Source organism: Argopecten irradians, chromosome 3, assembly GCF_041381155.1.
Source record: "Argopecten irradians isolate NY chromosome 3, Ai_NY, whole genome shotgun sequence".
Lineage (NCBI taxonomy): Eukaryota > Metazoa > Mollusca > Bivalvia > Pectinida > Pectinidae > Argopecten > Argopecten irradians.
Window position 1 is genome coordinate 44,590,359 of NC_091136.1, and position 275,864 is coordinate 44,866,222.

Here is a 275,864-nt window from a genome sequence, read left to right on the forward strand (position 1 = left end):
GTGTCTCAAAGGAAGCCGTGTTAACTTTGATAAAGTATTGTGTCACGACTCACAAGTACGACTTCCGAGTACCAAAAGGGTTCAATATGGCTGACTTTTTTTTCAAACAGATTTTTCGACGACAACGTACATTTTGGTTCACTAATTAGTGCCTACTCTCCCCCTTTGATATAACTTTTAAGCGTGCTTTGGCGCTAATTACGGTGAATGTGGTATGTAAATTTAACAAAATACCACAGCCGAGATCACCAACGTTTCTACAATGACATCATCATATTTCTATATATTCAATGATGAACATAGGTTTTTGATAATACAGTAAATGCAATTAAAATATATTTTTTTAAATACTGTAATGAAAACAAAGTCATCTTTATATAGGTTTGTATATTTTTTTAATTATAAAATATAAAATGCACTGCATTTTACTTTCACATACAACTTAGGCATACTAACAATAAATAAACATACAAAACAGATTTTTGTATTCACTCTTTTGTATTGCCTTTCACACTACACATCATACACAAACTCCCATTACATATCCTTCCTTACCATACAAAAGTTTACCATGGTTAACATGGAAACTAACAAGGGTCAATTCTTAATTTTATCAGCTTCAGAAAATGCATAAATAGGAAGAAATACCCCAGTCATGCCTTTCCCATGCACATAAGAATTAACAATACTAATAACTAATGATAATTGCTCTATCTAATGGACGGTAATCTTAGTTTTCTCTACTCCTTCTCCTCCTCCCCCACATGTTGGTTTGGTATCCATGAGAATACCTCTATCACAGTTTGTTTTATCTCCTTTCAATGTTAAGTGTACTTATGTATCTGAGTTACTACTAATTCCTTTAAGTTTTATTTGAACAGTCTTCTTCACAGTCCGATGATAAAATATCTGTAGAATGCCTTGCGTATCTGTTCTATGAATCCTCGACTTCATGAATTAGTACCTTAAATTTAACTGCTTGGATGCTCCTTTGTTGGATGGACAAACCAAGTTCTAAATCAATCTGAAAAGCAAAAATATTAAATCAATGTTAACTTGGTGCCTCCTGAACATAAAGTCATGTATTTTTTAAAAATCAAACCAACATGACACAAAATTCTTGTACACTGGTATAAAATGTTATTAAACCAAATCTGATCATTTTAGAAAATAGTAATGTTGTAGTATTTCTGGTTGTTTTGAGTGGATCATTGAACCAAAAAAACCTGATCCCTGGACCCAGTTTTATCTAACTCCTTCAAGATGCTCCACCACCGACCGAGCATAAACGATACTCATCATTTGAACAATAACTTATGTTTAATCATTTATATACCAGCAAGTGTCTATTTAACACAAAAGTACATATAAAATAATCTATTTTGATTTTGGTGCATGTGCAATCAGTAATTCATTACATATAGAACATAGTGTCATGGATTTTTTTCATGATGCAATTAATTATTTTTAATATTTCATTTTTATCTTAAAGCAAAACAAGAAGCTCAAACCTTTCAATGGTGGAAATGATGTTAAGTATGTAACTAAAGAAAAATACTGATTCGTCTGTTCCTGTTTTTGATAGCGAAAAAATACTGTGTAGCATCTAATTTAAGAAAACTCATTAACATAAACTTCTACATTGGTGAGGAGCCTCGTCTAGTAGTTTACCTAGTAGCTATGGCTGCAAACAGTGTGGTCCTATAACATCAAAGGAAAGTTCTTTGGGTTCAAAGGGAGAGAACTCTATCTCTGACGACAACATCAGTTGTAGGATTCCACCTCGAGAGTCACGGAGATTCAAGAACTTTTCAATCTCAGCATGGCGAGCCTATGAAAATATGAAAATTGTAAAGATTTTTTTTTAACAAATACTATAAATCTTCCATTACAAGATTCTGTAACAACTTTCTCTTGCATCACAAAGGTATAATGATATAAGGTTGTGTATGATTTATATCTGCTTATATAAAGCCTTTTTTTCTCTCTCTCAATTTTTTCATTATATGTTCAAGTAAAATTACGTGGAATACTTGGGCTTTAAGTTTTACCATACCCCTTTCAACTCTGAGTTCAAGGTTTGACTGTACGTTTATAATAAAATAACAAAATGCTTCAAACACATAATGCCAGCTGTACAGTAATATAAGTAGCATCTTGAAGATGTCCTTAGGAAATGTCAATGTTAACATTATGTTTTTGTTTACACTGTTTTCTGATATTGATGAATCATATAACATACTGAATCAAAACTCCTACAATTTATAGGAAAATTTTTTTCCATACATTAGATATAAACCGACCTGTTCTGCCTGGTGGTTGCCAATCATATACGGTGGCAGTGTTGTGGAATGTAGAAGGGGATACACAGACTCCTTAACTACTTCCTCAAACAGTTTCTTCATGTATTCATGGTCCCGCTGTAAAGCAGCATATTGTATTTATAGCAGATTAAGATAGTAAATAGCTTTTGGCCTTATATAAACTACAATTTTTCAATATAAATATTTCATTTAAATCATATGATTTTGGTGTTGTGAAAACTGATGGTCCAAGAGAGCCATGTATACAAAATAAGTACATTTATTCTAATGATACTTTATATTAGTGTTTTATTTCAAAAGTAAACTTTAAGAATTAGAAAAACTTCATAAATAATTTGATGAATTGTTTATGTAACACACACACACACATGCACAGTTGCTGTTACTGACACAGTACTTTTGACTGCTACAATGTTCATATTTATCTAGCCCTTGGATCAATATTCATTAATTCAAAGAACTCTCCATTTTATATGGAATCGTTACAAAATCAAAGGTTTCCTTTCTCTAGTGAAGATTCAATTTGGGAACATTCTGAAGACATTAAAATGAGATTATGATCCTCTGTTCATACATGATAACGGCACTATTTTAAATAGCATCATTGAAAACCCACCAGTAACCCATCTACATTATATATTTGTGACATGATAAAGCAGTGACTACGTGTAGTGGGTTTCTGGCAAGGACTGAACAGTATATTGTGAACTCTGGATTCCTACACCACTGACAGATGTCCTTCTCAACACAGTAACATATAAGTATATTTTGTTAGGTTGCTATATTGATTCATGTGATTATGTTGTGTGCCATATCCTTTTTGGTATACATAGAGTAAAAATTACTGTAATTCCATATTGGTGATGATAGATAGATAACAAACTCTGTGAATCATTTTCAAAATTACAAATTCATTTTTGGACTCTTCATTTTTTCCTAAGAAATAATGACATCTTTATTTTAGCTTATCAGATGCGACGGTTACAATGAAAATGCTTGTTACGGACAAAATGGAATTATTAGTGTGCACAATAAATAGGGCCATTAACTGATACTACATGGTTTAAGTCTAAGCCAAATCTAGATAAAATAAAATCACTCAGTGTAAATCAACACAACTCTGACATTCTGTCGTGACTATAAAATCCCAAAGTAGTGATATTATGGAACCTATAAATCAATGATAATCAATGAATATTTTGGCAAAGTCATACACAGTTTAAAGTCACTTATTTTCACCCTACAATTACATGTATTATCAAAGTACATATAAGTACATAAAACCCTAAGTTTAAGTTTAGTTTCAAGCTGTTTCGTTATTTCCTGATTTTGTTTGTCCTGAAGATCTTTGAATGCTAAGAATGTTATATTTCAGTTTACTATATTTAATAGACAAAATTATTATTTAATCACTTATCTTTTTTAAAAACAAAGAACTTAGTGATTATTGTAAGTTAGTTATGTCACGAACAAACGAAATATGAGCTGAACAAAACATGAGCTTAAAAACAAAACAAAACATCATGCATGTCATAAATACAACACTTTTTGCCAGGATACTTACAACAAATGGTAGCCATGCACATGCATGTCAGGTAAGAAAAGAAATGAATAGGAAAACAAGGTCAGTTACAAATATAATTCTCAAATAAAGTCAAAATAATTCCCATTCGTGAAGGAAATTCTTTTACTTAAAATTCTTCTACAAGGAAACCTTTGTCTGAAGTTCAGAAAGATTTCTTAATGCTATATTTTCCCCTTAAAGATGCTCCACCGTCGACAAAGCATAAATGATATTCCTCAGTTGAATAATAATTGGTGTTTGCAGTGGCGTAGGAAGATGAAACGTAATGGGGGAAATGGTCCTTAATATTTTGGAACCACACCATCGGCACATTGTTGTGTAACATAAAAAAATGAATTAATTGTCTCGCTAAGATATAAACAAATTGATCTTTTAAGAGACATTTTTTAAATAGTACATAGAATCCCTTAATGGACATTTTTAGTCTAGTTCGTGTGTATTGAATTTTTACTATTTAAGGTTTGACATTATGTGCTTGAACGTTTTAGGAAATGCGGCGCGCAGCGAAAAAATTTCCAGAATGAAGTACGGAAAATGTGCAGGAGGACCCTTTTTTCTTTCAAATAAGCATTTTTAGAAAATTTCAGTCGGCGAAAATGGGGGGGGGGGGGGGGGGGGGGGGAAAATTTCAGTCGGCGAAAATGGGGGGGGGGGCAAAAAGACATGTTTGCCCCCCCTGTCCCTCCGCTTCCTACGCCCCTGGTTTGATCGTGTATATATATGTCTAATTAACCGAAAAAATAATATAAAATAATTTATTTCGCCTTTGGTACATGCACAATCAGTACTTCCTTCAATATAGGATATAGTGACACGGAATTTTTTCGGGATGCAATAAATTATTTTTCATATTTTTAACTTGAAGTAGAATTAGAAGCTCAAACTTTTCAATGGTGGTAATGTTGTAAAGTAAGTAACTTTTGTAACTGAAGAAAAATACTAAATCGTCTGCTCCTGTTTTTGATAGTGAAAAAATACCATTTGTCAGCGGTGGAGCATCTTTAACTTATATACTTTCAATAAAATGTATATACATGTACCAGCAATATGTTCCAATTTTGGCACCCAAGTATTCAAACTGACCCTTTTACTATATCATACTGTGTTAACCAATGGTAAATGAACTCTACCCTAGAATGCACAGCTACATCAGCCAAAATAACAATAAAAGTCATTGGTGGATATCGAAAACATTTAAGCCAATAGAAATGTTTGTTACAAGCGAGGTTATGTGATAAGTACAAGATGGTGCACATCTTACCTGAAGTAACTCTCACAGTAGATATTTTATGTCATTATATGTTCAGTAAGATTTGAATTCCCTTTTGTGCTTATGTCACTATTGTTTTTAATATCTAAGCATCAGATCTATATCATAAACCCAATATAAATGTAGTCTATTAAAACTGATATATAGAACATTTTTACTCTGGTAATGATGCTGACTTCACATACAATGTGAACGTTTTACTCTGGTAATGATGCTGAATTTACATTCAGTGTGATATAGACGTTTTTGTATGGATCCATCACATCTGATTTCAGGAATGAAGACAACATAAAACATGCAAACCTTTCATCAAAGACACTTTAGTAACACAATAACAGGGACATAATAATACACTGGCTACTAGGATTTTCTTGCACTGATCTAATGCTGAAATATATTTTTATATATTGTATTTACCAAATGCATGCTTATGTAATACTGTATATATACACAAACCAGGATCCCAAGCAAAGCTCTTAATTAGATATGCACTAACTTAGTCTACTCTGGATTTGTTTTACCAGTATTTTTACCTACATATATATATAAGTATGTATGGAATTATTATCCATCCTTTCCTAGCCAACCAACAATAATACCAACGTTATTTTCCTAGCCGGCCTGTTTAGCTGGGAACTCTCACTAGCCATATAAACTACTAAGCATTTCAACGGTAAGATAAACATTCAATATGTCTACTCTCAGTAGATTTCCTAAATTATGAAAAAATAACCAAAAAGCAAATGAAAATTTACTAACTTTAAGTTTGGGTTGAAGAGTAAATATGCTTTCATAATTTATCCTCAATCAAAACATGCCAAGTTACTTAAAGGATTTGTGCAGCCAAATTTTTTTTTTATAATACGTCAGGTTATTACTTTGAATGAATGAAAAATTAGGTGCCATCCAAGGAATGGCCTAGGTTTTAGCGCTATCGGTTGGTTTTGGTCGTGATTTCGGGTAGTGTCGATTATGGTTCAGAGATAATGAGCTAGGCGGTCACGTGGTCTTGTGATGTCACAGTAGTCCGCAGCTACACAAGGTAAGCCTAGTACTATACATCTATATACAGCACATATACGTATACGTTAGATCTACAATTTGAGTTTTTCGAGTAAATGGTTATTCTAGCTTTAAGGTGTCAATATTTTCAGTTTCAAAACATTCCATTTACACCATTTTAAACATTCAAACAAGCATATATCTAACTTTAGATTAGATAATCAGTCCAATTTGATAGCGATATCAATATGATGTTCGGATCAGTCTTGACTGAGATTTAAATAGCATATAATATAAATTTCTGTGTAATAAAAAAAATAGTATAATGTAACACAATCTTTTACGAGTAAAATCCCACACTTTAACATAAATATATCTAGAATCCGTGTTTTTATTTCAAACTTCTGCTATAACGATGCAAATACGACACAGTTTTTGAGTAAAAATAAAATGTGGACGGTTATCAGTTATGTGATATTAGAGTAACAGTGCCGAACTTATACCGAAAATAATATGTACAATATGTATATCTATATTACCGAAAATAATATGTACAATATGTATATCTATATTGTTGCCTTTGAAACTTTGTCCATTACGTTTACTAAAAAGCAGAAATACATCAATGATATTTCTGATATATGTTTCTAAATTACAGTTTAAGTGTAGATTTAAATTCATTATTTCAAAATTATACTAAATCATTAAAATAGTATATTCATAGTCGATCCTTTTGTATATCATACCGAGATTTAATAGTATGATATATGATCATTTATCGTATAATCCAAAAATTAACCACATATAGTGTTCAAATGAAAAAATGAAATTACTTATATACAGGCATTATAAATAGATATAATATCTTGTACCTTTTTAAAATTATACTTAGTGATATTTAAATAAGTATATTTAGTGTGATAATATTGTAACCCTTCTTGTATGACTATACATACCTTAGAAATTACGGAAAATTGCTATATGCCACAATTCCGTATTTACAGTACTAGACTGGAATAATTTTTAAGGTTAAACCTTTAGTTGAAATAGTTCTTAGAACCATTTTTATTTCTGAATAAGTCAACTTCCATTATTGTTTTACCTGTGTACGACATATGTATATATGTAATATATATTCCTAGGTATGATCACAAATATTTTATTTCCATTTGCTTTTACTGCTTCATTTTGTTTCAACAAGAGATCCCAGAGGGATCTTGGCGCCCACCAAAGATTGATCTATGTCTGACAAATGAAAGAGGGATCTTTTCTCTGCTTTTCAAACTTACAATTCTTTTTTCTGCTTTTCAAACTTTAAACTATCAAAATCCAAGATGGTGGTCGCAAAATGCAATAGGCAGAACTAGGGTCCTAGAGGAACATACATATGATATTTGAGAACAATCCCTTCAATACTTTCTGAGAAATAGCGGTAACAAACTTTAACTATCAAAATCCAAGATGGCCACCGGTCGGCCATCTTGTTGACCGATCAGTCCCAAAATGCAATATGCACAACTGGGGTCCTAGGGGAACCTACATATGAAATTTGAGAAAGATCCCTTCAGTGCTTTCTGAGAAATAGCGGTAACAAACTTTAACTATCAAAATCCAAGATGGCTACCTGGCGGCCATCTTGTTGACCGATCAGTCCCAAAATGCAATATGCACAACTGGGGTCCTAGGGGAACCTACATATGAAATTTGAGAAAGATCCCTTTAGTGCTTTTTGAGAAATAGCGGTAACAAACTTTAACTATCAAAATCCAAGATGGCTACCTGGCGGCCATCTTGTTGACTGATCAGTCCCAAAATGCAATATGCACTACTAGGGACCTAGGGGAACCTACATATGAAATTTGAGAACAATCCCTTCAATACTTTCTGAGAAATAGCCGTAACAAACTTTAACTATCAAAATCCAAGATGGCTGCTTGTCGGCCATCTTGTTGACCGATCAGTCCCAAAATGTAATATGCAGAACTAGGGTCCAAGAGGAACCTACATATGAAATTTGAGAACAATCCCTTCAATACTTTCTGAGAAATAGCGGTAACAAACTTTAACTATCAAAATCCAAGATGGCGGCTGGTCGGCCATCTTGTTGACCGATCAGTCCCAAAATGCAATATGCACAACTAGGGTCCTACGGGAACCTACATATGAAATTTGAGAAAGATCCCTTCTGTACTTTATGAGAAATAGCGGTAACAAACTTTAACTATCAAAATCCAAGATGGCTGGCTGGTCGGCCATCTTGTTGACCGATCAGTCCCAAAATACAATATGCACAACTAGGGTCCTAGGGGAACCTACATATGAAATTTGAGAAAGATCCCTTCAGTGCTTTCTGAGAAATAGCGGTAACAAACTTTAACTATCAAAATCCAAGATGGCTACCTGGCGGCCATCTTGTTGACCGATCAGTCCCAAAATGCAATATGCACTACTAGGGTCCTAGGGGAACCTACATATGAAATTTGAGAAAGATCCCTTCAGTACTTTCTGAGATTTAGCCGTAACAAACTTTAACTATCAAAATCCAAGATGGCGGCTGGTCGGCCATCTTGTTGACCGATCAGTCCCAAAATGCAATATGCACAACTAGGGTCCTAGGGGAACCTACATATGAAATTTGAGAAAGATCCCTTCAGTGCTTTCTGAGAAATAGCGGTAACAAACTTTAACTATCAAAATCCAAGATGGCTACCTGGCGGCCATCTTGTTGACCGATCAGTCCCAAAATGCAATATGCACTTCTAGGGTCCTAGGGGAACCTACATATGAAATTTGAGAAAGATCCCTTCAGTACTTTCTGAGAATTAGCCGTAACAAACTTTAACTATCAAAATCCAAGATGGCGGCTGGTCGGCCATCTTGTTGACCGATCAGTCCCAAAATGCAATATGCACAACTAGGGTTCTAGGGGAACCTACATATGAAATTTGAGAAAGATCCCTTCAGTACTTTATGAGAAATAGCGGTAACAAACTTTAACTATCAAAATCCAAGATGGCTGCCTGGCGGCCATCTTGTTGACCGATCAGTCCCAAAATACAATATGCACAACTAGGGTCCTAGGGGAACCTACATATGAAATTTGAGAAAGATCCCTTCAGTACTTTTAGAGAAATAGCGGTAACAAGAATTGTTAACGGACGGACGGACGGACGGAAGGACGGACGGACGGAAGGACGGACGGACGGACGACGGACCACGGACGAAAGGCGATTTGAATAGCCCACCATCTGATGATGGTGGGCTAAAAATGGATGTGACAATAAAAAACCTAGAGCATAGATGTACGGGGTTTCCATAATATTCAAATCACAATCCAATTAACGGATGTCCTAACCTGATTGTCAGTAAGACAATAGCAAATACCCAATATAGTCCACTGAATAGCATATTGCCCGCGGCCAGGTAATTACAAGTGAGTTCTATGAATGGCATTGTGTAAAGGTAAACAACATCCTGGTCAAGGTATTACATAACTATCAAACCAAAGGCATGGCTAATTATATATCTATATCGGTGTATCTACTCGTTTATAGATTAAAAATTGAAAGTGACCGCACTGTCTGAAAAATAGTTTGTTTTGCTTAATATCTCAATATTTTGATCTTTTATAATATCAAAAATAAATTCTTTCTACCACATGTTGAAACGTTTTACGGTATTGTAATAAATGTATCTCAATTTATTCGGTTAGCAACACACAACACAGTGTTTGTAATGATCAATCATCGGTGTGTAAGTACGTCAAGCATCATGTCCTTGATGCTTTAATCAAGGATTTCTTAACTTGTTACGTAAAATTTCATTTTACAGTCACAAACTTTGCAATTCACAATATATTAAAGATATATATACAGACTACAGGAAAATATTATCTAATTAAAGCTTATTCGTTACTGAACTCCTTGACACAAAATCCGTAACTTTTAATTTTGTGTGGATTTTCTTTCATAATTACTGGAAGATACCTGCTATAAGAGCATAAATTGGAGTATTTGAAACATCGAATTTCACTCTTTTAGTTATTTACATTCGAGCCAAAGTTATTGTATGATTAACTTCACTCAAAAGTAACCATAAAAAATCATTGATCGGCTTTTCCTGTGACCGTCGATGTAAGTGATAGCACATCAGTTATAGTACAGCTATAAGCCACAAACTATTATGACGTCACATGGTTTAGAGCTAGAAAATATGCATAATCGGGTGGTCAGAAAATTTGACCTCGATATCGGCAGCTTACAGGTTATTTCGGTCGGGCGCGGCACGGAGAGGTTTCTACACGTGCTAATAAAGCCATTTCCAGCATAAACTGAAATTATCATTTTTCACTGAACAAATCCTTTAAGATAAGTTTGTTGTATAATTCATTACTTCTCAGAATTCTTTCAAGATGCATGCCAACTGTCAAAAATGTTTTGGCCTATATATGACTCGTATCTTACATGTAAGAATACGGAATGGAAAACTACCATAAATGCCAAAATCTTCAACATTGAATGCAGGTTATATTAACAAATGCAGATTGATCTAAGTATATATGGCTAATGCAGACATAGAAGACAAGGATGCAATGTCAAAGTCGACATTTCACGGTAATTACCATAACTGACAAATACGATGGAAGGAAAATAGAACTCTGCAAGAAAATGTATCAGACACTTTCAATCAAAGTCAATACATGGGATGATGAATTATCTGATTATCTGTGACTTACATCTCTAGCATGCTCATAATTCATGTTTATAATACATTATATACTTGGGCATTGAATCTAGCATTCTCATAACTGATGTTCTAGATGGGCAAAAAATCCAAATAACTTCATAAAAAGAATTTTGAATAAATTGAAACTGAATAAGTATAAATATTACATTTGTATTGGTAAAATCTGAAACTTTCTTCGACTAAAATGAATTGAAACTTTCTAGAAATAATTAGACTAAAATGAATTCAAATAATTCTAGAAATAATTAAAAGATTCTTTGTGATGTAAACAAAGTTTCTAGTTTAAAGGCCCTCTACCTTTCCGGAGCAAAATATAAAGATTTCTTAAAAACATTAATTACCTCAGAAAATATATACCGATGGCCTAAGATGAGGTTACAACACCAAACATATGCAAGATTTCCTGCGTAATATATGATAACAATGGAGAGTCATTTCGCTGTTTTACCGTCTGCTGCAGTGATAGTCAACTACCGCGCGGTATTTAGGACGACAGGGGAAAACATAAGACGACCCGCGTTATGAAAATTAACATTTTATTTATTTTAATTAAATTGTTTAGGAGGTGATAATAAGTGTAGTATTAATGTTAAGTTAATAACTTTTGCCACTCTACAAAATTATTAATCACGTTTTACATTCCCATTTTAAAAATCAAAAAACTATTTTGGAAAGGTAGTGGGCCTTTAAACAGTGAATGTGACACATGTGTATAAGTGTGACTTACTGCTGTAAGCTAAGCTATATGTGGAATGGCTTTTGGGAACATATATACTAAAGCTCAAATTATACCAAATTCCCTATAATCAAGTCAATCAAGCTCCTTGACAATGGTTTCTAGCCTAGCAGGTTATTCCTCGACTAGAATCGATGAGCTAGCATCACTTCGATTCTTAAAATACTTATTTTATAAGGAATCAACAAGTCAAACTGAACTATAGGTTGGCTTGGATAGCTGGAATGGTCTTTGGCATATTGAACTAAGTGATTTCAATCATTTTTGATATACTCTTTATAAATACCCACCGAATCTGCTTTCTTTACTGTCTTGATTTTCTTTTGCCACAAGTCCTATAAAACATCACCAAAACAAAATACAGTGTTACGGTAATCACAGCCCAGAGGAGCTATAACATTGTGACATAATATTGTGTCTAATGATGATAAATACGTCATTAAACCATGGCCAGCAAGCACCAATGCTTTACCATTACAGTCACATAAACCATCAAATATACAACTACAAGTCAAACCAAGAAGGCTTCAATATTATTTTAAAAGACTAATCAATTTAGATTTGCTTTCATTAATGCATTTATTTCAGGCATAATATGATATACGTGTTACCGGTACTTACCCTGACAACTTTCATCATGTCGGACTGGTCAGCTATCTGGGGGAATGTGGTCAGTACTGGACTGTGGATCAACTCTGTAAAGCAACATTTATATATGGTTGGTTTTATCAGAAATAGCCAAACAGACAAAACAAATAGCCAAACAAACATGGGGCCCAATCCTCAATGAAACAATTTCTGGTATTAATAGCCTGTCTGGCTGTAAACCTACAACTTTGATATTTTTGTTTAACAAAGGAAATAACCAATACACCAGAGATGAATTATTAGTTAACAAACCAACATTTTAGGTTCATTGATTGACCTGTATAAAGTTAGTAAATTATCTTACTGCCCAAATATAAGACAGCACGAATATTTGTTAAGCATATTTTTATAACAATTTAACCAATTTTGTGTCAAAATGAAAAACAAAATGTTTAAAAAAAAAACAGAAGAAAAAAATCAACACCACAGCATTCCTGGTATATTTTTTATGATCATGTTCACAGTTTTTCAACAGAAATTGTACACTTTTAAGTACAATCAAAAGTTTCCAATAATTTTACAACAATGTTACATCAGCTAAACACTATAGTAATGGATAAGATATAGGTTGTATATTTTGAAATTCATTATATTATTAATAGTATAAACCTTTGGTTCATACATACATAATACTAACAATAAGTGATATCATATTACATATAACATGTGTTATACCATAAAAGGACATTGTGAATCTATACTTTTTATACAATGTACATGTGAATAGTTCAGGTTCTGTATATACATTTTATTCCCCTATCTGATTTGTTGTAATTTCAGTAACAACACTTTTGTCAGGTATTTTTGAGGTTGTGAGTGTTACATCAGTAATTACGTAATCAGACATGTTATAGTCGTTAAACCACATCAAACACAAATTACCTGTACTTGGCATAAATTCTAAAAACAAAAAGGCAATGATTCATTACAAAATGTATTTATAATTGTCCTCTGACAAACTCACATTTAATTTACCTGAAATTGCAAGGACTGTGATATAATATTCAATTATTAAACACCAAAAATGGTAATGATGGATTTCTTCAATCATGAGGGTGTTATTGTGTACCTGTAGAATCAGGATCAATCCGGTCCCGTATCAACTTGTCAGCGAGGATTTGTCTGTAGAATGAGTAGAATGGTAGAAGACACATACTCCCCACAAATACATCAGGTAATGTCCTGTGGAAAAAGTGGCAAAATGATATATTTATACAAACACTAAATACATCTGGTAATGTCCTGTAGAAAAAGTGGCAAAATGATATTTATACAAACACTAAATACATCTGGTAATGTCCTGTGGAAAAAGTGGCAAAATGATATTTATACAAACACTAAATACATCTGGTAATGTCCTGTGGAAAAAGTGGCAAAATGATATTTATACAAACACTAAATACATCTGGTAATGTCCTGTGGAAAAAGTGGCAAAATGATATTTATACAAACACTAAATACATCTGGTAATGTCCTGTGGAAAAAGTGGCAAAATGATATATTTTTACAAACACTAAATACATCTGGTAATGTCCTGTGGAAAAAGTGGCAAAATGATATTTATACAAACACTAAATACATCTGGTAATGTCCTGTGGAAAAAGTGGCAAAATGATATTTATACAAACACTAAATACATCTGGTAATGTCCTGTGGAAAAAGTGGCAAAATGATATTTATACAAACACTAAATACATCTGGTAATGTCCTGTGGAAAAAGTGGCAAAATGATATTTATACAAACACTAAATACATCTGGTAATGTCCTGTGGAAAAAGTGGCAAAATGATATTTATACAAACACTAAATACATCCGGTAATATCCTGTGGAAAAAGTGGCAAAATGATATTTATACAAACACAAAATGGATACTCATGCCTCCACATGAAATTGGAGCATGACCCGACTTGGAGTAATGTAACAGGATGGGTTGGAAATAACTAATACTTTACTGAACACTCCTCTATCTTTAACGAGTAACAAGAGATCCCAGAGGGATCTTGGCGCCCACCAAAGATTGATCTATGTCTGACAAATGAAAGAGGGATCTTTTCTCTGCTTTTCAAACTTACAATTCTTTTTTCTGCTTTTCAAACTTTAAACTATCAAAATCCAAGTTGGTGGTCGCAAAATGCAATAAGCAGAACTAGGGTCCTAGAGGAACCTACATATGATATTTGAGAACAATCCCTTCAATACTTTCTGAGAAATAGCGGTAACAAACTTTAACTATCAAAATCCAAGATGGCCACCGGTCGGCCATCTTGTTGACCGATCAGTCCCAAAATGCAATATGCACAACTGGGGTCCTAGGGGAACCTACATATGAAATTTGAGAAAGATCCCTTCAGTACTTTCTGAGAAATAGCGGTAACAAACTTTAACTATCAAAATCCAAGATGGCCACCGGTCGGCCATCTTGTTGACCGATCAGTCCCAAAATGCAATATGCACAACTGGGGTCCTAGGGGAACCTACATATGAAATTTGAGAAAAATCCCTTAAGTACTTTCTGAGAAATAGCGGTAACAAACTTTAACTATCAAAATCCAAGATGGCCACCGGTCGGCCATCTTGTTGACCGATCAGTCCCAAAATGCAATATGCACAACTGGGGTCCTAGGGGAACCTACATATGAAATTTGAGAAAGATCCCTTCAGTGCTTTCTGAGAAATAGCGGTAACAAACTTTAACTATCAAAATCCAAGATGGCTACCTGGCGGCCATCTTGTTGACTGATCAGTCCCAAAATGCAATATGCACTACAAGGGTCCTAGGGGAACCTACATATGAAATTTGAGAACAATCCCTTCAATACTTTCTAAGAAATAGCCGTAACAAACTTTAACTATCAAAATCCAAGATGGCTGCTTGTCGGCCATCTTGTTGACCGAACAGTCCCAAAATGTAATATGCAGAACTAGGGTCCTAGGGGAACCTACATATGAAATTTGAGAACAATCCCTTCAATACTTTCTGAGAAATAGCGGTAACAAACTTTTAACTATCAAAATCCAAGATGGCCACCGGTCGGCCATCTTGTTGACCGATCAGTCCCAAAATGCAATATGCACAACTGGGGTCCTAGGGGAACCTACATATGAAATTTGAGAAAGATCCCTTCAGTACTTTCTGAGAATTAGCGGTAACAAACTTTAACTATCAAAATCCAAGATGGCGGCTGGTCGGCCATCTTGTTGACCGATCAGTCCCAAACTGCAATATGCACAACTAGGGTCCTACGGGAACCTACATATGAAATTTGAGAAAGATCCCTTCAATACTTTATGAGAAATAGCGGTAACAAACTTTAACTATCAAAATCCAAGATGGCTGCCTGGCGGCCATCTTGTTGACCGATCAGTCCCAAAATACAATATGCACAACTAGGGTCCTAGGGGAACCTACATATGAAATTTGAGAAAGATCCCTTCAGTGCTTTCTGAGAAATAGCGGTAACAAACTTTAACTATCAAAATCCAAGATGGCTACCTGGCGGCCATCTTGTTGACCGATCAGTCCCAAAATGCAATATGCACTACTAGGGTCCTAGGGGAACCTACATATGAAATTTGAGAAAGATCCCTTCAGTACTTTCTGAGAATTAGCCGTAACAAACTTTAACTATCAAAATCCAAGATGGCGGCTGGTCGGCCATCTTGTTGACCGATCAGTCCCAAAATGCAATATGCACTACTAGGGTCCTAGGGGAACCTACATATGAAATTTGAGAAAGATCCCTTCAGTGCTTTCTGAGAAATAGCGGTAACAAACTTTAACTATCAAAATCCAAGATGGCTACCTGGCGGCCATCTTGTTGACCGATCAGTCCCAAAATGCAATATGCACTACTAGGGTCCTAGGGGAACCTACATATGAAATTTGAGAAAGATCCCTTCAGTACTTTCTGAGAATTAGCCGTAACAAACTTTAACTATCAAAATCCAAGATGGCGGCTGGTCGGCCATCTTGTTGACCGATCAGTCCCAAAATGCAATATGCACAACTAGGGTCCTAGGGGAACCTACATATGAAATTTGAGAAAGATCTCTTCAGTACTTTCTGAGAAATAGCGGTAACAAACTTTAACTATCAAAATCCAAGATGGCTGCCTGGCGGCCATCTTGTTGACTGATCAGTCCCAAAATACAATATGCACAACTAGGGTCCTAGGGGAACCTACATATGAAATTTGAGAAAGATCCCTTCAGTACTTTTAGAGAAATAGCGGTAACAAGAATTGTTAACGGACGGACGGACGGACGGACGGACGGAAGGACGGACGGACGGACGGACGGAAGGACGGACGGACGACGGACCACGGACGAAAGGCGATTTGAATAGCCCACCATCTGATGATGGTGGGCTAAAAACCATAAGTCTTTAACGAGTAAAAATGTTACGAATTTGTTGTATTTAGAAAGTTTAGAAGTAATTAAAAGTCTCGAATAATATAATAGATTGAATGTACATAAATGTTCTAATAAGCACTTTTTCCTTATGAAATTTCTATAAGAACATTCATGTACATTCAATCTATTATATTATTGGATACTTTTGATTACTTCTAAACTTTCTAAATACAACAAATTCCTAACATTTTTACCCGTGAAATCTTTTCAAAGAGAGATAAGTGTTTGCCTAAAAAGTTGGTATTTTCATTATACATTGTTTACCATCTATCATATCCTTACCGTTATGATAACTGGTCTAAAATGGAAAACCACATCACAAAACAGCTGGTAAGACTACTCACTGTAGTTGATCCTTCACTTCTTTCTTATTGGGAATGGCTAACTTCACATGTAGTCGTGGCTGCTTGTTTCCAGATAAAAGTGTCATGAAGGCATTGGAACTCGCTGGAAGTAAAAGGGTATCAATTAATAACAAAAAGGCTACCAGGGTATATTGGGGGCATTCAGTTTTGAAAAGGAAAATGCAAGCATAGCTATTTCAATTATAACTTCTGATTTTTAATTGACAAGATGATGATGATAATGATGATGATGATACGATGATAATGATGAGATGATAATGGTAAGATTATAACTCACTTCTCCTAGATATCTCCGGGTCCACAAACACTCCCTTCTCATATGGAGTACCACCATGGACTTCCATCTGATCAAATTGTCTGGAAATGAAATTACCAGTTGAAATTTTATCATCAGCATTAAAGTTAAGACTTTATAAATGCCCCAAATTGCTCTAATTTTACCTTAGCATTGATTCATTCGTTTGTCATGTACTCCTAAATTTGGTTACGATCTATGAAGAGCTCTATGACTAGTAGCAATTTAAAGGAAATGTTGATGGACGGACGACGGACGGTTGACGGACGCTGCGCCATGACATAAGCTCACCTACCCTTCAGGCCAGGTGAGCTAATAAAAGATCCACATTGGCACCACTTGACAGCAGGTACAGAATCAATGTTAGGAAGTTGTGTTCCATAAAACCTTTTACCACTGAACAATCCCAAACAATAACTCTCTTGCCTTTACCTTAAAGTTTTGTATGACATTGCCAATGACCTATAACAATACCTACCTGTTGCCTTTGACATTGCCGTTTTCCTCTAACAACTTGAGATGATGCCAGCCACAGCTAAACTCTCCGTATTCTTCTGTACTCTGTAGAAAATAAAACAAGATTCATGTTATTAATTAAGAAAACACTGTACAATCTCGTTAAAATCAAACTTTTCTGTATTCGTTGTTTTTGTTTGACTTCCTATCAACGACCAAAATCACTTAAGGACATGCAAGGTTAAAGAAGTGGAGGACAGCTAGACAGTATATAGAGAACAAGAGACCCAGAGGGCCTGTATCACTCACCTAGTTTGTAATGCCAAGTAATGTTCTAAATACAGGATCATTGGGTTTTTTCTCTGGCGAAATTAATAGATTTACCTCTAAATTCCCTAGTGGGCCCCACTCTTTCTGCTCCAGGGTGTCAGAGCCAAAATTTATACAAACTCTTTCCCCCTTCTCCAGAGGATATTTCTCGCCAAATTTGGTTATAATCCATGCAGAATTCTATTACTAATAGTGATTTAAAGAATTTACCTCTATTTTCCCTATTTGGCCCCTGCCCCTGGGAGGTCAGAGCCAAATTTTATACAAACTCTGTTTCCCTACGGCTACCCCCAAGGATATTGCTGGTCAAATTTCGTTACATTCCATGACTAGTAGCGATTTAAAGGAAATGTTGACGAATGGACAGACGAACGCTGCACCATGACATATGCCCCACATTTAAACTCAAAATTCAGAGGTGGAGAGCATTTGGTAATGTTGAAACATCCTAAGTATCCATGGTGCTACCAGGTGGCCACTTTCTGGTAATGTGATAAACATTTAGATTCATGTTTTCACAGCCCGATTACTGGATAACATTGGATCTAAAGCATGTAATATTTTGTAGATAGGTTTCCGTTGTTTTGATAAAATCTTCATAGCATATTTCATACACAGAACAAATTATGGTATATAAACAGTCATTTGATAAATACAGAGTGGCCTTTTCAGAAAGGTTTTTGCCATAAACAGATGATCTTTGTACAGGTAACTTGTAGTGTGGTCAAGTATGAACTTAGTTAAGTGGTCACAACCTTTGTAGGATTTTAAATAGGGTTGATAAAACATTTGCAAGCAGTCAAACACATTATTATTGTAAAGAAAAATAAAAAATAAAAAGAATAACTCACACATGTAACCAAAGAATAATACATAAATGTTCTAAAAATCTTTCTTCAGAATATCCCATTGATCGGTTCAATATATAATCTACTGTTATGTTAATAAAGTAATACTTAAGTATGTGTTTGAATGGAGAGGAATTCTTTGAAATTCAGAAAATTGAGAAAATTAAGAAAATAAATCAAAAAAGAGGAAAATTGTATTGTCTGCAATTCTGTATTTGCATATTACAGAATTAGCTGCCCTTGTGTATTAGGTGTTGATTACGATGTCAACAGTTTGCGAGCATAACATAAAATGAGGTCACAATGGATACGTCTCGCATGGGAGATAACTCTGTAATATGCAACACAATATATAAATCAACACAGATTGCTCACCAGGTAAAGTCCTCAGAAATCTTTTATAGAGGTAACAGCAACTAGTTTCTTTGACTAAATACTGTATTGATATCTAGTTCTAGATCGAGAGATCTATGAGATTTCAACTCCAACTTGAGGTCTGGTAAAGAAATCCACAAAATGGAATCAAAGTTTTCCAAAAAAGCCAAAATAAGTCACATCTATATAATAATAATGGCCTAGGCCTATAGATGATTGATTCCAATAAAAATGATAATGATTATTCATAGGAAACAAGATGGATTTAAAGATAACTTTTTAGTGAAAAGTGAACAAACCGTGTTAGCTAGTCACACAAATATATTGTTAGTACAAGTGAATGATAAACTTCTAGATGTAGACTACTCACATTTTCTTCATTTTCCTGTTTTAACTGAATTTTCAATTTTGATTTTATTGGAATTCACATGCAATAACTATTAAAAAGTGCAGCATTATTAAAGAAACTAAAAACACAATGTTCTTCTAGATGTGTACAATTCCTCTAAAACAATCAAATGTTATCCTACATACATGTGGTGATCCATACATGTGTTCCTTGCTTGGAATTGTACGGAGACTATTTTGTTGTTATGCATTTTAACTTTAAATAATATCTTATTTTCTAGTTTCATTAATTACAAAGGAGACAAACACAAAATTAAATTTCCTCGGACTTAACTTTTCAGGCATATTAGTCTTTTTTATAAATGATGATAATGATATATTTATTATGTTAGATATGTGCCATTTAGTTGAGTTATTATTTGTACAAAATTGGTGACAAGGTACAAATATTTTATTTTATAAACGATGAAATAACACAGAGACTAACTAGTGGAATACAAGTGATTTATAATCTACAGCTACTGTAGTCTTGTCCAAGGAAAAGATGTATTAATAGAGAGACTAAACATTGCAAGTACATTTCTTTCTGAACAGTAAATAATAAAAACAAAGGATGGATACATTAAAGTGTTTTTCATATTACATAGTTATAAAATCTTGAAAGTTTAAGATAAATTGCTAAAACAGAGGTCAGAGATCTTCCGACTTAATGAAACCAGCCTTTCATTATGCTGATGCGTACCAATTAATTTGGTACACATGTAGATTGAAGTATGATGGAAACCTGTAGAAGATTGGTGGGCAAACACAAATTTTATAGACAAGAGTCAAGGCAACAACAAAATATCCACATCATATTGGGCATACAAAATGAATACTTGAGGTTAATTACAAAATGTGATTTTTTTCAAAGACAAGAATCCAAGTGATTTTTTTTCCTTTTTACAGGTACACTACATGTACAGGTGAGTTAATTTGTTACTTTCGATATCAGAAGTTTATGGATGTAATAACATTCACAGAAATACACACTTATAACAGGTGTCGACCAAAGGTGTTGTTTGTGTTGGTGATAGCCTTGCATTACAGGGATAAAAAATAAGCAATGGGAAACAACTAAGACTCAATGATATTTTTGGGTTTAAATGTCATTTGAGAAGCTTATACAGAATTAATCTGGAGCAAAATTTTCAATAAATCATCTGACTTTTAGAAATTTTGAAAGAAAAAATAAAAAGGGTAATAACAAGAGGCTCAATGGGCCTGTCTTAGTCAAATGGTGTTGAAAGATTGCTGCATATTTGACCTCTGTGACCTTTAATAAATGTCAAAGCAATTAAAATGGAACAACTTATAGCCAATCATGGAACAGAGTTATCATCAGATATCAGGTTATTGAGGAGATGTTACATAGGTGGTTCCAATTTTATAGTGTCTTCAATATTAACTTCTATCTAAACACAACTGTAAAACAATGACGATATACTACATAGGCAATCAGATATTAAGATAAATAACAGCAGTGTGTAGTTTTGAGTTGATTTGGAGAAAGATATAAAATCTAAAAATAAGAATATATGAAGAAAACATATGTAAGTACTACCGTAGTACAATTCAGCATTGCAGTTTTCATACCGCATGGTAAATATCTGATAGCTTTGCTATAGTGTAACTATATACTGATGATGTATATATATACAATGTACCCTGTACATCATCAAGGAAGTACTTACTGTTCTCACATAGGACATACACAGCTCAAACAGGATTCCTGTTGACAAAACAAAATAATGCTTAACCACATTTCTTATATGTATTTGATCCTCACTTATATAGATTTACAGCATAAACTGTCATCCAGTAGGCCAAATAACTGTCCCTATAAATCATGCACATCTACACTGATTACTGCTCATAAGTTTCATTGAAATCCCTCCAGTATTTAGGAGGAGAAGTTGGTTTATTAATATGATAATAAGTTACTTCTACAGTTTGCACTTACTGTGGTATTTGACCTTAGACCTTTTAGCTTGAGGTCAAGATCAGAGTGGAACTATCAAAAGACAATTCTGCAGAAGAGCAAGTACTTTAATAGACAATGTGTCTCCCTTCAGTGGATACATGCACACACTGTATTTAAAAACATCGACCAAGGTTTCAGTAGTTTAACAGTCACTTGCCAAGTGTTCAGCCTCTAAACCACTATACAACTGCCATGATGTTTTAGTTTAGTTTTATTATCTTAACACCCTATTAACAGCCTGGGTCATGTAAGGACGTCCCAGGTTTGTTGGTGGAGGAAAACCGGAGTACCCGAAAAATACCCACCGACCAGCGGTCAGTACCTGGTAACTGCCTCACATGATATTCAAACCCGCATCCCAGAGGCCCTTGATGTAAATTTTATAAAGTATTTTAGTCTAAGAGATAGTTGTACTTACTTTTTTGTTTTTTAAATTGAAATGAGTAGAAAGCATGCTTACCTATATTTTCATGAGCACTATTTGTTCTGATGAAGAATTCTGCATGTTGAATTGGATCCATTTGATTATATTCCTGAAACAAATACACACTTATATAGTTCATTGTGAAGGCACATTGTTAGTCACAGAAATTAAAGTGATGAGTCATCTTGAAGCAGCTGAAGGCTTGTTCTATCTCTTATCTCCAATTTTTGAAATAACAGCATTTAAAATCAGGAATCATGGTCTTAGTTTGGTTGTTATTAGCAAATCTCAAAGAATTCTTATTTAATTATTGGAGTGTATAGGGATGATGACAGATCATGTAGTTGAAGAAGACAAACTCCTCGAATGAAGTCTATGAAAGTGTACGTATGTACATACCCTGCTATTGAAGTTCCATGTCCTTTGGTCCTTATCCACTGTGGCCACCTTTATTGTATGGATGTTACTGAGAATCTGAAAATGATAATGTTACACAAAATCAATAAAACAATTCTTACCCGGTATTAGTCCGAATGATTCTGACTATCTATCCGCTTTTTATATACTGACGTGGGCGGATGATAGTCAGAAGTCCGTGCTCTTTCAAAACGCCAAAAGTCAGCGACCCTCACCAGGGTCGCTAGTTTTTCAATGTTTTCTCTTTTCAGGTTTCATGTGATTTTTTTGACAATTGCATAGTTCGATAGAAAAATTATTTTTACACTACCTTCCATATCAATTATATGTGTAAACAACTGTTAACAAATGCATTTCCTCCAGTTTCTTCGGACTTCCGTCATTTTCAGCACGTTGTTTGTATATGGCTGCCAAAACCAATCTCGCGAGAATTTGAGTGACGTCAGAAAATGAAGGTAAAAAATCAACGGCTTCCCTTGACTTCCGGCGAGATTTTAATCACATGATAACTTCAACCAATATGGACGATCTAGCCAGGAAATTTAAGAAGTCTCAAAGAAATACCACGAGTTGCACGCTGAGAGATATAATTTACTTTTTTCAACATGTCAAGGTAGTGTAAAAATAATTTTTCTATCGAACTATGCAATTGTCGAAAAATCACATGAAACCTGAAAAGAGAAAACATTGAAAAACTAGCAACCCTGGTGAGGGTCGCTGACTTTTGGCGTTTTGAAAGAGCATGGACTTCTGACTATCATCCGCCCACGTCAGTATATAAAAAGGGGATAGATAGTCAGAATCATTCGGACTAACCCGGTATAAGCTATATTCTCTTACGCTTTGATAACATCTATAATATGTTCTGTCAATGTGCTAATATTAGAACAACTTTTAGTAAGATATGTTTTTATGATCACTTCAAACAAGATAAGATTTTTAATTTAGATTTAATTTAATCATTTTAAAGAATTTGGGAGTGATCCCTTAAGCAACAATGCAAAATACCAGTATTTATCAATTTCAGTGAAAAATATATATCATCACTTGCTACTATGTTACAAATATTCCTGAAGACACCAGGGGTAACTTTATAAATAATATACATGTACAAGTATAAAAATTGTAACAGTACACTTACATTTTGGCCATCAAACAAGCAAACACGGACATGTCGACCTTTGATTGACAGACCTAAAATAAAACAAGAGATCCTTATTACGATATAGTTCTTTAATTCATCCATCAGTAACGGTTATTTATGAGATTTTAGGTATAAACTATGAGGAGAAAATATATTTTTAACATATACTGGTATATGAGTATACTTTTAAAAGGCCCACTACCTTTCCGGAGCAAAATATAATGATTTCTTAAAAACATTGATAACATCATAAAATATATACCGATGGCCTAAGAAGAGGTTGCAACACCAAACATATGTAAGATTTACCGCGTAATATATGAAAACAGTGGAGAGTCATTTCACTGTTTTGCCCTCTGGTATAGTGATATTCAACTACCGCGACGTATTTAGGACGACGGCAGGAAACATAAGACGACCCGCCTTATGAAAATTAACATTTTATTAATTTTGATTAAATTTTTCAGAAGGTGATGATATATGTAGTATTAACGGTAAGTCAATAACTTTTGCGACTCTACAAAATTATCGATCTCGTTTTACATTCCCATTTTAAAAATAAAAAGCCGTTTCGGAAAGGTAGTGGGCCTTTAACATATACTGGTATATGAGTATACTTTTAACATATACTGGTATATGAGTATACTTTTAACATATACTGGTATATGACTCAGATTAGGTTGAACTCATCACGTATCCTCCACCTCTATCAAACAAAGTTTCTTCACACCATGTCAGATATACAAAGTCAATAAAGGCTCGGTTAATATAAAGGAACAAACTATGCAAATCCATGAGAAAGGTCTGTGTATGTTAGTAATCACAATAAATCTTCTGATGTAGAAATGGCTAGAAATGGCTGCAAGACAAAAATGTCTCCTTCTCCATCGCTAATAAGCAGGATGGGACAGAGGAAGTGATTGGACTTCAGCCCCCTTCATTTCATGACTGAGGCATAAAAAGTATTGATTGACACAAGTACACTATATTAATCAAGAAATATATAATGTGAAAATCAAATTTGGATTTCAGAAAGTAGGTTCACTATCACCATATGTATTACATATTTTGTTAGACAAATCAAGTGAGACCATTATTTTTAACAAGAGGCCTAGAGGGCCTGTATCGCTCACCTAGTTTGTAATGCCATGTAATGTCCTGAATATAAGTTCATTGTTTCTTTTCTAAAGGAATCTGAATATTTACCTCTAATTCCCCTATTGGGCCCCACTCTTTCTGCTCCATGGGGTCAAAGCCAAACTTTATAAGAATTCTGTTAACCTCAAGGATGTTTGTGGCCAAATTTGGTTACAATCAATGCAGAACTCTAGGATAAGTAGCAATTTATAGGATTTACTTCTATTTCCCCTATTGGGCCTCGCCCCTCCTGCCCCCAGGGGGTCAGAGCCAAAATTCATACAAGTTCTGTTCCCCTTTCCCCAAGGATGTTTCTGGCCAAATTTGGTTACAATCCATCCAGAACTCTAGGATAAGTAGCGATTTATAGGATTTACTTCTATTTCCCCTATTGGGCCTCGCCCCTCCTGCCCCCGGGGAGTCAGAGCTAAAATTTATACAAGTTCTGTTCCCCTTCCCCCAAGGATGTTTCTGGCCAAATTTGGTTACAATCCATCCAGAACTCTAGGACAAGTAGCGATTTATAGGATTTACCTCTATTATTCCTATTGGGCCCCTCCCCTCCTGCCCCACGGGGGTCAGGGTCACCATTTATGCAAAATCTGATCCCCTTCCCCTAAGGAAGTTTCTGGCCAAATTTGGTTGCAATCCATGCAGAACTCTAGGACAAGTAGCGTTTTATAGGATTTACCTCTATTATCCCTATTGGGCCCCGCCCCTCCTGCCCCAGGGGGGTCAGGGTCACCATTTATGCAAAATCTGATCCCCTTCCCCTAAGGAAGTTTCTGGCCTAAATTTGGTTGCAATCCATGCAGAACTCTAGGAAAAGTAGCGATTTATAGGATTTACCTCTATTACCCCTATTGGGCCCCGCCCCTCCTGCCCCAGGAGGGTCAGTGTCACCATTTATGCAAAATCTGATCCCCTTCCCCTAAGGAAGTTTCTGGCCAAATTTGGTTGCAATCCATGCAGAACTCTAGGACAAGTAGCGTTTTATAGGATTTACCTCTATTACCCCTATTGGGCCCCGCCCCTCCTGCCCCAGGGGGGTCAGGGTCACCATTTATGCAAAATCTGATCCCCTTCCCCTAAGGAAGTTTCTGGCCAAATTTGGTTGCAATCCATGTAGAACTTTATGACAAGTAGCGATTTAAAGGAAATGTTGACGGACGGACGGATGACAGACGCCGCGCCATGGCAATAGCTCACCGGCTCTTCGGGCCAGGTGAGCTAAAAACAAACATGATATGGGAATAAATTTAGTGCAGTACCAGAGTATTTATTTAACTAGCTATACATGATGAATACCACAAATAATTCGACATTTGCGCCACTCAAATATATCTCGGATAGTAAAATTAGAGCATAATACATCTGATTATTATGCCATTTCACCTTATGACTTTTTAGATCACTAAAACCTGTATAGTTTTCTTTGTTAAAATTGATGATGATTTTTTACCAAAGTTTTTAATACTCACTGACTTCACCTTCAATTATTATTAGTGCCCTTATAAAACTACATGCATATTCATTGTTTATAACAAAACAAGTTATTAGCAAAAAACAAATCATCTTAAACATTAAATAACACAAAAGACTGTTAGAATACACTGCAAACCTCTACTCACTGGGCTCAACTTTCTTCCCCTTCTCATCTGTATAAGTCACAGGTCAGTCATTATTGACACAATACATATGTGTAAATTTAATTTCAATGAATTTCAAGTGGTATAATCTATAGTATTGATCAATTTGAAAATACACAGCAGTGTTCTCGTTCAAAGTCGGTTGCCGGCAAAAACAGCCATCTGTTTCCTTGTTTACAACTGGCTATTTTTGTCAGAAATAAATATTGGCCACCACTGGGACCTGTGGACCCCAACCACCTATTTTTAATTTTCAACCATCTATCAAAAAACATAGTGAGAACCCCGCACAGTTAGTTCGCTTTAGTTAAAGGCCTGACCTTGTCCAGGTCACCTGACCTACCTGTTCCTGGTACTGGGATCTGTCTACATGCTACTACGGATACGAGCCTCTCTATCCGGGAGGGGCGGGGTCGGATCTGTAACAATAGTAACAATATACAATGTAACATACTAACAAACAATGTGCTAATTTAACTGCATGATAGGTATATCTGTTTTAACAGTTATAACAATATCTATAATACCAATATATTTGTACATCCATCTTCTCAATAAAGAGAACAAAAGTTTCCTTTTTTACCTTTCCGACTTTAGGATCAAAGAACAAATCTGCATATGCCAGGTTTGAAGGTGCTAATTTTGGTACCAGGTATCTCTTCATGGTGAATTTCTCATCTGAAGAAAAAAACAAATACATGTAAATCATGTCATTAGTCTATACGTAATATAATATACAAAACAAATGTGAACAAGGTTTGTTTTAAATCATGATTTATGAGTTATCTTTCATATCATATAAATTTTTACCGGTGTGATTCTGACTTACAATCTCCATGTAATACTATAACAGAGGCTGTCTCTCGTTTTAACACATATAGACTGTACTGACAGAGGTAGTCTCTTTGAAATTTGGTTGTCTTTTTCTATACATCAATTTCAATTTCATTTCTCATAATGCAGATACAGGTAATTATGGTATCTTTATACCAAGAATACTTAGCATGGGGTATCTGAATTAAATCTGGATGGTTCTACGGAACAGAAGACTTACCATCCTGGAACTTTGGTCCTAGTGTAGACGGTCTAAACCCCGAGGGAACTGCTCCAAGGGCATGTAGCACATCAGTAACACTTGTCTGAAATATTCAGAGTGAAAATGTCAGCTTCTTGTGATCCTCAAGTATCAATTTACTGTGTATATATACTACTTGGTTATTGAATATAATAAAAAATACATGTAATATTACACACATTCCACAATATAAAAGTCACAAAGGGTAAGTATTATTTATCGGAGATATATAGACATACAGGTATATAATGTTACTTTTATGTATGAACCAGGACAACCATGCATTTATATGTTGTAATAATTATTAGATTGTTACCTTTTTTTAACTGGTTTAAAAATTACAATTAGTAAGTTGCATCACATACTAGAATCCTCACACTTATAAACATTTACGGTAATAGTAACTATATCAAATATTAAATCTGATAAAAATTTTGGCAGAATTTTGTTTTAGTATCATTTGATCAAACAGATTTGTAAGTTAGTGGAAAGATAAAGGGAAAGAGCATACCATAACTGTTCTAACTACAGACTCTATAAAATGCTGCATGCACTATCAATAAATAGATTTAATTTGATTGGTATATGGCCTGTCAATAACTGTAAAATCAGCATTATCACAGACCGTAAATTATTTTATGCTTTAATCTAAAACTACTCCTTTACAATAATCATAATTTTATCTACCAACATATACCTGTAAATATAAATATTGACAGCAAATGGTTTCATACATGCAGTGGGAATGTATAATTAATTAAAGTGAATAGTTGGGCAAAGAAAACCAGTCTAAATGCGTTCATTGGCCTTCCAAAAGTTCTCACATATTAATACAACGGTCAAGTTCTGCTTACGTTTCCCAGTTCTGACCATTGAAATAAAGAAAAGTTGAAAGCATTGAAAGCGAGGCTGCGTGGAAATGTAACCACGGACATAGTCAGCCGGGAGGATGTTTTAGGATTCCTATACTTTAAATTAATGTCTATGTACGCAGACAGATTTCGACGAAAAAGTTTATTTTTCTATTCCATAAGAAATTATACTGGATACATTCACACCATTTGTACTGACTTTAGCCATCCTTGCCCGACTGTTCACTTTAAGTTTAAATACATAGCAGTTTTGTAATATGACAATCTTAAAGTGACAAGTCTGTTGTCGCTGCAATCTCATAAGCTACAGATGTACTGAAGTTTTTTTATTGTGATTAGGTTACACTCTGATGACATCCTAAGATTCATTCAATAATATACCATCCTCAGATTCTGAAAACCAATAATGAATTAATAAAGAACTGTTAATGATTGTGAGCATGATGCAATTATGATGATTTTGGTATGAAACCATATACTACATATACAGATGAAAGGAGGGATGATATTGTAATGCAAGGACTAGTGGAATTTTAAATGAATCCTGGAAAACTATAGCATAATCAAAAAGTTTGAAACTTTGTGCAGAAACATGAGACTAAAGTACAAATGCAGAAGTGAAACTGAGGTAATAGTAAGGATGTAAGTAGGTCAACAAAGGACTGTGTAAAATATACAAATCTATACACCTTCAAATGAATGAAGACCTATTACTATCAATCATTTTTACTAAGACAAAATTTAGCTCACTGAAGCAAATCAAAGAGAATGCAGAAAATACTGGTGGGGAGGTGATAATGAAGCATATGTTCAGACTGATGAAAATGAGAAATATCAGAGAACACTATGTAGATGGTCATGAATTGCTGAGGATGACATTACCAGAATTAATGGGCAAGACTTCAGTATGAAGATGTGCATTGTATGAAGATGTAGACCTTTCCAAGAATTATACTGGTGCATTACCAGTATATGTGTATGCAGCATTTGTCATTGATTCGACATGCATGTGTCAGAGATAGACAATGAATTGTTCAGTTTTGTATGGAATCTTGTTCACTTACAAAGATTTGATAGAGAAGAAAATAATTAAATCATAATGATGATGTTAAAGCCATGCTTAATTTCCTAAATGTTTCAGATAAACAAGATTGCATTAATGGTGTTTCATCATTAAGTCAGATTGTGAATGCTTCAAAACTGAATAGAAAACTTTGCAAAGAGACAGACTGGACTATAAATTGAGATGCCTTCTTTTCTGGACCTCTTACCTTGTTCATCAACTGAAAATTACAAACATATGGGGCCATGTAATAACTGAAGTCATTCTTGATGTCTGAATGTTTGTTACACATATATATAACTTGTAATACCGATCTTCCACTGTGAGGATGTCTTACAACAATAGAAAACACAAATCTATCTAAATATAATTAGCACTACCCATTACTCTCTCTATTGAACTGGATAAACCATACTGTTTCATTTAGAAAAGAAAACTATTATAAACATTAGAAATGAAATTATAAGAAATGATCACAAACTTTGAGTAGTTGAATTACCATGTCTATGAGAAGAGGAGACAAAATCACAAAACCAACTCCTGAAAGAGAGTCATGTCACCACATTTACGATGGTAGAATTATAAACCCTTTGTGCACCCCAACACCAGTATGTTATGTGATTCAGCTGTAGTTGTTAGAAATTGTCAATGAAATTAATTAATGAAAGATGAAATGAAAATGAAATAACTTAAACATATTCATCGCATAATTAAAACTTTATCTATTTGTCATTCAATTTGTCTAGTTAAGTTTCTAAATTTTTTAAATATGTTCAATATATTAGTAGACTTGTCACCTAAAATGTTTATCATTTTGCTGCAGCCATCAGATAGAAATCACCCATTGAACAACAAAGCAACTGGTATCATTTAAATCATCTTTTTTGAGTATATAGTACATAGTCTTTCTGATTTGAGATATGATTATAACATATCTCCATTTAATTCAAGATTTTGTGAAAATTTTATTAATCAAAATATGTCCTACAGTTAAAAAGAAATCTTACAAATTGTGGTGTTAATAAAAGTTGAAAAAAGAATATGACTTGAGTATTTGATGAATAATAACAGATAGATTTTGTGTTAATTAGTTTGGTATCCATAGTAACCCTAGAGAGCCATAGAAGATCAATATTTTTGGTTAATCTAGATGTTCTATTTACTTTGTGTAGTCTCATCCCTCTTTTTGCTATGCTCTGAAAATCGCAATCAAAAGAAAGAAAGAGAGAAATCAGTTCAAGCTTATTGTACAGACAGCCAGTATAAAAGTCCTTTGCAGGTTCCCTAAAACAAGCTGAAGTAGTCTTAACCTAAAGAGTACACAGTATATATATTCAGTATTAGATATATCATAGCAAGTTAGCAACAGCACTATACACCTTAATCTCAACCATGAACGTACTGCCAGTAATCACATGCAATTACACAGTATATCATATGGTTTAGCAAAACAGGCTTTACTACCCCTAGTAACTTCAAGTAAAATAGTTTAAAAACAAAATTTATTAAAACTTAACATTAAAAGGTGGATGTGCTTGTGGGGAAGGGGTAGGGGTGTTTGTTTTTAGTGTTGATATAAGAGACATTCAACATAGTACACTTTAAAAATACAGATACACGCGTACATCAAGAAAACAATTTAACATATCAGGTATTACATTAATAAGACTGTGTGATGGTGATAGTGTATACAGATGCCAATGTGTACTCATACCAATTGCAAGGTGAGGATACTGTTTCTCTTTACAGTTCATATTTTTAACAATAAAAGAAACTTACACATAGTATGTTAGGATTTTTTTTCACACAGATTAAATATATAAATAAAACAACAAACAAAGAATCCATTCACTGGCAATTAGTCAACACTGCAAAACAACAGAAATATCTTACTAAAATAACTGTATATGTAATTCATGTCTTCCACTATTGACTTTTAAATGGAATTTAGTTTCTAATCTTAAAACAAAACTGATCTATATCAAGACTACCCTAATGTATATATCGTTTTTAGAAAGCAAAGGGGTATTCTGTACTATTGGTTCTAGACTACATAATTAATGTCCAAAATGGAACTGACTAATGTAAGTAAGTTTGCTTAAATCACAGGTTTGGATAACTCCTTCTGGAAAGATCTAAGCTATAAAAAATCTGTAAAGGATTTGAAAAATTTTCAATGATATGAATTATAGGATGGTAAGGCAGGCTTAATTAACCCATATATATAATGTTAGCCTATCTATTGGTGTACCTACCATCTAAATATGTAATAAACCAAACGTATCGACTATAAGGGACGATGGGTGTACCACTGTAGGAGTACTGTACAATATACAGTGACAGGCATGTTCACAGACAAAACAGACATGTAGGACTTGGATTGAAAATCAAAATGGAGAAATCTTTTTACGTAGTAAAAACTTAAAAAAATAAAATTTTCAAGACCAACAGCAAAAATTATTGTCTGTATAGTTTTGTTTATCTCTTTTTTTAGACTGAAATATATGTAAACAGCAAAATTCCACTTGAAGTTGTGATTAAAATTGCAAATTACAGAGATTAATTACAAGTCACACATGAAAGTTTGTCAATATATACACATCAGCCAACAAGCCATACTTACAGAAGGCTAGAACAAACAGACACACAAGTAGGTCAGAAATCCGAATACAATATTATATCTACTATTAATCACATACAATCTCAAGATTGTTGTAAATCCCTTACATTTACTATAAGTTATGTACATTTACAGTTTATAAGAAATCAGAATATAAGCCATTTTCAGCTACAAATGTGATGTCTTGATTTGGACTGAAAGCATGTGGTGAGAAAAAAGAAAAACTTCAATCCTAATAAATCTTAAATTCTCTTGTTGAAGAAATTGTAAAAAAGCAAGTATAAAGTATTTCCTTCAAGTTTAACAGATTTTTTAAATCAAAATTATGAAGTACCAAATACCTGCGTATCTAAAAGAGCTATTTTACTTTGGAGCTAACAAGATTATTAATATTAGGGCCAACCATTCTATAAATTACAACAAACATGCTGAAAATAAATTCAGAAATAAATATCTAGAAGAGGATTACAGAAGCAAATGTATCCCAACTTTCCCCAGGTCAAAAATATTGTTTGACAATGGACATATACAAATGTACTACAAGTAATAATAAATAGTCATGGAGAAAGGTAACTGTTTAGCAATGTTAAGACATTATGTGTAATGCAGAAATTATTTATCTAGGTTTTTTAATAACATATGTAACATGACAATGGTTTTAATGTCTTGATAACAATAGAGTTAGAATTATAGGGGTAGGATGTTAGATTACTCCTAGACAAATTTTCTGGATATTTTAATTCACATCTTCAAAACTTGTTTGCTTTTATGAGAATTTTTTATGACCAATGTTATAAAATCAGATATACAAAGTGTTAAATATCAAATAAAATTCCTTTCTTATTGTTAAACAAATGAGTACCTAGCTAAATATATCTGAACTATTGAAAATAATAATAGTTACCAAACATCAGCTATTTATCTGAAGCTGTAGTTGACACAAGAAAGCCTATATTTAACTGATATAAGGTAAAACCATGCACTTCCTGAACGATGAAAGCAGTCGACGTGAACACTAAATACCCTGTGGGTATCCTCACTACCTACCTCCTGTACCGCCTTCTTGATGGGCGACCATAATTTCTTCCCACTGTGAAAAGCAACAAAATCAATAAAATCAGTTGTAAAAGCCAATTATAATTGTGTTACAATGTATCTTGCGCATTCTGCATCTCTAAAAGCATGAAGCAGCTAGCTAAATATAGGGTCCTGACAAACTGTGGTATACTTGTGTAAAAAGGTATAGAAAAGTCTATAAAAATATTTTTGCTACATTTTATGTTTGATTTACAGATTTGATGTAAAATTCTACCAATCAAACCCTAAAAATCACAGTTTGGAGTGCTATCCTGTGTGACAAAGGGAGATAATACTGATCACCATCAAAGGGAGATAATACTGATCACCACCAATGGGAGACAATACTGATCACAACCAAAGGGAGATAATACTGATATCACCACATAAGAAACATATTTAGGTTTGTATTACTAAGGGAAAACTATTCATTATTACAGAAATACAAGGTGAGATAATACTGATCACCACATATAACGTGTGATTCAGCGTGTTGATAATACTTATTACCCCAGAAAAATGTTTTTACATGGAGGGTTAAAAGAACTGATCCCTGTTTATGTCACAGATACAAAGTCAGTATGTATACCTTTTTGCTGTGCCGGGTTCTTCTTCATCTTCCTCATCCTCTTCTCCTTCTGTTAAATACATGTACAATAAATGTCTTGAATTTGTACCGAAGTTCTAAAAAGTCTGTTACATTTTCCTCTAGTTTATGTAAGGTTTAAAACAACTTTGTAAATACCAAGGTCACATTATTGTAGTTTATAATTATACTTGTACAGTGGACCCGCGATAATCCGGACGCCGATAGTCCGGAAAACTCACAATCCGGACGGAAATGTCAGGGAACGGATTTCTGTAACGTTATTTATACTCACTTGTCCGGAAATTCGTATTCCAAATCCGGAACTTCATTTTGGGAACTGAATGTAACTTTCGTTAATAAATTCCCGCAATAATTCGGACAATTTGTTGTCGCCACGTGCCGAGAAAATCCAAGGCCAGATACAGTCATGTGTAAAATACACACTGCCAACTAACACTAGTTAGTGTGTGTTGTCATAACAACGGCTGCCAGGTCATAGCCACGGGCGTTTACCTGAACACCATTCACACGGGTACATGCAGTCATGTAACGGTTCATTGGTTTTCTATAGGAGATCAAACTTCAGTGTTATAATTGAGATACAGCAATATATTTTTAGCCACTCTCTTTTAAACATGCAGTTTGAGTTTGAGTACGGGTACGTATGATGTAGATACCTTACTTGTTTCGCATGCAGAATATATCGCTATGAGTATCGGATACAATAAAGTGAGATAATACTTACAAAATTAATAATAATTTTAAATGTATGTGAATCTATTCGAATGCATCGTCTGTGATGTAATATATAAAGGCTTTCGCACATGCAATTACGTGTGTGACATTGTGCACAAAGTTAGACGTGAACGGGCGCGTGGTTGTTACGCACGTCTGTAAGTCAGAAAGCAAAGATTTGTGGAAATGGTAATTAAAAGCACACATTATATAAAATAACAATTATATGAGTTCATAAAATGTTCACAACTATTTGTTATCATAGTTTTTTTATGGCATTAACGTAGATGTTATTGATCCTTGGTTAGGAAATTTGCCGTACGACAGATCAAGAGTGGGATACGTAGTTATATGCATACATAGTACACAATTAACGATGGCTTTATATTTCGTATTTTGAAAAAGAAATACGTTTATTTATTATTCTTAACGTAATGGTATAAGAATACCTATAAAACATAACAAACAAAGTATTAATTATAATACACGTATGTTACATAAAAGCCTATCGTCGATTACAAGGTCAAGGGGAGTAACTCGTACGTGCCAATTTAATTGACTAAGAACACGAAATTCGGCAGTCCGGAAAACTCGCAATCCGGACGGTTTAGGCTGGGAACCAAGGTGTCCGGATTATCGAGGGTCCACTGTATACAATATTCACTAAGATTCCTTTCAGCATCTAATATAATGGCAAAATAAAACTACAACAGTACCTTAATATACTGTACTTACCATCATCCTTCTGGATGTCCTTGTACTTGTTGTGCATCTGTTAGATAAGAAATGTATAGGTATATGAGTACATATATCTATTTTAATTGTGTTCTTTAGTAGTCTGGGATGTTAGATATCCACTTTTTACCTGTCTATGATATTGTAAATGGTGTTTCTGTCATAATTGTAAATTTTCACAATTACTATAAGATGATATATTTCTATACATGTACTTATATTTCTTTCATTGTGTCTATATTTTAACATCAAGAACTTTTTTCTGGTTCAGATCACATATTTTCTGTCTTGGAATAAATTATAGACAGCTAGAGCACATTAAAGCTGTTCTTCAATTATTTACTTAGAAAATCTTATCAGTGTAGGCCTATCTACATTAGAACTGACCTTGAGATAAGTTGAGGGTACAACACCAGACTCTCCAGCAGCATTCTCAGCCTCCCACCAGCCATCGTCCCTGAAAAAAAACCCACCACAATACTTTCAGAATGAAAATCCTTATAACAAGAATGGCACTAAAACTGCAATAGTTTGCAAATTACAATTACAATCTACAATATTGATGAGATCACTTATCATCTACTAAAATTTAATCATAAAGAATGCATGTACCATATTGAAACATTTTTTATTCATTAGTGGTATATCTTGTCATTAGTTTACATAATATCTCACTCTAAAGAGTCAGTACATGTAAATTGTCATTATCACTTGTCCCTATCAGAACTACTATGTATACTATGTATGTACTAAGAACATACATTACAGTACCGGAAATCACAGAATTACAGAGCATCATTGTAGGTTCAACACAATCAATTGAGATAAGATATATCAGTATGTAAGCCAAACAAGAGATCCCAGAGGGATCTTGGCGCCCACCAAAGAATGATCTATGTCTGACAACAGAAAGAGGGATCTTTTCCCTGCTTTTCAAACTTTTACTACATACTATATATTAAACTTGAGAAAGATCCTTTCAGTACTTTCTGACATATATAGCAGAAACAAACTTCAATTATCAAAATCCAAGATGGCTACCTGTCGATCATCTTGCTGACCAATAAGTCCGAAAATGCACTAGACCCCTTCAGGAACCTGCACATGAAATTTGAGAAAAAAACCTTCATTACTTTCTGAGAAATAGCGGTAACAAACTTTAACTATCAACATCCAAGATGGCCGCCCTTCGGCCATCTTGTTGACCGATCTGTCCCAAAATGCAATATGCACAACTAGGGTCCTAGGGGAACCTACATATGAAATTTGAGAAAAATTCCTTCAGTACTTTCTGGGAAATAGCGTTAACAAACTTTAACTATCAAAATCCAAGATGGCCGCCGGTGGGCTATCTTGTTGACAGATTGGTCCCAAAATGCAATATGCACAACTAGGGCCCTAGGAGAACCTACATATGAAATTTGAGAAAGATCCCTTCACAACTTTCTGAGAAATAGCGGTAACAAACTTAAACTATCAAAATCCAAGATGGCCGCCAGTCGGCCATCTTGTTGACAGATTGGTCCCAAAATGCAATATGCACAACTAGGGCCCTAGGGGAACCTACATGTGAAATTTGAGAAAGATCCCTTCACAGCTTTCTGAGAAATAGCGGTAACAAACTTTAACTATCAAAATCCAAGATGGCCGCCAGTCGGCCATCTTGTTGACCGATTGGTCCCAAAATGCAATATGCACAACTAGGGCCCTAGGGGAACCTACATGTGAAATTTGAGAAAGATCCCTTCAGTACTTTCTGGGAAATAGCGGTAACAAACTTTAACTATCAAAATCCAAGATGGCCGCCAGTCGGCCATCTTGTTGGCCGAATGGTCCCAAAATGCAATATGCACAACTAAGGCCCTAGGGGAACCTACATGTGAAATTTGAGAAAGATCCCTTCACAGCTTTCTGAAAAATAGCGGTAACAAACTTTAACTATCAAAATCCAAGATGGCCGCCAGTCGGCCATCTTGTTGACCGATTGGTCCCAAATTGCAATATGCACAACTAGGGCCCTAGGGGAACCTACATGTGAAATTTGAGAGAAAGATCCCTTCACAACTTTCTGAAAAATAGCGGTAACAAACTTTAACTATCAAAATCCAAGATGGCCGCCAGTCGGCCATCTTGTGGACCGATTGGTCCCAAAATGCAATATGCACAACTAGGGCCCTAGGGAAACCTACATGTGAAATTTGAGAAAAATCCCTTCACAACTTTCTGAGAAATAGCGGTAACAAACTTAAACTATCAAAATCCAAGATGGCCGCCAGTCGGCCATCTTGTTGACAGATTGGTCCCAAAATGCAATATGCACAACTAGGGCCCTAGGGGAACCTACATGTGAAATTTGAGAAAGATCCCTTCACAACTTTCTGAGAAATAGCGGTAACAAACTTTAACTATCAAAATCAAAGATGGCCGCCAGTCGGCCATCTTGTTGACCGATTGGTCCCAAAATGCAATATGCACAACTAGGGCCCTAGGGGAACCTACATGTGAAATTTGAGAAAGATTCCTTCACAACTTTCTGAAAAATAGCGGTAACAAACTTTAACTATCAAAATCCAAGATGGCCGCCAGTCGGCCATCTTGTTGACCGATTGGTCCCAAAATGCAATATGCACAACTAGGGCCCTAGGGGAACCTACATGTGAAATTTGAGAAAGATCCCTTCACAACTTTCTGAGAAATAGCGGTAACAAACTTAAACTATCAAAATCCAAGATGGCGGCCAGTCGGCCATCTTGTTGACAGATTGGTCCCAAAATGCAATATGCATAACTAGGGCCCTAGGGGAACCTACATGTGAAATTTGAGAAAGATCCCTTTACAACTTTCTGAGAAATAGCGGTAACAAACTTTAACTATCAAAATCCAAGATGGCCGCCAGACGGCCATCTTGTTGACCGATTGGTCCCAAAATGCAATATGCACAACTAGGGCCCTAGGGGAACCTACATGTGAAATTTGAGAAAGATTCCTTCAGTACTTTGTGAGAAATAGCGGTAACAAGAATTGTTAACGGACGGACGGACGGACGGACGGACGGAAGGACGGACGGACGGAAGGACGGACGGACGGAAGGACGGACGGACGGACGACGGACCACGGACGAAAGGCGATTTGAATAGCCCACCATCTGATGATGGTGGGCTAAAAAAGAGCAGCAGACAGGCTCAAGTAAACAATTTCTTTGATATATGTCAAAGGTCAAAATGCAGGTCATAGTTTCCTTATATTCTTGATTGCATTAGAACAATTAGTCTGGGAGGCAAAGTCCCGATGAATGTGTTTTGTAGGATTATAAGGAAGTAAATCTAAGACAAAAATGAAGGTCACAATAACCTAGTGGTGGTACATGCCACAATGTCTAACCTTTGTTAATCCATACCTAATGTATAAAATTCAATAGACAAGAACTCCAGATAAACTCAGGAAGGAAGCATGAGTGAACATAATGAAAAGTAAACAATAATCTTTTCTCTTCCATTTGAGGAACTAAAAACAGGCTACTGAATGGAATGCATATGACATTAGCATTAAGAAAAATGAAGAGTAATGGTTCAAAAACAAGAATAATAAAGAATTTTGTCAATGTGAGTGATTCAACTTCTGTTCTAAACTAATCGGTGAGAACAAAATACATTTAATTGTAGTAAATTGTAGCACGTTGCAGCCTTACCAACCAGGTACACTTCAAGAAAATTGGGAGAAAAAAGCCAGGAATTAAAGCATCAAAATTATTTACTAGTTTACAATAAAATATATTTTTTTCTTCCTTGATTACCAGTTGTTTTAAGTCTGACTGACCAGCAATATTTCTTCCTGGGCGACACAGAATTTTCTCATGTTTAATATTATTGAAATGTTTTTTTCCTTTGTTTATAGAAACTCTGTTGTTACTTTCACACACCATTTATGTACGAACCTTGTATCGAGGATTGTTAAGATGTCGCCCTTCACAAAGCTTAGATCTCCCTCAGCATCTCCTTTAAAATCACTGATGGCTTCAAATTGTTGGCCCTAAAAATATAACATGTAATGTTAGTAAGAATATAAAAAAACGAACCTCTGACTATTAAAATAATTTAAAAGATTCATTTTTTCAGTGAATATATTCTTTCATAAATTTTTCTTTTTACACATAGTAAAACACTTACAGAAATTGTAACTCCTAAGTTTACATCCTCTACTTTTTCTTTATGCTCTGTTTCATCCTCTTCTTCATCAACCTCCTCTTCTTCAGCTTCTTCTTCATCTTCTTCCTCTTCCACCTCTTCCTCTTCTCCTTCTTCCTCCTCTTCTTCGTCTTCTTCTTCTTCCACCTCCTCTTCTTCATACTCTTCCTCATCGTCATCCTCTTCTTCATCTTCATCTGCTTCTGTTTTCATTGTGGGTGCATCAGTTCTGAAAATCAAATAAAAAACCATTCTTACTCTGTGATCAATAGCACTACATGCGGTATATGAGGCATGGGACATCATACCTTTTTTGGCCATCATAATTATATAGATGTCAGAGCTCTACAGGAAACCGTCATAGTGAGTGCATCTCTGTGTAAATAAATAACAAGAGATCCCAGAGGGATCTTGGCGCCCACCAAAGAATGATCTATGTCTGACAATGGAAAGAGGGATCTTTTCCCTGCTTTTCAAACTTTTTCAAACACACTACATATAAAATTTGAGACAGATCGCTATAGTACTTTCTAAGAAATAGTGGTAACAAACTTCAACAATGAAATCCAAGATGGCAGCCGTGCAGGCATCTTGTTGACCTATCAGTTACCAAATGCAATATGCACAACAAGGGCCCTACATATAAAATTTGAGAGAGATCCCTTCAGTTCTTTTTTAGAAATAAAAATAACAAACTATTACTATCAAAATAAAAGATGGCTGCCAGGCGATCATCTTCTTGACCGATCGGTCCCAAAATGCAATATGCACAACAAGCGTCCTAGGGGAACCTACATATGAAATTTGAGAAAGATCCCTTCAGTACTTTTTGAGAAATAGAGGTAACAAACTTTAACTACCAAAATCCAAGATGGTCGCCTGTCGGCCATCTTTTTGACCAATCGGTCCCAAAATGCAACATGCACAACCAGGGTCCTATGGGAACCTACATATGAAATTTGAGAAAGATCCCTTCAGTACTTTCTGAGAAATAGCGGTAACAGACTTTAACTATCAAAATCCAAGATGGCCACCTGTCGGCCATCTTGTTGACCGATCGGTCCCAAAATGCAATATGCACAACTAGGGTCCTAGGGGAACCTACATATGAAATTTGAGAAAGATCCCTTCAGTACTTTCAGAGAAATAGCGGTAACAACTTTAACTATCAAAATCCAAGATGGCCGCCTGTCTGCCATCTTGTTGACCGATCGGTCCCAAAATGCAATATGCACACCTAGGGTCCTATGGGAACCTATATATGAAATTTGAGAAAGATCCCTTCTGTACTTTCTGAGAAATAGCGGTAACAAACTTTAACTATCAATATCCAAGATGGCCGCCTGTCTGCCATTTTGTTGACCGATCGGTCCCAAAATGCAATATGCACACCTAGGGTCCTATGGGAACCTACATATGAAATTTGAGAAAGATCCCTTCAGTACTTTCTGAGAAAATAGCGGTAACAAGAATTGTTAACGGACGGAAGGACGGACGGACCACAGACCACACACGAAAGGCGATTTGAATAGCCGTGGGCTAAAAAAACTGCCTGATATAAACATTAAAATAGCAGCCTAGTGGTGAATGACAAGTAGTAGAATATCAGACAAATTAAGCACTTGGTTGCTGCTGCCCAGAGATTAGAGTCTACTACTAGAATGTTGAGCACATTAACTGTTAACTCATTCAGTCTTAAAGACTCATTTGAAATCTCCCAAAACTAAAGCTGGAACAGTTCATTGTAAAATTTCAGGGGGGAATGAGTTAAATGACTATGGCTTTCAAGCAACAAATGTGCTTGATTTATGCAATAAATATATCATGGAACAGCATGTTTTCTGGATTTTTCTTTTAACTAATACTATTTGCAACAAGAGATCCCAGAGGGATCTTGGCGCCCACCAAAGAATGATCTATGTCTGACAACAGAAAGAGGGATCTTTTTCCTGCTTTTCAAACTTTTACTACATACTATATATGAACCTTGAGAAAGATCCTTTCAGTACTTTCTGAGATATGTAGCAGTAACAAACTTCAATTATCAAAATTCAAGATGGCTACCTGTCGATCATCTTGCTGACTGATCTGTCCCAAAATGCAATATGCACAACTAGGGTCGTAGGGGAACCTACAATATGAAATTTGAGAAAGATTCCTTCAGTACTTTCTGGGAAAAAGTGTTAACAAACTTTAACTATCAAAATCCAAGATGGCCGCAGGTCGGCTATCTTGTTGACCGATCACTCCCAAAATGCAATATGCACAACTAGGGTTCAAGGGGAACATGCATATGAAATTTGAGAGAGATCCCTTCAGTACTTTCTGAGAAATAGCGGTAACAAACTTTAACTATCAAAATCCAAGATGGCCGTCAGTCGGTCGGCCATCTTGTTGACCGATTGGTCCCAAAATGCAATATGCACAACTAGGGCCCAAGGAGAACCAACATATGAAATTTGAGAAAGATCCCTTCAAAACTTTCTGAGAAATAGCGGTAACAAACTTTAACTATCAAAATCCAAGATGGCCGTCAGTCAGTCGGCCATCTTGTTGACTGATTGGTCCCAAAATGCAATATGCACAACTAGGGCCCTAGGGGAACCTATATATGAAATTTGAGAAAGATCCCTTCAGTACTTTCTGGGAAATAGCGGTAACAAACTTTAACTGTCAAAATCCAAGATGGCCGCCAGTCGGCCATCTTGTTGACCGATTGGTCTCAAAATGCAATATGCACAACTAGGGCCCTAGGAGAACCAACATATGAAATTTGAGAAAGATCCCTTCAAAACTTTCTGAGAAATAGCGGTAACAAACTTTAACTATCAAAATCCAAGATGGCCGCCAGTCGGCCATCTTGTTGACCGATTGGTCCCAAAATGCAATATGCACAACTAGGGCCCAAGGAGAACCAACATATGAAATTTGAGAAAGATCCCTTCAAAACTTTCTGAGAAATAGCGGTAACAAACTTTAACTATCAAAATCCAAGATGGCCGCCAGTCGGCCATCTTGTTGACCGATTGGTCCCAAAATGCAATATGCACAACTAGGGCCCTAGGGGAACCTAGATGTGAAATTTGAGAAAGATCCCTTAAGTGCTTGCTGAGAAATAGCGGTAACAAACTTTAACTATCAAAATCCAAGATGGCCGCCAGTCGGCCATCTTGTTGACCGATTGGTCCCAAAATGCAATATGCACAACTAGGGCCCTAGGGGAACCTACATGTGAAATTTGAGAAAGATCCCTTACAGTACTTTCTGAGAAATAGCGGTAACAAGAATTGTTAACGGACGGACGGACGGACGGACGGAAGGACGGACGGACGGAAGGACGGACGGACGGACGACGGACCACGGACGAAAGGCGATTTGAATAGCCCACCATCATCAGATGGTGGGCTAAAAATCTATTTTACCATTTACTACAATTATATGTTTTCCTTTAAACTGTATGTAAGACCTCTGTGTTTGTGCTAGGATAATATAATATGCTGTCTACTTCATTAATCAAACACTTCTATTACAGTTCTATAACCAAACATAATACTAAGTATTCTCACCTCATTGTAGTTCCATCCGTTTCATATTCAACTTCATCGTCATCTTCTTCATCATCCTCATCATCTTCCTCCTCTTCTTCTTCCTCCTCCTCCTTTTTCTTTTTTGACTTTGATGGGCCAGCTTTTGGTTCCTCCGTTTCTTTTAAAGTGAAAAATAAATTGCGGTGATATAAGTTCAGTAGAATATATACCAATGATGTAAAGCAATGAATGTTTTTGTAAATGTACACAGCTGCATAAATAGTCAGCCTGAAGGGCAGCCAGTAGGATTAAAATTTCATGAGGCAGTGAAACTTTACTCTAAAATCCTGAATGGTCAAGGTTAAATCACCTTTAAATAATGTTTTTCAGTATTTCAGTATGACTACATGGCAGATTTTCAATATACAATGAATACAAGAGGCCCAGAGGGCCTGTATCGCTCACCTGGTTTGTAATGCCAAGTAATGTTCTGAATACAGGTTCATTGTTTCTTTTCTGAAGGAATTTTAATATTAACCTCTAAATCCCCTATTGGGCCCCACCCCTCCTGCGCCCAGGGGGCCAGAGCCAAAATTTATACAAGTTCTGTTCCCCTTTCCCCAAGGATGTTTGTGGCCAAATTTGGTTACAATCCATGCAGAAACTCTATGACTAGTAGCGATTTAAAGGATTTACCTCTATTTCCCCTATTGGGCCCCGCCCCTCCTGCCCCCGGGGGACCAGAGCCAAAATTTATACAAGTTCTGTTTTCCCCAAGGATGGTTGTGGCCAAATTTGGTTACAATCCATGCAGAACTCTAGGACAAGTAGCGATTTATAGAATTTGCCTCTATTTCCCCTATTGGGCCCCCCTCCTCCTGCCCCCGGAGGGTCAGATCCAAAATTTATACAAGTTCTGTTCCCCCTCCCCCAAGGATGTTTGTGGCCAAATTTGGTTACATTCCATTCAGAACTCTATGACTAGTAGCAATTTAAAGGATTTACCTCTATTTCCCCTTTTGGGCCCCGCCCCTCCTGCCCCCGGGGGTCAGAGCCAAAATTTATACAAGTTCTGTTCCCCTTCCCCCAAGGATATTTGTGGCCAAATTTGGTTACATTCCATTCAAAACTCTATGACTAGTAGCGATTTAAAGGATTTACCTCTATTTACCCTATTGGGCCCCGCCCCTCCTGCCCCCGGGGAGTCAGAGCCAAAATTTATACAAGTTCTGTTCCCCCTCCCCCAAAGATGTTTGTGGCCAAATTTGGTTACAATCCATTCAGAACTCTATGACTAGTAGCGATTTAAAGGATTTACCTCTATTTCCCCTATTGGGCCCCGCCCCTCCTGCCCACGGGGGTCAGAGCCAAAATTTATACAAGTTCTGTTCCCCCTCCCCCAAGGATGTTTGTGGCCAAATTTGGTTACATTCCATGGAGAACTCTATGACTAGTAGCGATTTAAAGGATTTACCTCTATTTCCCCTATTGGGCCCCGCCCCTCCTGCCCCCCGGGGACCAGAGCCAAAAGTTATACAAGTTCTGTTCCCCTTCCCCCGAGGATGTTTGTGGCCAAATTTGGTTACATTCTATTCAGAACTCTACGACTAGTAGCGATTTAAAGGATTTACCTCTATTTCCCCTATTTGGCCCCGCCCCTCCTGCCCCCAGGGGGGTCAGAGCCAAAATTTATACAAGTTCTGTTCCCCTTCCCCCAAGGATGTTTGTGGCCAAATTTGGTTACATTCTATTCAAAACTCTATGACTAGTAGCGATTTAAAGGATTTACCTCTATTTCCCCTATTGGGCCCCGCCCCTCCTGCCCCCGGGGGGTCAGAGCCAAAATTTATACAAGTTCTGTTCCCCCTCCCCCAAGGATGTTTGTGACCAAATTTGGTTACAATCCATGTAGAACTCTATGACTAGTAGCGATTTAAAGGAAATGTTGACGGACAGACGGACGACGGACGGACGGACGGACGGACGGACGGACGACGGACGACGGACGACGGACGCCGCGCCATGACATAAGCTCACCGGCCCTTCGGGCCAGGTGAGCTAAAAACACAATAGTGTACATTAATGATACATATTTATTCATTCTGATGAGTATGTACTTATTGTCATATCACTTACATAGGAGAATGACACGGACACAACATGACAGGACAGACAGGTTACACTGACACAACATGACAGGACAGACAGGTTACACTGACACAACATGACAGGACAGACAGGTTACTGACACAACTACAGACAGGTTACACTGACACAACATGACAGGACAGACAGGTTACACTGACACAACATGACAGGACAGACAGGTTACACTGACACAACATGACAGGACAGACAGGTTACACTGACACAACATGACAGGACAGACAGGTTACACTGACACAACATGACAGGACAGACAGGTTACACTGACACAACATGACAGGACAGACAGGTTACACTGACACAACATGACAGGACAGACAGGTTACACTGACACAACACTGCTGTCAAGGGGAGATAACTATGACAGGTTCATATTTTTCTCCTAACCTGTTTGTTGTGTATCTAACATTTCTGTTGTCTCTAATTCCTCATCCTTGCTGTCATCCACTTCCTCCTCTTCCTCTTCTTCTTCCTCTCCTTTCAACTCCCTGTTAATTTGATAATTATAGAAGAACTTGTTTACATTAATAACTTCAAAAGATTCTCACAAGACAACTTGTTCAACAAATCTGGTTTCGAATACAATTGCACATTTCTTTAAGAGACGAAAGATTAAAATCAAAAGTTAAAGTGATATTTACTTAAAGGGTTGCAAAATACATATAAAATTTGAACCAATTAAGAATTAAAGAATTGATTTGTTAAATCTAAAATTTGCTAAGGATATGCAAAATATATATGCAGTATTCAGTAGTCTATAAAATCCTGTCATATATGAGATGTTAAAGAAAGATAGCTATACAATCATACTTTAAGTATGTTTCTCCTTTTTCATCCGGTAGAAGTTTGGACATGGCAGTTTCAAGCTGTCCCTGTAATGATAGATGTGTGTATTGTATAAATTAGTGATATATTCCATCATCATGATCAGGGATGTATCATAGTATCCAGGCTATCCTATCAAACACACATAGGCACTGCCTTTTTTTCAATCCTATTGTAATTTATTATTGAAATAAAATTTTGTTGAAATTATCCAGGCTGATATTCAATATTTTTTGACTCAGGTTTTGCATTTATAGATAGAAATAAGATATTTCATTTTCTAATGTTTATATGATAAGAAACAAAAGAGATACCAAAATATATCTTTTCAATTTATTTTTCATTCTTGTGAAGCTTGAGAAGGGAACGGAATATACAAGCACCAGCATGGAAATATTTCAGTATATTCTTACACTATGCTTCAATCATGGTGATGTTAACTGTTTACGTAGTATGTAAAATGACTACACAATTTTTTAGCTAGTGTCATTTTAAAAATGAGGTCTAAACTGTTAAATTCTTTTTTTTTTACATGTCTTTTCATTAGATATTATATATGGTTCAGACATGTCTGTATTCGCCATTTGCATTATCATTAAATAAAAGTTGAATTTGCCAATTCAATATTTCTAGCACCATAACAAATTATGCTGTAATCGGATTTATCACATAACTTGCCCATCCAGCCATGTCATAAATATCGTAAGATACATGTGTTATAGCGTCACAGGTAGTTTTGACGTCATAAACTATATATGACTTCGCATGATTGTGTCAGTAGACGCAAACGTTACATCTGAGTCGGATTTCTACTGTCTTATATGAAGACAAAATCTTCAGTTTTACTTATATTTATATCTTTAAATATAAGTTATGTGATAAATAGTAAAGGCGAGTGGCATATCAGATTATTTAACGACTTTGACAAATATCATATCAGTATTCACATAGTCACGAGTGTAAGATCCTCTATGAATACACCTAGAGGTAGAACCATAACTTAGTAAGTCTGGCTAGAAAGTCAGTTTAAGAGTGTGAGGTGAATTTACAATTACCTTCCAAGCTGTAATTCTGTTAACTTCATGTTTCTTCTTATTGTCAAACCCTTTAAACTTTGGTGGTTCATTTGCCTGTAAAGAGAGCATGTATAGATGGATAAACTATGCATACCCGTAGTTCACAGTTAAATTCATAATTTACTTCAAATTAATTTTGTCATTTATTATATTTTATACAGTAGACATATACAATTACAGTTTAAGCTCACTTCAAATTGTGCTAAAATAAATTGTTCTGATTGGTAGTACATAGGTACATGTAATATTGGATTTTTTTTCTGTTTAATATCAACAAGGTATTCACTAAAGCTGATATTCCAAGATTTATAGTTACCAATTTTAGAAATAGTATTCAGCTCGAAATGTTTTTCTGTGCAATATGTTTGTTTGAATGCAAAAACATTTCTATATACATAAACATGAGAAGAAAAATGTGTTGTTTATACATGTGATATGCAATGTTTAGAGTTACCATTGGGTCAACGAAGTAACATTTCAATACTGCTGGTGTTGAGCAGTAGTGTAATTATTAGTTTACCTCTTCAAGGGCTTCTGCTTCTGCTAATAGAGTTTCTACAGGCTCAATCAAATCGAAACATCTGGAAATTAAAATAGACAAATTTATTATCTCTCAAGACCATCAATGAAAGATAAAAAATATACATATTACATAAAAAAATGCTATCTGTAGTAGTGTAAAGACTACCGGGTTGTTACAAATGTAAGTTCAACATCTCAATTAAAGCCCGTACGGTACATTGCATATGTACAAATATACCAATAATTGATCCATTGTGAGGTTAATTATAATACGGTAACCGGGTATACTGTATATATAATTGTAAACTACTGATATTCTTTACACAAAATATGTTTACAATGTGATATAGCTTACCCTTTAAAAGCTTCTTTGAGTTTTACTTCATCATTCTTTGTTTTTGAATTGCTTGCCGTCTTATTACTGTCTTTAACTTGTTTATCGATCTGGAAAAAAAATGGAAAGAATGTATTATTACTATTGATTATTCAGAATGTATTTATATGTGTAGGGTAAACCTTCGGTGAGTTCGAATAAAATTAAATAAATAATGATGGACCAGTCCGAAATTTAAATCCAGGAAAAAATCCTGATTTTGAACTATACAAGTTGATATCAGTAAAAATCAGTACTGACATAGCTGCCATAAGCAATATAAATCTTTATAGGAGCATTTAATTTGTAAGTTTGTAATTAATAAGATATATATACTTAGCAGAAACAATGTATATGTGCACATGGTTAAGGCCCAAAAACAGCACTGTTTGGCCCTTAATTGACATATACATATGTATCCATCTACGTCTGTTTATTCTTATTTAAACCACATGTACAGGAAATTTAGTTAGGCTTGCTAGTTTTGTTGGTGGAGGAAAGTCGGAGAATGAAGCTGGATCCAGATCTAAAGTAGACAGAGAAAAACCACCAACCAGCAGTCAGCTAGTATCTGGCAACTGCCCCACATGGGATATGGGAACTAAGGTGGAGAGCTTGTTGTAAAATGTTGTGATACCTTAACCACTCGACCACCGCAGCCCCTACCTTTAATATACCATCACTGTATTCACAAATAAGTCCAAGGGAATGTGACTTGTTTATGTCATTTATATTGTAAAAGGAGCGGGTCGGTGTGGTTTGTAAATAGTGTTAGATACGGTCTCTGTCACTCAGCTGACGGAGCATGCTTCTTTGGCTCAGTCAGTAGAGCCGTAGATTTCCACGCTGGAGACCCGGGATCAATTCCTGGTCGGGGCACTCGACGTACAGGAATGTGTATTTTCCCTGTTCTTCTACATTGGCGCCCAACTAAATAACCCATGGTAGGTGGTAAAAGAGTCTCGGGTTGAGATTTAGGAAATCTCAAGAAAAACAGGGGGAGTAGTGTAAAAGGAGCGGGTCAGTGTGGTTTGTAAATAGTGTTAAATACGGTCTCTGTCACTCAGCTGACGGAGCATGCTTCTTTGGCTCAGTCGGTAGAGCCGTAGATTTCCACGCCGGAGACCCGGGTTCGATTCCTGGTCGGGGCACTCGACAGGAATGTGTATTTTCCCTGTTCTTCTACAATATCATCAAAATGATAAACTTTCGCCAAAACTATTGCATGATCCATCGCCACGCGCACTAATTATGGTGATTCAGAATCAGTATAATGTGAAAAAAACCTGACAATAACACTAACTTAAGTTGTTACTGACAGGATGCATGTTTGAACTTGCAAATGGTTTATCTTTGAATTTTCATGAAGAATATAAATATTACTTAGCAATAGACTTGTAAATATGCAATACATAAACTTCTCATATATTCACATACTGCATATACTTCATTATGCAGCTACATATTAGTCATGGATATATTTTCCACAACATCTGCATTCAAACATTCCCGGTTTCTTCGACAACGAAACTGCAGCTGAATTCGAAATGGACAGTCAAATTTAACTTGCTTGCTTTCATTTACCAAATAACATGTAAATAAAACTTACCTGTTTTTTAAGCTTATCTGCTTCTTTCTGCACTTTAACTAAGGGCGTTGGCTCCTTGGGTGCCATTTCTTTGAATTAGCTAGCGATAACTTTGCTGTTTATCCGCCATTTGCAAACAAATGTTTATTGCGTCAGGATAACCCACATAGCAGTTTCTTTGGTGTTGTATTTATATCTTTGAATATATATTTTGTCAAATAAATTATACAATCAAAGATAAACCAGAAATGAAATAAAAATAAATGCTGTCTAAATAAATATATGACTTTTTTTTTTATAAATTTAAATAATTATGTAGGCTATCATTTACTGTATATATTACCTCCCCTTGACCACACAGTTCACGTTCAGTTCCCTTTCGAATTTCTTAGATCTGAAATCCTAATTTCGATATGGGGAATTCTAGTTGCTTGCGGGTGCGAGGGTTACCGTCTTACTTTCTGAAGCGAAGCCGTCATTTCATGAGCTGTCGTATTTTTTAACGAAAATTTAAGACATATTTTCTAAATCTTCCGTCCTTAAAGCAAGTAATAAACGTTGTAAAATTTAATAAACTTTACAGTGGTGTTTCGTTTGACTTGATAAGGCAAGTATTTGTTGAGAAAAACGGTTTTTATTCCCGGTTCCACCAGATATTTTATTGAAATAATAAAAATATGTAACATTTGAACTCTTTTAATTCGATTCATTAACAGTTTCTCTTTGTCAAATAATCAAATGCTAAAATTAGGTTCAGACTATGAAACTTCACGTTTTTCTTAATTTAATTATATTTAATGACAGATTTCTGGTACAGGATAATATATCCTTTACACCAGACTCAAATTCTGAACATACTTTATGAGTACAGTTATTGATTGTAATATCACTTTGGGTTGTCAATTAGCCATGAAATCATGAAATAGATCGATATTTTTCCAATGTCTATCCAGTTCATTTTAAAACAATTTAAGTTCTTAGCAAAAACAACACACTCTGGTAAGTTGTTCCACACCGCTGCAGTACGTAGTGAAAAACTGTTTTTTCTCTTTACAGTGTTACATTGTTGAGGGTATACTTTTAAAGAATTTCCTCTATTTCCGGACCGCGACGAAAAATCTTTCCACATCTTCAAAAATCCCGTAGCTTCACGATCGTACATTCCGTTGGTTATTGTGTAAATTTTAATGAAAGGGTTTCAGTAATAATCCATTAAGAAAACAGCTTCAACTTTCCTTATGTAACTTTTATATCTTAAAAATTCCCTTTACGTGTCCTAACATTTCCCCTATTACTTCAAGCTTGGACAGTATATAAATACTAGTAATCATATTTTTGGGCCTAGCTACATTATACATAAAAAGAAACTATTAAGGGAAAGTTATCGATGATACAAAGGTAGCTTTATTGAGCGAATCTTTTTTCAACATTACAAATTTATCAAAAATCTTTATTTAATTATAATTAACTCACACCGATCTAGTTTCCTACCAGAGCACCTGTTAAATCGACAAGACATTGTTAAAAATCTAGTTAACTGAATGTTCGAATTAGCAAGTTCTCAAGTTTGGTTGTAGTTACTCTCTATATATGTACGTAAAAATCCATTGTCATGAAATGGTGTAAAACAGAACGATGTACCGATTTAGATTTTTGTATAGATATACATATTTATACAAGCATGACAGGTTTGAAATCCTCTGGAAAAGGACTGGGTTATCATTGAGTTTATTTATTTTTTTTGAAAATATCAAAGGAAACAAAATGTTTGTGTGAACGAGTATTTTTTAGACTAGGTATTATTGATGTCGTGGTTTCACAAAGCCCTGTCATAGGTCCTCTTTTATCATATAATATCAATGGTAGGCCTATCTCAGATGCATTTGATTCTGCCTCCTGACTATTCGTCCTCTCCTTTGTACATATAATACAATATAGAGACACTACTAAAAACAAAATATAATGTAATGGGATATTTTCATCAAACATCAAAGGAGCTGGGATTGGGAAGAGGGCAAGAGAGAGGAGAGGAGTCAGAACCAGTTACAAGTATGTATTCATTTTGTCATAAATTGGCTTCAATTCAATCTTTTTCATGTGGACTTTGACAATTTAAGTTTTTAATTTCAATTCATTTTATTCACTCCAGACACACGATCTGTGTGTAACAGGAGGTCAATCAAACAAATAGACATAGAGATGACAGAACAGTGATACATCAATAATGTTCTACAAGTTTAGCAATAATACATACATTACATATATCAAGGATTTATAAGTGACGTCACGGTCAGTGCACAAACACAAAAGCGCCTGCCTTGGACTTCCCCAAAACCCAGTGTGACTTATCCTTCTCATATACGTCCTTGCATATATACATACCATACATCCTTACATAAATATGTAATATATTTTCGTACATACATTCAGAGATTTAAATATCATTATACTATTTAAATCTCTGATACATTACATTACATACATTATAAACATTACATACATACATTATTCTACATAACTACTTAAATACATAACATTACATATATTATACATATTTACATACATACATTATTCTACATATTTACATACATACATTATTCTACATATTTACATACATACATTATTCTACATATTTACATACATACATTATTCTACATATTTACATACATACATTATTCTACATATTTACATACATACATTATTCTACATATTTACATAACATTACATATATTATACACATTACAAACATACATTATTCTACATAAAAACATTACATTACATACATTATACACATTACATACATTATTTCACATAAATACATTACATTACTTATATTATACACATTACATACAAACATTACATTTAGTATTAAAATACTTGCATACATTACATTACAATTCACACTTTCTATACATGAAGACATTACATGCATATGTCACATTACATTACCGAACGATACATAGGCCCATATACAATGCATACATACTGCACATATACTACAGCCACGCACACATACATGTATATAAGTATGAAATAAGTATAAACACGTACACATACGTACAAACACACATACATGTATATAAGTATGAAATAAGTATAAACACATACACATTCGTACAAACACACATACATGTATATAAGTATGAAATAAGTATATAAACACGTACACATACGTACAAACACACATACATGTATATAAGTATGAAATAAGTATAAACACGTACACATACGTACAAACACACATACATGTATATAAGTATGAAATAAGTATAAACACGTACACATACGTACAAACACACATACATGTATATAAGTATAAAATAAGTATAAAATACACATACGTACAAACACACATACATGTATATAAGTATGAAATAAGTATAAACACGCACACATACGTACAAGTACACATAACTGTATATTAGTATTAAATAAGCATAAACACGTAAATATACGTACAAACACACATACATGTATACATTTATATAAGTATGTGATATCAAGGACGTACACTTATAAATCCTTGGTGATATGCATATACCCGTACATATATCCATACCAAAACACATAAAAGTAAGAAATATATAGAAAGAAATAAGTATGTACATCATTAGGAGATTAATAGGGTTTCCAATTTAGATATGAATTTGACAAGTTTTTTAAGAAGTGCAACATTACATATTGAGAACATACCTTTCATTTTAGATTCGCTTGGGTAATTATAATAGTATTCCGGAATATATTTTATCGAATTTCCTTTACAAAATCATTTTCACATTTATATAAATAATGAAGCTCATCACCAATGTCTAGATTACATTAATTTCATATCCTATTTTCTCTACTCACACCCGCCCACCGACCTGTTTCAATTAGTAGCTTAATATTCGAAGTTCTAAATTAACATAAAGTTTTTCGTTCTTCTGGATAAAATTTTTTGAGATAAATTTCTAGTTCCACTTACTTTTAAAGATTGAATAAGTTTTACCGCGAGATGAAGTATCGATATCGTTATTCCAATGTTGAATAAATTGGTCAATTAATCTTTGTTTGATAGATGATTTCAATTTGTATGGAGTTGGATGGAAGAACCATACATGAATGTTTACGATCGATGTAATGTATAATTTCTGAAATGAACTGAATTGTTTTTTTTTAATTATCATTTTTAAATTCCTTCCTTGGTATTTAAATCTCTGAGCTGTGGTTATATATCTGCTAATCACTTGATGGTTATTTCAAAAGCACATTGAAATGTCCCATTCTTTTCAATCTATCGTGAAAAAAAAAAAAACATTTGAATTTAGAGTATTCTGTCAGGAAGATTAGTCTCAATATGAGCAATCAATGATGTAATTTGAGGCAAATGAGAAATAAGAAAATGCTCATTAAAGTTCAAGGATTTATAAGTTTTATATCTAATTTTACGTTATCTTAGTGTAATTAAGTTACAAAACTGAAATAGTTTGTGCTTATGTGTACTTTTTGATAAAGTGACTGGACTAACATGGTAAAACCTTATATTATAAACACGGTGGTGGTATGTATGTTTCTGATATTATCTTCTTGAATTATTTCTGAAGCAGAAGAAGCATCGAACGCACCCAAACATCGAAATTAATCAAGTATGACGTCATCCTCCCACTTTGTTGGGAGCACTGAGCATGCGTGAAATAATTGGAGGAAGTGGATATTTAGCATCAACGTGAAACCCAAACATGCATAGTGGGGTGCTATAACAGATCATACCGTGACTTTTAAAAATGTAAGTATGGAAATGATATGAAGAAATTTAGATAATTAGACAATATGAAGTATTTCGTAGTCCTAAATATATCTCACTGTTAATAATACTCCTGTATCATCGGTTGATAACACTGGTTATCGTTTGGCAGCTAACCTGTGACAAAATGACAAATCGGTGTGAAAATGATATAGATGTAAATTCACTTAAATAATAATTCGTGACACGATTTATATAAGAAATTGATATTTATTAGCTCGTGTTAGATAAGGTGTTAAATGATTGGAAATAGCACTGTTATATGGATCGACCTACTTACGGACCGGCGTCTAGTTACAGTGCATATTCACGACACTGCATGGCCTCAGGCCCTGTGACAGTAGATCGAGAGATCTCTTGACAGATGTCGTTACCTTCATAATCGTGCGTGATTGTTTTAAGTTACTAACTTGTCGACGTGGTCTTATGGAACCTACCATTAAGTATACCATAAAGTCAGTTGTGGTATGAAATGTTTATAATTTACTGATGTGACTGTCAATATTTATATGTCTGACACCTTACATGTCTCATGCAGCATTCCACCATTAGCTTTATACCAGTAACCCCTGGGCTTTATACCAGTAACCCCTGGGTTAGAGGCCAACCTGAGACAGTTGCCGCCAGGTGAATCAATGGTGTTATACCATAAAAAAATGGGGAAAACCACTAACTTTGCAACTTGATTTGGTTTATCTCTACTGACAGCACTATTTTACATACTGCTAGCTATATATATAAGTAGCACTGAGAGATAGGATGCAGTTACCTTTTCTGAATTATAATTTATTTACAGTAATATATATACATAACTTTCAGAGAAAAGTTTCATAAATATGCCCATGTAAAATTCTTGAAAGTTGAATAAAAAGGAATCATTTATAGAGGTAAATAACATGTTAGTCAGTGCCACTATATCATTTAGTGTTGCTTCGTGGTATTTGTTTCTTCTTCAGCTTCTTTCATCTGTTGAAGTGTCAGAACTCTTAGAATGGGTTGCAAGTGACACTTTTAACATGTCTGCATGATTTCAAATTTCAAACTAGGAGAGATAATCTAGTAAATTAGTGATTCATGTGAGAAATTCTTATCAACAACTTCAGTTGTGGTGGCCAGCAAGTCTGAAGTTTATGTTGCACTGGTAATTACTAATAAATATGTGTTTTTTTCCAAACGAATTTTAAGATGAGTTGATTTACTTTCATTTCTTCGAGTCAGTAATTTAAGCAATTCTTCAATTAAGAGTGTATTGACTTCAAATTTTTGTGGTGTATGAATTCGAAGTGTAGGTATAATACCATTTTGTGTGAAAATTGGAAAAGAAATAAGTAGCTAATCATGATCAGGAGTGGTAATAGTTGTCACGACCTATTTCTATAAGCAATCAGTCTCCTATTCTGGATTGTAAATTTGAAACCCATGTAGGGTTAATTTTGTTGTTAGATTATATGATTAAGACATAACTAATTAGTTCTGCAGAATTCATTCAGGATACGCCGTCTTTCCTGCATCTCTAAAGTTGTACATATGTAGGAGAGCTAGGCCATCTTTAAATGACTCTAGTTGTTTAAAAAGGTGTTAAGCCTGATCAATAAACCAACTGTTAAATAATTATTAATGTAAAAGTGTAAACAGTGTGGCCAAATATGTGTAGGATAGGAATTGCATGTACTAGTATTTCCAAGTATAATGACATTGTATACATATACAATTAAACTAGATGAAAAGAAAATAAAGTAGTTTAAAAAATGATGAAATATGGAAAAAGAAAAATTCAAGCAGCAGCTAGCCCAGTACTATGTAGCCATTGTTTGGAAAAATCAGTACTGAAGTGTGAATGGTAAATTGAAACGGATATATGAAGGAATTAGAATTTGATAATTGTGTGTATATATTTTCTGTTTTCCTATTACATGTATATCATAAGCAACAACATTTGAGTAGCAACACGATTCAGTGAAGAACTGGTAAATAACAGAATCACTGACAGACTTCTATCAGTATACATATATATATAGCATACCATCAACAGCATACATATTAATGGTATAAGCTAATGAGTGGTGATTGAAACACAGGATGGCTAGTACTTGGGAACTGTCAGTAGAATCACCCTATAGACTGTACACATCAGGTATTTCAAAGAGTTCTACTGTCTACTCCGTCCTGCCAAGCTTCCTATAATGAATCAACGCTGCTGTTCCTCCCCACTTGATCAAGTTTCCCCTGACTGGTTCAGTTACCCCCATCATTTTGATACCGACAGCCAGCATGGAAAGTCGTTGTATACATGGGGTGATCTGACCAGGATTGTATTTATAACTTTGTGTAGAAAATGACATTTCATAATTTGTGAAGTAATTTATATGCTCCGAGCTGGACTAACTTTTCCACTTACATGTTCTACCAATGCTCTACAGTGAGGGATGTATAGATTAAAAGCATTTCTCAGGAACATTCAGAATACTGATCATCAAAGTGCAATGGGTGAGTGGGAATTTTAGGAAATTCATTCATATATATACCAAAATTATGAATTACCACAGTCATTGATGCTTCAATGTTGGATGAGTTGACTATTATGAAATGGCATGTAAATAAATTCTTGTCCATCCTTGTAAAGACATGTAAACCCTATGTTTGTTGGCCGATACAGTTGATAATGTTAAACATATAATCGACTAATTTTGATGACAAGGCTAAAACAAACTGTCAAGAAGCTAAAAATAGAATCAATTTTGACAAAACAAGCAGAACATGAAAGATTATTTTGATCTCAGATTTGGACAGTCAATCATGGAACTTTTTATTCCAATTCTAACCCATATGGCCAGTAATTAATTAATATATAGTTTAAGGTTGACAGATGTTTTAGAAGTATTAGATTGTATATTCACCATATTGGGGGATAATATTGCAAAAATTGAGGTTTAAAATCATAATTGTGCAAAAACTTGTAAAATAATGTTTTCCTAACTTACAATTTAACAAAACCTGAGGAACATGCCATGCATTCTGTTCTAAACTGTGCAGCAAAACTACAAGTAACAGCAAACCAGGAAATTCGGTTGTTTGAAAGTTTGTTATGTATCAGTGTTTTAGACACTTTAATTGTGAAATTTTAGTCATTGATTATGAGGCAAATTGCTGTCAAATTTGCTGGTGTATCTGGTTTACAATCCCATACTGAAGTTGATCAGGAGTAATAGCTCTCTGCTGTATCAGAAAATGTCAGACGATTATGGTGGCACTTTTGTTGTTAGATTTCCCTGTGGCCAAATAAACTTCCTGACGAGTAAACAGAAATCTTGTACTTAAAAAAATGTTCTTAATGGCTTTAAAAAGCCAAAGGTCTTGTTCTTTAATCAATTTACCCTGTTGGGTATTGGATTGGATTTCTCTTTACTTGTAGTCTTGTGTTAAAACTGTTACTTTTTATGTGAGAAACATATATATAATTTCCCAACAATTTAAAGTTATCAGGTCATACTATGAAAACTAACTGCATGATATCAGCTTTAACCTTCTTAAGTAGTTCTTGTGTGAACTCATGATGAATATCCTATAAATCTAAATGAGAGAACATTTATTTTTGTGTGTTATTTGATGACAAAACTGAATCATTGATAAAAACAAGTCTGTTGGTGAATCCAGAGACAAAAACAATAGACATTACCTGTGTAATCAATACCCTACTGCAGGTTTTAAAATGTGCACTAACAGCTCAGATATCCATGATAGCAGCACACATAGAATGTAGATAGAATATTTTATTGCATTTGTATACATAGTGCCACATGAAACAACAGTCATCAGGAGGGTCATATATTGAGACAGCACTTACTGTCTCACTTGGTGTAGAATTTATTTTGTTTTAATTAAGTCCTACAGTCAGAATTGATTTTTAAGGAAGTACCAGGTTTATATTAGGAAGTTGAGGAAAGGTGGAGAAAAACCACCAACCTTCTTCAATCATGATCAGTACCTGGCAACTGCTGAATGTGAGTTCTTCAGTCAGCTATAGCAGTCCCTATCTACCAAGATTAATCTTTCTCAAAACACAACCACATCACAGACCAGTGTGTTTCTTAAGTTTGTGAGAAACATCCACTGTAGGACTGGATGGGATTGACTACTCTGTTGCACTTGTGTGTTTACATATATATGTGTAATATTAATACTGACAGAGCAAAACAAAAATGAGTCAAGTCACCTCAGATGTTTCATGATCAATGCAAATATTCCCAGTGCTTTCTTGCTTGGATTCAGGTACCACATATACATGTATATACAAGACTTGCTTAAAAGTACTAACACTTGTTTAGATCTGTATAATGTGATCCAATATTTTATATAGCTGTTCAACTAACTATCATTGTAAGTGTTGCAGCTGTTATACATATATTATATAGGACAACATGCATCAGCTGGGTCCAATAAATGTTCTAGAGATTGGTGCTACTCTATGATTGATACTCCAAAAGATCAACGACATTCCTTTTTATACACGGTTTTAATTATATTTGGAAGAGGGACTGATTGTCTTTGGAAGCAAGAGTCAAGACTTTATCAATCAAAGTTGACTTTGGTCATGTGAAAGATGGGGGTGATTGATTGATATTTGAGAAGGAGAGGTCCACAACTTGTTATCAATTAGGACAATATTTTATGGTGTTTGTACTGTCCCAACCAAGCCCTGGTCCACTAGACATGGAAGAACTTACTACAGTGATAAGGCACATAACCATAGGGTTCCTGTGTAATAGGATCCATGCTGACTTGTTCCAGCTTCATCAACTCAGACTAGCTGTCAAAAACCAGGACATGTGATAAGATTAGTATCTAGATAGCACAGCTAGGTATTGTGTACCACTGTACACCAGAGCCAGCATCAGTACCATAGGTACTAACTGTACAATAGGAGGAGGGACTAATAATTAGGTATATTTATCATTGGTGTCTTTACATGTGCAATTTACACTACATATATATACTAATTTACAGTAGTATCCAACCTCGGTACCACCAGTACTAGGCCAGATCTACATACAAACCAATACTGTTATCGCAGTCTCCTGGACTCTTTACCAAAGTGTGCTCTATATGGATTTATCTTTTTGTGGATGTATATTCATATAACATGTTTATCAAGTATCAGGATAAGAGTTCTTACATATGAATAGCCTGATTCGGTGGTGTTTGTGGAGTCAAACTGATAATCATGGACACACCATGGCCAGCACCAGATCCTGAAATTGAGGAAGTTGAAGGTGACTATATATATCCTACACGGGAAACTATATAAGTTTTTATATTTAGCTTTGTCAGCTGGGTTGCCTTTAGAGTTTATAGTGAAGAACATTCTTGAATGAGTTCAAAGGTGGCGGAATGCCTATACAACAGAATGCAAACTCATCATCTACATGCAAATTCATACAATGTATATGTCTATATTCATGCTAACTATATGCAAAAACAAATTCTACCAGTAGTTTATTGAGGTCTTGAGAAACTGCAGGATATAAGTTACATTGCAGAATTTCCAAAAACAATCAAACTGATTATTTTTTCCTACTTTATCAAATCAAAGAAAACAAGTGATTTATTGTCTTAGATATCAGACACTGTCCACATTATATTTGGGAATTATCCATCATGTTGATAGTGGGAATAAAAGTAGCTTTTTCTGTATGTCACAACAACAAAAGTAACAGTTTTTGTATGGCATGATTGGAATTTAGAATGCTTCTGCACAACTTCAAGGTATATAGAAACTTGTTTTTTATGTGTGCATGTTTCCAACAGATTGAGATTACCCCTGTGATTCTACAGGGGAAGTGATTGCCAAACTGTACTAGTGTAAGACAGGCACCATTAGTGGCGATCGAGGGAGGAGAGGTAAACGAGAGAATGAACGAGTGTGGCCAGGTGTTTTTTTAGAGTGATTGTTATACCTGTCGATTGTCAGGTAGCCAGAAGCATGGCGATACAGACCCACACAGGGAGTCTGTGCTGGTCTCATCAATCACTCACAGAGCAGCTGATCTTAAGGTGGTGAAAGGTCTGATGGAATTAATACTGGCATTCCTATATATATGTATAGATCTCTTGATCTCAGACATTTAAATCCAAACTGCACCCTTTTCAATGATCAAGTAGCTATAGAATCATATTTCATGAGGTGTACATTGTACATATCAACCTACTGGGGTATCTTTTAAGGTGTATTATGAAAATGAAGAATTTATACAATTTATGGTTAATGGAGTTTTAACAAGTTATATAATTTGGTATAATTGAAATGGTTGATAAGCATATAATATTGAGTAAGTCTTGCTTTGAGATTTTAGATTTCAAATTACCTGGTATCATATCTAATAGGGCTTTAATATGCCTTAAGTGGCTGTGAAATATATGTTGCTGATTTGAATTTATTATGATTTTTTCTGAAGGTTATTTTGGGCTAAACCGAAGAAGTAAACATGAGGAGCTAGTTTGTGTGAAAAGGCCTAGGCAGAACTAGGTTGATGTCCCGCTGTTCTTGTGCCATGCTGTTTGAATTAAATTAGCAGTGCTGTAGTTTGCTATGGTTGCAGAAAGTGTTATTTAGGTGATCCACAAAAAAGACATTATATTATGTGTTATAGATCTTGAGAAAGATTCATGCATATCACATAGTATGCGAAATGCAAGATTGTAAGCAACAATCAGCAGATTATTTTTGAAGTCTTGAAAATAAAGGTTTTAAACTACCTGAGTACTGTTCATGAAATATTGAAATGAAAGTTAATTTCAGTACCATATATATACATTTTCAGACTACCTAGACCAGGTGTAGTGTATTTAATTTGCAATGAACATAACTTGTTTTTAAAGTATATTTATGCAAAATCAGATTCATATTTGAAATATTGCCTGTTAATTTATTAGGTAATAATAATAATAATAATAATACTTTATTTACTGAGGGTGGCATATTTAGCATGGAGCTAATCTTCCATATGGCCCTCAATTATATAAACACAAACAAAAGTGACATAAATCATCAAAATATACATCACATGCATATGATAACAATCTATATAGAATACAATGGAAAAACACAAGTGAAATGAAACACATACATTACTGTTTCATATACAGTATACTGTATGGTATATATTCCTTAAACGAAATAATAGGAACTGTTTTGATATAGGTAACATATATTAAGCATAATGTAAATTAATAATTCATTTAGATTATCAAGTTTGATAGTAAATAATTTCTTAACTTTTGCTTAAAAGTTACAAGGGATGTGGAGTGTGTTATATCAAGTGAAAGATTATTCCAAGATACAGCTCCAGAGTAGCTGAATGACTTTCTCATTGTCTCTGATTGTAACTTAGGTAAAAGGAGTTTATTTTCTGTAGCTGATCTGAGTTTGTACAAGCAAGAATTTTGACAAGTTTCAATTAAAGTACATATATAATCCGGTGTCATATTATGCAGTGCTTTATAAACCAAAATTACAGTATGATATTTTAATTTGAGTTCAAAAGGGAGTACTTTAGCTTCTTTAAAAAGGGACAAATTGTCAGATAGTATTGGTTTATCTAGCATTATTCTAAGAGCTTTCTTTTGTAGTTTTGTAATATGATTTATTTGTTGTTTTGTCAAACCATTACCCCAGACTATAGCGGCATAATCTAAAATTGGTAAAATGTAGGAATTGTAGTAAATTTTCCTAGCTTCTCTTGGTAGATAGTTTTTCATTTTTCGTAGTAAAGCAATTGCTATTGAGAGCTTAGATGCTACCTTTTTTTTTTTTTTTTTAGTTAAGGTTTTGTTTAGTTTAGTTTTAGGTAAAGTTAAGGATGATGGAAAATGTGTTTTATTTGTAAGAAACTTCTTCTCATGATCAATAGTAATTGGAGTGATAAAAACAAATGGACCTGTATAGCATACATGGAATCAAAGTTAGTTCAAATGAAACACCTTGATCTAAAAGGTCAACTTTATTGTTTCATTGATTTCTACCATAACCAAGAGATCCAAGGTCATGATATACTTTAGCATGCTTTATCTAAGACAGAGTTAGTAAAAGGGTGGGATAGATAGAGAATACACAGTTAGTATATGTATCTTACAATACAAGGTTTATTTTGGTGCGAGACTTAGGAAAGCCGAGATGAGGAGGCTTTGCCGAGTCATCTCGGCTTTCAGTGTCGAGCACCAAAATAAAACTTGTATTGTAAGATACATAACCGTGTATTCTGTTTATCCTGCAACCATTATGGCATTCAAAACGAAAGCAAACTGACAGTTCCTTACTTTGTTTCGCTCGAAGCGAGACACTTCTTTGATGCGGAAGTAAAGATTCATTCACTTAACCGAATGAGAGTGTACTCCTTTTTACTGCCGTCGGAAATAAATAAGCGCGTTCACAAACAGTAACCGTAATTCTATTCAGTGTGATATTAATCTGATATATCACTGAAAGGAAATGAAAATACTCAAATAACAATAAATGCCCATTAAAGAATTACTTAACAATACATACCATTGTCATGTGCCAAGAAAAAACAACACCGCCATACGAGATTTTCGATATCGTAAAAATGATGTCATTTCGGTGAATGTGACGTCACATTTTAGCGGAATGATGTTTCATTTACCGGAAGGTTCAAGTTCTGGGTCAAGTTAGAAAAAGTTCCGTTAGATATGGAACAAATTCACGTGATCGTATTGACGGATAAAGCATATCTTATTGACGGATAAAGCACAAGTTTATCCGGCAGTAGTTATCGGTCAGTATGTGGGACAGTTGCAGGATAAACCAGTATATCTAGGGTGTTGTAATTGGGAGGAAGTCCAGTCATATGTTAAATGATAACAGATGTTTCCCTAGACTATGTTTGCTGACCTTCCCCAGAACTGGTCAGTACATACATCTGGCTAAACAACAAGAGGTTGGTGATGATGAGGATTAGATGATCTCACCTTAGGGTCTACATTAGGTGTGGTACTGGGTATGTTACACACACACATGAGATGGATGGTGTTACAAGTGTTCCAATGATATTCCAGACAGACCTGTTACTTTAAAATGAAATATTCCCAGAACTTTTGATTGCATTAGTTCTTACACAGGTTTCCTATACTTAGCACTTGTTCCAAGTAAAACACTCCTTAAAAATTCTATGTATAGCTATGTATGGGTCATCAGGCAATTAACAATGTCATCAACACTCTGAGTCTGAAATGGCTAGAAGCATTTTATCATGAGTGTTTTTTAATTTGAAATGTGCCTTTTATTAGTTTAAAGTTGATATGATATATATTGAAGTATGAAATGAAAACAGGGGGCTGTATAGTTATAACTTCTGGATACATTACCACAATCCATCCACCTCTGGGGTTCGCCAGTTTGAATCCCATGTTGGACAGTTACCAGGTACTGACCGCAGGTCAGTGGTTTTTCTCCATATATCGAAACCTGACATAAAAGAGTTAAACTAACTAATCAAACAAAATGAAAACTCAGAAATGTAAATGTATTGTTTATATATAGTTGGATTAAAGCAGTGTTACTAAATGCTTATAATTACATGACAGAGGATCACATACTGGGTTAAATACGGCAGTTGTGCTTTATATGAGGGACATTCCTGTATGTGTGTATTGTGTAGAGCTAGTTGTGTGGAAAAACCGGCTGTTGGATACATGCATAATCAAATTAAATATTCTGCCATGTTATGTCGTTCACATACAGTTCCACCAGATAGCATAACAACATGTTGTTTGATATGAAACATTAAATTTTGATGTGAATTGTTTATTTAATTCTTTTGATAGGTTGTTTGAAATGAAATATGAAACCATTTTGGTACAGCTAAATAAAGCCTAAACACAGTACTGGGACCTAGTAGAAGTTAAACTCACTCAACTTGTATAGACAGCTGGTGTTCTGCCTAATTTAGAAGCACTTACTGCATTTGATACACTGTAATTTGTTTGTAAGGACACATTCTATTATAGAAACCTTCACTCATAAAAGAAACTAGAATTTTCATGTGGATATTAATATATTCCGATCAATATGAAAACCAATACTAAATGAGTACATTTTGTACATGTTATAATGTCAAGAAAGATAATTTTCTCGTTCATTCAAAATTTAACAAGTGAGAGTGCAAGATTTGTTATTTAAAACTGAATATAGCAGGAAGTTGTGTGTTCTGATTCATTTTGAAAACCATCATCATTCATAACTGTTTTTTTTGTTTCAGATTCAGAGGAGAATTGTGAACATTCAATGATGGAGTTGGCTCATAGCCTCCTCCTCAACGAGGAGGCACTTAAGAAAATTCCTGAGAACAAGAGACCAGTGTTTGTGTTTGAATGGCTCCGATTCCTGGATAAAGTTCTCATTGCTGCACAGAAAGTAAGCTTTATCTCATTGTAAAACAGATTTCATGGTGGATTTTAAAGTGTCTAATGACTTTAATATGTTTTCTGAACATAAGAAAGTTACAAAGATAAAAATTGAAACTAAGATATGGTTACATGTACAGTGTGTTGATTTATAAAAAGTGAGGTTTAGATTTGGCCTGTCTCACAGTAGTTAGACTGTATTTGCATGTGTCTTAATTAGAAGTTACACAGGTTATTTAATTTGTTTTCTATATTAGTTTCTTTCAAAAAATGTATAGAAAGGTACCAATGTTATTTTTTATATTGGAAATTGCCTTGATATTCTGCCATTATATATCTATAAGTTTTTGGTTTGAGAGTTCAGAAACACCACAGTTTCTTAAGCATGACATTTTTAAATGATCATGCATTTAGATCAATAGCAGAGCAACTTTTTATTTCAACAACTTCATCAAAAATGATGAAGTTGTTCTGAAGAATGGAAAAAGAACTATGGAAATACATGTCTAAGCTGTCATTGCTCAACTGTATTTGATGGAATGATTCATGACTAGCTACAAAAGTCAATATCAAGATGAATTCAGCTGTCATACAGCTGATAGTGTCCCCTAGGATTCTCCTTTTGACAAATCTGTCTTGAGCTTTGTAAAGCTAGCTTTGACAAAACCCAGCAAACATCGACTGGAAAACTGATATAGTAGATCTAGAGTCATCTAAGACCCTGTTGGAGAATCATGGACTCCTCATCACAGATCCAGGAGAGGATCTGGCCAACATACCATCAGGTTAATACCCACTTGATAATTGATTTGTCTTGTCAACCTGTTAACAAAGTCCAGAATCGGCCTATTATAACCAGTGGGTTGAGGACAAGCTACACAAGTGGCTAATACAGGATGGTCAGTGATAGTTACTGTAGCCTGATCATCACTATACGTGCTTACTGTTAGCTTGAATGAGGATTAGCTCTGCTAGATTTCATGTACATGTACCAGATTTTCTGGATTACAAGTCACACCTGAGTATAAGCTGCAAATATAGGTTGCACTGGAGAACGAACTACGACTAGTACTGATTAATCTGTCCGTAATATGAAGATTCCTAACTTCTTGATCCATGGTCTGTAATGTACATACAGTGGAACTTGGTTAATACGAACTCGAAGGGACCGAGATAAAACTTCGAGTTATCCGAGTGTTCGAATTAAGCGAGTTCTCATGTCTGCTGACAATCTCTTTACTTGGTATATATAGACTAGTTCCATGTCGTAAAACAATGTGAACAAGAGAGATATTAAAATTGCCGATGGTAGCTGCAAAATTATAACAATAAAACCGAGATATATATTCTGAAATGCCGTTCTACGGCAGATTTATGAAAAAAGAAATGGCATTTTCGGCGATCTCGTTGTCCAAAAAAATCTCATTTCGAGTTATAAGAACATTTATATGTATGATTTTAGTCATTCGGACCCAATATTTACTTCGTTTTATCAGAGTTCTTCGAATTTGAATTATCCAAATTCTTTAAACAAAGATGAAAAGGGAATTTGGCCGGGACCGGCATAGTACTTCGTATTAAGCCGGGTTTTTGAATTATCCAAGTTTGTATCAACCAAGTTCCACTATATGCAGATATTGAACTTTCCGACCTATGATATCCAAATTTCTGAACCAACAAAATCTGATTAATTACTGATTGGTACCTTTATCTCATTTATAACCTTGCATTTGGCAACAATTTATTGATCCCTAGATATTTTAGTAAAAAAAAAAATTAAATGTTTACAAATATTTAAGAAAATCTGATGTGAAAAATTCATATATCACTTGCATAAAATTTGTGTACTGATTTAATTACATATATTCTGAAAGTGAATTAAAGCTAATGAATAGGAGGTATGTATAGTACATGTGCACTTGTTTAGTGTTTGCCTGCAGCTTGAATGGTAAGGATGGTACATTGGAGAGATTTAATTAAATAACAAGCCAAGTATAAATATGGAACAATTTATGGTATAGTGAATGTTCAATTTAGACTTCCTTCCGTTTACAACTATCACCTGTGTGTGGTTAATTTAGGAAGTATGCGAAGCTATATACATGCCTATGACGTCTATCGATCCAGGCTTAGCTTTAAAAAGCCCAAAAGATAATTTCTCTAATCGTTATTTATTGATCTCCATATGAAATATTCCTTTGGTTCTGTTTCACTCTTTTGTTTCATTAATAGGAAATGTAATTATGTGTAGTATTAAGCTGGGATGAGATATTATTCTATTTGTACCTGTAAAGATTTATTCTGAATATAATCACATATTTAGTACTGAACCGATACCTCTCTATTTACTCTCCCTCTAAATTGTCTGTGCCAAATAATCCAATAATATTCTATGTGTATACTGGGACTGACTATTTTGTCTCAGTATTAAGATATTCACTTTATATAGTTATATAATTAGAGTCTCTGAGAAAAAGGTCTGTCTGCTATTCTTGCTTCTTGCTCAACACTGAGATTGTGTGAGTTGGGTAATATGATGATTTGACCAGGTTCTTCTTGCCCAACACTGAGATTGTGTGAGTTGGGTAATATGATGATTTGACCAGGTTCTTCTTGCCCAACACTGAGATTGTGTGAGTTGGGTAATATGATGATTTGACCAGGTTCTTCTTGCTCAACACTGAGATTGTGTGAGTTGGGTAATATGATGATTTGACCAGGTTCTTCTTGCCCAACATTGAGATTGTGTGAGTTAGGTAATATGATGATTTGACCAGGTTAAGTATATATATAGAGCTGATCAAATACTGTATTGAGGTTACCTCAGGTATATAAATCTGTAGATGTACAGATGTATTGGACATTGATGTCTGAGAACATTCACTTAAAGATTCTGCAGATTTGTTTACAACAAGACAAACATACCGCTGCCTTCCAAATCTGAAATGACCTTGTTATATATCACTAAACCTAGACGCCCAGGACCTATGTATACATAGAAATATACAAACACCTGTTAAAATGTTATAAGGTAAGCAGCAGGGAACTTCAATAGGTGTAAAAGCTATTTGTATCTGTTTGGATCTGCCTGTGTGTAATCTTTATCAAGATAACTGGGTCATGTGAATATTGGCTACTGTGGCTGCTTCTGGTGTTAATGTTGTGTACAGGCATTTTCGTAGCTGGATGCCCACAGGAAGTTACCCCACTGCCAATAATTACATACAACACAGGAAACACAGGCCAATGTCTGCCCCACTGTTTATATTTCATGGCATCATAATTAAAGGTTTCTTTTTCATTGTTTTACAGTCGGACATTAAAGAGAAACAAAAGAAACTTGTGGAGCAGTTGACCAAACAGATCAGTGAATCTCCGGGGCCGCCAAGTCGGAAGTTATTGGCAAGGAACCTTGCTGTATTGTTCAGTGTGGGAGATACCTTCGAACTCTTTAACACTATAAACAAATGTAACGACATCATTAAGAACAAAGATGATTCTCCAAGTTATCTCCCGACTCGCCTGTAAGTCTTGAGCTTTCACCAACATTACTGGGGGATCCCCAATACAATTATCTCCTTCCACTCTAGATGTTGTGACCATTAACCTTTGTACTTCATCCATAAAGTACATGCTGTTCTTCAACCTTTCTAGTGTGTTTAGTGTGTTTATAGCATAGTAGTGTCAATATTTACAATAGATCCCAATTTAGATTATTTTTACGTAAATATTTATCCCTAAGCTTAGCAAACATTATTTTGCATATGACCACTACAGCTGTAAGATTTGTTCAGTAAGCATTTAGTACCTCCATATTTCGTGTAGAGTGTCTCCATGAACACCTGCCTACATAATATTATAAGTATATAAAATCATACGATTGGATTATAGTAAACTATATATATAGTCATCATTGCAATACAAGGACCTGATCTAGAGTCTCCGAGTTTCCTTATAATTACCAATCTGTATAAAGTGTACCTTTACAAATATTAAAATCAATATAATCTTCAATCAGACAAGAGCTAGGACGTTTTAGGGTCAATGTTTGGCTCCATTCCAAATTCAAATTTTTTAAAATCAATAAAGATTCTTCAGAATCACCAATTTTCTTTCCAAGTTGAGGTTTCCGCCTCCTAAATCAGTGTGTCAAAAAAGATCTGCAGACGTACGTGTAGTCCCGATTTGTCCCAGCGTGTGTATATCTATTGAACCTGTATAATCTGATAACTTATACAGGCGATGCAAGACAGCCAATATGCACCAAATTCTCAACATTCTACAGAAATTATTTCCAAGACAGGATATGCTGTAGCTTACTAAAGGAAAAAAATCTGTCTTTAAGTTTTTCGACACCACCCTCCTAATTACGTCATAAAGGGCCACTGAGTGTTAGTTGAAGCTGTTTTTACCCTGCATAAACAACATTTGATTCCAGTACCATGACAAGCTATGTACACTAGAGCATCCTTTCCCAGGTTTCCTAGCAGTTGATAGCAAGTTGAAAACATCGTTTGATGAGTTGCAAACATAACCACCCTGTCTGGATGTCTGTCCGTCCGGCTCAGAACACACAAAAAACCTCTCACCGTGATTTCTCATTGATACTGTAGTCTACAATTATAAAGAAAACATACCTGAAATAGTGTAGATGAAAGATGCTGTGAAAATCTGACAGGTGCTGTAGTCGGCTAGTCAGTGCAAAACCTATGGGAGATTTGAACCTCCACCAATATCTGTATAAATCTACAGACTTTAATGTAATCAGAAAATAATTAATCTGTACTGAAGGACTTGCATAGCTTGCATTCTTGGAAGGAAATGTAAGCAAAGGTACAAAGAGATTATAATTCTATAAAAAAATAGGATTTCAGACACAGGTGGTCTAAAGAGTATACATACTTGAATGAATTTATGTCCAATATAGTAAATGTTTCAACATAGACCAAAAGGTGTATTTATGTAAAAGATGTGTTTTTTTTTTCAATGGAATGCATCTTTAAAAGGGCAAGAAATCATTCCCGCAATATTAGTAATTCATTTTAACCTCATATGTATAATGACATTATAATGATATCTTTTATAAATATAGTCTAGTTCATTTTACTTTTAAATAAAAAAAGTGTTTTACAGATATATCCAAACTGTTAACTTTAGTGTAAGGAAACAATGTTAATTAATTTGCGGTATTGTTTTTATTTTTTATTTCCATTGACAGTGCTGCCATCGCGTGCCTGGGAGCTATGTATGAGAAGTTAGGGAGAATGACAGGTCGATCCTATGAGGAGACTGTACAGATACTGATCAAGTCTCTCAGGAATGCAGAGGTAGGCTGTTGTATTTTACTCTATTTACCATCAAAAAGGGCTACTGTATAGTTGGTAATATTGGCGAGGATTTCAATTTCCCTAAATTTGGCGGATCCACCTCAATTAGCAAAATTTAATAACTCGCAAAATTTATAAAAAAAAATAGTTTTACATATTATAGCCTGTCAAATGAATGATGCTTTCAAATTCTGCATAGGTAATTCCCGAAAATAAACCGCTACAAATATGTTTCTAACAGTAAATCCCGAAATTGTACATCTGCGAAACAACTTCACAGTACCTCAACCAATACGTTTGTTAGTAAAATGCACATATAAATTTTGTACCAGGTTTTCCCCATTACATGCAAAACAACCATTTGAACATTGCAAAGATGTCATCCAAAAAATAATGAGATTTTAAGAAATTCTGTTTCAACTTTTTGGAGTAATTATATGAATAAATTTATAGATTTAAGAGCAAAATCTATGGAAGTGCAGCTTTTTGCTTGGTTCTTCAGTTGTGAAATGTTAACATTTTCAAGACTTCTTCAAAGTACATCACCAAACCGGAAAATGATTGCTTTGGCAAAAGTGTCTTCTGCGTTAACTTTAACTTGGAACATAAAAAGTTTGTTGGGAGAGAAAGCCAGGAAGATAATTGTACACCTGTGATTCCTATAAAGCGTTGCACACATAGCTGCTACAGAGACTTAAACACACAAAGCCATGGTTACAAATGGATCATGAATGTATAGTCTTATGGTGTAATAGTTGATGCCAGATAGACTCTTCGGGGCAGTTGTTATAGTAAAACTCTGTGATTATCTCTTGTAAGGTACACAAAATAAGGGTTGTTCAAGAGCCTAATTGTTTAAGCACAAGACAAAGTGACATGTAGGCATTAGACGGTGGTGCACTGTACTGGTGGGGTATAATGCCTGGGAAAGTTATGCAAGACATGACATGGGGGTTTTTGAACACAGGCCAAGTTCGCCCTGAAGGTTTATAAGTAAGAGATGTCTGGTGAAAAATGACTTCCAGATTTCCCCTTTGGTATGTCTTACAGCTAGACTAAGGCGGGATCATCACATATAGCTTTCAGGCTGACTGTAACACTCACATTCTATTGTGACTTCCATGTATAATATGGTGATAAGTACTTCAGATGTAATGTTTTCTTTTTAGCAGAATATCAAAAGAAAGCAAGGGAGTGAAGTTTGCAAATGAAAATTATAGCAAAGTGCACAGTGAATCATCTGTTATGAACATATTTGATTGTCCATCTGTAGACTTGAGTGTTCTGTCCCTTATGTCCTGAGACATATCCATTAATAGAGTATATCAAGCTGACATTATTGTTAATTATATTGTATGGTATACATCCATTTACCAAGCTCATGACCTACAGTCACATAATTTTAATCATCTCTCGTGTCAGAATGGCTGTCATAAGACTTGAAATCTGTGCTTACAGGAATAAAATAACTTGTTCATCAATACAGTGCCTTCTACTGATGCTGTGTACTGTTAGTGGTCATTGGCAGTATGATTCGGTGAGGTAGCACTATAAATTATCAGATGTGGACAATCATCAGCTTACAATGAGGCCATATGCATGCTACCAGACATGTTAACCTTTGGTGAGCAAAAAGAGGTAGATTTTTGACTCCAAAGCGGTAGCATTACACGCGGCATTTTTCGCGACGCGTCAGAGATGTATAAATATCAATAATATGCAAAATAATTACAAAAACATATTTTGTTAACAAATTATGATTTAACTTTAATTATTACCATAGGCCTTGCATGGTGGCTCATTTTGTATTTTTTAAATGTTAATTAAGGCTTACATTAAATTTAGAAGATGAAAAATGCCAATAAATACATTGTATACTTTTATTTCAATGCTATTTATCACCTTTTTTAATTATACATTTTGTCTTTTTGTTTTGTTTTTTTTTTTCACTTTTTTTTTTGTAATACATACTGGACTCATTTTCTTTTGATTTATGCAAGAAAAAATACAAATATTTGTTTCTCAAATTTACACCAATATTCTAGAGAAATTATCACTCTGAAAAAAATAATAACTTTTTTTTAGTGATATCCTGAAAAAATATACCAAAATCCGGATCCTTTATTAGAATCACCCCATTCCAAAATGGCGGCCATTACGATTGCAAAGTTTATGATTTTCAGCAGACACTGTATGCCTATTTTACATTAAAAACGTGAGTAAATCATTTCAATTATAAGAAGTGTTTGTTTTTGAAATGATGCTGACTAGTTTTAAGCACAAAATTTATTGAAAGGCCAGATGATTGTTAATGTTTCCTTACGGTAGGCCTACGTAACACACATCGTTACACTCAAGATACAAGTGACACCACCAAGCCAAGGTGGAACTAGCCCCAGGCTGCTAATTAGCACCAGTGGGTGTTGGTCAGGGAGTGTTCACACCTCCTTTGTTTACTTAATTATGAAGCAAGTCAGCCTACTCAGTCTGGTATGCATTTTGAAGCCACCATGGCAGCCCCAACCGACTATGAAAAATTCAGAAATCGGAAGAAAAAAAAATAAAGACGATGTTTTGCAAAAATCGGAATATTTGGATATTAAAGCGGTAGGCGGAATATCAGTCTCAAAAGCGGTAGACTTCCGCCAGAATCGGTAGGGTTAACATGTCTGTGCTCCACACTTCATGAATGCATTTTATACTCAGTAGAGTCAAATTTTAATTGGAGAGAATAAGCTGGCTACAAAACTCTTAAATATATGAAGTAAATTAAATTCATATACCACATTTGTAAAAACGAAAATTACATGAATTGGGAGAACATTATAGAATGATTCACAAGTCAATTTAGATGAATTTTACACTGTAATATCAATCAATTTTAAAAAGTTCTTGCAATTCAGCAAAACAGGTTATGTAATAAGTAAACCGATGTGGATATATAAAATTGAGTATCTATTTTCAAATCATGAACATTTTGCATTTGATGCTATTTTCATATATACACATAGCTGAAATCTTGCTTGGGTAAATTTCCATTCTCTTGATGAAAAACAAAAAAACCAGGCTATACATGTTGGGCTATTAAATTTGAAATGTCAAAAGTGTCTTAAAATTTCATTACTAGTAAGTGGTTTGTGAACAGGGAACCATTTGCTGAAGTTTAAACTTTTCTTTTTTCCGCTGTCACAGTCTTACAGCAATTTAAAGCCTGGCTACAAAGTAATAGAGATGTCTCCTTCTGATAGCTTGTCCCCGGTGAAGATGATAATACTAGTCTACAAGATGATGACAACGATATTGGTCATGGCATAAACTCATCAATCTAACAATTGGATATCCTTTATAGTGTAATGGTCACCTAAGGATGATATATGTTCCATGGGCTCCCTTCAGGGAAGACTCTATTGATTGGTATATCCATGAGAACAGTCGGCCACAAGTCTGGATCTCCTTTCATAGGAATGTTACAGTTCTTCACAAGTTATAACACAATCATAGTTGGGAAATACAATTATCAAGCTGTCCTCACTGCTGTTGTTTACAAGTCGTAAAAATGATTACTGCATTTAGAGGTTCTGGTGTTTATGGTAAAATAACTAGAACACAAAAATTTGTATCTTTGACCCTTTGACCTTCTTGCATAACTTTAACTGTAGATTAAAAAAAATGGAGCAACACTATGAATTCTCTAATGTTTGTTTGATGAATATTTAATATTCAGTTTGAAATAATTGTGATAAGTTTCATTGTTATTGTTCTTTAATATTCTAATTATAATTAAAGGTCACCTCCTTTAGCATCCAGATTTGTCTACACAATTCACATGTAAACTATGACAGTCTACCTGGAGCTTATGTTCTTTATATGGCAGTTTGATGGTGTTGTAATTGTAATATAATTGTCTCAAGCCAGCTGTTAACTACAATTGTAGAGATCAGCCCTCTTCTGAAATACACTGGTCTTTGGATGTGAACCTGGACATAAGTCAGTCCTAATTTCCTAGTGAGTTGGCCTTGTCCTGTCTTAGGAGACCTTTACATAGCTGATTCTATTGATTGTAACCTTTGGTAGTCTCAGGAACTGTTTTAAATGAGTGTAGCCAAGTTTGAAGTAGCCTGACTTGTATGGAGTACACATATATATCTAGACGGTGATGAACTTACTTAGAATGTGTGGTGTTTTCATAATTGTGCAGTTTAAAAATAGAACTCATTGTCCCTATAGACTCCAATTGATAGGTTATAATATAATCAGCACATCCTGTAGTCATCCAGTAGTGTTTTAGCATCCCAGTGAAACATTTATATTTCAGTGCTTATAGTTTATTACTTATACATTTAGTGAAGCATGAATAAGACAAAAAGTGCTGAAAATTAATCATAAAAATTGCCAAGATCTATAATGTTAACATTTCACTTATTGTTTCTGTGATGTTGTAGTTCAGAGCATCTGGAAAGTATTCATATGTGATTTCACTTGTAACATCTGTAATGAAAAAATCATAGATGCTGCCCGATTTCTTTCTGCTGCTAAATGATGAAATGATTATAATTAGACTGTATTGGTTGTATAGAAGTTGATCTCTACCAGATTTCTTCTCCAATAAATACCATTAAAATTTTAATAAGATGTCTTTGGCATACTTGTGTTTTTATGTCTTTTTCAAACATGTTGAAATATCTATGAGCCATGTGATAGTTGTTGGAAGTTCTTTGATATTTCTTCTGATCAGTACCGACAGGGCGGAGATCTTAGACGGGACCCCACAATTTACATCTCCTCGGCAGTCCCACAGGTGGTGATGGTGAAGGATCCCAAACCATACCGGCCTCTTTATCATAGGCTGTCTTATATGTTTATACATTGGCCACCAACTTTTCTGGTGATGCCAAAATCATATGAAAGCAATTGGAACCAGAATAGGGAGATATATATGTATGGATTGATCTTTGGCTTGTATCTCAGTTTTAGATCATGTATAAATAACAACAAATATGTTGTTGTTACGCACACAACTGGTTTGATTTTCATGCATATAGTAATCATGGCACACATTATATTGCAGATATGATACATGATGGTATGTTGATAACATATATAAAGTATATCTGTACAAGCTTGGTATTCAGGGAGGGTAAAAGATATGGCCATAGCTATGTATACTGGTACATTTTTGTGGTTGACTTGAAATGATTAGTCAGAAGAATATGTTCACCAGAATACTGACTACTGTATGCTGATATTATTAATTATTTGTACATATTATACTTACCATATTCAACTCAATAAGAGTCCAGGTGGAGTAAAAATTGAAGCAAATAAGTGGGTGCTTAATACAATTATTATATTATTTATAATCATATATTGATAATCTTAATAGCTCACCATAATTTTGCTAAATTAACCCTCCCTTTACATACATTCCTTTAAAATTTCAATGAAATTTATCTATACGTAAACATATTTTACCGTTTCTTTTCACAACAGTTTTTACAAGTCAGTGAATTTGTTTTGCCAATTTGCCAGGAATTCCTTGTTGATAAACATAGGGATAGATATGTGATTGGAGAAGAGATAGGAGCTATAATTGTTTGGTATTAAGGATTGGTGTGATGGGATAGATGTGTTAATTATATCATCTCCACCAAATAAGTCTGATGGAGATAAGTCAGATGTGTACCCAGCACACTTTCCTTCTCCATTCCAGTTACACCCTCATACAATCTAATCTAACTTCTATTTCAGTTTAAAACAGGGGTAATCACCTGACTTTGATTTCCTGCCAGAATTATAAAACCCTGGTATTACAGTAAGATAATGATTGAACAGATTCGGAGCTAGACTTTATCTGTGACCAGACTTTTTCTACCAACTTAGAACACTATCTCAATGAGGTGTCTAATGTCTTCAAACACAACCTCATCTTGTCCTTTCCAATTAGCCTTTTCTACAGAAAAAAGCTGCTACTTACACTTTTGAATTATAATTAGAGGAGGCAAAAAACTTCCTTTCATGATTCATCCTGTCGTTATCAATTTTGGATGATTTTATGCAAACATTCCAAGTTCTCTAGAATCAAAGACTGTATATTATTGTGATCAAAGAACGTAAATCATTGTGGAAATGCATTCACTGAGCTGCTATTTTTTACAGTCATGGGTTAGAGAAGTTAGAAAGATGTTAGTACATATTTTAAGACTCCTTGGTGATGAAACAAATTTTTATCTTCTGCCAATCAATGCTAGTTCAGATTTTCTTCTCGACCTTACAATAGTACACCACTTCTATATATATCTGCTGTTGAAATGTTCAATGGTTTATTGTATAACTGGTCAAATCAGACAAAGAATGATATCATGCATATGATCATCAATACCAAGATATACTGTCATTTAGAAACAGATGTTTAAACACAACATTTTAACATAACACTTATTAAACCTTTCTTTAATTATATACTCTTATAATTTGTCAATGATCAAATCTGTTCCTTGACCTTTAATTGTCATTTCTGTCTGGATAGTGAGTTTCCTGGACTACCTGTGTCTAGATAATTGAGTGTTCACAGTATTGAGTTTAACTCATTCACCCCTGAAGACACATTTAAAGTCGTGTAAATCAAAGACTAGACCAGTCCATTGTGAAATTTCAGGGTTGAATTAGTTAATTTGGTATGGTTACCATGGATGATGTGACACTTTTTTTCCCTGATATTCCTTCCAAGAAACTTGTCTCTTATCAGTAGTGTTGTTTTGCTTATAACAGGAAATGTTTCTAGATAATGTGCTTAGCCTAATGAATCATTATGGGTGGAAAAGTATTGTCTTCTTTATTACCCAGATATTCTTACAATAAATCAGGGTTCACTTGAATATCTGAATCCTGATTAAACTGAATCCTTGATTTGTGTCTGAAAGATAACCACTACGCTACAACTCTCTGTGTCTTCAAGCACCATGGCTATGTCTCAGAAAGCTTATATTATGTTACTGAATAATTCTGGTCATTTGTATGAAAGTCACTTCTCCCTGGCTATCTGAAAGCTCACTTGACTGACCATGTGCCCTACAAAAAATAGTTAGAATTCAATCTTGGCCAAGACTGAACCAAGGTTCCTGTGTCTGATAGATTTCCAGGCTGAACCCAAGGCCCTGTGTCTGAAAGCTTATAAATCAACTGATGACTGGACCCAAGGCCCTGTGTCTTGAAAGCTTATAAATCAACTGATGACTGGACCCAAGGCCCTGTGTCTTGAAAGCTTATAAATCAACTGATGACTGGACCCAAGGCCCTGTGTCTTGAAAGCTTATAAATCAACTGATGACTGGACCCAAGGCCCTGTGTCTCTGAGTGTAATAGACTGAATTCTGGCCATTTGTCTGAAAGTTGAATAGACTTAATTTTGGCCCTATGTCATAAAGCTTAAGCTTAGTAGATCTAGACTGAATTCTAGCCATTTGCCTAAAACTCTCTTGACTGAACCATTTGTTGGTGTGTCTTGACTATTTCTATATGTAGACTGAATTTGGCTTTGGACTGAGATGATACAGCCCTAACCACAGGCTGATAACACTGATGACCTCTACATTCCTATACACTCACTGGCCTGCCAACAAATTAAGTGGTACTATCACTTTGTTCACCTACCAACATTTTGTGTATAGACTAATCTTTGACCATTGATAATTATGAGTTATGTTAATAAAACAGTTGCTACACTTGGTCTTTGGCCTTTTAAAGCTGATTGGAAATATTTGATTAAGTACAATTAGGACCGATTCTAGGACGTGATAACATTTTGATGTTTAGCTGAATCACATTGAATTGATGTTTCTCTTAGTATCACAACATACAGATTGATTTGGCTCTTTGTGTCCTTGCATGAACTGAGAATCCATACCAACACAAATATACTGCAGCCTCCCGAAATACACAGATATCACAACAAACATGGCATCTTACACATAGAAGGATAAATGAACATAAATTTTCCAATGTGAAGTGAAAAAAACCCTAAATGACCTACATCAAATATGTTAATGTATTTTACAAGTTGATAGTAAGTCCATATTCTCATGGGTAATTTGAAATTTTATCAAGAAGGCATACACATAAGTAGATATTTAGCTGTACATGGGGAGCCCTTATCAAATGTATAGCATTATGTTTCTGAACGGGAATATTGAATGCTGTTGGCTTTTGTAGGAAATGTAAGGAATGTAGATATATCTTGGACAGTTTTATTGGACAGCTGCCCATTCAAATGTTCTGCTTTATGCAAACTTGCACAATCCTGTTATGTCAGAGCAATTTTTCTTTTTCTGTGGAATCCTAACACATTCTTGCTGTGTTGTAAATCTAGTTTCAGCATCATGTATATAGTGTAATAGAAAGTTTGGTATTTTGATATCATGTCTTCTTCCCATGGACCATCATGATCATGACCAACTAGTGTAATATCAGAGTGTTATGAATATAATATGGTAGAATGGTATGGAATTGGTTTAGTAGATATTTCTAGATTCAATCTAGGTCTATGAACAAATTGTGTCTATGTCAAATGTTATCTGCATAAGTAGCATCAGCATTGGGTGGGGTACCTGAAGATATGTCTTGGAATTCCACCTTGTACTAAAACTCAAACAAAGGAAAAACTTACTTTTCTTATTCTAAGTTCAAACAATAATAGCTGTTTAGTTATAAGTTTGTGTTTTTTCACCATGTATGAAAATCTAACTTGTAATACAACTCTGCATTTATAAAGTGAACATGTTGTACATGTAAATAGAAAAAAAATCTAATGAATCCTTATGTTCTTTACACAAAAAATATGTATCTTAATTTTGAGCTCCTAAACTGATAGCGTCTTTATTAAATGTATTGATTATCAGTAAGGAGATAGGGTATAGACATAATTTGGTTTTTATACCAAGCAATATATAAGCTTTCAAAAGAGTTATAGATAAAGAGGTTTTTGATGTTGTGAAACAGCATTCTTAGGTACGCTCGGCGAGCCTGTGCACATCAAAACAATGAAACCACTCCGCGATGAAAATTAAAAGTTGTTTTGTTCATTTCACGTAATACTTGATGGTATGAAAAAATAAAACCCCAATATTCAAAACCACAGACATAGAATTTGTACATATGTATACACCATGGATGGAGTGTTTTAAGTGTTCAGTTGGGACTCTATGATATTTGTATTACTCCGAGAACACTGGTCTCCCGAAAATCACGAACAACGCATTCTTCGCTGTCTTCCTCCGCGACAGACTTTCGGTGGATTTTGGATTGTGTATGTTTATTTAAATTTTACGTAATTCATGCTAATGATCGATTATTGTAATCAAATGTTAGGAAGGTAACTGCAAAAGAAAGTTCTTATAACGCTTATAAAGTTTTTTGTGTTGGTTGTATTGATGAACTATATCTGAGATATTATTGCGCAGTAAAAGTTAATAGTTTTGAGTACGTGCCTCCTCCCTTGATCTGTCTCTGGGAATCTGTCTTTTGTTTATCGACAACTGCGGTATATTGAAAGGGAAAAAGTACCAAATCTATCAACATAAACTTACAAAATATAATGATAATATAGATCTATTTATGTAGGAGCAACTTAAAGTGACAAATGAACGTATATTGCCATGTAATGTACGGTAGCCTTATGAAGACTTACTAAAGTCCGATGTATTGCAGGAAGTTTTCTTGATAATAGCGTTCTTATGAATTCAAAAGAAATTTGACTGTTATAAGTAACCAAATAATGAACCCTTTACTTCACAAACATATATGGCCATGTTTTATTATAAGTCAAAAGTCGGCAAAGCAAAACTCACGATATAATGTTCTGCACGATAATATCCGCCAACCAGTTACTGTTAGGCTTACGAAGACTTGCTAAAGTCCGATACATTACATGAAGTTTTCTTGATGTTAACGACTAGCGTTCTTGTGAATTTAAGATCCGAGTGATATACGTAATGAAATAATGTACCTTTTCTTTGGCAAAAGTATCTGACCATGATTTATTAGTCAAAAGTCGTCAAAGCAACCCATGTTAGTTTTCTAAAAAGGAAACCAAAACATATCAGGAAATGGTAATATTTCTAATGTTATATATTTTTCCGAAAATATTCTTCAATGTTAAGTGGATATGAAGATACGAAAATGTTTACTTATTATTTTTTTGTCTTTGAAGAGACATTGATGAAATTGATAATTTTGCAATTAATAAAGAATTATAAAAAAAATGATACTCATATTCTGAATGGTTTCATTGGTGTTGAAATCGTTATTTCAAAAATAATTTAGAAATAAAATTTATTACAGTTATTTCAGGATAATAAGTTATTCAACTTATTGTTCTTGAAAAACTTCAAATATCATTAAATAAATACGGTATATCGTAAATATTCTTTATTAAACTGCGAAATTCAACATTGCACACTTATGTATAGTTTACTAAATTCTTTATTTAAATGAAAAACCAATTTCTTTATTCCTTTGTTTGAGTCCTACATTCACAGCATCTATGAGTGGCCTTGGCACTTTGATTTTATCAGGATTCACAATCAGAGATTGTTAGTATAATTTTGAATAAAGGTTTTTTGGGGAAAATTCAATATTTTCTAAAAAGAAATAAATGTATTTCGACACCAAGAAGAATTCCTCTGTAATTTGTAAAATGATATTGTTTAGCTTATGTTAGACAGGTGCACACATATGCTGTTTCTGGCCTAGTCCCTGTGCTATCACATGCCCCAGATACATAGTGACCCAGATTGTGTGAGGACCCTCTGCTGTTCAATACAAAGTATGCAGTCTATTCATGGTGGTCTACTTTGAAGTAATGCCAGCTACTAGTGTTGGCATGCTCACATGGAATTTGATGTCTTGGAAGATACAAGTGTAAAATATGTTGTCAAGGATGCTTTTCAAATGCATTTAGATTTGCTTGGAAAACAACACAAAACATTGTTTGTAGCCAGGAAAATAAGAAATACAGTGGAACTTCCCAAAACCGAACCTTCTCAAAACCGATCACCTCTAGGAACCGAACATGGATGTCATGTACGGAATGAATTCCTCTTTATTAATAGTATATAAAACGTCCCAAAACCGATCCCTCCCAATTCCGAATACTGGACCGATTTTGAGATCGGAATAGTCTAATGTAACTAAAATACACTTCTGAAAACCGGCCTTACCTGAGCGACACCGATAGATTTCATTGAGGTCTGATCAACCGACAGTGAAATACACACGTACCTGTACCAAAGATGTCGCATGCCATGTCCTGGGGCATGTATACAAATGTTAAGGCTATAGGTACACGGTAATTATACCCGAGATGGTGGTGTAATTATTTAATCATGCCTATTGTTTAGATCTACCACGTGCACACGGTTTGTTTACTGTAGGAAAACAAGCAGAGCTAGTAATAAAGTGAAAGTTTCGTATTCAAATCACACGGATTTTTTATTTACATATGTAGTTGTCGGATAATGTAAATTATCTGTATGAAGAAGCCGAAGCCATGTATAGTTTTAGAAAATGACTATGACCGGCATCGACTGATCATCGTGTAATTAGACCATATAATTTGATTCTTGACGTAACCGGAAGCGATCGGCCGTATGTAGGTTAGTGCAGACGAGAACATCCCCAAGATCATTCACGCAACTAACAAACTAAACTACGTTTATAAGCGGTAACAAAGTCAAGATTGTTGTAATCCATTCCTTTTTAAACGTATGATTCTCTCTTTTGTGATAACATTCACATTAACAATCAATATCGGTCGGTTTTAACGAACACTAGCCATTACATGCGGTACACTAGTGTAAAAAACGACTTCCGATCGATTAAATCCGGATTGTAATGATCGGTATTTGGTTCACTTCTCCAAACCGAACCCTCTCTAAACCGGCCGAAATTGTGTGCACCGACCGGTTTCGGGAGGTTCCACTGTAGTTGTGTTCACTAGCCATATTCCTCTTATACAATACATATACTTGGATCAAACAAAAAGTAAAAATAAGAAACCAGTGGTTTAAGGTTCCAGGGAAAAAATGATTAAAGAAAATATCAAAACAGATCATAGAAATTTAAATTTGAAAGAAAAGGAAAAATGAACAAATTAAAGAAATTTGTGTTACTCTTTTGAATAGTCCGATCATTTTAATATAATATTATCCAGGTAGGCCTAAAGTCTTATTGTAGAATAATTGTGATGCTAAGGCCATGCATGATTACATTGACATGGATATAATTCTTTTGGATATTTTAGAATTATCATCAGGTTATAAGTTCAGAAAAAATTGTTCTTCAAACTGTCTCTGAAAATACCATCAGTTTGCCTTTGATGAGTCTAGCATGCATTTGGTGGTACACTTGATGTATGGACGATTACAGTTTTCACCAAAACAAACACCTGACTCTCTATAGATTGATTGTCTGCTCAGTAAAACTGGTGGTACATGTTTATACCTGCTCTGTTTCATCCTCAACGTGGTTCTGTAATCATTTGTGCTACTGTTGCTATACAGCATACACAATTTTCTATTTTGATAAATGGTAATGAGCTGGTCATGGCGAGACTATCAGATTTCAGACTGCTGATGTAATTTGACATTTCTCTCCTCATAAAACATGGAGACTGGAATTGTACTGTAGAGATTACTGCAGTGTCAGCAGCTTTAAGGCCATCCATAAGTGACCTTAGCTGTCGATAGAACAGAATAAAACCAACCCAAGCATGAAGGAATCTGATATGATTTGTAATGTAATTAATTACTGTCATTTAAAAAAAAAACAGGTAAGGGACATAACTCTGTTGTGAGGTAGCAATATGGTAGCAACATAAAACAGTAGCACACACTTCTTCAAAAAGTTGATAGGATTTCAATTGATAAATAAACATAAAGTGATTAAGGTAACAGTACATTACAATAGTCTTTTCTCTAAATCATGACCTATTGATACAAATTATTTGCACTGTGGTGTGTTCTGGGTGAATTATCCTCAGACTTACAAACCATCCCATCCCTGTCTATGTCAGTTAGTCATAGACCAGATTAGACATTGCCTGCTGACTACTTACTTAAACCCCTCAATTTAATGGTAATTTAAAACAAGCATTAACCATCAATATAAGGTTGTAAACGTGTCTTAGGGTCTGTTCTTTAAACCTGGTAATTATTAGTCATAAACCATATCTTTTAAAAGAAAATACAAAAATTATGCTGCATGGATCATAAATAATCATGATATTTCTCTATGCAGCACTGTTTCGAAGTCAAAGTCCTAGATAACGGAAGATGGTAGATTGCTTCTTCAATTCAGAGTTCCTTTCATGGCTTTTTGATAATGATTTAATTTTATGTGATATAATCGTTTGACCATTACAGGATTTAAATAAAGTACTCAATCCTAAGTACATCATTAGCTCCTGATCTTAATCTCAGTATATGTATTAGTGTGTGTATCTCATAACATGTCTTCTATCACCTTTATAAGGCATCAGGTTGTTTCAAGGTTAATTTTCCTGTGGAATCTTTTTGATTTTGTCCTGGTTGAAGAGGGCAGATTTTCTGAGCCATTAAAGGAGAGAGATAACGATAATTTATTAGTGAGGAACTGTCTGACTTAATTTATTAGTGGGACCTGTCTGGGTTACAGGGACTTGGGGGGAACTTAATTTATTAGTGGGACCTGTCTGGGTTACAGGGACTTGGGGGGAACTTAATTTATTAGTGGGACCTGTCTGGGTTACAGGGACTTGGGGGGGAACTTAATTTATTAGTGGGACCTGTCTGGGTTACAGGGACTTGGGGGGAAGTCGGTTCTGTAAATAATTAACACATGTATTTTGGAGGAGTCTGAAGGTGTTGTTAGCCATGTGGTACTGTAAGCTTGTATACTGTAAGTTGGCTAATGATATAGCACATGTGTTTTACATCATAACAGACTTTCGCATATCATTAGTTTGTTTATTTATAGTAATTTTATTTCACACATCTGTGATGTTTACGTCAGAAATAATCCTCACAGGTTTTGTTCATTATGTCATTTTAAGCTTGCTAATATCACAAAGCACGGTATGGTAAATATGGTTTATGGTTTAATATTTCTCTAGTTGTTGTCAAAAAACTGCATGTCCAGATAAACAAGAAATTTTGATTGTTTCTGGACATGCTTCATACATAAAAGTAGAGAGATAATCAATTTAACTTCTCCATTTCGGTAACCACTTGCCTTCCACCTCTGGGTTTTAAACTAGCGAATCCCACTTGGAGCAGTTTTTACTTTTTAGGTACTGCATGACCATTGGTCAAGTTTCTTTCTCAAATACTGTGGCTTTCCTCCACTCAGTAAAATTTGTCATGTCCCTAAATGGGCTCGCGGGCTTTAAATAGTACAAAAACAAGCAAACCCTCTTGGTAGTAACATAAAAGTAATATATCTAAAATAGTAAAATCAGTAGTAAATGAAATAGAATCTTTCATGATTTAGTAGAAGAATGATGAAATGTTGTATTTGTATCCTCTTTTCTTCCTTCATTGATAAGTTTGAAATTTTTCACATGAAACACGTTTAATCTAAAATTAACAATGTACAATGTTGCTATGTTTCAGTCCCAGGGTAGAAGTGAGATCATGATGACCTTGGAGAAAGTCGTAGGTGGTGTAGGATCAGCAGGAAGTGGTACCTTTAAGGACGTCTACAAAGCCACAAAACAATGCATGACTGACCGGGCTATGTCTGTGAGATTTGCTGCTGCAAAGGTAGATATTTCACACTGAGTAACCTTCATGTGTTGTCAATGTATTCTGCTGCATTATTTCCTCCTAAATATAGGCAACTTTTGTAACAACAAGACTCACTTCTCAGATAACCCAAACAAGGAAAGTAAGCTACTGCTTCAGATGTACCTTACTGTGGTGATACAAAAAATCAACAATTCTAGCATATCAGACAATCTACCTTTTCTAACACATCTCAAATGTCTTCTTCAAATTATTTTCAAGGGAAAACACTTCACTGCTTGAAAGGTGTGTTTCTTGATAAGGTATGCAGCCTCTGACATACATTTTCAAGGGGGACAATTCTGCTTTTCTGATACAATTATACTGACCCTTTCGTGTATAGCAAACCTCTGATTCTGTTAAATTGTTACAATTCCTGTTTACAATTCACTACTACCAAGCTCAGAACCCCTTTCTCTTCCCTTTTACTAGAGAAAGAAAATTACTCATATATGACATATGTGTTGCTGATTATTAAATTACTTACATTATAATTAGCAATTCCTAAAGATGACAGAGTACAGATGTAGAATTTGGCAATATTTCCTAGCTGTAATTCAGTATAATATACAGCCAGTCCGTATCACTGTGAGATTTCCTATAAATGACTGTGTAACACAGGCGGTGAGTTACTCATTGTCTCATTACTGTGTATTTGAGGCCATTATCACAAACCTAATTGGCTCTGATAGAGGCATTGACGTAATGCTAATTTTGTTATTAATGTAATGAGCCAAGGCTATCTGTACAGCTGTATGTTAATGAACAAGTAGATGCTGTTTAGAAGCTACTTTTAATTACTCATGGCTTGATGTAGAGCTGTATGATTATATTAAATTAAAATGTTTGGAAGGATAAATTTTACTCTTAATTGTTATATTATAGTAAAACCCCGTTATATCGCCACCCGTTTTACCGCCAAACTCGCTTATCGCCATGAATTTATTCAGAACGGATTTCCCTCCATACAAATACACCCGTTTTACCGCCAAACCCGCCTACCGCCATCCGCCATCACATTTGCGGAACAAATGATTAAAACAACACTATAATGACCTCGTTAATATCGCCAAATTCTGTTGATAGGGACACATGTTTTCGTAAGGTGCTCATGATCAACTGCCGACTGACAGGTAATCAGCTACACACACTATGGCCGCGTGTACGACCGCGTGTACACAGTGAAATCAATTAATATTATGTATACACCTTTGTTATTGTTAAACAGGTAGGTGTCGCAAGTTGTGGTGAATACAACTCACTTCTGTACATGTGTACAATACAATACAATACATATTGTATTGTATTGTATTGTATTGTATTGTGTTTTACGTACTATTAACGTTAAGCTTAGTTATTTGTTGACAAAAAGGAACCCACAAGTCTGTTTCTCGATATCGCCGTTCGTTTATATTGGACCATAAAACGCAACTAGCAATTTCAAGAGCGATAGAAATATTACGTACGTGCAGAAGAGTCCGCCGTTTATTAGTAAGATCAAATCGTCGTCTGAGTGCCGTTTATTACCGGAGTACCTGTTTTAAAAATTGCAGACATGTGCGCGGAAGTGAGGTCACGACCGCACTGCGCTTGTTCAGAACTTCTATTCTTTGTTTCCGGGCGGGATTTCCCGTGTTAAAAATATCATGTAACCGAGAAAATACCAGCTAGCAGGCACGATACGTGGTAGCACAAACGAGTTCGGTTTTCGTATTTTACACACATAAAGCTGACATATTTATTGAAAGACTACTATCGAAATTACTTTAATTTTGGAACTATTCATATTACAAAATACGAAGTGGCCGTACAGTACACAGACTGACTAGAAAGTCTGTTTCAGTACGGCACCGGGGGACTACCTATATTTAGGCCTAATCAAGATTTCAACGACAAATCCGATATACCGCCAAACTCGATATATCGCCAAAATCAAGGAAAACAGAAGGTGGCAATATAACGGGGTTTTACTGTACATTCCAATAGTATTACCTAAAAAAAATGAAATCAAATTTTGGTGATGTACAGAACATGTTTTCTTTGTTGCCTAACAGAACATGTTTTCTTTGTTGCCTAATATAAGTTGATTTATGAAATTCATGTAGATATTGAATGAACATCTGTTTGTTTTATGTTGGAATTTCCAGAAAAAAAGCTTTCAAAATGAATATGCATCTTCTTATAAACAGGGTAATTTATTTTTCCACCATTTTGATGTTAATATGACATTAATGAATGCTTTTATGATTCCCTTTATACCCAAGAATACCACAAATAATGTATCGTGTAAGTAAAGCTTTAAGTCTTTTGGGATGTATATCCACCAATTACTGTAATATGTATATATATATACACAAAAGTAGAATTTGTTTTATTAAGGGTGCAATGTTTTTAAGATGATAATCTATTATCCAGATGATTTATGGCATTACATTACTGTAAGTTGTTTGTTGAATTTCTTTTATAAATCAATATATTCCTGATTACTTTAGTACATAGCATATCCATAATCTTACCACTCATAAACTGTAATAAGGTGGGGTGGATGTATTGTAGAACTGCTGTAAATAATTTGTACATTTATTTGATTGTCTCGTTGAATCATTGTAGTGTATGTACCAGCTGGTAAATGAAGCCCCCTTTCTGTGTACCACTGAACTGGAGACTGTAACTGCACTCAGCTTTAGATCCCTGGATGGCTCTAATTATGATGTCCGCTGTGCTATCGCAAAACTCTTGGGCAATCTTCTGGCGACGGCACTATCACCAAAGACTGTTTATGGTAAGGTTGCTGCAGTTATAAAGAGGTGCTTGATACAGTCATATGTGAACCTGTTAATAAGATCTTAAATGATTGTGTTCATTTTTAGCCCACCATCTGATGATGGTGGGGTATTCAAATCGCTTTTCGTCCGTAGTCCGTTGTCCATCCTTCCGACGTCCGTCCTGCCGACCGTCCTTCTGTCCGTTAACATTTCTTGTTACCGCTATTTCTCCGAAAGGGCTGAAGGGATCTTTCTCAAATTTCATATGTAGGTTCCCCTAGGGTCTTAGTTGTGCATATTGCATTTTGGGACGGATCGGTTCACAAGATGGCCGCCAGGCAGCCATCTTGGATTTTGACAATTGAAGTTTGTTACCGCTATTTCTTAGAAAGTACTGAAGCAATCTCTCTCAAATTTCATATGTAGGTTCCCCTAGGGCCCAAATTGTGCATATTGCATTTTGGAACCGATCGATCAACAAGATGGCCGCCAGGCAGCCATCTTGGATTTTGATAGTTAAAGTTTGTTACCGCTATTTCTCAGAAAGTACTGAAGGGATATCTTTCAAATTTCATTTGTAGATTCTCCTAGGGCCTTTGTTGTGCATAATGTGTTTTGGGACGGATCGGTTAACAAAATGGCTGCCAGGTAGCCATCTTGGATATTGATAGTTGATGTTTGTTACTGCTATTTCTAAAAAAAGTAATGAAGTGATCTGTTTCATATTTCATATATGTTGTATGTTTGAAAAAGTTTGAAAAGCAGAGAAAAGATCCCTCTTTCCATTGTCAGACGTAGATCATACTTTGGTGGGCGCCAAGATCCCTCTGGGATCTCTTGTTTTGAGATTTTATGAGACAGGTCTTAAGAAGTTTTTATATTTGCGAGTCTTTTTGTACAAAGATAAATACTTAGAGATCGGTTGCATAACATCACTTTAAGAAGTAGAACACAAACTTCAGATACATTTTAGCATATAACTATTACAACCTATATGTCGAAGAATTTCAACATCAAAATGTGTTACGAAAATCCAGCAGCGGCTGCTATTTTGATGCAAAATTCTTGAAATTCTAATGTCCAATTATTGTTGATGTCACATTGAATTTCCAGCTAGTGAAAAGCGCTTTAGGTTGTATTACACTAGTGTCTTGTGCAAAAATATTACATGGGCAAAAACACTTAATACCAGGCACATTATGTGATAAATAAAAGAAGAAATGAATGTGAGATACTAAGAGTTAATGCCCCTGCCATGAAATGGGGTTGGGCATATAGTTTTACCAAAACAAATGGAGTGTTCACCATCCCATCTTATCCAGATTTCATATGGAGACATTTACAGATAGATATAGTTCTATGAAACTATTTTAATGGTTCCTTGCTAACTCTGAAGTGTTTTAAAGGTACCGCTGAGACTTTGGAAACACGGCTTGACTAGAATATCCCTCATCCTGTGCTGGAATTGATTGCATGTTTGCAAGACTTTATTTGCAAACCATCAATTATTCAAGCAAACTATTTTTTTTAAAAGGCAATTATCTTTTTCCTTCATGGTGGTAAATGAAGAAACATAATTATGATAAACAATTGAAAGTCTTTAAATTGGTGTCTTAATGATCCCCAAATGAATTAAGGATTATAATGGTGGCAGTGCTATTGACAAAGTTGTCCTCTAGGAGGTACTTTATATGGGCCTGTACATCGACAGCCCTTTCTGCTGTGTAATTATATTACATTGTCAATGAACTGCTGCACAATACTAGAATATATATATCTATTAACAAACTGAAGGCACTGTCACAGAAATTGAAGAATGAACTTGAGAAAGATTAAATGATGTCACACTGGCTTGTTTGTAGGAGGATCAATAGGGTTTGGGATCAATGTTCGTGTTTTGTAAAAATGTGAAGAAGCTGTATTTTGACAACTCAAATTTTGGTGAAAACATTAATTTCTTTGTGATAAAATTGCCTTTCATTCTTAAAGCCTGCATTTCAGACTTACTTAAAGTCAAAGTTAAGATCTGATATCATTATACAGCACTGAGTCATTCCTCTATTACTGTAATGATAGAGTGTTATGTGGTCAATTTCAGCCTCCTCAACATGTAAACAGCACTCTGTCATGTTTTACATCTAAAACTTGTTCTCATTTTCCTCGTTTTCTCAATTAAGTGAATAAACAATGCAATTATGTTTGTTTTCGTGTAACTGACAAGGATTAAATAAGACATTTATGATAGTTATATGATGTGACTGACGGCCTTGACGTTAGATAATATAGCTGTAGGGGTCAGCTCTGTTACGATCAATACAGCAACCTATTACAATGTGGAATTGTCTGGGTTCCAGCTACTGGTACTGTACCTTAGCATCATTAATGTTGATGTTGGCTACAAAATTTTAAATGTCCTTTGGCATGTGCAGAAGCTGATGATTAAATGTCGGTGCTCGAATATTAAAGACCAACAGTAATTACCCATGGCAGCCAATTAAAAAAGCTGGCAGTCAAGCTATCGTTGGAAAACTATAAACATTAATAAACACTAATTCTGATATGTTGGTTAGTAACATGGATAAAGTTTGATTTTAATGTATATATTCTTAAACAAGATTGGTTTATGAAGCTCTCAAAGAATGTTCTGTGGTTTTATTTCTATAGTTTATGGCAGAAATAGATAATTTTACTTGAGTTGCTCTGTAATATGAAATTTATGAAGCATGTTAAATAATTTGTTATGCTTCTAATAGAGCTCATGTGCATCAAATTATTTTAATAAGTTTTAAGAAATTTCATATTACCGTAAGTTTTTATGTATCCCACCTAAACTAAACAATTAAATACACTGAAAATGCTATCTTCTAACAACCTGTTACAATACATTTCGTGTCATTGCACTTGTCTTACGACATTCATGACAATGTCTAGGATATTATCTTGTATCTTGTTTAAAATATTTATGCTTCATGTACTCGTAAATAAAATAAATCCTTTGGTCTTTGTGATTCACCAGAGCAAGACATTTTAATATGTACTAAGAGTAGGTGATTTTGATCGGGGTCAAGTCCCTAAAACTTGTTATAATAATAACCTTGGTTGTTGTTTTGTCACATTACAGTGAAATAGAGTCGCACCCCTTAGATAAAGATTTCAGCATCTTATATATATCATACTTAATAGATGCAAATTAAGTGACTCAGTTCAGAAATACTCACATGTACATTGTTAGTTTCTTTCTTTATCAAAATCAACAAATTTCTTAAAATGGTTTTCAAGATAAAATCTAGTCCGTGCATTTTATTTGATCCTTTCTTGACTTTTAGTTTTGATAGTCGTCTCCATTTTCTGTTTGCTTTATATATATAAGCATTACTGGTGAGAAGGCTATAGCATAAATATCTTTATGTAATGCTGCCAAGATCTAAACAATCTGTTATGAGATGATGCCAAAATCTGGTTATATATGTCATCAAAACCCATACACCAATAACCTTTTAAATTAGGAGCTTTGATGTTGTCTCTTTCATTTTATTCAGATCCTGTTTTAAATTCACAAGTTCATTGATTTTAAGTACAGTAATAATCACAATAAATCAAAATCAGAAGAAAAATGGGGGGGAGGTGTTGATAAGAATATAGGTGTTTTAACAACTTAAAACTGCTGCTAGTGAAGTGTTTTTAGATCACTCTTAATTATTGTATATATTACAGAGGCATTTTGTTATTCTTCATGATTATCAAATTATATTGGTATGCACTATAACACATCTACTGGCATAGAAATGATTCTCTTTAGCTATATTGAAAATACCACATCTCTTAGTATCCCTTTGTTTACTGGTTTTTACTTCCAGGAAAAAACAAACAACCAAAACTTGAGGAAGTATTGAACCTATTGGCATCTGGCTTCATTAAGGGCGGTTTTGGCTTCCTAAAGAGCTCCACAGCAGGGGAGATGATCAAAGGCAGTGGTGCTATCAATAGAGAGATTCGTGTTGGTGTCACTCATGTAAGTGTTCATATTCTCAGGTATCTTTTTAATGATTAACTCATACTAGATATGTACATCTGACGGTAGATTTATGTGATAAGGAACATCCAAATTTAAAGTAGAATTTATAGATACAATTGGAGGGGCTTGTCTACGTGTTTTAACTATCCTTGAATAATCTTACTTTGAATACTGAAAAAGTCCATGTAAATATGTGAATATGTTAATGAGCATTGTTGTATTAGATTTATCAAGAGCATTTGTTTATTACTCACTGTTTCACCAGAAATACATATCATTATATCCTACATTTTTCAGGCATACATTGAGTTTGTGAAGTGTATGGGAGGATTATGGCTGGAGAGAAATATTTCTATGTTCCTGAACCATGTCCTTGACCTTGTGGCTAGTCCCAAATCTACACCGACACATGTCGATGCTGTGTATGCTAGGAAATGCGTCCTCTTCATCATCAGATCCTCTATAGGAGGGCTGCTCGGTGAAAAGGCCCAAATAGCAGCTGCTAAGGAGATATGTCAGATCATTGTCAAACAGATGAACGCAGCAGGTAGTTACATACATAAATCACTTTGACAGCTAATCCCATAGATAGAATTCTGTTGTCAAACTATTTGCAATTAAACATGTGCATAAAGAACATGTTTACAACAAATTCATTGTTGTATTGTACATAGTAATATTCATTCCCCATCAAGGTTCCTATAAAGATATCTATATGTAATATGTGTATATACCGTAACAAACTATTTATAATGAAGTGATTTTATTGGCCCTTACCCGGTAATCCTGGTCAATTAGCTTGAAAGGAAAAAATAAGATTTCATTTCTATTTGACATATACTATAATGATCAATTAAAAACAAAAGGTACTGATTTACTATACATAAAAGATTAATATATGTATTTATGCCAATGTATATTTCTTGGTAACAAGTAAAATGTTATACAATGTATGTAATAAGTTCAATATCTTATTGCTGTGATAGATGAATACTAATGAGTACTTGTACTAATTGATATCTATATTTGTGACTTGTTTCATGGCTATCTCTAATTACAGGAGAGGCAGTGGCTGACAGTGTGGATGGGAAGTCTCAGAACTGGGATGTGATGGGTAGTCAACATGTACTTGTGTGTGCTTTACACGAGCTCGGCAGTCTGGTGCTGAGACTGGGAACCTCGGCAAGTCCCCTGGTGTCAGAACCTGCGACGGGTAAATACAGAGTTACTCTGCATAAACTTAAGGCTGTTTGTTAGGCTTCTGGTATATGCATTGCCTTTCCAAGAGGATTTAATAATTTTAATGGCCAAAACGAATTATTAAATATTATCTCTTATGTCTTATTTCTACCAATGATCATATCTTTGGTCCATTTACAAGCTAGGCTGCTATAAATTACAATCATTGTTAACAAATCTTCTGTAACTGTGATTTGATCTTAGTCCCTGAGATGGTGCATTGTAAATTTCTCCATTTAAACTATTTTTGAGAAGTGGATCTTCCATTTTGGAATTTCTGTCTGAAGATATCAATAGTGGTATAATAAATATATTTGTCCTGATTTTGGAACTTGAGCTTTAAACATGTATTGTTGTGATGTACAGGTATAATAGAGCCAGTGGTATCTGTGCTGATCCACCCCTGCCATGCGGCCCGTCTGGCAGCCTCCTGGTGTCTGGGCAGTATCTCAGTAGCTCTCCCCTCACAGCTAACGCCCCTATTGGACCGCTGTGTGGAACGCATGGAGAAACTCAAGTCGTCTCCGGAGGCTGTATCTGGCTATAGTAGTGCTCTAGCTGCCTTGTTAGGGAGGGTGTACCAGTGTCCACTGGGTATCCCCCATGGCAAAGGCAAGGTAAGATACAGGGAAATCAAATACAAGTATGATATTGAGATTATTACCGTAGGTCAGACCTGTCTATAATGTCCGCACAAGGGACAAGGAAAATCTGGTCTTGATAGTCAAGTGGTCTTTATACACCACACCTGACAAATTGTGTTGCAATTGACCATTTGGGACCCTGTGACAGTATCCTTATTGAACAGGAAGTCTTTATACAGAGGTGGTTGTTTAGGCAGGTTTCACTGTACTTACTGTATATGCAACTCATTCCTGCCAATTACTCATTCCTGCCAATTCATAAACTTTTAGAAATACCTGTTTCTGAGTTTCCAAAAAGTACATTTGATTATTACCTCTTCGACAAATTGATTTTCTCTCAGGGTTTTTTTATACTATTAAAAATTATAATGGCCTGTTACGTTAATTCACTCTTGTCAATCAAAAACATGCAGCTAATTTAGTGATTAAAGCAGCTTCACATTTTATTAAAGTGTTTATTGATTTTATTCACTGGTTTTCAGCACTTGTTCAGCATCGCCGAGGAGTTATTGCGAACAGCATCACAGAACAGTCGTCTGTCCTTACAGAGAACTCAGTCTGGTTGGCTCCTCCTTGGATCTCTCATGACACTAGGTACATCTACATCATCCTCGCATTAAACACCACAGCAACATTTTATCTGATGGTTCGGATCCAGTAGTAAAGTCCAATTAGTGATCAATAAATTTGTTTAATTTTCACAATAAAATCTTCACAGCTTTAAAGATTGATCTTCCTGCATATTGATCAAATCTTTAAGGATTTGAACACTTATTTATTTATTTTATGTTAGCGAATTACTTCTTTATTTATTTAAGGTATAAGAAGTGCTACTTGAGAGTCTGTCATCATCTAAATCTTGAATATTTGTAGTTGACTAATTTGGATGTTGTAAAAGATATGCTTTAATATTCAATTATTATGACACTGCCAGTGCAAGTTTAAACTAAAGAGTTGCTATCTTTGTCCTTTGAATCTATACATAAATAAGTTATTAGATATTTTTCTAATAATCAAGACCACCCTTCTGCACTGAATTACATCACAAGGTTGGTGAGGACATCAATGTCTGGAATCACTTAAATATATAAAAATCATTTCAGACTTGAAAACACAGTTCAATTTTTAGTAAACACTGATGCTAAAGATTCTATAATTACCTAATTATAACTTGTTTATCGTGAATACCCAGGTATCTAAAGATGTTCATATATCAAATCAATATGAATTGAGATTTTGCCCTTAAAATTGCTATCCTTTTTTGGTGTAATTACGGTGTATTATTTTGCCCCTCGCCCCTCCCATTGTTACAGTAATAATACCGGGGGTATTTATAATATTCTTTCTCCCCTCAGGACCCCCTGTGGTAAGAAACCACCTACCCCGTATGCTGTTACTATGGAGAAATGCATTTCCACGATCCACAAAGGAACTAGAGGCAGAAAAGATTCGAGGAGACGCCTTCACCTGGCAGGTCACTTTGGAGGCTCGTGCTGGGGCCCTCGGAGGTAAGACCTGCAAACTGCACCATTATACAGTGTAACTTGTCAAAATCATAAGTGATCAGGACCAGCATAATTGGTCAGTATAACCAGATTTTACAGGTTTTGATTACTATAAATTACAAAGGAAAATACCATATAAATATGCCAGAATACATAGGGTTTGGAGTAAGACAAGTGCTAGTTATAAGTTAGTCAGTCATTGGTTTATTGCCTACATAACTGTGCTTATTACTAAACTTAGTCCCACCGACTACTGTCAGTGTTCTGTAAGCGTGAAAGACAAGGGCCAGTTTTGACGAGTTATACTGTACATCTATCTTAAATTTTAATGGCAGCTTAATCCAAAACAATAAAACTAAATTTTCAAAAATCAATTTCGTAATATCTAAGTATGTATTCGCCAAATGATGCTTCCAATGTTTAAATAATTGCACTCTGCTTAATATTTTTGCCGTTTGTACATAGTGATATGACCTTGTAAATTGCTGAGTATCGTTGAAAAAATTGTATGTCAAACCAGTACCAGCTATGTTATTTAATGAGAATGTAAAAACATACAAGGTACATGAAGTAGTGTGTCAAGTTTCTAATAATCAATAGCTTGCATTTAGCATGATAAGGTGTTGGCTAACTTTCATCAGTTATGCCTAATAAGTGATATGCCCTTGTAAAGTGATAATAACCATTAATATGAAATGGATGTCAAACCAGCATCAGCAATATATTGTGACAAAAAAAAAGGTCTAGCAGTGGAGAGTAATTGAATGAATTTCTGCACTTCAGCCATGTATAGTTTCCTACAGCATTGCCGTGAGCTAGTTACAGAGGATGTTATCCGCAGACTGTTGGCGCCCCTGGAATGTGCTCTGCTCATGTTTTCACAGTAAGTTCTCATACAGTGAATAAATTATTGACGCAGACAGGCTTTGATCACCTGTCAATAATTAACACTGTGCCTCCAGCAACACTTGCATAATTATTTAACCAGTGTAGCATGTCTGTTACAGTGTTCTACTGAACACAGTTTTCCTCAAATTAAAAAAAAAAAAAAAAAAAATTGTTACGAAAAATTTCATTAAAATGATTTTTTGATATCATTTAAATTTGAGAACAAAAATTGAAAATAGTAAAACATGTATTGTATGGTACTTTTGTTTATTTTGTTTATACAGTATATCAAATTTTCCTTCCAATGTGTTTTGTGAGTGTGTAAATATTTATTGATTATAGTACATAATATGTATTGATTGTGATGACACTGTTCTCTCTGTTACTAGTTTGCCTGGCGTGATCAAACATTATGGCTCACAGTTGAAGGCCAGTGCAGCCATGGTCCGACTACGGCTGTATGATGTCCTTTGTCTTTTACCTCCAGAATCATTTGAAGGTACAGAGTTTGTCTCTGCTAAAAGATGATAGTATTTTTCTGCCATCAGTAAATATCATGTGTATACCCCTTTTGAACCTTGTCTTTAGGTTATTTATCAAACCGTCTTTTATCTTGTTATTAATAAGCAACTTACAGTTCTAATTCTATCTTCTTGCATAGAACCTGTAGGTAGTTATTGACATTTTATTAAAGCCTTCCATGGTCAGAAATACATTGTGAATTATATATCAGATACAGGATTTCTTTATAGTGATGATTAGTAAGGCAGGCTTTACTTAATTAGTACCTGTGGGGCTTAAGGATCTTGTCATGATGTTATAAAATGTTTGACTATCATTTTCCACATTCAGGAACCTACACCATGTTACTAAGGGAATTGGTAGCGGAGTTCACATTGACAGACAACCCAGCCAACACCACAACGTCACTGCTGCGGTCAATGTGTCACGTGGATGATAGTGTTATCCTAGGGTCCTGGCTACAGGAGACTGACCACAAGGCCATAGAGGACCAGGTAGGTCTGGCCATAATGTCACCACTAGGACCCATTATATCCATTACCAGGGCACACACATGCTATTGCTTGTAGTATACTATGGATAATGTATAATTAGCTGTAAGATATGACAGTATTAAGTCATGAACATCAACATATCTTCAAGGATATTTATGTGGCCAACTGTCATATTTATTTGTTTGTCATTTGCAAAAATCAGACAACATAACAGTATATGTAGGTGTGCTGTTGTCAGCACAGGTTTCCATGCCATAATATGGCCGATCAAAGTCAAACTCTGCACACATCTTCGTTCCTAATGAGATCCAAAGCACAAAGGTCACATTCACTGTTACTAAAAATAGAAATTTCATTTGTGTGTAATAACTCAAGTTGCAAATGACACATCAACTTACTTGAAAATCTTGTCTGTACACATTTGATGATGTATCTTTGAATTGATCATACCTACAATAATATAAGAATAATAGATTACATGCTTGGCAGATTATTTCCATATACACTATATATTTCCGTTTACATTTAATACACATTAATACATTTTCAATCTTATTGTGGTGTTTGCAAGAATTGCACAGAACTAGCTTTCATTCAATTTCATCATTATAATATGTTAGCCTGTGTTGAAAATTGTTTGTTAACAAAGCTGAGAAAAATTTGCAGTCTCATTTCTTCACCTTTGTTCCAATATACTCAGTAAACTGTTATAATTTTAGTTTGAACCCAATCGTAAAGTGGATAAAGAATTTGTAAGTATATTGGGTAACCATGACAACGGATAGACATCTTGGTTTTTGACTCGGGAATGCAAAAAGTTTTTTTTTATATTGTTATATAATAATGTTTTCTTATAGATCATAGTTCTACAAAACTGCATGGTGACCAATAAACCATTTTGCCACGTCTCTTTCCTGATCAGGATGATCCTGTGTGAGGAATGCCATCAGTTTTATGTCTGCCTAACATGTGTCAAAGGAAAGAGTTCTAACACTATCATTTACATTTCAATATTAAGATGAAAAGAATATCTCAACATGTTGTTAAACTCAATGTTCATATGTAATCAAGGCTTATATACTGTTAGTGTGCGAATATGGCATGTATGCTTTTAGATGGTAACAATGTCTTTAGATTAAATGGGCAGACTCAAAATGAACAAAGAATACTATGTTGATAACAATTTTTTCAGTTAAAGATATTAAGATCATCTGACTTCATGACAAGTGGATTAATGAATCTTGCCTCAGGAACTTATGACTGAGGGACTGATATATTCACTTAGAAAACTATGTTGTTGTAAATCAATATCTTAAATACAGAAAACAGTAATAGGTTCTTTAATATGAAATTCATCATTTAGGCTTAGTGACCTATAAAGCATCCTATATTGCTTGAAGAACAAAGCAGATAAGTATAGCTAAAATAATTAAGGTTTCTGTTAGCATTAATTTTTATTTTAAAGAGGCAAAAAACTTCAATGATATTGCAATACAACATGTATAGGAAATTTGATAAATCCAAAGAGTTGCGTACAATTAGAAGTGACAGGTTTTATGGTCAGTTTAGTAGAATCATTTGCTTTGTAGAATTTTGGAACAATTCGTGATGCTGACACTTGACAAACATAACATTTTTCTGTCTTTGATAAATTTCACTTTTGTTTTCTACCTACTCCATCTCTGTGGGTCTGTGAGAGGGTTTAGTCATGAGACTGTAAATTTTCCTCTATATACTCTCTAACAGTTTCCTCTCCTACTCTCTGGCTTTGCATGAAAGTGAGATAGAAAGTGTTCACAGCATTAAATGGATTGTCTTAATGATGGATCAACAAAGGCATACACACATACACCATAACAACTAGACTTGTCTCCAAACATTTTGTCATCTTCCATTTTTGATCCCAGGTTTTGCATGACTTGATCATATTCACAATAATTTCAGGTTGTCCCATCATTTTACAAAAAACATCTCCATATTGATGTCACATTGGAATGCAACAGGCCTCCTTGACAAACTAACTGCATTTTTGAAGTGATTGTTGTGCCATTGCCCCTGTCTTGCTGCTTTTCTATACCATACAGAATATCACATGAGACATTAATTGATCCCCCACCTTTTTGGGTCTGTGAAGTTCCATCCAGGATCATATTCCTAACTTTTGTTTTGACCACAGTATGTGACCACGAATTCTGTGAAATAAAAACATCTGAACACAAATACCTATATCAAGGAAAGTCATTGTTATAAATAAGAATATCCTCACCAACCCATCAATATTGATTTGCTTTTTACTTGCTTAAAATGTTCATGGCTTCATCCACTGTGTAAAATTCTTAGATGTTGAAGCATTCATCTTGATTTAATAAGAAAGTTAATTATATTCTTGGAGAAAAAGTGTCCATTTGTGTTTTATTTACATTTTAATAGCTAAGTTGACATCAAGTGAAGATATAAGTACACATCATGTTTTGTTTTACAGTTGCAGCCTAACAGTGCCTCGGGATCAGGTGCCCTGGAACACGACACCCAGTCACTGTACGCACGCTACCCACCTGTAAGTGGTATCTCCCATAGCATGTTTTAAACTCAAACATTACTCTTGGAAAGGAAAAAAAAGACAAGTTTTCAGGCTTTAGAAAATAGGTTGAATATGTGATAATGAATTCTTTGTGAATATTTAAAATATTTTGAAAATGTTCATCCTTATTTTGTATTGTACATTGGTTCATACTTATTATATATTATATGATAATGTTTACAGAGTGAACCCATCCCTGGTCCTCTTCCTCTGGGCGTGGCAGTGATTGACAGCTCAGTAAAGCTCTATGGGCTTGTGTTCCCTCGGGTAGCTAACAAACACCGGTACCAAATGCTGCAGCATTTTAATGAGTGTATAAAGCAGGCCAAGGCGTCCCGTCAGCAGGCCGTACAGATGAACATCTTTACCGCAGTTCTCTGTGCTCTCAAGGTAACTTCTCCTCACTCCTAATGTAGTGATAATAAAGCGATAATAAGTGTTACATCTAACCTTAATCCAACATTTCCTGGTATAGCCATGATATAATATGTAGACTTAATCTTTACAATAAGGGAAAATCTATAGTTTCGAGTGTGTATTAAGATAAGAATATACTGTAATCTAAAAAAATTTTGCGACAAATAAATTTCATATCTTCATACCTCATGTTTCCTATTAAAGGATCCAAGAAACAAATGTTGAATGATTACTTGTTAAGCATTGATGATATTATTATACATATTCAGATATTGGTATTAGATTAATACTAATGCAGGATATTATTTGATATGGGAGATTTATTTCCTCAGAGCCTGTCTGATACCAAGTCAAGTATGGGACCAGATGAGGTGAAGAAAGCAGCATTTAATCTTATTATGGTAAGTTTATACCTTTTAGTATTGAGATAACGGCCTTATGTAAAACTTCAGTAATGATTTTATTATTGATTTTGATCATTGTTTACTATTGTATGTAAACTACGTGATATATACAATTATCTCCCTTGTATAAGTTGCATCTCTTGTATGAGTTATGTCCCTTGTATGAGTTATGTCGGAGATAAGTCCATTGTACGAGTAATGTCCCTTATGTGTTACAGGGAGCCCTGAGCAGTACCAATCCTATCCTAAGGTGTGCAGCTGGTGAGGCTCTAGGTCGCATGGCACAAGTGGTGGGGGATAGTCGCTTCATTGCCGACATGGCCCAGTACAGTTTTAACAGGTAAGCTAATTCTGTACGATACTGTTGGACATTTGTACCAAGGAACTACATACAATGAATATATACATATATTTGCAAACATTTTCAGTTGTGATTATAGAAGTCATAATGAATTTATTTTGTTTCAGTTTAAAGTCTGCCCGAGATGTGGTGAGCAGAACTGGGCACTCGCTGGCCCTAGGCTGTCTCCATAGATACGTGGGAGGTATGGGGACAGGTCAGCACCTTAACACCAGTGTCAGTATCCTGTTGGCTTTAGCTCAGGACTTTAATTCCCCAGTAGTACAGGTAGGTACTACTCTCGACTGTATATATAGATTATTAGTCTACATCTTAAATCTACAGTGAGCTTTCTTGTAAAAGAATCTCTTGGTATGTTTAGGTCAATACTTTATGAGTAAGAAAGCAGAATTCTACTTGCTTAATTTTGTTTTCCAGTTGTGATGAATTATGGCCTTAATATTTCTTGGTAAACAGCTTTAGAATTTTACTCAAATGCTGCTGTTGTAATGTAAGTGAAGGTACTGGTATATTTAAATATGAACATCAGTTTAAATGCTTTAACTGTAATATAGGTGTGGGCACTACATGCGTTGGCGCTGATAGCAGATTCTGGTGGACCAATGTTCCGTAGCTACGTGGAGCCTACGCTGTCACTAGTGTTACAGCTGCTGTTGTCTGTGCCTCCCTCCACAGTCGATGTCCATCAGTGTCTTGGCAAATGTCTGTCAGCTCTCATCACCTCTATAGGACCAGAGCTGCAAGGTAAACACAAAAAACATGGGTCTGTCAAGTTGACAGGGATATCTCAACTGGAGCGAAAGATTTTGGCCAGTCAACCCGAGGCTTATACATTAACAAGAAATGGTGAAAACTGAGTTTGATATGAACATCAATGTGTAAAAATGGCCGCCGCATGTATTTATGATGTCACTGTCAAGCGCGTGTGAGCGGTCTTTTTCCTACCCCGGTTAAAGACAGAGATCTCTTTTCCCTAGCAACCGCAGGATAACCTTGTCAAGTATGGGAGAAAATATTAATCTTACATAAGTGTCCTTTTGCTTGTGAAAGTGTAAGAACAAGCATAGTGGATATTTAGTGACAGTAAAATGTTACTAACTGTTCTAATGTTTGATCCCCAGGTAACAGTGGGTCTATAGCCACAGTATAATGTTACTAACTGTTCCAATGTTTGATCTCCAGGTAACAGTGGGTCTATAGCCACAGTATAATGTTACTAACTGTTCCAATGTTTGATCTCCAGGTAACAGTGGGTCTATAGCCACAGTATAATGTTACTAACTGTTCCAATGTTTGATCTCCAGGTAACAGTGGGTCTATAGCCACAGTATAATGTTACTAACTGTTCCAATGTTTGATCCCCAGGTAACAGTGGGTCTATAGCCACAGTATAATGTTACTAACTGTTCCAATGTTTGATCCCAAGGTAACAGTGGGTCTATAGCCACAGTATAATGTTACTAACTGTTCCAATGTTTGATCTCCAGGTAACAGTGGGTCTATAGCCACAGTATAATGTTACTAACTGTTCCAATGTTTGATCCCCAGGTAACAGTGGGTCTATAGTCACAGTATAATGTACTAACTGTTCCAATGTTTGATCTCCAGGTAACAGTGGGTCTATAGTCACAGTATAATGTTACTTACTGTTCCAATGTTTGATCCCAAGGTAACAGTGGGTCTATAGCCACAGTATAATGTTACTAACCGTTCCAATGTTTGATCTCCAGGTAACAGTGGGTCTATAGCCACAGTATAATGTTACTAACTGTTCCAATGTTTGATCTCCAGGTAACAGTGGGTCTATAGTCACAGTATAATATTACTAACTGTTCCAATGTTTGATCCCAAGGTAACAGTGGGTCTATAGCCACAGTATAATATTACTAACTGTTCCAATGTTTGATCTCCAGGTAACAGTGGGTCTATAGTCACAGTATAATGTTACTAACTGTTCCAATGTTTGATCTCCAGGTAACAGTGGGTCTATAGCCACAGTATAATGTTACTAACTGTTCCAATGTTTGATCCCAAGGTAACAGTGGGTCTATAGCCACAGTATAATGTTACTAACTGTTCTAATGTTTGATCCCAAGGTAACAGTGGGTCTATAGCCACAGTATAATATTACTAACTGTTCCAATGTTTGATCTCCAGGTAACAATGGGTCTATAGCCACAGTATAATGTTACTAACTGTTCCAATGTTTGATCTCCAGGTAACAGTGGGTCTATAGCCACAGTATAATGTTACTAACTGTTCCAATGTTTGATCTCCAGGTAACAGTGGGTCTATAGTCACAGTATAATGTACTAACTGTTCTAATGTTTGATCTCCAGGTAACAATGGGTCTATAGCCACAGTATAATATTACTAACTGTTCCAATGTTTGATCTCCAGGTAACAATGGGTCTATAGCCACAGTATAATGTTACTAACTGTTCCAATGTTTGATCTCCAGGTAACAGTGGGTCTATAGCCACAGTATAATGTTACTAACTGTTCCAATGTTTGATCTCCAGGTAACAGTGGGTCTATAGTCACAGTATAATGTTACTAACTGTTCTAATGTTTGATCCCAAGGTAACAATGGGTCTATAGCCACAGTATAATGTTACTAACTGTTCCAATGTTTGATCTCCAGGTAACAATGGGTCTATAGCCACAGTATAATGTTACTAACTGTTCCAATGTTTGATCTCCAGGTAACAGTGGGTCTATAGCAACAGTATAATGTTACTAACTGTTCCAATGTTTGATCCCAAGGTAACAGTGGGTCTATAGCCACAGTATAATGTTACTAACTGTTCTAATGTTTGATCCCAAGGTAACAGTGGGTCTATAGCCACAGTATAATATTACTAACTGTTCCAATGTTTGATCTCCAGGTAACAATGGGTCTATAGCCACAGTATAATGTTACTAACTGTTCCAATGTTTGATCTCCAGGTAACAGTGGGTCTATAGCCACAGTATAATGTTACTAACTGTTCCAATGTTTGATCTCCAGGTAACAATGGGTCTATAGCCACAGTATAATGTTACTAACTGTTCTAATGTTTGATCCCAAGGTAACAGTGGGTCTATAGCCACAGTATAATATTACTAACTGTTCCAATGTTTGATCTCCAGGTAACAATGGGTCTATAGCCACAGTATAATGTTACTAACTGTTCCAATGTTTGATCTCCAGGTAACAGTGGGTCTATAGTCACAGTATAATGTTAGTAACTGTTCCAATGTTTGATCTCCAGGTAACAGTGGGTCTATAGCCACAGTATAATGTTACTAACTGTTCCAATGTTTGATCCCAAGGTAACAGTGGGTCTATAGCCACAGTATAATGTTACTAACTGTTCCAATGTTTGATCCCCAGGTAACAGTGGGTCTATAGCCACAGTATAATGTTACTAACTGTTCCAATGTTTGATCTCCAGGTAACAGTGGGTCTATAGCCACAGTATAATGTTACTAACTGTTCCAATGTTTGATCCCAAGGTAACAGTGGGTCTATAGTCACAGTATAATGTTACTAACTGTTCCAATGTTTGATCTCCAGGTAACAGTGGGTCTATAGCCACAGCTCGGTTGTACTGCCTGGTGTGCTGTGCCATTATGCAGGACCATCCGGACTCCTTGGTTCAGGCTGAGGCCATCGCCTGTCTACAACAGCTCCATATGTTTGCTCCACGCCACGTCAACCTCACCTCTCTTGTCCCCCATCTCTGTGTAAGTTACCACTACAATATGATGGCTGTGTGATGGTGTCTATATAGACTTTGTCTGGCAATCTTCTATTCTATCCTCATTTTATTGATTCCTGTTTAGGTATATATGATGCATATCTTATTTCAAAACAAAGATATGAACTTAAATAGGATGCATCACAATATGCCAACTGTAAACATTATATAATTGATGATTTGTGCAACTGTTTGATATTCATAGATTTGTTGTTTATCATGGAAAAATTTCAATCATTTTACAGGAAACGCTCAAGAGTGCCCACCTGCTATTGCGACGAGCGGCTGTTGCATGTTTACGTCAGCTGGTAACTCGGGAAGCTGAGGAGGTCAGCGAACAGGCTCTCAAGGTCGTCAATGACACAACCTACTCATCCTCAACACCTACCCCTGCGGCTTCAGCCAATGAAAATGGTCTGGAGGGTCAGTTGTATGGAATGCTGGACACGGAAATTGACGGCAAGCTTATCTCGGATGTCCAGGATACTCTGGTCAGTCTGCTCCAGTCACTGGCTACGAGGAACCTCACACGCTGGCTCATGTTACTGAAGGAAGTACTGTCAGCATCAACAGGTACATCTCTCAAATCTGTCACTGGTTTTAACGAGTCTCTGTAATACGTCTGAAATCAACATCAAGTTGAACAAGATCTATATTATTATGAGATAACAGAGATTGTATAATAGTTTGATTGTGGCTTGATATGGATTGGAAATCTGAATTGTTATTGGGGTATCACTTCTAATTGAAATTTTTTTAGGACATATATTGTAACCTCTGTTTATTCCATCCTCTCCCCTACCATCCCATCATAGTCATGTCCCTGTTTAATATAGAAGCATCATGAAGTATGTCTTTATACAGATACTGCTAGTTTAGTTTATAACTTTATAACTGTTTCAGACACAACCAGTAGTTTACAAGAAGGAGTAGTGGAAGGTGATGATAAGGATGATGAAGATGAAGATGAAGGTGCCGAGTTTGAGTTCAAGGCTGCGGAGGCTGACGTGACACACCCGACTGTTGCTCCTAGGTAACTATAGCTACATCAGTTTCTTTGTAGTTCAGAGTTTTCTGATGGTTGTTACTGCTAGGTTTGTAGGAGAAAATTAGGAATTGAAGGTATAACTCTTAGCTTATTTTAATATTCAGTGTTTGAGTTCAAGAAAGAATATAAGTAACTACTGTAGATCATAAAGTTCCTGCAATATCGTTTTATTTTTGTTGAAAATGTCACTTTCTTAAAGTTAATTTTCATTGATAATGAGCTATTTGTGTCCTGATCTAAATCTATTTCTATAATCCGGGTTATTATGGGCATGCACTTAATATGTTAAATCTATCATAAATTATAAGTTATATGAATATTACAAAGAATTAAAGCGGAAATGTTAATTTGTTAGGTGGCCTACACGAGTGTTTGCTACAGACTGTCTAAGGAAGATTATCATAGCCTGTGAAGTGAATGAAACACACTACAACTTAGAGAAGGCTAGGGAACTGAAGGTTAAAACCAGTAATGGTAAGGAAATTCTTTGTTCGGAAAAGCTAGACAGCTGAATGATAATTAGATAAATGTAATAGTGTGAAAGGAAGAGACTTCATTTTGTCTGATGGAATATTTGATAAATTAATATATTTTAAACGTGAGTAAAAGAATTTCAATGAGAAGAACTTGTATGAAAAAGTCTATATTGAAAAAAAAGTTCAAATTTCAAGCATAAATTATCAATTTTTTCTTTATCCTCAGTGAACTTCTTAGTGTTACATTTGTCGGAGCTGGTGAGAATGGCATTCATTGCTGCTACGTCTGACAGTAACCAGTTAAGACTAGCAGGATTGTCAGCATTACAGGTAAATACTGTCTCAACCAGGGTTATCAATGCAAACCATTTGGATTAAATTTTAGCCAGCAAACTTTTAAAAAAAGGAAAAATTATTCAGTTTTCCGTGAAAGAATATTTGTGCTATTTACTCTTTCATTTCGTACTCTAAACCGAGATTATTATCCAAGGAATCATAACTTTTGAGTATTAATCTCCAATAAACTTGGATTACTGATATTGATCATCCAGTGAGGTATTATTTCCCATGTTTCTATACCAGGATGTGATAACCCGGTTTGCTGCTGTACCAGAACCAGAGTTCCCAGGCCATGTGATATTGGAGCAGTACCAAGCACAGGTATGGGCCACTGTCAACCTGATATAAAGACCATGTAGTACCTACATATCAGAATCCAGTCATATTCTTCATTCACATACATGTCACTCGTATACATACACAAGTATAACTACCTACCTTCATGCGAGATAGGTTTTTGCAAGGGATTTTAACTTCTCTAATTGAAACAAGATTTGAAAAATACAAAAAGTGGAAAGTGCCAACTTGAAATTTTTTTATTTTTTTTTTTTTTTTTTAAACCTGGTAGTGGTAAAATTTTTGTTAATCCTTAGGAATACTATACATGTGTCTATGATTTTAGGTGAGTGCTGCCTTGCGTCCTGCCTTCTCCCAGGACACGCCTTCTGATGTAACAGCCGCTGCCTGTGATGTAAGTGTAATAGACAATACTCACTAGATATACTGTAACATGAATGGTTTTAAATGTGTTTAATGAATTCTATGTTTGATAGTAAAATTTGACTGATTCATATGGTTTGAGATATGGATTTATGTCAAACTAATATACTAAGATATGCAAAATTTGATGCAGACAGACGATTGAAATCTTATTAGCTTCTGATAATCTTGTGTAAGGAGTAATCCTGGTAATAAGAGAACAAATTTGTGAATTGTTGATATTATTTATAAGTCTTTATAAGTTGAACCCCATATCTATTAGCAAATAGATTTATCAAATATTGTTTTGCATCTGGATTGGAGAGAATTTTATGATAACAGTTTGAAGCAAATCTTTTTTGTTACCATTTGAAGGTGTGTAGTACATGGATTGGCAGTGGTGTCGCCCGTGACCTTAATGACCTCCGAAGGGTTCACCAGCTGTTGGTATCCTCATTAGCCAAAATGAATGCTGGGAAATCCCAGTCCATGTTGTACAATGAGAGTGCTGTTACCATGGAGAAGCTGGCTGTATTACGAGCATGGGCAGAGGTGAGATTGCATTTTTACGTGACTCCCAAAGTTATTCACTGAAGTTATGTAAATGGAAATTAAACAGATTGAAGAAGTTGTTTTTCTGTTGAGAATAAAAGGTAACACGATGTTGCAATAACAATGAGTGTTTTCTTCATCAGGTAGAAATTACCAATAAATGGTATACTGAATGAAGCCTTAATAATCTCTGGGAGTGAAAAAGTCTAGATGAACCAGTGATTAAAGAAATTTTTGAATTTCCTAAATGCTGTGTATACAACATTACATGGTTTTGTTTTTTCTTTTTCTTTTTTCCTGTATAATGGAAATTAAACAGATTGAAGAAGTTGTGAAGGACCAAGGGAGAGCCTTCAGTCCCTCGTAGTTGAGAATAAAAGGTAACACGATGTTGCAATAACAATGAGTGTTTTCTTCATCAGGTAGAAATTACCAATAAATGGTATACTGAATGAAGCCTTAATAACCTCTGGGAGTGAAAAAGTCTAGATGAACCAGTGATTAAAGAAATTTTTGAATTTCCTAAATGCTGTGTATACAACATTACATGGTTTTGTTTTTTCTTTCTTTTTTCCTAAGGTTTATATAGTGGCTGTAGAACGAGAGAAGACAGTACAGCCCAAGGCTAAGAATGAGGAGGATGACTTTGGTGAAGGACCAAGGGAGAGCCTTCTGTCCCTCGTACAACCAGAATTACCTACCCTTAGTCAGAACTGGTTCAATGCTCTCAAAGATCACGCCTACTTATCATTGCCTCCAGGTAACCCTCAGATATTCACTAAATATTGAATATAGAAAAGTGCTACAGTAATGAAAACAGAAGTTCTGAGAACTGACAACTCTTATGCCATATGAAATAGTGAATAGATATTAAACGACGGTACCCATACACACATGATGGTTATCATTGGTATGAACAAGTTTTATTGTAACACCAAAGGATTATTATTTATTAATTTATTATTGTTTGTTGCCCACTTTGTAACAGAACTAATTATGACATCCTCTACCTACTTTTCAGAATACTCTGGGCAGCTACCATCAGATGGTGGTATGTTCTACCACTCTGAGACTGTGGACTCCGCTCGACCTCACTACAAAAAGTCATGGCCATCCATACTTCATGCTCTAGCTATCTGGCTGGACGAATCGTCTTTCCTACAAGTAGAAAAAGACCATGGCAGTGAAGCAGCCAATGAGAAGAAGCCCGGAAGTCTTTCTCTAGCACCAGCCAATGCCCCAGCCAACATGAACCCAGATCAGATCAATTCAGACAGATTATATCTCATTCTTGGTAAGGAAATATATATATAGAAAAGTCTTATTGAATTCTCAAATATCCTAATCTTGATGTAACAGCTTCAAAAATTGAATAGACCAGCAATATCATACCCATATACACTGTAGGCATGCAGTCCCTGATAATCTTTTAAGATGAAGTCTGACCTGTCAAATGTCATTCACAATGTAAGTGCTTACCATTACCATTGATTTTTCACTGCGACTGTTGTAGGTATTTGTATGGAAGCCTTGTCCAGTAATGTCATTGTCATGTCAGAACACATGGTCAACAGTTGTTTAAAGGCCATGTATGCCCTGCTTAACCCCAGCTGGCCTCGCAAGGCCATGGGTGACGACCAGGTTTTGTCTCGTGAACTCCTCAATGTCATGCACAGGTAAGGAAAATAATTCACTAATAACCACATTTGTAGCTCTTTAAGGGAGATAAATATGAAGCAAGATATATTGCATCAGATATCTTCAGTTTGCCTGGTCTTGATATTAGGTATAACATGCTGTGGTTCCATCATCTGTCTAGGATCTCACATCATCTTTTCCATATAGACCATCTTTTATCACGGACAGCACTTACCATGTATTTCTCTTCAAAGCACAAATATTTCCTTTTATGATTATATACATATTTTGGTTTGACAGAACATTGTTGACTAAGGACAGCATCAACACCCAACTACTAGCTATTGAGGTGGTGAAACAGGTTCTTGGTGCAGCTAGAGAAAACCTTGACAACGAAAAGATTAAACTCAAAGGTTTGTATAGAGGATCAGTGAATGGTTCAAATCTATTATCACCATCCTATTAACTCGATAAATTATTTTCTAGGCTATAAATTGTATTTAACAATCAGTCATTATTAACATCTTTGAAAAATAACTTCAAAACACCAGATATTTCAGATAGAGATATATTTTAACGGCCAGAACTGATTATTTATTTCTGAGTAAAGGTCCTCACATTGAAGCTCTACATTACAATATGTTTGTGTTACAGAGAAGGAGATTGAGACCCCAGTGAGTACTGCCAGCAGTACCGACTCTATGGACACTACAGACAGTACTCAAGTGTTTGGGGAGGGAGGAGACACCGGTGATATCGTCCCTGGCAAGTCTGTAGTATACGCCACCCTCGAGGTCTGTCTGTGTGCCATCTCTCGCCAAATCCCTGCCCTCAACCCTTCCACTCCTAGCACAGGTTTCCAGGTCCCCACAAGGCTAACCAAGATGTCTGACGAGTCTTGTCAGCTCATTGCCAACACGGTGCTCATCCTTACAGAACTGCCAAATCTCTGTTCACCTCAAGGTAGGGATACAACCTCTATTATTGCAAATGTTCCTTTCTCTTAAATTGTATTCACGAGATTCAATGGATTGAATGAAGCCCTCTTGTAAGGAATGCAAACTTTTGCCAGTTTTATTGTAATAATAAACAATCGACACACTTTCTGGTTACAGGGAGTGTTGCTATCTTGCCTACGGTCTTACATCTGGTGACTGGTGTACTAAGAGAGCTGTCTGCTAAGTCGTCCGAGCGGCGGTCACCTGTAGTGGTCAGTGCCTGTCTTAGCTCCCTGAAAACACTATGTTCATCACCGCTGACCATGGACGATGCTGTGTCGGACAGCTGGATACAGCTGCTGCAGAGTGCTCTAGCCACTGTTCTTCATTATGCAAAACCCTGTAAGTATAACTATGTTCTTAATGTCGAATGACACTTGGACTTCTTATAATGATTATAGTCATGCAAGATATCAACACAGGTTTAGGTATTTATAGATGGAAGCAATTTCTTTCATCAGTTCATTTACATGTTTCTTCACCTTTCGCTGTTATTAATTGTACAAGCTACACAAAATTTAACAACAAAGCTTCATATAGTTTCTTGTCAATGAACTGACCAAATTATTGGTGATTTATGAGCCTCGTACCAATTACAATACTACAATTCATCATGTGTATAATGTATCTGACAGCTGATGAGAAGCCTGGGATGGAAGATGTGACACTACTTGGGGCCATCACTGTGTTTATAGCATGTGCTCCTCACCAAGTTGCCAATATACCCTCTCTCAAGTCCCAGTGTGTACAGGTGTTCAAGGATACTTGGGATTCTGACAGTAATGAGGTAGGTATGAGAAAGTTACCTTGGTGATAAACAGTGACTTAGCATTTTGATGGGTCATATAAGGAAATAGTAACCATTATATTCTTTGCTTCTTACTGCTGTCTGTGTCATAGTAATAAAAGTGAATGTGTACCTCCACTTTTACACTAGGGTATCATGTGGAATTATTATAGCTATAAATACATGACCATAATCATATTGAGAAGACTCTCTAAATTGTAATTCTGTGTCAAAAAAAGAATGATTGAAATCACTATAAGATAGATTTGTGTTCACCATATTGAAACCAATTATGAGATATACAATATGTAGTCCAATTTATCTGTTGATTTCTGAACATTGATTTATTTACAGGTGAAACTGAAATGTGTTCAGATGTTTACATCAGTGATACAACACCTGGACCGAGACAGTGCCACGCCTTACATACGCAACGTCGCTTCTAAGATCCTGGAATATTTGTGTAGCGTTAGTGAAAACAAGTGCAACATAGACTCAGAAATAAACCTTATCAAAGGATCTGTACACATGGCCGTGTCCCTGGTGGCCATAGCTGAGGAATCTAGACGTAAGTACACCAACTAGCTAAAAGAGGATACATGTACATTATAATCATAATAACTTTATAAGTCACAGAATTTTACAACCACTTCCATGGTCTTAGAAACAGTGTAAATAATCGAACAGAAGTTACTGACAACGTGATATGGATTAGTGTTACATGTCTGGCATGGGTTGCCTCTTGTTATTATGTACTGGCTCCGATTTCTCTAAACAAACTTAAATCAAAAACTGACTTCAGTCATAAATTTTCATATAACTTACATAAAGAGAAAACTTAAGTTTTGACTTAAGTCTGCACTTTTGTTTAGAATAATCAAGGCCAGAACTGTGATCTTCATCTTTTTCTTTACTGATTAAAAAATGTTCAAGTGGTTCTTAGTCAAGTTATTAACGTTTATTTGTAAAATTGACTGAACTTTCATATATGATGCCCCTTTCAATATTTCAGGTTTGACTCTGTTATCCCTTCTGATGCCACTCCTTGTGTCATTTCTGATGGATGAAAAAACAGCAAACTCAATGTCTAAGTCTGCAAGGCTGCTACACGATGAAGCTCTTCAACGAATTACAACGATTGGTCCAAGGTACCCAGAGCAGTTCAGGACAATTATGAGTAGTCAGGCAGAACTCAAGTTAAAACTAGAGGCAGCTGTGAAACTCAACCAGGCCAGTGTGAGAGCAAAGCAGACATTAGAAAAGTCTGCAAAACTACCACAGGCTCAGCCTGCTAAACCTACCATAGCTCTAAAAACAAACTTCAGCAATTTCACTGGATGAAAAAGAGGCATTCGTTGCAAGGGTGCAACTACAAATTAAAACTTAATCTGTGATATTGTGAGAATGACTGCCCATATTAGGGAGGGTGACCTGTTACTGTTGGACTATTGATATATTTTATATAACTGTGTATAGCTCTATTGTATAGAGTATAGCGGGGCTACTCACAACTATTGTTGTTAATGTACAGTTTCTATGGGAAGCTCAACATTGTTCATATTATAATATTCTTATATTGTTAAAGTTATCAGAGATCAAAACTGTATTGTGTACAGATCTAGAATACCATGTATGCATTCATCAGTTGTACATACTGTCACATTCACATATCATACAGGACTCCCAGTACCATAGTGTCGTGTTATCTCTAATGTACACATCAATACTGATAGTATTTTTGAGAATTTTAATAGTCGTTGTAACTATCCATTCAGATGATTATTAAATGTTGAAGTATTGCCACATTTTAATTGTCAGATATTATATCCTTCGGGCGATTATAGTGTTACATTCATTCAGAATTATCGTTCATACCTTGTTATCTGACCTGTATATGAAATACCATAAGAATCAGAAAACATTATAGTGAAAGTTTCTTAGTTAACAATCGTGGATGATTTTCTAGTGCTAGCAATGAATGGATTTATTTGTATGTTGTTTTTATCAGAGAATACCAGTGTTTAAACTTAAACTTATTTTTTTGCAATATTCGCTTAACTGTCAAAGAAACAGGAAAGTTTCAGGGGAGGTGACTACTAATACCTCAGTGGGCTTTTACTTATTTGTCTGTAAAGTAGGTGTCTGACCACTTTGTCGTAAAATCTTTAATGCTAGATATATAATCTTTCATATTTTGAATTTTCATTTTCATGATTCATTACAGATTTGGATTTTGGCTTTTGTTATCAAATTTTGTTCACAATGAAATATGAGTGTAAGAAAAAGACTATTCCTGAGGCATTTATTGATGGCTAGAATTCGCTCAAATTAGTTATTTAGATTTTTCCGAATTTTTTAACTTCCATTTTTATGAAGGAATAACTCCTTATGCTCACTTATACAAAATTATGCAAGAGAAATTTTGAAGAAATCTACTAAAAAAATCTTCATGTAAAAAACAGTTATAGATGTTGCAAAATTAAAGTTGTTAGCAACTTCAATACATACACATGTATTTTATGCTTTCTTTGGGAACAAAAACAGCATAACGATTTTGGTATTGTACATATGCATAGTTGAGTGAAAGTACACGATTAAGGTTTTTGTGCTTAATTCAAGTTTTACGTTACAAACTATGATATAGTTTTCATTCCAGTTTTACTATGCAAAAAAAAACTTACAGGAAATATATTGGATTTACCGGAAGTTTATCAGAACACGGGACAATAATTTAGAAGAGAACCGTTATGTATATGTTATAATACTTGTCCTGGTTGTTAAAATGATTTATTTAAACATCTTTAGATTGTGAGTGTGGTGCAGTTATTACATGTTGTATTATTGTTTTTAATCCAGGAGAGTGCTGCAGTCACTTATTGTTTATGATTCAAGCCAAAGTTAGCCCGCACTGTTTTATATACCAAATAGATATTGTTTTGTGATCGCTCAGTGTTTTCCATACATCGCTCTGCATTCCATACATGTTTCTGTTGCTTGTTTTGTAAGTGTTGTGTGTAAGCTACTTCAGATCTGGTCCACATTCATTTCATTGTCAAGTGAACTCACCCATTCCCCCTTTTCATTTTTTTTTGTAATTTTTAGCAATGAATATTTACCTAGTAAGGCATTATATTTGGCATGTATTTTATACCACTCAAAGTGGGTAAACCTAGTATAATATTTTATTTTGTAAATTATAGTAGAGGTTTCAAAATATCTGAGCATAAATAAACCTATTTGTTTATTTATGATAAGATTTGTTTATTAACCACATAAGAACATTATGCCATAAAACACAACCAATACTGAGTTTGTAGTATTGGCCAGTATAACTATATTAACTGTAATTAACTTTCACATTTACATGTATTATGACAAATTCATTTGCATACAAAAGTCATTTTTCAAACAGAGGAGTTGTGCAATGATTTACTAAATGAAAATAATATATATTTAGAAGTATTTTTAGGTCATCTGACCCGAAGGGTCAGGATGACCTATAGTCATCATGCTTCGTCCGTCGTCGTGCGCCGTCCGCCGTGCGCCGTCCGCCGTCCGTAAACTTTTCACATTTCAATCTTCTTCTCAAGTTTGACCAGTGGGATTAAGCTGAAACTTACATGAAATGATCCTGACATGGTCCCGACAAAGTGTTGTTATTTTTCAGGTCGATCCGAAATCCAAGATGGCCGCCACAGCTGCCATCTTGAAAACACATATTGAACTTCTTCTCAAGTTCTACAAGTGCGATTTGGCTGAAACTTGCATAAAAATGATCCTGACATGGTCTCGACAAAGTGTTGTTATTTTTCGGGTAGATCCGAAATCCAAGATGGCCGCCACCAGCCGCCATCTTGAAAACACATTTTGAACTTCTTCTCAAGTTCTACAAGTGCGATTTGGCTGAAACTTGCATAAAAATGATCCTGACATGGTCCCGACAAAGTGTTGTTATTTTTCGGGTCGATCCGAAATCCAAGATGGCCGCCACAGCCGCCATCTTGAAAACACATTTTGAACTTCTTTTCAAGTTCTACCAGTGCGATTTGGCTGAAACTTGCATGAAATGATCCTGACATGGTCCCGACAAAGTGTTGTTATTTTTCGGGTCGATCCGAAATCCAAGATGGCTGCCACAGCCACCATCTTGAAAACACATTTTGAACTTCTTCTCAAGTTCTACCAGTGCGATTTGGCTGAAACTTGCATGAAATGATCCTGACATGGTCCTGACAAAGTGTTCTTATTTTTTGGGTCGATCCAAAATCCAAGATGGCTGCCACAGCCGCCATCTTGAAACAACATTTTGAACTTCTCAAGTGCTACCAGTGCGATTTGGCTGAAACTTGCATGAAATGATCCTGACATGGTCCCGACAAAGTGTTCTTATTTTTCGGGTTGATCTGAAATCCAAGATAGCCGCCACAGCTGCCATCTTGAAAACACATTTTGAACTTCTTCTCAAGTTCTACCGGTTCGATTTGGCTGAAACTTGCATGAAAGGAGCCTGACATGGTCCCAACAAAGTGTTGTTACATCTCTGGTTGATCCCCAATCGAAGATGGCAACCATGAGGCATGACACTATATCTAATTAATTTCCTATATGATTATTGCCAAGGTACTCAGATGACCGTTAAGGCCCATGGGCCTCTTGTTATGCATCTATCTGTATGTGAATTTATTAAATCTTCTTAATCAAGAGAGAAAAATGATTTTCCCTGTCAATGTATACTTGGCCTTCAAAGGTTATTTCATCTACTTAATATAAAAGTTTCCTTAGGCCATTCCAATTTTTATGCCAACTGAGAAAGGATTTACATGTCAGATGAGATTATATCGGTTTAAACTATTTTCTATTACCCATATGGTAATGCTTTTGACTATTTCTTTGAAGTATTAAACATTGCTATTCAATGTTAAAATTGTCATGATTTATTTTAAAGTAAAAATATACCATGCATTGAAAGCAATACCTTAATCAGCTTCTTTTTTTACATCTTTGATACAGTTATGAATGTTGAAAACAAGATGAAAACAGAAAAAACTCATATTTTAACATAAAAAAGTCCTAAGTATTATTTCATGAAATATACATAAAAGTCTAATAAAAATACTTTTAAAATATTCGCTCACTCTTTTCAATATACTTTTAAAATTTAAAAAAATTAGCTCGTTTGGAATGGCCTTATTTTTCTGAAACTAAATGTTAACAGCTGGTTTGTAATCTATAGATTTTTTTTTACTTCAAAATAATAGAAGATCATCAATTTCTAGTAATTATTCTGAAAGATTTAGTCAATTATTTTCCATATGTTAGGAATCCAATGGACTTAATATTTAACAAGATACATAAATGTTAGCATATAACAGAGAAAAAAATTCTGTATCAATGCAGGATGTTGATGCAAGTTCACCTACCAATGCTATAATTGTAGATAGTTTGGTAAAGTAGTAAAAGTCATGTGTATATTAGCAAATAAAAGTACTGTTTTACTTAACGGGTAGAAACATATTGCTCAAAGCAAATGTTTTGTAGGTAATTTTTTTTCTCATGTGTGTCAATAGAGGTAGAGATTGACATATGTTAGTACATTTGTCCAATAGAATTAACATGCTCCTGAGAGGTGTTTTAGGACCCCGTTTTGTTTTGTGCCGAGTGTAGCTTCCATTACAATATGTTAGCAGACAATTGTAATGATTCGCTGCTTAACCGTTACAGATGATCAATAAAATATCTACAACAAAATTTTTTATTGTATTCATTGTATTTATTAATTCTCCATCATACGTCTCAACTGACATTTTATCACTCAGCATGTCCAAATTTTGTGTTTGTGTTGAAGGAAACCCATTAGCCCATGAAGATGATTGGGTTATGATGCAGACAATGCTCCAGTATTCAGTTAAAAGCCCCACTCTCTTTGTGAAACGGTTTTTTATAGCTCACCTGGCCCGAAGGGCCGGTGAGCTTATGTCATGGGCGCGGCGTCCGTCGTCCGTCCGTCGTCCGTCCGTCCGTCCGTCCGTCCGTCAACATTTCCTTTAAATCGCTACTAGTCATAGAGTTCTGCATGGATTGTAACCAAATTTGGCCACAAACATCCTTGGGGGAGGGGGAACAGAACTTGTATAAATTTTGGCTCTGTCCCCCCCGGGGCAGGAGGGGCGGGGCCCAATAGGGGAAATAGAGGTAAATCCTATAAATCGCTACTTGTCCTAGAGTTCTGCATGGATTGTAACCAAAATTAGCCACAAACATCCTTGGGGGAAGGGGAACAGAACTTGTGTAAATTTTGACTCTGGTCCCCCGGGGGCAGGAGGGGCGGGGCCCAATAGGGGTAATAGAGGTAAATCCTTTAAATCGCTACTAGTCATAGAGTTTTGAATGGAATGTAACCAAATTTGGCCACAAACATCCTTGGGGGAGGGGGAACAGAACTTGTATAAATTTTGGCTCTGTCCCCCCCGGGGCAGGAGGGGCGGGGCCCAATAGGGGAAATAGAGGTAAATCCTATAAATCGCTACTTGTCCTAGAGTTCTGCATGGATTGTAACCAAATTTGACCACAAACATCCTTGGGGGAGGGAAAACAGAACTTGTATAAATTTTGGCTCTGGTCCCCCAGGGGCAGGAGGGGCGGGGCCCAATAGGGGTAATAGAGGTCAATCCTTTAAATTGCTACTTGTCCTAGAGTTCTGCTTGGATTGTAACCAAAATTAGCCACAAACATCCTTGGGGGAAGGGGAACAGAACTTGTGTAAATTTTGACTCTGGTCCCCCGGGGGCAGGAGGGGCGGGGCCCAATAGGGGTAATAGAGGTAAATCCTTTAAATCGCTACTAGTCATAGAGTTTTGAATGGAATGTAACCAAATTTGGCCACAAACATCCTTGGGGGAGGGGAACAGACCTTGTATAAATTTTGGCTCTGACCCCCTGGGGGCAGGAGGGGCGGGGCCAAATAGGGGAAATAGAGGTAAATCCTTTAAATCTCTACTTGTCCTAGAGCTCTACATGAATTGTAACCAAATTTTGGCCACAAACATCCTTGGGGGAAGGGGAACAGAACTTGTATAAATTTTGGCTCTGATCCCCCAGGGGCAGGAGGGGTGCGGCCTAATAGGGGAAATAGAGGGTTAACATCCATTAAAATTCGCTACTAGTCAAAGTAGTACAGAATGGAATGTAACACAAATTTTGGCCCACGCAACATACCTTATGGGTGGAATGGGAACATAACTCTTGTGTATATTATTTTGGGCTCTGTTCCGCCCAGCCGGTGCAGGAGGTGCGTGGCCCAGAAAGGTGTAAAGAGAGGTAACACCTTTAAAATCCGCAACTAGGTCCAAATAGTTTTGGTCATTGATTAGTAACCAAATTATGTGAAACGGTTTTTTAAGGTCACCTGAGACAAAGTCTCATAGTGACCTATTGTAATCGCCTTTTGTCTGTCGTCGTCCATCGTGCGACAATGAACCGCTGAAGCAATTTCAATGAAATTTTGCACTAACCTTCTACGGCATAAGGCCAATCAAAATTTTGAATTATAGGACCCCCACCCCCCAAGTTTCTCCCTGGAAAGGGGGTCAAGTTTGCTATAGTTTATATAGGAAAAACACATTTATGAATATTATTTGCTTAGTTTTCATAGGAAATAAGTCAAACTGGGTTAGAATTATTAGCCTGAGATAACATTTTAACATTTTATCAATATTGGTCCTGGTCAATGTCCAGGGGCCAGAATGGGTCTAAATGGCTAAAATTTCAAAAATCTTTTGAATTCACAGATTTGATTGAACCAGATACTCTTCATAGATTGAAAGGTTTTAAGGCTCCTTACAAGACTTGTGAATTTCATGGCCCTGGAATCTCAGATTTTCCCCTTGGGAGGGGGTCAAATTTACTAAAGTTTATAAAGGAAAAGCACATTTATGAACATTATTTGCTTAGTTTTCATAGGAAATGAGTCAAACTGGGTTAGAATTATAAGCCTGAGATAGCATTTTAACATCTTATCAATATGGTCCTAGCTAACCCCCAGGGGCCAGAGTGGCAGGGTCAAAATGGTTGAAATTTCAAAAATCTTTGTTCTGTAATCTTCATAGCTTATAAAGTTAAAATTACAAAATCACTGACTGACTTCAAGAGCCTGATGCAAACTGTGGTGACCGTTAAAGATGCTCCACTGCTGACAAATGGTATTTTTTCACTATTAAAAACAGGAGCAGACGATTTAGTGTTTTTCTTCAGTTACAAAAGTTACTTACTTTAGACCATTACCACCATTGAAAAGTTTGAGCTTCTAATTTTACTCAAGTTAAAAAAAAAAAAAATTAATTGCATCCTTAAAAAATTCTGTGCCACTTTATCCTATATGGAATGAAGTACGTTGCGCGTGCACCAAAGGCAAAGTAAATTATTTTATATTATATTTTGTGTTAATTATACATATATCAACACGATTAAACACCAATTATTGTTCAAATCATGAATATCATTTATGCTGTGTCAGCGATGGAGCATCTTTAAGACCCATGTGCCTCTTGTTATTTTTTAATGGGAATATAAAACAAAATTGATAATTTTGTAGAATCGCAAAAGTGATGAGCTTAAATTTAACATTACATTCATCATCACCTCTTTAAAGGTGAGACTGACCAACACAACCATCTACATTCAGAGACTGACACGCACAACCATAGACACCAGGAGACTAACTCATACGATCATAGACACTCAGATAGTAACCCACACAACCATCGACACTCAGACACTGACCCACACAACCATCGACACTCAGGCACTGACCCACACAACCATCGACACTCAGACACTGACCCACACAACCATCGACACTTAGACACTGACCCACACAACCATCAACACTCAGACACTGACCCACACAACCATCGACACTCAGATACTAACCCACACAACCATTGACACTTAGACACTGACCCACACAACCATCAACACTCAGCACTGACCAACACAACCATCGACACTTAGACACTGACCCACACAACCATCGACACTCAGACACTGACCCACACAACCATCATCACTCGGAGACTGACCCACACAATCATCGACACTCAGATACTAACCCACACAACCATCAACACTCAGACACTGACCCACACAATCATCGACACTCAGACACTGACCCACACAACCATCGACACTAGGACACTGACCAACACAACCATCGACACTTAGACACTGACCCACACAACCATTGACAGTCAGACACTGACCCACACAACCATCGACACTCGACACTGATCCACACAACCATCAACACCCGGAGACTGACCCTTACGATCATTGATACTCAGAGGCCGACCCATAGAACCATCGACACTTGGAGACTGACCCATACGAGCATAAACATTAAGAGACTGACCCACATAACCATCGTCACTCAGACACTGACCCACACAACCATCAACACTCGGAGACTGACCCTTACGATCATAGACACTCAGAGGCCAACCCACACAACCATTCATACTCGGATACTGACCCACGCAACCATCGCCTTTTCATTCCCTTTTCACCCTACTGACCCTACTTTTTCACACGATTGACGATACCACCATCTAAAAATGCTTCAAACCAGTCCAGGTAGCACATCATGCACATATCGGAGGAGATACTGCAGTTAATTGCGGGTACTTCCAAGATTTCTATCCAGGATAGTACACGTGGTTCTGAGTCCCACCTTGTACAGGCCCCCAGAATACTCAGTTTCACTGCTTTGGACTGTCTTGTTTCTTCTTCACTACTTCATGTCACCTGCTATACCAACTTTCGCCTCTCTGCGACATAACATTCTTTCAGAGAGTGATTTTAGAGGTTTATATGCCCTGCTTCCCTACTGCGGTTGTCTCCGCGATATCGTCGCAACCGGCTCACTGCTTCGTTGACTGCCTCGGATGCTGACCTCTTTCTGACAGTATGTACTTCTTCGCCAGCTACCTGCACCTTTTCATCATTTGCATCTTTCAAAGTTATGATGACCCTTGCCTTGTCCGTCTTGAATTCTTCAACTGATGAAAGGAGGCAAAATTAGAGGTTTGTCGTCCTGCTGAGAGACTTCCAACCACCTTCCAAGGGGCCTATTGGCGATATGCTCCATCTTCTCCGCCGTTGAAGTTGCGATTTCATACAGCATCAGGGGCCAGGCTAGGCGTGGCAAGAGACTGGTACATCCAGGCTTTGAATTTCCCTTGGAGACCTGCTATACCTATGATTCTCGTCCCTTTTTCGACCTGTTTTACTCTATCAAAGTTGCTTTGGTTACAGAGTGATTCATCAAACCACATCTCCAGGAATTTGATGGGGCTTCCGATTATTCTCGGTATCTCCTCCCTCTGGTTTACAAGTTGAAATGGTCTGATTACTCTTCGTGTGTTTGTAATCAGAGATCTTGACTTTCTGGGTTTGAAGGTCATTCTTGCACAGGATGTTTTTTCTCTATGACTGTGTCAGGACCTATCTTGCCTGAAGATGGGTGTCTGTCGTGATTGTTAATGGTCAGATCATCCAAAAAGCCTCTGATCGATGGCTTCTTGATGTTACTGCATGCCTTTAAGCCTCTCGCCTCCCTTTCTCCAGCTCTGATGACCATAATTATATCCGTTTACGAAAAAAATAACTGAGATATGGTACAACCTGTCACGATATCCGTCTCTGCAGCTTCTACCGGGATGTTTTACAATTAAAAAATGTAAATGTCTTGGTTATAAAGCGAAGATGTATTCCGCTGAAGTAACTTTGAATGCAACTTCTTAATCCAATCTTGTGAAGTGGTCTGGAATATTGTAATGTGCCAAAGCATCATATATAAGCATATGTAGGACGGTTCCATGTGTTCGCAAGCAAAGACGGAATATAAGTAACTTTGGAGATAAATATTGCTCTTTTGCCGTCTGGCGCAGTAATATTCAATTACCACGCGGTATTTAGGATGGCGTAGGGAAACACAAGACGACCCGCCTTATGATAGATGCTCCACCGCCGACAGAGCATAAATGATATTCATCATTTGAACAATTATTGGTGTTTAATTGTGTATATATATGTCTAATTAACACAAAAAAATAATATAAAATGATATATTTCTCCTTTGGTGCATGCGCAATCAGTACTTCATTCCATACAGGATATAGTGCCATGGAATTTTTCGGGATGCAATTAATTATATTTCATATTTTAACTTTAAAGGGCCACTACCTTTCCGGAACGGCTTTTAATTTTTAAAATGGGAAAGTAAAACGAGATCGATAATTTTGTAGAGTCGCAAAAGTTATTAACTTAACCGTTAATACTACGTTTATCATCACCTTCTGAACAATTTGATTGATATAAATAAAACGCTAATTTTCATAACGCGGGTCGTCTTATGTTTCCCGTCGTCATGCTAAATACCGGGCGGTAGTGGACTATCACTGCGCCAGACGGCAAAACAGCGGAATGTCTTTCCACTGTTATCATATATTACGCAGGAAATCTCGCATACGTTCGGTATTGTAACCTCAGCTTAGGCCATCGGATATATTTTCTTCTGTTATTAATGTTTTTAAGAAACATTTATGTTTTGCTCCGGAAAGGTAGTGGGCCTTTAAGTCAAATTAAATGCTCAAACTTTTCGGTGATGGTAACGGTGTAAAGTAAGTAACTTTGTAACTTAAGAAAAATACTTGAACGTCTGCTCCTGTTTTTGATAGTGAAAAAATACCATTTGTCAGCGGTGGAGCATCTTTAACATTTTATTTATTTTATTAAAATTTTCAGAAGATGATGATAAGTAGGCTATAGTATTAACAAAATTATCGATCTCGCTTTGCATTCCCATTTCAAAAATTAAAAGTCGTTTCGGAAAGGTAGTATGGGCCTTTAAATTCGATTTTCACGAGCTAATTTCAAGCAACGCCTTTACTAAAGATAGAATGTTAAAATAATGCCTGCTGTCCCACTGTGTGATCGTAAAAGGTGATTAAATTTGGAAAATTCATTCCGATGACCTAGATCGAAATATGGATACATGTACTTTATTTTAACCATTTCAAAGCTTTAAAGTGATGTACATTTTTTGTACATGTAAGCTGATAGTTCAGAGTAAGATTTTATAAATTTTTGCATCTTTAACGGGCATAAATGGTAATGCTGGCAAAATCCAAAAGGTTTTGAGCCGTTTGCATTCTTCATTAATTTTTCAACAGATTAAAATATTGTATTTATATACGAACCCAAAGTACGATAACTGATTATAATTTTTGGCGATTTTTTTTTCGTTTTAATTAAATACAAGAACCTCAAAAAGCATTTGGGCGTCTTTAACATACAATTTCAATTTTTACACGCCGTATAATATTAGCATTTCAAATGACCATGCATTAATCGTGTACACCAAACGTTGTAACATCCATGTACATGTACACATATATATATATATATATATATGTCAATATTTAGTGGTGTGCTACCTTTAAGAACTACTTTCCATATCTTTCCGCTTTTCCTTTTACGATATAGTTCTGCAATATATGTGTAATTATTTGCTAAAGGGTGTCATAAACAATCATTAAGTATCACAGGCATACAACATCATATTAAAACTTGTATTTTCAAATTAGTTAATGTCAAGAAAAAAGACAAATAGAATTAAGGTGACGGCGTAGCAACAGCGGAAGCGTGTAGCGTCGATATATGTGTGATCAGGCTACTGATAGTTCGACTACGCTAGGCACCGGCGAGTGAAGAAAAAAAGAGGTCAAAATGTCTGATCAAAACCAAAGAAAACTATCGGCACCAGCAGCACATGAACTGGGAATGGCAAGAGAATCTTGGTGTGCTGTTGAAATGAAGAAAGAACAAAGATGGTGTCGCAAAGAACGAAAACATCATCCCCAACAATTCACTAGCTCCGCGTTCGACGAACACCAACCGGGCTACGAACCAAGATGTAATTTCACAGTAAATAAACCAACACATCGTGAACGGAGGCATTATTCGGATCAGTGTAAGTCACATATTTGTAGCCTAGTAATTGACCTGCTTTATGTGTTTCTGATGAATAATACATAAACACGAACAACTAAATAGTTTATTCATTAGGCCCACATTTGTACATAACAGTTACACATGTACTGGGACCGTACCAGTAGTCGTAATTTTGGGAAAAAAATGTTTGTATCTCATGAAACACATTTTTTCCACATAAACAAAACAACGCCATCATGAAGTATTCGTTAGCATCTCCAGACATTCGTAAATCTGAATAGGTTCATGACATGTACACAATTACGACTAGCAAATGTTCCTTGCACGACTAGCTACTGGTTGGTTAGGTCCAAGTATTTAAAAAAATGTGTGAATCTCATGAAACACATGTTTTTTCCACAAAACAAAACACCGCCATCATGAGACATTCGTAAATCTGGACGTGCAGTAGAATATGTATATGTTCCATTACGACTACTGGTTGGGTCCCAGTAAGCAACTACTGTGGGTTTATGGCCAACTTTGCACATTTTATGTAAAAAAAAAAAAAAATGTACAATGTACTAACCAAGCACCATCAGTTGTGTACATTAGCTACACCATGGCAGTGGCGTCGCTAGCAGGAAATTAATGTGCACGCAGAGTGGAGACCGAGAGAATACCGTTGTTTGGGGGGTGAAAAATACGATTTAGAATGGCTGAGATGAGTTTTACTATGTGTTTTTATGATTAAAACAGATTTTAAAGTGTTCTTAACATGGTTATGTTGAGGAAAAAATAACACTGAAACGGATTAATTCATATTGCAGATTGAAAATTACCTATATTCAGAAATTTTAATTGTAAATGTCGCTATATCTGTCTTTGGTATTTTTCCTACTACACTGCGATTAAATGGTAGAGCAATCTTAATAAATTTGTAATGAAAAAATTGTTAAGAGTTGAAGTAGACAGTCAAAGTACATTTAAGTGGTGATATTCCATTGGATCATTTGTATAAATAAAAGGAAAGGCATAGGACCAAATGAAAATGTATTCTTGATTTGCACACTTATCTTATTGTGATAGCGAAGAAGACTTGCTATATATAGTCATACATCAAAGTTTAGTGTAACAACATCCTCCTGGTTTTTGTCAATCGAAAATGTCAATGACGATATCGACGTCTTTGGGCATGTTGGGGTGGATATGTAATAGAGCGTGGAAAAGGAACAGAAATATAATTTTCCGAAAAAAAGTAAAACTAAAAATAAAAAGTGATCTGGATAACAAATCTAATAATGTTGGTCTCGGTTTCTACGTGTTGTTCTGATTTAAAAAAAATTATATAATTCTTTTAATCTTTTTTTTATTTTTTTGAGAATCGATTGATGTGCACGCAGCTGCGTTTTTGCGTCAATGGTAGCTACGCCACTGCATGGTTTTGGGAAATTATTTTGCAGTGTTGTAGCATGGCTATTTACAATGTACATTTAATAACTTAAAATTTTCTCTGCATAATTGATGACACTATATGCTGCATTCCATTAATAGATGTAGTTATGATCTGACAATATTTATTTATAGATCAATACCTTTATCTGGATAAAACAAAAACTGTTACATGTAAAACACTTAAACATAATCCATTTCCTAATATTTTGTTATATATTTTCTAAAAGGACATACAATTATAAATTTAACAAAATTTATGATCTTTATTTATATGGCACATGTACATAATTAACCAGACAGAATAATAACAAATAACAATATTTATATATCAGTACATGTATAACATTTTATGTATAACATAAGTTTTGCTTGGCTTTGGTTATGGGGCTTTTTGTATAGTGTGTTTGTATTTTGATATATTACAGATACCTGCCAATTGAAGATTTGATTCAATTTATACAGACTGTTTCATGTTGATTCTGGCAGCAACCTGTGTGAAGACTGAAGTTTACAAAAAAGAGCAAAAACCCTCACAAACACCTTACCTAAATCATTGGACAACTTTTCGAGTGTAAAATTATGCAAAAAATAATAACAAGGATAAAATTCAAGTAAATAATTACTTATGAATGATTTCCTGGAAGTGTCATTTTCAAAACTAATACGAAAATGATAATGAGCACAACCTTGTTATATTCCAGTATCATGCTTGTGTGAATATGTAACCAGTATTACAATATCATGGATTTTATTGTTTTATTTTTCATTGTTGAAATAATGAATAATTATATTGAAGGAATCTATTTGTTATATGCAAGCTTGAAATCAGTATTACATTGTATATATAATATGTGTATACCATTTATCACAGAAGCTCACAGTATTATATTTTTTTATGTCTGCATTTTATGTAGGTTTAGTACTTTTTCAGTTAATTTTATCATAAATTTTATAAAGCACATTTACTTATATATATATTTAGTCAGCAGCTTTTCTATTGTTATCATCAACTACGTCTCAGTATTATCATTTTATTTGTGTTGTATGTATACCTATACCATAGTCAAATTTTCATTGTTAAAATCTTATCGAAGAATCTTTATTGAATTTTAACATTTGCTCAAGTGCAATGTGCGCAAGATTGTGGGTGTTCAAATAAATTTGCTGAAAAACAAAACTCACTCTGAATTTTTTATAAACATTTATCACATAATACACCTGATATCCAGTGATTTCGTCCGTGTAATATTTTTGCATATGTCACTAGTGTAATATGACCTGTAGCGATTTTCATTGGCTAGAATATCATTGTGACGTCAGACAGAAACAATAATTTATAAAATGGCGGAAGGAAAAAGACGTGACGTCAGGATTACGAGGACGGACGGACAAAATGGCGGCCTCTGCTGTATATTCAGAATACATTTTGACGTGACATTCTTTGTTATGTAGGTATTTGTATATATGTGAAAAAAGTATCTTAAATTTGTGTTCATTTCATATAAGATTTTATGAAATTAGTCTAAGAAGTATTAGTTCATAAAATCTCATATGAAATGAACACTCATGTAAGATCCTATATGCATGTATTATACCTACATGTTGATAAAATCTAATTAGCACACATCTTCTGTCATGTTTTCATATCAATAGGAATATTTACATTATATGTATTTAAATATGTGAAATTGTATTTTAGCTGTAATTGATAATACATGTACTTGAGATCCAGTAATTAACTTTTATATATGGAAGAACATACTACTGTGACTTAAAGATGCTCCACCGCTGACAAATGGTATTTTTCCACTATCTAAAACAGGAGCAGATGATTTAGTATTTTTCTTCAGTTACAAAAGTTACTTACTTTACACCATTACCACCATTGAAAAGTTTGAGCTTCTAATTTTACTTCAAGTTAAAAATATGAAAAATAATTAATTGCATCCCGAAAAAATCTGTGGCACTATATCCTATATGGAATGAAGTACTGATTGCACATGCACCAAAGGCAAAATAAATTATTTTATATTATTTTTTTGTGTTATTTAGACATATATATACATAATTAAACACCAATTATTGTTCAAATGATGAATATCATTTATTCTCTGTCAGCGATGAAGCATCTTTAAGTGTATGTACGTACATACATACATATTGGTGACCTAGGAACTGTTCCAAAGTCTGACTTTTACATACACACTAACAAGTAACAACAAATCTGAACAGTTTGAGATTTCAATTCATTTTATTACTCTAGCAAGCTTAGGAAACAACTTCAAGGCATTGGATGTGGTGATTCTGCTCAATTCCTTGGCATCAAGATTTTTCCTAATTGCAATGTAGTCACATGATATTGAAATATTTTTTGGCTCATTTCTCACCTGAAACACAAAACAAAGTCATATATAAATATCTACAAATGAAGCATTTCTGACAAAGTTAAATACCAGTCGGCTGATTTGTGAAATTATCTCAAACTCAATCTCCCTAGAGTAGGATAAATTTTGTCTGCATAAAAACCTGACAATTCCATGAAAGTTATAGTTCCTTTCAGTATGGCCATTTTAGATCAGTCTTTTGCAAGAAGTTACTTAAAATACAAAGTTGGTCCCCTCTAATCAGTGATTACTGCCTACTGAATATTGTTTTTCTGTAAGTTAGAAAGTATAATGAGAACACCCTGATCCAAAGTTTTAAAAGGTATTAAAATAAACAAACATTTTTTTCTGGTCCAAGTGCAGGAGAGTCTGATTCTAGTAGAATATTTGTTGTTGGTAATCGCTGAACCAGTTTACTCTGAAATAAAGAATGCAAAGAAAAATATAACATTCTAAATTCAACACTTACAGATTGTATAAGTCTATCAATGTCTCAAAATAGGTTACCCACTACCTGAGATTCCAAATATAACCCAAATGAGGGTATTTAACTAAAGTAATGACATTAAATATGGATTTCAAAATTGCAGTTGACATAACACTAACTTAAACATACAATTTCTAAAATAAAAAGCATTAACCTTGTTCTTGACCTTACAGTAATTCACATGTTTCTCTTAAAACACAGTTTTAGTTTTAAGGAACAGGTTCTTTGTCTGAGACTAATGATTGTATTAATGAAATTCTGAGTACAACAAGAATTCCACAGAAGTGGATGTGTCGCCTGCACAGTAACACAAAAAATAATTATTTACAGTTGAAAATATTGTTAATAATTAGATGAAGTTATCAAATCCATTATCCTGTAACTCTTGCAAATATTGATGGATTTTGACCAGTAACGAATCCATTTTAGATCTCATTGATATAAAGCAATACACCAAATTTGGTTGAAATCGGACAATAAATACTGAAGTTATATAGCAGAAACCATGTTTTGACGATTTTAAAGTCCCGTCACTCTTGCAAATATTGACGGATTTCGACCATTATCGAACCCATCAAAGATCTCACTGATATAAAGCAATGCACTAAATTTGGTTGAAATTGGACAATAAATACTAAAGTTATTGAGAGGAAACCATGGATTTATCTGTTTTGACGATTTTAAAGTCCCATAACTCTTGCAATTATTGATGGATTTTGACCATAATCAAACTCATCTGAGATCTCATTGATATAAAGCAGTACACCAAATTTGGTTGGAATTTGACAATAAATAATAAAGTTATCGAGCGGAAACCATGGATTTATCTGTTTTGACGATTTTAAAGTCCCATAACTCTTGCAAATATTGACAGATTTTGACCTTTATCAAAATCATTCGAGATCTCATTAATATAAGGCAGTATACCAAATTTGGTTGAAATTTGGACAATAAATAATTAAGTTATCGCACGGAAACCGTTTCCCGGATGCCGACACCGACACAGACGGCTACATAGTGATACCTAAGTATCGCCCTTGCATTGCAGGTGACACAAAAATGGTTAAATTGATATATTTGATCAACAGTTTTAAGCCTCCTCCCCTGGTTCAGATTCACTTCTCACTCTAAGTTGTCTCACCTCTGGATTCCTGACACATGACGGTGGTATAGAGAAGTAGTAGCCTGCCTCCACACCCGACATAGCAACTGCTGGCTTCCCATCAAAGGCATGTAACAATACCTTATCTGCACCTGGGACAAACAGAACCAGTGATGTTTGGTACTTTGACAAAGAGCCATAAAACAACAATTATGACTTCTATAGTCCAATAATAATTCAATAGTTCAACAACATTTTCATTTCATATCTTTGTCTTACCTTTTATTTTTCATTTTAACCAAAGAAATTAGCCACAGTACTGTGAACTTGTTATTCCAACATTTTTTTTTAATTCGTAATCATTTTTGATGTACAATTTTTTGCAGATAACTTACCAAATTCTTTTAAAGCAGCGATAGTTGGTCTTCCAGCAGACCTTGAATGGACATTCCTGCACAATTGATATACAAACAAGTCAATTTATTGTTCCTCACTGGCACTGTGTGCCACAAGATTGTATTTCTCTTGCCTACCGGTAATTGGGCCCTTAAAGTAGTGGGAAGAGAGCTTGTACCAGTACAAGGTTTTTCTTAAATTGATGTCAAAGGTCAAAATATAGGTATCAATGACCTTGTTTTAGTATGTGATACACCATTTTACTTCAGTGGATTCAGATACCAAATATGAAATTCCAATGCCTTATAGTATCAAAGATATAGCTCATCTTATTAGGTCATCTGACCCAAAGGGTCAGGATGACCTACTGTCATCATGCACCGTCTGTCGTCGTGTGCCTTGCGCCATGCGTAAACTTTTTATTCAAACGACTTCTTCTCAATAACCGAAAGGCCCAGGGTACTGATATTTGGCATGTAGCATGCTGGGATGAAGGGCTACCAAATTTGTTCAAATGAACGACCTTGATCTTCATTCAAGGTCACAGAGGTCAAAAAGGCAAAAATCTTTAAACAACTTCTTCTCAAGACCCAGAAGGCCTAGGGTACTGATATTGGGCATGTAGTATGCTGGGATGAAGGGCTACCAATTTTGCTCAAATGAATGGCCTTGATCTTCATTCAAGGTCACAGGGGTCAAATAGTCAAAAAAATTCTTAAAACAACTTCTTGTGAATAACCAAGAGGCCTAGAGACCTGATATTTGGCCTATGACTTGCTGGGATGAAGGACTATCAAGTTTGTTCAAATGAATTACCTTGATCTTCATTGAAGGTCACAGGGGTGAAATAGGCTTAAATCTTTAAACGACTTCTTCTCAAGAACCAAAAGGCCCAGGATACTCATATTGGGCATGTAGCATACTTGGATGAAGGGCTACCAAGTTTGTTCAAATGAATGACCTTTACCTTCATTCAAGGTCACAGAGGTCAAATAGTCTAAAAACTTTAAATGACTTCTTGAGAATAACTAGGAGGTCTATAGAGACCTGATATTTGGCCTGTGACATGCTGGGATGAAGGGCTACCAAGTTTGTTCAAATGAATGACCTTGATCTTCATTCAAGGTCACAGAGGTCAAATATGCTAAAATCTTTAAACGACTACGTTGTATTGTGCTAATAGTCAGATGACCGTTAAGTCCCATGGGCCTCTTGTTTTCGCGTGTGATTTAATTTTACAGGTCATAAGAGATGATGTGATCGCAAAAAGAAATCACTGCCAAAACATTACACATACAGGAAAAGTAGAAACTTTTAAGTTTGTAGATAGTAAAATTAAATCTCATAAATTACAGATGACAGTATTAAGAAACCTTTATTGTACTGTATAACTTACACATGAAAGTATTGAGAAATCCTTATTGTACCATATAACTTACACATGACAGTATTAAGAAATCCTTATTGTACGTACCGTATAACTTACACATGACAGTATTAAAAAATCCTTATTGTACTGTATAACTTACACATGACAGTATAAAGAAATCCTTATTGTACGTACCATATAACTTACACATGACAGTATTAAAAAATCCTTATTGTACCATATAACTTACACATGACAGTATTAAGAAATCCTTATTGGACCATATAACTTACACGGGTAAATTGTGCTTTATAGCCAGGTCCACCTGAAAAAAAGGTAGTAAAATAGAGTCTATTGAACACAAGAAAACTGAGAATAACTGAAATTTGGAAAGAAAAAGTTTGGAATCTTAAGATTTCACTACAGAAACCTGTCTACAAATATTTAAATAAGAGTTCTTTCCTTGTTTTTATCTTGCCTTGTTTACAACCAAATAAATTTGCTGTTCCTAATTCTGTCCCTTTTATTGACAAACAATGTCAGGAAATACTTTGACTGCAAATAATTTCAGAAAAATAAGGACAAGACATCGCTATAAGAACAATATATGTATATTTTTTTTAAATATTACAAATTTGACATGTTATTATATCACCGTGACAAGGAACATACCGGTAAATTCTTTTATACTCCCACATACTGTAGACGTACATAATTATCTTCATACCATGATGGAGTTTCATATACTGTATATTGAAAATTCAATTAACACAATCATATTTTACTGAAAATATTTCTGCGTGAAAAGTGCTTTTGTGCATTTATAGAAGTATATAGGAGTGTGAATATGTTGAAGGTGGTCTGATGTTATAAACAAATAACAAGGTATAAAAGACAAACAGAAAGTGTTGGAGACATCACAAGAGAAAGTTACAATGGTCACTCATGGTTCACCATCACAAACATGGACAGACTTTACAATGGTCACTCATGTTTCACCATCACAAACATGGACAGACTTTACAATGGTCACTCATGGTTCACCATCACAAACATGGACAGACGTTACAATGGTCACTCATGGTTCACCATCACAAACATGGACAGACTTTACAATGGTCACTCATGGTTCACAATCATAATCATGGACAGACTTTACAATGGTCACTCATGGTTCACCATCACAAACATGGTCAGACTTTACAATGGTTACTCATGGTTCACCATCACAAACATGGACAGACGTTACAATGGTCACTCATGGTTCACCATCACAAACATGGACAGACTTTACAATGGTCACTCATGGTTCACCATCACAAACATGGACAGTCTTTACAATGGTCACTCATGGTTCACAATCACAAACACGGACAGACTTTACAATGGTCACTCATGGTTCACCATCACAAACATGGACAGACTTTACAATGGTCACTCATGGTTCACCATCACAAACATGGACAGACTTTACAATGGTCACTCATGGTTCACCATCACAAACATGGACAGTCTTTACAATGGTCACTCATGGTTCACAATCACAAACACGGACAGACTTTACAATGGTCACTCATGGTTCACAATCACAAACATGGACAGACTTTACAATGGTCACTCATGGTTCACCATCATAAACATGGTCAGACTTTACAATGGTCACTCATGGTTCACCATCACAAACATGGACAGACTTTACAATGGTCACTCATGGTTCACCATCACAAACATGGACAGACTTTACAATGGTCACTCATGGTTCACCATCACAAACATGGACAGACGTTACAATGGTCACTCATGGTTCACCATCACAAACATGGACAGACGTTACAATGGTCACTCATGGTTCACCATCACAAACATGGACAGACGTTACAATGGTCACTCATGGTTCACCATCACAAACATGGACAGACTTTACAATGGTCACTCATGGTTCACCATCACAAACATGGACAGACGTTACAATGGTCACTCATGGTTCACCATCACAAACATGGACAGACTACAATGGTCACTCATGGTTCACCATCACAAACATGGACAGACGTTACAATGGTCACTCATGGTTCACCATCACAAACATGGACAGACTTTACAATGGTCACTCATGGTTCACCATCACAAACATGGACAGACTACAATGGTTACTCATGGTTCACCATCACAAACATGGACAGACTTTACAATGGTCACTCATGGTTCACCATCACAAACATGGACAGACTACAATGGTCACTCATGGTTCACCATCACAAACATGGACAGACGTTACAATGGTCACTCATGGTTCACCATCACAAACATGGACAGACTTTACAATGGTTACTCATGGTTCACCATCACAAACATGGACAGACTTTACAATGGTCACTCATGGTTCACAATCACAAACATGGTCAGACTTTACAATGGTCACTCATGGTTCACCACCACAAACATGGACAGACGTTACAATGGTCACTCATGGTTCACCATCACAAACATGGACAGACTACAATGGTTACTCATGGTTCACCATCATAAACATGGACAGACTTAAGGTGTCATAGTAGCAGTGATATAATTCCACAGGACATACATGTGACCTTGTTCTCTACCAAACTGTTCACAAAACATGAGTCAGAGAAATCCTTTTAAACAGAAATATATATATTACTTTGATAGAAAAATATTCTTTTACTAATAATACCAGTTTACTGTGGTAGATGGATAGTGTTATTGGAATTATCTAATTTACCAGTGTAAACAATACTAATACAAGTCATCCTAGTTGTAGTCACGGAAACTTTGAGGTAGTATTTAAAGTTGATCAGTAAATCACACAAAACACATTGTTTTTATTCTCCACAGATATTGGCCTTAAGATTTAAAAGACTAAGAACATGATGGATTGAGCCTGAAGACTGGTCCTATTACAGAATTTGAAGATTTTCATAAAGCAATATGAACAGTTTGGATTTTGTGTTTCAATAACAAAGTGATGGTGATGTGACTGGACTCTATTTTGTTACATCAGCTATATGTGATTATGTTTTTTTAGTATGTCGTTATTATATGTAAAGTTCTGTTCATGTTGTTATCATATTATATCATGCTAGTCATAATGAAATAGACATTAAAATACATAATGTTGTTCAATTTTGATGTGAAATGTGAATTTTATTTAAATAGTCACGACTCATGTAAAATAAATGCCAATAAACATGAAAATATACCTGATGGAACTGTTAGAGTTGTTTATCAGTCAAATATCATGTGCCATAATTGTATGATGTCACAAGTGTCTATAGTAACAATTAAAAAGGGCCCACATTTGTAGTACTTCAGGGGTAAAAAAATTCATGAAAAATTGTCCTGAAGAAGCCCACATGTTGAAGCGAAACCGGTCGACGTACAGAGAATAAAGATCACCAACTATCCTGAGCTTGTTACGATTGAATATTACCTTTTGAAAATATACATTGTATACATGTAAGTTGAGTATCTGTTTATCAATTACAGACCATAAAAGTTGTTAATTAAGTCATTAGCTCAAGAAAGATTGTCCCCCAACCCTCTACTAACCAGCAGTAAATAATAGATTTTAATGTAAGCACATTTGACCTTAACCTAATACAATGTATTAAGTTAAAGCACATATAACGTTGATCCTCTAATTGTAAAGGGACCTCGTTCTCTGACCACAGGTGTTCGTTTCTAATATAAGTATAAGTATAATACTGGGTCAAGGTCTATAACTCGGCCGGCCATATAACACTACCCAATTTCAGAAAAAGTATGATTATTAACCAACCGTATAGGATATAATAATAGGAATACTCTCAATCGACTGCCAGATAATTTATCTTTATTTTGGTATATGATACAATATATATCATGCCGTATAAATGTCACTAGGTATCCAAAAACATCGGAAAACAGCCAGATTTCAACTGGTCGGACACTGTGGTGTCCTCCGATGAACACGCCAGGGCTCTAATGGGTAGCTCAAAAACCACTGCATGTCAACACTTCAGCGTCATAAGAATGAAAGTTTGGTAGAAAACAAACTTACCGGTTAGTAAATCCCTGGATAAATACCATCCATTTGCCTAACGTAGCCCTTTGAAATTTCCGATTGAAAAAAATTATGTCTCTAGCCGCCATGTAAGTATGTGTGCAGTAGATTTGTTTTGTCGGCGTTGATTGGCTCTCGAAAATTAATTGACCAATCAACGCCGAGAAAACAAATGTACTACACACATATCAACATGACGGCTAGAGACACACATTTTTTCAATCGGAAATTTCAAAAGACTGTATTGCGCAAATGGATGGTACATAGATAAACACTAACATACCGGTAAGTTTGTTTTTTACCAAACTTTAATTCCTATGAAGCTGAAGTGTTGACATGCAGTGGTTTTTGAACTACCCATTAGAGCCCTAGCGTGTTTATCGGAGGACACCACAGTGTCCGACCAGTTGAAATCTGGCTGTTTTCCGATGTTTCTGGATACCTAGTGACATTTATACGGCATGATATATATTGTATCATATACCAAAATAAAGATAAATTATCTGGCTGTCGATTGAGAGTATTCCTATTATTATATCCTATACGGTTGGTTAATAATCATACTTTTTCTGAAATTGGGTAGTGTTATATGGCCGGCCGAGTAATAGACCTTGACCCAGTATTATACTTATACTTATATTAGAAACGAACACCTGTGCTCTGACCTTGGCCACAATAATGCAAGCACATAATATCTTGACCTTATACACTGTATAGATAATCTTGTTCTCTACCTTGCATTCCACAATAAGTGTAAGTAAGTGCAATTATGCCCTTGATCCTCTAAGGTGACCTTGTACTCTGATATACCTGGTATGACCTTAATTTTATGAAGATGACCTATTTTTGTATATATCAGGAAATTGTTGTACAAACAGATGAATAAGACAGAATGAAAAAAAAAGTTTCCTTCAATATTTTCAAAAATTTCTGAGAACTGGCTGATTGTTTTGCTATGTAAGTACCACTTGCAGTAATGAAAACACTGACCTGCATCTTTAACACTTGTCTCTGAATATCTTTGTCCTCTGGTCTCACACATATTCTTGGCTGGAAGTCCAGACCTATCTGTGTTAAACAACAATATAAAAACACAACATTACACAATTTTACAGGAACATCTTTGGGATCTAAATTTTGTTTAGGTATGTTGTGTTTCTGGGGTATACAAAATGTTATAGTTTAGAATTTAAAGGACATTTTATTAATGCATGAGAACAATTCCTGATGACAAAATTTCAGAGTTTCATATTATGTTAGAATAATTGAGTGTACAAACCTCTCCAATGGCGGTGATCTGATCAATATTCTTCTCTATAATTGGTATAGCCTTCTGTACATCCTATACCAACAAAGATTTCAAAGAGCCATCATCAGCATCAAAATGTTGATTTCTTACATCAAGACAATTCAGATTAATCAATTACCTGGTACAAATCTTTTCATTCAATGATAATATGAAGACATGGTTTGTGTATAGTATTATAAATATAATGACACAACAAATTGTCAAAATCATCTGTAAGATGTTTTTAATATTCATAATCAGCACAAGAAATCATCAACTTCCAAACAAAGAGAGATAATCTATTCTGCATTAAGGAGAATTTATTTTACAAGAATATCTCATAAACTAGTTGAAGACAATATAGGGAGCGATAATTGTTCATAATTAGGAGGTGATCATTTGTCACAACATAAATGGAGGTAATCTGTCAATATCCCAATAACCAAACAGTGTACATAAAGAATTGATAAAAACTTTGATAAGATTAAACCAGCAAGGATAATGTAACGTATCAAGGTAACTGATTATTTTTTTTCTAAATCAGAGGAGACAACCTGGCTTAGTTGATATACTTTAAACAAAGGATAGAAAATCCAACATAGCTACCAGATTAAAAACTCAAAATCTTTTTATATGATAGTGCAGTTTTGTGTACCTTTTGAAGATATTTATTTGTACTGAAAATGATCGAATACCAGAATAATAATAATGAGGGTAATTTTGTAAGTATATATTTTCAGTATGGATGTAAAACCTACCTCTATTGTAACACATCTCTGCTCTCCAGTCAGAGCACCCTGGGAATAAAGCAAAATAAAACGCAATATACATAGCTGTATGATTTTGTAAACTATACGTTGATCATTTAAAAGAAATCACTACACCACTTTATTTTTAATTAATTAAAATCTTTACACGAATTACATTATATAAGTGAAATATTTTTTAAGAAATCTATTCCGTCTTTGCATATTACAGAGTTAGCTCCCTTGCAGGTAGGTATCAATTGTTATGTCTTTATTTTGTGAGCGCAATTTAAGTTGTTTTCTCCGAAAAGTATGACATTACTCTCGCAAACACATGATGTTACAATCAATACCTACCCGCAAGGGCAGATAACTCTGTAATATGCAAATACAGAATACAATATCTTATATTATACATGCTATATAGACCAAAAGTTGGGCTTTTTGGGGTACCGGTAATATAGTTTAAATGCATTGATATTCTCTCCATGAATATTTTCTTCAAAGATATTTCATGACAAAAGATATACTTCTAGCAGATTTTATCATTGTTACATCTAATATTATAAAAACCTAATTCTGATGCTACTTCACATCGATCTGAACATTGTTCAGCACCAGAAACCCTACACTAATTACCTGGACAGGATGGACTCCCAGACAAGGAAATACAAAATCAGGATGCCTGAAAAAAAATAGGAGTAGGTACTTTATATACCAGAGTAACAGCCAATTCTTTTCTCTCTGCTGAAATTTTCCCCGGGGGAAAGAATCAGCTCGCTGAATGTTTCCCTGGGGAAGAAATCAGCTAGCCAATTCTTTCCCTGCATGCATGGGGAAAATTATCAGAGGGAAAAGAGATTATTTCTATACCTGTAAGTTATTGTAGTAAATCTAATTCTATTTCCCATGGATCTTTTTCATCTATATCATACCAAGTAGATTCAAGCAATGCTTAACTGTAATCAGATTCAAATTATACCAGTGGTTTTTTGCTTTCATCTTTTACTGTACCGGGTAATTGCAATGTTAAGAGTTTAATAATAAAAGGAAAAAAATTGTATGTTGCAGATTTTTTCTGCAAATTGAATTTTTTTTCCATTCATGATTTTGAATCAGCCAATGTCCATCATCTCCATAAAAAGAATGTTTGAAGTAGATATGCTTGTCCATACCTCTGAGCCAACTGCAGGACTTTATCAAATTGTGTGTAGGTTTCTGTTACTACAAGGGCTCCCTTCACACCTACCTGGAGGACAGGAAAGGTAATATTTTCATTAGATACCATATTAAAGGTCAAAATGTTAAGTCCAAGAGGTGCATAAACATTGCTATTAGAGTGATACTATATTTCAATTCTAGGTACATAGAGGTAAAACTTGGACAATGTGACTCATATCTTTAGTAACACACAATAAGTCATTGTCATGTCATGTTTAGGTCAAATTTCCAAACTGTTTCCAAACACATGCATCTCAGGATTATCGGGTTAGCTTGAGCTAAATCCCACTGATTTAAACTTGTCAATAAGCAATTTTAAACATGGAAAATTCAGCAAATAGCAGTGTAGGGCTATTCCATAAGAGCGCTGTTATAAATATTATATCTTAATTCAGTTATACATGTATACATAAGTATTTTTCAATAAAAAAGGTAAAAAAAAATAGTTTTAGAAAAGTTTGTGAACATTTTGGTTTAATACCTGTTTTGCTTGCTGGATTACTGTGTCGATATCCTACAAACAAAAACATAACAAATCATACAATTAAATAGAAATAGTAACTGTAAAAGAATTAGGGTAGATGTGATGATATAATAATAACTTCCATGCATGCACTGTCTAAAGGTCCTTGTAATACCAGGGTTTTGAGATCCCAAAATAACATGTTTAAAGTACGATTTACTGTTGATTAGTCCCACCTCCCAATAGGCTATTAAATTATGAAAATATTATAGCATGACGTCATAATCACCTGATGGTGGGACTGAATCAATGTAAAAATTGTACTTTAACAACATCATTTTGGGATCATGAAACCCCTGTATTGGTAGATGCATTTTACGTATGTACAGTGGTTATTACAGTACTACATAAAACATTTATTAATTTATTTTAATCAACACTCAAACACGTGTACATGAGGAGGCACATTAATACATTTGACAGAATGGACAGTTAAATTTGGTTGTAAACAATCGAATACAATTTTAACACATAAAGAACTATACTGCATACAAGAAAACGTCTAAAAGGGTTTTTAACAAGAGATCCCAGAGGGATCTTGGCGCCCACCAAAGAATGATCTATGTCTGACAATGGAAAGAGGGATCTTTTCTCTGCTTTTCAAACTTTTGCAAACATACTACATATAAAATTTGAGACAGATGGCTTCAGTACTTTCTGAGAAATAGCAGTAACAAACTTCAACTATCAAAATCCAAGATGGCTCCTTGGCGGCCATCTTGTAAATCGATCGGTCCCAAATCGAAATATGCACAACTAGGGCCATAGAGGAACCTATATATGAAATTTGAGACAGATTCATTCAATACTTTCTGAGAAATAGTGATAACAAACTTTAACTATCAAATTCCAAGATGGCAGCCTGGCGGCCATTTTGTTGACCGATCGATCCAAAAACGCATTATGCACAACAAGAGCCCTAGGGAAACCTACATATGAAATATGAGAAAGATCCCTTCAGTACTTTGTGAGAAATAGCGATATTAATCTTTAACTATCAAAATCCAAGATGGCTGCCTGGTGGCCATTTTGTTGACCGATCGATCCAAAAACGCATTATGCACAACTAGGGCCCTAGGGGAACCTACATATGAAATTTGAGAAAGATCCCTTCAGTACTTTCTGAGAAATAGCGATAACAAACTTTAAGTATTAAAATCCAAGATGGCTGCCTGGCGGCCATCTTGTTAACCGATTGGTCCCAAAATGCAATATGCACAACTAGGGCCCTAGGGGAACCTACATATGAAATTTGAGAAAGATCCCTTCAGTACTTTCTGAGAAATAGCGATAACAAACTTTAAGTATCAAAATCCAAGATGGCTGCCTGGCGGCCATCTTGTTAACCGATTGGTCCCAAAATGCAATATGCACAACTAGGGCCCTAGGGGAACCTACATATGAAATTTGAGAAAGATCCCTTCAGTACTTTCTGAGAAATAGCGATAACAAACTTTAAGTATCAAAATCCAAGATGGCTGCCTGGCGGCCATCTTGTTAACCGATTGGTCCCAAAATGCAATATGCACAACTAGGGCCCTAGGGGAACCTACATATGAAATTTGAGAAAGATCCCTTCAGTGCTTTCTGAGAAATAGCGATAACAAGAATTGTTAACGGACGGACGGACGGAAGGACGGACGGAAGGACGGACGGACCACGGACAAAAAGCGATTTGAATAGCCCACCATCTGATGATGGTGGGCTAAAAAATTAGTAGGCCTAATATTAAATAGACCTAACGTTAGTATATTTTATAATGGTACATGCTCAAGCCTTGAGCCTATAAGAACTAATGATACATGTAGTTTCTATATATATACAGTTTTACAACTTTGAAACATTAAATGTATCTTAGAAGCAAACTAAGATGTCTAAAAGCGATCTATGGATGTGATTGGATAAGCTATAAGGATAAGTCAAGAGAGAATCCAACTAATATTCTCAGGTCCCTGTGTCTGTTACTTGTCAAACAATGTATTGCCGTGAAGGAAAATGACAACTAGAACCACTAAGATCAATACTTAACCTCGTCGAAGGACTTATCCACTAGGTGACAATGGCAATCTACCATGGCAATCCCGGGGGACGGGCTGTCAACATGGTCTGTATCATCCGTTACAACACCTGCCATTCTAGTTTCACTTTCCTCCAATAGTTCAAGGGACATAACTCCTACTTTTTGATGGGCCGAAGCCAGTAAAACTTAAACGTTAAAGATGCTTGTTTGACATTTTACCTTGATGCTTCTTAGAGACAAGATGACAGGTAGACCGAGACTTTCCGGCCATAATACCAAACTTGAAGATTTTTTTCAAATCTGGTGAAACCAGTATGTCCAGTATCTTCCAGTAAAATTAAGAAAAAATAGTGGCCACTGAGCTCCAAATAATAATTTTTACTTTAGATAACGTTACAAGAAAATTCAAATCATATGTAGTAATTATTCAATCTATCAAAGAAAGTGAACGACGAATTAAAAAAAAGGAACGATGAACACGGCTCAAATATTTTTGGACTTTGCCTATTAAGTTTTTAGATCATAACAAATTAAATTACTAAAATCTTACCCTGAACAATGTACAGTGGAAATATTATGCATTACTCAGTTATAAATTATCTTTCTTTGATATTGAATGATGCATGACAGATCGAACATTCACAAAAAAACTTGACAGATGTATCCAATCTGATTAAAACACAAATCCTTATAAACACCCCTCTTATTTTATTACAGATCGCTATAAACACCCCACTTATCACACAGATAATATAGGTCTGTATTTTAATCTGGTTGAGATGTATGTGACTGGTCTTGCCAATTTGAAGTGTTTTATAACTTCGTTTTGAACAACATATCTAAATTTCGGTAGCAAGTATTTCAAGAATTTGAAAAAAAACCCAAATGCTTCCTATTGTTTTATATCCTTTTTAGTAGTTTTTGTATGCTTGTACTTTTCAGATGTCCGTATTATTTGCCTGAGTCACAAATATGTATGGCAAAAATCTTCATTTTTCAGACACATTTTGTTCAATTGTACGACTTTGCCAGTAAAATAATAAGAAAGGCTTTTTTATTGATGTTATTTTAATTTTATAATATAATTGAGATGGTACATAATACATTTATGGTCGTCTGTTGAGGGATATATCTAGAATTTCCTCAATTGAAAGAGTTATTTTCTCGAGCGTTTATTTAAATAAACATTGTAATATGATCTAAGGGAAACATCATCCCCCATTCTTAAAGATAGTTTCAATATGGTGGTAATATTAGTAAAATGATTTTTCAATATGGTGAGTCATTTCTTTCAGTTGGTATTCATAGCCAAAGGACAGAGGCAAATTCAACATGAAGCGCGCTTTAACTATAGTCATAGTTATTATTGAAATGCAAAAATGATTTACTGGTTAACAGATGACCCTTTGGAAGATTAGCTTTGCTAAACAGAGTTTTTATCCTTACTGAATAAAGTTTATTTTTATTATTGTTATAAGAAAGAAATTGGTATACCCTACCAGGTATCGTCCCAAGTTTAAATTATCGCATTAATTGAGGATTTCGTCAAGCTGGTGTCGATATATTTGAGGATATATTAAACAAGCCGTCGCTTTTAAGATGACAAAATGGTATTTTTTCTCTATCAAAAACAGGAGCAGACAATTTAGTATTTTTCTTCAGTTACAAAAGTTACATATCTTACATCATTGCCACCATTGAAAAGTTTGAGCTTCAAATTTTACTTCAAGATAAAAATATCAAAAATAATTAATTGCATCCCGAAATTTTTTTGTGGCACTATGTACTATATGGAATGCAGTACTGGTTGCGCATGCACCGAAAGCAAAATTATTTGTTTCAAATTATTTTTTGTGTTAATTAGACATATATATACACGATTAACACCAGTTATTGTTCAAATGATGGGTATCATTCATGCTGTGTCGGCGGTGGAGCATCTTTAAAGTAAGAACGACCTGTACAAAAAACAAAAAGTCAATTACGACGGTAGGCAAGCATTTATCAAATTACATATAGTATTGTCTGAATGTGGAGGCATAAAGTGACCCATCAATCGATTTGGACTTTACAAAATGTAGACTGAGTCTTGAATCAGGCAGAGTTGGGGTGAAATATTTCAATTATCAAAACATCCCACTCAGTAAGTATCTATTGTCTTCTTGATTATCAAAATTTAATGTATAAACAATCAAACACAAGCTTATTATACGCTAGGTTCAATGTCGGAATACGGCTGATACAGTCTCATACTTTCACCGTATATTGGTTCAAACTGACTTTTTTCCACTACGTATGATAACGTTTCTTTAATTAATGTTAACGTAATGCAGTGGTTTTCTACTATCTCGTAATACCGAATACTATTTAAGTTTATATTTGACTTCAAATTTGGTTCAGCAAGCAACTACAGTATTTTTAATGATTTTTTGGGGGTCGAAAATACACTAACGATTTGTTTTTACGAAAGCGAAAAAAAAAATATCTTTTTCAATATTACTTGGGTAAAATCCTATTTTTAGTGGACTATACATATAAGTATCCGACTAAAATGATTCTTGGTATTTAAAAAACGGCTAAAAATACAATTAACATTTTATGGATTTATGTTAATTGATATTTGACAAAGTCTTGCAATAACGAAAAATGACTCACTTATCAGTTTCAATAAAAATCAATTTCTACTGGAACCGCACAAAAAGTAGTCTTAAAATAATAATACTGTCCTTTCAACAAAAGATAAGAAGGTATTTTATTTCACATAATCACATGTCTGAGCACAGTTTTTCCCCATTTATTTATTTTTTATTTAATTTATCTCTTTTTTTGCTTTAAATTGCTTTAAAATGTACGTTTTTGTAGTATTATCGATTGCTTAGATTACATAATACACCAACAATCGTCTCTACGTTATAAGATAAACGAGAAAACCATACATGAACGTTGCCTTTTCGCCTGATTGGAGAGGTTAGCGTGGTTAGGTTGTTTAACATTGACACTGTGATGATAATATACTCATTGTTGGAGGAGAATTTATATCTATTTTATAGCTCTCTATAACATCATGCAGTTACGGTATCCCGGCGCAAAGCATCCATCATTGATCAATTTGTATCTGTATAACAGAAAGTTGTTAACGCATTGTGTGCATTATTTTGATAAATCCACACACCAAAGAATCCTTTATTTTCTCTGGATATATTCTCATTAAATAAGTTAGAATTACAAATGTAGACACAGCACAACGAATCGGGGTTAGCTAGTAAATACATTTATATTTCCATTTAACATCGTCCTCGCCATACTGTAGTTTAGTTAGGAATTATGTACACAAGGAGAGAAAAAATAATAAAGTAAATATAGAATATATGAATCTCTTTTAAACAATTGTAATTCTATAAATAAGTTCTTGTAATCATTCAAAGTGGATTATATAACCGCTATTTAATGTACTCGCGATTTATATTAGATATAGGTCCTTTTAAAGTGTACCACGCGGCACAGGTACGTATTTCGAGACTTTTAAGTCAATTCATAAAAGTTTAAATGGCCACTACTGGTCTGGCCCACGCCGTGAAATGATTCATTTACTTTATTTACGCGTCGCCATGCTACCCTTGTGACGTATACCAGGCACCCCGAGTTGAACTCGATGAAATGTGACATACCATTTCCGACGGATTACATGTGTTTACCTGTGTCGACTACAACACATTAGTACTCAATACGTCCGGGCCTAAAGGTAAGGTATACTTTTTTTACTCATATACAAGTCCATAACATCATATATGTTACATTAGATATATTTTTGTGATAATGGTTAGTTTTTTACCACCTTTGTATGTGCTTCGAGATCTGGTCAGTATAACGGTAGCGTATGTGTGTGTATATAATACAGTAGTTACATTTGTACGCTTGCTGTACACACATGTATGACATGTCTGTTGGTGAACATTCATATACGATGCTAACAAAACATACCATGTCTTAAATATATTTCTGGTAAGTGCATGTTGAACACGTTCAGCGATTATATTTTATTTCATGGAACCGAAAAAAATCCATTAATACTCTATCGATACTGCATCAATTTACTATTAATACAATTGTGAAGGTATGATAATTGCTAAATAGGCCCCAATTTACTATACATTTGTATACCCAGGTACGTGTATGTTCTGGATATAGATCCGGATGCCTTACTTGTATATTTCCCTAAGATTATATCATTATTTATAAGCCAATATATCACGCTAATTGATAATATCTTAACAGGCCGCATGTCACGCGATGCTATTGTATTGTTTACAGTGTGTAGGTATTGATTTTTAAAAAGTTATTCGGATACTGTGAACTGCTTAGGAATATTATGATCAAGATTTATTCAACACATGTATACATCATACTCAACGGCAACGTTCCACATTGGACCCTTCCCTTGGTCCAGCTTTACGAACATTCTTTACCATGAGAAGTTCTTAAATTAAAATCATTCATAGAGAAGCATTTCAGAAGTTAAGGAAAGTTCCTTAACATAATTGTTGTTCCTTAACATTTATGATACTTTACTATGAAGGATTTTAAGTTAAGGAGATTCTTTAAGTTATGGAATGTTCGTGAAACTGAGATCTGACCTACATTACCACCTTTCTCAGTTCTGCAGTACAATGACTCTGTAATGTTTTTTATTACCAAGCTAGTGGATGTGTTTGTCTAGTACTATTTTAAAGTTAATGGCATCATGATCGATCTGGGTTAACAATAACCGCCGAAGTGTTATATGTTTGTTTATGATGATTAAGCACGATAACAAAGCCAGAAATATCCAAGACCAAATCTGGGGTCGAGTGGCTGGACGGTGGCGAAATATGCATACAATCTTTATTTATAACGGACTAAATTTTTTTAATGTAAATGACAACTTAATAAATCACGTATAAACCATTATTAATCAATATGTTTTTGAAAAAAAATCGTCTAACGGATTTCGGGATTATATGCTGTTCACTTTTGCGAAATTCGATGAACTGACAGAACTTAAATTCGTTCTAATATCATATTCTCTTATGTCGAAAAGTTTGTAATTTTGTAAATTAATTGCAGATGATCAAATAGGCTAATGGACAGACAGAAATATTCTATTAAATTATTTGAATGGTATTAAAAATCGATTCTTTGTGCTGATGCCTCTTCTGTTTGGACGGACTGACAGACAAGAAGCATTTTCTACAACCTCCCTTCCTTCATTCCGACGGGCGATGCAAGGGCGATGGTGTGGTAAAAGTCCTCATTATTATGGCAAAGTGCAATAATAGATGTGCAAGCTTTCAGACGTTTTTTAGTGTGAAGGTTAGTAAGGATTCAAAATGGAGTTGGTTTTCCAACTCACAATGGAAGGTAGTCCGCTGTCATTCTATAGCCATTGGTCCGACTCGAGGCCTATATAAAAAGACGCTAGAACGTCAGAATAATTCGAACTAAATGAAATGTAATTGCAAGGATATTATCTCCATATACCTAGTTTATATATTGCACTATATTTAGGTAAATTTGGAAGTGGAGTTATGTTAGATTGTTAAGTGCGGTGTTATTCCAGACTTAACAACTAAAGGTCGTATCGGGACGCGTGTGGAGTCCAAATGTCACCCCATGCATGATGACATCAGCGTCTGGTTCGTGTTGATAAAATTGTTATAAACGTAACACTCACATTAGAAGTGATGGTCAGAGCATTTTCAAGTGAAATAGTGATGCTTACTTAAATTGTCTTGCTAAGTGAATTGCTCAATGAAGAAGTGGTGTTTTTATAAAGTTTGTTCCCATGGAAGTTGTTGTGCCCAGTGATGTTGTTTCGCCCAATTAAGTTTGTGTACTCATGCTCAAAGAAGTTATGTTCAATTAAGAATTGGTGTCTAATGAAGTTATTTCGGCCAATTAAGTTTGTGTGTGCCCAATGAAGTTATGCAGAGTGAAATTCTTGCGATCAGTTAAGTTTGTGTGCTTAATGAAGTTGGTGTGTCCAATAAGATGTTGCGTCCAATTAAGTTTGTGTGCCCAAGGAAGTTGTGCCCAATTAAGGAGTGATTAAGGAATACCCTAAGAAGTTTTGCACAATGAAGTTGTTGCGTCCAAAGAGTTATTTCGCCAATGAAGGAATGGTGCCCGGTGGAGTTATTGTGTCATATCAGTTAGGTAGATGACGGGTTAGGTATTCCTAAACAGATTCACATCGAATTCAAGACTGTAAATAAAACCCAACGATTCAAGAGATGACGCCTGAAACTAATAAGAGATACTAATGAAGGAAGTTATATTTCACACAAGGTTATATTTGTAAAAAAAAAAAAAAACAAAAAAAAACAGCGTGCATCGGCAGATAAAAAGACATGTATAATGTGTCATAAACGCATGGTTAAGTTTTGCAATTAAAACGCGAATATCTCGACTCAATAATACGAGGAATGACTAACTGTCTGTGTTTACCGTTCAAGTGCACCATTAAGTTTAAATTACTGCTTTAATGATATACTTATAGACATATCGACAGTGTGAAGCCTGGCGTGAAAACTCTTACATCAGATCTCCTAACATATGAAGTAATTCAGCCCAAGGTTATCACAACAGGTTTCTCATGATAACATTCAAACTTTGAACATTCTCATAAAGTTTAAAAAATATTTGAACACAACACTCCATCATCGGGACCCAAACAATTTTGTAAACCTAATCATATAAAGGATACCCTCTCAGTACCTAAGCAAATCATGTAATATTTTGGTATATCGAAATATGAATCATATACTAGTAAAATGTATCCGTAAAATGCCTGCAACATTCTATCATTTAGGATTCCATGGAATGCCAGGAATATTCATTCTACCCAACAGCATACTGCTACAATGAAAGTATTTTTATGAAAGCAAAGAACTTGATTCAAGCAACATTTTAACAATGCGAATAATTTTTCTGATAATATCTTGCACATTATTTCAAACTAATTGATATCGAACGTAACATGGATATGCCATACAAAATGAAATTCTATTCCGCGACTCTCTATCATGCCAAACCTAGGGATATTTCCTCAATACTCGAGACACACCATGGTCTATAAAATTAGTGGTTTGTTTCTGCTCCTGTTTAGCGTTTATCATAAAGAGAGCGGGACGACTGGTTTGCCCGTTGTCAGTATAATGTCACCGAGTAGGGTATGTTGGAACACACACTTTTATAGAGCACTGTCCGGAACGTATTTGAAATCCGACACATCCTCTTTTGTTTGCTCCATCGAACCTGGTACAGAATCTATATAAAACATAAACCCACAAGTTCTTTAATTGCATTGGTATGTAAGTATAATTATGGTGTATGTATTCTGTTCAGTCCCTTTTTATTCGATATCGATCTTATGGTAACAGATTGGATTTCATTGTAGTCTAAAGCACGACAACGTTTCCACTGACAACAATCGAACGTTACCATTGAAACCAAATCAATATGGGATCTCGTCAATTTTCCAAAAACATCAACTCATTTTCTGGACAAAGTACAACTTTGAATCACCATCAAATAAACACCTATTGATTTCTGTTTGCGATATTGGATTCTCTAAGTAGAACGGTATTACCAGTTACACAAGGTAACATGGGACTTACTACAAATTTAACGTTACAACTTTTTACAGAACCCTATTACATGTACATCGTAAATGACTGTTTTGAAGTTGCAGTAACTTAAAACATCTTTGTCGAAATATAGATCCTGGGTTATTGGGTGTTGAAAAGTAATCCACTGGCATTTTGTAGACAAATATATTGAATAATCATCATTGTTGAATATCTTTATGTCCAGATTTTAGCGACAACGGGAATTGGGCAACAAACATACGTAGCCTTTACAAGGCATCTCCCCAAATATGAATCACATGTGTCAATGGACACAAATTTGTTGATGAAGTATCTGGTAATACTACCATGGATACTGTATTTTCGTATAGACATACGTGTTTGGTTTATGTAAGGCACGCCTTGTAGGTTAGAGGAAGTGGGCGGAAAGCTAATTTATTTTCTCGATATCCTATTGTTTGCTTGTTTTTTGATGTATTTATGTAACAGGAACAAATTATGTATCGACAGCATTTGTTTGGTGCATTGATTGGGAACGCATAGCTTTTCACGACACAGTGTTTAAGTAGCATAGCTCTACAATGACAAAATATGCACCTTGTTACAATAGTGTCTAGAAATATTACAGAAGGATAATGCTTCATCATAAACCATCAAAACGGACGTGATTATATAGCAGCTATCTGGAATGGGATGGCATATTATCTGAAGATGCGTATATGTTGTTTGATTTGTATTCTGATACACTCTTTCGAAATGCACACTCGTGAACTAGGTCTCGCGTATCCCATAAAATATGTAAAAAATACTCCGAAACAATTTATAAAATAAGTTGCCGCATAATTTCTTTTCTGATATTCCTAAATGACAAAACGTGTTATCAATTAATTTGTTTTGTGATACCCGATATATTAATACTTGGTAACATGACGTGGTTGTGTTTTTCAGCAAAATGTGATCAAAGATTTTAGTTTGTATCAAGGGTTTTAATATAAATGTATATCGGCGTAAGTTACAGACATGCCACAACTATATAAACAATATACATTGCATTTCTATAAGTCAGTGTTAACATTGCAATATAGTTTATACTGTCTTTGAGGTTTTATGTTTGGTGATCAATTTAATGAGCTTTATTTCAGGTCCTGTAATATATTTCATGCATGTGAATTTTATATTTAAAAATATATTTTTCAGACTGTTGCCAGATGTAACTAGGAGCGACCACCATGTTACCTGTCGTATCTCTGTGGGGACACGCTATATAGACCAATCACCATCACAAGCTAATATTATCACCTAATCACCCGTGTCACAGAGTCTCGGTATGGGCTGTGGGCCATCCCACCTCCCCCAAGAGGGAGGGTCAACAAACACACCACGTGATAAACCTATTGACAATGAAAACAAAGGTTTAGCCAATGGTCATCCCGTAGCTGTGAAGGAAAATAACGCAAAAAATAAACAAAGCCAGAAAACTACAGACACAAACGCCAACCGAGAAGATGTCATCACAAACAACCAGCCAGGTTAGTTTCATTGACCAATCAAAACTACCGTCTCATTTTATAGCAATTTAGGAAAAGTTTGTATCGTCCGATGGTGATGATCGTCCTATGGAAGTACTAGTTGCTATATCAACCAATGTATATGATACGTTTTACATAATACATTATGGTGGCATATTTCTGCTGTCAGTTAATATATGACGAGATAACTTTATGACCAAAATGTCACGATGATTCCATTATGCCACCATGGAACAACCAATCGACGTTCAATTTTATGGAATGAAATAATTTCCTATCGGTGGAAAATCTTATTGTTTTGTGTTGTTGTGTTGTTTGACAAAGTTATTTCTAAGTAACGCATAAATGTCTTCATGGCTTAAAATCATCTTGGAATACATATATAACTTCACGTGTTACATAGAACTTTCTAATCAACAGTACAAGTAAGTTAAGGTTTGGGATTATATGGCATTAATCCAACGCAAGGTGCAGTTCACGTTAACAAATAAAGCGTTTGTAACACGCCATGACATTTGCCAGATTGTGCATACCATGTGTACCATATGTCACTTCACTTCCCTTTCACACTCTTCGTCAACTAGATTAAGTGCAGGTATTATAAATATTACTTAACAAAATGTCCATTGAAAATCAATTCAGATTTGGGTTTAAAGATATGGCTTGGGAAATAGGCAATTTTCTAATACATGTATCGCTTCCTAAGGTATTATCTCTTGATTACACGTTATAATAGAACAGGTATGAGTATAGGCCTTAAGTAACATATTTATTTCATTTCGTTGATACTTTTCCTGTCGCATATAATTGATCTTTATTAAACCTACTCTTGAGACCATCAACCACAAATTCATAGTTGAAACTGCTAGATGGCAGATATTACTTATGAAGAAAGAATATGTCCGCATTGAAAATCTCGACATTGGTGGCGAATTTTATAACTTGCTTAGCTCAATGCCCACCATAATCTAGATACCGTGGTAGTGGTATATGTTTTCTTTTATAGATAACTACTTTTGGAAAAGACAAAATAAAAAACAAACCTGATGAATGAGTTAATGAATACCACCAACGTTGGCACTTTCAAGAAACTTTTTACTTTTTAGAGGATTATTTACAGAAAAAGTTTGTTCTTTTTTAATGAAATGTTATGTATTCATATGTTTAGACAATGGAAAGTTTGATTTATAACAAAGAACGTCAAAATATTTATATTTTATGTATATATCTATGCACTGTAAATGTGAAAGAGAATAAACTATAACGTTGATTGCTATGTACCGGTGTATGTGTCGTTACTGACAACCATGTTCATGTATTTTGTTTGGAATTTCATAACTTTATACTATCAAAGATCTTTTTGTCAGATGGAAAGGTGTAAGGCTTGTTTCCCTAAACCCGATCCTCTTCAATTATTTATACTCTAGCGAAATGTGTCTGTCATATATATTATTTGGATTTTTTGTTCTATTACATTTGCATTGTTTAATCCATCACTAGTTTTGTCACTATTCTTACTTAAGTAACACATAACGTATCCACTGACTCTGTTATTTCACTGTAATGTATGTGTATACTTTCAGCCTTCCCCAAGTCTATCAGTTTTGCAGTTGGGATGGATGGGGATACAAAAGAAAGCTTGATAGCCAAACATCCGCCTATTAAACTGAAGGTAGATGGGCATATGATATAGCCGTACAGTACAACATAAGGATTGATAGCCTGGTTATACAACGGGAATTATCAATGATAGTTAAAGATAGATACATAAATAAAGTTAATAATGATAATGAAAAAGAAATAATAGTAAAACAATGATGAAAATAAAATGAATAAATGAATAACTTTTCATTTTAAGTGATACGCCATTTGGTATCGGTCATTCGTTATAACATTAATGTAAACACGTATTTGTAATCTAGTTACCTATTTTTCTGTAATGTCTGCTTCATTTATCAACTCAGTATTTTATATGTATACGATCGTCACTGTTATTTATCACGGTGTTTGTTTATTTTAGCGACTGGAACCGTTGAACATGCCAATACTTACACCAGAGCTTCTGAAAGAAAAGCAAAGACTTGCAGACGAAAAGCGTGATAAGGTATCGTATATTTTTGTATGTGAAAAAAAACCCAAAAACAATCTATATGACCACTAACTGAGATAAACATTAGTTTAATACAAATAAAAATACTAAATTAATATCATAGTACCGAAATAAAATTCCAGAGTATTTCTGAATATTTAAGTAACAGTAATTAAGTTATCACAGCTTCACCTATGTGTCGCAAATTCAAAACCCATTTTGGGCAGTCGCTATGATGATACGCTTCGGAATGACCCCCCCCCCCCCTCTTGCTAGATGAAGTACCATCTCATATCTTATTTGAGACTCTGACCCGGACCCGATTGATATCGAACACAGAACGTTTGTTCTTCAAAACCACTTTGCGCTATTCACCTAAGTACTTCGACTGTCAACGTCTTTGTAGAAACTCGTAGTAGTTGTTAGTTTTCAATATTTCTCCTCTCTTTAATCTTTGCGAAGAATATTTTTATCATGCTGGTATTCGCTATTTTTGTGCGGTATTTACATGCATAGTGATGGACTAGCAATGACCAGGTTACAGGTGTTGCAATGACGAATCCATCTTTAGATCGATGAGAAACTGAGATTGCATTGCCGACGATAGAAATAGTGTTTAATAAAAGCTGTTGGTATAATATCATGATAATGTTACAGAAGTCATTGAACGGTCATTTATATAACGCTAGGCGAGATGACAGTATGAATCAGAGCATTCGGCAATGTTACATCATGACGGTATTGTTGACGAGAAGTAATTATAAAACAGTATTATAAGGTACAATGTATGGATACAATGCATTGTTCCTGCTATTGTCATTCTTTGAATACTGCAATAACGTTGACTCCAACAATTGATATTAATTATAGATTTTTCAGGTGTGGTTTTCACACTACCGTCAACATTTTATTAACGTGTACGGATCGGTGAAATACAAGGCATTGTGTGGACCGTGCTGGTTATAGCACACCTTCATACAGACATCGTGCAGGCTGTGTATACACACGTGAATAATTGATTATACTGAATACGTCGGCTGGTGGTCATATGTACCACACAGCTTAACGTGTATTACAGATTATCATAAACCTTGAAATGTGATCACAACATATATCTAACACTCTCTAGTAAGTTTTTGAATAACCATTATTTTAAATTGATGAAAACTTCCCTTAGAAACACTGACTTTGTATGACTTACTTTGTTGAAGGTCCTATAACCATTGAATGATGAGCAACATTGTAGATTTAAAATAATGAAATGATATCGAAACAGGTTTTCAAGGGAATGTAAGCAAATCTGCAGATGTTTGCGATGATTTCTAAAGTTAGAAAGTCCAAACGCTTCTATAGAGAATAGATCCTGCCTGAACCAGCGACTACAGAGCCATATACAGGCCTTGAATACATTATAGTTGGTAGTGTTGGTAGTACATGGATTAATACATTCGGATAGGTACTTACTGATAATTGACGATAGCTATATCGTGCCGACAGTATTGATTTCGTGCTACAGAGGAGATTTAACTTTACCTACATGGCCAGTTATCGACCATTTACCACATTAAAGATTTAAATGCTTTTAGCATACAAGGCTTTTAGTGGGTACAATACCTTCATACCGGAAGTTTATTCTATTAATAATTAATACACCAATCGTATAATGATATATAAATCTGATAACAGGTACCGCTGCATTATGATATAAAATGTTATTTAGTCTCCTTGGTAACCGAACAATAGCTACATATTTGGGAAATTATTTGGATAATATTAAGACATTTAAAGTTACAGCCTATGCACTAATCATAAACATGAAGACTGTTAACAAATTACAAATTATACCATTTCTATACGGTCAATACATGGTTATATTAACATTAGAAAAAAAACATTGACCGTGGATAGAAAAATAATAGATAATTATAGTTTGTTTAGTATCAACCACGGGAAGAATGTTTCCATATCTTAGTCTTTCAGTATTCACATTGGTGAATATAAAATTAATCACATGGTCTGTATAGATGCCGTTAAAAACATGAAACAAATTACAAATTTTGTTGATTAATAGAAAACATATTAAAACGCTTCTTGCATTATAATCTATTACTTTAATTGCCCAGGAACTTCAACGTAAAGTGAGTGCTTCGAGAAAATCCTCAAAGAGGCGACGAGAGTTGATGGCAGCTAAAGACTTCGAGTTACAACAGATGCAGGAGCAAGAGCAGACGGTAAGAGTCAAGAGCCAAGGATGTTAATTGAAGTCAGTCGTACGATACTTCAATAATGGTGTTCTATTATTATAAGACTCTTTCATATGTGGATATGAAGGATAGGGATATTCTACCCGAGGGTCACAAAATATAGTAAAACCAGAGACATGCCGAGGGTTTTTCAACATTTTATGACCCCGAGGGTAAAATATCCCTATCCTTCATATCCACTTATGAAAGAGTATTTTTCTTTCATACCACGACGTTTTACTGCAATTTTACAACTATAATATCCCGCCATTTTGAAATAAATTCGAAGAAATCCACGACTGGAAGTCAATTTCCATACATGAAAAATTACGTGATATTTTCAACACAAATTCCGTCTTTTATAGTAAAACCAGTCAATTTTGTGAAAAAAATGTTAAAATTTTACCGAGGAAATAGAGATTTTGTTGACGCCGTGACGTCACGAGGATTTAATGCATGGGTAGCCATGCAATACAGCCTCAGGCGACATGAGTGTATTGCCCTAGACCAGCCAGTATTACACGTGTAGGTATAAAAGAAATAGTTATATGACGTATTGAAGAAACAAATAAAAGAACGTTCTAAGATATTGCTTTGTAATGTACAAAAATAGATGTGTTTTGAATGTTATATATGTATGTTCATTTTACAGAAAATGCAGTCAGCTGAAACCTTACGACTCGCTAAACTAAATGAAATTAAAGAAAAACAAAAAATGCGAGAGGAGCGTGCTAGAAGAGCCAGAGAAAAGGTAAGCTTATTTTACTGTCTGACATATTCCAAGAATAAGATGTATTTTGATAAATTTTGAAATAACCGTACAGAGAACGCTGTCACTTAGCACCTATATATATACATTTGTAACTGTCTTTGTTAGGCCCAACGCATGAAGCAAGCAGAACAAGCAGACCTAGGCATTCTGGAGGTAGAGAAAGATGACCAATACAATGCTGACGATGGTGAGTTAGATGTTTTACATCAAGGCGTTATAGCCAGATTAAGGCAAACGTCATTATATTGGTCTTTTATTTACGGATTAAATTTGATATAACTTTTGTGTCGCCTGCAACGCAAGGGCGACACTTAGGTATCACTATGTCGGCGTCGGCGTCCGGGAAACGGTTTCCATGCAATAACTTAGTATTCATTGTCTGATTTCAACCAATTTGGTCTATTGCTTTATATCAATAAGATCTCGGATGGGTTCAATAATGGTCAAAATCCGTTAAAATTTGCAAGATTAACGGGACTTTAAAATCGTCAAAACAGATAAATTCATGGTTTTCGCTCCATAACTTGAATATTTATTGTCCAATTTCAACCAAATTTTATAAATTGTTTCATATCAATGAGATCTCGGATGTGTTTCATAATAGCTAAAATCCGTCAATATTTGCAAGAGTTATGGGACTATAAATTCGTCAAAACAGATAAATCCATGATTTCTGCTCGATAACTTTAGTATTTAAAAAACCGATTTCAACCAAATTTGGTATATTGCTTTATATTAATGAGATCTTAGATGGGTTCGACACTGGTCGAAATCCGTCAATATTTGCATGAGTTACGGGACTTTAAAATCGTCGAAACATAGTTACCGCTCGATAAATCTAGTATTTATTGTCCGATTTCAACCAAATTTGGTATGTTGTTTTATATCAATGAGATCATACATGGGTTCGATACTTCTAAAAATCAATCAGTATTTGCAAAAGTTATGGGACTTGATAACTTTACCTAATTATTAACAATAATTTCAACTGTAAATAACTATTTTTGTAATGCTGTGTAGGCGACACATCCACTTACGTGGAATTCTTGTTGTGTTATGGGGACAAAGCACAGAAATCTTTGTGTACTCTTTAACATTCTAAATTCATTATGGGACTATTTTCTATCAATGGAATTATTACGCTGTTATATAAGCCAATTAGAATTGACGTTACACACGGCGACGTCATGTTTTCCTTTATTGGCTGATGAAGCAATTTCAATGCCAGTAAGCAAGTGAAAATGCTTTTTTAAGCAAAATTGATTTATACGGTATATCGTAATGTTTACCATGCTTGATGTTAGGTTCTAGTTCACTACAAGATCATGTTTCCAGCCATTTAATTTAGACAATATTTTCAAAATGAAAATACCTTAAAAAATCCTCCATATTGTGCATTTCATCGTTTGCCATATATTATGTTATATCACTAAACTAAGCTTGATAGGTTCCAATAGTACAGTATTCAATTTAATGGTCATTTCAATCTACGTCATTTTGAATGTTTATGCGTCCTCTCTGATGTTTATGTGTATACGTGAATGCATATACACTAAATAATTCAGATTAATTTAGCAGAACAACCCGTAGGTATAGCGCAGTGGTAATAACAGCCGACTGTATATAATATCAGGAAATTAATAATGGATGGATTTCGTGTTCTATGTAGTGATGAATTTTGCACTTATTGTGTCCCTGACAGTCGATTCCTGGTTAGATGGGGACAACAACAATAGCAGAGAAGACCGGTCTGCGATGGGAGACAGGGTGTACTCGGGGGGACGTTGTAGTCCGCAGAAACATCTACAGGACACTACAAACCAACGCTATCACAGTGCCAGCACCGTCGATAGCTTCGACAATGCATACAACAGAAAGCCACCCAGCGCATCGGCTCCTCGACAGTCACAACTGCAAGAAGAAACGGACGACTTCTTCGATTCTTGACACTAGTTAAGTGTCACACAATAGGGTATATTATTATATTTCAAAAAAGTGTCATATTGCTCAATTGGAAGGCCTTTCCTTGCTCTGCTCACATTGTTTTTTTAATATAGTTGTTATTTATGTTGAATATCGGCATGATGTCATTATGTCAATTAATTCGCAAGCGAAAACGACGATAAACAAGCGTTATTACGAAAGCTGTGAAGGTATTATTGCCGGTTTAAAGGTTTCAAAAAAGCTTTAAAATAACGATTTCGGCAAAAGAGGTTTCATTGTAGTTCAACAGTCATTATAGCCTTTTTGACAAAATGTGTTTTAAGGCATCTCCAAGATATTAAGACCAGATGAAGTCACGTCATTTGTTTCGGCTAACTCTATTGTCTTCTATGATTTTATAATTGTTTAGTACATACTACCCATTAATGAAAAAGTTTGTGATTAATCCTGTTGATTAACACTTGTTTGAATTATTATTTTAAAATGAAATTGTGAAATTCCTTTATATGGTATTGGCCAATAATCAGATTTTGATTTTTAAACCTTTGAACGCATCATATACAAATTGATAGATTTAGCAATGTTTGAGAGTTTCTTTGTTTTTTAGGCGTCAGACGCTTAAAATGCTCGTAGCTGTAAAAGATTTTGTAAGAACACAAACACAATGCCACTTAAATAATACGTTGTTTGTAACGTAAAGGTACTGAATTATTTTCAGTTGCGTTTTAAAGACTTTCTAAATTCGCACACAAGGCCCAAGCTTCCGTGACACATTCATAACAAGAATATCACATATAAATATATCATTAACCAAGAGTACCAGAGGTTTATAGACTATAATCTGTATCAAAACATACATAATGTTATGTATATAAGCCTTAAAAAGTGCCTACAGATTATGACCTTTTAATTCGTCTTTCCTAGACCTACACTTATCTTTCCTTGTGATTATAACCTAAGGACAGTATACATAAATAATTTATTTGGACGAGTGTGATTTGTGAGTGTATTTATAATTGAACGAATGGTAGATGATACAGTATTAAAACTCACAGAGCCAGTGTTTACGTAAGTGTTCTGTGTAAATCTCTTGGAAACGTCACGTTTTTACATGTTTGCAAAATGTACATTTAAGAGTTGTGTTGCCACAGATTTTGTTTTATTTCAATGTGTATATCCGTCATTCTATCTTTATTTCACTGCCTGACGTCAAATTTCTGAGCATGACAGTAAAACGTCAGTTTTAAGTTAAATATTTGATTTTTCGATTATTGCATATTGTCATCAATCAGAAAGTAATCACTTTAGAGGCCATTCTAATCTTACAGAGTTACTTCCCTTCGTTTCACTCCATCCGTCAATACTGGGAGTGAACCGACGAAGAGAAATTACTCTGATGGACAGGAATTATTTTTATGACATCCTACCACTATCACTCCTCATACATGCAGGAATGAACTGTAAACACAATGTCAAGATGTTGAGAATGATTATAATTTCTATACTAAGATTAGTAAATGAACATATTTATCTGCCATATAATCCCACTTGTATCCAAGGATACAGATTTGATAGTGTTCACACCCGTTTTCATTGTACGGTAACCTCATTCCAATGTTGTGGCAATTCAGTACATTAGGTTGAACTTACTTGATTTAATTAATATGGTGCTTTGTGTATTTATATAATCGTCTAATTTATTTCTTTAGATAGGCGTGTGTATTCTGCGTTGAAGTGTTGTAGTAAACTTGTAGTTTATCATTCAGTGTTTATATTTAAAAGTGTAATTGTTATAATGTAATCATTTTATCATCACTATTAATGTCTTTAGAAGAAAATATTCCATAGTATAAGTAGTTTAACGTAATTACAATATTCGTCGAGAAAAATGTGAAAATCTTACTTGCGTTTCAGAAGTAAATGTGATAACCGTTCTCAAATTTAGGAAGTTTTTGCTATATTCTCATCATGACATTTATGTCATCTTTACATCTATGAAACTATCTAACCGTTGATGCACGATTTGATTGTTGCATCAAAATTACCCTTTAATGGAAAATGACGTATTTATCACAGATTAATGACGTTTTTCCGTGAACAAATTCCGTAAAATAAACGCATTATTTTCAAGAGAAGACTACACATGACCATAGCAGAAACAGTGTGAGCTAAAAAATGTAAATGGTTTTTTTAAGTCAATGTCTTACCAATTAAGTTAAAATACTAAAGTAATTTAGTAATGAAGTAAAGCAGATGATGAAATTTCATTTAGAAAAAAACCAGTACAAATAAAATGCTATACACGTTTTCCAGCAACTGGAGACGACATTAGTGTTTTTCCTGATTTGTATATTTCAGAAATTGTGTTATTGTTCATGAATTCCGTCCATTTAATATCTATATATACATGCATGCTGTATATCAAACTCAAAAGATATGCGTATATATAATGTTTTATATGTTTTGTGATATAGATAGTATTATAAAATGTTTTGTGACACACCTGTTGATATAGATAGTATTATATAATGTTTGTGACACCTGTTGATGTAGTAGCACTGACATTTATTACAAAAGTATTATATACCTCATGCTACATTGTATAAACCAGCCGATAGTGGACCAGTAATGTTTTGTCGTTATGGTATTACATAGGTGTTTTCGAAGTGTTGGCAAAGTAAGGGAACTATTCCAATAATAGTAAAAGAGGTAGGAGTGCAGAATATCTGCTACATACTATGTTTCTAACGCATAAATTCAACTCAAGCTGGCGTCTTAAATTTAGGTCAAGGTTATTTATTAATCATATCCGGTTTACGCTATAGGTTTACTGAATATTGGCTATTCATTTACTTAGCAAAGCTGCAGTGGTATAATGCATTGGAGTGTTTAATATAAATTGATTGCTGTTACATCAAATGATAATATAGTTATGAATTGTATTACTATTCCGTTGTTATCGACCCAACTGACAAGATGTTTCGTCTAAACGAACTTCAACTTTTCTCTCTATTATTTGTATTGTAACAGATTCGACGAAATCATAAAAAAAGTATCCTTCATAACAATCATGGCTAAATAAATTATGATATTTAAATGAAGTTCGTAAAAAGCATGATATTTCAGGCAGTTCAGTACCAAGGAATTGTATCATACATCATTTCCATGGACACGTGCTTTGTCAAACATATTAAAGATGTACTGGTGGTCTTTCACGTTAATGCATGACTATAATTTTGATATTCTGTGATACAAATTGTTTTCATATTTTTGTATATCAAGCATATTTGAGTTATACATTACACAATAAAGCATAAATCATGTCGTTATCTGTTATTTGTTTCTTTCATGGTTTATCTATAAATATTTGTTATTTCATCTACTTCGATTACATTATACATCAGTGTCCATGAATGCAACGCGAAAAAATCAATAATGATTCAAATTAAAAGTAGTTGTTTTTATTATTTGAGAATTTTGTGCACTTCCCACAAAAGGGAAATAACCGTGATATAAAGACTACATAAAGACTACATAAAATTACAGGATAGCCGTTACTCTACCCTAAGAAATGATGGAAAGCTACCATATTAGAAAAAACGTCATCGTGAACACGCTGCTGCTGCTGCTGCTGATGCTGATGATGATGGATAGAAGAATGATATATAGATGAGGATTGCGATATTAATGAAACGTTGTTTTATTGTTTTATTTCGTTTCGTTTGGCTTTATTAAATTAACGTCCTATTAACAGTCAGGATCATTTAGGGACATGCCAGGCTTGTTGGTGGAGGAAAGACGGTACTGTTTTATACGGATATATTTGAAAAGAAATATGATTTAATCACAATGTAGAATTAGAAATAAAGTATTGGGAAAAAACAATCAAATAAATAAAAAAGTAAAAATAATTAAATTTAAAAAAAATACAAAAAGCAATAAAGCATAAGCAAATTCTTAAAGATGCTCCACCGTCGACAGAGCATAAATGATATTCATCATTCGAACAATAATTTGTGTTTAATCGTGTATATATATGCCTAATTAACACAAAAAATAATATAAAATAATTTATTTCGCCGTTGGTGCATGCGCAATCAGTACTTCATTCCATATAGAATATAGTGCCATGAAATTTTTTCGGGATGCAATTAATTATTTTTCATATTTTTAACTTGAAGTAAAATTAGAAGCTCTAATTTTTCAATGGTGGTTATGATGTGAAATAAGTAACTTTTGCAACGGAAGAAAATTATTACATCGTCTGCTCCTGTTTTTGATAGTGAAAAAATACCATTTGTCAGCGGTGGAGCATCTTTAAGCCAAGCGTTACGAAATCATTTGCAAAGTTAAACGACTGGAATTCATTTTTCGCCTATCTTGTATCGTTTTTATCATAGAAAGAATAGAACGTAAGCTGGAACAAACTTTAAATTTACTTTAGTTATATCCTTATATATCCATAATGCATGTTTAGGATAGAAACCATAGTAATTGCAGCTGCAATGTTACACAGGAATCATACCTATTGTACCACTGATGCACTCGACATCTGGATTTCAACAATTTTAACACCTAACTATATTATATTTGATGGATGTTGGGGCCAAAAACGATACACTTTAAAATTAGGGAAGATTGGTTTTTATATAATTTCGGAATGACAACAAAGTATCGCAGGAAAGGTTGAAATATCTTAAATCACTAGGTTCAAATCAACAAAAATTGTTACATTCGAGGAAACTTTGTAAATATTTTGAAGTAAATCCTGTCATTATATTTCGTCGTCCGTGTGGTTCTTAATAAGGCCTTTTTACATGTATCGACCATTGTCTGGGTGTGTCAGCAAACGCTGGAAGGAATTTATTTCAAAATATATAATTCTCTCAATATCGAAATATCAAATATATCGCTCAGGTTACAGGAGTATTATGAAAAACAGCTGTGGCTTACTTCTTAGTTACTGTAATATGTTCTTTCGTAATCTAGTCAATATCATAGAGAAGCACCCGACCTCCAGTCAAATAACAACATAGTAAAATGGACCGAAGATTAGAAAATATCACGGAATACAAAACAATGTAAACATTACCAACCAAACCGCACGTATTGATTTCCCCCAAATGAACAAAAAGTAACTGAAGACAACGACCTAGGTGTGGCATTTGAATACTAGCGTTAGGTTTTATAACATTCCTTGGATGGAACAATAATGTTATTATCACTGTACAAGGTCCTTACCACCTAGAATATGCTGATCAAGTGCATTCTCCAACACTAATCAAATCTTAAAAAGTGCATACCATAAATATCTTCCATACCATGTAAGGCTTAAAACTAGGTCTACCAACATTACAATACAGACACAAATGATGTTGTAGAGGTCAAAAATCAAATAGGAGATAAGAACCAGTTATTTACAGAGGCAGTCACTAGGACAAAGGAAGTACAATGACAATTAGAAACAGAGCAGGGTAACAATAGCAAAGACATTTTATTCGGTATGTGGTGGACCTACATAAATCCAAGTTCAAAATTGATATTCTTTAGAGATCTCAGGTTTTACTCTGCACATCTGGATACATGCGTTATCATTAGAAAACTCGCCAGAATTAGCTGATACCATTGACGTCTACGTAGACGTGTTGGATATCAGGATGAAGTAGAGGGTCAACACATCATTGGACGCTGGCGTATTGACGTACCTACCATCGTCATAGTAAATCGGACTAATAGGCATTGATAAATGATAAAATCAGACCCACAAACGCATTGCCGGGCATAGTTTTATTGACCTTCGGCTGGAGGTGTACGCCAAACCCAAATTAAAGATATGCTTAGCACTAAATTACCCATGTATCAAATAACATGAGCCGACAAGAATGCCAACCTGGCGATATGGCAGCATTATCTCATTGCATGTGAATTGCATAAATACAGTAGAGGAAGCTTTTATACCCAACGGATAACATTTGAGTAGAGTGTTGGAATTTATCTGGAAAACAAATCTGTCATGACATGTTTTGACTAAAATGTGTCATGACAGATTTCTTTTATTAAAAAAATATTTGCCCGTGAAAAAGTGTCATGACATTTTTATTTTATAAATAATAATGGCAGATCGCTTTCTGCCATCGTAGAAAAGCACTGTCACAATTTGCAACTTTCTTCTTGTCATAATTCTCTTAGTTTTTTTCTCTCGTTAAGGTATATATTTCATGCATATACCGACATAATCGAGATAGAATTATATACGAGTAGATCTATATGTACAAGACCCATGTCGTTGTTGTGAGGGGGTGGGAAAATAGCAGTTTGCTCCGACAACGACTGAATTCATACTTAGAAATGAAAATAAGAATGGAAATAAATAGTATATCATAATTGATTATAATATCACCTGTACAAATACAAAACAAATGCAGTAATTCAAAAAACCTAATTTCAAATATTGTACTCAAGTGTTATCAGGTGGTTAGACCAATGATTTAAATGGGTTCTTGTCTAGAGTATCCTATAGGCACAATAAACCAAGACCATCCCATCGCCAGGTAGGAAGTCTTCTCGGCGCAAGTAATATTCAAAGTATGACATTAATAGCTCCTACCAAATACTTATGTTTTGGAATAAAAAATAATCTACCCGTCATGACGGTTTACATATTTTACAATGTGTCAAAAAGTGTCATGACACATTTTTGACTGTGAGGTAGAGAAATGAGAGGAATGTCAATTTGATACAGCACCGAAGGTGTTCTGTTTTCAGGTTTAATCGGCAGGGTGAAGTTGATGAAAGGCGGCGAACAACAGTATTTATCACAATATGAAATAGAACAAATGATAGTTCCCGTCATAAATCGTGCTCTACCTAAAGGATTGACAATGAGATGAGAGAATATTTATACAATGCTGATGAACAAAATGAAACGTAGAATTTGAACTTTCATAGCTTGTAAAAAAAAAGAGAAATGCTACTCAATATCCTAAATATTTTTAAATATTAAATAAGTGATGCTAGTAACATTATTGAAATAATATATTTGTAGCATAGTTCCCTATAATTAAACATATCTTCAGAGAAGAGAAAATTAGTATCCTTACCACCAGAGTCTCCTGTAACGATTGATTACACATGGATGATTCGTTAGTTTTTATTGTCTGGTACTCTGAGCTCTACGGTAAGTAATTACAAGTGTAAGGTTGATTAATTACATATGAAATGCAAAAATGCATTGCAAAAAGCGTCCTGTTTGACGAACTTTATAGTGTAACATTCATTGGGGAGTGCTTACCTTAGGAGTTTTGAAATATATTTGACATTGGGTCTTTCAACATCTCACTGCCCAGTTTAAAAAATAAACGACTTATTAATGTTATAGAAACTTTATTGCTTAATTTGGTGCTGTTTAAAAACAACGATGTTGATACTTACATGTACATGCTGGATAGTCTTCGAAACACTGAATTTTTGCTATAGTGCAATGTGCTGCTTTGTGTACCTGAACCCAGACAAATTAATTACAACGGTTTTATCAGCTCTAATGTATCCCACAAAACCTGATGACCGTGAGAAAGCACAAATGAAATAGGACACTCGTATAGTCCTGTAAATTCCATATACCTTCATTGAGTAAAAAATGTCATGTCACTTTTTGACTGAAAAGTGTCATGACAGATTTTTTTATTAAAAAAATATTTGCTCGACACTTTTTAGTCGAAAAGTGTCATGACATTTTTATTTTATACAAAATAATGGCAGGCCGCTCTCGGCCATCGTAGGTCACAGTCAGCCATCGGACATAGGTGAAGGGGGTGTTTTCTAGGTTTATCTTTAGGTAAATCCTGATTTCGCGACATAACATACACTTGAAACAATAAAAGCCGGTCTATTGTGAAATACTTAAAATGAGTAGACGTAACATTCAATATAATTAGAATGTTCTTAGACTTAAACTAAAGCAACTGTATTTTGAAGAAAATATATTCGCTTCCATTGTAATTGGTTTTGAAATACTTGCCTCCCCACATTTTATAATTTGTCATGGGTTGTGACAATCGTTTTTATTTTGGTATATATCTATTTTGTTGTCGTCTTCTTAAATAGATAATACATGGTACGTATCTCACAATACCAGATTTATTTTGGCTGGAGAATTAGGAAAACCGAGATGACAAGACTTTACCCAATCAACTATGCTTTTCATGTCAAGAAATGAGTCAAGAAAAAAGAAAGGTTATGATAAAAATGACGTCGTCGTTCGGTGAATGTGACATCACTTTTTGGATGGTGTGACTGAATGACGTTTCAATCACCGGAATGTAAACTTCGAGGTCAAGTTAGAAAAAAGATGTGAAACAGATTCACGTGATCGTGTTGACGGATAAAGTGTAACCGAGAGTATCTATAGTGTATATCAGTGTAGCTGTGTAGACGTGTAGCAGTGTAGCTGTGTAACTGTGTTGCAGTCTAGCTGTGTAGCAGTGTAGCAGTGTTGCTGTGTAATTGTGTAGCTGTGTAGCAGTGTAGCTGTGTAGCAGTGTAGCTGTGTAACTGTGTAGCAGTGTAGCAGTCTAGCTGTGTAGCAGTGTAGCTGTTTAGCAGTCTAGCTGTGTAGCAGTGTAGCTGTGTAGCTGTGTAGCAGTGTAGCTGTGTAACTGTGTAGCAGTGTAGCAGTTTAGCTGTGTAGCAGTGTAGCAGTGTAGCAGTCTAGCTGTGTAGCAATGTAGCTGTGTAGCTGTGTAGCAGTCCAGCTGTGTAGCAGTGTAGCTGTGTAGCTGTGTAGCAGTGTAGCAGTGTTGCTGTGTAGCTGTGTAGCAGTGTAGCAGTATTGCTGTGTAGCTGTGTAGCAGTGTAGCAGTGTTGCTGTGTAGCTGTGTAGCTGTGTAGCAGTGTTGCTGTGTAGCTGTGTAGCGGTGTAGCGGTGTAGCAGTGTTGCTGTGTAGCTGTGTAGCTGTGTAGCAGTGTTGCTGTGTAACTGTGTAGCTGCGCGAAATCCATTTGAATCAAAGCCAACACAACATTTGTTTTTAGCATGTAAGCGCTTCCGTAGAAGAGATAAAAAAACTGTATTTGTATTAAGATTTAAACTGTGTTACATCAGTGGTGTGCCTCCAACAGTACTAATACTTACTCGTATTCGTGTTGGACTTGGGTATAATGTTTGTTGAAGTCTTTGGGATTGTTATAGCACTATGCATCTGTGTACTCGTGTCTGCAGCCTGGTACACACACCGACAACATCAAAAGTATGACCACCTTCCAGGACCACCGAGAGACAGGTTAGTCTCATTTCTATATTTTAATTACTTAATCATTAATGTTTCATACTTTCTTTTCTTCGTGTAACATATTTCATACATTTCAACATTATTTACGGCTATATTTCTTCCGTATCTTTTTCGTGTTTAAAACGTTTGATCGCTTTTCCTTCCGTCACTTACATCGTGAACAGTGAAGCCCTATTTACATTGTATATGTTTGATATCTATTTTATCAGCCTGAAGCATGCGATCCGAGGGTTAAGGTTAAGGCTGACATACGATATCAAAATTGTCGTTTGTTAACATTTCTATTACACATTTGTTATAAAAGGAAAATAATTTAAATCAACAATTTCAAACCTTTATTAAAAAATTATTGAGCAAATCAAAGGTAATTCTATTAGGCATTAAGCGAATTCAATTATGCAACAGGGAAGTGTTGCACTATAATAGTATATGTTTTTCCGGTAAAATAAATTATTTCAGATATCTAGTTTCAAACAGATCCGGGTGTTACTAACGCTTTATCAACTTGGATAATAAAAGTTTTGAAGGCAAAACGGCTTCATATTCACAATGGTTAGTTTTACTACTACGGACAATTATTGAGTATTCGACGGGAAAAGTAAACCAGGAAAATTGTTATGTACTGAATTGTCACAAACTATTGAATTATTCACTTTTTTCTCTCCTGTGCCTCCTTTTTCCTATGTCTTTTTTTTGTAGAAAGAAGCTTACCATTACGTTTATTCTTGTCCAATATTGTTTTCCTTTTTGTGATTACGCAAATGGTAATGCTTCGTTTTCGGCGAAGTGGACAAAACTCATTTAAGCCTAATCCTAATCAAAGATAAAAGTGTGATAACTATGTATTTATAAACCGCCTGATATCTAGTGACTGAGCCCGTGTGATAGATTTACTTATTTACTTATGCCAGAAGTGTAATATAAACTTGAGTGTTTTTCATTGTGACGTCAGTATACAATGGGGTGGCGTCAAGATTCGAGGACATCGACACAAAATGGAGTCCTCCACTTGATATTTGCAATATGCTTTGATGTTGAGATTATTTGAAATGTAGGTTACTGTAGTGAAAAAAACCACTACCGCGGATTCACACTACTTGCAAACAAAATTAATTTCATAGCCGAATAAAGTTTAAAAATAATTACATCAATGCTTAAATAAAAAAGCATTTTATCTTAATATATATTCTTGTGACTATATCAGGCAAAAGCAAACCATCTTCCAGCGATGTTGTTTAAATGCTACTTTGATCATCCCGTTCACGATAAAACATAATTATTATTTAAAGATAAAGGTAACCCAGATAATTTCTAATGTTTTTTTTTTTTTTTTTTTTTTTTTTTTGTAATTCGTTAAAGAGATAATTTAGTTGAACTTATAAACAACGTCATAAAAAGTTATTTCTGTAACAATATTGTTACACAATTACTGAATTTCTGATTAATGTGACAGTGTACACATCGTACTAGTCGCACATCATTATACACTAGTTTTGCAACATTATCATTACAAAAAAATACTTTCTAACCCGAACAAAATGTTAATAAATATCATAAACGTATATCTTTATTGCAATTGTTTTCATTAAAGTTATGTTTTTGTACATGATGCAGTTTTTGGAGTGGGCACACAGCTTCTATCGCCAAAGTGATTGAAGATGGGGGCATTTTTGACGACTATTTCATTGAACTGTAAGGAATCTAAGACCACGGATTAAACAAAAAAAGTTAACTGATCAATTGATTATTGTAGGGTAAAACTAATAAAACAATAAAGGTAATGGCCACGAATTATCATCTGATTAGTATATGAAATTAAATTGCTATCAACCATCAAATTGGCTAAAACGATTGAATGATAACAGGTCACAGCTCAGTTGTTCAAAAGATGATCAGGCCAACAGCAGTGTAATGACAATTTCAAATCAAGATAAAACTGATTTACTTATGACCCAATTCCATACCTATACACTGATTTGAGTTGGTATATAATCACATAATTTGCAGCAAATGAGAAATGAACACAACACAAATCAAGTGATTAAACTAATCATCCTTTGAACAACCGGGTCCGGTATATAATTTTCAAAGTTGTTTTTTCGGTCATTTCTGATTGAATCAAATCGAAACATATACCATCTTGGTGATTTATTAAATTATATTGTGGTTTTTTTTTCAGTTCGAAGAAATACGGGCTGATATATCGTATTTGTTTATGGACCCATGTCATTGTTATAATTCTAGACCCAGCACTTATCAAGGTAAACAACTAAAATAGATCAAAAACAATACATGACGATATCCCATGATCATTGCAAAGGCATGATAATTTTATAACATGCATACACGATCTTTATATAGATATTTAAGAAATATGGACCGTTTTTTAAGGTCCATATGGTGGTATACTGGCTTTGTAGAAATAAATAATGACAGAAGACGTAACCCGAGCTTATAATTTTTGATTTCACTGCGGCGTTATAACACCATATGGACCGAATCAAAGGTCCATAATTCTAAATAGATATGTAGTTCCTTTGACAAATGTCAAAATAATTATCAGATTTATATATTGATTACATGAAGAACGGTGGCTATAGAACGTCACCCTGAAGAATTCACTCAACGTTTAGTAATGACGTCAGAGAGGAAATATCGTATTAGCCAATAAGAATAGAGAGGAAAATGAGAGCATATTTGATATTCGATTATATTACAGGATGTGCTGGTCACTGGAAATCACCCGAAATCCAAGCTGTTGTATTCAAGTATACAAAACTTATTTGGTACAAGGTAATGTTCGCATCATGTAAGGATAACATATCGATTAATTGTTTAGGTTAATATCTTGATCTAATTAGTATTATGCACATCTGTAATACATTCGAAACCCAAACCTGCAACATATTATACTTGAAAAAAATCGTGGATACAATATTTCGCGTCTTTGTTTTATTTAACATATTTGTGAATACATAAATTCGCGATCAAGTGCTTTTACAGACAATGATGCATTCCTAATTATATATACTGTTAACATACATATTCTAGCGTACTCTAATTTTAATGCTTTTTGCGAACAAAATATAGCGCTAAATGTATGTTTGTGCTAATTACCATTTCTGTATATTGCTGAAATAGCAATTACAGTGTGTGCGCAAATCCATTGCTTTTCTGATAAGGTTTCATTGGTCTAAAATAAGTGCGTTACATTACGTTCCATTATAGATTCTTCTCGACTTTTCAATTCGCGTTAAAACTCTCGTGATATTGAAGTTTTAAATACGTCTTATCCATGAGATACTGTATAGAGCTTTAAGTCTGCGGGGTCAATATTTCGCTGTTTTTTGTATAGGACATATGCGCAGAGGTTTAGTTTCGCGGTTTACTTAATTATTATTATTACTATTGTTATTAGTATACATATATCACTGACTTTCTGTGCAGTATTACATAGGATGTAAATTTAACCACTGTGCAGTATTACATAGGATGCAAATTTAACCACTGTACAGTATTACATAGTATGAAAATTAAAAAAATAGCAGTTGAGATGTAGACTGAGTATCACTGTTGTTTCAAAGTGTCGAGCAAATTATTTCAAATTGTTATGCAACTACTAGGTTAACATTGCTAAGGCGTAAAGTCATATGCTTTAGCAAACATTTTAAGGCAGCTATATACCAGAATACCAGAAATCGGTTGATATGCTCAAATACAGCAAATGATTAATCCCATATTTCATGTCTCGTAATTTTAATGCGTTGCATACTCGCCTGATCAATGTTCTTCTTGCAATAAAAGGACAAGCATTTCATGTTTCTAACTAAAGGTTTATGGGTCAAGGATTGGAGTCACAGATTGACCGTAAACATTGGATATTACAACGAATGCACCTGGACCAATGGTTCAAACCACAGTAAGCTTCATAAAACGTACTCAACATTAAAAAAAGGGGGGGGGATCATGTCATTGTCATTGCGTATATGTTGAAACTATTTGAATTTCCTCCCTCAAATAGGTTCCCAGGATAAGAAATCAAATCGATCTATATACGATATACCTGATTATTACAACGATTACTGAATCGCAAATTGATTTAAAAACAAATCGTTGGAAAAACGATATAGTTATTACGTGAAACAACTCATTTTTGATAACAAATCAGGAAAACCGTAATTAGTAAGTGCAAATTATAAAGCAATAGACTGTACTATAAGAAATAGCATTTCTTACAAATACTCATTATTATCTAATGTTGTGTTTAATCACTTTTAGTTTTCTTCGGCAATTCGCATCTGAATTCAATGAGTTTGCCAATCAGTTTGTGGAGCAACTGGAAGCTGGAGCAGACGGCAGGACAGACGTTGAGATGTTATCATTGTTTAACAGACTCACATCTCATCTCCTTAATAAGGTTTGTCTGTACACATGTGTTTTATGTATACTTATAATTGTTTTTGATACTGATTTTAAAAAATGGTATGTTGTTAAAGGAATGTTTTCATTTGTTTACTTTCAGGACGAAACGAACGAAAATGTTACTAAACATTACAAATGTACCATTGATCTACATTTCTTCCAATACAGAGCATTATTGTATTCTTAATAATGTATTACTGTTGTGAAATACTGTTTTAACACCCATAAAAAAACAAATATACATGCAGGTTACTGGTTTTTTCCAAACACAACACATGGTGATATATGTTAAATATGGCACCCTTTTGTGGCCTCTGGTAAACCGTGCATAAACTACTTTCTGTGGACAAATGACATGGTCAGATGTTAAAACATTATTCATCTAATTTTTGTGAATTATGCAAGTAAATTTGGCATGAACATGCCTTCAAAAGATCATTCCAATATGTTTATGATTTTTAGGTAGCATTTAACATCGATTTGGGCCCACTGCATGGAGTTAGTCACTCCTATACTGAGAATATAAAGATAGGGCTGAAGGCGATGGAAGCGATTACCTCCAATCCCATAATTACTGTACGTATTAAATAGATATATAGTGTTCTCATGATGCAAAGTGTTATTCTGCATGGACTTATAAGTTTAACCCCACTTATCACCAGAACTGTTTGATAATAAGATATGACAACAGATGGGATTGCATATTATTTCACATATATCACAAAAGGAAACAATCATGCACACAGACAGAGAGTTATTTGATAGTTATTTGATAGTTCTGTCGAAACAAAGCATGGTTTCAGAGTTTACCAAGTTTATTCTTTTGTGTTCAGATAAACCCATTCCAATGGAGATATCGTCAGAAAGTTCGAGAAGCTATCAGATCTGTTCGACAAAGCGCCAGACAAGTGATGATTGAAAGGGACGTGTCGAAAAGCAAAGGCGACTATGTACCTCACGACCTATTGGAGTATATCATGGAACTAAAAGGTTATTATCAAAAGTATCTCAATGCAGTTTTCTGATTTGCCAGATTTACTTCCTTACATTTGACTGATTCACTCTTTTAGAGCTAAATGGTGATGAAACGAAGGGAAACAACTCTGATAGATAAAAAATGTCAATAAAGTGCCTGACATGGTTTCACAAGTTTGATGCTTTTCAAGTAGATGAAAACATAACACATGTCAATTTTAATACAAACAATTACAGAATTCTATGAAATATTACAAAAAACACATACTGAAAATTATACTTGAAATGGTCTTAAGGATGCCTATGAGAATTCAAACTTTTCTCGTATTAAACTTTTTTTCTCATATAGTTTTTTGGAAATAGGAGTTTATACCACAGAAAAAATGGAAGAAAAACAGATGTCTGTGTGCTCGTTTTTGTGCTTTGGTACTTAAAGATAACTAGCGATAAATACCATAATTTCCTAATTAAGTGTTTGATATGTATGGATGTTTGCAGAATTTATTATCTAGTAGTGTGCTTTAAAAATAAACCAGTTATGATTAATAAGTCTCATATTTTTTCTCAGAATAACAACATATGCTACCCCTACCCCTTAATTTTGAGTTACAAAATGCACAATTTTCAGCCATTTTTGCCAACTTAAACCGTTTATAGAAAAAGTTCTGGTAGATGTATTAAACTTTAAAAAATTATGTTATATATCAATAGATAAAAGATTCCTCTCTCTAAATAAGACAGAAAAATTGGGGGTCCGTGTTCTTACTTTTTTGACCCATTTAAATATTTGTTATTTGAAAATATTTTAGAGTAAAAAATAAAAGTCATCAAATCAACATTTTAATGTAGAAATAAAATGACAAGTGTGTATTATTCCACACATTAATGCTTAATATTTCAATTACCACGTACCCAGTAAAAAATTACAGCAAAATTTAGCTCGATACAGCTAAAATACTGGCACAGTGATGATTTAATTAAAAACATTTTTAGTTTTTTGGTTCTACACAAAGAGAAAAAAAGACATATTTTCAAAATGGCCGCCAAATGGGCTTTTTTTTAAAATCCCTGAATATAAATATCTACTAACAATAGAAATGTAATTTTTTGACAAAATTTGCACCTGGCAAATTGCTAGAGATATTGACAAATTGTATTTGCAAATCTCATAAATTCTTTGATCTATGTCGAAACGAGACTTCAACGGGACTGAAACCTCAAAAGGGTGCATTCTTAACTACTCCTTTATCTTAATGGTATTATAATTATGAATGTTGCTTAATCATCGGAGTATAAATGTCTTTCATTCGATGCTGGCATTATTGATTCCACAAAATCCTTGTCCAGAAGATAAGTTTGGAGCCTTTTGACTATTAAGCCGACGTTTACGTTGGACAGAATCATTTTTTACTTTGTATACATATATTAATGATGTGTTCTTAACATTTTTGAAAACAAAATCGTTTCAGAACAACATCCATCAGAAATGACAGACGATGTGCTGTTGGATAATTTCATTTCGTTCCTTGTAGCGGGTAATTATACCTCGTTTGTTAAAAGGATGATTATTGCTCATGTTCTGTCGGTGGTGGACCATCTTTAAAATAAAAATCAATATAAATTGCATTGGTGATAATATTATATAATAAATTAATGAACAGTGGTTGCCTGCTTCGCGCAAGATGTGTTCCAAAACTTAATATTAATGAAGGTTTGCTTATATTCTCGACCAGCGGTCTGATATGGGTCACGTAAATATGGCAATATTAAATAGGACAGTAATGCAGAATTTAGTATATAAATAATACTATGACAGAAGTATATACCAAAATAGTAAAAATAATACTGTAGAAGAAAAATGCTTAATTTGGTCATCTCACCTTTGACAATTTTTAATCTTAATCTTAACTTGTCTTTCTCTTTTGATCAAACAGGACAAGAAACTTCTGCCAACACCATGGGCTTTATGCTTTTCCTTTTGGGAAAGAACCCAGATTGTTACAAAAAGTAAGAAAATGACAATTGAATTTCTTTATGTAGCCAACCGCTATGGAAATGTTAAATGGTTGATAATACAATATGTTCTAAAATATCTTTAAAACCTTACCTTCACAACTGACATGTCACACTAAGTTATTTTAGTGGATATTTGAACCAAACCTTATTTCAATTTGTACTTTTTACTGTCGAGGCTACAACACGAAATCGACGAGAACGTTGGTTCAGTGTCAGTGATATCATTGGATGAGATAGAGAAGTTGCCCTACCTCGATATGGTATTAAAGGAGACACTGAGACTTTACCCTGTTGCCAAGCAAACAGCTCGGGAGACGGCCAAGGACTACAATCTCGGAGGTCACTTCCTCCCGGCAGGGACAGATATGATTGTAAGAAAAACAACTTGTCATCTTGTAGAGCATACATCAATGTGTACTATTTTTGTGACGTTTATACGTTTTTTATCCTAATTATTGGAGTCTTCATTCATTTTCACGTATTTGTATCTACTGGCCTTCCATACATGTTGTTTTAACACTTAATCACTTGATATTGTTTCGTACGTTCGTCTGATAAAAAAAATCAAAGATGATGATTAAATAAGCATGATAATATCCTGCCTTTCATTTGGTTCCTGTTGTTAATACTCTTTATAAAGTTTATGACAGAAATATTTTCGCTGCAGGTTAGTTTCTATGGCACTTCACGGATAGATCAAAATATCAACATCCCCACAAAGTTTAGACCGGAACGGTTTGGCATTGGCAACTCAGACAGGTAAACGGACCATTTCCCTGATAGAGCTATAAAATGGTTAAAGTAAAATACTTATTTCATTTCAATTAACACAATGTAAAAAAGCGCGTTACGAACCTCACACGTAATTGTAATTGCAATGTTTCAGATTTAACAAGTATGCTTCAACTCCATTCTCGTCTGGGCCACACACCTGTATTGGAAGGAAGTTTGCAGAGGTATGAAGTAAATGAATATGTTAGAATTTCAATGATAGTAAAAGTAAACAGCAACTATACATTACATTGTCTATATATATACAGATCGCGACAAGAAAAGCTCATGTATCATTATTCTGTTAAGATACACACGAATATCGTAAATTTTCACAAAGTTCACATTAATAATAACTCATTCAAGTTCATCTTGTTATTTAGTGAGAAATTTAACAAATTAATATTACAGATACCGCTTTCAATGTTAATACTTATTTTGATTAAAAAAACCAATAAGAGTTGTTACCTATATTTGTATGAAACCGATTATATTCTTTTCAAAACTTAATATCAGAGATGCCGCTTTTTCATTTTTGATATATGTTTTGATTTAAGCATGAACCCTATTCTATTCAACAGATAGAAATAAAAGTCACCATGGCAAAGATTATGCAGAATTTTGACTTTGAACTGCTGCCCGGCCAAAGTAGTGAATTGGAGAATAGTGTAACCTTACAAATGAGAGGCGGAATCCACTGTGTCTTCCGCCCACGACAGAAGGAGTGATAGGTCGACGAATGGAATCTTGAGCAAGTTACAGAGCACTGCATAGTGATATCGATATGATTAATGTCCACAAAATGAATAGGAAATCTTCTAGCCTTATACATAAATGACATTCAACTGATTTCGTAAAAAGGCTTATCTGCGTCTAAAGTAGCAGAGAATATCCTGTAAAAGGAGAGAAAAACAGGGTAACATTCAGAGACCAATGTCTTTTTCGATTATATGGTTATACTGGTTGGACCTATTTGTTTGTTTATGAATAAAATATGGATCTGGTAATTTTATGTTATTGTCAGACGAGCCTTGACAAAACACTATCAAACGTTTGTGTCAATATCTGAAGGTCGGTCATGATTTATACCTGAAAAAAATGACTGTAACAAATGGTCGAACCGACTGTTCTGTATTATAAACGAAAACGGCTCACATGTTTAACAAAGTGGATATTGTTCACTAAATGTAAATATGGGATTTTCCCAATGAAGCCATTATTTTGTTAATTTCTGTCAAGATTGAACTACTGCAACAATACTCGCCCTCTGCACATTTTGCAAGTTAGCTCTACATTGGTTGTGCGCTACTCGATCGAACATATTGCTTGGTCTGCTGTGGATCAGTCATGAAATAAAACCGCTACTTTGTCCAGATGTTTGTCCAATACTTGTGTATTGTAGCAATCAATGCGAACATTAGCTGAAACTGCATGTGATATTGTTTAAGTGCTATGTTTGTTTCACTATACGTAAAAAGCTGTTCTATTTTCTAGAGGATTACGTTTTTCCATCGTACACGTAATCAAGCGCACAGCGTCAAGATTTTAGCGGTAGTTTCAAGAAAGATAAGAAGTTGTTGCTAGTATGGAATAAAATTATACTGAAATCCAATACTTGCTATCAGTTTTAATTTGTAATATTTCTACAAGAGTCAAAGAAGAAAGCAAGCTTTCTAACCTACTAAATTCTCACCATTCTTCAATGTTTCAAGCAGCATAAGGCAGTCTCTACGGCATCGTAAATTTATATCCAGACTGGTTGTGGGTTTTAGTTAGAAAACTTTGGCTTCCATCCACCTGCAAATGCTTAACATTTCGTCTTATAATGACACTCCCCGTGACGTAAATCAAAGCATGCTATATATATATATATAAGTAAAAAAGAACCATGTCCATGTGATGGTTTCCATATACATAAAAAGAAAACACAACTATAAAACAGTTTTTTCCTCCCTAGCGCTTTCTCGGCTCATGCCGGTCTTCAGGGGTTTGAATTCTTTTATTTGTAAAACATGACGTCATAGTACAATGACGTCATAGTAAGATTACGTCATGACATGGTACATAAAGATATTGTGAATGGTTCTGGAAGAAACTAACAAAAACATGAGGACAAAATAAAAACTAATATGAAGTTCCTTTGTCCCGTTCTGAATTTAACACAGGTTTCATAAGTTGAATGAAATACATTTCTTTATTTTCTCTTTCTAAAAGATCTGAATTAGACATTTGATATATTGGTAAAATAAAAAAGTCTATATTGGTAAAATAAAAAAGTTATCATTAGCACACATATGACATTTTTATTTTACCAATATATCAAATGTCTAATTCAGAGAAAGCGCTAGGGAGACAAAAACTGTTTTATAGTTGTATATATATATATATATATATATATATATATACAAACAATATACACCGGATTATTTTCCTTTAATTCAAACTGTGGTATTTTGCATTTCATTAATTAATAATCTGAATATTATCGCACAGTTTCGGCACATGCCTTAACATAGATTTCATGTTATTTGGGATAGAATGTCGATAACATAAGCATCATAAAGTTATAAAAGCGTTGTTTAATCAATTATATAATTTAACTATTTCATAAGTGGGGATGGGGCTTACAGGCTTACATTACTGCAAATACGGCAAATGACTTTTACGGTAATGCAAAAACGATGATAATTTTACCTTCATTAATACATGCACAAGCGATGGAAAAGTTTAAGAAACAAGATGAGATCAAGTGACTTGATAATGACACTCGTGTATGATAAGAGTATATTACTCATTTTAGAATATAACAGACACTCGTGTATGATAAGAGTATATTACTCATTATAGAATATAACAGACACTCGTGTATGATAAGCGTATATTACTCATTTTAGAATATAACAGACATTCGTGTATGATAAGAGTATATTACTCATTATAGAATATAACAAGACACTCGTGTATGGTAAGAGTATATTACTCATTATAGTATATAACAGACACTCGTGTATGATAAGCGTATGTTACTCATTATAGAATATAACAGACATTCGTGTATGATAAGAGTATATTACTCATTATAGAATATAACAGACACTCGTGTATGATAAGAGTATATAACTCATTATAGAATATAACAGACATTCGTGTATAAGAGTATATTACTCATTATAGAATATAACAGACACTCGTGTATGATAAGAGTTTTATTACTCATTTTAGAATATAACAGACACTCGTGTATGATAAGAGTATATAACTCATTATAGAATATAACAGACATTCGTGTATGATAAGAGTATATTACTCATTATAGAATATAACAGACATTCGTGTATGATAAGAGTATATTACTCATTATAGAATATAACAGACATTCGTGTATGATAAGAGTATATTACTCATTATAGAATATAACAGACACTCGTGTATGATAAGAGTATATAACTCATTATAGAATATAACAGACACTCGTGTATGATAAGAGTATATAACTCATTATAGAATTTACAATTCACCACGGAGAGAGAAAGTTATAAAGATATTAACTAAAACTAGGACACTGTTATTCCGTATCAGAAACAAATCTGAGTATGTTAAGATAAACGATAAAATATGAGTTCTTGATACAGTTCTAAAGACATTCACTTCAGCGGCCGAGTAATATAACTAACCAAGGTCAGAAGCTATAACGCAACAATTGCGTGTGTATGTGTTGATTGATAAAATGATTACTATCAGGTACTATTAATGTTAAGTAGCAGTTGAAGTCGATTAGGAAACATTCAGAGATTAGCAAAATGATAACAGATTATGAGGCAGATATTCTAGGCATTTGCAAAAGCTATTACCTTGGAGTCGACGCATGCTTTTCTATCATTGATATCCTTTTCTGGATTGAGTCGTGTATAAATCAGTTTAAAATACTGCGATAAAAGACCAGGTGTCCTTAGAGAGTGAACATCCCTCGTTTCATTACACTTGTCGTGAGGCTTAGTTGTAAAATATACTTATCAGATTATCACGAAACCAATTTGGTATGTTTTGTAAACTAAATCTTATTTCCAGATCTAATCACTAAAGGCAAAATTGATATTGACTGAATTTGTAATAATTTTAAATTAACCTTCAACTTTCAACATGGACTAGTTGTATCTAAAACTGTATTATTATTGCTTTCTTAAAACCAAACCATCAATGCTATACAGAGGCTTGTAGTTTTTATTTAAGTAAATAGAATAATATTGACATTTTTAGACTCATGGTGAAACGCGGTATCAAATGTGGTTCAACCAAATGTTTGTCTCTTTTTGTCGCGAAAAAAACTTATAAGTGTCCAATGTGTTGGAATTGCAAGGTAACATACGTAAACGTGTTCACTTCTTTTTTTAATTTTTTGAATTCTGTCATATATTGAATTCTGTCCAGAGGAAAATGAATTTTGTCCACAAAAATGAAACTTATCATAGCAAAATGATTTTTGTCCACTGAAAGATGATTTTGTTTAACAAAATTTGTTTTGTCATTCCAGAAATGAAGTTATTTAAAAAAAACAACAACACTTTTTTGTAAGACGAAAATGATTTTGTTACGACAGATTTGTGCTCACAAAATTGAATTTCGTGTACAAAACACAAGTGTCCCATTTGGCGCCCCGTATCTATAGCAGATATGAAATAAAGTCGGTTGAAGGTTATACTGTAACTGTGTCTCGATAGCAGTGTAACCCAGACAGTGCACACAAAGCCCTGTATATGTAATCATCGAGGTGAACACGACGATGTTATTGGTTGAAGTATTTGGGATTTTTACAGCGCTTTGCGTTTGTGGTATTATATCTGCAGCCTGGTACCTGCACCGACAACATCAAAGGTATGACCACCTTCCAGGACCACCAAGAGACAGGTTAGTGTGTACTCAATCATCCAAACATTATAATTATTTAAGTACATCTTTAAACCAACAGATCTATTGAAATAAAGGAGCATCGGCAAAATGTTTAATCCCAATTCCTGCTCACAGCTCTTTATATATTATCTTTCATTTTAAATGTTTACACTATGGGTAATATTTTTTCTGATTGGTAGTGATTTGGTAATGCTTATCATTCAAATGAATAAAAGAAACTTAGAATAAAGTTGCATTTCAAAAATTTAAAAAAAAATCCGTTAAGGGTAAGGTGTGTACCTTTAGTGCTGTCTTTTAATGAATGATACGACGTATATATATATACATGTATTAACACAAATGTTATAGTTTTTGGAGTGGGCATACATCTTCTATCGCCAAAGTGGTCGCTGCCGGGGGTATTTTGGACGATTACTTCATCGAAGTGTAAGGAATCAATTTATGACCCTATAGTTATATAAATAAAATTATCAATAAATATTTACAGTTTGCATTGACATTGACTCAATAACCATGCTTTCTAGTATTATCATTATCAGTGTATAATGATAGTACAACATGCGCAGCGATTCTATTGTTACAGAAATAGTCGCTGGCGTGGCAGCGTGGGGTCATGACCCCACTTTTGGTGGGAACATATGCATGACTCTATTCCGATCAGCTGTTCAATCGAATTAGTTGACGATGACGGGAGAGAGAAAAATATGGGTATTTTAATAAAAATATGCAACTGTCGCGATAATTAATAACCAATTTGCCCGAAAAACTGTAAATATGACTAATATATTTTGATTTTCTTGAGGTCATGAGGGTATAATGATAATGAAGCCCGTGTCAATTTTATGTTGCCCGGCTTCGCCGGGGTTACATAATTTACACGTACATTCTCGTTATACCCTCATAATCTTTAAAAAAATCAAAATATATTCCTTGGGGCCGCGGTGGCCGAGTGGTTAAGATGTCCCGACAAATAACCACAAGCCCACCACCTCTGGGATGCGGGTTCGAATCCCATGTGGGGCAGTTGCCAGGTACTGACCGCTGGTCGGTGGTTTTTCTCCGGGTACTCCGGCTTTCCTCCACCAACAAACCTGGCACGTCCTTACATGACCCTGGCTGTTAATAGGACGTAAAAATAAATAAACCAAACTAAACCTTAAATAAAAGATCACTACAATATCATAGCATGAGCATTTGATGACAACAACTTGTCATTCAAGGATAAAAAAGCAACTTTTGTATTGGCCATTCATGTGACATGAAATGATTTGATGTATTTAAATGCATGTAGATCTCCCTATGAGAAAATCTTTTTGAATTTAATGATATCAAGGACACAACCCAGTTAATGTTTTTATATTTGGTGTTCGTTAAAAACATATGTTTTTTTTATTATTTCCAAACATTTTAGATAATAATTAGCTTGTTGATGAATTTATTATTGTTTTTGTTATTTTTCAGTTCCAAGAAATATGGGCTAATATTTCGTATTTGTTTGTGGAACCAAGTTCTTGTTATAATTTTAGATCCAGTCTATATCAAGGTAATGTTATAGCAAGAGAACAATGTAAGTTATAGTATACACTTTATTCCTAATATACTAAATTATATAAGTAACTATTTAAAATCAAATCATAATGAGTGCGAACAAATCAATTTTGAAAAAAATGGAAGTAAACGTAAGTCATATATGCAAAACTTGTTTTCATTACAGGATGTGCTGGTTACTGGCAACCACCCGAAATCTAAACTTATATATTCACGATCACGGAGCATATTTGGCGCAAGGTATTTATTATCTGATATATGGGCATGATTTCACATTGTAATGCTCGATATTCTGGGACAATATTAACGTTCATAACACAAATCACTTGTATAAAACCTAAACAACTTTGCTTTATAAAACACGAAAATATGCAATCTTGCGTATACGTAAAATCAGAGTTAATTCGTATACATTCGTATGTATGATAAAATCATGTCAGAAGTAACGCAAAAATGTTTAAAGCTTAAATGCCGTCCAGGTAAAATTAATCTGACGCATTTTACCACCATAATATTTGCATTGTTTTATATTTAAAAACATTTTTCTAACTTCAGATTTTTGGGACAAGGATTGGAATCACAAATTGACAGCAAACATTGGATATTACAACGAATGCACCTTGACCAATGGTTCAAACCACAGTAAGTTTCTGTTTGGTTCTATCTAAAGAAGACAGTAAGATTTGTAAACTTTCGATTTCACTGGTCCCTTAAAGTTTGTAAGGATAATAGGGGGGGATTCAGAAAAGGATGACAACGTGAAGTATTGCCATAGATCCAAATGACCGATGTCAATCAATAGTCACAAAATGATAATGAATAATATCTCGGTCAGCAAATGAACAATTTGTAATCAAATCTTTGTAGCGCTCAACCGAATTTATACTTTGTATAACATTACATATATAATTATATCTAGTGCAATGCATTAAAATTGTATTCGTTGTATTCCACTGTTCGTTTGTAGCGAAAACTATACCACAGCACACTTTGTTGCGACTTACAATGAAATACATGTACAAAGATGGTAAAAAGTCTTTAAATTCGGTTTAGCTCATATCGATAGTCATATTATCTTCTACAATATTTTCATCAAATTAGCAATCATTTGTGTGTTGTTTGTTTTATCATTTTTTTTCAGTTTCCTTCGACAATTTGCATCAGAGTTCAATACATTTGCCGATCAATTTGTAGAGCAATTAGAAACCCAAGCAGACGGCCAGACTGATGTTAAAATATCGTCATTATTTGGCAAACTGACCATGCACCTTCTAAATAAGGTATATTATAGAGAACCATTCGCTTAACACTAGTTTACACAAGCTCTAGTACATGTGTTCAAATAATACCATCGGCATTGATCAACTAGCATGGGTCCATGATAATGCGGACATTTGTGTTCTAAATCCGAACCGTCCGAATTTCGAATTTTCCGGATTACCGAATTCCGTTTACTGGCATATACTTCCATATTGTGGAATATACTTTTCCAGAATATGTTCGTCCGAATTATCGCAGGGTCATATTGTGATATAAAGTGTTAGGGTCATTCAAGAATAGGACATTTTATCAGCTGCTGTGCTCGTACATGTATATATATATTAATAGAGTATATTATCGGATGTTCAACTGGCTTGTTTGATGTAAAGGTCAGAAATGTCGACTAGGGTCACATAAGGTCGTGAACCGAGAAAAGGTCGTCATTTTTGGTATCGTGATCGTATCTATTATCAACTTTTATAGTTTGTATCGATTCTAATGTTGTTTTAGTAATATATAACGTTGAAATAAAAGCAAAGACAATTACGTACAGCGTCAACTTCACCGAGCATTCAGACAATGGTGCCTATCAGGCATCGTTGTCAGAATGTTCGGTGAAGTTTAAAATCAGCAACAATTAATTTTCACTCAAAAGTAAAATCTTATCTATTGTCATGTACGTGCGAACTTCATGGTCAGATGAACAAGCAGTATGTTGTGTTGTAATACTATTACCACGACGTCATGATACTGTTGTCGTGACGTCATACCATTGTTGAGCACGTGCGAAGATCTCGTGTAGTTTGATTTTACCCTAGGATGAGATAGAAAAATCTCACACTGGTAAAACTGTGGATTTCCCTGTTTGGGTAAGAGAAAAAAGAGTCACAATTCATATGTGTTAGATTAATCTTTTGTCCCAGCACACACTATGTGGTCCAATATAATGGAATATCCGTCCCCGCCGTTATTCATATTTCGTATATAGTAAAACATGGCTATAACGAAACTCTTGGGATCAACCACATCACTTCATTATCGGTAAAGTTCAGTATGTACACGCTGCATTCATCTTATATGAACCTTATATTTAGACACCAAACCCAATTAGCCACCAGGCATTCCGCCTGATGACTGAGTTGATATCAATAGTCTAAATAATATTTCGATAAAACAAATGAATCTATAAAAATATGTTTATATGATAAAACAAAATAACATTTGGATAAAACTAAAAAATATTTCGTTAAACTGTGAGGCATGTCAGTAAAGGGCAGTAATATTTATATTAATTTCTATTTCAACAAATTTCATTGCAAATAAGATGCAAATAGATTTGGCATCAGGTAAAGCCTATATTAGCCATCTCCAAACAAATCCGGTATAGTACAATTATCAACAAAATGTTTTAATATTTAACATTAACACCGTAGAAAAATCTAAATTCTTTTAGTTTCAGATATATATTCTGATATACATTGCAATAAATATGTATTCTTTTCTTCATCACAGTGGTCACAGCCATGTAGTAGAGTTTAAAGCATTGGTTGTCATATTTTTGACATGCATTAGTATGTAACATACATTGGGTGTTCAATGTATGTTACATACCAAAGCATGTTAAAAATATGACAACCAATGCTTATATTTACGTTTAAAGTAGTCATTATCGTTTAAAAATAAAATAGATAAAAAATAAAGCATGGAAATAAAACTTATATGTCTGCATAGAAAAAAAATGACAGCCGATGAAAGCCTTTGATTTGGTGGGAAATACTGAGAGTCACCAACTTCCGGTTTGTTGTCGTGGACAACCGACTAAAAATATAACGCTTAAATGCATTTTTTTCTGTGAATCAGTTTAGCCTGATTGTTAGAATTTCTGAGCTGGCACATGAATGGCTATGTGATATTAAATTGATCGAACGAGTTCAATAATTTGATATGTCAACGAGTTTAATAATTTTCATATCACATAGTCACGAGTGTAAGATTCTATTTATCACATAACTTTTATTAAAAGATATATACAAAAAAAAATATTTCGTCTCTATATAAAACATTAGAAATCCGGCTGGGATGCTACGTCTCCGTACATGTCTAGCTGAGACAATCATGCGACGTCATATATAGATTGTGAAAAACTACATGTGACGTCATAATAGTGTTAATACACATGTGCCTTACGATTTGAATTGAATAAATAAATTTTATGACATGGCCGTATGACTTAGGTGAACGGGTCATTTATTTGATAAAGAAATATTCATTATTCGAGAACCTTTGTTTATAAAGGTATTTGTTATATCAGGTTCCACCTTATTGAAATTAAAAAGGAGTGTTTTAAATTTTGCAACAGTATTAACATTCAATAAGTTAAAGTTTAAAGCGAAAGAATTCAATTCCCTAAAGGTACATGGAAAAAACTAGCATAGTAACTTGCAGTTCTGCACATAGGAATATCAAAATATCTTGTCATCCTGAGTGGATATCTCTCATTTTCAGGCTGATATAATAATGGTTGTAGAATTTCTATCAAATGCTCTGGAGCAAAGCCACAGAGTATCTTAAACAAGTTTGTGTTTTTGAAACCGATCAGAGAGAGATTCCCACGCTAATTCTTCATTAAGTATATCATGGGAGGTACCTTTGCGCAATCCCGTTATAATCCTAGCGGCTTTTAAGTGAACAGACTCTAGCAGAAGTTTACATTGTTCAGTACAGGTATCCCATAAACATCAGCATATTCTAAAATGGGTAAAATATAAGTTTCATTCATATTATATTGTTATAGGTATATTTATATAATCGCAACATTTTTACCGCTAAAGCATTCGATATTAAGATAAAGGAGAAAGGAGATTGTGCTTAGTTCATTATGTTTATTTTGCTTTTGTAATCGAAGATCGCATTTAATATCGATTTGGGCCCGCTGAGTGGGGACAACAATATTTTTACCGAGAAATTAAAGATTGGACTAAAAGGATTCGAGGCAGCGACATCCAATCCCCTGCTAGCCGTAAGTACAAAGTGCAAAATACTAAAACTTCAATTTTTGTTTTCACAAGCAATTTTCTTCAATATGTTTACTATATAAAACGCTCCTATATAAACAGTTTCGTAGTTTAGTAGTGTAATCTTATTTTGATTTCAATCTAATTTTAGCAGTAAGTTGATTTTAGCGTCATACTTCCGTTGTAATACTTTTCTTTCTAAAATTCCATTAATGTAATAAAAAGTTGAGCAGAAATTATGTACCTCATGGATACCTGTTATCTGCCCTAGCAGGGAGGTAATAATTCTGCGTCACGTATTTGTAAGCGTAACGCCATAAGTTTTGGGGAAAACGATGTGAATTTCACTCACAAAATTATGACGACACAATGGATACCTACCCGCACATATATCAGTAATCCTGCAACCGCCACACATAACGAGGCTTACATACTGACCTATCGTTCTTACCAAGAATGACGTCATTGAAAATGGTTGTCTTAAATATTGATGATGTCACGCCATTGTCTAGCGCGTGTGAGCTGTCTATTCCTTACCCCGGTAAAAGACCAGAGTTATCTTTTCCCTAGCAACTGTGTCAGGGATGATATAATTCAATATTCATACCTCCTCCAATCCTGCAAGTGACAAGAAAACTGACAGTGCTGATTTTCTTAACAATTTAAGGATTGTTAGATTGCATTTATTGGAGATATAATTGCAATCTGGGTGGCAGATAACTATCCATAGCGCCTTTACAGGCGCTATTCTATTTATCTGCCACCCAGATTGCATTTATATCTCCAAGAAATGCAATCTAACAATCCTTTAAATATTATATTTACATTTTACTTTCTAGTTCAAAGTAGAAGATAATTAAGATGCGAGTGAACATTTGAATTTCCCGCTTCAGCCATTTAACCTCAACAGCCAAGTTCAATGTGATAAAAATACTCCCTATGAAAAATTGAAAAGACAACAAAATTTCCATTTTTTTCAATTGCTTTTATGTTTACTTTCAATTATCCAGACATTAAACAGATTTTTATAGTTTCATAACCAAACTGGTTCATTCATCTACAATGTCAATTTTCCCGCGCGGACTAACATGGTGTCAGTAAACAAGACTCACATCCATTTATATAGATATTATTACACCACGTCTTGGCTTCATTTATTGGCTCATAGTGCAGATCATGATTATCATTCGAGTAATGTGAGTCGCTGTGGCAAAATGTAAATATTTTCAGATAAACCCCTTTAAATGGAGATATCGCCAGACTGTCCGGGATGCTCTAAACTTCATCAGACAAAGCGCATGGCAAACGATGATTGAAAGGAAAACGGCAAAATGTAGAGGCGACTACGTCCCCCGCGACCTATTGGAATTTATCATGGAACTAAAGGGTTAGTATTATTAAGACCTCTCACCAAAGTTTCCCCTTGAGTATCGATGATTATTATTATATTATTATATAACTGCATATTTGAAAGTGTTTTTCAGCTGTAGAACTTATTTCCATAATAATATAGCTTTCTCATTTTTGTTTTTGTACGTTTCAAATTTTAAAAGCCAATAGTTATCTAATGAAATTATTTGAAATTCAAGCAATCCGATGGTAATAAGACGTTCTCGACACAGCTTTCATTAAGACACCATTGTCCTGATAATGGTGAAAGTATACTTAATGCAATGAATGTTCGGAATGTATCAACAACTTGTTGACAACATGTCGATAAATCATCATTATCTTAAAGTGATGCGAGGAGAATGTATGTCCCACCTTTCACTAAATACTCTGTAAGTACACAATGGAGAAGGAACCGTGTGTCGTGGATCAACTCTATAGCAAACGTCTACATGATATAATGTATATCTGAGTAGAAATTTTATAAACCATTTCAGAAAAGCACCCATCAGAAATGACAGATGACGTACTGTTGGATAATTTCGTTACATTCCTTATTGGAGGTAAATATGCATCTTCAAAACACCAATAAAAATATATTCTTATAAAGACATTATAAAGAAATATAACATAATAACTAAGAAAATTTATTTCAAAATTGGAATACATTGAACGCTGTAGATCGATTAAACATTTTTTTATTTATATGATGATAGATAGAAAGAAAGTTATAGAAAGGATTTCATTCGTGGTTGTGAAAAATTCTCTAAAATAGATTAAAAATAAAACTGTGGGATAGTAGAATAAACAATATGATATAAAAATTAAAAATGTGATATAAGAAAACCTGTATGTAGGCCTAAGTGATGAATGTCGAATGAAATCTCTGCTGTGACAGGATCACTAATTTTAAAATTATATATACATAATTCATTGAATTAACATTTTTTGTTCAAAACGAAGATCATTTTAATACTTTAAGACTCTTTCATATGTGGATATGAAGGATAGGGATATTCTACCCGAGGTTACAAAATGTTTTAAAACTCGAGGCTTGCCGAGGGTTTTAAAACATTTTGTAATTCCGAGGGTAGAATATCCCTATCCTTCATATCCACATATGAAAGAGCATTTTTCTCTCATATCTCGACGTTTTATTGCAATTTTAGTACTATGATTTTCCGCCATTTTGTAATAAATTCGAAAAAATTGCAACTGCAAGTCAAATTCTCCATACATGAAATTTGTGTGATATTTCCAACACAAGTCCCGTTGTTTGTATCTTTTAAAGTAAATCCAGTCCAATTTCTGGAAAAAATGTTAAAATTCTACCTATAAAGTAGTAATTTTGCTGACGCTGTGACGTCACAAGGCTTTATTGCATGAGAAGCTATAAAATAAAGCCTCAGGCGACACGAGTGTATTGCCCTAGACCAGCCAAAATTACACATGTAAGTATGCGAGAAATTGTATATTACTGAAGTTAAAAGATAAAACATGTTTTGAAAATTGAAATGTTTTCTTTAACCACTAGGACAAGATACCTCGGCACACACCATGAGCTTCATGATTTTCCTTCTCGGAAAGAACCCAGAATGTTACAAAAAGTAAGAAAAATACTCCATTTGTCTTATCTTAAAACCATTTTTACAAAGATATACTTTTATTGACGACTTTGTTTATGTAAATAAAGTTATGACAAAAACCCAAAACATGAAAAGGTAAAATTGCTTGATGTTCATTATACGTTTTCAATCTCTGTTAACCAGGCTACAACACGAAATCGATGAGAACGTTGGTTCAGTGTCAGTGATATCACTGGGTGAGATAGAGAAGTTGTCCTACCTCGATATGGTATTGAAGGAGACACTGAGACTCTACCCTGTAGGGAAATTGACAGCTCGCGAAACAGTAAAGGACTACTCTCTCGGTGGTCATTTCCTCCCAACAGAAACAAACATGATTGTAAGTTAAGATTAATTGATTTTTTTTAAAATACACATAAACATGGACAATTTTTTTGTTTTCACCAGATATTGATACCATTCGAATTCAAATAATTATTTACAATATTCGAAATGTTATGGTATACTAATTGAGAAAATGTTAAATGACTTCAATGAAGAACGCATGATAAAAGTATTTTAATATCTAATAACGCAATCCTCGTCGTCCTCTTCCTCGTTCTCCCTCTCCTTGTTCTCATCATCTTCCTCGTCGTCCATCTCGTCGTCCTGTTTCTTCTCATCCTCCTAATCCCTTTCTCTCTTCCTGGTCATGTCGTCGTCCTTTGCCTTCCTGTTATGATGTTTTTTCTACTGCAGGTTAGTTTCTACGCCACATCACGGACAAAACAAAACATCAAGGACCCAGAAAAATTCATACCAGAACGATTCGATTTCGACAACTCAGAAAAGTAAATAAAATGCGTTTTATTAATTATGATATTATTGAATTTGATAGAAGTTCTGTATACGTTTAAAGTTTGTTTTTGAACGAATTCATAATGATAACGTAAAGAATGAGTGTCTACAGTTTAGAATACAAAATACTATGTCAAAAATGAAACTCAATTTTAATTTTGAGTATAAAGATGAAAATATTCAGGTTTAGCTATTTGAATTTTTGAATTCAATGCCCTTTTTCCAGATTTAACAAGTATGCTTCAACTCCGTTCTCGACTGGGCCTCATACCTGTATCGGAAGGAAGTTTGCAGAGGTACTATGATAATGAAGACTGATGATAGTTTTAATATCTCATGAACAAAATGGTGCCTATATATCTGAGAAATCCATTTTGAATTTTGTGTCTGTTGTAAGCAATTTCGTAGTACGTTCACGCTTATAGCTGGACATGTCTAATCCATATTATCAGAATATTGATTACTATATCGTATTTACATCACTATGTAACATGACTTTTCTTTTCCACAGATCGAGATGAAAATCACCATCGCCAAGATCATGCAGAATTTTGAATTCGAACTGGTTCCTGGCCAAAGTGGTGAATTAGATAAGAGTTCGATATTACAAATGAAAGATGGAGTTCATTGTTTTTTCCGACAACGGCAGGTGGAGTAAACATATCGGATACGAACAGATGTAGATTTTTTAGTTGTATAGATTTTTTATTTAGTATTTTGTGTAACAAATAAGTGGCTGAGATTGTCTAAGGACGTTGTAAATATATTGGTGTAAATAACATTTATTCAAATTAAATAGAAGTATTTCGTTTCGTTGGTCCAGATGTACGTGCTTAGTGTTTTATTAATCAGCGAAACTGGATCATTACGATTTAAAACCTTTGATGTGTAAGAGGTTTGGAGAGAAGCAAATTATCTGAGTGAAAGACTACCGCCACTTTTACACGTACATTAAACATAGAAACATATAATACACTGTTTTGACTTTAAATCGATATTCATTTTTCTTTGTAAACACTATTTCGCCGACATTTGTTTTTTGTTTAAATTTCAATTTAATATTCCAAATATTTATTGACAAAAAATATAGCACGTGAAAAGGAAAAGGATTGGACATTACGCATAGGCCTAGTGCATGATGTGGTTTTTGCAAGTGATGGGAGGTAACTCTCTGACGAAGAAGATATTCGTCTGTAGTATAAACTCCAAGGTTCTACAAAACGATATTATCAAATCTGTACCTTGTACCTACAATGGAGGAGGACAAGACCAATGGTTTGTAATTGGTGCTAGATATGAGGCGGTTATTTTACTTTCCTAAGAAAGCGAGTTGCTGTTATCTTCACAAACGACACCAAACCAAATCCAGTTCAGGATAAGTTGATTCAGTTCAAATCTTATTCAAAGCAGACGCAAATAGCGCGAAGTATAATCTATGTAAAGATATTTCTCTGTCTTATTTATTCTAAGCCCATAGTATATATAAAATAGATAATTTATGCTTATTCATAATGTTCTGTTAAATTACTTTACATATTTTTACAAATTCAAAAAGTGTACAAATCGGGGAAAATTACAAAACAATGAACAAAACTGAAATTACCAACATTGGCATATAGAAGAATACGAGGAGACATGATAGAACTCTTCAAAATTTAGATGGAGTATATGGCTCCGAATGTTGTAACATTTTATCTTTATGGAAAAATGCAACGGACCGCGAGAGCAGCAGGGGGCATAGGAGGAAGCTATTCCATACAAGATCCAACTATGAGATTAGGAGAAACTTTTTTTGACTAAGAGCTACTAAGATATGGAACGATCTACCAGAGAATGTAGTGATGGCGCCAAATATAAACTCCTTCAAAAATGCGTTAGATAAACATTGGAAAGAACAAGAACTCTTATACAACTACAAAGCCTTTATACATCACTAATTTATTATCATTACCGGATAAAAATGTATTAACTGTAAACTTCATATTTTGTCTGAGTCTGGTATAGAGGACTTTACATATAAGTCCAGAACCAGAAATAAACTTATCTTATCTTATCTAATGAAATGTTTTTATGTTTGCACAGAACGAAAAGTAAGTGCAAATATATGGAAACTTGTTTTTAACGTATTTAATGCTAAATAAAACATATAATCTCTTAAATACTTATTTGTTTTTTACTATATTTCTAATCATATCAGACGCATTAAATTGTTTATTCCACAGTCCCTTTATTATTCCTTTCCTTCATTGTGGTAGTAATTGCCTTTCATTCTACAATTGGTTTGTTCTACAAAAACCAACATATGTGTGTTCGTCATAATGTAAATTCGTCATAATGTAAAATTTGGTTCAATGTTACCACAATGATCTGACAGAAGCACTTGTCTAATGACATCATATCGGGGAATTGCTAACGTGTTATCATCTCGTCAGCAAAATGCATCCGCAGCGACCGATTTCTGGGTTGTGGTGCAATTGCCACAGGACTGACCACTGGTTGGTTTTTCTCCGGATACTCCGGCGGCTTTACCAACATACCTGACACGTCTTTTAAATGACCCTTAGTGTTAATAGGATGTTACACTAATAAAACCAAAGCACAGAGTTATGTACTCTGTGCTTTGTCTTTGACAACATAGGCTTTTGTGAGACATTACATTACTTTGATGTCGACGTTAATTATCGCTATCACAAAAGGACACCACACGAATATGTGACACTTTCTTCAATCGTTCACGCAATCACCACGTGCATTTGTACCACAATATACATAACAGATACATAAGTACATACATTAAAAGGCTATAATGATATGGAGCGGGCGTTCAGCAAGATTAATCTAGCCATACTTACTAGTAGGTGGCCCAGATCCTTCATACCCAGATACCTGGTATGCTTATTTACTTACAATAATATTCTTTCACGTTAAATTTACTTGGAAGTCACTATACCTACATTACCTTACAAGGGTAAGGTCGTCGTACTTATAACTCTCTGTTGGAGGTCGTCCTTTGTCCTGGCTACTGACATCAGAACAGCGATAAAAGTATATGTTTAAACGGTTATTGTTGGGGTTGTTTGAGGATAATGGTGGGCCAGTGGATTTCCCCCGAATTCCTAGGAGTATTGGGTGCTACTGTAGTGTGTGTTATCTTCACACTAGCCTGGTATTTACACCAACAACATCTGAAGTATGACCATCTACCTGGACCTCCCCGGGACAGGTAAGACGATATGTACAGAATGTCTATAGATAGACACTAGTTAGATTGATGGACAAACCACGAGATATCTGCATCAAAACATTGATATATCCGCATGTATATTAATATGTAAAGTTAATGATGAATATATAAAGCAAGATAAACTTTGATATATGGTCAGATAAAGTAGGCAAACTAACAACATGATAATCACATGTAGAACTATTTATAGGTCAGGTTAAACGATTGACCTGATGGGCAAAGCCTGTCACGTCACATGCACTCTACCATTACCAACAACGTCAGATTGTATGTAAGTTGCATAAGTATGATAAATTCAAAGCTAAGTCAATAAACTAGCAGATTATATGTGAAGCCCGGACTGCACGATTGGATTTATCTTACCATGCATAAAGTTTGTAAACACTTGACACAGGGCCCTAATGCCTTGATATGTCCTTGTCGTGTATTCCTTTTCCGTAATATTTCCATGGTTTATACCCTCTTTTTAACTTTTGATGAAAACCACCTCCGTTGAGGAATAGCCACTGGGTTTATCAACGATATTAGTATGACTTTACTTAAGTTCTGCCTTAAAAGTTTGTTTAAATTAAATTAACACGTGTTTAAACAGCAGTTGCAGCAGACCATCTTACCGGGTTTAGTTCAGTGAGCTAGCACTAGTTACACACTATCACAAAGAGACCTCAGGCTCCTGAAACACACACAAACGACCGTTCTTCCTAACATGACAATAACATGACATTAATTTTAATTTGCGTTTTGTCTCATTACAAATTTAACTTTTTACGGTCTTTAAAAGCATCCTTGATAGGATTAGAAATAAACTTGTTCGCTTTTGCACTTCGAAGATATACATTTATACTTAAAAAAGGAACATGTGTTGTGTGCATATTTTACAGTTTCTGGAGCGGCCACCTTCCCTCCATTCAGAAAGTGATCTCAAACGGCGGTATCTTCGACGATTACATTCTGGAATTGTAAGTTCGTGTTCATTAATTAGTATAATTAATTAAAGTAATTCAAAAATAATCTATGACACGATGTAGGTACCTTAATACCGGTTATTTTGACTGATATTTTTTTTGAGATCTCATCAATGTTCCTCGAAATCGCGAATGTGGCATCCCCGTGAAAATATTATAATTATTGTAAAAGACAACAGAATCGAGGACTACTCTAAACCATCTTTTTTTGGGTGTGATTTAATTTTTAATTAATATTCATCTGCTTACTTTTCAGAACTAAAACTTACGGCCCGATATTACGATTGTGTATGTTTCATCAAACATTTGTTATGATTGCCGACCCTGAGCTTGTCAAGGTAATGTTGTTTTTGGTAAACAAGCTTTACTTACATGTTGTTATGTAATGAGTTCTTACCATCAGCATTTGATATGCGTGCAGTTAATTAACATTGTAATTATAATTATGAAAATAAACATTAAACTCATCATTCCAGGAAGTGCTGGTGACGGGAACTCACCCTAAATCTAAAACGATATATTCTAATTCAACTCATCTCTTCGGCGCCAGGTTGGTACATGTAGTTTGCAACTCCTGTTTGATTCTATGGATAATTGCACACCATACATCATCCAATACTGATGATTGCTCAATTTAACATGTATACATGTAGTTTTAAAAATAACTTCATTTGCTTTACGAGCTAATCCGTATTTAATTTTAAAACGCTGAAAACCAATTTATACATACAGTAGATACAGGTCCTCCTCTGTTTTCTAGATATCTTGGGAGAGGAATTGAAAGTGAGAGGGATCAGAAATTTTGGATCATTCAGCGTATGCATATGGATCATTGGTTTAAGCCGAAGTAAGTCTCGTTTGATCTGCATTTGATGATAATGTATAGTTTTGTAGTCCCAGACACAGGCAGAATTACTGGATTATGTACCCATTAAAACTGAGAAAACTTCATAAAAGTATTAGTGGCTTACAAGTCTTTTATATTACATAACTAATTACTATCTTAATACTATAATATTATTCTGTCTGTTAATGAATTATCTCCTTTGTACAATTATATTATGTATATAAATATCAATATGAAATTTATTCCCAAAATTTATATATCCATAAGAGTATTATACATGGCACATATTAATAGTTTTAATAATATTCTTTTGTTACATACCAAGTTTGTTTAATAAAGATGTTTAATCAGCTTAATACATGTATATAATTCAATTTGATTAGTTTCTGACTAGGAAAGGGCTTATATAGGCCTAGCCTGTTGCCCAATCCTTTTGATTTTTTTTCAATAAAATTGGTTGAAATGAAATAATGTATAGTTGATGTTAACAACCAATTGTGCAAATCAATTCAAGTTATAACGATTTAATCAAGATACAGAAAACATATATTTTGATAAATATTTGCTCGAAAATACTTTTACACGGGATTTCAATGTAAAATTGCAGCCACCTTCGTCATTTCACCGCAGATTTCAATGAATTTGCTGACAGTTTTGTACGTCAGATGGAGCAGTATGCGGATGGAAAAACACATGTACCCATGGAAACTCTGTTACATAAAGTTACTCTCCATCTTTTGTCAAAGGTAAACGTCACTATCTTCACTGTCAACTCTTCATAGATTCTCTAAAAGTGCTTTATATTTCCTCTTGTTATTATAGAAGGTAAAAGTCGACGCATTATTTTTATCATTTGGAATATTAGACAATATATGATACAGTATGCAAAATAGAAAATACGACACCAGGTATAATTCTAATTGCTCACAAGGCATTTTATTTGACGATTCCCATGTTTGGTTATTCTTAATGCCATTAGGAAGTGGTACTAGTAAATCTCTCAACTAAAAGTGTGAACATCAAAATTAACATTATATTCTCGAATACTGAGAGGAGATGATGAGACAAAGGACAAAGGAACACCGAATTTGTATCTTCTGTTTTGATATACCTTTTTATTGAGTGGTTTTAGCTTTAAAACAAGTTATTTGTATTCTTCCAGGTTGCCTTTAATTTTGACCTCGGGAAAATAGACGAAAGGTCTCACCCTTTCGCCTTTTATTTGGAATTTGCATTGTCTGCATTTATAAAGAAGGTGTTGAACCCGTTCTTCGCAGTAAGTTTATTTTCTAATTTACATACACCTTCTTGCATAGGAATTTGATTAAGTCTCATGTAATTAATTCTACTGCAACAATGCTTGAAACACTTCTACACGCAAAACTAAAAACAAATCTTTAGAATTTTTCACTCAATCTGAAAATTCTTATGAACTGTATCAGATAAGTCTTAAGGACGTTCAATACAGTTAAGCCTAAAAATTTCCCCTCGTTTAATTTTCTTTAAAATTTTCTCACTAAAAGATTGGTTGATAAATTGTTTATTAAGGTTTTTATTTGAAATTTGACCGTGCGGTTTTGGAAATATGGTACTCTCAATAACCCTACTTTACCGTCAATTTCACACACATATTTTCAAAGCTTGGTAATTGACTGAAAAATTACAAATAACAAAATTTTTTTATTTTTAATATGTTTAATTTTATATGGCTATCAATGACCTCAATGACGTTTCCACTCTTGAAAATACAATAATTGTGAATTTTCACGCGAATGCGTGTAAATGAGGCCTAATAAGGGCCATTTTTTGCATTTGAATTTCAAATTAAATACCTAATTTCAAAAAATTGTGTCGTTTAATTTTCTTTATTTTTTTTGTCCACATAATTAGAAAGTTGTTTGAGTTATGATAAAAGAATATAAAAAAATGACTGCGGGATTTTTTGAATAATTAGCCTTTCTATACCCCTACCCCCTAAAAAATGACTTTTTCACAATTATATTATTAGACCGAAATCGAGCGGTAATATTTTTATAAAGAACATATTATATATTGAATATTATAAAGTGTAAAAGTCTGATAATATAAATTGTTATACCTGTTAATTTTATGTCACGATGCCACCGATTTGATGCTATACAAAGCTAAGAAATGACACAAATAAGCCATTATTTTGCCTGAATATGGAAAAGTCCGTGTACAGATTCTACTTCAATTACCCTTTAGACATTCCATGATTTTATATTGTTTTAGTGGAAAAATATTTTAACAAAATCTATCTTTCCATCGTCAAGATATCATAGCTTCAATAGTCGTGTGAGGCAGATATTCAAGCATAATTTGAATTTGGCGCCAAAATTGTAACGATGAAAAGCGTCTACGTGACAACGATCGAAGTTGATAGCTTCAACTTGATCACAACAATGTCGATAAAATCGATGTCATCATACACAACTGTATGTCCTTGTATGTTTTTTTAGGAGATATCTGCACATCTAATTAATGTAGATATATTATTTTTATTATCCGAAATAAACTAAAACAGATATTTGGATCCTCAATATAACCTATACGACAAGTATACGCCTAAAATAAAATCTCTTATTCTGAATCCTTGATCTACGTTCAGCTGATTACTGTAGACAGGAAAATAATTAGTCTATGCCTACATGTACATGTTTAGTTTCTATATCACAGATATAATACTGTTGTTGACACTAGCTTACATGTGCTTTTTCGTAAGATAGTATTTGATCAACAGAATCAGAGTACTTCCATGCATATTCTCAAAACGGGAAATACATGCATCATCTAATTACAGTAGTTATGTCTTATCGTACAAATGTACATGTATACAGTAAATAAAGTCTTGTTTCCCGAACGTGTTAGTGCTTATTGCGGATCATATTAGCTGAAAATGATACATGTAGACATCTGCATACGCAATATTCATGAAATATACTAGCTTGTACAAATTGAACGAAAAGCAGGGGTGGGGCGATGGAGAGATGAAAATATTTCGGTATCTGTAGTTTTATATTAGAGGATTACTCGGCAAAATTGGAATATCTTGATATTAATTATGCATCTCCATTAAAACACATGGATATTAAGTGTAAAATATTCACAGTTTAACGAAGTTGAACAGAAAATGTTGTAATCAGTTGATTGTTATGAAATCTCATTTTATTCAGTACAAGATCGAGACCGTATCGGCATATATCAGTCCGTTTGTATGAGTTATGTAATGTGCTTCTCAAAAGATACATGTAGCTTCATGTTATATTAGCCTAGCCAAATTCAAAGACCTGACAACATTTTTTTTCTGGTTTGTCGAAACTAGGTCCTACACCTACCGTACAAACTTTGATTTTCACCCGGTATCAAGCTTTCGGCAAACCGAACTAAATACAATATCGACAAATACGCCGTTTATCGACTATATCATCCTGATTTTTACGTTAAAAGGTAAGATATCGTTAGACGGATAACATATACATGTAGATCGCTATTCTTCATAATCTTAGTCACAAAAGAGTTTTCATGTGCAGTTCCGAATGCACTCATTGACCCGAGGAAGTCCGAACGAACGGCGCATTCGATCACTGTTCGGAACGTCCTTAAAGGGAGAATAATTAAGATATGATCTATCTGTCTCAGATTATTAGTTGTATACAGTAATTACAATGATGGAAGTATAATAAAATGTTGTCATTTTGTACTTGTATAATACAGATGAACCCGTTGAACTGGAAATATTGCATTGAAGTTCGAAATGCAGTAAAACAACTAAGATTAAACGCACAGGAACAAATAGATGAAAGAAAGAAATCAAAGCTAAGAGGAGACTATATGCCGTCAGACCTTCTGGAATCTTTTCTAGAGCTTCAGGGTAACTCATCATTTTACTTGAATGAAGATGGAACTATGAAGAAGTTTAATCATCGTTACAAATAATAAATGGCTTCTATTCTAACTTTAGCAGCGGTTGTCCTTAGTCTTTAGAAAGCATCCTAAAGGTATGATACAGTGTCATTCAAACATGCCGTGTTAAAATCTGAAATAACCCACCTGGGCGTCAAACTCTTGATTCAAGATAAGGGTGTGTGTGTGTGTGTGTGTGTGTGTGTGTGTGTGTGTGTGTGTGTGTGTGTGTGTGTGTGTGTGTGTGTGTGAGGGTGGGTGTGATGGTGTATGTGTGAGTATGCTCATAAGGAGCAGTACGTTAAGAGGGAATTAAGTAACAGAACATCGAAACACATTTACCATTCGATCATATATATAAAAGAGCTTTTAAAATATTATTAATGCTATTCCAAACACTGAAGAAATATCTTTTCGGCATTTGTTTAGGAGACAAATCGATCTGAATGACTGTCAGTAGACATTGTTTATTATGTACTTTCAGGAAAACACATTTGCTTTTAAAATGTTATACATGTATCTATTTTTAAATTCAATGTTACATTATTTCCGAGGTTTTACATTGTTGCAGAATTGAATAACATGTTGACAGACGTATACTATTCTGTGCAGCCATCAGTGATCATACGACAATATATTGGCCATTGAAGTTAATAATAGTTTGATAGAAATTCAGTTTGTATAAAATTGATACGTTTTAACAATAAGAAAAACTCTGAATAGATTCAAGTAAGTTTCGAAAATCGTGATCCATCATAGTTAGTCGGGCTGTTGAATAAATATGATTCTATATTGGTTTCTATTTCCAGAGAAAAGGCCATCGGAAATAACAGACGATGTCTTGGTCGACAATTTCGTCACATTCTACATAGCAGGTTTTGTATGCTTGTTGTAACGATTAAAACTAAACATGTTCATTTCTTAACCAAAACTTTTAAATTTGCCGTTTATGTTCTAATTACCATCATTGTTATAAAATGCAGCATTAACATATTTTCAAACAACGACAATTTATATGTATAATGATCCAAAAGGAAATTAATTACATCCCGTAAATTTAACTGTCCATAGTAATCATTATACAGGTGAGGACACCACAGCTAATACTCTCAGCTTCATGATCACTCTCCTCGCCCAGAACCCGGAATCTTACAAAAAGTATTTCACGTTTTTTATATAGTTTATTACTAAAGTCAAATGATTATATAAAGTAATATTTCATAAAACTAGCATATTCTCCAGCTTTATATTCTATAAAAATGATATTGACATTTATGTTCTTTCAAACCGCAAATAGCAGCGGATGCAATTAAAGTTTGCATCTGATTTATTAGTTTGTTGCAAATTATGAAGTAAGATTTTGATTTCAATTAATAACTTTTGCATGAAGATAAAGTCCCATGATTAACTGATTCAAAACGTGTTACATTTTTACCAATTGACAGACTACAGGAGGAGATCGACAGCAATGTGGCGTCATTATCTGTATTAACAACTGCCGACCTGGACGACTTGCCGTATCTTGATATGGTGGTGAAGGAGACACTAAGATTGTTTCCAGTCATCAAGCAAACATTCAGAGAAACCGGGCGTGACTGTAATATAGGAGGGTATAAACTTCCAATCAAAACTGATCTTGTGGTAGGTTTGACTTCGGAACCGGAAACGGGACCTTATTGTGTTTACCAAGAAACGCATACTGCATTCAATGTATGATTTTTAGAGGCGATCTTACTCATTATCTCCTATTCCACAGACTTTCGCCACTGAACGAGAGTCCGACTCGGTTCGTGATTTATGTTTGGGTCACCATGATCGGCCGATATCCGGGCATAGGGGGTAATCGGGAGTACAACGCTGGTTTTGGCCATTTTCCCGGCATCGGACAATACTGGTCAAAAAAGTGTCACACATCATTTACATAAAAAGGAGGCCGTACGGTAATATCACGACGACTGTTTCCAAAGAGAATTTTTTTGGGAACAACGAAGCAGTGAATACCGACCGAGCATCTAATAGTAATAGGCTGAATATCACAAAATGTTCGGGCGATGACCAGCCTATTCTCTGGACACTGGACGAATATCTTACGGATATCTTACTGATAATGAACGATAGTTGTACCAGGCCTGGCCGAATGTCGAGCGGTGTGATTGCCACTCGATTCCTAACCAGATATAGGACGATACTTAAAAGATGTGTGAAGGATATTTGGCCGGTTAGGAAAATCTACGGGACACCGGAGATATTTAAACTTCGAAAATAGGAAGGGGTTGCGATTGGACCGAAGCATTATGCGACCGAAGCATTAATGCTTCGGTCACAACTCCTTCCAATAAGGCTTAGGGTGTACTCACGGCACGATTTTGAGCCGGACACCAGACGTGGCCAGCCGGTTGCTGGGGCTCTCAAGCAGCATCGGAGAGGTGCCCGAAGAGTTTTAACTCGAAGTTAAAATTTCTCCGGTGTCCCGTAGATTTCCATAACCGGCCACATATCCTTCAGACATCGTTTAATAGTCGTCCGATATCCGGTCGGGAATCGAGTGGCAATCACACCTCCCGACATTCAGCCGGGCCTGGTGCAACTATCGTTCATTATCCGTATAATATTCGTACGGTGTTCGGAAAATAGGTCGGTTACCGCCCGGACTTATTATGATAATCGGCCGATTAATATGAGATGCTCGGTCGGTATTCACTGCTTCGTTGTCCCCAAAAATTTCTTTGGAAACAGACGCCGTACGATTACCACACGGCCTCCTTTTTATGTAAATGATGTGTGACACATTTTTTACCGGTATTGTCCGATGTCGGGAAAATAGCCAAAACCAACGGTGTACTCCCGATTACCCCCTATGCCCGGATATCGGCCGATCATTGTGACCCAAGCATAAGTTTTGTGATTTGAAATCGGTAAAACTTTTTATTGAAACACACTTTGACGGATACGAATCTTTAAAAAAACAACATTGTCAGCCACACTTGAACAACAAAAAATAAATTTTCAGTAAAAGAAAAAACAAATCACCATTCTTCATAAAGTCGTTTTGCACAAATATATTTACGTTTTAGCGCGCACTCTATCGGTTACAAAATTCAAACACGAACCAGACCAGACTCTCGTTCCAGACTATTTATTCCTCAAGCTTAGCAAGCTAAGTGGTTTTACTGTAATGTGATCAGAAAAGAGTTACATGAAATATACAACATGTAATATGAAATATTGAAATGACCTATATATCCGACAAAAGAACCCAATAAAGATGAACTCGGTCCCATTACACATACGCAATCACAAAAGACACTCTCGATGAATATATTTGTCTGATCATATATTACCTTAGCTCTAGATTGGACCTCAAGTAATGTTAAACCAAGTACACGCAGACAAAGCCATTTAGATTTGAATCTTTTTGACTACGCCTATTGAACAGTTTGCATTGTTTTCATCAATGAATTTACACAAGTGATAATGGATTGGGTTCTTGGGTGTCATTGTTAATTGTATTATTGTTAAACAATATATTGTCGTCATGTGAATATACGTAATGGTTATGGATACAGTGGAACTCTACATTACAACGGCTTCGGTATGGTTTACATAAACCTTCAATAGAAGTCATAATATGAACTTTAAATTTATATTAAATCCGATTTCCACGTCCAGTTGTGTAGAAAGGTTTAATTAACGCATTTAAACTATGTAGTAAGAAACTTTCATATCATAAAAGCAACTGCATTTCATTTCCCCAGGAACAAAACTCCAAAACCAAAACAAACCTAAAACAACATATTTAGATTAGGGAATGCGGATGACAACCGGTTTCGCACTATTATAAACATGAAATATCAGAAAGATATAATGGTATTTGTTTGAGTATTAATTCAGATTAATTAATCGTTTTCGTTGAAGGTCAGTTTTTACGCCACCAGTAGATCACCTAAAACGTGGACGGATCCGGAATTATTTATACCGGAACGATTCGATCCGAAAAGAAACGAAAAGTATGTGTAATATTTTAACAACTTCTCCTATATCTGATGTGATAATGAATATAGCATTATCAATCTGTGGGGGAAACTCTTCCTATCAGTGAATAACGAATGAATCAATGCGTATTTACAGATAAAAATAACTAATTGGCAGATTACTATATTTTATTGGATATTATCTGTAATGTACTTCAGTCATATTGAGTACATCACAACTGTATCTATACTACTTCAATTATTCATTTCCAGAATAGGTAGCTACATGTCCACTCCATTTTCGGCTGGCCCTCACACATGTATTGGAAAGAAATTTGCATTGGTAAGTCGGATTGGTTTTATGAAAGTTTATTCAACTAAATAAATCATCAGCAATACAAATAACAAAAGTACTGAAGATTTGATACAAATAGTTTTTTCTGGTCATTTTCTGGCTTTGTTCCGTATTTGTGTTCGTATCAAGTTGATTTTTCTTTACTCTTTATCTAAATTTTTTGTTTGTTTATTACACAGATAGAGACAAAGATCCTTATGGCGAAGATGGTCCAAAACTTTGACTTTGAACTTGTGCCGAATCAACCAATGGGTGTAATAGACAAAACCATGCTTCATCCGGCAGGGGGTGCCATGTGTTTACTGCGACCAAGGAAGGAGACTCAGTGTAAAACAGGTGCCACTACACAATGAACACATCATAATCAGTGACCACGTTTTAAAGCAAAATCAACTCCTTAATCATTTTTGATTAATGTTCACATGTTGCATTATGTACATAGTATTGTCAACGAGTGTGATGCAATAATTAAGACAAAGGTCAAAATAGCAGTTGTTTTACATGGATGCATTGAATCATATGGATTTTTCTCCGCGCATCTTTACTTATTTTGTCAAATATAATTTCTAAGTGATAAAACATATCTCCAAGTCATATTATAACTTTTTGTATTTTATTATCTTAGACATTTTTTCTACTTAAAAAAGACTTGTCCTCATATATCCTATGGAATAAGCACTCATTTTTTCAAACAGTAAATGTAAAAAAAATATATGCATATATACGTAAATATTAACAATAAAGACATAGTAATATTATTAATGAAAATTCTTTTTCTGGGAATTAAAGATTGGTTGTGAAACTTGCCAAAGACTTATGGCAATTGAATTGTCACTAATGAGTTGTAAACTGTTATTTACATACACATAACGAACTAAATTATGTATGTATTGTCTTCAGATAAGTAAGTGTTCTTTCGTGCTATGGACACACACGAGCCTCTCACGAGGACGTTTATCGGTACATTGGTTCAACATTAAAATAAACATAAAATGGATAATATGATATATGTGATGTTCCTCGAGATATGTGTTATTTCCATTGTGCCATTGATATACTTGTACATATATAAAAAAAAACATACAGCGGTATTGTAAACTCATGCCTAATCAATGTAACCGGGAAAAAGAAAAAAAATAGATGAAATAAATAAATAAAAGGCAGAAATTCTATCCTTATCTTTATAATTGTTTATGAAGTATCGATGCTGTAATTTATTTGGTGGAATATTATGTAATGTGGACTTACTCAACTGAATGACCACCTTGGCCTGTTTAAAAGAACATTTTCAGAATTATTTCATTCCATTGGTAAACATAATGAAACCCATATTGTAATTTTACGAGTAATTAATTAAAATGCTTTACCGTCGATCAAACAAAATCAAGTTATTATCTAGATAATAATTTCCCCAGAATGTATAGATATATTGACACAAATAAGTAAAGATTGGGTAATTTTGCTATTGGCGTATTAACAATCAGTACTTATAAAGTTAAATATCGGGATGGATCGCATCCCGATTTCTGCGGGGCGCAAAATTGGATAGCAATACAATTGATATAGTTTAATATCAGGGTGGATAGCATTATATTTCATCGGGACACAAACGATTTATATTTTTATGTTAATGTGAACATAGTTAACCATTAAAATGCGCAATGTATTGCGCAAATACATACACATAGAATATTATCCGAAGCTTTGGTAGACGAATTCTTGAAGGTACTCGTGTCTTTCGTGTCATTAGAAATATTTAAGTATTGGTCGTATTTTTGACATGCATTGGTATGCAACATACATTGGTTGTTCTAGAAAAGCTAATGGTGTGCGTTAGCGCATCATGATAGATATGCAAGAACACCCAATGTATGTTACACACCAATGCATGTCAAAAATATGATAACCAATGATTATTTTTATATATAGATAGTCAATCTCGTTATAAAAAAAAAGATAAAAAAAGTGCAAAATAAAGTTTGAAAATAAAATTTATACGTTTGTATGGTAAAAAATATCATCGGGAAAGAGTTGAGTTCTTGCCACGGACAACCGACTACACAATAACAGTAGATGAAATAGTCCCATCAATAAAACAGGATATACAGCGATAAGTACAACATTTCAATCCATTTTAAAGATTTTCATAAGAATATATTTCCATACTGATCAGTTTTCAGAATATGTTATTTTATTCAGTGAATTATCATACTGACGTAATACCCAGTCATTTCTTCACCTTTTGAACTCTGATTGTGGTATTAGTACGCCAGAGCCTAACTCATCGAAATCGTGATCTTTCCGAAGCCTTCTATTGTTTTCTAACATGAAATCAAAATGGATTTCTTTCCTGGCACACCCAACGAAAATCGCTCTAGGCTATATCACACTAGTAACATATGTGTGGTTATTTGATAGTAACACATGCTACATTTGTGTATAATATTCAACAATAAGCTAACATTTTTTACGAAGTAATGTACATGTAATATCGCCGACATCCAGTATGATATATGAAAATTATTATCAATTGTCCCAGGGACAAGGTCACATTATCCTATCTTATGGTCATGATGAACATTTCTCTATTTCCAGGTTACCCTGATCATTTTTTCTATATCAAACCCACTATGAAAATTATCAAAGCCACGATGAACATTTCCTTATATCATGGTCCCGACGGATGAACATTTCCTTGTCTCAAAGTAACGATAAACATTTATGTCTCAAGGTCACGATGAACATTCTGGTACTGTACAATACTCCCATCGCACATCTGGGCTTGTCGTATAACACCATGGTCTATTCTCGTCCCCAATCTGACACCAGTTCTCAAGGTCACTGCGTTCCGCGAGTATCGAATGTGAGTGAGGGTAGTCAGTGTCCCATCTCTGACAGGGGAAGCCCGTCTGTGTACAGGAGACCCTTCCCTCATAGGTCAGAGCGGTGCCATTGTAGCAGTCTTTTACTGGAAATATAAAATCTTAAATTAGATAATTGCCACGGAACATTATGTTTATATTTCATTTGTGTGGGGTCCTATAACAATATTCTGACAAACATATTGACAACTCAATTAGTGAAATATTTTCTATACAGGAGGCTATCCCTTGTATATGACAGACATTGCAGTTGACATACATAATGAACTTTCCTCATAGAATCATAAAATGCAAAATAGGTCATTAATAAAGTTATGTATAGGTGGTAAACTTATATTATTTTATATCTTAAAGTTAAAATTATGAGCAAATATCTAGCGATATTTTAACAAGGGCATCAATCACAACTCTGACCTTAATTTTCTTTCAAATACCTGCCCAAGTTATAAAGGGCCTTTATGAATAATGCAATGATTTAAACAAACGCTCACATAAAGCAGTGGCATTACAATTACCCCGTCGAAAGCAATGGATAGAATTGAAAGCATTCATCCCGTTTAATGATGCAATAACGGATATTAAGAAAGTAAATTATCTGACAATGAAGTACCACAATATCTTTGTACTCGTAATTGATTTTGCTATGTGAACTAACTTTGCTTTATTATATTAATTGGTTGTGCTATCATTTGTTCAATATATTTTTGATAAAAAATGGATCAAACAATGGTAATTATCAAATGTGAAGTTACATAACATACGAAATATTTACCACCTCCTTTATGTTTTGTTGTTATATTATTATTGATTTCAAAGTAAGTGTAAATGATATCACTTTATCCTCCCAAGGAAAGAATTTATATATAGGCTTCGCCTGTTATTCAGTCCTTTTCACATGTGATCTCCTCAATGAAATTTGCTGAAATGAAAATAATCTGTTTTGCTACTTTTGAAATGTGGAAAGAACTAACTTCATCCAACAATGCCCAACACATTGTGATACCACCTTTCAACAAGGGATACATTCCCAACATATATTCTCGATACCTGTTGCATTGAGACTTTTTAATGTTATTTTTATTTCATTTTTATTAATTTGATTTAATTACTCTTGCTTTAAGTAATTGCTTTGGTGACAGTGATGCTAACCTTCCATACCTTTCATGCAATAAGCACTTGATTCAAAAGAGTTTCAAAAGCTTAGTTACCTGAACACGAAACATTTACATGTGTCCATGTAAAATCGCCTTTGCAACGCGCCACGGGACAACTGGCCAGAGGATCGGCCGTTGTCAATGACGCACACTGGTACCATGACAACCCGTACGAGCCTCGATATGGCCGCACGATGTTGATGCCGATTCCTTCATTGGTGGGCGGAGCTGCTACAATGGGTGGATCTCCACAATCCAGGTCCTCCACCGGACAAAAGTCCCATCTTACTGCTGGGTCAGTGGTGTAACACCAGGGGCGATGTTCACTTTCAAGCTTGCATCTGTTTCCAAGGTCACTCCTCCCACGAAAGTAATTAGGAACGTGTGGTTCGTCCGAGTCCCATCTCTGACAGGTGACACCATTAACTGTACAGGTAACCCCGCCTTCATACTCAGTCTGACTACTGTTGAACATGTCTTTAACTGTAAAATAAAACGCTTCAGGTCCAATGGCGGGTGATCTGGAGCAAAGTCTCTTCATCGTTATACTTTTCTTTATCATCGCAACAATACTCTAAATAGATTTTCTACACATAACATTACTAAGGTACACATTCATTTGGAAAATTCGACCTTCTTCTAGTCAACCTTATTGTTCCCTAGAGAGATAAAATAGGTTTAGTTGAGACCATGTGATACAATGATGCCATTCTTGTTGTTTAGTGAAATAATTAGATTGATAAGTTATTTGTAAGATAATAGACATGTTTTAATTTTCGTCCATTTTGATCGATAATATAGAACAATCTTTGTATAACTACTTTTTAATGATTGGTCGATGATTATGTTTTCAGTTGTACTGTATGTACCTATCGGTAACGTAAGTTACACTTGTAACATTATTCAAGAGCTTGTCATCATAGACTTCATTGCACCCGAAATACCTATTGTACCGTACATTATAAATACGTGGTGCGCTTTTATAACTTTACGTTTATGATTAAGTATGTTCAGTTATGGCGACTCTTTCCTAATCAAAATTCATATTTTACCCAGAATCAATCTGGAAGTATAAAGCGCTTACTGGTCCGTAACATCTGGGTATTTTCTAGGTAAAACTTCCCTTTAATTGATCCAAGAAAAGCTCAAAGAGACCTATTGCGGGAAAGATTAAGCAATCAAATCACACTTTCAATGGTTAAGGAGATTGCATCTGAGTGACAAATCTCACTAACAAAGGTTGGTCGAAGCTGCCCGGCGGCCTGTATAGTCATCAACAACTAAAAATATCGAAATGCTCCCTTATCGGCCGAAACCTTCATTGAAAATCACGATGATTGGACCAAACATCAGAACAATCTATTTGGAAAAGTAAATATTATCAAGGGAAAATCAGCAACTGAAAAGAAGGTATTGAGAATAGTCAATACAATCCCCTCTTTTTGCAGAATACAGCACTTAAATGTTTGAAAACATTTTGGTTACAAAGCTTAACAATAGTCATAAAATAATCATCATCACAATTTTTTATTCGGTTTCCTAAATGCCATTGTAATAACGTTTACTGACACTAAAAACGTTCATTACTATGTATTTTCATAGGAATGCAAAGTACACCAACGTCACCATGGAAACCAAAGCAGAGATGTAACAACTGATAAATGGCGTTTCTTTTTAATGTTAATGAAATATTTTTGGCGAAATATATGATGGTCGTTATTATACCTAAAAAATCTATGAGGATTAATAAGTATTTTCTTAATATTGCAAATGCTTTTGAAGGTTACAAAATGTTTTGTGTTGTGAGGTAAACCCTCTTCAAAAAATAACATGAATCGATAATCATGCGAACCGGACTAATTGCTGACCTTTTCATAAAGTAATGGGGTATGAACTATCTGGAGCAACATCGATTCCAATACAATAAACCTATTGTGAATAGGGCTGTTAGAGATCACATCGATACAGTCTTAGTAATAGGAGAGATGAAAAACATTTAAACATAGATTCATTAATGGTTGAATGATTAGATCCAAATTAAGTAATGAAAAGAGAATTATAATTTATTATTATTTGAATTGATGTCAGTTATAAGATAAAACATCTAGAGGCATGAAATAAACGTCAAACAGTCATACACTTGCCTAGATGTAATGATATTTTATTGTGTTATAAATAAATGAAGAAAACCACTTTGCATTCACTTAGCGTTTTAGTTGTCAGTTGTTCCAGAATGTAAACGAAGGTATTACAACAAACATGCGTGTAACACAGACGTCGGATTGGTAGATCTATGGATAAAGGAACTCACAAAGAGGCACCACACTAATCAGTAATCAATCAAGATGAGGGGGTTTTCATTTGTATTTATTTGACTAAGTAATACACAAAATGTCAAGGTAATTATCTAATGCATATAAATGACATATTTGTCGAAAGTTGTATATAACTTTTAGACCCAAACTGCCCAAACACTATAATATCCTTATGTTAATCTGTAATGTAAATTTTCTCTTTGTTACAGGCTTTCTGATTGGTCCATTCATTTTTTTCATTCCACGATGAAAAAAAATCCGAGAATGGCGCGGAATTCCCGACGTTATCATGACGTCACAATAGAAACATTGACGTTGCGTATTGATTTGGAAAAAATAATCCCTTGGAAAAAATCAATGGAATCGTACGTGTAAATGTATTTCATTTTATAAAGTAGCCTGGGAAATTAATTATAAGTATTGAAGTCACTATTTTTTAATTTCATCGGGGTATGAAATAAATTGTGTTTGCAAACTTTTGTGAGAATCCGCTACGCGGATTCACACAGTTTGCAAACAAAATTTCTTTCATACCCCAATGAAATTAAAAAATAGTGATGTTAATCTGTAATGTAAAATTTAAATAAAAATGAAAATAAATTCTTTGTTTACGTTGAGTTTTTGTTTAAAGTAAGGTATGTAAGGTTTTAATTACCTGAACAAGATGCCGGGGTGGGGTTAGCTTGTTGTTGATCATTGCACGTAACTAATGGACAGCTGTCGAACGGTTGTTGGTCTGTGGTAGTGTCACAAAGATATCTTCCTCTCGCTTTGCTGCCGAAGTAAGGATAATCTATGGTGTAGCCTGGCGGTACGGGTATAGACTGACAGTTACCTACAACATAATACAATATGTAGTATGGATAATCTAAGGTGTATCCTGACGGTACGGGTATAGACTGACAGTTACCTACAACATGATACAATATGTAGTATGAATAATCTAAGGTGTATCCTGACGGTACGGGTACAGACTGACAGTTACCTACAACATATTACAATATGTAATAAGCAAAAACTAAAGTGTATCCTGACGACAAGGGTACAGACTGACAGTTACCTACAACATATTACAGTATGTAATAAGCAAAGTGAACAAATCAAGTATATTTGCCTAATTAAAATTAGATTAATCTTCCACTATGGAGTATCCCGTAATAATAAAATACATCAAAAATCCATTAAACATTCTATCAATATCTCTCCACTGTGGGATAAATATGTTGAGCTCGGTATTGAGATATTGGCTTGGATCTCGTTGAGAGTTAATGAAGTATCGGATTGATTTTATTAATGTGTTGACTAACGCTTACAATGTACAGGAATTTCGGAACATACATTGAGCGGCATTGCCTAGTGGTCCCGCAATAACACAAGCTCTCAAACTCTGGGTTGGAACCTCAAAACTCAGATGGGGCAGTTGTCAGGAAATGTCTGCAGGTCGGTGGTTTTTCTGTGAAAATTTCGAATTTCAATTTTCTAAAAGCTTTTAGATTTAAATGCCCAAATGACTATTGCTGTTATAGGACATTTAGGCACACAAAAACCCAAACAATATAAAGAATAATGATATATATTTGTAAACGTGTGTATACTAATGATATATACTCGATGAGTCTACTGGTAGAAAATAAGCGGTTATTTATCATTATATCTAAAGCGTGCAACGGTTATATATGTAATACTCCAGGATAGCAAGAAAACAAGCTGTATTTGTAAAATCAATCAAAATAAACTTGTGTGTTATTCCACAAAAAAAACAAGCAGACGTAAGGAGTCCGACCCCCCCCCCCCCCCCCCCCCCCCCATTCACTACTCAGTACAGAACTAAATTCTAAACAACGGCTTCATACAACGCTATATGGGGAAAAACTATGAAGATATTATAACATGTTCTTACAAGGATTTGACTATTTAAATCAGTTTGATTATGGCAGTTTGTTATTAGTCCCCTGTCGGTGAAACGGGAAGGGACTACGTTGTTTGTTCACGTCTGCCTGTCTGTCTGTCTGTCTGTCTGTATGATTTCGTTTTCAGACGATAACTTGAAAAAATCATTGGAATTTGATCAAACTTCACACAATGGTAGCATATAGGAAAACGCAGCTTGGGATTGTATTTGGGGTCAAAAGGTCAACTTCAAAGGTCACTGTTATTAAAAATAGACTGTTTCACAAATTTTAGGTTCTGAATGATAACTTGAGAACACATCAACGGAATTTCTTCAAACATCATACAACAGTAATATAGGCGAAAACATAGCTTGGGATTGAATTTGGAGTCAAAAGGTCACTGTTACTAAAAATAGGTTGTTTTTTGCTTCTGGATGGACGATAACTTGAGACAGAAGCAGTGATAACTGGTCATATATTAGAAAAATGTAATTGACGGCAGGGGACGTGTGCTGCTTGCAACACTTACTGTAACTTAAGCTTGTTCTAGTTATAACAAGTGCTTTGACTCATATCTCAAAAGGTGATAGGCTATTCATTTCTTGTAAACTAACAATAAAGGTGATAGGCTATTCATTTCTTGTAAACTAACTTATACTGAATTTTCATGTTTCAATAAAAATGATGATTTAAGGGATTGAGCCTTTTAAACCGCAAGTTTTCCAGAGAGTGTAAAAGGACGCCTTTATCGACAAAGTCTGAATTCTTTGTAATTATTCAATTTGACGTTCCAGTTTGCCTTGTCTCAACTCAGTCTTTGTTAATCAAAGAAAAACATATAAATGCAAATATGTCAGTAATTGAAACAAAAATTCATCCAAGCGCTTGAGTCAAAATTAGCAATATCGTCAGCCACCCTTAATGTTGGCCTTAATCTGCTCTAGGAAATGTGCCCATTAGGATGACATAAGTCTCAGCCGCCCGCCATTAACAGGAAATCTTTTAGAACATTGTATGATGACAAAATTGGAATATGAAATGGCTTTGTCATCGTTGAAAGCATCGGATTGATATAAACAATTAAATCAGATAGAATCGTAATCGCTTGTACAAGAATTTTATTTCATATACTTAAAAATTGCAACTGTTATTAAATGATGCGCTTTCCTCTTAAAACTATTAAAGCAGTGCACTAGCATTATTTAACTGCAATGAATAATAATGTAAAATTCATGTAAACTAAAGGGATTTGTTGTGTTGAAATCACTAGATCAACAGATTTAGAAATATACCTACAAAATTAACATAATTGTTTATTAATCGAGACAATACCCGTTCGATAAACAAAAAAACGTACCTGTCAGTTTAAAATATTCGTCGCCACCTTTGCAAGCAGGTTGGACGATAGCACTGTCTTCGATAAAGACTGTACACTGGCGGGTTTGTTTGTTGTACCTGCCTGCCTCTCGTCCATACATATCACAAATAGTTACACAGTCTTCACGGGAATGTGCAGTCACTTCAGCAGTCACACTAAGTACGGGTAAACAAGCCTCCAACCCATAATGTCTTCCGTTATTCTTCCCGTATATTAAATAAACAAACATCAGGAAATTATATAAAAAGTTAAATATTTCCATTTTAGGCTATATTGTCACGTAATAAACAACCATCTCATGCCAAACTCCTCGTGTTCCTAAAAGGTTCATCACTGGTTCACAGTACATATAAACAATGTTAATTATTGATATCGGTGACGTTTGACGGTCAAAGTGCATGTCGTTGGCAGGTGATGCCTGGGTACAACTAATGGTCTACTTTTTATGACAATTGATACCCAACTATATTATCATCATAATATGTGGTATCGATCATAGTCCATAAGCTCGCACGAGCTTCGAGATTAATGTGCTATTTTAGGGCACATAGGAATAAATAATTCAAACATTAACAAGATAAAGATCTAACAGAAAATTACACTAAAAAGCTATTCCATACATTAGAGTGTTAATGAGGGTGAAGCATTTATTGCCTTTGAACGAATTGGTTACAATCATTTAATTTTAATGGCTACTTTCATGCACGTGACACCGTATACACGCCGTCATTAGATTGAAAGAAATTATAGATTTTTGTGGAGATTAATGCTATATTCATCACATATTGTACAGTCCATTAATATCTAATATTTTCCCAGTGGACATGACTAGAAGCGAAAAGGACACACTCATACATAGTTTATATTGGTGTCTATGTTTTATTAAAACAATGGATAATCCATAATACAAAGTTCTCTTCTCCTAATCTTGATATTTCTCACTATTTTTTTCAAAAAATCTCCTGAAAGAGAAAAGTTGGGAATACCTTCATTATGCAATGCACTTAAACTTATGATACTAACCGATGTATACATAATTAATATCTAAGTACTAGAAGATTTATCGAGGCACAGCTAATGCATTAATTGTGCTCACAACGGGTGCTAGAAGCAACTTCATCCATTGGAGAGATGCACTCTATTGAGAATAGACTCGGTCTTTTAGCTTCTAAGTCTGTGTTGTTATCTTAATCGATTATCTTTATTCTAATGTTGCTGTGGTTTTTTCTAATTAATCAACTTAATTAAATATTTGTAATGACGGTAGATTTTTAAGTATGGGACATATAATTTTGAACAAAAATTATAACATTAAAAGTAGCTGAAAAGGAAAGAAATGAACAGCCGACATAAAACAAAATTGTGAAATAAAATTTTATAAAATACATGTTCATGTTTATCAAATAACGACATATGATGTAAATCTAAATATTATGTAAATTTCAAGCTAACCGATATTTACATAATATATAATTTTCAGTCATGTGAACATGACGTACATAGGAATTATTTTACATAATGAATAATTTGCGTGCCCCTGTGCTTGGGCTGAGGTGACCAATATTACATTTAAGGGTCCCGGAATAGCAGTTGAGATGGGTTGTTTTTATCTTGTACATACGTTCCTTCCACATATTCATAATTCTAAATATAACTGTCGAAGACAGATATATCTGGATCAAATTATCGATGAAAAGTTACATAATACATATGTATAAGACCACGATCAAGTGTATTGTGGGTAGCGATAGGCCTACATGTAGGACGTCTCCTTGCAGGCGTTATATGGAATTTTCAAATTATTATTTGCCTAGATGAAATAAATGATTTGTTTTCATGTCCAGGAGACAGGAGTCATCTCGTCTTTCCGTGTCAACACCAAAATAAAACTAACAGGCCTATTCAAGGACACGTCCTTGGCCTAGCTACTGTAAGATACTGACCATGTATATATCCGATGTAAATCCTCAGATATATAATTATTTATTCTGTAGTAATAGAGCTACATGTACATGTAGCCCTCGCCAGATATTGTGAATAGTTTGAATAGGCATGTTTGTATGATATATTAAAAAAAAAAATTGAAAAAAAATTGTCGCCGGTGGAGAATCGAAAGATCAGAAGATCTGCACGTTAACACTAAACCAGATTTCTGCTTTTTTATATACAGTGATTTTTTTATAAGAAGCAGATAACATTGTTGTATGATAGAGTATTTCCTTATAGGAAAAATAAAAAATTGTAAATGTAATGTGCATGTAGCTGTTGTTTCAGCATGAAGAAAAGTGAAAAAAGGATAATAACACATTGATCACAAATCACAAAATTTTTTGTTGTTCTTTGATATACCTGGTATACGATAATCTTTGTTATTTTATTGATTTTTTTCTGATATGCTCGAACGTCGTTGAAGACACCCCCTGAGAGGAATACGAAGCACACGCTCGTGTTACGTTGATACGGAGAAAACGACAGTTTTCATTTTATACCATGGAATATCAAAGTTATATTATGCATTGAGAAATTGTACAATACAATCTTTTTTAGATTATATCTTTCTACTGCGTATGCATCGTAAAATTCTACTAAGTTGCATGAAAAAAATCACGATAACTGCAGGTACAGGTATAGTAGGCCTAATGTTATACAATGCACAGTCGATGTCGAGAACAGATCCGATTTGATGCATTCAACTCAAATATAAAGAAATGAATGCTATAGCCGAAACCTTTTGAACTCAGAGATAGTCAAAGATCGCTTTTTTAATGAATAAGAAGAAATAAACACGAAAAAATCACGATAACGTCATGTTACCCAAATTGCACGCACGCTACCCAAAATGGCACACTTTTTGATAATAATGCTTTCGTTTTAATTCACTTTGGAAATTTTCTTTTAGCTGTTGCTATAATTATTCCTTGATCATCATGAAATATTTTAATGGTGATATTTCCACATGACCATTGCTAGGATGAATTTTGTACAGAGATAAACTTGAGAAAATACCTGAATTCAAGTGTTACTGTAAATATTGCCCCGTGCGACGACTCTAGTTTTCCTCTTTTCGCTCAAAAGTCTGCTCTAAAAAGTGGGGAAAATGGTATAAACTATGTCTAGAATACAAATTTAATCAATTTAGTTGTCAGTTATTTGGTAGCTTCATAGTTCAGAGCTGTTTTATCCTCCATAGATGTCGATTTTCTAGTATCGTATGGAAATGTTTTCATCTGCGATAATGTGCGCATGCGAAATGAAACCAAGGTGCGCTCGAATAGCACTTATAAATCCAAGAGTTACCTCCCTTATACCATTTATATGTTTATTTAACAGTACCACAACACACAAAGCTTCAAAAGGCAAAATATGCATGAATATTGTCGTAAAAATCATGTAAGAAAGGCAAGGTGATAACCATAAAGATGAAATTTTACCTGCCTATTGACAACATTGATTTTGACGTAAAGTATTCTAAAGATACATATGGAGAAAAGTGTTCAATGGCAATAATTGTTGATATTTGTATTGTAGTTTCAATAAAAGTCGAATTATATTTGAAATATCCCGATATTTATCTATGCTCACTGTTTTTACCTGGGTGTGTGCCAATCTGGGTACCCGCACCTGGTTGATAACAGGTGCGCTCCAGACCTGTATCCAAGGATGCTATTTATGGAAACACGTGCAGGAAGAATTCCATACATAGACCAACAGACAGATGATAGGCTCTATTTATGAGATTGGTACAAAAATTGGAATAATATTGCAATCTGACAAATAGATGCTTAAAAATAAGAAAAACGTGTGCCAATCTGGGTTACATGACGTTAGCTGCTCGCAACCCAGTGGTACCGCGGTTCATGACGGTTTTCGACGGCGAAAGACCAAAATAGTTTTTTTACACACAATGTCAAACATATTCAATTCAACTCATTAATTATATGTGTCAGAAGCATGTTAATGATGTTTTTTGTGCAATATTTTCATGAATCACCCGGCTCATATATAGAGGACTAAAAAGTGACGTCATTGGAATGAAAATGTTCGGGATCAAATCGTCAAATTTAGTTAAAATGGTGCAATCAGAATAAACCGAAATTAATCTTATTTCCTTGTACTCACATCGCAATATTTTCATATCGCAACTGTTACAGGAAATTCTTATTACCTGGAAATTCTTATTACCTGGTAAATCGAGTTCTATGCCTGATTAATCTCGATATTTAGTGTTGAAAATATCTGGTTTATTGATATTATTCCGCTTCTTTTGTTGAGTTTGAATTCGCAAATTCGAAGGGCGTCAGAACGCTTGTTTTCAACCGGAATCAACACCGTAGTGATAAAGACCTTCCAAGTGGATTTTTTTCATCGACATAAAAAGTTGATTTTCTCAAAAAGTAAGAAAAATAAAATACATTAATTTTGCTGGAACACTAAAAAAATCATTCTGATTTCGGAACAGTTGGAATCATGAAGATACCTCTAACAGTAGTTTTTTATTATTATTATTATAATGTAAATTTAATTATCAGCACTTTATCACAATAAAAAAACGAACCATGCGTTCCAAAGGAGTATGTGTTACTTGCTTCATCAGCCAAAATACACATCAAATTTAATCAAGTATCTTCAACTTGTATGATCCAACACAAGAAGTAAGGGGATGCATTTTTATTGCATTTCAGTTTTGCTACACGCCATCGTACTATTGTTGCGTAAATGGTCGTTAAAGTGTATTTTACATGCATTTTAATGTAGGATTTTGCTTAAATGGTTCTAGGTAAATCTGAATGGACTTTGTAAGGCTCTGGTTCTTTCTTTCCTGTCATCATATTTAAAAAAAAAATAGACAGAATTTTATTACAAGAAATTAAAATGTACTTCAAATTTTCCAAAGGGAAACAAAGCTTCTGACAGATAACAATACCGAGTTTGAAGCATTGGTAGCAGCTAGGTGTTAGTAAAAACTAAAAGGTATAACTTAGGATTTTACGTTTTAAAGTGCAACATTAACATTATCTACACATTATTTAGAATCTCGAAACCTTGAACCAGAAAGTGGATCCATTATATGGCCTATTGATTTCACAGAAAAGATAGTGAATTTGAAATTAATTTTGACTAGATTGACTTTAGATTGACTAACAAGATTTAATTTGAACAGTAATTTTTTATATTATGGAAATCTTATTTGGGAACGACCAACTAAATAAAAAAAGACCTTCGAAATGGCCCCTGTGTAGATTGAGCCCAGGATAGAATTTTAACCCGGCCGCTGATTGGCTGGCTAATTATGAATTTTAAAAGCAAAAATGTTTTCTGACAGGTAATTATTCCTAGATAACCATGATATTAATTTGGAAATTCATAGTGAGATTTAGGTTTAAAATTTCAATTTTGATAATGAATAGGTAAAAATATTAGAATTTCAGGATTTTTTTAGTGCAAAATGCGTCTGATTTCAATGAAGCTGGTTAGAGTTTGAGCTGAAGGACCCAAACTTTTTTTTCTATCTAGTGTCATATGAGAACCTAGACTTTAATTATAGAACACAACAGCTAAGTAATATTCATTTGTTTTAATAATACAGTACATAATGTTAACAAAGTTTGACACTGTGGTCTATTTAAAATTATTTAGTTGGTTGTTCTCTATTATGCACCGCTTCGTGATTTACTTAAGGTCCATCCCGATGTTTGTGTTGTATATCTATATTCACCTGCCGTGTACTATTAATTGGGTTTTATTTGCTGTGGAGTCATCTACTTGACAAAATGCATTTTCGCTCGATGCTAAGTTGTATCAGATCGATAGGAAGGACATTCTCTAGTCTATTTTTTAAGATGTCTCTCCAATCAAACATGAAGCCCTGATTTACTTCCTTTTAAAGCTAAAAATATAATTCTTATTTTTAAATTATATTTAAATCACCCTACCACTTAAGGGTATACTGACGATACAGCATAGGTAAAATTGGGCAAGTCATTTTCACAACGGCCAACGTCGACGGAACAATTGGTTATAACAAGTCTGTTTCATCTTGAATAAAACAAAACAAACAAAAAATGGCAAAATTATGATGATACTAACACACGTACATTCAGCTGAATAAGTTTCAGCTGGAACTATTTCATCTATAAACGCTGTTACTGAAATTGGTTTTGCAAGTGTGGTTAATATTATATAAATACTAGATATGTTATATACCTGCATTAGAGGGTGACAGTGCCTAGTGTCATTCCGAGGATATCACTGTCACCCGAGGCAAAGCCGATTGTGACAGTGGTATTTCGAGGGATGACACTAGGCACTGTCATCCTCTTATGCAGGTAGTATTTATTTTAATTTATTAAAAGTCCTGAAACAAAACTCTAGTTTTCAAATATTTGCAATCTATTGAAATTTTTTAACTTATTTTAGTAAAAGTCGAACACTCACCGTCAGCAGTAAAATAGCATATCAACTTCTACTCAGTAGCGCTTATTATCTTTGCATTATAAAAAAGAATACTCACAATACGAATTCAGTGAGATATTCTTAGTGTCTTGTCTCATGCGTGTGCTAAAATCTTAACGTTTTTTAACATAAATCTCAATTAATTTTGGTTTCCCGTCGTCTGTTTACAACATTAGCAACGTCACAAAGACGCTTGAAATAGCATGTCTTCCGTTCATCTAATCACCGACGGGTTGCTTGGACGGTAAGCGAAAAGGCGTAAACGGAAAGCTCCGTCCTTAATTTGAAAAGAAATATATTGCTAAACAGACAAATTTAACAAAACTATTGCTAAATAGCTCCAGATAAATTTTGGAGCGTCGCTTTTTCGGGCGGTTAATATTTTGCACTGTCAAAAATACACTATCATCCGTTGCTAGGTGGTTGCTACGAACGTGTCGATTGTCTCCTATTGTTCTAATGCTAACTGCTGTGTGATACTGTAAAATACCAAATATCTCTCGACCAATCAGAATACAGGATTCTCACTTGAGGTATAATAATGGTAATTATAATTTTTATCGATCCAATTATTTATATGTCCGGCGGTGTATTAGTGCCACTATATAATTTCATTTAACATGTACGTTTAAGTTATTATCTTGTACGTACAAGTTACTATCTTGTACGTACAAATTACTACATTGTATTTTGTACGTACAAGTTACTATCTTGTACGAACAAATCAGTATCTAATACTTACAAGATAGACAACAATGGAAATGAATTAACAGACACATTTTATTGAATTTCAGTTGCAATGTTGCGAGAATATATACGGGAAATTTATGCGATTAAAACAACCCACCAGCGTTGTCTTATAAGGCAACACCAAATAAATCAGTTGTTCGTCGGGAAGCTAAAACAAAAGAGGTGTGAACTCTCCCTGGTCAACATCCCAGCAGCCCTAATTAGAAGTCTGCTTAGCTTGGTGGTGTCGCATTCACCTGTGTCTGTGTATTACAGCTGAATTCGATCGGCCGATTAGGAAACAATCATCTGGGCTTTTAAAGGAATTATGTGCGTTATAGATAGTGATCAATACTTCAAAAACAAACGCTGCTTACAACTGTAAGTGATTTGCTCCCGTGTTACTAAATAGGCCTAACTAACCGATGAAAGACACAAACTTTGCAATCGTAATGGCCGCCATTTTGGGAAATTGTAATAGTGGATCCGGATAGGTATGCAATTGGTGAACTTCGCTATTAATCATGCTTTTTTAATGGGAAGGGGATTATTTTCCCAGAGTATAGGTGTATATATAAGACTAAAAATTTTTAAAATGATATAATTATTAATAGTAAATAAATCAAGTAGAATCTGGTCAAACCATCGCTCTTACTACACGCTATAAACACTAGTAAACGTAATTGCATGGTTATTTGATGTCAGAAATATGAACTCTGTTGTATAGCAACAAAAATTGTACAATTTTTTGCACATTTGCTAAAATTTGTATACAGCACAGCACTCTACGAGTCAACAGTGATATCTAAGTTTAGGAAGGATACAGAGATACTTTATATCACCTAAGTTATGTTCAAGAAACTCTATAATGTCACTGTTTTTAGCCTTTACATGTAAAGCAATGTTAATTGGTTCTGCAGCAATCCATTTGAACAGTATCTGTCTAATGGGATTGGCAGTGATTGTGTGGTAGTTATGAACAGTCCGCCGGATATAACTGCGTTATTCATGATAATTACTGTCGAGTTACAATATACATTATATCTATGATGCCTCTGTCGTTATTAAAATACATTTCTTGTGTTTACGTCTTTTACCTTATTAGATAGTTAAAAGGATAAATATTATTAACTATAATGTTGATCGAGGCTCTCTCAATATGAAACCATATTGAAATGGAAGTAAGAAAATAAATCTATCAGGAAAAATAGTTTCCAAAATATTCATGATAGGAAATAGGAAACGTGATTATTATTATTTAATCACATAAAGTTTATGAGCACATAAAGAGGCCAAGAATTTTGAATTATCAATGATTGACTTGATCTTTTCACATTAGTAACCAACAGCTAGATAAACATGGCTACTATGCAGGTAGAACAGTTTGTTAAAGCGCCATCCCTGGAAGTTCTTTGCAAGTTAGTAAGAAGAATTTAAGAGAGTGATCTGCCCTTAAACTAAGGTAAAGGGTAATCTTGAGCTCCATATACAAACTGGTTTTTTTGTGTTTTTTGGAAAACGTCCACCTCAAAACTTTCTCCCGAGGGGAATGAGAGGATAAAGTGTATCATATTCATTGGAGGAACCAGAAAAACCAGGAAGTCAACAATTATGAGTTCTACGACGAGTCAATCGACCACAGTGACCGAGGAAAATGGCGCCGCCTCATATGCAGCCGTTGCTACTCCAGCCAGAACGGTAAAACCAGTTTTTATCCTAGAATTTGATATATTTGGCACTAGAACTGTCCCTAAAGAATCATGGCTAAACCATGTAGAACTGTACAGAGCAATAGGCAATGTAGTTCCCACAGAACAATTAATCGGACTTCAGCATGTCCGAGGAATGTGGAGGATTTACCTTTACAGTTATGAGTCTCGACTTAAACTTATCACTCAAGGGCTTGTCGTTAGGAGCAAATCCATCAAGATATATGCAAACAATCCAGTAATAGGGAATACATACGATGAAAACACTACGATGATTCGAGTGAAAAATGTTCCACTATCTGCCTTTGAGCTCAAACGTTGTGAAATTCAGAGCCTATATAGAGAAAGACTTATAGTAGATGGATACCTCACCAATTGTGAAACCGGTGACCGAATAGTTATTGTCAAGAAGCTGGAAAATCCACTTCCAACATCAATGACTATAGGGGGGAAATACAGAGCAATGATTAGACACAGAGGTCAACCGAATGAGAACGCTCACTGCAGCAACTGTCTGCAGGCTGGCCACGTAGCCAGAGACTGTATTAACGATAAGGTGTGCAGACATTGCAAGAGCCCAGGTCATATCCAGTCTCACTGTCCTTTATTGTTGAAAGATGACAATAGCGCTGATGAAAGCTCCGATAATGAGAGCGACAGCGAAGATGACGACGAACAAATCGATGATGGCAATGAAACTAAGTCCGAATGCCAAACGGAAACCCATAAGCCTCCAACTGACACAACCATTGTTCCCTCAACAGACATAACCCCTGTGTCCTCATCCGGATCAACAAATGTGCCCTCATCAGTAGCAAAGTCCACAGATTCCAAAGATGAGCCAAGAAAACGAAAAAAGAGAAAAAAATCAAAAGGAAAAAACCCAGAAAGTAAACAACCACAGAATCAGACAATCATAGACTCTTTCCTGAAAGAGACTCCCTCCAGAAAATCAAGTGAACTCCCGTCGGAGGTCAGATCCCCACTGGATGAACTGAACAATACCCCCCAAAAAATTGTAATGCCAAATGACAAAAAAGAGAGTATTTAATGCTTAACTGAAATTTATTAAAAACAATCATAAAAAACTACATTCAAGATATGGATAGAAGGAAAGAAGTTAAAATTTGTATAAATTTATCTCTTTTTGAAAATGCCACAAATTTTTACACAGCATATACTTACAAATGCCTAAAATATCAAGTAAGTTGGTTAAAATATGCACAATGCTATATATTACCCGTTATAATATTTCTAAGTATATTATATTATAACAGTATATTTAGTATAGTTCTAAGTGTATCACATTATGTTTGCTGTGTATCATATAATAATAGTATATATAAATGCACAAAATATTATGAAAACTGGTTAAAATTTGCACAAAGTTATACAGTATATGTGATGATATATACCGGTATCATATTATACCAGTATAAATTTTCTAAGTTTAGTATATTATGCCAGTTATGTGTTTCACGTGATTGTAGTACTAAGTATAGTACATTATAACAGTAGAATATCTGTAAGTGTATCACAATGCATCTGTTATGACATCTGTGAAATTACATTACATTTTTATACATAAATGCTTAACATGTTATAAAAGCTGGTTAAAATATACAAAAAAATTGTATATTACATGAGAAAATATTTCTATTTATACTATATATTACCAGTGTAATATATTATACTAATATTGACATCTGTGTGATATTTAGAAGAGTGTTACACATTATCAAATATAAAAATTTATTTCAGGAATCACTTATACATATGATAATTCAAAATTTATATGCATATATGTACCCACAAAATTATGCTAAATGGACACTTAAATCAAATTATGCACGTATTGAATTATTTTATCTCAAAGATAATATATCATCACGATGATATTACTATTTGCTCATATCCTATTTTTGATAAGAATAAAATCATCTTGATATATTATCTGCAAGGTAATATCACTAAAGTGCTAAAACGATTTTTTCTAATATTATTAATATTATTATGTGGTACAACTCTATAAAAAGAGAAATGAAATTGAATAACCTACCTCTGATTCAATTGTTTTATTCAAGTGTATTTGTGCATACAAGTTTATACATGAAAGTATATGAAGACATCTGGCTATGTGTATGTAAACATACTAGTGTGGTCTGGAGGTGTATAGTATATATATGTGACTATGAGACTGTATGTCGGCTGTTTAGATATGTATGTATGTACGGTTATATTTTTATAAATTTTATCTGCAATACATACATGAATAGTATACGTAAGAATGGATATATTCCTGGTTAGATTTCGAGTGTGTATATACATGTAGGTGTAACGAAAACATTATCTACAAAAATATAAATCCAAATGGCCAAAACCTTCAGCAAATTCTTACTCATCGCAAAACGCATGGTCCATGCTGAAGGCCCTATATACGTATCTGGTTTTTTTGCGATTACCAAAAGAAAAAAAATACAAAACAAAAACTGAAATGTTACGTATATTGGGCATTTTAAGCACCTCTGAATTATTCCTACTGTATTCTCCATGCTTTTGATAGTGTCATCACTTTCCCTCGTTCTGTTTTCTTGAGTTAGTTCTCTCTGAGTATTGTCTGTGCGAAACGTTAGGTGCAAAGAACGATAACTATTACGGCCAAACCAAATAAGAGATACTACCAAACTAATAGGACAATATATATGGTATCATGTGGTGTCAATACACCAGTTGGAATGTAAGACATTGTTTGCATATGTGAGAAAATGATATGGGGTTTTCAATCGTATCCCGTTGAAATAAAAAAAAAATTATGACAACATTGCCTAAATAAGAAGAATTAAGAGTGAATATCAGTGTGCTGTGTCACATCATTGATATTTCAGTCACGGTACGGACAGTCTGGAACTGTACAATACTCCCTGATGTGTCACATCATTGATATCTCAGTCACTGTACGGACATTTCGGTACTGTACAATATTCCCATTGTGCTTCAGGATCAGTTGTAAAACACCATGGTCTGCTAGCTTCCTCCATCTGACACCAGTTCTCAAGGTCACTACGGCCTGCGAGTATCGAATGTGAGTGTGGGTAGTCAGTGTCCCATCTCTGACAGAGGAAGCCCGTCTGTGTACAGGAGACTCTTCCCTCATAGGTCAGAGCGGTGCCATTGTAGCAGTCTTTTACTGAAAACAGACAGACGAATCAGCCAACTATCATTAATCTAATTATTGATTCGCTAGCCATGCCTATGATCTCACTTAAGGTACAGTAAGACACGTGTAATGCCACTGTTTTGTCGCCACAGGTATTGACGACAAAATCAAAATATGACTGTACGATTGTCGGGATATAGGGGAGACCTGATATCGCCACTCAAAAAAATTGATAGTCTTAATTTCTATAAATACTAGTTATGTGGTAAATATAATCTTTTATTATACCTCAAGTGAGAATCCTGCATTCTGATTGGTCGAGAGATATTTGGTATTTTACACTTTCGCACGGCAGGTAACATTTGAACAATAGGAACAATAGACACATTCGTAGCAACTCCCTAGAAACGGGTGATAGTGTATTTTAGACAGTGCAAAATATTAACCGCCCGAAAAAGATGCTCACTCGTTTATTTTTTCGATGCCATCTTTGTTTTTTGAAGCGACGCTTCAAAATTTATCTGGAGCTATTTAGTAATAGTTTTGCCAAATTAGTCTGTTTATCAATAAAAAAATCACTTGTTCCCAATGTTAATGTCTGGTAGCTGGTACAGGCAGTTGGAATCAGAAACATAAGAATCCAGCTGGAATCCAGGGCGTCGTCTGAGATGTCGATGAACTTCTGTGGAAGTGCATCCCCCGTGATGACAGATCCGCATTCTGCGAAGGATGGAGTTGGTTGTCGTAGCGCATAGCTCCTTAATTCGTATATAGAGCAATACACTAACCTTGTGGACCCTATCGCGACCAAAGAAGGCGCGAATGAAGTTTCCTAGGTAAATGAGGTCCTTGTGATGTACTGTGTTTGAGCTTAAAATCTGAATTTTTCATTTAATGGGTACAAATCTCTAAATTTATTGGATTCGTTGGCGACGTCATAACCGAAAGTTTATCCCAGCTTATGCATTGTTAACATTTTGATATGCATATATTTACATGGCCACTGCACAGTACCTAGATGTTGCTTTTAAGCCCAATGTATTATATTTTCCAATATTAACATTGTTAGTTAGGCCTTGTCGTACTAATACTATAATCAGAGTTCAAGAGGTCAAAGAAAACACTAGGTTATAGTCAGTGTGAAAATTCACTAAAAAAATATTCTTAAAATTGATCAATATGAAAAAATATTCTTATTAAAATATTTGAAATGGATTGAAGTGTTGTATTTATCTTTGTATATCCGTTTTACCGATAGGACTATTTTATCTACTGCAATTGTTCAGTCGGTTGTCATACCGGAAGGCAGTGGCACTATTTCCCGCCAAACCATAGGCTGTTCCATCGACTGATATTTTTTCTATGCAGACGTTTAAATTTATTTTCATGCTTTATTTTTTATCTATTTTATTTTAAAAACGATAATTAAAATGATATTTTAATTGTAAATAGAAGCAATGGTTGTCAATTTTCTGACATGCATAGGTGTGTTACTGTTGAACATTATCTAATTTCGTTCCGTAAAATATCGAGATCCGGAATATCATTTCTATGGTTCGCTATTCCTAAATTTATATGTAACCAAGCCTCTCTTTGAATAAAGATGTGGACGGCATGGCAGCTAAGAAAACTTCTGTCTACTTGTATTTTGTCTTATATGACAACTCCACATCAACATGGTGGCAGCGGTGACGGTCGTATGATATGAACTGTACTTCGTACAACGTAAGTGTTGAACTGTTCTATGACTAAATCTATGAAATAATGGGTGAAGAAAGTCAAGAGGTTTTCCTTCCCGCAGCCGAGGCAATGGCCATACCGGCAACCCAGCATATCAACACAAATTTACGTTTACCCCCTGAATTAAACATTCATTCAGGAAATGTGTCGGAGAATTTCAAAACATGGAAACGGCATATCGAAATATACTTAACCGCGAGTGGAATCTCACGGATGGGCGGCGAAATACAAACCGCAACAATAATTAATTGTGGAGGGGAGGCCCTATTGAAGGCATACGATCGCTTTACGTGGGAAGACGGGATGGATAAGAATAACCCCGTAGATGTTTTCAACAAAATTAGAGATTACTGTAATCCTAGACAAAACGAGGTCGCCGAGTCCCACAAATTTTGGACTGTACAGTATTTTGAGCCTTTTGATCAATTTTTGACTTAATTGAGATCACGCGCAGCATCCTGTAATAGATGGGCTCGACTACCTTTTGGACTGAAGATAGGATGATAAGGGACAAAATAGTTTTCAGCGCTACTGGAAAAGTACAGCAACTGCTACTACGTGATGACGACCTTACCCTCAAGAGAGCAATCAAAACATGTCAATCTTATTAACAAGCAAATAGACAGGTGAGTCAAATGAAAGAACCTGCCTATAAAGAATCTAAAGTACACAAACTGAAAGCCACTACCAAGCCCAATGTTAAGGGAAAACAAAAACAACCGATGAACAGTAGGCCTAATTACAGGGAATCAAATGCTAGTGTAACTGTCAGAGAGTGTAAATTTTGCGGACGGACACACAATATGAAAAAGGAGGCATGCCCAGCATGGGGAAAGACATGTACCCAGTGTAATGGACGAAACCACTTCAAAGTTAAATGCAAAAAGAAAAATCTTCATGTCGTCGGTGTGGAGGGAGAAAACTCTGATTTCGACGAAGATGGAAACGACCAGTGGTTACACTCTGTCGCGATTAAACAGAGTAAGAACATAATTACTGCCTCCATGACTGTAAATGAGAATTCCGTGAAATTTCAGCTAGACAGTGGAGCTGATGTAAATACCATCAACCAAAGATATGTTCGGAGAGAACAAGTTCAGCCAACAACTCTCACCCTACACATGTTTAATGAGAGCACACTCAAACCATTGGGAGAGACGGAACTCATGGTCACGAATCCTAAAACAGGAGAGGGACAGTCTGTGAAATTTGTTGTAGTCAATAATAGATTACAGAACATTCTTGGGTTAAGATCCATACAAGAATTGGGTCTAGTCACTATAGTGGAATCATCAACTGTTAACAAACTGGGTGACCTAGGGGAGGCAACTCTTACTCTTGACCCTGAGGTAAAACCTTAAGTTCTACCTTGTAGAAAACTACCAATCTCACTCCAAGATCAAGTCAAGGCTGAATTAGACAGTCTGGTGGAGAGACAGATTTTGATACCAATTACCAAACCTACACTTTGGGTAAGTCAAATGGCGGTGGCCCATAAGGCAAACGGAAAACTTAGGATCTGTTTGGACCCCCAGGTACTAAACACAGCCCTTCAAAGAGAGCACTTCAAACTACCGACCATCGACGATGTTTTGCCAAAGTTGAACAATGCCCGCGTATTTAGTAAACTAGACGTAAAGGAGGCTTTTTGGCATATACGCCTGGACGAAGAATCCAGTGAATATACAACCATGATTACTCCATTTGGACGATATAGATGGGCTCAACTACCTTTTGGACTGAAGGTATCTAGTGAAATCTTCCAGAGGAAATTAAACGAAGCCCTAGAAGGACTAGATGGTATTTTCGCCATAGCTGACGATATCACTGTTGTAGGAAAAGGCGCGTCAGATGCAATCGCTCTGGAGGACAACAAAGAGAAACTAGAGGTTCTCTATCACCGATGTGAAGAAAGAAGCATAGTCCTTAATGAAGAGAAGAAAGCTACAGGTCTCAAGGAGATACTCTTTCATGGACATACCATTACCGCCAATGGTATTAAAGCAGACCCTCTGAAAGTTGAGGCCATTCTGAAAATGGCCAGTCCTACTGATGCTCCAGGAGTGCGAAGATTTTGTGGTATGGTTCAATACATGGCCAGGTTCTTACCTTCTCTCTCGACAATGATAGAACCACTACGTGAACTTACACGTAAAGATGTAGATTTCAAGTGGACAAAGACACATGATGCATGTTTCTCTACTGTAAAACAGGCACTCACATCTACACCAGTCTTAGCATACTATGATCCCAACAAGGAGTTAGTAATCCAGGTTGACAGTAGCAAAGATGGTATCGGTGCTGTTATGTTGCAGGATGGAAAACCATTGGAGTATGCATCCCGAGCACTTACTTCCTCGGAAAGGAAGTGGGCACAAATCGAAAAGGAAGCACTCGCTACCCTATATGGTGCAGAACGGTTTGACCAGTATACATATGGCCGGAAAATAGTAATTAAAAATGATCACAAGCCGTTGGAGTCAATACTGAAGAAACCACTTAGCAGTGCCCCAAGGAGGCTTCAGGATATCATCCTGAAACTCTACCGGTATGATGTAGAATTCCGTTTCCTTAAAGGGACATCACTCGCCATTGCTGATACTCTGAGCAGAGCATATCTTGACGAAGCTAGACCTCGCATCATGAACATAGAGGTCAATGAGGACATTTCAGACAAATGGCTAAGAGAAATATGTGACGCCACATCATCAGACCCTGATCTTCAAACCTTAATGAACACTATAGAAACTGGATGGCCAGAAACAAGGGAGACTACTCCAAATCCTTGTAAGCCCTACTTCGATGTAAGAGACACTCTGGGGATTATAAATGGTTTGATAGTGAAAGGAGAAGCTGTCATCGTACCCAAATCACTACGAGCTGACATCAAATCTAAGCTTCACAAATCACATGTTGGATTAGACGCCACTATGAGGAGAGCCAGAGGTACAGTATACTGGCCCGGTATGAAAACTGAAATAAAGCAAATGGTGGAAACCTGTGAGGCATGTCAAGAGATGGCACCTCGATCTACGAAACTACCATTCAAACAACATGATGATGGTGACAAGCCATGGAAAAAGTTAGGTATGGATCTATTTGAGATAAAAGGGAGACAATATCTGATAACTGTAGACTATTACAGCAACTACATAGAGGTTGATTACCTCTCAAAGGTAACCTCAGCTGCTGTCGTGAACGTTCTGAAGAAACAATTCGCTCATTTTGGAATTCCAACAATAATTGTGTCAGATTGAGGACCACAATTTACCTCTAGAGAATTCCAACACTTTACCAAGACATGGGGTATTAACCATGTGACGTCATCTCCTCAGCATCAGCGAGCGAACGGCAAGGCTGAAGCAGCAGTAAAAGTGATCAAACATCTTATGATAAAATGTACCAGAAACAGAGAGGACCAATACGAGGCCCTTATGGAACTAAGGAACGTGCCTAGACAGGATACAGGACTCAGTCCTAACGAGATGGTATTCGGTCGACGAACGCGTACGCTCCTCCCAGATTTGAACCATGGTCGCGAGGAAAATGACGTGGTTAAACGAAAACGCGAGAGTCGGAAGAAAAATGTCAAACGTTACTATGACAAGACTGCTCGTGATCTACCTTATGTGAAGGAAGGACAGAATGTCTATTTTCAATACAAGGAACATGAACGATGGATACTGGGTCGTGTTTTGGAACAGTGTAGTGACTCTACCTACATGATACAGGCTCAGAATGGTGCTGTATACCGTAGAAATCGAATGCACTCCGGACAAGAGTGATATTACGGTACCACAACATCAACCCATATGTGTTAGCCATGAGTTGGACAATCGAGCAAGCCCGATTAAGCTCGATGAGGAAAAGTGTGCCACTAACACTTCACCATCTAAAACCATGGAAGGAACCACAAAGGGAAGCCTTAACGTACCACCCAGAAGGTCTGGAAGGGAAAGGAGAGAACCTACTCATTTGAAAGACTTTGTTCGTTATAAGTGAATCTTCTCAAATAATAGGTGGTTCTCGGAAACTCTAGTATTTCTGATGAGTTCCAATCAAAGTTTAAAGTTTGTTTCTAGTAGTTATAGTTAGTTAAAGTAGTTAGTGTGTTTAAAAGGTCCTAAAGACATGTTTGAACAGGACATTTTATACTGCCGGTGAAATTGTGTTAAAAATAATAATAATAAGTTGGAGAACACAAGTTCAGTAAGTTTACTGTAATACCTTTATTTCTTAACTTCTAGTCATATATATCTGCTAGAGATTATCATAGATGTGTTTATGGTAAACCAAATATTTCAAGTTAAAGTTATATATGTTCAGTGCTACCTTAGATAGTCTTTTCTTAAAGAAAAAGGGATGTTGAACATTATCTAATTTCGTTCCGTAAAATATCGAGATCCGGAATATCATTTCTATGATTCGCTATTCCTAAATTTATATGTAACCAAGCCTCTCTTTGAATAAAGATGTGGACGGCATGGCAGCTAAGAAAACTTCTGTCTACTTGTATTTTGTTTGATATGACAACTCCACATCAACAGTTACCACCCTCGGAATCCCAGTGTCTAAACTCCACTACGCTCCGTTTATACCATGAGTCACCAGACAAGGGAATCGGCGTTTTATGTTTAAACATATCGACCAATCATAATGCGCAATACAAGTGCTATGTTGGAACTATTTTGTGTTACTATTATTAAAAAGGAATGCCCGACCGAACAACATGACACTGCCAAGACGCTACGGTTGAAGTTTGTGTATAGATGTTATACAAGACAAGAAATAACGCAGAAGTTTGTTTTCGAAATCTGATCAGGCCAACAATGCAATAAAATTCATTTTACTGTCACATATTGTGCCAGACAAAAGCAAATAGCATGTGATAACTGCATAAACAACCATCGAATAACGAAAGCTACAGGATTAAACAAGAAGAAATGTGTTACTCTAAAAACAGGTTCACTTCGAAAGTATTTCTAGTCCCGCGGTTCCCCTTGCACACGATTTATATACCCACTCATAGACACACCCATACACGTATACTCCTGCATGGACGCACTACAATACCCGTACATAAACCGGACAAACAGGTTCCAAATTATGACTGACAGGACACCGGGACACACATGGACGAACTACAAATAGACACACAGGTAAATAGGACACGCTCCCTGTCCCTTGTCTTATACCTGTCAACTTTCAGGAATTGCAAGCAATGCGGGAGAAATCGCGTTAGCGAAGTTTTCAACAGTCTAACTGGGGCGCTACACGTCGCTTATCATTATTAATTTTGATGTTTTAGCATAAACCCTGTTTATCTTTGGAAAAGAGCATAGGATGGAAACACATATTACCAATGTCTTGGTACAAAAAATTTTAACACACTCTTCATAATCAATGGAGGTCGCAGTGTTTGTTTTTATCCTTCTCCCATAATACTAAGAAAGCTTCATTCTGATTGGTTGAAATTTCCAAAAATACTTTTTCGGGAAATCGACGCAACTAGTATCTTGCGACCCACGGTATCATTAACCATGGTAACTGACGTTGGTGTGTAACATACATACTAGAACACCGATATTATTGAACCAAGCAAAAGTGAATGGAGCTCTCCATGTGTTCTGGTGCCAAAGCCAGACAAGACATACCGGTCCTGTATTGACTTCAGTAACAGTAAACTCTGTCAGTAAAACAGGCTCTTATCCAATTCCTAGGATTGACTCCTGTATTGACAACGTTGGCAAAGCCAAATATGTAAGCAAGTTTGACCTGTTGAAAGGATATTGGCAGGTGCCATTAACAGAAAGAGCTAAAGAAGTGTCGGCATTAATAACCTCACAAGGTTTGTACCAATACAAAGTTATGCCGTTTGGTATGAAGAATGTCCCGGCAACATTTCAACGTCTTCTTAACAACGTAATACCAGACCTGGAAGGCTGCGATGGATACATTGATGACGTCATCAACTACCACGACACGTGGGAAGGCTTTCTTCGAGAGACTCACGAACATGAAATTGACTGTAACCCTACTAAAATGTGAGTTTTGTCATGTAACTGTTGAATTTTTAGACCATGTTGTAGGACAGGGGCAGGTAAAATCTGTTCAGGCCAAAGTAGAAGCAATTATAGATTTTCCAACTCCTGGAAGCAAAAGAGAGCTGATGCGATTTCTTGGTATGGCTTGATACTACAGAAATTTTTGTCAAAATGTCTCTATTATAGCAGCTCCACTTACTGCTTTGTTAAAGTAAAATGTCAAATTTGTCTGGTCAGACGAATGTAAGTCTGCCTTTGAGAAAATGAAAGCCATACTATCAAACTCACTAGTTCTGACTGCTCCAGATTTTTATAAACAGTTGAAACCGTTTGTTGACGCCAGCGATGTAGGTGTTGGTGCTGTTTTGATGCAAGAAGGTTCTGAACAAATTGACCATCCAATTTGTTATTTCTCGAAAAAGTTTGACAAACACCAGAGAAATTATTCCACCAGTGAGAAAGAATGTTTAGCGTTGATTTTGGCTTTGAACCAATTGGATGTGTATCTCTGCACTACAGTTGTGCCTGTGGGAAAATGAAAAACAAAAATCAAAGAATTCCCAGGTGGAGTATGACTTTGCAAGAGTACAGTCTTGACATCAAATATATTAAAGGGAAGGAGAATATTCTTGCTGATGCTTGATCAAGGATTTAAATGTTACTTGATGTTCAAGAAAGTTTCGCTTTCAAGAAAACTTTCTTTTCTTTAAGGAGGGGTGTGTTTTGATGACACTAAATACTTGTAGTTATCAAATAAGGGAGATAACTCCTATAGCTATATAATCAATACATCCTATAAAGTTCATATCATTGATTTAGGTTATAGAACTTTCAAGAATATTTTATGTATAAACATACATGTTTGTAAACATGTTGATTATAAGTAGGGATCTAGAGTGATCTATTCCCAGAAAGTTATGTGTGTTTATTTGTTGAAAGTTTTTGGTTGGATATTTCTTGAAGCAGAAGGTTCTCCAATATTCTTGAATTATGGTTTAGTTATATATACTCCAGCTGTCCAAGGCTAGTCAGAACTGTAACAAATAACAAATAATTACATATCAAAACTTGTCAATGATTTTATATGTTAAGGGAACAGCATCCTCGATACTCTAGGGGTTCCGATCATATACGATCTCTACACTCCTGGACTATCTCACAGTAAAATTGAAAGCAGCTCAGGGGACAAATCTGAACCAAATACAGGCCTACAAAAATTTCTTTGAAGACTACAGACAGAGTGACGCCCTACTTCAAAGCCACATATTTAACCACAGTGTACCGTTATACGGCTCTTTTGATGTGCATCAAAGGACTAAATTGCCTGTTATGTTCTGTTGCTTCCAGTTTTACTATGAGATAGTCCAGGTGGTTTAGATGTCGAGTATGAGGGAACAGATGAATACATATTTAATATTCTTCAGCTATTCCTATACTCCTCGGCAGATAGTTCTAATTACACTGTCAAAGTTTAAAAGCAACCATTAAATCATAGTCTCCATCGATACCTAATTCAGGAACTCTACGGACATTCCGGTACTGTACAATACTCCCAGGCAACGTCTGGACTTGTCGTATAACACCATGGTCTATTCTTGTCCCCAATCTGACACCAGTTCTCAAGGTCACTGCGTCCTGCAAATTCCCAATGTGAGTGTGGGTAGTCAGTGTCCCATCTCTGACAGAGGAAGCCCGTCTGTGTACAGGAGACTCTTCCCTCATAGGTCAGAGCGGTGCCATTGTAGCAGTCCTTTACTGTAAATATAAACAAGTCGAGTTGTAATTATCATTTCATCCACAGTAAACTTCGTCTGATGTGAAACACCTGGCGTAATGACAGCAAAACCTGTTTTTATTATTGTTTTGCTGACGATGTATTAGGATTTTGATAATCACAAATTTCAATGTCATTAAAATTTAAGCACAATACGTCAGTTTCATAACTGTGATATTCTTGTAAGCACTGCCCTCTTAACATTGTCATTGCGATCAACTGCCGATAAAAAGATATAAGGAATTTAATTTTCTTGGGAGTGACGGCCACATCTGTTCCTATTGCTAGTAGCTCCATGATATAACTTTCGAAAAGAAATCAACATGGACAACCCGTGGAATTTATATCTATTCCTACCTATTCCACCTGGAACGCTAAGAGGACAAACAACGCCTTCACTTCCTTCAAAACGGTTAGATTATAACAGAGGACATTTACAAACCATATAAAGGAAAAACTGTTTTCTTATCTCATATAAACGCGAAAGTTAATTTTTAACTTGCATTGTCATCATCAAGGATTTGACGGTTTGTTTCGCTAATAATAATATCAATTGATATGCGAGTTTAAAATGTCATTACCTGAACATGAAACGTTAACTGGTGTCCACCTGAGGTCTCCATCACAACGTGCCACAGGACAATGAATAGTTGGATCAACTGTTGTCAAGGACGCACACTGGTACCATGCCAACCCGTACGAGCCTCGATATGGCCACACGGTGTTGATGCTGATTCCTTCCATGGTGGGCGGATCTCCACAATCCAGGTCCTCCACCGGACAAAAGTCCCATCTTACTGCTGGGTCAGTGGTGTAACACCAGGGGCGATATTCGCTTTTAAGCTGACACCTGTTTCCAAGGTCGCTCCTCCCACGGAAGTAATTAGGAATGTGTGGTTCGTCCGAGTCCCATCTCTGACAGGTGGCACCATTAACTGTACAGGTAACCCCGCCTTCATACTCATTCTGACTACTGTTGAACACGTCTTTCACTTTAATATAGAGAAACATGAAAAACGATTTTTTTTGTAATATTTTTATGCTTATGTGATCAACTATATAAAATAACCTTATATTTATATTGATGATTGCACAATATCGTAGTTTTCTATTAAAGAAAAACATTTACAAAATTGGTGCGAAAACCTTGTGAGTATTATTAATAGGAACGAAGCATCCTGTTGAACATCAATAATATCAGACTTGGAGCACAAAACAGCCAAAGTTTTCGTTTACAAAATATGAAAAAGTCCGAGGCAATGTAGCAAAACTGAGCGTTCATATCAACTTTTATCTATGGAGAACACGGTAGCTTTTACATCAACAAAGATGGCGAAATGTCATCGATATTGGAAGATATGTATACCAAGAATTCCTATAACAATTGTGAAAGCTTATTATTGTAAAATAAATTTCACAGTTTCGTGGGCGATACTGATATTATGGATTTTTTTGTACAAATCTATCTAGTGGAAAACATGTTAAACGTTATTTGCACTGCATAATGATTATATTCTGACAAATATACACCGGTTACACCGTCGATATCTTATGCAGCAACATTTCTAGCCCAAGTGTCATTAATTTTATAAACTCAAAAATTTAAAATTCCTAAAAAACCATTATATACCGAAAAACATTCTTAGCATTGTTTTTGAATGTTTGAAAGTTCCTATTGAGTGTAGGAATAATCAATGAAACTTGGTCCAGACAACACCTACTAGTGTTTAATATCTTATTTGTTGTATACTGATTCTTTCATTGTTTCTATCGGCGATTGGATTAGCCAAAAAACAAGTTCATCAATGTGTATTCATCATCAAATGTTATACTGTCTTTACGATTTACGTCTGTACGGACTGCCGGTTCATTCCCACTCAGCCAACATGTTATTTTTGCTATAAAAACTTTACCTGAGTTTACCTGTGTAAAAGTTGGCTATAGTCTATATCAATTATGTCGATTAATTCCAGGTGTAAAGGTAAGAAGGGAAGCAGAATTTAGCTGTATAAAATTAAAATACAATTCTTATGATGTTATAAATTTAAAAAAAATGATGTGTGAATTTGGCTGTACCAAATGTAAACCTTATGATATGTAAGTAATTTTGTTAAAATAAAATGATTTTTTTAATCTATGTCTCAAAATAAGGATGCAGGTTAATGTGCATTGCATGATGATAGATTTTTTTCATAATTATAAAGAGTTTGTTTCTGTGTTATTTAATTAATCAGTAATTTACATTTTTTTACAATATTTTAATTACTTAAGATATATAAGTAATATGTTTTGTTTAAAATAAAATGATTTGTTTTAATCTATGTCTCAAAATAAGGATGCAGGTTAATGTGCATTGCATAATGATAGATTTTTTTCATAATTATAAAGAGTTTCTTTTCTGTGTTATTTAATTAATCGGTAATTTACATTGGTTTCGGATACATTGCATATGATCACATTTACAATTAGAACGAATATACGTACCAGGCCTGCTACGGGTACAAATTGTGGAAAATTAACTATCTGTAAGTTTTGTGTAAAATAATAGATCTTTACATGTAAAATGTGACGTTATAAGAATAAAAGTAGAGTACTAATTACTTACTGTGACCTTATTGTACATGTGTAGCACAGGTAAATACAGGTAAGTCATTTTCTAAAACAGACTATAACTTACCTGTAATTAGCCCCTATTGTTCTCTATTGTTCCTCCGCCTAATGTTAAAATAGGATATGTTGGCTGAGTGGGAAGACACCGGACTGCCACCCATTGACTGGTGTTGTAAAGTGTCTATTACAAATTACATTAAGGTGGTCTATATGAAGTTCACACGATTAATGTATTGTTTTTATCATAGAATTTCAATGAATTGAGGCAAACATTTACAGCTAGACACACAAGAAAAAAAAAAACTTAGAACTTAAATTACACGGTAGATTTACACACATCACATACAGACTACTTAATTGACAAGAGATCTTGTCCCTATGACGGCAAGGACAAGTCATTCCTTTTCTAGCATAAAAGAATAAGGCATCCTCAACATCCTTGTAGGTGAAAATAAAGGTGTTAAAAAGTCTCCATGATTTTTTTAATAAATAGCAATTTATCTTCTCTTGAAACGCTACCATTATGAGACATACTCATCATAGAAACCACTGGAATGAAGAACTACTGCAAACACAATTTGATTTGTAACATAGCTTTTAAGATTGATATTAAGTGATCTTCGAAACTAATAGACAGCTTGAATGTCCCGAAGTGTTTCATCAGAATAGATATTTCTTTATTGGAATATAATTTACGTTACTACAGCCTTGCTGGTTCATGGATCAAAAGTAAAAGTACCTGAAAAACAGCGATGGGAAAATATTTTTCGATATCGTAGAACAGTTTTGTTTAGTTAAATAGCAGCATCAAAAAATGTTGGCACTGTAATACTACTACGCGTCCTGGAGAATTACACCACATCTTACTTTTGTTTCATTATTCAACTATTCTCTAATACTGGTAAGAACAAACATGAACGATACAACAGAGAGACAACAATGGAAATGTATATACAAACAAATTTATTGAATTTCAGTTACAATGTTGAGAGAAAAATACGGGAAATTTATGCGATTAAAACACCCCACCAGCATTGTCTTATAAGGCAACACCAAATAAATCAGTTGTTCGTCGGGAAGCTAAACAAAAGAGGTGTGAACTCTCCCTGGTCAACATCCCAGCAGCCCTAATTAGAAGTCTGCTTAGCTTGGTGGTGTCGCATTCACCTGTGTCTGTGTATTACAGCTGAATTCGATCGGCCGATTAGGAAACAATCATCTGGGCTTTTAAAGGGATTTTGTGCATTATAGATTGTGATCATTAATTAAAAAACAAACGCTGCTTACAACTCTAAATGATTTACTCCCTTGTGTAATAGGCCTAAATATCCGATGGTAGTCACAAACTGGTATACAATTTCAGGACTTCGCTAATAATTATCATTTGTTTTAATGGGAAGGGGATTGTTTTCCCAGATGTAGGTGTATATATTAGACAAAATATTTATAAAATGATTAAATTATTAGTAGTAAATAAATCAAATTTCAAAGATATTTTACAACTGCCATTTTCTGACAAGATCAAAAAGGACTCGATGTATATGATCATTTTGATTGAAATTTGATGTGAATAAGAAGAGCACAGTTGAATTATTATTTAAATTTTGATTTTTTTATACGATATTGCTTTATATCTTTATTGTTATTGTTTTTTCCCATCATCTTTGCAAATTCCTACATCATTAGGCACATAATAACGTTGTCTGATATTGACTTAATATCCCGCAAAATTATCTATTGTTTAAATAGTTATTGACAAAATGTTCAGAAATATTACACTTTCGATATTACCTGAACAAGACGCCGGAGTTGGGAAACCTAGTTGTGGATCGTTACAGGTGATGATTGGACAGCTGTCGAACGGTTCCTCATTTCTGATGGTGTCACAAACATATCTACCTCTGGATATATTGCCAAAGTAAGGATGGTCCAATTTGAAGCCTGGTGGTACTGACACTGACTTGCAGTCGCCTACAAATATTTTGATCAAGGGAGTATAATATATTTGATAAACACTACAATCTTAGTATGATAAAAACTTAAAGACTCGTAGTCTACATTTGGATACCTGGGTTGGTTAAATTATACCTACGAATGTTTTTTCATTAAACAGCGCATTTCTTATTGTCGTTTTTTTCGTTGTTTGTGTTTTGATATTTTCAATGGATAGTTAAAAAACAAAAAAACAAGTATTTATTTCAAAACATTCTTATCGTTTCGTCTTCACCAAGATATGGATTGTTTGTATATTACAATTTGTTTCTTAATCGATGTTAAGAGTTACTAAAGGTGGCGATTAACTCCACCTCGTCAGCTCTATAGGTAAATATATTTTTTTTTAAAGTATAAGAATATAAACAACTTATATATTGATATCGTTTTGAAAGACAGCATCAGATTAGGACAATTTTTCCAGTTGATATATTTACATTGATAAGTTCCATCGGATGTTTTTTTCCGTGATGATTTGAATAAAGCTAATATAGAAAAATTGTCAATAGTGAAATATTTTTACAAGATAATTGTTTTTATAATTTACTCGTTTAATGTCAGTTGTTTGGGTTATCATTAGCAAAACATGTTTTAAACCAATATCTTCGTCTCGTCTTCCTGAAATATTATCAAACAGCTGCTGTAAAAGTACAATTATTAGAGTAGGTTATTGAGACTAATTCAAAGTGCCGTCGTCCTTTGATAAAGCCTTAAATACGACATCAAAGTTTCCAAAGAATCTCAGTATCATCCACACATGTCACACATTTCATCGATCATTTATATTTTGCTTTCAAATATATGTGCATTTATATGCCTTTTGGGTAACACAATATCAAATTTTCAACGTTTATTTCATAATAATTGGAATTAGTTTAGAGCGTATAAACCTTACCTCAAAAACTTATCTATTTTAGACGTTATTGATATAACAAAATATCATAGGTAAAGATGTACAAATGACTGTCATCAATAAAAATTAATGTTAGGAATAAACAAGCACCGCAGTTACTCCTAGACATGTTTTCTACTCTCGTCTGCTGGTGGTAAATGTGTGGTAGGTGCAAGTGAACAAGTTTTATCAGTGGCGTAGGAAGATGAAACGTAATGAGGGGGCAAAGGTCCTCAATATTTTGTAAACACCCCTGCATTTCAACTCACGATCATATATACTTTATATACATTTTTCAGAAAATTAGTGAATACGCAAATCGGCACAATTGGCGTGGGAGCGCCGAAGGCGTCAGGATTTTGTGTTTGGGGGTCCGAGGGTCTCCTCCGGGAAAATATTACGATTAAGAGTGACTGAGATGACTTTTACGATGTATTTTGATGTTATTGCGAACGCCGAAGGCGCGAGATTTTGTTTTTTTAGTTAGGTCCGTGGGTCTCTCCCGGGAAAAATGTTACGATTTAAAATGGTTGAGATGAGTTTACGATGTATTTTGATGATTCTTAGCATGATAATTTTTCAATTTAAAGTTATGCGCTTTTAGAAATGATAATTGTAATTGTGGTCATATCATTATGCAACCCAGCTCGATCTGAACATACCGATTTCACACCATGGACACATTGTTGGGTAACTCAAAATAATAATTAATTAATTGTCTTGCAACATATAAACAAATTAATCTTTTAAGAGAATTTTTTTAAATAGCTAGTTCATGTGTATAAAAAAATTTTTTATTAAAGGTTTGAACATTACGTGCTTGAACGTTTTAGGAAATGCGTCGCGCATCGCAGCGGAATATTTTCTAAAGTGAAATACGAAAAATGTTCAGGAGGATCCTTTTTTCTTTCAAATGTGCATTTTTAGAACATTTCAGTCGGCGAAAATGACAAATTCGCCACCCCCCCCCCCCCGTCTGTGTGTCATTCCTAGCCGCCGTTGCCATACCGTAGGGTCATGTTTTTTGTATAATTTCTTTAAGTCGTTGAACATATTAGTGTTTTTTCGGCATAACAAAATCCAGCATCTGAAATCTGAACCATTGAGAGTTGGTGCACCTCCAGGCCTTCTGTAAACCAGGAGTTTAGGTTGGATGGCTCGCTTGATTTCCTAATAGGCTTTTTACATGTGTCGGGGCTTTAGTTTTGATCTTCAAATATTATAATGACAGAATGCTTTCACGTACTGAACTTCACTTATTTTCTCTTTAATTGCTGCTTGTACTCTTTGAATAAACTTCAGCTGTTCTTTACATGGCGGGCTAACCGGCAAATTGTATTTGTGTGTTTGGCTTTGTACGTAGTTTAGAGGAGACTCGTATTCTGAGAGAAACTGTTCTTAAGTTTAACTTACAACTTACATTGAACACTACCTGCTATTTTATGTGGTCTTAGTTTAAAAATAAATTACCTGTTAATTGAAAGTAATCCTCATCACCTTTGCAAATATGATGCTCATCAGGATCTTCAATGAACACAGTACACTGCCCGGTTTGATTGTTGTACCTGACAGTATTCCTACCTTCTTTAGCACAGACAGCTACACAGTCTATAAGTGATTCGGCAATCCACTCTGACGTCACAATCAAGGGATATAAACAAATCTTTCTTTCATAATACATCTCGGAACACGCCACATAAGCTGGATAAAGAATTAGATGGATAGAAGACCAAAGGTAGAATGTTTCCATTGTCAAGAAACCCTTTAATGTCACTGTTTTAGCCTTTACATGTAAAGCAATGTTGATTGGTTCTGTAGCAAACAATTTAAACAGTATCTGTCTAATGGAATTGGCAGTGATTGTGTGGTACTTATATCCGCCGGATAAAACTGCATTATTCATGATAATTACTGTTGAGTTACAATAAACATTAAATCTATAGTGCCTCTGTCGTTATTTAAATACAGTTCTTGTAATTTTTGTCTTTACCCTATTGGATAGTTAAATGGAGAATCAACGTTATCTACAATAATATTGATCGGGGTTCTCTTAAGATGAAACCATATACGTTTTTAGGTCGAAAGATAAATGGTCATTATTGTGATGGAAATAAGAAAATAAATCTATCAGCAAAATAGTTTTTAATCAAATATTCATTACAGGAAATAGGAAACGTGATTATTATTATTTAACCACCAAAAGTCTCTGAGCAAATAAATTGGCCAAGAGTTTTTAATTATCGATGGTTGACTTGATCTTTTCATAACTCTTAGCATTGAGATGGGTTGTCTATCCTGTCTCAGCAGTTCTAGTCCTGTAGAGCTGTTCACATTAGACTTTGAAAATGTAAAACAACAATAGGATTTATTCTATAAAGTGTCATGAATCACATTTACAGTGTATGTAAGATACACGATCATAAAATAACAAGAATATTTTTAAAATAAGTATCTATATATTATGTATAGGCTTTAACTGTTTCAACAAAAACTTATATAAAAATATTGAAAAAGATCAAAAACTAAACACTGATTATTAAATGTGCTATAATTACAACACAGACAACGATATAAGATAACAGGTACAATCAAGTGCATTTCATGAGCTATAGTATATCTAACTATACACCTGGTCATAAGTCAGGAAACACAGTTTTTATTTGGCAACAAATTAATGAAAGTATTTTTCGTTTCGAACAAATAGACACCCGATATGTATCCTTAAATTTTATGGATCAAAGACTATCCAGTAACACGTTCTCTACGATTACACGCTCTGATTAGTTTGGGCTGGCTGCGTACAGGTGCGTTTCACGTGTTTTGACGATGTTTGTTACACCCGTTGCTGGTGTTTTGATGATGACTCGTCGGAAAATAACGAATGCTGAAAGATGGAAAGCAACACGCATGGTACAAGTTGGTATCTTGTACAGGCAAGTAGCTAAGTGTTTCAACGTGTTGACTACCGGCCTCGGTCTGGTAGATCTCCGGGACTTCGCACAGGGACGATAGACTCCCGGGAAGGCAGGCAAGACGGGACCATTTGATACAGTGAACCAACTTAGAGGATACCGGCAAGTCAATGTTCACGAAAGTTTTGCGAACCGTCAACAGACGTTTAAACAACCAACATCTACGCTCCCGAAGACCGATAAAGCGCTCTGTATTGACTAGGAGACAACTGCGATTACAGTCGGCATGTGACCACCAAGCATGGAACATAAGGTCTTGGCGAAGGATCTATTGAAGTGACGAAAGCCGTGTTTTACTGTGTCCCACCGACCGAAGGGTTCGTATTTCGAGACCGAGAAATAGTGCTTATGACCAGAATAACATTCTGGGCACAACAGCATACGATGGTGGCGGTGTTACGGTTTTTGGATGGTTTTCTCTGAACTGTAAATTACACTTACATGTCCCCGATGGCACTTTGAATGCACAAAGATACCGTGATCATATCCTGCAGCTCTTAATTGTTCCTCATTTTGATGCCCATGCGTTGGCAGATCGTGCCATCCCGATGGACGATAATGTCAGACCGCCTAGTACAGGAGTATCTCCAGACAGAGCTCATAGAGACTATCCCATGACCTGCAGTGTCACCAGACATAAACTTCATTGAACATGTGTGGGATTTTCTGTAACAAAAAGTAAATTTTCGGGTTCCAAGATTTAGAAATATTTCAGAATTACGAGCTGCGTGGATTCAGGAATGTCAGCGATTCCCTCAAAATCAACTTCGACGTCTTGTCGATGGCATGAGACGAAGGGTCCAGGAATTGTACCGGAAGCTTGGAGGCTACACCACATATAGACAATTGTATTGTCATTATTTTTTCCTTTGGCGAAGTTACGACATTACGTGGGGTGTTCTTATGAAAAAAAACACCAATGGATTTAATTGGGATCGAATTCCTCCATTTGTTTATAAACACAGTCGGTCGAGAAAACCCTTGACTTGTTACTTTCAAACTGGCGTAGGGGAACAACGCGTTTTTAAAAAATGCATTTCATTTAGTTTGAAGTATTAAAACTATTAAAGGCAATTTTACACATACAATTAACAAGTAATGCATATTTTTTACGGTAATGAAATGGTATATTTAGTTCAAGAAAATGTGTTTAAATTTTTGAAGCTAAGCGGGATCCGCCATATTGCACCATAATAAAATTTACTGACACCCTACAACGTGTTAGAGGGTCACGACCTGACGGCTTTCCGCCAATCATTTGGGGACATTTCTGTCAGTTGTGCGATAAATTTAAATTGGAGAGTAGGGTTTATAGAGTATTGGCGATATGTAACATACAAATGTAGATAAAAATAAGTCTCAATCACAATCGATGACCGATCTACAGGCCATTACTATACAAGATCATTTCACCGAAACCTGGCACAGTTATGATGATACAAAACACGCACATTAAGTTTAATGTTTTGTTTTATCTATATCCGCTGTTACTGACATTGATAGGTGTCGATGTCGGTACTATTGGTATATATCATTTTACTGATCCAATTATTTATGATATGACACACATCACAGCGATTGTTTATTGAAATAATTTATACAATGTAGATGACTCTACCGATCTATAGAAACATGAACCATTCACAAACAACACTGTACTAATGATAATAGTAGACAACTATTTGAAATATAAATTAGTTAGTACCATACCCAGTATATGTGTCGGATTTTTTTTTAACAAAGTGAATGCAGGCGATACGTGTCATACAATATGAAACAATATATTCAGAACATTAATTTTTGTAATATGTATTGCTAACACGGTATTCTTTTGAAAAAAATACTAAAAACATCACCAGTTCAGAAGAAGGGGTAAAGCATTGTTTATTGGTGTGTTGTGTTCATGGTTGATGTGGTCAAGTCAAAATAATTAGACTAGAGAAACTAACGTATACAATAGTCTATAAAATGGTAGATTCCAATGATTTCAGACTTCGGACTTCTCGAAAGTATGATTCCTCCAGTGATTAAAATTTTGCGATCGAGGTGCACAACTACGTAAGGAAAATCACTTCAGTATAAGATTTAATTTCAGATCTATACACTAGTGTCAGTTGAGCTCTTTATATTAGTACTTTGAACCATTTGTTCAATGGTGAAAATATATATACAGCAGAGTGTAGATAATAACACATAATTACATTTCAAAACCTGTCAATGATTCCATATGTAAAGGGAACAGATGAATACATTTTTAATATTATTCACCTATTCCTATACTCTCCGGCAGATAGTTATAATACATTGTCAAATCTTTAAAACATATTATTAAATCATAGTCTCCATCGATACCTAACTCTATGGACATTCCGGTACTGTACAATATTCCCATTGTACTTCAGGATCAGTTGTAAAACACCATGGTCTGCTAGCGTCCTCAATCTGACACCAGTTCTCAAGATCACTTCGTCCTGCGAGTATCTCATGTGAGTGTGGGTAGTCACTGTCCCATCTCTGACAGGGGAAGCCCGTCTGTGTACAGGAGACTCTTCCCTCATAGGTAAGAGCGGTGCCATTGTAGCAGTCTTTTACTGAAAACAGACAGAGGAATCAGCCAACTATCATTAATCTAATTAGTGATTCGTTAGCCATGCCTATGACCATACTTAAGGTACAGTAAGACACGTGTAATGCCACTATTTTGTCGCCACAGGTATTGACGACAAAATCAAAATATGACTGCACGATTATCGGGATATACGGGAAACGTCATATCCGGACCTGATATCGCCACTCATAAAAATTGAAAGTCTTAATTTCTATAAATACTAGTTATGTGGTAATCTTATACTGATGGCTATACGTAATATGAAATTTATTAAACACGTTTAAATAAATTGATATGCTACGAATCTGATGAGTTCTTTCACCGGTTCATAAGCCTATTGTTATTGTATGTGGAGGGAATTTCGCTCATGGAACGGGATGTTGGCGTTATAACATTTTTTCTATGACTACGGTAAGGAGGATAAGATAGATAACTTGCATCAGTTGGGATAAATTTCCGGTTGTGGCGTTATCAAAATAGCCACCATCTCACATTTCACTAGAAAATTAAAAAAACAGTTATAAAAATAACATTTATCAACCGCATTGAACAAATGAGGTATCAAAATAACCACAATAGAATAACAAATACACCACAACCAAACTCTATGTAGATATTTGTATCCAGTAAATGAAAAAATCGGATTTTGAGCTCAAGGTTTACAAAAAAAAACACAAGATCACCGGATGCGTATACTGGACATATGGGTTATTTTTTGAGCAATACACTAACCTTGTGGACCCTAGCGCGACCATAGAAGGCGCGTATGAAGTTTCCTAGGTCAATGAGGTCCTTGGTGATGTACTATGTTTGAGCTTAAAATCTGAATTTTTCATTTAATGGGTACAAATCTCTAAATTTATTGGATTAGTTGGCGACGTCATAACCGAAAGTTTATCCCAGCTTATGCAATGTTAACATTTTGATATGCATGTATTTACATGGCCACTGCACAGAACCTAGATGTTACTTAAGCCCAATGTATGATATTTTCCAATATTAACATTGTCAGTTAGGCCTTGTCGTACTAATACTATAATCAGAGTTCAAGAGGTCAAAGAAAACACTAGGTTATAGTCAGTGTGAAAATTCACTAAAAATGTTAAAATATTCTTAAAATTGATCAATATGAAAATATACTCTTATTAAAATATTTGAAATGGATTGAAGTGTTGTATTTATCTTTGTATATCCGTTTTACCGATAGGACTATTTCATCTACTGCTATTGTTCAGTCGGTTTTCATACCGGAAGGCAGTGGCACTATTTCCCGCCAAACCATAGGCTGTTCCATCGACTGATATTTTTTTCTATACAGACTTTTAAGTTTTATTTTCATGCTTTATTTTTTATCTATTTTATTTTTAAAACGATAATGACTATTTTAAATAGACGCAATGCTGATAGAATCCTAGTGTCTAAACTCCACTACGCTCCGTTTATACCACGAGTCACCAGACAAGGGAATCGGCGTTTTATATTTAAACATATCGACCAATCATAATGCGCAACACAAGTGCTACGTTGGAACTGTTTTGTGTTACTATTATAAAAAAGGAATGCCCGACCGGACATGACACTGCCAAGACGCAACGGTGATAGTTTGTGTATGGATGTTATTTGTTTTCGAAATCTGGTCAGGCCAACTATGCAATAAAATTCATTTTACTGTCACATATTGTGCCAGACAAACGCAAATAGCATGTGATAACTGCATAAACAACGATGGAATAACGAAAGCCACAGGATTAAACAAGAAGAAATGAGTTACTCTCATGACTAGTTCACTTCGAAAGTATTTCTAGTCCCGCGGTTCCCCTTGCACACGATTTATATACCCTCATAGCCACAACCATACACTTATACTCCTGCATGGACGCACTACCATACCCGTACGTAAACCGGACAATCAGGTTACAAATTATGACTGACAGGACACCGGGACACACACGGACGAACTACAAATAGACACACAGGTAAATAGGACACGCTCCCTGTCCCTTGTCTTATACCTGTCAACTTTCAGGAATTGCAATGCGGGAGAAATCGCGTGGGAGAAATTTTCAACAGTCTAACTGAGGCGCTACGCGTCGCTTATCATTATTAATTGTGATGTTTTATCATAAATCCTGTTTATCTTTGGAAAAGAGCATAGGATGAAAACATATATTACAAATGTCTTGGTACAAATTTTTTTTAACACACTCTTCATTATCAATGGAGGTCGCAGTGTTGGTTTTTATTCTTCTTCCATAATACTAAGAAAGCTTCATTCTGATTGGTCGAAATTTCCGCAAAGACGCAACTAGTATCTTGCGACCTACGGTATCAGACCGTAGGCTAATTAACCATGGTAACTGACGATGGTGTGTAACATACATACTAGAACACCCAATGTATGTTACACTCTAATGCATGTCAAAAATATGACAACCAATGCTTAATTGTGGTCAGGGAGTCAAAAGGGCTCAGAAAAATATATAGAATATTAAAAAGTATTTGTTTTTTTAGCAATGGAGGGGGAGGGGTAAGAGCAGGTGGAGAAGATATACTAATATAAATCCTCCACTTCGTTTCGGGAACGTAATTACCCGAACATGAGACGTTCACTGGTGTCCACGTGAGGTCACCATCGCAACGCGCCACTGGACAACTGGTAAGGGGATCATCTGTTGTAAAGGTCGCACACTGGTACCATGCTAGTCCGTAGGAACCTCGAAATGGCCATTCGGTGTTGATGCCTGTCATGGAGGGCGGACTTCCACAATCCAGGTCCTCCACCGGACAATAGTCCCACACTAGTTCAGGGTCCGTGGTGTAACACCAGGGACGATGTTCGCTTTCATACTGACACCTGTTTCCAAGGTCGCTCCTCCCACGGAAGTAATCAGGAACGTGTGGGTAGTCCGAGTCCCATCTCTGACAGGTGACGCCATTGACGGTACAGGTTACACCGCCTTCATATTCAGCCTGACTAGTATTGAACAAGTCTTTAACTGTAACATACGTTTGTTGGGTTTGTAATAAATTCTACAAATACGGGTTTAGAGCGTCTGTGGATTAATTATTCACAAATCATTTAATACGTAGCATAGCAAGTAAGTTTATTAATCAATTTTGAAATATCGCCTTTGCTTGGTCACCAATCTTCGTTATTGTAGTTCTATGAATCTAATAAATTAAAACTCACTTCATATCAAACAAAATTACAATGATAAAGAGAAATATTTATCTAAGTGAATATATTTGTCACTTCTAACAAACAGTACACAGATCGGTACGTGCAGATGATACAGCTGGTGATAAGGACATGGCGACCAAGTCGATAGATTTGAACATCAGTGTTTAACGTCAGCATGATAATATTTTTTGTGTACACATAATTTCTTATAAACATTGAATTATAATCAATGTGAAAATGTGAAAACCTATTGGATATGGGTCTATATTATCTTTATAACTAAGATACCCATCGATTTAAGCCATATTCAGATGAACTGCCAAAATACAGTATAAAGTATTGAATTACCTGAACAAGACACCGGTGTAGAAATATTTAAGTGTTGATTATTACAGTTGACGATTGGACAGCTGTCGAACGGTTGTTGGTTTGTGATAGTATCACAAAGATATCTTCCTCTCGCTTTGCTGCCGTAGTAAGGATAATCTAAGGTGTAGCCTGATGGTACGGGTACAGACTGACAGTTACCTACAACAAAACACAATATGTAGTAAGGATAATCTAAGGTGTAGCCTGACGGTACGGGTACAGACTGACAGTTACCTACAACAAAATACAATATGTAGTAAGGATAATCTAAGGTGTAGCCTGACGGTACGGGTACAGACTGACAGTTACCTACAACATAATACAATATGTAGTAAGGATAATCTAAGGTGTAGCCTGACGGTACGGGTACAGACTGACAGTTACCTACAACATGATAAATATATAGTAAGGAAAATCTAATTTATATCCTGGCGGTACGGCTACAGACTGACAGTTACCTACAACATGATAAATTTATAGTAAGGAAAATCTAAGGTTTATCTTGACGGTACGGGTACAGAATGACAGTTACCTACAACATGATACAATATGTAGTAAGGGAAATCTAAGGTGTAGCCTGATGGTACGGGTACAGACTTACAGTTACCTACACCATGATACAACATGTAGTAAGGATAATCTAAGGTGTAGCCATACGGTACGGGTACAGACTGGCAGTTACCTACAACATAATACAATATGTAGTAAGGATAATCTATGGTGTAGCCTGACGGTACGGGTACAGACTGACAGTTACCTACAACATGATACAATATGCAGTAAGGAAAATCCTAGGTGTATAAATATATAGTAAGGATAATCTATGGTGTAGCCTGACGGTACGGCTACAGACTGACAGTTACCTACAACATAATACAATATGTAGTAAGGATAATCTAAGGTGTAGCCTGACGGTACGGGTATAGACTGACAGTTACCTACAACATAATACAATATGTAGTATGGATAATCTAAGGTGTAGCCTGACGGTACGGGTACAGACTGACAGTTACCTACAACATAATACAATATGTAGTAAGGATAAACTAAGGTGTAGCCTGATGATTTTAGCAGAAGCGTTCAAAATATCTAGTATACATGAATGTTAGTTTTGGTAACAATTTAAAGTTTCAGTTTCAAATGAGAAATCTGTATCTTTCCTCCTAATTTACAATTATCATAAAATGTATCAACGACATCCATTTAAAATTCTTAATCAATATATATGTGCTTTCCTGCAATATTCTTAAATAGATTAATAGAAATTATGTTCTTAAACGTTCTGTACTTGATTTATAACAAATATGCAAAAAAAAAAAAAAAAAAAAGGAAATAAAATAAATAAAAAATTGAAAGAGGATTAAGTTATTTTCTGCTACCATACAAAACTACTACGAAACACAAAGTATAAATATTTCATTCATGATTTAATAAGAAAAAAAAACCTTAATGATAAATGTAGAATATATTGATTCTATAGTAGCATCATTATTACGCTAATAGTAGAGGATTAAGTTTTTTAAGAAAAAGGGAGAGTCCATTTAGGACACTCTTATTACAAACTGATATCAAACCTTTCATGTTATTATCATTTGGGTTAATTCGGAAGTAGTTTGGAATATACTTTCTTTGCAAATTTTGGACAACAGCATTATTACAAACAAACAAATAAGGAAACTCATTTCGAACATGCTCCAAGCACATATTACAAAGTCTATCTTCTTTAGGAATATTTCACCATCTGCCTGTTTAAGTTACAGGTACGTATTTTGGTTATTTGCAATCTGTTATTTTCGGACAATATTGTCAAATACTTCTCAAATATAAATTCAGTTTTAAAAATTAAATAGAATTGTCCTCTCGATGAGTTGTAGGCATCAGAAAACCAGTTTTGGATGAACTGGTCTTGGAGCCTTTGTTTTAAATAGTGTTTGAAAAACATTTTAGGCATGATAATTTTTTTATCAGTTTTGTCGACATTTACCTTCAGTTTCCAAATATCACAATAATGTTGGAAAATATCTAACGCTTTTTGAAGTCCTTCGGGAGTTTCTGCAAACAGAAGTGTATCGTCGGCATAGAACAAGGCGAGGATTTCAACAAAAAGCTGTAACTCAGATGATATCTCTTCAGTTATCTTTGCGGGAGGAATGCTTTTCATAGACTTAAAAAAAGTTTCTAATTCATTTATGAATAGTGAAAATAGTATAGGGAAAAGATTTTTGCCTTGCCTTACACCATTTAAACACGGGAAAAAATCTGATACTTTTCCATTATGTACATATTTTTAATAACAGTAAAGCATTTGCCTTTAATATGTGATTTTTGGAGTTTCATCCATATTCCAACTCGCCAAACCGTATCGAAAGCTTTTCTAAAATATATTAATGTAGAGTTTTTTCCCACTATTCAGGTAAAAAGATATCAACATATGTAAAATAAAAATATTATCGACTGTTGAATGATCTTTACAGAATCCTGCTTGATTAATAGAAAGAATTCGCTTTTGCTTTACATAAAGATTCAGGCGATTATATATTATAGATGTAAACAGCTTTCCCAAACAAACAAATAAGGAAACTCATTTCGAACATGCTCCAAGCACATATTACAAAGTCTATCTTCTTTAGGAATATTTCACCATCTGCCTGTTTAAGTTACAGGTACGTATTTTGGTTATTTGCAATCTGTTATTTTCGGACAATATTGTCAAATACTTCTCAAATATAAATTCAGTTTTAAAAATTAAATAGAATTGTCCTCTCGATGAGTTGTAGGCATCAGAAAACCAGTTTTGGATGAACTGGTCTTGGAGCCTTTGTTTTAAATAGTGTTTGAAAAACATTTTAGGCATGATAATTTTTTTATCAAATATATATGAAAAACCAGTTTCATCAAATATACTCTTAATTTTGCTAAGGAATGAGTTCCATTTTCTTGTAGACAAAGAGCTAATTTCATTAAAATACTACTTAATTTTTCATCATTACTTAACAATTTATTCCAAAAACGAGCCATTTGAAGTTTGATATTTAATTCAAATGGAAACCGACCAAGTTCTCCATATACCATGAAATTAGGAGTGCTAGATCTCACTCTCAATATCCTTTTACAAAATTTCAAATGCACTTGTTCAAGTTTCTTTAAGTTTTCAAACCCTCAGACTTCCGAGCCGTACAAGAGAATTGGCTCAACTACCGCATCAAAAATCTTTAATTGTAAATCAATTGGAATAGCCTGGTTACGAATTTTTTTATATACTGCAAAAAGGGATTTTTGCGCTTGATCCGTATGTCGAACTTTTGCTTTTAAAAAGTTTCCATTGTAATTAAATATTACACCAAGATATATAAAATTATCCACAATTTCAAGTGTTGCATCTCGCAAATAAAAATCAAGATTTTGTGTTGACTTCGGCTTACAGAAAATCATAACTTTAGTTTTGTCGACATTTACCTTCAGTTTCCAAATATCACAATAATGTTGGAAAATATCTAACGCTTTTTGAAGTCCTTCGGGAGTTTCTGCAAACAGAAGTGTATCGTCGGCATAGAACAAGGCGAGGATTTCAACAAAAAGCTGTAACTCAGATGATATCTCTTCAGTTATCTTTGCGGGAGGAATGCTTTTCATAGACTTAAAAAAAGTTTCTAATTCATTTATGAATAGTGAAAATAGTATAGGGAAAAGATTTTTGCCTTGCCTTACACCATTTAAACACGGGAAAAAATCTGATACTTTTCCATTATGTACATATTTTTAATAACAGTAAAGCATTTGCCTTTAATATGTGATTTTTGGAGTTTCATCCATATTCCAACTCGCCAAACCGTATCGAAAGCTTTTCTAAAATATATTAATGTAGAGTTTTTTCCCACTATTCAGGTAAAAAGATATCAACATATGTAAAATAAAAATATTATCGACTGTTGAATGATCTTTACGGAATCCTGCTTGATTAATAGAAAGAATTTGCTTTTGCTTTACATAAAGATTCAGGCGATTATATATTATAGATGTAAACAGCTTTCCTAAACAGCTTGTTTAAAGAGTGATTGCCCTGTAGTTATCGGGATCCTATGGGTCTCCTTTATTTTTATATATAGGATTGATTACTCCAATTGTCCAAACTTCTGGTATGATACCAGAGTTAAGAACAATATTAAAAATTTACAATAAATAGTCATCATATTTCAATAAAACATCATCATCGTCATCTTTCAATTCGTCATTATCATCATCACCATCATCATCATCATCGGCCAATACCTCATCATCGTCGCCATCGTTCGAAACATCGTCGCCATCGTTATCATCATCATCATCATCACATCATCATCATATGATGTAAAATGAATCAACGCATTTTAAATCTTTTAATTGGTCTGTTACAATGGAATACCAAGCTGCGAAGTTAACAGAAAATCTGTTCTGTTTATCTAAAGAAAAAGGTACTTGCAAGCATAAAGAAAAAAACTAACCAGTAAAATATAACAAAAAACCCTTAAATGTGAAATAATTAGATAATATTTGAATAGATAATTACCTGTCAGTTTGAAATAATCCTCATCACCTTTACAAGCAGACTGTACATGGTTGTCTTCTATAAACACAGTGCATTGTCCGGTTTGATAAGTGTAATTGAGTGTGTCTCGTCCTTCATTAGCAGTGTAAGATACACATTCTATAAGTGACCTGACATTTACCTCTGATATCACAATCACGGGAAATAAACAAGCCTTTCTTTCATAAAACACATCGTTTCTTTCACCAAGACTTAAATAGATAAATATATGAAAATATGATAAAATTATATGTATTTCCATTTTACGTTAAGCGTTTTATGTTTTGGGTGAAATAGTCCTTTAATTTTTTTTCCCACTCCACATAGATCTTGTCACTGGAGTCTAAAGGAATGTGATATAAATGTTAATTAGTGATAGTGCTAAATATGTATATTATAAAGTCATCTCCGCGGGCTAATTGGCTTTTAATGACAATTTCTGTTCAATTACAATATTCTTTATCAATTTTAGTATTAAACAGTGGTCCCAATACACAACATATCGATTTTCTTTGTGTCCACGCGCAAATATGAACATTCAGTATTTATTAAAGACTAAATATGAAAAGAATCAATTGGTGGCCAGAAACATATAAATTACATACCACTGATATCCGGCACAGAAAAAAATTACTTGATATACAATGAAATAAATAAGTGTACTTCACACTGATATTGTTGGTTTATCAGATTATTACAACCGTACATGAGACCTAACTGTGGGGAGCTAAAGGTCACAGTGTTTAGGTGGTATGTACTGTAAGACCCTTATATATACAATGTATATCGATAACTAATGCTTTTATTATGCTTTATTTTAACTTACAATGACACTTAGAAACCTATTTTACTGCAAGTAGCCGGTACAACTTCACAAATACATGCGCAAATAATAAAGAAAAAAGTCGACCAACCAAATGAAAATTTCCAATTTACGACCTGGAGGTGGTGGCCATATTTTTGAAGTCATGCTACTCATTATATATCAAAGTGCTTCCATTGTCTTTGTAATTCTGGTATCGATTAAGTCAATCACAGTTGACCTGGCTAGCCTCCAGCAGGAAGCCAAACCGATACATTAAAATGATATATTTTTTTTCATTAAGATAGTTGTTTTTTAATAATATAGAGCACAGACAAGTGACATGATCTGTGTTGTGCTGGTCGAGCAGTAGATAACTTACAGTGATAATTATCGTAATTGCAGTCAGTTTTATAAACAACTTGTAGACTAATTACTTTTACAATGCAATGCTATCTTTCCTTTGTCATCTGTTATATATATTTTATTGGTTTCTTGGACACGGAACTCTCGCTTAATATTCAATTAGCTTTAACATTGTACATATTGTAATGATCAATTTTAGTTCAGTTTTTAATCCCAAATGTCCAAATCTTGTGTTTTCTGTAATTGCGATGATTTGATTTATTAATGATAAAACAACTTGTTTATAATCAATAGAAAAGAACAAACGAATTAAACAAGACTAACGCATATACACACAACCATTTGTATTATATGGGTTTGAAGAACTGGCATATACACATATTATAGTAATATTGGTAAAAAAAAAGCAAAAATTACACACGTAGAAAAACAGACAGTCTTAAATATGTATAATCAAAACGTTTTGAATTTATCATCTATCATATTTCAAATTTTAATTAATTTTAAGATAATCTATGACTAGACAATAAATTAGAGATCTCAATATAATATCACAATGTCTGGCATTTAAATAATAGTATTAGACAGAACGTTTACACTTGTGATTTTTGTGTTAAGAGAAATAAGGCGATATCACCTGTACTGTTATGATGCTTTGAATTGATTTTTTGAAAAGCTGATAAATAGATATTGATATCAATTATACGTTTCAACTTTTAAAACATTTCAATAAATATAATAAAATGTTCAGAAAGGAACAACATACACATTAGAAGCCAAAGCTAAACGGGTAAAATATATATTAAAATTGTTTATGTGGGGTGTTCTCTGAACGCCAACATATTTATCAACAATAGGTAGGTGTTGTTTTAGGAAACAATAGGAAGGCAATTATATACTGTTTCATATAAGCTGTCTTTATTTTCACCTGTATAGTCACCTGAGATTTACCTGTATTTCAATCAGTATCATAGGTAACATTGGTGGATTTTGGAGGAGAAAAAAATCCTTCAATATACATTCCGTACAACATACAATGTAAATTATTAATTAAAGATAATCGGTGCTTTAATATACATAAAATCATAAACATTGCAAATGCTAAGAACTATTAAGGAGCTACATGCGGATTATTAAGAACAATGCATTTTGAGTTCCAGGTGAAATATTGTTTTACAAATCATGTCTCAATTTTATCAGAAAAACAGATTTCTTGATCAATGTATTGACATAGGAGTTCTCTAGGGCTACATTCTTAGCCAACTTTCATTTCTTGTGACCATGCATAGTTGATTTCTTTTTTCACCTTTAAGTATTTGGTTAGAAAATGAGTGGAGAAAAACAATATCATAAAAGTTTAAATTAATTTTGTTGGAAATTTTGACCTGTTTATTATAGTTTAAGTTGGTAATCTATTGAAGCCGACACAAACACACATATATGATGTTTTATAAACATTGGTAATAATATATCATTGGTTTTTAATGCTCTATATGTATTTTAGATACAAAATATTTTTAGAAGTCACTTAATAATGTAAAAATACTAAATGAAATGAGATTGAAGACTGTTACTTAAGGTCTTAACCATATTCATTTTAATACACATTATAGATGATAAGTGATGTATCTTAATGCAACTTTCAAAATATATTGTATGTTCTGTTAACTTAAAAAGGTCAGTCAAGTGCAAGTAATACATTTTTAAAGTTTTGAAATCATATTTGACATAAATTCACTTACTCTTTTGTAGGTAATTAACGTAGATGTTACATGTACTATATATGTATATAAGGTCACTTAACAGACATATATGGAAGACCTTGTTGAAAAATATCATGTTTCAACTGGCAAAAGGCTTATATTATTTCAAACTTTTAATCGAATTGGTGTTAAACTAAGTTGAAATAGGATAATTCCTTTTTGGATTTTTTTCTTTGATATTACTGAATGGGAAAGTTACTTCCATGTGAAATAAGTTTCAATGAATTTTGCTTGATTTTAGTATCAATCTATTGAAAATCTAATGAGATTTATACCAGAGATTTTAGATTTACCAAGGAAAACTTTAAAATTCTTGAAATTAATCATTGCGAATTTAATTTAATTTCATTCATAGATTCTATTGTTATATTTTCATAGATATTAACAGAAACATATATAATGTATATATATATATATAATGTATATATGTATCTGATATTAAATCTGAACACTTATTGAAAAAAATAATAATATACATTTAGATAAGTATCAACACAGGTAACTTTTACAGGTAAATTTACCTGTTGGCATTGGGACTGCTTTTAGGAAAAAGACTATAACCACTGTCACAACAAACTACCGGTTCATTCCACCCTAGCCAACCTTCTAAGTGAACATAATTCCAGTCTGGCCAACTTTCCTGTTTTCACACCTTGGTCAAACTTGGTCATACCCGAGTGACCACCAGGTAATTAATTAAATTTCTTGTGAAAAGTAGTCACTTACCTATATATATTGTATGATTTGAATCTGCCATTCACAGTACTGCATTTTTTTTTTTTTTTTTACAACTTATTGAAATAATGAAAAAGCATAATATATATACAAGTTCAGCAATGACGCGTCGCAAGATACTGGTGAAACTTAATATTATAATACATGTACATTTCAGCGTAGCTAAACTACGCGGTTCTACATCTTAATCGATGTAAAATAGAACATCTTTCCTCTTTTTCTATTTGACAATTTTTTAAGACATGTTTTATTTTTTTCAAGGCGAACTAAATTCATCACCCCATGAAATCGACAAAAGCAAGATTCACTCCTTATATTTCAATTCAATCGTATTGAATTGACAGGTTGGAATATTTTGTAACATGATAAATGTTTCTTTCTAAATCTCACTCAGACACACTTAATGTGTGACAAGGTGTCCCTTGTATAAATTCTGTCGTTAACAGTTTTTGTTTAATTTCGTTCTTTAAACAGTTAATATGTGGTACACAACTTTTCTGATATAATAATATTTTGGATCAATATAATCCATGCTACATACATGTGCGGTTTGGTAATTTATTTTATTACAAACCAACATAAACCAAAATTGTATAATTCTTAACAAAATTTCGACATCTAATGAATCTTTCAGTTTCTCCATATACCATAAAAAGTGTATCAAATTGTCTCTACTAGGATATGGTTTTCCCTGAGTTTTACCTGTGCTGTCAGTGTAGTAATAGTAGAACTTGTGTTGTTTTAGTAAAACACACCTATTCCACCCTGGCCAACCGTTTACCCTACCTGTTTCTCACCTAAAATCTCAAAAGTTGGCTAGACTGGAAGACACCAAACTACCCTACAGGTAAATCCAAAATGTTGGCGTTCAGAGATACACCCGTTTATGTGGTATGTCCTGGTTAGCGTCAAACTACTGTAATGTTTGTTACGTTAATTTGGATGGCAAAATTACATAAGAAACTGTTTCTTAGGATTATTTTAAAACTATTTCCCCTGATTGTCGAAAGACTGCCTTCAGCCTGCAGTCACTCTATGGATAGAAAGCAGGTTTACTCTAGCTAGCAGCTCAGCCACTCCTTTGTTTGGACTCAAGGAAACCCAACATAATCGGCATTATTTACTCTTCAAAATATCAATGCATTTTTACCACATTCCACAATCCATGACCACCACCCCCTCCCAACCCCTAATGAACATCAATCCTCCCGTTGATTTGAGGTGTTTTACTGTATGTTCCTTAATTCAGAAGCCCCCTCCCGATTCATCGGTTAAGTTCGCAATCAAAGGTCACGGTGGGGAATCACGTGGTCTGTAGTTGGTGTGTTACACGAATCAAAATGGCGGCCGCTAGCAGTTTTGCCAGAAAAGGAGATAAGTCACTGAAAATACCCTTTGTATCGACATTTTATAGTGACGAACATATGCTATACATGCCGACTATAACATTTAGACAATATGACATTTACAGCGAATGGTCCCGTCTAAACACAGAAAACGTACGAAAAGTGTATGTTTGTGTATACTACCAATTCTACTATTAGGCTAGTCCAGATACTGGTTTTAATCCGGCAAAATTGCAAAAGAATTTATTTTTAGTACAATTGAAAGAAAAATGTATTTTGAATTATATGTAAAAAGTCCCAAAAGAATCTATAATGGGAAAGTTGTCAAATTGATTGTCAAAGTTTGCCTTTTTTCGCTTATTTTACGTGTTGTGTATGGTCCTCCATACATGTGAAATGGTGAACTTCCGGTTACGACGACACGACATGCCACTGTCTCTTGAAACGATTGTAATGCAACTAAACACTATAAATCACATCTTGATTATCATAGTAAGTCAGTATTAACTGTTTATATGTGCAATTACGACAGCTATGACTTTAAAAGGTGATTATTACTCTATAGTGGAAACAATTTAAAAAAAAATTGTCTGCTTCGACCGAGTGAAGCCACTTGAGCACTATCAAAACAAAATAAATTAGAGCCTAGATATAGTTAGTTTGTTAAATTAAATCAGTGAATGGTAATAACAAAATTAAATCATACATTGATGAAATTGTGTCACGATATGTTTATTACTAGCGGTTTTGAAATGTAAACATTGAATAAAAAGGTTGTTGGTCACAGCCATAGAAATATTGTATGGAAGCCTGTGGTTGCCGTTCCTTGCCGTTTCTAGTTTTTGCGTACTTTATTTGCAAGATAAAATTACACTTTTAAAGGACATTTATCGTTGTTTAGATATGTTCTGTTTTATTTTTATAAGATGTAATTGATAAATTTTATGTTTTAATTATTTTAATGTGTATAACATGTCTCAAATTTAAAAAGAAAACAACATTTTGGCTTATTCTTTCTGACAGCTTTCCGTCATGTACACATACATGTAAGGTAAGGGATATTCAGGGCACATATATAGGTTGTTGTAGTTCAGTAATAACATGCATCTTAAATTTGTGCTGTGTTAGATACGAGATTTTATTAATATCTCTTTATTTTGTCACAAGACTCGCAAAATATTAGTAGAAATGACGTCACTATAGAATTACTTGACGTCATGAAAGATTTGCGTGACGTCATGATCAGGAGATACATTAACGTGACCAAAGAGTTGCCTCATGGCTGTTGTATCTTCACAACTCATTCTTACGTTATCTTCTTCAATAATCAGGTAGTTTTATAATAAGTTATATACACCCAGGAAGTGAGTTTAAATTTACTTCAATTGATCCATTAAAATACTAATATATGTAGGTATACATATGTCTATGTTATTGTCTAATATAAATGTATGGAATTTCTTTGTATGGAATTTCTTTTACTTAACGATAGGTTCCACATATTTTTATTCAATTTTCATTCTTAGCAAGTATTATATGTTTTTGTTTTGTATTTTCCTGACTGTCGAATTTATCAAGTAATTGTGTTAAGTTAATACCGAATTTATCAAGTAATTCAAAATATCGGTTACTAAAAGATTTATCGTTTTCTCATAATTATTTCAAACCTAAAATGTAAACAAAATAGCAAATGAACCCTTAAATGCTAATACTTTACAAATTATTGGCATTAACGCAAAGCTCGAAACTTCTAAAAACCGGAAAAATGAAAAATAAAACACACACACGCACACGAACAGAAAAATAAAAGTGTTTGCTTAACATTGAACGTAAATATGCTGGATTCCATCTTCACAGGAGTTCACGAGATTTTGGCGAATCGGAATTGGACTTTCATAACCATTTATTATATATATGTATGTAGAGTTTGTGGTTTTTTTTATATTAATTTCGAAAATTAATATACATGACGCATTCCAGTATCCAGGACAATAGACCCGAGTTTGGGACAATTACTAGTTAATTTTATCCTGACCCATAGGAACGGAAATGATTGAAGAGTCTGCTTTTCATCCAATCGTGCATATCACAACCAGGGATATAAAGAAAACAGGATATGTGCAAAATGTATGTTTATTTAACAGAATATATATATATATATATATATATATATAAATAAAAAAGAACAATGTCCATGTGATGGTTTCCATATACATAAAAAAACACAACTATAAAACAGTTTTTTCTCCCTAGCGCTTTCTCGGTTCATGCCGGTCTTCAGGGGTTTGAATTCAAACCCCTGAAGACCGGCATGAGCCGAGAAAGCGCTAGGGAGAAAAAACTGTTTTATAGTTGTGTTTTTATATATATATATATATTAAATACCTTCCTATTTTCAAATATTCTCATTGGATAATACATGGTCACGTGACGGTCAATATTCCTTTGTGAACCTCATTGCACAAATGCTGCATTCTTCAGGGTGCCGTTCTTTTACAAACGCTTTCCTTTGATTAATATGCACATTCGAAATTACGACATTTGTTGAAGAAACGACATATCTAAAATAATAATTAAGGACCCCCTCGGTCATTATTTGAAATTCTACTCAACAAAGGTTCAAAAATGAAAAATAACTTTTATTGCTGAATTCTGATTTTTTTTTTTGAAATACTTTCAGTGTACGTCTGGTACTTTGTGGACTACTTGATAGTCAAGAATAAGTACTAAGAGAAAAGTGATCCTTAAGCCATCGGTAACCTAAAAACCCACCCATCAGAGTGTTCATAGACCATTTTAGAGGTCTAAGGTCTAATGATGTAGATCAAAACTCGGTAAAACTCATATTCTACATGGATATATCATACGTAATACCAGAAGGTGGATAGTTCGCAGAGACAAAAAAACTACCCCACCATGTTGATTTAAAGGCTTTCGGTTCTCAGCGATTATTCAGTCTTCAGAAAAACGGTTGCAGAACTACCGTTGGAAAGATCGATCACTTGTCATTCAAAATCATCCTAAACAACAAAGTGTCGTCCATAAGAGGATAGCAGCCTCGTTTCAAACAAAAATGACACAAAAATGTTCTCAATTGGATTTTGTATAAGGTAATCGCTTTAATCTCATTGGGTGACTGAAAATGAAAGATATTATGCTCATTGCGGGACATATGCATTGCCGTTTATCTCTGGTGTAACACACACACATCAGAGACATTCGTGAAAATGCATACGTAATGTATAAATTGTAAATTATTCTCAAACCTCTGTGTTTCGTGTGTCATAGGTCGCTCACTTGGAAATTAGTGATACAGCGTGCACGTGTCTACATCCTCCAAAGCGATACATAGAAGATCATTATTTATGATTTTTGTATACACGTATAATATTTATTAATGTGTTGAGAAGGCATTTTATTTTATTTTTTATTGTTTTAGTGCTAATTCAAAACCGAACATTATTGTATCAGTATTGAATTTGGCTATAAATGGTTATAAAGTTATATGTGTCATGACTGAAAGAAGATATTGACATATTTTTTTCTTCAGTAATTTTTTTAAAACTGTCTGAAAATTATTCAAAGGCCAGGTCAAACACGTATGTTGCTTTATAGACCGTGGTGGGAGTGTGTATGAGTTCCGGAAATAGCGATCGCCGAAGCTAGCGATTAAAAAACAAACAGATTAAGTAGGTTTGTCTTAGATACAATATTGTATTTGCAACCGGTATGATATGATAAATATTGGTATCCTATTCTTAAACTCACATAATCCACCACTAAACACCAAGACTTTCATTCGAGTTTACTATTTATACAATTCTAATAATATATCTGATGAATTACAAAAGGATTGTAAAAAAAAAGAACTGTTTTTTTTTATTTTTTTTTTAAATAATGGATGTATGAGGAAACAATCAAACGTAATGGGCGTGAAGTTACTCGCAGTAATGCCTGGATTGTGTACAATCGTAATCCTATCGTTCAATCGCAGGCTACTGTATGGTTTGTTGCCAAAATCGCTATCAACATACAGTGAAGGTGCTATAAAGTCGAGGACGTAAATAGCTTATAAATCCTTAATATATAAACCATACGTTAACATGTCGAAAGGTGATATTTAAATCACATCTCACACTACTTTTAAATGTCTATTTTTTATCTTTGAATACCAGTTTTGAAACGAGAAATAGCCCAAATGCGAGAAAATACATACATTTTCTTAGAGTTAAGGTCTACGGGTAATTTTTGTATGAAAATTAGCGGGATAACCGACTCAAGGCAAGATGACCGTGCTGATTCGGTCCATTTTTATGTGTTTATTAGTATAGTTGAATATTTTCAGTTTATTTCATAGATCATTTGGTCTGAATCATTTCACATCCATTTTCATAATAATGATAATATGTAGTCAACATCGTATTGATCCAACTAGGTCACTTTCTTCAACAATATATCTCACTTCGGCGATCGCTTATTTCCGGAATTCATACAGTGCACTTCGACCACTGCGGTCAATAATATAGTACATAATTTGTGTATACTATAATGGGGATTTATCAAAAACTAGAGACATTGGGTACATTGTACTTAAATAGTAACTTTGGCATCCATTTTGGATTTTGAGATATTTTGAGTGTCTATGAAAAAACAACACTTCTGAGGTTGCCCTTCCAGTAGAACTGACGCAGATACTTTTTATTTAATTTGTTTTGCAATATGGTGTCTATTGTAGTCACCATGGATTTCGTACTGACCCATGAAATAACAACACTTGGTTAGAAGCATGTCGGGATTATTTCAAGCAATTTTCAGCAAAATCGCTCTTGCCGAACTCGAAAAATATCAAAATTGTGTTTTCAAGATGGCCGCCGTGGCGGCCATCTTGGATTTAGTATCGACCCATGAAAAAATGTTTAGTTTGGACCATGTAAGGATCATATCAGACAACTTTCAGCTCAATATCACCAGTAGAACTTTAGAAAAGAGGTTTAAAATGTGAAAAGTTTACATACTGCTGACGACGGAGGACGATGGAAAACGCACGATCGAGATTTGATTTCCGGAAGCACGCGCATGCGCATATCGCGACATCTGCTGTAAATCTTTAATTAATCTAATATGAAGTCTACTGTGCTTCGAGCAAAACCAAGCAAGAACAAAAAGGTTGTTTTCAAGAGAAAAATAACGATTTGCAATTATTATTGATAAGAAACACTTATCAACGTCTTATCCGTTTTGCTGCATTTTTATGGAAAATAGTGGATGCTATTGTCATCTTTGGAGGCTATTTTTAGCATTTTCCCCTTCTCAAAATTCTTGGGACTTTTTAATATAGTAAGACAGTATATTCTAGATTAAAAATGTGTATAAATAAATTCTTTTGCAATTTTGTCAGATTACTCTTAAGTTTTGGGGTAAATATACTATTCTACTATGAGCAAAATCGTGAACCGATTCAAAATGTTGGTCAGAATGTTACTGAAAAGTATAGAGCGTTGCAACATAACTAAGGTATCGGTTGGTCTAGAATTATGTATATCATATGCTCGTCACTATAAAATGCCGATACAAAGGGTATTTTAAGTGACTTACCTCCTTTTCTGGCAAAACTGCTGGCGGCCGCCATTTTGATTCGTGTAACACACCAACTACAAACCACGTGATTCCCCACCGTGAAGGTGTTGATGATGAATGGCGATTGATTAATAAACAATAGAATGGGATACCGTATTATTCCCTAATTCCCTATTTTTGATCAACTGACTCAATGGTTTAATTCATTCTAAACATTAGTGGTTATCTCTGATTTTTTCAGTCTATTTAGAGACGGATGATCGTGTAGTCTAGTATTGCTTTTTTACTCTTTAAAATGATACCTATAATATACATAGGCTGTGACCTCCCGCTTTAGATTTTAGAGTTTACCCCCATGGTCAGAAATCGTTTACTAGTAAAATGTTGGCTGTACGTATCAGAACGGTGTGTTGACATTGGTTTATAAAATGACTGTCACTTTTTCTTATACCTTAATCCGTAAACCAGCATGATATGTGGAGACATTAAATCATCACCTTTATTCTAAATGTAAGAGCTCGTCCTTGGCTTAGTCTTTGCCAACAAACTCTTTCGGTGTTTTAGGATAGGAGGGTCCAAAATAAACTGATACATAAGCAGAATACCCAAGCATTTTGATAATATTGACCCGTTTGTATGTCACAAGGTACACGACGATGTAATATTGTAGGTCGTGTATTGGTCCGCGATTTTAATATATTGACCTATCAAACCTCGGAAAGCTAATACACAGTACGGGCGGTACTCTGATCCCTGTTGACAATTTAGGGAGAGTTTAGACTGGAGCTCTAAAACATATTCCAGAACAAACAATTAGGGAGTTCACATGGAATATGTCGTCTCTTCGGGGCTTCGCCTTATTGTTGACACTTTGTGTGCTTACAGCTGTTGTTTATGGGGTAAGTTGAAGATATTTGTAAATATGATGGATTCGCGATATTGTGGTAATTTGTCTTCATGGATTTATATATACAAAAATTAAAATACAAAGTTTATTATCCATAAACAATTAAAACAGTCTTTATCTAAAAAGAACACAATTATTTAAGATGCTTATAAACTGAATTTTTTATTACTTTACGAATAAAACATGGATAATCATATTTAAGTATAGAATCTTAAAATTATCTTATAAAACGTTAATTGTTAAACATTCAATTGTGAGATTTCGAAATTTAATACATTTATAAATCTTATTCTTCATTTGTAAAGATGTTATCGAGAGAAGATTTTACAGGGCTTATTTTTAATGTTACCAGGTAGTAGTTTTTCTTCAAATAACTAAGAATAATTAAACGGCTAAACATTTTAAAAAATTGAATAAAGATTTATTAAAAAAAATGATATTGTCACATTTTTATTTTTTAAAGCACATATATTTCTTACTGTTAAACATATATCATTTCAGAGTAGAACCCATATATTTCTTATTGTATAACACATATGTATTTCCCTACAGAACACGTGTGTGTCAGAGCCAAAATGCTCGTGTGACTACACAGACGAGAAGGATGCCACTACGACAAAGACGGAGATGCTTGCTGGAGCGGTCGGGGCATTAAGTCCTCTGTTGGCTGCAGGAACCGGCTTTGGCATTTACAAATTCATACAGAGCCGCATGGGATCACCTAAATTTGGATTTGAACGTGCTCCGTCTGACGTCACGGATGACTCATACCAGGACGCGAAACAAAAGAAAGCCTCGCGCGGAAGACGCAACAGCACGACGCCTCTCCGAACTGAAACGACCGACCCAAACCTCAGTCGGAGGGGTTCCAACGCTACTACTCTCTCTGTAACAGATTACGAGGACTGGGACATCGACTCAGAGAGAGGATTTTCGCCTCGGGATTTCGATGACGCCAGATCAAACATGGCTTCACCAGTATCCTCTTCGGATGTATCGGCTAGGATAACACCGAGCTACCAACCTCCAGTATCCTCCACAGTGAAGAGGGACAACATTAACTCCTGGTTGGGATAACAAAGATGGCGGAGTTTTAATGAGGATTCTATTATGTGTGTCGTAATAATTGTCAGGAGAACCACTGATTAAAACAGTATTGTGAGTGTTTAGATAACGTATATAATGCCATGAATCATCAATTTGGATGGAATGTCATAAAATCTATGTTTATGTAATAAAATATAAAACATGAATTACAATAAAGGAAATGATACAAATTAATATGCTTTTGTATTGATGAAATATAGAAACAAATAAACAAAATGTTTACTGATCAATTTCCTTTGTTTTTTAAATGACTACTGTATTATTACTATAATTACGGTGTTGGGAGTTGGTTGGTAAAAATTCGCTATTTTCCCGGTAAAAATGATTAATAACCCTTAATTACCTGGATATATTGGAAAGATTGATAAGAATATTACCCATATAATGTAAAAGTGTTAAAATTGACGGACATTTCTACCTACAAATACGTATAAAAGAGAAATTCCCGCGAAATTAAACAACAATGCAGTGTATTGGTAAAATATCTATACAAGGACCCGTGACAACAATGGCAACCGACCGTAATATGTAGATGTCAATGTAAGAATGCGGAATACTTGTATATGACTACAAACAGAATAATACTATACATGTAGCTAGTTAAGGACGACATACATGCACCCATTATATTTGAAGACTGCCCCTCACTGCATGTTATTTATCAACACAGTTATATTACTAACAATTCACGTTATACGTATCAAAATAGACCTCTACACTGTGAAACAGTTCATTTTGTAATCATGTACGTATTGTATACTTGAAAACAATAAATGAATAAATTCAATAAAGTTGTTGTTTTGGGTAAACCACCGAAACAAAGAATTCAAAAAGGCAAAAAAGCTATGATAAGTTGTAGGTATAATGATATTTGTGGTGTATTGTTATTTGAATTCATATGATTTCAATTATGTGTAAAAAAAGGAAATAGGTACTTTGTACTATATTTATATAAAACATATCAAATAGTTGGAGAGGAAACTTGAAGCAAAGCTATTGTTATTGTAAACTAGTTTATTTTGGGAATAACATATTTTTATATATTAGATTGTATTGTGATTAACTGTCTACTGATCAGCTTGGGATCGTCTCAACTAAATTATGATGCTTGCGTTTTAAGGAATGCCGCTTATCTATTATAACACATTGTAAACTGCTTTATACAATAAATTGTTTTACAATCGACAAAGCGGGATAATGGTGTAGTGGTGACAGAAAAGTATCAAAATATCCCCATAGGATTGTAGTTTAATGTGTTCATGGGTCCTGTAGTATATTTTGTTTATAACACAATTTATACCAGTTTCATCATATTTGATCCGACTAATGCGCTGTTCAATATATAGATTGTCAAAACATTTTTCGTATCTGACACCATATTCAATATCTTATGCGCGTGATCAAAATGGTAATGCATGTTATCGACAACGAGGTTGTTTGATCAAAATATATCAATACATAGATACTAGATTATCCTTTTATCTCATATATAATACACAATCAGTGCTAGCGTTAGTGTATACCCAGGGGAAAATGTGAGAAAACGAGAGTCTATGCTCTGTATAATTCATAACTGCATACATACATCAATACACTTGTCCTTCAATGCAATCGAAAATATAGATAAGCAAATAGGAGGCAGTAATAGTCTTATCACCACATGGATGATGTGTGGATTATTACAGTGGAGACACCATCACCTCCTAGCGAGAGTGATAGCCTTATCGCTGTAATCCTTGTCAAGGTCAAAACATACGTCATCGACTTTTTAATTTCTTCTTAATAACAAATCTTCGGATTATGTAAGTGCGTTTATGATTTATAAAATGAAATATCTATATAGCTTATTTTTGCCATTTAGATCAAAAATATACCAAGACATCACTCAAGATATAACGATGATATATTTGCTTTTTTATTAATTGTCATATTGATCCTTCGTCGATGTTTAAATTTCTGATAAAACCACGAATTAACATGTAGTCTTATTAAGTGATTGGTATATCTACTATTATCAAGGGATTGGTCCGTTCAGCATTGAGAACAAATAGCATTTTATGTCCATCCATATCGTACTGCTATCTTATGTTCCATTTTAGAAGTTTTTTTCGAAATTATGTTATCATCAGCTCATACTTATATCTTTTGGTTTTCTAATAAGCTGACGTGGTCGAGTTAGATTTCCCGACATATATGATCACTGGCCTTTCTTGGACGTTGCCCAAACTTATCCTTCGTGTAGTTGTCAACATCCTACATATATTTCAATGAGATTGCGACTCGGCCTGTCCTTGTTGTATATGGTGTGTGTGGACGATGAAGTAAAGGACGCTTTCCCTGTCTGAACACCTGGTTCTATATTTTAATGTTTATTTATTGTCGTTTCACTGATCCATTATTATGACTTTCTTATCGATCAAGTATTTATTATCTCTTTTAATTCCGTATGTATAATTATACAATCGTCACAATCTATTTTCTCTGATTATGTAATAATTAATATATAATATAAAAAAATATCTTATCATTTCATAACGTAATAACTGACGTCACCGTTTTTAACGTTGCCTCCTCTGATTGCATGAAACATCGGCGTAATGATGTCATAGACAAAAACATCCACCAATGAAAATTAAATTTCTCGGGTTAGTTTGAATTCTCGTAATTAACTTGATTAAATGACACAAAAAATCTGAATGTGGTCTCGTCGTAACCTCGTTGCGGTTTATTTAGAGTGTAAACTAATTTTGAACCTTAATTAATCTCGAAATTTTTTGTTTGATTCTACCTCACATCTAAAACGAAAATAACACAATTCAGAAATTATTATATATCATACTTTAATATCATACTTTAATATTAATTTAGTTTACCAGTAAACAAACAAATACCAAACGGTAAATCAACTGGATACACTAATATAATAAAATACCTGGAGTAATAATAATGTATTCCACCTCTGAGATAAATATAGAAGATTTTCCGTCCGACGGTGAAATGAGGATTATCGATCTGGCTTGATGCCAATATCTTAAACTCCTCACACCTCCTGAGGCATGTTAGGGCACATGTTCATTCTGTGATTAACGATTCTCATGTGACTATGGCCCTGAGGAACAAGCTCTTTTTCCGTATTGTGTTGATAACCTGTGTTGTCTATGGCAGTGTTTCAGCAGCTGAGGTAATTAACATCTACATATACCAAAATTCATATACATTTCAAATGTTTCATAAATCAAACGAAGTCGCTTCAGGTAATCATGTCTTGATTCAATCATTGATATGTATATGATGAAATTGAACCATCATCTTTGATCTTTAGAGTATTTGCTATCCTGTATGAATTGCTCTCTCTCTCTCTCTCTATATATATATATATTTAATATTATTATGATCAACTATAAATATTGTGTTGACAATGTACTTTGTTTTTACATTGTGTCAAGTCTTTTTGATACCAGGAAATCATGTAGTCATTGTACTCTACTAAATATGTAACCCTCTTGAAAGAAAGGTTTATTATCATCATTATTGAAAATGAACAATTTATTGCGTCAAAAACGTTAAATTTACGTAATTAACTCATACCATTTCCTCCGCAGTCATGCGCAGCAGTACCAAAATGCGTGTGCGAATTTCCGGATGGTAGGAAACTACCAATAGAGCCAAACACGGAAGGGAATGAAGCACTTGCCGGAACAGTTGGAGCCCTCAGTTCTCTTATTGCGACCGGAAGTGGGTTTGGAATATGGTATGTTTGCAAGAAGCGAAGCCTGGCTGGGAAATTTGGAAGATCATCTTCCAACCTTTCTGACCAATCTTATGATCCGAAAAATCCTCCACCTTATTCAGAGTTTCCAAGAAAACGACCGGAATCAGTTTCGACATTGAGCCAGGATTTGCCCCGACCTGAATCTGTTAGGAATACAAATGTCTACAGAACGCCAGACGCCATCAACATGAAAGGTATTGGTAATCGTCTGACGTCTGCTCATTACCATGGAGCCAGGAGTGACTGGATGTAATCTGTTAGGCGGGAAAACCTCAGTGACCACCATCCTTTCGGAGAGAACTTCAAACATTAAAAAAAAATTATATTAAAAATAGATTTCACTACAAAAATGAAACAAAATTCAAGGTGACATCTCAGAAACATTTTGATAGATGTTTGGAAGTGCAGTTATTGACAGTTCTTAAGGAATGTAATGTTTTAGATATTTTTTTATTTTGGTTTATCATATATTTATTGAATGCACTTTGAAAAGCATATCTCTAACGAATTTAATCAGTATTTTTGAAAGATATTTTGCATTTACATGTATGTATCATTTCTGTTATAATCTATTTTGTATAGTTCTGCTATCCGTAGTCCCCAATACAAACACGCTCTTAGTAGTATAGAACGCACGTTCGTTTTGATATTTAATAATTTCAAATAACATACAATATTTAGTACATAAAAGTTTTTATAATAATTATGTTAATACAATATTTATACAGATGTGTTTTTCGACGATAGTGACTATTTTTAAGGAACTTAAAATCTTAATATTAGAAACAATACTTTTATGTAAAAATGCCGTTGGCTAGTTATTGAAGTCTTAGATTATATTTAACTTGTTAGAAGGAATGGGATTTGAAAATGGAAAAATACAAAATAGGATGCTTTATAAATATACATTGTTTGTGTTTCTTCTTTATACAAGTAGGGAGGTTATTAGATGAAATTCTTTGTCGGTAATAATAACTTTTCCAGGGTAAAGAAATAACAAAATAGAAATGGTAGCTGTAACGCATGAAGAATTTAGAAAAAAACACCTGATGTTCCCATTTTTCGTTTATTCCTCTTGTACTTGTTTTATCCAGTCCCGCTACACGCTAGTCAATTTGTTTCACAAAGTATACTTTCGATACCAATAAATTGTTCTACAAATTTTACTTTTATGCTTAATAAACAGCATATGTCGGTAAAATGCGGAGATACAATAACTAAACGATGATCGTCAACTTGTCTAGCCTTGATACCGTTTAGACAGTTATTTTATTATTGCGGGAAATTACACAATTTTGACATATAAAGGAAAAAATAACAAATAAAAAAACTTTGTCTAATAGTGTATGAATAACAAATCAATGATCGGGTAATTTGTATGAGATCACAACAATGGCTTCTGTCCATAAGTTAATTCAATTGTCATTTATTAAACATACTTGAAAAAGACGTGTTTCAAAGTGTACCAGGTATTTAATCAAGACGGCAATTTTGATGCAGATGCATGTATATTCAACTTTTCTTTTAGAGATCAAAACAATTATCACATGAATTTTAACAATAAATACGTTTAATGAAAAAAAGTTCTATTTTACAGGTGTATTTTTTTCAATTTCTGCCTTCTGATTATAAATTGTTACTTTCATTATTGTTTTGAAGGGAGACGTTCTTGGTTGAGAGTTTACTGTTTACTTGACACGCGATATTTATCATTGAACAGTAAATATGAGCGTTTCTCTGACGGTTTATTTATAGTTTAACTAAGATTATTCATATCATCCCCTAAGATAAAGTTAATACTTCACAGAGATTGTATATTTATCTACCTTATTGAAATCAATACATATTAAATATGATGCTTTCATTTCGTTCCAGTCGAAAAAAACCCACTATAACCTCTAAATAAAATCCAGAAAATGTACCGATCGATAAATCGATATGTCGATGATATATAACCAGACTGGATTGAACGAGGATAAATTTAAACAAAAACAGTGTTGAGACTATTCCCCAGAAAAATATAACGATGGAATTACGTGCTCCGGAAGTGTAAGCGTCGTCTGCGTGATTGGCGCCATCAAGCCATACATATCTTTCAGATATTCTACATATTGTTCATATAATGTCATTGGCAATTGAATTTTTCTTTTGAACTAAGAAATCCTTAATCACACAGGCTGATAACTATGGATGGATTCCCTATATATATATCAATATAGCATAAACATGGGTTATTATTACTTGTCTGATGACATATACACGGGTTATTATTACTGGTCTGATGACATATACACGGGTTATTATTACTGGTCTGATGACATATACACAGGTGATTATTATCGGTCTGATGACATTTACACGGGTTATTATTACTGGTCTGATGACATATACACGGGTTATTATTACTGGTCTGATGACATATACACGGGTTATTATTACTGGTCTGATGACATATACACGGGTTATTATTACTGGTCTTATGACATATACACGGGTTATTATTACTGGTCTGATGACATATACACGGGTTATTATTACTGGTCTGATGACATATACACAGGTGATTATTATCGGTCTGATGACATTTACACGGGTTATTATCACGGGTCTGATGACATATACACGGGTTATTATTACTGGTCTGATGACATATACACGGGTTATTATTACTGGCTGATGACATATACACGGGTTATTATTACTGGTCTGATGACATATACAGGTTATTATTACTGGTCTGATGACATATACACGGGTTATTATTACTGGTCTGATGACATATACACGTTTTATTATTACTGGTCTGATGACATATACACGGGTTATTATTACTGGTCTGATGACATATACACGGGTTATTATTACTGGTCTGATGACATATACACGGGTTATTATTACTGGTCTGATGACATATACACGGGTTATTATTACTGGTCTGATGACATATACACGGGTTATTATTACTGGTCTGATGACATATACACGGGTTATTATTACTGGTCTGATGACATATACACGGGTTATTATTACTGGTCTGATGACATATACACGGGTTATTATTACTGGTCTGATGACATATACACGGGTTATTATTACTGGTCTGATGACATATACACGGGTTATTATTACTGGTCTGATGACATATACACGGGTTATTATTACTGGTCTGATGACATATACACGGGTTATTATTACTGGTCTGATGACATATACACGGGTTATTATTACTGGTCTGATGACATATACACGGGTTATTATTACTGGTCTGATGACATATACACGGGTTATTATTACTGGTCTGATGACATATACACGGGTTATTATTACTGCTCTGATGACATATACAAAGGGTAATTATAACTGGTCTGATGACATATACACGGGTTATTATAACTGGTCTGATGACATATACACGGGTTATTATTACTGGTCTGATGACATATACACGGGTTATTATTACTGGTCTGATGACATATACACGGGTTATTATTACTGGTCTGATGACATATACACGGGTTATTATTACTGGTCTGATGACATATACACGGGTTATTATTACTGGTCTGATGACATATACACGGGTTATTATTACTGGTCTGATGACATATACACGGGTTATTATTACTGGTCTGATGACATATACACGGGTTATTATTACTGGTCTGATGACATATACACGGGTTATTATTACTGGTCTGATGACATATACACGGGTTATTATTACTTGGTCTGATGACATATAACGGGTTATTATTACTGGTCTGATGACATATACACGGGTTATTATTACTGGTCTGATGACATATACAGGGTTATTATTACTGGTCTGATGCATATACACGGTTATTATTACTGGTCTGATGACATATACACGGTTATATTACTGGTCTGATGACATATACACGGGTTATTATTACTGGTCTGATGACATATACACGGGTTTATTATTACTGGTCTGATGACTATACAGGTTATTATTACGACTTTGACACATATACACGGGTTATTATTACTGGTCTGATGACATATACTAGGGTTATTATTACTGGTCTGATGGCATATACACGGGTTATTATTACTGGTCTGATGACATATACACGGGTTATTATTACTGGTCTGATGACATATACACGGGTTATTATTACTGGTCTGATGGCATATACTAGGGTTATTATTACTGGTCTGATGACATATACACGGGTTATTATTACTGGTCTGATGACATATACACGGGTTATTATTACTTGTTCTGATGACTAACGTTACTAGTTAGTTATTACTGTCTGATGGATATATCACGTGTTATTATTACTGGTCTGATGCATATACTACGGGTTATTATTATGTCTGACATTGGTTATATGCGATCATATACACGGGTTATTATTACTGGTCTGATGACATACGATATACACGGGTTATTATTACTGTCTATTAGGGTTATTATTACTGGTCTGATGGCATATACACGGGTTATTATTACGGTTGATGCTATACGGGTATTATTACTGGTCGATGATACATATACACGTGTGTTATTATTACTGGTCTGATGCATATACACGGTTATTATACTGGTCTGATGCATACAGGGTCTGATGCATATATCACGGGTTATTATTACTGGTCTGATGACATATACACGGGTTATTATTACTGGTCTGATGACGTATACAAGGGTTATTATTACTGGTCTGATGGCATATACACGGGTTATTATTACTGGTCTGATGACATATACACGGGTTATTATTACTGGTCTGATGACATATACACGGGTTATTATTACTGGTTGATGCATATACACGGGTATATACAGGGTTATTATTACTGGTATGATGACGTATACACAGGGTTATTATTACTGGGATCTGATCGGCATATATACACGGGTTATTATTACTGGTCTGATGACATATAACACGGGTTATTATTACTGGTCTGATGACATATACACGGGTTATTATTACTGGTCTGATGACATATACACGGGTTATTATTACTGGTCTGATGACATATACACGGGTTATTATTACTGGTCTGATGACATATACACGGGTTATTATTACTGGTCTGATGACATATACACGGGTTATTATTACTGGTCTGATTACCCGTTGTATGTACTATCTAAATATATTTCATATTGAATTTATTATGGCATTATTGTTTTTTAATGTCAGCAATACCACCTTTACGTGTATCTTTTTATCATTTTTAAGCTTTTAAAGAGCTCAAACCCATTTATCATCGTCGACGAATATGATATTATGGTATTATGAAATATCGATCAAAGACTACCAGTGTCTTAAAATTGATTTCTGAACTTCCCGACGAAACGTTTACATATTAAGTACATAACCAGTGTCATTGGACTTTGTCAGCGTGAGGTAGTACTATAATTAATCACAGCAAGATCAAAGAGTTGCCTTATCATCCATGTCATATTGGATACCAGAATTAGTATTGATCATCCGAACACCAACCAAAAGGTGACGTTAGCGGGGTCAATAAGGAATAGCTCGCACTTGGTTTCTGACATACACAGTTGGAACTCATACACTCCCTTACATTATTTGCACAGAATGTATCTTCGTATGCAATCGTCTCCAACAGTCGCTGTCAACAGGTACTCTTGTTACCTGTCATAGTTTACGTTGTGTAACAGAGGTATGCCGCCTCTCGGAATCACAACACTAGGTTTTTTTATTATACTGATTGCTTTAACTGTTTCAATATTTCCAATCAATGTAATACTTGTCACCGATCAACTTCGGAAACGTGAAATCAGTTGCAAGCGGTCATAAATATTGATATTAATTACGTTTGTGATGCTGCCAGGAACCGCGTCATAACTCTTTACAGGTGGGTTTAGATAATGAGTGACAGACTGAGTTTTATCCGATGATAAAAAACACGATGTACTCCTAAAACATATAAAACGTCAACAAATCTTTTAAACAGAATTTGCCATGAACAGTTACCCATGAAAACAATGCATGAAAATTCCATGACACTTTGTCATGAAAAGACCCTTAAAAGGATCATTATTCATGGTCATGAATTTGAATAAAGAAACATGAAAATGCCATGAATGCATGTTAAATTTTGATCATGAAATTGAATTATGTCATCATTCAATTTCATGGCCATGAAACCTAGGAATAATTTCATGGGGATTTTCATATCCTTGATTATCCAATGAATCAGAACTATCCTTGCATCATGGCCATGAAATTCCCCTTAAAAGGAACATAATCCATGGCCATGAATTTTCAACCCATGAGAATTGCTTGTCTGATGTGATTTAACCATTTTCGTGGCCATGGAATCAATACAATCACATAGTTTTGATTTTCATGAAATTGACATTAGAATGCATACTTATCATTCATAGCCATGAATTTTATGATAAAGGAATTAAAGTACAAATATTACATTCGGCATGATATGACCAGTTTTCCTAAATCTGCCATCAAAAACTCTCTGCTTTAA

At 34.7% G+C, this 275,864-nt stretch overlaps 12 protein-coding genes across 28 annotated transcripts; 7 read left to right on the top strand and 5 right to left on the bottom strand.

The window, feature by feature from the left end:
* Window positions 1-378: 378 nt before the first annotated feature.
* On the bottom strand, window positions 379-49,740 carry LOC138318742 (nephrocystin-1-like). Of its 10 annotated transcripts, XM_069261389.1 has the most exons (34): window positions 49,585-49,740; window positions 47,958-48,046; window positions 47,601-47,661; window positions 47,060-47,134; window positions 45,990-46,051; window positions 45,567-45,667; window positions 43,053-43,191; window positions 39,469-39,715; window positions 39,237-39,331; window positions 35,690-35,759; window positions 35,303-35,339; window positions 33,833-33,881; window positions 33,214-33,256; window positions 30,710-30,742; window positions 27,591-27,675; window positions 27,120-27,214; window positions 26,880-26,955; window positions 26,519-26,545; window positions 23,748-23,800; window positions 22,589-22,663; window positions 22,226-22,298; window positions 21,476-21,513; window positions 19,765-19,788; window positions 17,864-17,946; window positions 17,368-17,447; window positions 17,070-17,172; window positions 13,381-13,493; window positions 13,194-13,211; window positions 12,285-12,358; window positions 11,954-11,998; window positions 10,803-10,838; window positions 2,304-2,420; window positions 1,672-1,831; window positions 379-1,024 (listed from the first exon to the last, which is right to left on the bottom strand). In XM_069261389.1, exons 1-33 carry the CDS (start codon window positions 49,648-49,650, stop codon window positions 1,679-1,681), a joined length of 2,535 nt encoding a protein of 844 aa, XP_069117490.1. In that variant the 5' UTR covers window positions 49,651-49,740; the 3' UTR covers window positions 379-1,024; window positions 1,672-1,678. The 10 variants fall into 10 exon arrangements, with proteins under 10 accessions (XP_069117490.1, XP_069117495.1, XP_069117493.1 ...); XM_069261394.1 differs by lacking the exon at window positions 30,710-30,742; XM_069261392.1 differs by lacking the exon at window positions 26,519-26,545.
* A 4,455-nt stretch (window positions 49,741-54,195) lies between these two features.
* LOC138318744 (HEAT repeat-containing protein 5B-like) lies at window positions 54,196-116,765 on the top strand. Of its 5 annotated transcripts, none has more exons than XM_069261403.1 (39): window positions 54,196-54,328; window positions 64,618-64,772; window positions 68,075-68,286; window positions 69,981-70,089; window positions 84,732-84,881; window positions 87,513-87,684; window positions 91,525-91,679; window positions 91,980-92,229; window positions 92,743-92,895; window positions 93,288-93,538; window positions 94,048-94,159; window positions 94,921-95,073; window positions 95,854-95,953; window positions 96,348-96,457; window positions 96,811-96,974; window positions 97,694-97,726; window positions 99,457-99,531; window positions 99,739-99,945; window positions 100,305-100,373; window positions 100,595-100,716; window positions 100,845-101,004; window positions 101,292-101,481; window positions 104,297-104,466; window positions 104,726-105,053; window positions 105,384-105,513; window positions 105,884-106,002; window positions 106,231-106,334; window positions 106,587-106,664; window positions 106,966-107,034; window positions 107,418-107,594; window positions 108,174-108,354; window positions 108,616-108,888; window positions 109,108-109,270; window positions 109,533-109,645; window positions 109,887-110,195; window positions 110,348-110,572; window positions 110,866-111,017; window positions 111,372-111,585; window positions 112,030-116,765. In XM_069261403.1, exons 2-39 carry the CDS (start codon window positions 64,644-64,646, stop codon window positions 112,356-112,358), a joined length of 6,210 nt encoding a protein of 2,069 aa, XP_069117504.1. In that variant the 5' UTR covers window positions 54,196-54,328; window positions 64,618-64,643; the 3' UTR covers window positions 112,359-116,765. The 5 variants fall into 5 exon arrangements, with proteins under 5 accessions (XP_069117504.1, XP_069117501.1, XP_069117503.1 ...); XM_069261400.1 differs by lacking the exon at window positions 54,196-54,328 and adding an exon at window positions 56,465-56,833; XM_069261401.1 differs by lacking the exon at window positions 54,196-54,328 and adding an exon at window positions 59,383-59,616.
* A 10,926-nt stretch (window positions 116,766-127,691) lies between these two features.
* LOC138318745 (putative deoxyribonuclease TATDN3) lies at window positions 127,692-141,225 on the bottom strand. Of its 2 annotated transcripts, XM_069261406.1 has the most exons (12): window positions 141,068-141,224; window positions 138,997-139,029; window positions 138,470-138,543; window positions 137,934-137,979; window positions 137,307-137,345; window positions 136,540-136,602; window positions 136,251-136,328; window positions 131,491-131,522; window positions 129,828-129,883; window positions 129,472-129,584; window positions 128,184-128,261; window positions 127,692-127,846 (listed from the first exon to the last, which is right to left on the bottom strand). In XM_069261406.1, the coding sequence occupies exons 1-12, from the start codon at window positions 141,206-141,208 to the stop codon at window positions 127,706-127,708; spliced, it is 894 nt and encodes a 297-aa protein (XP_069117507.1). In that variant the 5' UTR covers window positions 141,209-141,224; the 3' UTR covers window positions 127,692-127,705. The 2 variants fall into 2 exon arrangements, with proteins under 2 accessions (XP_069117507.1, XP_069117508.1); XM_069261407.1 differs by lacking the exons at window positions 137,934-137,979; window positions 138,470-138,543 and having other exon boundaries at window positions 141,068-141,225.
* Window positions 141,226-144,674: 3,449 nt separating this feature from the next.
* Window positions 144,675-160,585, top strand: LOC138318746 (ensconsin-like). Its single transcript, XM_069261408.1, has 8 exons — window positions 144,675-144,800; window positions 149,881-150,212; window positions 151,796-151,884; window positions 152,233-152,316; window positions 154,425-154,532; window positions 155,197-155,295; window positions 155,422-155,503; window positions 157,019-160,585. Exons 2-8 carry the CDS (start codon window positions 150,011-150,013, stop codon window positions 157,261-157,263), a joined length of 909 nt encoding a protein of 302 aa, XP_069117509.1. The 5' UTR covers window positions 144,675-144,800; window positions 149,881-150,010; the 3' UTR covers window positions 157,264-160,585.
* A 5,354-nt stretch (window positions 160,586-165,939) lies between these two features.
* On the top strand, window positions 165,940-176,340 carry LOC138318747 (cholesterol 24-hydroxylase-like). Of its 2 annotated transcripts, XM_069261409.1 has the most exons (14): window positions 165,949-166,538; window positions 168,162-168,239; window positions 168,727-168,808; window positions 169,267-169,340; window positions 170,380-170,466; window positions 170,826-170,964; window positions 171,432-171,545; window positions 171,803-171,959; window positions 173,414-173,479; window positions 173,879-173,951; window positions 174,136-174,331; window positions 174,628-174,719; window positions 174,847-174,916; window positions 175,313-176,339. In XM_069261409.1, the coding sequence occupies exons 1-14, from the start codon at window positions 166,417-166,419 to the stop codon at window positions 175,457-175,459; spliced, it is 1,497 nt and encodes a 498-aa protein (XP_069117510.1). In that variant the 5' UTR covers window positions 165,949-166,416; the 3' UTR covers window positions 175,460-176,339. The 2 variants fall into 2 exon arrangements, with proteins under 2 accessions (XP_069117511.1, XP_069117510.1); XM_069261410.1 differs by lacking the exon at window positions 168,162-168,239 and having other exon boundaries at window positions 165,940-166,538; window positions 175,313-176,340.
* A 3,107-nt stretch (window positions 176,341-179,447) lies between these two features.
* LOC138318748 (cholesterol 24-hydroxylase-like) lies at window positions 179,448-191,432 on the top strand. Of its 2 annotated transcripts, XM_069261411.1 has the most exons (14): window positions 179,448-179,636; window positions 179,988-180,065; window positions 181,101-181,182; window positions 181,354-181,427; window positions 181,743-181,829; window positions 182,329-182,467; window positions 185,353-185,466; window positions 186,692-186,848; window positions 187,348-187,413; window positions 188,385-188,457; window positions 188,620-188,815; window positions 189,175-189,266; window positions 189,500-189,569; window positions 189,785-191,432. In XM_069261411.1, exons 1-14 carry the CDS (start codon window positions 179,512-179,514, stop codon window positions 189,929-189,931), a joined length of 1,500 nt encoding a protein of 499 aa, XP_069117512.1. In that variant the 5' UTR covers window positions 179,448-179,511; the 3' UTR covers window positions 189,932-191,432. The 2 variants fall into 2 exon arrangements, with proteins under 2 accessions (XP_069117512.1, XP_069117513.1); XM_069261412.1 differs by lacking the exon at window positions 179,988-180,065.
* Window positions 191,433-192,194: 762 nt separating this feature from the next.
* LOC138318750 (cholesterol 24-hydroxylase-like) lies at window positions 192,195-203,735 on the top strand. The gene is made up of 14 exons (XM_069261413.1): window positions 192,195-192,496; window positions 193,399-193,476; window positions 193,739-193,820; window positions 193,959-194,032; window positions 194,243-194,329; window positions 194,937-195,075; window positions 195,492-195,605; window positions 198,065-198,221; window positions 199,063-199,128; window positions 199,339-199,411; window positions 199,699-199,894; window positions 202,169-202,260; window positions 202,498-202,567; window positions 202,759-203,735. The coding sequence occupies exons 1-14, from the start codon at window positions 192,360-192,362 to the stop codon at window positions 202,930-202,932; spliced, it is 1,539 nt and encodes a 512-aa protein (XP_069117514.1). The 5' UTR covers window positions 192,195-192,359; the 3' UTR covers window positions 202,933-203,735.
* An 817-nt stretch (window positions 203,736-204,552) lies between these two features.
* On the bottom strand, window positions 204,553-207,093 carry LOC138318751 (plasminogen-like). Its single transcript, XM_069261414.1, has 2 exons — window positions 206,670-207,093; window positions 204,553-205,547 (listed from the first exon to the last, which is right to left on the bottom strand). Exons 1-2 carry the CDS (start codon window positions 207,088-207,090, stop codon window positions 205,312-205,314), a joined length of 657 nt encoding a protein of 218 aa, XP_069117515.1. The 5' UTR covers window positions 207,091-207,093; the 3' UTR covers window positions 204,553-205,311.
* Window positions 207,094-232,764: 25,671 nt separating this feature from the next.
* LOC138319694 (plasminogen-like) lies at window positions 232,765-240,981 on the bottom strand. Its single transcript, XM_069262839.1, has 4 exons — window positions 240,882-240,981; window positions 238,208-238,387; window positions 234,388-234,798; window positions 232,765-233,787 (listed from the first exon to the last, which is right to left on the bottom strand). Exons 1-4 carry the CDS (start codon window positions 240,979-240,981, stop codon window positions 233,555-233,557), a joined length of 924 nt encoding a protein of 307 aa, XP_069118940.1. The 3' UTR covers window positions 232,765-233,554.
* Window positions 240,982-244,172: 3,191 nt separating this feature from the next.
* Window positions 244,173-263,635, bottom strand: LOC138319695 (plasminogen-like). Its single transcript, XM_069262840.1, has 6 exons — window positions 263,602-263,635; window positions 249,294-249,443; window positions 248,963-249,112; window positions 248,410-248,589; window positions 247,472-247,876; window positions 244,173-244,863 (listed from the first exon to the last, which is right to left on the bottom strand). The coding sequence occupies exons 1-6, from the start codon at window positions 263,633-263,635 to the stop codon at window positions 244,631-244,633; spliced, it is 1,152 nt and encodes a 383-aa protein (XP_069118941.1). The 3' UTR covers window positions 244,173-244,630.
* Window positions 263,636-264,209: 574 nt separating this feature from the next.
* LOC138320051 (uncharacterized) lies at window positions 264,210-265,827 on the top strand. The gene is made up of 2 exons (XM_069263138.1): window positions 264,210-264,482; window positions 265,043-265,827. Exons 1-2 carry the CDS (start codon window positions 264,417-264,419, stop codon window positions 265,565-265,567), a joined length of 591 nt encoding a protein of 196 aa, XP_069119239.1. The 5' UTR covers window positions 264,210-264,416; the 3' UTR covers window positions 265,568-265,827.
* Window positions 265,828-268,529: 2,702 nt separating this feature from the next.
* Window positions 268,530-270,271, top strand: LOC138318752 (uncharacterized). The gene is made up of 2 exons (XM_069261415.1): window positions 268,530-268,778; window positions 269,200-270,271. Exons 1-2 carry the CDS (start codon window positions 268,701-268,703, stop codon window positions 269,620-269,622), a joined length of 501 nt encoding a protein of 166 aa, XP_069117516.1. The 5' UTR covers window positions 268,530-268,700; the 3' UTR covers window positions 269,623-270,271.
* Window positions 270,272-275,864: the final 5,593 nt, after the last annotated feature.

Excerpts from the sequence above, each read along its gene's own strand:
- LOC138318742 (XM_069261389.1), bottom strand. The coding sequence starts at position 49,650 with ATGGCACCCAAGGAGCCAACGCCCTTAGTTAAAGTGCAGAAAGAAGCA. Across the intron at positions 19,789-21,475 it reads GTATGTCCTATGTGAGAACA|TTAAAACAGGAAAATGAAGA; the intron begins GTAAGTACTTCC and ends TTGAAAATTCAG. Across the intron at positions 1,832-2,303 it reads GCAACCACCAGGCAGAACAG|GCTCGCCATGCTGAGATTGA; the intron begins GTCGGTTTATAT and ends ATATTTTCATAG.
- LOC138318744 (XM_069261400.1), top strand. The coding sequence starts at position 56,773 with ATGTATAGATTAAAAGCATTTCTCAGGAACATTCAGAATACTGATCAT. Across the intron at positions 101,005-101,291 it reads TTAATTCCCCAGTAGTACAG|GTGTGGGCACTACATGCGTT; the intron begins GTAGGTACTACT and ends ACTGTAATATAG. Across the intron at positions 110,196-110,347 it reads AAATCTCTGTTCACCTCAAG|GGAGTGTTGCTATCTTGCCT; the intron begins GTAGGGATACAA and ends TTCTGGTTACAG.
- LOC138318745 (XM_069261406.1), bottom strand. The coding sequence starts at position 141,208 with ATGTCCCTTGAACTATTGGAGGAAAGTGAAACTAGAATGGCAGGTGTT. Across the intron at positions 137,980-138,469 it reads GTCCTGCAGTTGGCTCAGAG|GCATCCTGATTTTGTATTTC; the intron begins GTATGGACAAGC and ends ATTTTTTTTCAG. Across the intron at positions 129,884-131,490 it reads ATAAAGCACAATTTACCCGT|GAATGTCCATTCAAGGTCTG; the intron begins GTAAGTTATATG and ends TCAATTGTGCAG.
- LOC138318746 (XM_069261408.1), top strand. The coding sequence starts at position 150,011 with ATGGGCTGTGGGCCATCCCACCTCCCCCAAGAGGGAGGGTCAACAAAC. Across the intron at positions 152,317-154,424 it reads CAGACGAAAAGCGTGATAAG|GAACTTCAACGTAAAGTGAG; the intron begins GTATCGTATATT and ends TTAATTGCCCAG. Across the intron at positions 154,533-155,196 it reads TGCAGGAGCAAGAGCAGACG|AAAATGCAGTCAGCTGAAAC; the intron begins GTAAGAGTCAAG and ends TTCATTTTACAG.
- LOC138318747 (XM_069261409.1), top strand. The coding sequence starts at position 166,417 with ATGTTTGTTGAAGTCTTTGGGATTGTTATAGCACTATGCATCTGTGTA. Across the intron at positions 168,809-169,266 it reads TAGACCCAGCACTTATCAAG|GATGTGCTGGTCACTGGAAA; the intron begins GTAAACAACTAA and ends ATTATATTACAG. Across the intron at positions 170,965-171,431 it reads CATCTCATCTCCTTAATAAG|GTAGCATTTAACATCGATTT; the intron begins GTTTGTCTGTAC and ends TATGATTTTTAG.
- LOC138318748 (XM_069261411.1), top strand. The coding sequence starts at position 179,512 with ATGTTATTGGTTGAAGTATTTGGGATTTTTACAGCGCTTTGCGTTTGT. Across the intron at positions 179,637-179,987 it reads CCAGGACCACCAAGAGACAG|TTTTTGGAGTGGGCATACAT; the intron begins GTTAGTGTGTAC and ends CAAATGTTATAG. Across the intron at positions 188,458-188,619 it reads AACCCAGAATGTTACAAAAA|GCTACAACACGAAATCGATG; the intron begins GTAAGAAAAATA and ends TCTGTTAACCAG.
- LOC138318750 (XM_069261413.1), top strand. The coding sequence starts at position 192,360 with ATGGTGGGCCAGTGGATTTCCCCCGAATTCCTAGGAGTATTGGGTGCT. Across the intron at positions 194,033-194,242 it reads ACTCATCTCTTCGGCGCCAG|ATATCTTGGGAGAGGAATTG; the intron begins GTTGGTACATGT and ends TCTGTTTTCTAG. Across the intron at positions 199,129-199,338 it reads CGTCACATTCTACATAGCAG|GTGAGGACACCACAGCTAAT; the intron begins GTTTTGTATGCT and ends ATCATTATACAG.
- LOC138318751 (XM_069261414.1), bottom strand. The coding sequence starts at position 207,090 with ATGTTCAACAGTAGTCAGACTGAGTATGAAGGCGGGGTTACCTGTACA. Across the intron at positions 205,548-206,669 it reads TGTAAATGTTTCGTGTTCAG|TAAAAGACTGCTACAATGGC; the intron begins GTAACTAAGCTT and ends TTATATTTCCAG.
- LOC138319694 (XM_069262839.1), bottom strand. The coding sequence starts at position 240,981 with ATGTATTATGAAAGAAAGATTTGTTTATATCCCTTGATTGTGACGTCA. Across the intron at positions 238,388-240,881 it reads AGCTGTCTGTGCTAAAGAAG|GCGACTGCAAGTCAGTGTCA; the intron begins GTAGGAATACTG and ends AAATATTTGTAG. Across the intron at positions 234,799-238,207 it reads AACTCCGGCGTCTTGTTCAG|TGAAAGACGTGTTCAACAGT; the intron begins GTAATATCGAAA and ends TCTATATTAAAG.
- LOC138319695 (XM_069262840.1), bottom strand. The coding sequence starts at position 263,635 with ATGGCGGCCGCCAGCAGTTTTGCCAGAAAAGGAG. Across the intron at positions 249,444-263,601 it reads CAGTTTTGCCAGAAAAGGAG|GTAACTGTCAGTCTGTACCC; the intron begins GTAAGTCACTTA and ends ATTATGTTGTAG. Across the intron at positions 249,113-249,293 it reads CATATTGTATTATGTTGTAG|GTAACTGCCAGTCTGTACCC; the intron begins GTAACTGTCAGT and ends ATTATGTTGTAG.
- LOC138320051 (XM_069263138.1), top strand. The coding sequence starts at position 264,417 with ATGTCGTCTCTTCGGGGCTTCGCCTTATTGTTGACACTTTGTGTGCTT. Across the intron at positions 264,483-265,042 it reads TTACAGCTGTTGTTTATGGG|AACACGTGTGTGTCAGAGCC; the intron begins GTAAGTTGAAGA and ends ATTTCCCTACAG.
- LOC138318752 (XM_069261415.1), top strand. The coding sequence starts at position 268,701 with ATGGCCCTGAGGAACAAGCTCTTTTTCCGTATTGTGTTGATAACCTGT. Across the intron at positions 268,779-269,199 it reads GCAGTGTTTCAGCAGCTGAG|TCATGCGCAGCAGTACCAAA; the intron begins GTAATTAACATC and ends TTTCCTCCGCAG.